This window comes from Dendrobates tinctorius, unplaced genomic scaffold (genome assembly GCF_039654945.1).
Source record: "Dendrobates tinctorius isolate UK_male_01 unplaced genomic scaffold, ASM3965494v1 ptg000332l, whole genome shotgun sequence".
Classification (NCBI taxonomy): domain Eukaryota; kingdom Metazoa; phylum Chordata; class Amphibia; order Anura; family Dendrobatidae; genus Dendrobates; species Dendrobates tinctorius.
Window position 1 is genome coordinate 8,041,989 of NW_027361998.1, and position 224,600 is coordinate 8,266,588.

Sequence of the window (224,600 nt, forward strand, 5' to 3'; positions counted from 1 at the left end):
CTCCAGAGACAGTGAGCGCACCAAGAACTTGCTCCAGAGACAGTGAGGGCACCAGGAATCTACTCCAGAGACAGTGAGAGCATCAGAAACCTACCCAGAGACAGTGAGGGCACCAGGAATCTGCTCCAGAGACAGTGAGGGCACCAGAAATCTGCTCCAGAGACAGCAAGGGCACCAGGAACTTGCTCCAGAGACCGTGAGGGCACCAGGAAACTTGCTCCACAGACAGTGAGGGCATAAGGAAACTTGCTCCAGAGACAGTGAGTGCACCAAGAATTTGCTCCAGAGACAGTGAGTGCACCAGGAATCTGCTCCAGAGACAGTGAGAGCATCAGAAACATACTCCATAGACAGTGAGGGCACCAGGAACTTGCTTCAGAGACAGTAAGGGCACCAGGAACTTGTTTCAGAGACAGTGAGTACACCAGGAATCTGCTCCAGAAACAGTGATGGCACCAGGAGTCTGATCCAGAGACAGTGAGGGCACCAGAAAAATGCTCGAGACAGTTAGGGCACCAGGAACTTGCTCCAGAGACAGTCAGGGCACCAGGAATCTGCTCCAGAGACAGTGAGGGCACCAGAAATCTGCTCCAGAGACAGTGAGGGCACCAGGAGTCTGCTCCAGAGACAGTGAGGGCACCAGAAATCTGCTCCAGAGACAGTGAGGGCACCAGAAATCTGTTCAAGACAGTAAGGGAACTAGGAATCTGCTCCAGAGACAGTGAGGGCACCAGGAATCTGCTCCAGAGACAGTGAGGGCACCAGAAATCTGCTCCAAAGACAGTGAGGGCACCAGGAATATGATACAAAGGCAGTGAGGGCACCAGGCATCTGCTCAAGACATTGTGGGCACCAGAAATCTGCTCCAGAGACAGTGAGGGCACAAGAAATCTGCTCCAGAGACAGTGAGGGCACCAGAAATATGCTCGAGACAGTGAGGGCACCAGGAATCTGCTCCAGAGACAGTGAGGGCACCAGAAATCGGCTCCAGAGACAGTGAGGGCACCAAGAATCTGCTCCAAAGACAGTGAGGGCACCAGAAATCTGCTGCAGAGACAGCAAGGGCACCAGGAACTTGCTCCTGAGACCGTGAGGGCACCAGGAAACTTGCTCCACAGACAGTGAGGGCATAAGGAAACTTGCTCCAGAGACAGTGAGCGCACCAAGAACTTGCTCCAGAGACAGTGAGGGCACCAGGAATCTACTCCAGAGACAGTGAGAGCATCAGAAACCTACTCCAGAGACAGTGAGGGCACCAGGAATCTGCTCCAGAGACAGTGAGGGCACCAGAAATCTGCTCCAGAGACAGTGAGGGCACCAGGAATCTGCTCCAGAGACAGTGAGAGCACCAGAAATCTGCTCCAGAGACAGTGAGGGCAACAGGAATCTACTCCAGAGACAGTGAGGGCACAACGAATCTGCTCCAGAGACAGTGAGGGCACCAGAAATCTGCTCCAGAGACAGTGAGGGCACCAGAAATCTGCTCCAGAGACAGTGAGGGCACAAGGAATCTGCTCCAGAGACAGTGAGGGCACCAGAAATCTGATCGAGATAGTGAGGGCACCAGGAATCTGCTCCAGAGACAGTGAGGGCAACAGAATTCTGCTCGAGACAGTGAGGGCACCAGGAATCTGCTCCAGAGACAGTGAGGGCACCAGAAATCTGCTCCAGAGACAGTGAGGGCAGCAGAAATCTGCTCCAAAGACAGTGAGGGCACCAGGAATCTGATACAGAGGCAGTGAGGGCACCAGGCATCTGCTCAAGACAGTGTGGGCACCAGGAATCTGCTCCAGAGACAGTGAGGGCACAAGAAATCTGCTGCAGAGACAGTGAGGGCACCAGAAATCTGCTCGAGACAGTGAGGGCACCAGGAATCTGCTCCAGAGACAGTGAGGGCACCAGAAATCGGCTCGAGACAGTGAGGGCACCAGGAATCTGCTCCAGAGACAGTGAGGGCATCAGGAATCTGCTCCAGAGACAGTGAGGGCACCAGAAATCTGCTCCAGAGACCGCAAGGGCACCAGGAACTTGCTCCAGAGACCGTGAGGGCACCAGGAAACTTGCCCCACAGACAGTGAGGGCATAAGGAAACTTGCTCCAGAGACAGTTAGCGCACCAAGAACTTGCTCCAGAGACAGTGAGGGCACCAGGAATCTGCTCCAGAGACAGTGAGAGCATCCGAAACCTACTCCAGAGAGAGTGAAGGCAACAGGAATCTGCTCCAGAGAAAGTGAGGGCACCAGAAATCTGCTCCAGAGACAGTGATGGCACCAGAAATCTGCTCCAGAGACAGTGAGGACACCAGAAATCTGCTCCAAAGACAGTGAGGGCACCAGGAATCTGCTCCAGAGACAGTGAGGGCACCAGATATCTGCACCAGAGACAGTGAGGGCACAAGGAATCTGCTCCAGAGACAGTGAGGTCACCAGGAATCTGCTCCAGAGACAGTGAGGGCACCAGGAGTCTCCTCCAGAGACAGTGAGGGCACCAGAAATCTGCTCCAGAGACAGTGAGGTCACCAGGAATCTGCTCCAGAGACAGTGAGGGCACCAGAAATCTGCTCCAAAGACAGTGAGGGCACCAGGAATCTGATACAGAGGCAGTGAGGGCACCAGGCGTCTGCTCAAGACATTGTGGGCACCAGAAATCTGCTCCAGAGACAGTGAGGGCACAAGAAATCTGCTCCAGAGACAGTGAGGGCACCAGAAATCTGCTCGAGACAGTGAGCGCACCAAGAACTTGCTCCAGAGACAGTGAGGGCACCAGGAATCTACTACAGAGACAGTGAGAGCATCAGAAACCAACTCCAGAGACAGTGAGGGCACCAGGAATCAGCTCCAGAGACAGTGAGGGCACCAGAAATCTGCTCTAGAGACAGCAAGGACACCAGGAACTTGCTCCAGAGACCTTGAGGGGACCAGGAAACTTGCTCCACAGACAGTGAGGGCATAAGGAAACTTGCTCCAGAGACAGTGAGCGCACCAAGAACTTGCACCAGAGACAGTGAGGGCACCATGAATCTGCTCCAGAGACAGTGAGAGCATCAGAAACCTACTCCAGAGACAGTGAGGGCACCAGGAATCTGCTCCAGAGACAGTGAGGGCACCAGAAATCTGCTCCAGAGACAGTGAGGGCACCAGGAATCTGCTCCAGAGACAGTGAGGGCACCAGAAATCTGCTCCAGAGACAGTGAGGGCACAAGGAATCTGCTCCAGAGACAGTGTGGACACCAGAAATCTGCTCGAGACAGTGAGGGCACCAGGAATCTGCTCCAGAGACAGTGAGGGCACCAGAAGTCTGCTCGAGACAGTGAGGGCACCAGGAATCTGCTCCAGAGACAGTGAGGGCACCAGAAATCTGCTCCAGAGACAGTGAGGGCACAAGAAATGTGCTCCTGAGACAGTGAGGGCACCAGGAATCTGCTCCTGAGACAGTGAGGGCACCAGGAATCTGCTCCAGAGACAATGAGGGCACCAGGAATCTGCTCCAGAGACAGTGAGGGCACCAGGAATCTGCCCCAGAGACAGTAAAGGCACCAGGAATCGGCTCCAGAGACAGTGAGGGCACCAGGAATCTGCTCCAGAGACAGTGAGGGCACCAGGAGTCTGCTCCAGAGACAGTGAGGGCACCAGAAATCTGCTCTAGAGACAGTGAGGGCAAAAGAAATCTGCTCAAGACAGTGTGGGCACCAGGAATCTGCTCAAGACAGTGAGGGCACCAGGAATCTGCTCGAGAAAGTGAGGGCACCAGGAATCTGCTCCAGAGACAGTGAGGGCACCAGGAATCTGCTCCAGAGACAGTGATGGCACCAGGATTCTCCTCCAGAGAAAGTGAGGGCACCAGAAATCTGCTCCAGAGACAGTGATGGCACCAGGAATCTGATCCAGAGACAGTGAGGGCACCAGAAATCTGCTCCAGAGACAGTGAGGGCACAAGGAATCTTGCTCCGGAGACAGTGAGCGCACCAAGAACTTGCTCCAGAGACAGTGAGGGCACCAGGAATCTGCTCCAGAGACAGTGAGAGCATCAGAAACCTACTCCAGAGACAGTGAAGGCACCAGGAATCTGCTCCAAAGACAGTGAGGGCACCAGAAATCTGCTCCAGAGACAGTGAGGGCACCAGGAATCTGCTCCAGAGACAGTGAGGGCACCAGAAATCTGCTCCAGAGACAGTGAGGGCACAAGGAATCTGCTCCAGAGACAGTGAGGGCACCAGAAATCTGCTCGAGACAGTGAGGGCACCAGGAATGTGCTCCAGAGACAGTGAGGGCACCAGAAGTCTGCTCGAGACAGTGTGGGCACCAGGAATCTGCTCCAGAGACAGTGAGGGCACCTGAAATCTGCTCCTGAGACAGTGAGGGCACCAGAAATCTGCTCCAGAGACAGTGAAGGCACCAGAAATGTGCTCCTGAGACAGTGAGGGCACCAGGAATCTGCTCCAGAGACAATGAGGGCACCAGGAATCTGCTCCTGAGACCGTGAGGGCACCAGGAATCTGCTCCAGAGACAGTGAGGGCACCAGGAGTCTTATCCAGAGACAGTAAGGGCACCAAGAATCTGCTCCAGAGACAGTGAGGGCACTAGGAATCTGCTCCAGAGATAGTGAGGGCACCAGAAATCTGCTCTAGAGACAGTGAGGGCACCAGAAATCTGCTCAAGACAGTGAGGGAACCAGGAATCTGCTCGAGACAGTGAGGGCACCAGGAATCTGCTCCAGAGACAGTGAGGGCACCAGGAATCTGCTCCAGAGACAGTGATGGCACCAGGAGTCTCCTCCAGAGAAAGTGAGGGCACCAGAAATCTGCTCCAGAGACAGTGAGGGCACCAGGAATCTGCTCCAGAGACAGGGAGGGCACCAGGAATCTGCTCCAGAGACAGGGAGGGCACCAGAAATCTGCTCCAAAGACAGTGAGGGCACCAGGAATCTGATACAGAGGCAGTGAGGGCACCAGGCATCTGCTCAAGACAGTGTGGGCACCAGGAATCTGCTCCAGAGACAGTGAGGGCACCAGGAATCTGCTCCAGAGACAGTGAGGGCACCAGAAATCGGCTCGAGACAGTGAGGGCACCAGGAATCTGCTCCAGAGACAGTGAGGGCACCAGGAATCTGCTCCAGAGACTGTGAGGGCACCAGAAATCTGCTCCAGAGACAGCAAGGGCACCAGGAACTTGCTCCAGAGACCGTGAGGGCACCAGGAAACTTGCTCCACAGACAGTGAGGGCATAAGGAAACTTGCTCCAGAGACAGTGAGCGCACCAAGAACTTGCTCCAGAGACAGTGAGGGCACCAGGAATCTGCTCCAGAGACAGTGAGAGCATCAGAAACCTACTCCAGAGACAGTGAAGGCACCAGGAATCTGCTCCAGAGACAGTGAGGGCACCAGAAATCTGCTCCAGAGACAGTGAGGGCACCAGAAATCTGCTCCAGAGACAGTGAGGGCACCAGGAATCTGCTCCAGAGACAGTGAGGGCACCAGAAATCTGCTCCAGAGACAGTGAGGGCACAAGGTATCTGCTCCAGAGACAGTGAGGGCACCAGAAATCTGCTCGAGACAGTGAGGGCACCAGGAATCTGCTCCAGAGACAGTGAGGGCACCAGAAGTCAGCTCGAGACAGTGACGGCACCAGGAATCTGCTCCAGAGACAGTGAGGGCACCAGAAATCTGCTCCTGAGACAGTGAGGGCACCAGAAATCTGCTCCAGAAACAGTGAGGGCACCAGAAATCTGCTCCAGAGACAGTGAGGGCACAAGGAATCTGCTCCAGAGACAGTGAGGGCACCAGAAATCTGCTTGAGACAGTGAGGGCACCAGGAATCTACTCCAGAGACAGTGAGGGCACCAGAAGTCAGTTTGAGACAGTGAGGGCACCAGGAATCTGCTCCAGAGACAGTGAGGGCACCAGAAATCTGCTCCTGAGACAGTGAGGGCACCAGAAATCTGCTCCAGAGACAGTGAGGCCACCAGAAATGTGCTCCTGAGACAGTGAGGGCACCAGGAATCTGCTCCAGAGACAATGAGGGCACCAGGAATCTGCTCCTGAGACCGTGAGGGCACCAGGAGTCTGATCCAGAGACAGTAAGGGCACCAGGAATCTGCTCCAGAGACAGTGAGGGCACCAGGAATCTGCTCCAGAGACAGTGAGGGCACCAGGAATCTGCTCCAGAGACAGTAAGGGCACCAGGAATCTGCTCCAGAGACAGTGAGGGCACCAGGAATCTGCTCCAGAGACAGTGAGGACACCAGGAGTCTGCTCCAGAGACAGTGAGGGCACCAGAAATCTGTTCTAGAGACAGTGAGGGCACCAGAAATCTGCTCAAGACAGTGAGGGCACCAGGAATCTGCTCGAGACAGTGAGGGCACCAGGAATCTGCTCCAGAGACAGTGAGGGCACCAGGAATCTGCTCCAGAGACAGTGAGAGCATCAGAAACCTACTCCAGAGACAGTGAGGGCACCAGGAATCTGCTCCAGAGACAGTGAGGGCACCAGAAATCTGCTCCAGAGACAGTGAGGGCACCAGGAATCTGCTCCAGAGACAGTGAGGGCACAAGAAATCTGCTCCAGAGACAGTGAGGGCACCAGAAATCTGCTCCAGAGACAGTGAGGGCACCAGAAATCTGCTCCAGAGACAGTGAGGGCACAAGGAATCTGCTCCAGAGACAGTGAGGGCACCAGAAATCTGCTCGAGACAGTGAGGGCACCAGGAATCTGCTCCAGAGACAGTGAGGGCACCAGAAGTCTGCTCGAGACAGTGAGGGCACCAGAAATCTGCTCCAGAGACAGTGAGGGCACCAGAAATGTGCTCTAGAGACAGTGAGGGCAAAAGAAATCTGCTCAAGACAGTGTGGGCACCAGAAATCTGCTCCAGAGACAGTGAGGGCACCAGAAATGTGCTCCTGAGACAGTGAGGGCACCAGGAATCTGCTCCAGAGACAATGAGGGCACCAGGAATCTGCTCCAGAGACAGTGAGGGCACCAGGAACTTGCTTCAGAGACAGTGAGGGCTCCAGGAATCTGCTCCAGAGACAGTGAGGGCACCAGGAATCTGCTCCAGGGACAGTGATGGCACCAGGAGTCTCCTCCAGAGAAAGTGAGGGCACCAGAAATCTGCTCCAGAGACAGTGAGGGCACAAGGAATCTGCTCCAGAGACAGTGAGGGCACCAGAAATCTGCTCGAGACAGTGAGGGCACCAGGAATCTGCTCCAGAGACAGTGAGGGCACCAGAAGTCTGCTCGAGACAGTGAGGGCACCAGAAATCTGCTCCACAGACAGTGAGGGCACCAGAAATGTGCTCCTGAGACAGTGAGGGCACCAGGAATCTGCTCCAGAGACAGTGAGGGCACCAGAAATCTGCTCCAGAGACAGTGAGGGCACCAGAAATGTGCTCCTGAGACAGTGAGGGCACCAGGAATCTGCTCCAGAGACAATGAGGGCACCAGGAATCTGCTCCAGAGACAGTGAGGGCACCAGGAATCTGCTCCAGAGACAGTAAAGGCACCAGGAATCTGCTCCAGAGACAGTGAGGGCACCAGAAGTCTGCTCGAGACAGTGAGGGCACCAGAAATCTGCTCCAGAGACAGTGAGGGCACCAGAAATGTGCTCCTGAAACAGTGAAGGCACCAGGAATCTGCTCCAGAGACAGTGAGGGCACCAGGAGTCTGCTCCAGAGACAGTGAGGGCACCAGAAATGTGCTCCTGAGACAGTGAGGGCACCAGGAATCTGCTCCAGAGACAATGAGGGCACCAGGAATCTGCTCCAGAGACAGTGAGGGCACCAGGAACTTGCTTCAGAGACAGTGAGGGCTCCAGGAATCTGCTCCAGAGACAGTGAGGGCACCAGGAATCTGCTCCAGAGACAGTGATGGCACCAGGAGTCTCCTCCATAGAAAGTGAGGGCACCAGAAATCTGCTCCAGAGACAGTGAAGGCACCAGAAATGTGCTCCTGAGACAGTGAGGGCACCAGGAATCTGCTCCAGAGACAATGAGGGCACCAGGAATCTGCTCCTGAGACCGTGAGGGCACCAGGAATCTGCTCCAGAGACAGTGAGGGCACCAGGAGTCTTATCCAGAGACAGTAAGGGCACCAGGAATCTGCTCCAGAGACAGTGAGGGCACCAGGAATCTGCTCCAGAGATAGTGAGGGCACCAGAAATCTGCTCTAGAGACAGTGAGGGCACCAGAAATCTGCTCAAGACAGTGAGGGCACCAGGAATCTGCTCGAGACAGTGAGGGCACCAGGAATCTGCTCCAGAGACAGTGAGGGCACCAGGAATCTGCTCCAGAGACAGTGATGGCACCAGGAGTCTCCTCCAGAGAAAGTGAGGGCACCAGAAATCTGCTCCAGAGACAGTGAGGGCACCAGGAATCTGCTCCAGAGACAGGGAGGGCACCAGGAATCTGCTCCAGAGACAGGGAGGGCACCAGAAATCTGCTCCAAAGACAGTGAGGGCACCAGGAATCTGATACAGAGGCAGTGAGGGCACCAGGCATCTGCTCAAGACAGTGTGGGCACCAGGAATCTGCTCCAGAGACAGTGAGGGCACCAGGAATCTGCTCCAGAAACAGTGAGGGCACCAGAAATCGGCTCGAGACAGTGAGGGCACCAGGAATCTGCTCCAGAGACAGTGAGGGCACCAGGAATCTGCTCCAGAGACTGTGAGGGCACCAGAAATCTGCTCCAGAGACAGCAAGGGCACCAGGTACTTGCTCCAGAGACCGTGAGGGCACCAGGAAACTTGCTCCACAGACAGTGAGGACATAAGGAAACTTGCTCCAGAGACTGTGAGCGCACCAAGAACTTGCTCCAGAGACAGTGAGGGCACCAGGAATCTGCTCCAGAAACAGTGAGGGCACCAGAAATCTGCTCCAGAGACAGCAAGGGCACCAGGAACTTGCTCCCGAGACCGTGAGGGCACCAGGAAACTTGCTCCACAGACAGTGAGGGCATAAGGAAACTTCCTCCAGAGACAGTGAGCGCACCAAGAACTTGCTCCAGAGACAGTGAGGGCACCAGGAATCTGCTCCAGAGACAGTGAGAGCATCAGAAACCTACTCCAGAGACAGTGAAGGCACCAGGAATCTGCTCCAGAGACAGTGAGGGCACCAGAAATCTGCTCCAGAGACAGTGAGGGCACCAGAAATCTGCTCCAGAGACAGTGAGGGCACCAGGAATCTGCTCCAGAGACAGTGAGGGCACCATAAATCTGCTCCAGAGACAGTGAGGGCACAAGGTATCTGCTCAAGAGACAGTGAGGGCACCAGCAATCTGCTCCAGAGACAGTGAGGGCAAAAGGAATCTGCTCCAGAGACAGTGAGGGCACCAGCAATCTGCTCCAGAGACAGTGAGGGCACCAGAAATCTGCTCCAGAGACAGTGAGGGCACAAGGAATCTGCTCCAGAGACAGTGAGGGCACCAGAAATCTGCTCGAGACAGTGAGGACACCAGGAATCTGCTCCAGAGACAGTGAGGGCACCAGAAATCTGCTCGAGACAGTGAGGGCACCAGGAATCTGCTCCAGAGACAGTGAGGGCATCAGAAATCTGCTCCAGAGACAGTGAGGGCACCAGAAATCTGCTCCAAAGACAGTGAGGGCACCAGGAATCTGATACAGAGGCAGTGAGGGCACCAGGCATCTGCTCAAGACAGTGTGGGCACCAGGAATCTGCTCCAGAGACAGTGAGGGCACCAGGAATCTGCTCCAGAGACAGTGAGGGCACCAGAAATCGGCTCGAGACAGTGAGGGCACCAGGAGTCTGCTCCAGAGACAGTGAGGGCACCAGGAATCTGCTCCAGAGACAGTGAGAGCACCAGAAATCTGCTCCAGAGACAGCAAGGGCACCAGGAACTTGCTCCAGAGACCGTGAGGGCACCAGGAAACTTGCTCCACAGACAGTGAGGACATAAGGAAACTTGCTCCAGAGACTGTGAGCGCACCAAGAACTTGCTCCAGAGACAGTGAGGGCACCAGGAATCTGCTCCAGAGACAGTGAGAGCATCAGAAACCTACTCCAGAGACAGTGAAGGCACCAGGAATCTGCTCCAGAGACAGTGAGGGCACCAGAAATCTGCTCCAGAGACAGTGAGGGCAAAAGGAATCTGCTCCAGAGACAGTGAGGGCACCAGAAATCTGCTCCAGAGACAGTGAGGGCACAAGGAATCTGCTCCAGAGACAGTGAGGGCACCAGAAATCTGCTCGAGACAGTGAGGACACCAGGAATCTGCTCCAGAGACAGTGAGGGCACCAGAAATCTGCTCGAGACAGTGAGGGCACCAGGAATATGCTCCAGAGACAGTGAGGGCATCAGAAATCTGCTCCAGAGACAGTGAGGGCACCAGAAATCTGCTCCAAAGACAGTGAGGGCACCAGGAATCTGATACAGAGGCAGTGAGGGCACCAGGCATCTGCTCAAGACAGTGTGGGCACCAGGAATCTGCTCCAGAGACAGTGAGGGCACCAGGAATCTGCTCCAGAGACAGTGAGGGCACCAGGAATCTGCTCCAGAGACAGTGAGGGCATCAGGAATCTGCTCCTGAGACAGTGAGAGCACCAGGAATCTGCTCCAGAGACAGTGAGGGCACAAGGAATCTGCTCCAGAGACAGTGAGGGCACCAGAAATCTGCTCGAGACAGTGAGGACACCAGGAATCTGCTCCAGAGACAGTGAGGGCACCAGAAATCTGTTCGAGACAGTGAGGGCACCAGGAATCTGCTCCAGAGACAGTGAGGGCATCAGAAATCTGCTCCAGAGACAGTGAGGGCACCAGGAATCTACTCCAGAGACAGTGAGGGCACCAGGAATCTGCTCCAGAGATAGTGAGGGCACCAGGAATCTGCTCCAGAGACAGTGAGGGCACCAGAAATGTGCTCCTGAGACAGTGAGGGCACCAGGAATCTGCTCCAGAGACAGTGAGGGCACCAGGAATCTGCTCCAGAGACAGTGAGGGCATCAGGAATCTGCTCCTGAGACAGTGAGAGCACCAGGAATCTGCTCCAGAGACAGTGAGGGCACCAGGAATCTGCTCCAGAGACAGTGAGGGCACCAGGAATCTGCTCCAGAGACAGTGAGGGCACCAGGAATCTGCTCCAGAGACAGAGAGGGCACCAGAAATCTGCTCCAGAGACAGTGAGGGCACCAGAATTCTGTTCAAGACAGTGAGGGCACCAGGAATCTGCTCGAGACAGTGAGGGCACCAGGAATCTGCTCCAGAGACAGTGAGGGCACCAGGAATCTGCTCCAGAGACAGTGATGGCACCAGGAGTCTCCTCCAGAGACAGTGAGGGCACCAGAAATCTGCTCCAGAGACAGTGAGGGCACCAGGAATTTGCTCCAGAGACAGTGAGGGCACCAGGAATCTGCTCCAGAGACAGTGAGGGCACCAGAAATCTGCTCCAAAGACAGTGAGGGCACCAGGCATCTGTTCAAGACAGTGTGGGCACCAGGAATCTGCTCCAGAGACAGTGAGGGCACAAGAAATCTGCTCCAGAGACAGTGAGGGCACCAGAAATCTGCTCGAGACAGTGAGGGCACCAGCAATCTGCTACAGAGACAGTGAGGGCACCAGAAATCAGCTCCAGAGACAGTGAGGGCACCAGGAATCTGCTCCAGAGACGGTGAGGGCACCAGAAATCAGCTCCAGAGACAGCAAGGGCACCAGGATCTTGCTCCAGAGACCGTGAGGGCACCAGGAAACTTCCTCCACAGACAGTGAGGGCATAAGAAAACTTGCTCCAGAGACAGTGAGCGCACGAAGAACTTGCTTCAGAGACAGTGAGGGCACCAGGAATCTGCTCCAGAGACAGTGAGAGCATCAGAAACCTACTCCAGAGACAGTGAAGGCACCAGGAATCTGCTCCAGAGACAGTGAGGGCACCAGAAATCTGCTCCAGAGACAGTGAGGGCGCCAGGAATCTGCTCCAGAGACAGTGAGGGCACCAGAAATCTGTTCCAGAGACAGTGAGGGCACCAGGAATCTGCTCCAGAGACAGTGACGGCACCAGAAATCTGCTCCAGAGACAGTGAGGGCACAAGGAATCTGGTCCAGAGACAGTGAGGGCACCAGAAATCTGCTCGAGACAGTGAGGGCACCAGGAATCTGCTCCAGAGACAGTGAGGGCATCAGAAATCTGCTCCAGAGACAGTGAGGGCACCAGGAATCTACTCCAGAGACAGTGAGGGCACCAGGAATCTACTCCAGAGACAGTGAGGGCACCAGGAATCTGCTCCAGAGACAGTGAGGGCACCAGAAATCTTCTCCTGAGACAGTGAGGACACCAGGAATCTGCTCCAGAGACAGTGAGGGCACCAGGAATCTGCTCCAGAGATAGTGAGGGCACCAGGAATCTGCTCCAGAGATAGTGAGGACACCAGAAATCTTCTCCTGAGACAGTGAGGACACTAGTCCTCTGATCTTACATGGATATTGGGACTATAAAACTTTCACACCACTAATCTAATATAATTATAGATTCATTCTCTGAGCTCCGTTTTTTTGCACATTTAAATGTCCATTGATTACACCATACCTCTCCTTTTTTGTGTGTATATGTGTTTGTTTCTTCAGATACTTTGTCATACCTTGCCTGAGGAAGAGACCTAAGAAGTTTCGAAAGCTGCTGCGTAACATCATTTATTTTATTTTTGTTAACCAGTAAAAAGTATCATAACTACAAGGTTATCATCTTGTTTTTTCCATTGAGAGCTATTCTGGAACGTGTCACACGGATAGCACACAGATGACACATGTTATGTCATCCATGTGCATGTGTGCGGGACGTACTGACATCCGTGCTGCCAAAAAAGACGTGTCTACGTGTGTGAGTATGTAAGTGTCTCCGGTACGTGTGAAAATTGTCACCACACGTACCAGAAACAGTGACATATGAAGGGGGGCCTAAGGCACAGAAAACCGAAGTTCGTCTGTCAATCAAACACATCCCTGCTGTAATCTGTCGCTAGCAGCACAGAGTCAAGGCAGATTACAAGAAAGCGGGATTTCATTTCAGTACAGGAAAATTGGGGCAGATCTTTGTACATCAACAATAAGTGAGGACGGGTCCGTTTCTCTTTGCTCTTACGCTCCTGCCTGGGAAGTTAAAGGAAGTCCCTGCACCTATAGTGCTGGTAAAATGCTGATAGAGAGGCCCCACTCAAAGCAGACGAAAAGTTACAGTACACAATAATCTGGCCAGTTTCCGAACCCAATAGGCTGACATTTGCACGAAAAGCAGTTTTAACTTTTTTTGTGGAGGATGAGGGCAAAAAGATCATGCTTTTCTCCAGATTTTATGCGGCGGCACAGGTACACTAAAAATGACCAACTATAGAGATCTCATCTTTCCATTTACTGCTGGAGTGCAGCTTTAGGAGCATGAAGGGTGCGGCATGGGGAATAATATTTTTCATAGGAGAAGCTACCTAAATATTTTGTAAATCACTTTTGATGTTTTCATTTTTATATTTACAATAAAAAAATATTGATGTTACAAATTCACCTGGAATGTTCCGGATGCTTGCACGGACTAAACCACGGGATCCATTGCTCTGAAGTAATGTGAGAACCAAAATGTGTCCTGCTGAACAAACACACTGCGGAAAGAGAGCCGTGATCTCACAGTTCATATCTGTTACTGATTTATACAGATACATTTACTAGAAAGAACTCTTCAGAGTGCACCGACCATTCGAAAAGCTGCTTCTACTGATGTGAACAGGCACCACACACAGATTGCACCTAAAGATGAGGACAACATCGAAGAATTTTACAGGTCTATGCTCAAAAGGAAAAAAATTGTGCCAAGGGGCCGAAGTTCCGGCGCACCCCATGAGTCTTCAGTTCACCATGCTCCACACAAAGTTTTGCTCAGCACTCCAAGAACAGAACTGAAGAGAGGACCCTTCTCACCCGATATCCAATTTTGCCAGTAAATTTTGAGTTGATTAACATTCCTCCAGACTTAGGCCATATATATGATGTTATATAAGCCTTCAGGATCTAATTATGACAGGGGTGCAGATAGAAAACAGAACCCACCCAGCTAAACACTGTGCCCCCTGAGACGACAAATATCACATGAGTCAGAGAACGGTGTCATCAACACAGCTTCATAGGCTGAAAAGGTGGTGTAGCGTGGCGCGAGGCAGTAACCGTGGGCGAGGCACTCCTCTGTGGCGCCCCAGCACGTTACATGAAAGTGGAGGTCCTGGCTGGGTGTATGGACTTGTGCTGTGAGGGCATTATGACCTTGAAGGCTGCATGTAGCAGATGTTTCACGGTTCAATGAGGAAGACCACCATTTGAAAATAAACACTATACTGAAAGGTAACTTGGTAAAAGTTGTATACAAGGGATAGTGGGTACCCAGGCTTATGAACATTTCCTTTTCAACTAGAACCATTTTCCTCACAATATTCTTCCCTAGTAGTATATTCCAGGGTTCTCCATGTCCACCGTTTCTTCCTACTTCACCACAACCCAGTTTTTAACGCTACAGTCCTGATCAACAAGTGTTCTAAACTTGTTCCGAGAACTTTTTTTAACTTCTGGTGCCCTGTAACATCTGCTTGGGATAGTGTTCCAGCTCCAGTCACTCAGTCTTGTTTAGACCTGTCACCTTCTGCGATACAAGCTCAAGGTCTTGTGGCTAGGCGTCTTCTCCTAGCACCCACGACCTGAAAGCCACTCTGTCTCTCTGTCACTTATTCTCAGGATCTCACTATCCCCCCTTTTTGGTTGTGACAGAATGGTCCTGTATTTGGCTCCATCCATCTTCCCATCAATTTTAACCATCTTCCCTGTTCCTACTGAAGAAAAGCTGGCCCAAACCATGATGCTGCCACCATCCTGTTTGACAGTGGGGATGGTGTGTTCAGGGTGATGAGCTGTGTTGCCTTTACTCCAAACATATCGTTTGGCATTGTTGCCAAAAAGTTCGATTTTGGTTTCATCTGACCAGAGCACCTTCTTCCACATGTTTGGTGTGTCTCCCAGGTGGCTTGTTGCAAACTATAAACAACATTTTTTATGGATATCTTTGAGAAATGGCTTTCTTCTTGCCACTCTTCCATAAAGACCAGATTTGTGCAGTGTCCGACTGATTGTTGTCCTATGGACAGACTGTCCCACCTCAGCTGTAGTTCATCCAGAGTGATCATGGGCCTCTTGGCTGCATCTCTGATCAGTCTTCTCCTTGTTTGAGATGAAAGTTTAGAGGGACGGCCGGGTCTTGGTAGATTTGCAGTGGTATGATACTCCTTCCATTTCAATATGATCACTTGCACAGTGCTCCTTGGGATGTTTAAAGTTTTGGAAATCATTTTGTATCCAAATCCGGCTTTAAACTTCTCCACAACAGTATCACGGACCTGCCTGTTGTGTTGCTGGGTCTTCATGATGCTCTCTGTGCTTCAAACAGAACCCTGAGACTATCACAGAGCAGGTGCATTTATACAGAGACTTGATCACACACAGGTGGATTATATTTATCATCATTAGTCATTTAGGACAACATTGAATCATTCAGAGATCCACAATGAACTTCTGGAGTGAGTTTGTTAAACTGAAAGTAAAGGGGCCGAATAATATTGCACGCCCCACTTTTCAGTTTTTGACTTTCTACAAAAATTTAAAATAACCAATAAATTTCATTCAACTTCACAATTGTGTCCCACTTGTTGTTGATTCTTCATCAAAAATTTACATTTAGTATCTTTATGTTTGAAGCATGATATGTGGGAAAAGGTTGAAAAGTTCCAGGGGGCCGAAAACTTTCGCAAGGCTCTGTATGTACACAGTGACGGCACCAGCAGAATAGTGAGTGCAGCTCTGGAGTATATTGCAGGCTGTAACTCAGGATCAGTACAACATTTGTAACGTAATGTATATAAACTGTGATTCCACCAACAGAATAGTGAGTGCAGCTCTGGAGTATAATACAGGATGTAACTCAGGATCAGTAATGTATTTACACAGTGACTGCACCAGCAGAATAGTGAGTGCAGCTCTGTTCAGCTGTTGCTCGCTCTGGTGATTGTGGGTGCGGTCGTTACTGATCCTGCTGTGTGCTCCTGGGCTCCTGAGTTCCAACACCTCTCCACTCTGGAACCTGCTCTCTCGTTTACCCAGGGAGGGAGTAGGTTTCCTGGGATGAGTGAACAAGCCAAGACCTAAGGTTCTGTTTCCTGGATCAGGCTGGCAGGGGGACAGAAGAAACCAGGAACTGGCCTGCGCAACAGAGGACTTGGGAGTGAGATGCTCCTCCAGGAGTCACAGCAAAGTGGCTCCTACTCCCCCCGGGTCTGCAGAGACCCAAAGAAGCTGCAAGGCTTCCAATATTGAGGAGTAGCCTGCTAGCGTGCAAGATGGCGGCCCTTCGGGGGGAAAACTGAATGCTCACGGAGGTGAGGTCAACCTCATTGAGGAGGGTTTGGGGCTGCAGAGACTACAGGAGTCAATGTCCACCTATGGCTCCCTTTTCATGAGCCACCTCCGTTAGTATGAAGATGCACGCAAGACCCTCAGGAGGCTCCGGGAGGAGCTGCACTGCACAAGCGCCAAAGCTGCAGGTTCCTCCAAACCGAGGAAGATGCAACCACAGGCAGAGGTAAAGAGGCGTAAGCTTGAAATTAATATGCTGGAGGTGAGGAAAGCATTCATTAGAGAAAAAAAGTGGATCATTTAAAGAAAAACTGTTGAATGAAGAGAGATTCAGAGAAATGTCTGACACCAGAAAGCAAAGGCAGATGGGACTGCAGCCTGAGAGCCAAGCGGATGATGATGATGAGGAGGATGACCAGCAGAAAGCCCCACCTGGCAGCCTGCAAAGTTACCTGCAGGCCAAGTGCAGCAAGCTCCCTGCAGGACAGGCGACATTAACATCTGGGCACAGTTCTGCCAACGCTGGGGATGACAGTGACAACAATGGCAAGGGAGGGGCACTAATGGCGAATTTTATGCTCCTGGATTCCCCAGTGTGCCTTCAGACCTTCCATCTTGCTGATGATTTACCGGAGGAAGCACCTGGGGGCCAGAAGAAAAAGGCAAAGAAGACCATCAAGCCAAAGCTGCCGGAAACGGTAAGCTTTGTGTATCTGTGTACCCCCTGACTCGGTTCAAGGTTCAGCTTGCTGTATAAGCCCCATTGCCCAGCCCGGGTTCTGCTGTGGATCCGGTGCAAAGGTGCGGGGAGATTACAGAGGATGGTAGTGAGGCGCAGTGCTCCATCTCTGCTTGTAGTAGAGGGGACGTAGCAGGAGGTGCATCAGCTGAGAGGCTGGACAGTGAGGGTGGCCCGGTGGCGGGTGAACGGTCAGGCCGCGATTCTGTGGTGCGCTCCTCAGTGGGAGGGGGAGCGGCCCAGTGTCAGGGGCAGCTCCGGTAGCCTCAGCACCCCTGAATGCTGTCGCCGCTGATCACTTGGATGAGGTGCGGCGGCAGTGTGAAGGGGTTGTCGGGGCTGGGAATTCCGGTCCTCTCAAAGTCCTATTCTGTGTTGGTGCTGCTAGTCAACAAGACACTGATATAAAGGATCAACTGTGCCTCACAGCAGCAAAAGATCAGTGGCGTCTGATATCAACTGTGGAGCAGCGGAAATTACCAACTGATAATGCGGAAGGCACACATAAGGGTGAGGTCCAGTTCTGTGGAGGAGACTGAGCCCCTTGTGCCTGATGAGGCGAAGGTTAAAATGTCATCCCCTGTTGTCAATGGTCCAGCAGGAGTGAATGTAGTGGTGGGTATGAATGAGGAAAATTCTCTCTCTAGAGGTGAGGTTGCTGGTTTGGTGGATGGTGAGGGGGTTATGGAGGTGCGTAATAGTAATACTGTTGGTATTGATGTGGTCACTGGTCCGGTTGCCCCCTGGTGATGGCAGCACCCGTCAGTAGTTATGCCGCTGTCACCTCCAGGTAAAATAGGGCTTCCTCCACGTCTCTGGGCTCCGTTGACGGCATGTTGTAGTGGCATCGCCTGGAGGCTCTAAAGAAGGGGGAGATTCCTAATGGTAGAGAATCGAGAGGTTGATCTTGTTAGGAGTGGCGGAAGGCACTAAAAAAAATAAATAAAGTGCCTTCGCCACTCAGGGTCCACCGTGCGGCAGGTGATATGACCGCTGATAGAGAGGCAGAACACTATGGCAATAAAGTGCACGGGGTTAGCTGCACCCAGAGTGCACTGAAGCAAGCTCTGTTAAGGACACAGAGCCGCAACCTTAAAGTACACAAAAACGCTGTGTTTGTTTAAGCCACAGAACAACAGCGACACGGTAATAAAGGGTCACAGGAGCAGCCTTAAATGTCAGAACTACTCCGACAAGACCTACCGTGAAAAGAGGTGCGAGACGTCGCAACTGCGAATGCTCGAGGAACTGCAATCGCAGCGCGGTGTGAACGGAGCCTCAGCGGAGACACCGCGATATCGCTGGCGCGATGCAGGACGCTAGCTGCTGAGACAGGAAATAGCTGGAGCGCGCTGGCGCTGGTACTGTCGGCTGCCCAATCACTCACACAATCGTATTATCAGAGGGAAGGGGTTTCTTAATAAGTCAGTCACCAGTCCAAGCATCCGTCACCATACATACAGCAGCAGTATGAAAATACTAGCGCATGGCATAGTGGCCATGTGCACTTTTTATGGTGTACGGGACCTGCCTGAAATCTCCAGAGCCCTGAGATAAGCAAATGGAATCAGGAGCAGGACCTGAGCACCTGACTCCTGAACTCCAATGGGAGCTCGTCCCGTGGGCATGCTCAGAAGTTGGAAAAAAGGACAGCCTCTGGAGACAAATGTGAGAACCTGGAATCCCGCATAGGCAGCATAGAACCCAGATTCCTAAAAGATCTATCCTTCTGGATAGAGAGGCATGGCCTCAGGCCCTTCCGAAAGCAAAAAGGGGGAATGCAGTGTGGTCCCTCCCAACAGCTGGGCTGGGTAGTGTACATAGGAAAGTGGTCCGATTTCGGTGGAGGGGCAGTGATGCATGTCCTCCAAGGTCTAAGGATGTGAAGCTCCTGCTGAAGATGGGCTTCAAGGCGATTGACATCTATGCATTGATACATCCCTATTCCACGCCTGAGTTTGATGTCAGCTTTGTTCAGCCAGAGGGGCTTGAGCTCTTCTGGTCAAATTATGAGTTGGCAAAAAATGAGCCCGGCTGGCGAGTGTCTCGCCAAAACCAAGTCAAGAAAGTGACCGTGATGACTTGTAGCGAGTCGTTTTCTTGTTATGTCATCATGATGTGGCTTGATTGGTATGGAGAGCTGTTGGAGATGCCAAAAAAAAAACCGTGATGAGTTTGGTATCTGGTCAGGGGCCTGGACATTTATGGTAAAACTTAAGCACTCAGGTGGTACAGTTGCTCACATTCCATCATCTGCCTTCCTGGGCAGGGATCGTGTCCAGGTCTTCTACAAGGGGAATCCAAAGCTCTCTCACAGGTGCGGCGACCCCACACACTTCAGTGCAAACTGCACTGTGCAGAAATGTGCATTGTGTGGTGATATCGGCCATCTTGCTGCCTCTTGTGTGGAGATTAGGTGCCACCTGTGTGGTAAGTTAGGTCACCCATTCAGCCATTGTCCTTGCTCCTTCGCTAATGCAGTCGTGACCCCGGTGGGAGAAAGTCTTGAAACTGATTCTGCTTGGGAAGGGACTAGCAGGGATGAGAGAGCTGAAGGGCTAAGGAGGAAACGCAATAAAAATATGCCTGCCCAGCTGAGGCGTCTAGACAATCGCACACAGGAGAGGGTGCTGGGCATGAGCTGTCTTGAACACAGGTCTTGCTACTGAGGCCTCGAATGATGATGAGTTGAATGAGGTCAGGAGGATCCACAGGGAGGAAAGTGCCATTTCTTCAAACTCCTCCCATTATGAAAGTTTGGATGAGGATAATAGGCAGTGGCTAAAGGACAAGCATAAGCTAGGCACTAAAGAGAAGAGAAAAAAGGGAGATAAAACATCTCCCACTCTGACCAATGTACCTAAGGAAGGAAAAACTGACTCCCCTCTGGTTCCAAGCCCTTGAGAACATCTCTTCCTCTGAGGAGGAAACTGAGGGTGAGGTATCGGCTTTGGTGGGGCTTACAGGGGGTGCCGAGTCTCGTTCCTTTTTCTCGGAATGTAAGGTCCTTGGAGGGAGGAACTGGCCCAGAGTCCAGAGACAAGGACGATAAAAAGAAAATACATGTGGGAATGGACACCTCTGTGTCATTAAAGAGGGGTAAGGATTCCTCCTCTGAGGCAGAGGATAGGAGGAGTGAGAAGAAGAAAGCCATCTAGCTCAATCACCAATGATGTCGGTACCCACTCCATTGACACTGGCGTCCATTAATGTCTCTAGCATAAAGTCAAATACAGCAAGTTTTGCGGCCTTTGAGTTTCTCAGCTGGGTTGAAGCTGACATTTTCTTTTTGCAAGAGACTAGGCTGCCAAACATGGCTCTCCTAAGAGACTCTGGCCCTCCTATTGGTCTTTTGCGACTCAGCCGTATAGCGGAATGGTGGTCCTTTTTACCGCACTGGTGGAATGCCGACGGGTTATTGAGTTACAAATGGGGAGGTGCCTGATCTTAGATGTCCTCAAGAAGGGACAAGAGCTCTGGCTAATTAACATTTACGGTCCCCAATCTAAGTGGAATCGGAAGTGTATCTTTACGAGGATCAACCCTACCTTTTTACAAGTTGGCATGTTGTCTTTGGAGGGGACTTCAATACTGTCACAAGGCCCGAGATAGAGGAGGTTCCAGAGACAAACTGACTTATTATAGCATTGCCCTTAATAGTATAGCTAGTGAGGCTCGCCTGGTGGATGTCCACATTTGGCACACCCCAGGCCACGAAGGGTTCACCTATCATAGAGGTAACTGTAGGTCTAGAATAGATAGGTTTTATTTTAAGGATGAAGCTGTCTCTTCAGCAGTGTCTATTGTTGAGGTGGAGTTCTCCGACCATTATTTAATTTTGTTTTCTCTGAATGTTACAGAGACCCTTCGGATAGGAAGAAGCTTTTGTAGGCTCAATTTGTCTCTCTTGGAAGAAGCTGAGATAAGACAGTCCTTTGAGGATTTTGTTCAGAGCCAGGTACCCTTACTGGATCTTTGTAGTAGTAAGTCAGAGTGGTTGGAGATGTTCAAGAAAAGGTGGTGCGATTCTTCTGCCAGCTCTCGAGCCTCAGGAGTCTGAGCTGGTACCTTCTGTATCAGGGTCTGAGGAGGAAAGTCGAGCATCTTGTCTTAACTGGAGATAGCTGCGAGGAGATCTCCAGAGTGAAATCTTTGCTTATAATGTGTCAGTACAATAGAAACACATCTTTGGTTTTTGAGAGGGATTAAGGGAAGTATCGCTCGCCAAACCCTTACAGAAACTGCAAGATGTCAATGAATAGTAAAGTAGTTACAGGACTGGTCATCATTATGGGGTCCCTGAGGCAATCCAGGACAAGGATCAAGGAGGTTTCAGATCCTTCTATTTGCACTTCTTGGGGAAGAGGGAGCTTGATTGGGATGAGATGTCGGCTTTCCTGGCTGAAGCCGTCCCCGAACCAGGGGTAGACCCCTCTCTTGATGTTTTGACAGAGATGATCAGGGAAGAGGAAGTTAAATTGGCGATTGAAGGGCTTGCCCAAAAAAAATCGCCCGGTCCAGATGGCTTAACATCTGAATTCTACAAGACTTTTAAGGACACTTTAGTTCCCCTCTTGACTGAGGTATTCAATGAGTGTCTTTCCTCGGGCACTCTGCCAAAGTCAATGAGGAGGTCTGCCCTGATCATTTTGTCAAACGGTAAGGACCCATCTAGAATTAAGCATTGGAGTCCCATAGCGCTTCTCAATGCAGACAGGAACGTTCTGGCAAAGATTCTGTTTAATTGGCTGGTGAAATTTGCACCCCGACTCCTTTCGGAGACCCAGCATTGCTCTGTTCAACACTGCAGCACATTTAATGCTCTTCTCTGTGTCCAAGAGGCAGTGAAGCAGGGTAGGGCTGGTTACTGGAAGGGGTACATGCTGTCACTGGACAAGGCAAAAGCATTTGATCAGGTTAATCACGAGTACCTCTGGTCTGTCCTTCAAAGACATGGCCTGCCAGGGGGTTTGTTGATTGGCTTAAGACCTTGTACGGTGAGGCAGAGAGTTTCCTGCTTGTGAACGGTAGAATTGACAGCTCTTTTGAGGTTGGGTCTGGTGTTTGTCAAGGTTTTCCCTTGAGCTCGCTGCTGTACGTGTTTGCGATTGACCCACTTCTTAGGAGGGTGGAGCGTGGACCGTTGGCCGGGATCGAGATAGGGATGAGGGTGGTGGTGTATGCCAATGATGTCACTGTTTTTGCTTCCGCTCATGAGGAGGTAGGGTGGCTGATGTCAGAATTAGATCGCTACTCGGAGGCATCTGGGTCCAAGATCAACTGTAATAAGTGTGAGAGTCTCTGGCTCAGGAGGAGGAGATCCTGGTTTTGGTATGGTCAACCCTGTGGTATTCCTTGTTGATACTTTCATTAAGATCAACATTGCAAACCTCTGGAAAAAGAGGGCTACTCCATGGGTATTCTCCTGTAGGGGTTTTCGTCCAGTAATGGGAGACAGGAGGGCAAGTGAAGGATCTTCGCACACCACATGGACATCATCCAGCTTACGCTACCTTGATTCTGAAGGTAATACGCAGGTGGAGTCTGGGAATGTTTGAGATCAGTACTCTGCCAAGGAAACTCCATGACAATAGAGTTCTGTTGACCCCTTTCCAGAGGCTTCTGGCACTCTGGCATTGCCCAAGTCGGGATCTTGGGGTAGGTTTGCATCTTCTGAATTCTATCACGATCCCCTCAAAGTTTTGGGACTTGGCTTGGTGCTCCTTCCATGGGAAACTGTGTGTGAGGGACAATCTGAAGTGTAGGAGCTGTGAGGATAGGAACTGTCCTCGGGAACATTGTGGTACCGTGCTGGAAAGCATGGACCATTTCCTGCTTCATTGTCCCTTCAACACAGAGGTGTACAACAGGGTGGGCGCCTCCATTGGCTGGTCTCAGCTGGCTGGTCTCTCTCAGGCGGAATTGGCCTATGGAGCATTCGAAGACCTTGGTGGCCGGGACCGCTGTACCTTATTTCTAGTTAGCGCAGTGGTTAGGCATCACACGTGGAACACATGGTGCTTAGTATCAACGCAATGGAAAATCCTCCCAGTGGACGATGTGTTTAGGACCATACTCGGTGACCTGGAGAATGTGCGCTCTCTGGAGTATGGGAGACTGGGCACACGTAGGGCTGCTCTCCTCTGGAGGGGCTTTTTTTTTTAAGTGTGCCTTAGTCTGGCCATCTCCTTTCCTGGTGGTGGGCTGCCGCTGACACTGTAGATTTTTGTTTTGTGATCGGTATACAGTGATGTAGGGCTGCAGGTGCCGAACTTGGGCTTTGTGATTTGTGCTTATTGTAGTGTTTGTTTCTGTATATATTATATATAGGGATATAGATTTGGGTGTAGGTGTTAGGTTGGGTGGTGGGAAAAGGGGGGAGGTGGGTTTATCTTGTGGGACTATGGGACACTGGGATGTTTGAGGAAACACTGGCACTTCCTGATCTGGCCTATGGACGTTGGACATGGACTGAGGCATGAGACACAGGACCAGCTCTCAGGTCAGTGCGGGGGTCGGGAATGGTGGGCTTGTGTGTGGGGTGTTTAGTTTAGTCTTGAATAGTTTGTGGATATTTTATATATATATTTAAAAAATATGTTTATGTATATACAGTATTTATGTCGGCCTTTTGTATATTTTATTGTTTGTTATTAGTTTGTTTGGTGACCGGACCAGAAGGTGTAAGTTATTATTAGTTATTATTCTGTATATATGTATAATATGTGTGACAGGAGAGAATGAGCGGCTGGACCAGTGTTCAGTATGCGGATTATTGTCTGGCTGATATTCCTGTTATGTTTCTTTTATTATTATTGTTATGTTTTTCATTTTTATAATAAAAGATCTACAGGATGTAACTCAGGATCAGTAATGTAATGTATGTACACAGTGACTGCACCAGCAGAATAGTGAGTGCAGCTCTGGGGTATAATACAGGATGTAACTCAGGATCAGTAATGTAATGTATGTACACAGCGACTGCACCAGCAGAATAGTGAGTGCAGCTCTGGGGTATAATACAGGATGTAACTCAGGATCAGTAATGTATGTACACAGTGACTGCACCAGCAGAATAGTGAGTGCAGCTCTGGGGTATAATACAGGATGTAACTCAGGATCAGTAATGTAATGTATGTACACAGTGACTGCACCAGCAGAATAGTGAGTGCAGCTCTGGAGTATAATACAGGATGTAACTCAGGATCAGTAATGTAATGTATGTACACAGTGACTGCACCAGCAGAATAGTGAGTGCAGCTCTGGGGTATAATACAGGATGTAACTCAGGATCAGTAATGTATGTACACAGTGACAGCTCCAGCAGAATAGTGAGTGCAGCTCTGGGATATAATACAGGATGTAGCTCAGGATCAGTAATGTAATGTATGTACACAGTGACTGCACCAGCAGAATAGTGAGTGCAGCTCTGGAGTATAATACAGGATGTAACTCAGGATCAGTAATGTAATGTATGTACACAGTGACTGCACCAGCAGAATAGTGAGTGCAGCTCTGGAGTATAATACAGGATGTAACTCAGGATCAGTAATGTAATGTATGTACACAGTGACTGCACCAGCAGAATAGTGAGTGCAGCTCTGAAGTATAATACAGGATGTGACTGATGATCAGTACAGGCAGAATAGTGAGTGCAGCTCTGAATTGCTAGCATAAAGAGGCAACTCCTTTATGAGGACCATGAGCGCTGGCTGCCCACCGAGAGTCACTGGCAGTGTAAATTGGCTCTCACTGGGGATAACATGATGCTGTCCGACTGTGTGAAGTAGAATTTCCAAGAAACATTTTTATTTGCTAATCCTGTCTAAATACGAGTGTTGTGTAATGTAAGTGCAATAAAATACTCACTGATCGCCATCTTTCCCGGTTTCCAGTGTCCTCTTCTCAACCCGCATGACCGAAAGGCCAACTCGCGGGATCACACTGGGGTTTGCGTGAGAACCAGAATTGTCTTTTACAATGTACGTTCTGCGTCTCGCCCTGATGCTCCTTAGATTTCTGGCTCGGACGTATACCCCAATGTGATCCGACAAGTCGGAAATTCAGTCACGTGAGTGAGAAGTGGACCGGAGCGTAGCCGGAAACTGATGGAAGAAGGTGATCGGTAAGTGTTTTATTGCACTTATATCATACAGCACTCCCATTTTTCACAGGCTTAGCAAATTAAAAAAAAAAAAAAAAAGTGATAAATGTAACAGAAACATCCTATCATGGGAAATTGTCTAACGGCAAGTGGACGAGGTTTTGTCCTCATCACTTTTTAGTCATCGTTTGAGCTGGTACTTAATAGAGGGCCATTTGGGAGCCGAAAGACACCGTCAATGGCCGGGCTGAGGCAAATGATCTAGTCGACCAAAAAAAGCCGCACTTCCCATCACTGTGGCGGTGAAGTAATGGCCTCATTATGATTCCTGCTCTGGGGCCCCGTATAATGTTCTGTGCGGGAACGACGGCTTGTTATTTGGTTATAATGGGCAGTCCGGCTTTGCCCAGTTCTTCTTGGCCAAGGCTTCTTACGAGTCACAGCCCCACGGTGATAAAAGAGCTGACAGCATACCCCGGGGGCGCGGAGTATAATTCGGCTCTGCCATGACCCAAGTGACTGTGACACGTAGTATTTAGGAATAATAACCGAGGGCGCAGCAACAACGCTTCATTTTTTTTGGCATATTGTGATTTTCCAGCATTACGGTCCAGGGGACAGACGGTTCCCGGCCTCGGTGCCAGGATTACATTTCCACCATAAAAATGCACATTTTTATAGATAATATATACAAGCTTAATAATTACTCTACCTCATAAAGGAGAGAAACAAGAACCACATGTCCCAACACCAGCAAACAAAGCCCCAGCCCTTCGATTCGACCCCTGGACCGCCACGATTAGGGTCCTACCCTGTGTGTCCCCTGACCTCCTGCTGAGCGTCCGATTACACACAAGCAGGCAATCCGAACAAGCAATGCTGAAGTGTAAAGCATGGGGGAGGAATGAAACTACAGCCTGAGCCTGTGATGGGACACAAACCGGATTTCAAGCTGATTTATAATGAAATAATGTAATAAATATTACACCCAGATAAAGCTGGGATAATATCCGTCATTTTTGTACCTATTTTACAGGATTTTTCTCATAATCTCCTCCAGGACGTCCGAATCAACGACGGCTTCGAGCTGGAACTGGAAGTCGCGGACATTGCCCAGCGAAACGGTGGTGACCTGCTGTGACTGGTCCTGTGGGTACATCGCCTCTACGATCGCCATCCACCATGTTGTACTCACATCACTGTTGTCGCCCTCCAGGAAAGAGACGACGGTCGCAGTCACTTCTTATACTGCTGCTGAGGTAAAGTGAAAGCCGAGATCTGATTGGGTAAAATGGAAGCTGAGTTTTGATTGAGAGTCCTCAGTAGTTGATACCTATTAATGGCTAACTGAAAAGATGGTGACACATTGCAGCTTTCCAGACTACTCAGGTCTCTTCATCAGGCACTAATACAAAATCTGAAGAATCACATATTTATACACAACACAGCACAGAAATAACGCAATAGATAAGACAAGTGACGTGAAGCAGAATTATCATTATGGGAGAGGGAGAAACATAAATATTGGAACAGTTCATAGAAAAGGAGTCTGGATGTTTTATTGTCCTCTGATTGGGGTCTGGTTCTGTGTTGTGATGACCCCACAAGGTCTTAGGAGCAAATTCCTTAATTGATGTAAAAAGACATAAATGCATGCTGCACATTCATTCCTGCACTGAGAGTGTCAAAGGTCGTCATACATTTATACTCCCAAACTTTTCTGTCTCTCTGAGACTTGAAGTTACCTTTCAATACCAGTAATTTCATATCCATGGTGCTGTGATCAGGGATACAGAAATGTTTGGCCACAGGTAGATCCATTCTTTTTTCTCTTATTGTGTGACGATGAGAATTCATCCGTGTTCTCAGTTTTTGCCCGGTCTCCCCCACATACAGACCCCCAGTTGGACATTTAGTACAAATAATTAAGTGCACCACATTAGATGTGATGCAGCTGAAAGTACCTGGGATCTTGTAGTCCAGATGTGAATAGGGAATCTTAATCTTGTCCGTGGTCATTATAAATGGACAGGTTTTACATTTTTTTCTGGTTGCACGGAAAGGTTCCTGCAGCTGTTGGGGAGGACAGGGAGCTTCTGACAATGATGCTTCTTAGATTTGGGAGCTGCCTAAAACACAGCAGTGGGGGGTCTGGGAAAATAGATTGTAATCGGGCATCTTTTTGCAGTAAAGGTTGTAATTTCCGTGCAGCTCCCCTGAGCACCTCCAGATTTGGATTGTAGGTGACCACAAGACGCACCCGGTTATTTTCTTCTTTACGTTTGTAATGTAGCAGGTGATTCCTTGATATTCTGGTGGCTCTTGTAATTTGGTATTGAATTGTTCTTGGATGGTCGCCCTGATTCAAAAAGGTTTTTCTGAGGCGACCAAGGTGGTTGTCTCTATCCATGGGGTTCAATTGAAAACCAAATTACAAGAGCCACCAGAATATCAAGGAATCACCTGCTACATTACAAAGCTAAAGAAGAAAATAACCGGGTGCCTCTAAGAGTCACCTACAACCCAAATCTGGAGGTGCTAAGAGGAGCTGCACGGAAATTACTGCTGCTGCTCTTTCATATGGTGGACTACACTTCTCTCATACCCCAAGATCAGACAATAGAGCAGGTGGAGGCGTTGGTCTGCTCCTATCACCAAAATGTACCTTTTAGGTTATCCCTCAACTACCCTCACTAGTCTTCCCTTCTTTTGAGGTCCATGCCGTCAGACTCCACACCCCCTTCTCCATGCGAGTGGCGGTGGTGTATCGTCCTCCCGGCCCCTCCCATCAGTTCCTGGATCATTTTGCCACTTGGCTTCCACATTTTCTCTCCTGTGACATCCCTACCCTCATCATGGGAGATTTCAACATCCCCATTGCTTTTCCCCTCTCACCATCTGCTACTCACCTTTTATCTCTAACCTCCTCGTTTGGCCTTTCGCAGCTTTCTAATTCTCCAACGCATGAAGATGGAAACTCCCTCGACTTGGTCTTCTCTCCGCTTTGTGCAGTGGATGATTTTGCAAACTCCCCTCTCCCGCTCTCTGACCACAATCTTCTTTCATTCTCTATCAAGAACTGCCAGGCTGCTCAGGTCACCCCCACTGTCCAGACTTATAGAAACATACAGGCCATTAACACCCAGAAACTTACGAAGAACTTGCAGTCTTCATTGGCCCCTATCTCCTCCCTCTCATGTCCTGATTCTGCATTGAAGCATTACAATGAAACACTTCAAAGTGCCCTGGATGAATTTGCACCCCCTATAAATAGAACACCCCAACACAGACGGCAACAACCCTGGCACACGGTGCAAACACGTTTCCTACAGTGGTGCTCCAGGTGCGCCGAACGTCTGTGGAGAAAATCCAATCTACACGAAGATTTCATCCATTATAAGTTTATGCTTAGAACATACAACACTGCCCTTCACCTCTCCAAACAAACCTATTTCAACACCCTCATCACCTCACTGTCCAATAACTTGAAAAGTCTCTTTGACACTTTTCATTCTCTACTCAACCCAAGAGTACAGGCCCCAACCACGGAGCTCCGAGCTGACGATCTGGCCAATTACTTCAAAGAAAAAATTGACCAGATCCGACAGGAAATTATCTCCCAGTCACCTCATACCATGCACTGTCCTCCCTCCCCCACTGCATCTAACTCCCTCTCTGATTTTGAACCAGTCACAGAAGAAGAAGTAAGCAGGCTCCTTGCATCTTCTCGCCCAACCACTTGCATCAGTGACCCATTTCCGTGACATCTCCTCCAGTCCCTTTCCCCTGCTGTCATCCCTCACCTAACTAAAATATTTAACCTCTCTCTCTCTTCTGGTATTTTTCCCTCCTCATTTAAGCATGCCATCATACATCCACTACTTAAAAAACCATCCCTCGACCAAAACTGTGCCGCTAAGTATAGACCTGCCTCTAATCTTCCCTTCATCTCTAAACTCCTGGAACGCCTGGTCCACTCCCGTCTTATCCGCTATCTCTCAGAAAACTCTGTTCTCGACCCTCTCCAATCCAGTTTCCGCTCTTTACACTCTACTGAAACTGCCCTCACTAAAGTCTCTAATGATCTACTAACAGCTAAATCTAATGGTCACTACTCCATGCTAATTCTCTTGGATCTCTCTGCAGCATTCGACACTGTGGATCATCAGCTCCTCCTCACTATGCTCCGCTCCATTACATTGGCCTCAAGGACACCGTTCTCTCCTGGTTCTCCTATCTCTCTGACCGCTCCTTTACTGTATCTTTTGCCGGCTCTTCCTCCTCTCATCTTCCCCTTACTGTTGGGGTCCCTCAAGGATCGGTTCTAGGCCCCCTCCTCTTCTCCTTGTACACTGCCCCTATTGGTCAAACAATCAGTAGATTTGGTTTCCAGTACCATCTCTATGCTGATGACACCCAATTATACGCTTCTTCTCCTGACATCACGCCAGCCTTTCTAGAAAACACCGGCGATTGTCTAAACGCTGTGTCTAATATCATGTCCTCACTATATCTGAAACTGAACCTGTCAAAATCTGAACTCCTTGTGTTTCCTCCCGCTACTAATGCACCTATACCCGACATTGCCATTTCCGTGTGTGGTTCCACTATTACTCCCCAGCAACATGCCCGCTGTCTTGGGGTCATACTTGACTCCGAGCTTTCCTTTGCCCCCCCAAATACGATCACTGGCTCGCTCTTTTTATCTGCACCTCAAAAACATTTCTAGAATTCGACCTTTTCTTACTTTTGACTCAGCAAAAGCTCTTACTGTTTCTCTTATTCTTTCTCGTCTCGACTTTTGTAACTCTCTTCTAATTGGTTTCCCTCTTACCAAGCTCTCCCCCCTCCAATCTGTCTTGAATGCTGCAGCCAGAATCATATTCCACACCAATTGTTACACCGATGCCTCTACCTTGTGCCAGTCATTACACTGGCTACCCATCCACTCCAGAATTCAGTATAAACTTATTACCCTCACCCACAAAGCCCTCCATGGCTCAGCACCACCCTACATCTCCTCCCTTGTTTCAGTATACCACCCTACCCGCTCCCTCCTTTCTGATGACCTGAGGTTAGCATCCTCAATAATCAGAACCTCCCACTCCCGTCTCCAAGACTTTACACGTGCCGCGCCAATTCTTTGGAATGCACTTCCCAGGTCAATATGATTAGTCCCCAATCCCCACAAGTTTAAGCGTGCCCTGAAAATGCATTTATTCAAACTGGCCTATCGCCTCAACACATTAACCTAATCTATCCCTTGGTGGCACAGTCAAAAGTTTTACCATAACCAGGTTCCCCGCATCATGTTCCCACATGCTTTTTGCATCTTGTTATGTGTTACTGAACCACTCAGCACCCAGAATATGTTGTGCAGTTATATGTATGTATAATAGGTTCTATGTGAGATGCATGTCCCTAATGCATCAGCCCACAGGCTGCGCCCCTGGGCAGAGGGGACATGATATTCTCCTTTTGTCCTCCCTCCCCCCACCTTTGTAATTCCCACAGTAAACATCGGCAGGTTCCGGCCACCTGTGGCTTTTGTAATGCATGTCTGGCCTGCCGCTTTTCTATTGGCCTGCCCTCTGTATCTGTGTGATATATTCTGTGTCCTGTGAGTAAAGTGTTGTCAGAATGGAAATACGTGGAGAAGCAGTGATCTTTTATATGCGCCCATGTAACCAAGGAATTCCAGCCAGCGTCCTTCATTCAGACTCCAGCCAACGCAGAGCGGACCTCCGAAAACACGGGGTGGTACTGAAAGAGGTACTCCAGCTTGGTAGACCCCGTTACACATCCATTAGCCCTCTGTGTCTGTACTGTTACACACTTAACATTATGGCTGGTCCATACAATCAGGGCAACTGTTACCACCCACCTTTCGTGTCTCCCCTTTTTTCCTCATAGACTGTAAGATTGCGAGCAGGGCCCTCATTCCTCTTGGTATTTGTTATAATCTATGTGATTATTGTTATGCTGTAATGTCTATTGTCTGTACAAATCCCCTCTGAAATGTAAAGTGCTGCGGAATATGTCGGCGCTATAAAAATAAAATTTATTATTATTACTATTATTATTATTATTACAACCTTTACTGCAAAAAGATGCCCGATTACATTCCATATTTCCAGACCCCCCACTGCTCTGCTTTAGGCAGCCCCCAAATCTAAGCAGCATCATTGTCAGAAGCTCCCTGCCCTCTCCAACAGCTGCAGGAACCTTTCCTTGCAACCAGAAAAAATATAAACCTGTCCATTTATAATGACCACGGACAAGATAAAGATCCCCAACTCACACCAGGACTACAAGATCCCAGGTACTTTCACCTGCATTACATCTAATGTGGTGTACTTAATTATTTGTACTAAATGTTCAACTGGGGGTCTGTATGTGGGGGAGACCGGGCAAAAACTGAGAACAAGGATGAATTCTCATCGCTAGAGTTGAGCGAAACGGGTCGAAAAATTTCAAAAGTCGCCGACTTTTGGCAAAGTCGGGTTTCATGAAACGAAACCCGACCCTAGGATGAGGTCGGCCACGAGGTCGGCGACTTACGCGCCAAAGTCGCGTTTCAAAAGTTTGTTTTGCGCTCTTTTTCAGCCAATCAGGATCCACGGACACTGTGGGCAACGTGATGACATAGGCAGGGGTCACCACCATCTTTCAGAAGGGCATGCAAGTGATTGGCTTGCTTTGGTGGGCGTCACAGGGGTTATAGAAGGGCGTGCACGCCGACCCCCATCTTACTTCTGCCGATCTTAGCATAGGGAGAGGTTGCTGATTCTGTAGGGAGAGCGTTAGGCAGGGAAGAAGACACCAAAAACTGCTTCTGCTGCTATCGATTTTGCCTGTACAACACACCAGTCACTGTGTGTGCAGTGCAAGGGGAGGCTATATAGTGGTGGATCAGCGGTGTTGGTTGTTAGGCTGCCTTCTAAGGCTTCCTGACGGCTGCATTGCTGTTTACCCACTGCTCTGCAAACTGCTTTTTTAAAAGCAATCCCAATTTTTTTTTTTGTCCTGCTGAGGTGCTGAGCGTGCATTTTTTCACACCATACAGCGTCAGTGGGCCTCACACAATCCAAAAGTGTCCAGTGTCCGCTAGTGTCTGCAGAAATTCAAAATCTCCCTTATCCTGTAGTCACTTTTTTCACACCTGTGCCATCGAGCCTGTGACATAGCGCTCTGATATTCAGTGGGCCTCACACAATCCAAAAGTGTCCATTGTCCACTAGTGTCTGCAGAAATTCAAAATCTCCCTTATCCTGTAGTCACTTTTTTCACACCTGTGCCATCGAGCCAGTGACATAGCGCTCTGATATTCAGTGGGCCTCACACAATCCAAAAGTGTCCATTGTCCACTAGTGTCTGCAGAAATTCAAAATCTCCCTTATCCTGTAGTCACTTTTTTCACACCTGTGCCATCGAGCCTGTGACATAGCGCTCTGATATTCAGTGGGCCTCACACAATCCAAAAGTGTCCATTGTCCACTAGTGTCTGCAGAAATTCAAAATCTCCCTTATCCTGTAGTCACTTTTTTCACACCTGTGCCATCGAGCCAGTGACATAGCGCTCTGATATTCAGTGGGCCTCACACAATCCAAAAGTGTCCAGTGTCCACAAGTGTCTGCAGAAATTCAAAATCTCCCCTGTCCTATAGACACCTTGTATCTTGTTTTACATTACTATATAGTTTGTTGGATTTTGTCTACATTTCTACAAAAAATACAAAAAATGAGGAAGGCTGGTGGAAGAGGCCGTGGAGTTGGGCGGGGGTTGGCAGCTGGTAATGATGGTGTTGGTGGTGGATCTGATGGTTGTGGCAAAAGCAAAATAGGACCGAATGCAGGAGGTGTTGAGCCTGCGTCATCGTCTGGCTCCACAAGGCCTCGAAGGCTTAGTTTTCTAAGAGTTGGCAAACCGCTTTTAAAGCCAGAGCTTCAGGAAAAAGTTTTGTCTTACATTGCTGACTCAGCCTCCAGCTCTATCGCCTCCTCTTCTGAAGTTGTAAAAAGTAAAAGCACTGAGTCGTCATTGGAGGCTCATGTTCATGAACCACGCCTTTCCTTGTGTCCTTCACCCCAACCAAGATTGAAGGATGACGCAGGCCATACTACTGATTACTCCATGGAGCTGTTTTCACATACCATGCCTGGATTATCAAGTGAAATGGTGAATTACCCAGGCCAAGATGAATCTGACATGGAGTGCACTGATGCACAGCCGCTGATAGATGATTCTGCTGGTACATTCACTCAGAGCACTACATTGTCCTCGCAGTGTACAGAGCCAGATTCTGACCCTGATGAGACTCAGGTGCCCCTTCCCGCACACTATACCACCATACACGGTGACACAGAGGAAGGTGCACATGACATTGAAGAGGAGGTGATGGATGACCCAGTTGTTGACCCAGATTGGCATCCATTGGGGGAAGAGGGTGCTGCTTCCAATAGCTCAGATGAGGAGGAGCATCCACAGCAGACATCGACATCGCAACAGCTGTTATCTGGCAGGCCCAGAGCACTCCAAAGACAGGTTCCAAAAATCAAAAGAGTTGCTGGACAGCTTGTCCAGACGGTCAAAAGAACACAGCGTGCTAGGCCGCAAAATGTCTGCCAAAGTAGGAAGAGTGCAGTGTGGCACTTTTTTGAACAAAATCCTCATGATCAGGCCAAGGTTATCTGTAAGAAGTGCGCAAAGACCTTTAGCCGAGGGAAAAATCTGAAAAATTTGAATACCAGTTGCATGCTTAGACATTTAACCAGCATGCACTTGCAAGCGTGGACACAACACCAAACCTCAAGTGCCACATGTGCAACTGATCACAAAGAAGGTAGTCAACAACGCTACATTGTTTCCCCCACTGTAAGCCCACCGGTTAGCACAGCAGCAAATGTTGAGGTGTCGTTGCAAGGCCACAGCAGTCAGGGAATCCCACTGTTATATCAACGAAATACTGAATCTAGGCCATCAGAAAGAACACCAACTCCATCACCATCATCAACCCTCTCTCAGTCCGCCCTGTCCACCGCTACTTCCACCATATGCAGCTCTCAAGTCCAGCTCACCCTCCCAGACACTATGAGTAGGTCAAGAAAGTACTCAGTCTCTCATCCGCGTACACTGGGTTTGAACGCCCACATTGCCAAACTAATCTCGTTTGAGATGATGCCCTATCGGTTGGTGGAAAGCGCAGCTTTCCGCGAACTCATGGCCTATGCAGTACCACGCTATGACCTACCCAGTCGCCACTTCTTCTCTCGCAAAGCCATCCCAGCCCTCCACCATCATGTAAAAGACCGCATTGTCCATGCACTCAAGCAGTCAGTGAGTGGAAAGGTGCACCTCACAACTGATGCATGGTCCAGTCGGCATGGCCAGGGACGTTACGTGTCCATCACTGCGCACTGGGTTAATGTGGTGGATGCAGGGTCCACAGGGGACAGCGGTGGTGGGACAGTGCTGCCTAGCCCACGGTATAGGAAACAGTTGGCTGTAGGCGTTCGACCCTCCTCCTCCTCCTCCTCCTCCTCCAGAAGCGAAAGCTCGTCCACAGAGCGCAGTCGTACGAGCACTCCATCTGCAGCTGCCACTGTTGCACACGAGGTGTCCCCCTATCGAGCAGCTAGTGGAAAGCGTCAGCAGGCTGTGTTGCAGATGATGTGTTTGGGCGACAGACACACCGCCGAGGTGCTGGCCGAGTACTTGAAGCGACAAACTGAGTCATGGCTGGGCAGTGTACATCTTGAGGCAGGCAAGGTAGTTAGTGATAACGGCCGTAATTTTGTGGCAGCCATAGCCCTTTCAAAACTCAGCCACATACCTTGCTTGGCTCACACCTTGAACCTGGTGGTGCAGTGCTTCCTCAACAATTATCCGGAGTTAACAGCCCTGCTCCAGAAGGTGCGAAGACTGTGCGCGCACATCCACCGGTCGCCTGTACACTCCGTTCGTATGCAGAAGCTGCAGCGATTGCTCCACCTTCCCAACCACCGACTCATTATCGACATTGCAACAAGGTGGAACTCCACCCTGCACATGGTGGAGCAGCTGTGCGAGCAGAGGCAGGCCATAATGCATTTGTGGGAGGATACACGGCCAGGCACTTTGAGAGCAGACATGGAGTTGACAGGTGTGCAGTGGTCGAAGCTGAAAGACCTCTGTAAAGTCCTTCAGTGTTTTGAGGAATGCACACGGCTGGTAAGCGCAGACAACGCCATCCTAAGCATGAGCATCCCACTTATGCGTCTGCTCATGCAAACTTTGACGCACCTTAAGGAGCAGGCGTCTGCAGCCAATGTTGACGAGGAGGAAGAGGAGGAGGGAATCCTTGATGACATTCAGCCATTGTCTGCTCAGGGACCTCTCCTGGACGAGGTGGAGGAAGAAGAGGAGGAGGAGGATGATGATGGGGATGATTACTTAGGGGAGGAGGATGCATCTCGTGGGGCAAGTGAAAATGTTGGCGTGGCAAGGTCTGGTACAGGGTTTGTGCGTGACTGGAGGGATGTGGATTTGCCAGAAAGTGCTCCTCCACCCAGCACTCGCAGTGCATCATTGACACCGGGAACATTGGCCCACATGTCAGATTATGCCTTGCAGATCCTAAAAAGGGACCCCCGCATTGCCAAAATGATGAACGATGACGACTACTGGTTGGCCAGCATCCTGGATCCACGCTATAAAGGCAAATTACAAAACATCATGCCACAGGAGAACCTTGACCTAATATTGGCTAATAAACAAGCAACTCTGGTAAATCGGTTGCTTGAGGCATTCCCAGCACACAGCAGCGGTGATGGTTCTCACACGAGCCGTACGGGCCGGGGTCAGCTTGGCAGAGGTGTTCATGGTGCACACAGCAGAAGTGGCGTTGGACACAGGGGTTTCATGACAATGTTGTGGACTGATTTTTCACGGACCGCTCACACAACTGGTAATACTGCATCGATGGAAAGTGACAGGAGTCAGCAGCTGTCAACTATGGTTACAAACTACTTTTCCTCCCATATCGATGTTCTCCCACACAGGTCATTCCCCTTTGACTATTGGGCCGCTAAACTGGACACCTGGCCTGAATTGGCCCAATATGCCTTACAGGAGCTCGCTTGCCCAGCTGCAAGTGTGCTATCGGAAAGAGTCTTCAGTGCAGCTGGATCAATCCTGACATAAAAAAGGACCCGTCTGTCAACCCAAAATGTGGATGATCTAACCTTCATTAAAATGAACCACGCATGGGTTTCCAAGGATTTTGTCCCACCTTCCCCTGATGACACATAGGGTGACAGAAAAATGGTTTGCTTTGGTCCACCTCTTCCTGGGACTTGACCCATTTCGCCTTTTGCATCTGCTGAATGTCCAACATCAACATATGCCACTTTCTAAAACTCCCTAACTGTGCTGCCTCCCCCCCCATGGCCGGGGTCACCACCTAGCGCATGACACCGTGCGAGTGCCGTTGCCCTGGACAGGTGGGTAGGCCGACTCTTGGGCGCGGGCACTGGCACAGGGTCCCTCATAGTGCAATCAAGTGTCTCTGACGGTGGTGGTGCACGCCCGCCGTCAGACACACCGCCGTACTATGAGGGGCCCAATGCCAGTACCGACGCCCACGAGTGGGCCCCCCTTGCTTGGGCAGGGCCCCAGCATTTGCAATCTTTACCTCTCCCTGCTCCTCCGCTGTGTAGTCTGGGCCGTCAAATCCATACTGTGCCTGACACCGTCTGAGCCTGCCTCCTGATGTATAGACATATATTTTGAATGTGTACGCTATCCATACATGTTATCCGGGGATACGGTACCCTTTCTCACCTTTGTGCAATCACGTGTAATCCATACTGGGCGTGAGAACGGCTGGCGAGCTGTTAAGCAAGCTACAGCACCTGTGGTTTGCACACGTAAGTTTTTCATTTTTTCAGGAATGACGGTTAGGCATAATTCCAGAACTGCGGTTGACCTGCACTTACTGGGAAATCATTGTTCGCGGGTAATAATTGTAATCAGTGATCCCCATCACTAACGTTGTTCAGCGGGTTATCTGCACCTGTAAGCGACAAACGCTGGCCTTTTCAGTGTAGCGCACATGCAGCCACGGACATGTAAGGGCATGACACACCAGTTAATGGCCAATCTCATGTGCCAGAGCCTCACGTGTCCCTCTAGTAAGCCGGACTCGGACCGCGGGGCATGACGGAGTCTCGTTCGTTAACGGAATTAAGCTTGCAATGTGTGCATCTGTTCTGTAGCTGGCATGGTTGAGGTTTCCCAGGTGGAGTCGAATTTAACCGTAGGCTCCACTCCTGGTGGTGCCCTTCTGGACATTCCTTTAAGGTTCAGCTTTGCAACCATACTGCCCACGTAAAACAAACACTTTGCCTTCATGAACGCTGTTTGGAGGGTCATGACTCGTGGGAATAACGCCGCCCAATCAGTTAACCTGCTAGAGAGATCCTTCGTTGCTCCCAAGCATGACATCACACTCCCTAGGAGGAAGGTAATGCCACTGTGGCGACCGTACTCCTGGGGGTGACACAAGTGCACTGATGCCCAGCCACTGCTCGATGAATCTGCTGGTACATTGACCCAGACCACTACATTCCCCTCGCACGCTACACGGCCTGAATCTGACCCTGATGAAACTCAGGTTACCCTTCCCATATACAGTTCCATCTTACACGGTGACAAAGAGGAAGCTGCAGATGAAAGTGCAGGTTCGGCCCACCCGCCATCAGACACACCACCGTACTATCAGGGGCCCTGTGCCAGTGCCGTCGCCAACGAGTGGGCCCCCACTGCTTGCTCAGGATCACAGCACTTGCAAGGTTGAAATACTGTGCAGTGAGATGGAAGATGGGGACGACGAGGAGTCCAGACTAGTACAGGGATTCCCTAGCGAGGAGACTTATTTGATTGTTTTCAATGTTGGGACAGCAATTTTTGGGGAGCACTATACTCTGGAGAATGATAGATGGGGCCCACCATACACTGGAACACTCCAAAGGTGGACATCAGACACTGGAGCAGCATTTACAGGGCCCATTATACACTAGAGCATTAGAAATGGGGCCCATTATGTTTGAAGCATTATTTGGGCCCATAAGACAGTGGAGCTTCATCCATGGGGACCAACATATACTGTAGCATTATGTGGAGCTCATCATATACTGTTTCAAACATTATATGGGACCAATGATCCTGTATGGAGAAATAGATGGGCCTCGTCATGAGATGTAAAAAGTGAAGTATTTTTCATTGTACTATACCGCTATTTCTTTGCCGTATCGGAGCATGATGAGTTTGTGTTAAAGGGGCGCTCTTTCGCCCAGGGCACATGAAAACCTGGAGCCAGCCCTACCCCCCCACAACTTTAGCCAAATAACCCCCATTTTTCAGTGCGTAACTTGTATTATGAAGTTAATTAAGGTTGACAAGCTTAAGTAAGAAGAATTGATGCTTTTGGCATTCAAATGGGCACTGTAGGTGTGTTTCCTGTCCTCCTCTCACTGCCGACTTTTATTCCCCATTGACTTACATTGGGTTTCGTGTTTCGGGACGACCCCGACTTTTCCCTATAATCGGCCGATCTTGCTCGACCCGACTTTTGGAAAAGTCAGGTTTCACGAAACGAAACTAGACCCTAAAAAAACAAAAGTCGCTCAACTCTACTCATCGCCACACAATAAGAGAAAAAAGAATGGATCTACCTGTGGCAAAACATTTTTGTATCCCCGGTCATAGCATGATGGACATTAAATGACTTCAAGTCTCAGAGAGAGAGAGGAATCTTGGAGTACAAATTTATGAAAACTTTCCAAACATTCAGTGCTGGAATGAACGTGTAGCATGGATTTATGTCTTTTTACATCAATTAAGGAATTTGCTCTTCAGACCCTCTGGGGGCATCACAACACAGAACCAGACCCCAATCAGAGGGCAATAAAACCTTCACACTGCTTATCTATGAACTGTTCCAATATTTAGGCTTATCTCTCTCCCACAATGACTATTCCTCTTCACGTCACTTGTCTTATCTATTGCTTTATTTCTGTGCTGTGTTGTGTATAAATATGTGATTCTTCAGATGTTGCATTAGTCTTTGCCTGATGAAGAGACCTGAGTAGTCTCGAAAGCTGAGATTTGTTACCATCTTTTCAGTTAGCCATTAAAAGGTATCAACCACTGAGGACTCTCAATCCTGAATATTCTTCTATCTACTGGATAACACGGTACAAAGATATACATCTTTCGAGTTTTGATTGGTCACTCTGCTAAAATAAAAGCTGAGCTCTGATTGGTTAGCATGGATTTATGTCTTTTTACATCAATTAAGGAATTTGCTCTTCAGACCCTCTGGGGGCATCACAACACAGAACCAGACCCCAATCAGAGGGCAATAAAACCTTCACACTGCTTATCTATGAACTGTTCCAATATTTAGGCTTATCTCTCTCCCACAATGACTATTCCTCTTCACGTCACTTGTCTTATCTATTGCTTTATTTCTGTGCTGTGTTGTGTATAAATATGTGATTCTTCAGATGTTGCATTAGTCTTTGCCTGATGAAGAGACCTGAGTAGTCTCGAAAGCTGAGATTTGTTACCATCTTTTCAGTTAGCCATTAAAAGGTATCAACCACTGAGGACTCTCAATCCTGAATATTCTTCTATCTACTGGATAACACGGTACAAAGATATACATCTTTCGAGTTTTGATTGGTCACTCTGCTAAAATAAAAGCTGAGCTCTGATTGGTTACTTCGGGCAACACAGTTATACTGCAGACAGTTCTGATGAAAATGATGTCCTGTGCAGACCACACAAGGCAGAACAGGGGTCCGGTTACTGCGGCCCACCCTGTACAAACATCGTTTTATACAGGGGTGGGCAATTAGTTTTCTCGAGGGGCCACTCGAGAAACAATGACTGTTATGGAAGGCCGAACCAATAGGCTGAAATTAATTCTACTCAATATTAATAATTATAGAAAGGCAGATTTTAAGGGATTCAGAAAGAGAATTGGAGGGATCCAATGGCTGGATATCCTTAAAGACAAAAATGTCCAGGAAGGATGGGAAATCTTGAAAAATGAAATTCTCAAAGCACAGTTGTTAACAATTCCGAAAAGAGGGAAGAATAGGAAGCAGTTAAGGAAACCAGGATGGATGAACACAGAACTTAAGCACATGCTAAAAAGGAAGAAAAAAATGTTTATAAAATGGAAAGAGGGAGGCATATCTAAAGAAGAATATAATGCTGTCTGCAGAACCTGCAGGGCACAAATCAGATTACTAAAGCTGAAAATGAATTGAGGCTTGCAAGAGATGTCAAAAGCAATAATAAAGGATTTTGGGGATATGTCAAAAGTAAAAGAAAAGTCAAAGATGCTATAGGATTTTTACAGGATGAAAATGATGAAATGGTAAGACAGGATGTTGAGAAGGCTGAACTTTTAAATTCCTATTTTGCATCTGTTTTCTCTCAGAAAGGAAATGTAACATCAACTGTTATTCACTGTCCTATTAAGGGAATAGAAGAATCCAGGATATCTATAAACAGAAAGATAGTGAGGAAACACTTAGCTAGCCTAAATGAATTCAAGTCTCCAGGTCCAGATGAATTACACCCCAGAGTACTAAAGGAGATAGCAGAAGAAATTTTTGAACCCCTCTCTATAATCTTTGAAAATTCTTGGAGAACAGGAGAAGTGCCAGAAGACTGGAGAAGAGCAAATGTTGTTCCTATCTTCAAAAAGGGGAAGAAGGTGGACCCAGGTAACTATAGGCCGGTGAGTCTGACTTCTATACCAGGAAAGATCTTTGAACAAATTATTAAACAACATGTATGTCAATACCTGGATAAGAATGAAGTGATTAAACAGAGTCAGCATGGGTTTGTAACTAATAAGTCATGTCAGACTAACTTAATTTCCTTCTATGACGGTATCACTGATTGGGTGGATCAAGGAAATGCTGTAGATATAGTATATCTTGACTTCAGCAAAGCATTTGACAAAGTCTCTCATACAATCCTTATTGAAAAAATGATTAAGTATGGAATGGACAAGGCAACTGTTAGGTGGATTCATAACTGGCTTAGTGATCGGACCCAAAGAGTGGTCGTAAATGGCTGCACATCCAGTTGGAAGAATGTCTCAAGTGGGGTACCACAGGGCTCTGTCCTGGGCCCTGTATTGTTCAACATCTTTATCAACGATTTAGATGAAGGAATTGAGGGTAAACTGATTAAATTTGCTGATGACACAAAGCTAGGAGGGATAGCTAATACTAGAGAAGAGAGAGAGAGCATTCAAAAAGATTTAAATAAACTGGAGAAGTGGGCAGCAACTAACAGAATGGTTTTTAACAGGGAGAAATGCAAAGTACTACATCTGGGCAATAAAAATGGAAAAAGCATATATAGAATGGGAGGAATAGGGCTAAGTGACAGCACATGTGAAAAAGACTTGGGTATACTAATAGATCACAGACTGAATATGAGTCAACAGTGTGATGCAGCAGCAAAAAAGGCAAATGCAATTCTAGGATGTATTAACAGAAGCATACAGTCTAGATCACGTGAAGTCATTATTTCCCTCTACTCCTCTTTGGTCAGACCTCATCTGGAATATTGTGTCCAGTTTTGGGCACCACATTTTAAAAAAGACATCAACAAACTGGAGCAAGTTCAGAAAAGAGCGACCAGAATGGTGACCGGTCTGCAAACCCTGTCTTATGAGGAAAGGTTGCAGGATTTGGGAATGTTTAGTTTGCAAAAGAGAAGACTGAGAGGAGACTTAATAGCTGTTTACAAATATCTAAAGGGCTGTCACATTGTAGAAGGATCAACTTTATTCTCATTTGCACAAGGAAAGACTAGAAGCAATGGGATGAAACTGAATGGGAGGAGACACAGATTAGATATTAGAAAAAACTTTTTGACAGTTAGAGTGATCAATGAGTGGAACAGGCTGCCACGAGAAGTGGTGAGTTCTCCTTCAATGGAAGTCTTCAAACAGAGGCTGGACAGACATCTGACTGGGATGATTTAGCGAATCCTGCTTTGAGCAGGGGGTTGGACCAGATGGCCCAGGAGGTCCCTTCCAACTCTACGATTCTATGATTCTAAGATCAATTATATAACTTAATATTGAGTAGAATTAAGTATGCTAACATCCCCCTATATGCCATTTCAACCAGAATACAGCCCCTTTAATATATTGTATGAGGTCCTCACAGCCTCCCCATATCCAGCGTCTGAGATCAGAAACAGCCTCCCCATGTCCTGCGTCTGAGGCCCACACAGCCTCCCCATGTCCAGCATCTGGGGCCCAAACAGCCTCCCCATGTCCAGCATCTGAGGCCCACACAGCCTCCCCATGTCCAGCATCTGAGGCCCACACAGCCTCCCCATATCCAGCATCTGAGGTTCACACAGCCTCCCCATGTCCAGCATCTGAGGTTCACACAGCCTCCCCATGTCCAGCATCTGAGGTCCACACAGCCTCCCCATGTCCAGCATCTGAGGCCCAAACAGCCTCCCCATGTCCAGCATCTGAGGCCCACACAGCCTCCCCATGTCCAGCATCTGAGGCCCACACAGCCTCCCCATGTCCAGCATCTGAGGCCCACACAGCCTCCCCATGTCCAGCATCTGAGGCCCACACAGCCTCCCCATGTCCAGCATCTGAGGCCCACACAGCCTCCCCATGTCCAGCATCTGAGGTTCACACAGCCTCCCCATGTCCAGCATCTGAGGCCCACACAGCCTCCCCATGTCCAGCATCTGAGGCCCACACAGCCTCCCCATGTCCAGCATCTGAGGCCCACACAGCCTCCCCATGTCCAGCATCTGAGGCCCACACAGCCTCCCCATGTCCAGCATCTGAGGCCCACACAGCCTCCCCATGTCCAGCATCTGAGGCCCACACAGCCTCCCCTTGTCCAGCGTCTGAGGTCCACACATCCTCCCCATGTCCAACATATGAGCCCCACACAGCCTACTCCATGGCCAGCATGAGGCTAACACAGCCTCTACCCATGTCCATGTTAAGACCTCCATTGCCTCCCCATGTCCATGATAAGACCGCCATAGCCTCCCTATGTTCATAAGACCCATTCAGCCTCCCCATGTGCAGCCAAACATCCCAAACACATAAATAAATAAAAAAAACACATACTCACCTTTCTCCCATTCCCATGACAATCTGCTATGCTTATGTCTCCGGAGCCCTGACTCTCCACAATACACAGCTGACACGATGACATGACCTCATCGCGTCAGCTATTTCACACTCTGATTGGTGGAGGAAGTGGACGGAGGCCCCTCTTCCACCAGTGTAGTCAGTGTGGATGGAGAGCGGAGACGGCGGAGACTCCGAGCAGGTGGAGACTGTGGGCGGCGGGCGGAGACAAGAAGCCGCGGTCACAGTGCGGACCGCGGGTCACTGTTTTCAGCGCCTCTGTTGTCTCGGTACGTGGGCTGAATTGGAACAACCAGAGGGCCGAATGTAGCCCGCAGGCCGCACTTTGCCCAAGTCTGGTTTTATACATAATATTGAATAAAACCTTAAACTGCAGTAACTGCATATAGTGCAAGTAACATTACAGACCCATGATGACCCGGGCCCATACAATCCTATCGTGTGTTACATGTAGCGTCCCATCTACATAGCACATAACAATGAGTATGGCCTAAGGATGCGGGAGCCAGGAACACTCCGCCATATGAGAGCCAGAGGCCACAGACAGAAACACCAGACTGCTTTTAAAGGGGCAAATTTTAAGTAGAAAAATATTCCCCCCCCCCATATTGGCTCCAGTTTTTACTGAAATGGTTCCCAAAAATGTCCATCCAGGGCGTCAGTTTATAGCTACGATTGGACCCCAGTTGACATCGGATCCAGACCAAGTGTTGCGCGCCCTATTCTAGTTGTGTGGGGTCTGCTTGGGTGAATTAGCACCAGAAATGGTCCTCATTTGAATGTTTGCCGGACCCCAGTGGCGTGATGTGAGTTGCCAGTAACTGGGGGGATAGAAATATTGTAACCCAGTAATAATCCCGCTTGAGTGCCGTCTTAAAATATATAATGCCCCCTCCAAAATATCACCTACGTGCCAAAACCCCTTCCAAAAGACAGCTATACTCTTCTAATCCAAGTGATCCGAGTCCTCTCATTCCTTGAAAACAGAGTGAGTTGGCATGAAATGCAGTAACGTCATTTTTCCGCCTGCACCAGGATACTGACGTGACGTCCTATAGACCGTAAAACTACAGCAGCCTCAGAAGTCCCAGAAGACTGGAGAAGAGCAAATGTTATTCCTATCTTCAAAAAGGGGAAGAAGGTGGACCCAGGCAACTATAGGCCGGTGAGTCTGACTTCTATACCAGGAAAGATCTTTGAACAAATTATTAAGCAACATGTATGTCAGTACCTGGATAAGAATGAAGTGATTAAATACAGTCAGCATGGGTTTGTAACTAATAAGTCATGTCAGACTAACTTAATTTCCTTCTATGACGGAATCACTGATTGGGTGGATCAAGGAAATGCTGTAGATATAGTATATCTTGACTTCAGCAAAGCATTTGACAAAGTATCTCATACAATCCTTATTGAAAAAATGACTAAGTATGGAATGGAGAAGGCAACTGTTAGGTGGATTCATAACTGGCTTAGTGATCGGACCCAAAGAGTGGTCGTAATTGGCTGCACATCCAGTTGGAAGAATGTCTCAAGTGGGGTACCACAGAGCTCTGTCCTGGGCCCTGTATTGTTCAACATCTTTATCAACGATTTAGATGAAGGAATTGAGGGTAAACTGATTAAATTTGCTGATGACACAAAGCTAGGAGGGATAGCTAATACTAGAGAAGAGAGAGAGAGGATTCAAAAAGATATAAATAAACTGGAGCAGTGGGCAGCAACTAACAGAATGGTTTTTAACAGGGAAAAATGCAAAGTACTACATCTGGGCAATAAAAATGAAAAAAGCAAATACAGAATGGGAGGAATAGGGCTAAACAACAGCACATGTGAAAAAGACTTGGGTATACTAATAGATCACAGACTGAATATGAGTCAACAGTGTGATGCAGCAGCAAAAAAAGTAAATGCAATTCTAGGGTGTATTAACAGAAGCATACAATCTAGATCACGTGAAGTCATTATTTCCCTCTACTCCTCTTTGGTCAGACCTCATCTGGAATATTGTGCCCAGTTTTGGGCACCACATTTTAAAAAAGACATCAACAAACTGGAGCAAGTTCAGAAAAGAGCGACCAGAATGGTGACCGATCTGCAAACCCTGTCTTATGAGGAAAGGTTGCAGGATTTGGGAATGTTTAGTTTGCAAAAGAGAAGACTGAGAGGAGACTTAATAGCTGTCTACAAATATCTAAAGGCCTGTCACACTGTAGAAGGATCAACTTTATTCTCATTTGCATAAAGGAAAGACTAGAAGCAATGGGATGAAACTGAATGGGAGGAGACACAGATTAGATATTAGAAAAAACTTTTTGACAGAGTGATCAATGAGTGGAACAGGCTGCCACGAGAAGTGGTGAGTTCTCCTTCAATGGAAGTCTTCAAACAGAGGCTGGACAGACATCTGACTGGGATGATTTAGCGAATCCTGCTTTGAGCAGGGGGTTGGACCAGATGGCCCAGGAGGTCCCTTCCAACTCTACAATTCTATGATTATATGATTCTATGACCTTAAAAAAGGTGGAGCACAACCACAGGATCCAACTGTTTCAGCATCATGATGACACCAATACATTTCACAATGACACTTGCCCAAAGACCTTGGTACCCAGCAAGAAGAAGTCTGTCCAAGGCATGTAAACTGCCCCGGATCTTCAGCGCCAGTGACTACTTTCATTTTTAGTTTTCTTTTGAAAATTTTCACTCCTAAAAATTTTGCACTCATACATGTCCTTACACTCCTATAATATGTAGGGAAGGTGACCTGACGGACGGACGGACTAGTCAGAGTGAAGAAAGATAGGTTTGCACAGTGTAGGTAGGAGACAGTGATTACAGTGGGGAAACAACTAGAAAAGTGTAGTGGACGTGCAGTACCTTGGGATGACCATTAGATGGCAGGGTGGAGTGTGAGCAAAGGACTTTACAGCAGCTTAGGGCTTTAGAAACCGTTGGTCATGGGGGGCGTGGTGACAGTTAGTGACAGTTTCAAGGAACCGGGGAAGTTATAAATACTGAGGGAGGGTTCCAGAAGGTTCCAGTCCCCAGGGGGAGCTCAAGTGACAGGAGGACTACGACAGTCTGTGTGCCCTGAGGAGAATCCGACCAGGGGGACTGAGGAGAGGAAACGTCAGGGGGGTGGTCCTGACAGGGAAGGACCGCAGCAGAGACAAGGCTCTGGGTGGAAGACACCGTATGTGTAACGACGAGACTGATTAGTAAAGTGCTGTTGGTGTACGGGCCTAAGGCGGCCACAGTAACCGAGCTGTCAGGATTGTCACAGTGTGAGACGGGACGTGACGTGTAAGTACGTCCCTTGTGTAACATACGGTGTTGAAGCGGCCCTGAACACGGAGGGCAGAGAGAGATATCGCGGTGTACCGCGAGGACCGTCAGTCGGACGGTGAGCAATAAACTTGGACCTGTTGCACCCAGAATCTGCCTCATCGTGTCTGTTATCATCTCTGCGCGGTAAGAAGTGGGACCACCCCCTATCACCCCCCAGCTCGGCACCCCACCACCGACCCTACATTTGGCGTAGTCGGCAGGATGGCCGCCGCTAATACCTCATCTTCTGCGGCAGACCTGCCTCAAGTAATGGAAAAGGACTTGGACTATGCTGCATGGATTATAAACACCTGTGGATTACAAATGACTTACCTGTGGAATATGAATTGGGAGCGCTGTGTCGGATCTGTGTGGCCAGCAGAGGATCCGGGGCGGTACCAGGTACTGTGCAGTATGACGGTATTGCTTCAGCGCAGAGGAGAGGTCCGGGTGTTTGCAGTTGTTCAGAATGGACTGGGACCCCCTCCAACGTACCCCAAAAAGAAGCAGTATGTGCCTGGAGATCGACGCTTCCCTATATTGGACCCTGACAGGTGGGTGGAGAGGCCTGCCGACACCCCACCTCACAGAGGGAGTGGCACAAAAGAAAAACTTGGCTGCAGCTGTCTGACGCCATTCGAGTGCTGCCCAACCAACGGTATGAGATGCTGCGGGTGTCGGGGCATTGGCCGCCTAGAGTGGCAATGGTGGCAGGAGATGGAGCTGCACCAGAAGTCATCTTCAGATTTACGGGCAGGCAGCGGGATGCTGAGCCGGGGAGCGGAGCCTGAGGGGAGTCAGCGAGAACGGCTGCCACCAATACCAGCAGAGGACTTCTCAGCGGAGCCCCCGAGTCCGGAGGGAAGGCCCGCAGGACAGTGGAGCAAGGAACGGAGGCTGCGGGGGAAACTGCGTGATGATGGAACGGAGGCCGCAGCGCCGGGGAAGGTGAGAGTACCCCCGGCCCTACCAGTGCCTCCGCAAGCGGCCCCCACCATTCTGCTGCAGCACGCGGCCCCCTGCGCACCGGAAGGCCTAGTTACCACGGGCCCCGTGGTGTATGCAGAGTTGAGCGAGGCCCCTGCTCAAGTCCCAGAGGTACCCCGCCTGGAGCCGCCAGTGTGGAAGTCATCCAAAGAAGACGCTGTTGCGTTCCCCCTGCTGATAGCAGCTGCGTCGTTGGAACCGGCCGTTACTCCGGCTCCATTGGAAGTAGTGGATGCAGCCTGTCCTGAGGCCGCGGTTATGCCACTGCTGGAGTCGACTGCAGCTGACTTAGTGGGCCCTGTGATTCCAGCCTCCGAGGACCCGTTTGTCCCCATTTGCCACCTGGCCTCAGTGGCTGTTGAGCCGCAGGAATCATCGGCCGCCTCTGATCCACGCCCTTCCTCGGTTAAGTCCCGCCCACCGGACTCCAGGGCTCGTGCCGGACCCTCTGTTTGGGTCGCAGGAGTTATAGAGAAGAAGAGGGCCAGGGGGCAGGATGTCTGGAACCTGCTCCATGAGAAGGGAGAGGCTGGCATGGCGGCTGCACGACCCCCGGGACGGCTCGTTTATACTAACTTGCAGAAAGGGACACTTCTTGCATTCTGGGAGTTCCACGGTTGTGGGGTCCCTTACTACTGACCACCGGAAGGAGGACTGAACTGTCAGGAGTTCGATGCACCGTTGTGCAGATTATAAGGACAGTTGCATTTAGAAAAAAAAAAATGTTGTTGTTGTTTAACTGATGCAACTATTTTCTCTCTCTCTTTCTTTCTTCTTTCTATGTTCTTTATATACGAAAATATGTTTACCTGACAGAACGGGGATACGGAAAAGTGGAGGAGTGTCCAGGTCCAAGGAAGGGGGGGAGGAAGAAAGAGGAAATGCAATGTTATGTTATATTTTGGTTTTAAAAGCAAGAGAAAATGAAAAAAAAAATTATAAAAAATGGGGTACTTGTGCTATTATAAAGTTGTATGATGTATAATATGCAAAGTAAAATGCAACAGGTCCGGGTTAAGGGAAGGTCTGCGGGACCAAAGGAAAGTGTGAGATCCGGTAAGGATCTAAGAGTTGAGGTCTGGGAGACCGGGACGCCGACCATGACATGTAATTGAAAGAAGGAAAATGAATGGGAAGATGTGAGAAAGACAGCCGTCCTAGGTCAGGTCCCCGACACCACGGACTCCCCTGAAGAAGGAAAGGCGGGCGCCGGCAATGATCTGGTAGGTGAGTGGCCTCGATCATGGCGTACCGGATAGTGAAAGGTAACAGTAGGGGAGAGTAGGGGAAAGATACACGCCGTAGAGAGAATACGGGTGTACCTTGCCCAATTTGAAAGGCGTTGTCATGTGGCGTGCGCGCTGGTGAGTAGCAGTAGGCTGCTCAGAGCATAGTGCTCCCAGTATGGTTCGGCCCCCGCGGATAGTGGGTTTGGCTCAACTTCTGGTCCGACAACAGAACGTAGGTGTAGATTCAGAACGACGAAGGCAGGGATGACGATTGTCGAGGACGACAATGGACAAAGGAAGGGGGAGTGTAGGGAAGGTGACCTGACGGACGGACGGACTAGTCAGAGTGAAGAAAGATAGGTTTGCACAGTGTAGGTAGGAGACAGTGATTACAGTGGGGAAACAACTAGAAAAGTGTAGTGGACGTGCAGTACCTTGGGATGACCATTAGATGGCAGGGTGGAGTGTGAGCAAAGGACTTTACAGCAGCTTAGGGCTTTAGAAACCGTTGGTCATGGGGGGCGTGGTGACAGTTAGTGACAGTTTCAAGGAACCGGGGAAGTTATAAATTCTGAGGGAGGGTTCCAGAAGGTTCCAGTCCCCAGGGGGAGCCCAGGTGACAGGAGGACTTCGCCAGTCTGTGTGCCCTGAGGAGAATCCGACCAGGGGGACTGAGGAGAAGAAACGTCAGGGGGGTGGTCCTGACAGGGAAGGACCGCAGCAGAGACAAGGCTCTGGGTGGAAGACACCGTATGTGTTACGACGAAACTGATTAGTAAAGTGCTGTTGGTGTACGGGCCTAAGGCGGCCACAGTAACCGAGCTGTCAGGATTGTCACAGTGTGAGACGGGACGTGACGTGTAAGTACGTCCCTTGTGTAACATACGGTGTTGAAGCGGCCCTGAACACGGAGGGCAGAGAGAGATATCGCGGTGTACCGCGAGGACCGTCAGTCGGACGGTGAGCAATAAACTTGGACCTGTTGCACCCAGAATCTGCCTCATCGTGTCTGTTATCATCTCTGCGCGGTAAGAAGTGGGACCACCCCCTATCACCCCCCAGCTCGGCACCCCACCACCGACCCTACAAATACACTCTGTCCCATCTCAAGCCTACTGTATGTGACTATTTGCAGAGTCCCAGAGGAGGACAATGTCTCTATTCTTCCTCTGAGATGAGTTGGATAGAAAGAGTAAGTTCCAGTCTCCTCTTGGCGTCCTGTGGTGGAAGGTTTTCTCCTTCCTTCCTGTGGTCACCATCCAGTCTTTACATGTGGTCTCTCCGAACAACCACAGACACATTTTCCCAAGACATGTTGAGACCTTAAATCTTTGTTTGTACTGACTGCAATGCTGGAAAACCACTTTTGACATCAGAATGAGCGGACATAGTGAGAGTTATATGGCAAGGACATTGTGAGTCAATGAAACCTCATTACAGCCAATGCATCAATAGGGCAGCCAAGAGAGAAATGAGGTTTAAATATGTATTTCTATCCAAAATAATAACGGTCCAAAATAATAACTACTAGGGTCATAAAAGGGAATGGTAGACATGTAGAGCATTGCATCCTAGCTTCTACATTTAGTCCCTACATTCAAAATTATAGCCTACAGATTAGTCCCATTAAGGGTCATTATTATGTCACTTTGTGACTGTACGTGAATAGGGAAAGGGGCCCTACACTGTCCCTAGGGCTGGGACGCTAACTATCCCTGCTCCCAAAGGAACCTCTAAAGGTGAAGAGTTTTGGGCCATCAGCCTCACTTTTCTCCTGTTATGTCCTAAGCTGTCGCCTTCCCCTCCTTCTCCCCTGGAGGTTTGGGACAGAAATGCTAGGGTATGAACCCATAAGTCAAACAGGGATAGCAAAAAGTAACTGACATATAACACACTCACCAAAGGTAGAGAGGTATATAGGGTAGGAATGTGCAAACCAAATGAGAAAAGTAAAATTAGGAAAGCATACAGGCCTCCTGACGAAGTTATGGGGAAACGCGCGTAGGGGCGGCAGGCTGGGGGATCCTTTTACTAAATTACACCAATAAGTACTAACCCATTACAAGCACCTTACTATATTGTAGCACTGTTATACTTATGCTCTCTATGCACTTCATGCCCTCTATTCTGCTATTGCAGCTTGCACCTTATTGAGTTCTGCCATCCTTTCCCTCACATGAGGACATTGGGCTAATGGAGTGGCTGGTCATGATATTGTGCTGTTATATATTTATTACTCAAATTCTAGCCTAGATTCGTATGTGCGCTTTGGCAGCACATTTTTTCATATGGATCCCCAACCAATTCCTGCCTAGATAGTGATCCACTGTTTGCTTTTTATGTATAAGTCATTGTATGTTAATAAAAATTGTTTACCTAGACTAATGTACTCTATGATCCCCTTTTTTGCGCTAATTCATATTGAGGTTTGAGGGTTTTTTTTACTTTCTACCTATCCCATGCTATAGGGAAATCTTGGTGTCTAGTATTTGACATTACTATAAAACATACTATAAAAGCCCAGTTATGCAAATCTACTATATGATCGTCTAATTCTGTCTGTCTGTCTGTAACGAAAATTCCACGTCGCTGATTTGTCACGGCTGGCCGGGCGTGACCAATCAGCGACAGGCGCAGTCTGGCCGCGAACTGGCATGGAATTCAAACGACGCACGCCACCGCGGGTCATCTCCTGCCGTACGGAAGTCAGCGGCGATGCAGTCGGGAGATGACCGGCACTAGCCGGTCATCTCCCGGCTGCAGAAGTATCCCGCTGCATCGCTGGTGAGATCTGACTGTTGTACTTCTCACCAGCAACCACGTAGCAAGGCACCAGCGATCCCTACTAGGTCGTATCGTTGTCAGGATTGCTGGAGCCTCGCCAAGTGTGACGGTACCCTCACACGTGCAGATATATTGAACGAAGCCGCGTCGCTTATTGGTCGCGGCCGGCCGGGCGCGACCAATCAGCGACAGGTGCAGTGTAACGGTACCCTCACACGGCACGAAACAATCACTGACCTCAGGGAGACCAGTCAAAGAAAACACTGCGGCAGCCGCCAAAGGCGCTCAGTCAGTGAAATCCTAGGTGCATTGCTCCCTGGGAAATACGAATATGCAAATAAAGTCTGTGGAGCCTCATTTAAGAGTCTCAAACATGGGACTAGCCAGATCTTCCTCCAGGGAAGGACCCAGCCAAGGAGTGGCTCTTTTCGGAAACCACCATTACCACCATATTAAGTGGCCCTTTAAGTCATTATCCAGCTCTTTACGAGTTTACAGATATGACAAGGGAAATACCAAGGCCAGGTATCCATCCACAAACAGCTGTTTCGGGGTGTTGCCCCTCATCAGTGTGGAGTAGGATTCTGGCTAGGTGGGAGCAATGCCTAGTAGACCAACACCACAAAACAATCACTGACCTCAGGGAGACCAGTCAAAGAAAACACTGCGGCAGCCGGCAAAAGCGCTCAATCAGTGTAATCCTAGGTGCATTGCTCCCTGGGAAATACGAATATGCAAATAAAGTCCGTGGAGGAACCTCATTTAAGAGTCTCAAACACGGGACTAGCCAGATCTTCCTCCAGGGAAGGACCCAGCCAAGGGGCGGCTCCTTTCGGAAACCACCATTACCACCATATTAAGTGGCCCTTTAAGTCAATATCCAGCTCTTTACGAGTTTACAGATATGACAAGGGAAATACCAAGGCCAGGTATCCATCCACAGACAGCTGTTTCGGGGTATTGCCCCTCATCAGTGTGGAGTAGGATTCTGGCTAGGTGGGAGCAATGCCTAGTAGACCAACATCATGAAACATTCACTGACCTCAGGGAGACCAGTCAAAGAAAACACTGCGGCAGCCGGCAAAGGCGCTCAATCAGTGAAATCCTAGGTGCATTGCTCCCTGGGAAATACGAATATACAAATAAAGTCCGTGGAGCCTCATTTAAGAGTCTCAAACACGGGACTAGCCAGATCTTCCTCCAGGGAAAGACCCAGCCAAGGGGTGACTCCTTTCGGAAACCACTTTTACCACCATATTAAGTGGCCGTTTAAGTCAATATCCAGCTCACACGTACTCTCACGCGTGCAGATATATTGAACAAAGCCGCGTCGCTGATTGGTTGCGCCCGGCCGGGCACAACCAATCCACGACAGGTGTGGTGGATTGTCCTGGACCATCCTTTGAACATCTCCCGCTGGCCAGCATGCATCGGTGTGTTTGACAGGGACAACGACGAGCGACCTCAATACTACGGGTCTGAGAGACAGGGTCCCAACGACCGTCGTATCGTTCCGTATCGTTGCTGCGTCGCTGGTGAGATCTGACTGACTTCTCACCAGCGACCACATAGCGACGCACCAGCGATCCATACTAGGTCGTATCGTTGTCGGGATTGCTGGAGCGTCGCCAAGTGTGACGGTACCCTCACACATGCAGATATATGGAACGAAGCCGTGTCGCTGATTGGTCGCAGCCGGCCGGGCGCGACCAATCAGCGACATAAAATCCTGTGTATTCATTGTATTATTCTTAAATCTTCATAAATAAACTACATACATATTCTAGAGTACCCGATGCATTAGAATCGGGCCACCATCTAGTATAATATAATCACATGTCCAAACATTCTGTAACAGTTGTCTTACAGGAGAACAGGCACATGACCATCATGGTCACCCCCTTACATAGAAGTAAGGCTCACTGGCCTGTAATTTCCTGGCTCCAACTTCATTCCTTTTTTGAAGATAGGGGCAACATTTTCCCTTCTCCAATCTTCTGGTACTTCTCCTGTTCTCCAGAATTTTTCAAAGATTCTGATTAGTGGTTCTGCAATTTCCTGTGCTAACTCTTTTAGGAACCTAGGATGTAATTCATCTGGACCAAGAGATGTAAATTCATGTAAATTGGTTCCCTCACCGTCACCATCTTTCTGTTTATAGATAGTGTGGATTCTTTTATTCCTTCGATGGCCCCGTGAAGATCAGTTGATGCTACATTTGCTTTCTTAGAGGACAAAGATGCAAACTAGGAATTTAAAAGTTCAGCCTTCTCAACATCAGTTTTGGCCACTTCATCCTTTTTATCCTGTAAAAATCCTACAGCATCTTTGACATTTTTTTCTTTTGACATACCCCCCAAATCCTTTTTTATTGCTTTTGGTCTCCCTTGCAAGCCTTCCTTCATTACTGGCTTTAGCTTTTCTAATGCATGCCCTGCATAAGTCATGTCCTTGATGTCCCAAGCACATCATTATAAGTGAACCAAAGCAACTTAAATAGTGTGGATCGCCATGTGCTAATTAGGTAGGAGAAAGACATTGCGCAATGCTGACGAGTTCTGCTTCACATTCTTTAACCGAGTCCCCCATGGTGTGAGTAACATCCTCCCCAGTGTCTGTAATAGTGTGGCTAATGGGGAAGATGTGACTCACGCCTAGAGGATTTTGATTATGGCATCAGAGGAAAGAGCAGACCGAGTAACCAACACTCTAGTTCTAGCTAATTAGCATATGGCGATTAATACTTCTGAAATAAGTGTTTTTGACACGCATATGGAAATGTGACTGGAACATCAAGAGCATAGGGCTTTAGAAGGCTAACTTTGACATGGAAAAATAATTTTTTACATCTTTTATTTGTTTCCTTTAGTTGTAAAAATTGCAAGTCTGGAATCGTCATCTCTTCATTCATATTTAGACACTTTGCAGCCTGATCCAAGTTTCAGAGTTTTGTTCGATGGGTGTCACAGATACACAGCCTGGGGGGTTATGCATATACCTTTGCGATACCTTTATTGGCTAACCAGAGAAATTATATTTGCAAGCTTTCAGGGCTCAGAAGGCCCCTTCATCAGGCTTATAATCACTTGTAATTGAGCCTGATGAAGGGCCTTCTGAGCCCTGAAAGGTTGCAAATATAATTTCTCTGGTTAGCCAATAAAGGTCTCTCTCCTTGAATACCTTTCTCATTTTTTTGGGACAAAAATATTTACAGGGATTATTAAATGAATAAGATGCCGCTTTTGTCTGTAAATAATGATCCAAGCTTATTGTCCTATGTACAACTAACTACTCGCTGCCACCACGGATCGTTTATATAGGCCCATTGGACCTCCGTTCCAGGTAGTGTACACCTTCAGGGGTGCGGTTTATAGAGCAAGAGGAACAAAACTATTACATTTTATATATTTATTCCAGAAAGACAGGCAATGTTTGTAAAAAGAAATATACAAAGATGATACAAAATGGGATCAAATCAATACGATATATACAATTACATAAAATAAAAAGGAATAGCGAAAGAGAAGTACTAAACCTGATGTCATGGAAATGGCTCAGAGCTTGTGTCTTTCGGAATGAACAATATACCACAAATTGAACTGTTTTGTAGTTAATGTAGGGTTATATTACTATATTACCATATTGTCATAGGCAAAAAAATACCCAAAGACCCTATGCTAATGCTATTGATTTTGTACAGTATATGTTGTAATAATAGTCATAGCCAAAATTTTGGCACCCTTGAAATTGTTCCAGAAAATTAAGTATTTTTCCCCCCAAAATTATTGCACTTACATATTTTTATTATACACAGGTTTATTTCCTTTGTGTGTATTGGAAGAACACAAACACAACTGAGAAAAAAGGCAAATTGGACATTATTTCACACAAAGCCCCAAAAATGGGCCGGTCAAAATTGTTGGCACCCTCAGGTTAATATTTGGTCGCACCCTTTGGAATAAATAGCTGCAATCAATCACTTCCTATAAACATCAACAAGCTTCTTACACATCTCAGCTGGAATTTTGGACCAATTATCTTTTGCAAACTGGTTTAGGTCTCTCATATTTAAAGGCGCCTTCTCCTTAAAGCATTTGTAAGATCTCTTCACAGATGTTGAATGGGATTTACATCAGGACTCATCGCGGCCACTTCAGAACTCTCCAGTGCTTTGTTTCCATCTATTTCTGGGGGTTTCTTTAAGTATGTTTGGGGTTATTCTCCTGCTGAAAGACCCATGACCTTGGCACGCAAAACCAGCTTTATGACTCTGGGCACTACATTGCAACCCAAAATCCTTTGGTAATCTTCAGATTTCGTGATGCCTTGCACACAGTAAGGGCCCCCAGTGCCAGAACCAGTGAAACAACCCTAAAACATCTTTGAGCCTCCACTATATTTGACTGTAGGTACTATGTTCTTTTCTTCATTCCGTTTTAGGTAAACAGTAGAATGATGTATTTTAACAAACAATTCTATCTTGTCTCATCTGTCTGTCCACAAGACGCTTTCTAAGAAGGATTTTGGCATGTCTAAATTTTGGCAAACTGCAATTCTTACTTTTTTTATCTCTCTGTGTCAGGAGTGGGGTCCTCCTCGGTCTCCTGTCATAGCGTTTCATTTCATTCAAATGTTGATGGATAGTTCATGCTGACATTGATCTACTCTGAGCCTCAATGACAGCTTGAATTTCTTTGGAACTTGGTTGGGGCTGCTTATCCACCATCCGGACTACCCAGTGTTGCAAACTTTCATGAATTTTTCTCTGCCATCTACATCCAGGTAGATTTTCTACAGTGCCATGCGTTGTAAATAGTGATGAGTGAGCGTGCTCAGAAATAGCGTTATCCGAGCATGCTCGAGTGATATCCGAGTATGATGGGTACTCAAGTAATATGTTAGAGCCCCCTGTGGCTGCATGGTTAGAGAGCCGTAACACATGCAGGTGTTGCCTGTTTGTTAGGCAATCCCCACCTGTGCAAACCATGCAGCCACGAACATATTGTTCAAGCACCCACGATACTCGCATAACACCCGAGCAGGCTCAGATAACGCTGTTTCTGAGCATGCTCACTCTGCTCACTCATCACTAGTTGTAAACTTCTTGATTATTTTGTGCACGGTGGACAAAGAAACATCAAAATCTCTAGAGATTGTTGATATTTTTCATCAGTTTTGGTTCAAAAATCGTCAGACAGTTTTCTTCTCCTCTTTCCTTTCTCCATGCTTAGTGTTGCCCACACAGACACACAATGCAAAGACTGAGTCAACTTCTCCCCTTTTTATCTGGATTCAGGTGTGATTTTCATATTGCCCACCACTGTTACTTGCCACAGGCGAGTTTCAACAAGCATCACATCCTTGAAACAAAATTGTTTACCCACAATTTTGTAAAGGTGCCAACAACTGTCCAGCCTATTTTTGGAGTCTTGTGTGAAATTATCTCCAATTTGCCTTTTTTTTCTCTGTTTTTTTTTTTTTCGTAATTCCTCCAATACACACAACGTAAATAAACACTCATTTAACATTTAGTTGCAATACATTTCTGGAAGAAATACCTCCTTTTTTGGATTTCAAGGGTGCCAACATCACTTTACATTGCACAAGCCCTATGATCCATTCCATATAATCCTCCCTATCACTATTAAAATTGATCAGCTACTAGCCTCACCAACATGTTTCATCACTCAGGCATCGTCAGGGAATGAGGCTATTACCGTACAAAATCAATAGCAATTAGAATTTAGCACTTTATCTATCAAAACTCATGCGATATACACAGTTAAGGTCCTCCTATCATGGCAATATGTGTTTTTAATATTGGGGTCTGTTCCTTTTATTCACTTTAAGGACATGAATTAAAAGTTAGGTTTTAAATAGGGTCTTTAGTTAGGGAATTTTTTGCCTATAGCAATATGGTAATACCAGAATAAATAAAGACCAAAACCCAATTTCGGGATTTTATTGGATAAAAGTTACGTTCACATACCTCCCCTTGATGAGATCATATGGGGGCTGATTGTAGGAAGTTCTCAACCCTAGATCCTCAACTTGCAGGATATCTTCGCCTCTATAGCTTCCAGGCTGCAGATATTGTCGTTGTGCTTCTTATCACGATTTTACCTTTACATAGGGATCAAACATGACCTGGATAGCAGCAGCTATCAGACCGTTATTCAGTTGGAGTGGTTCTAATGTGATTTACTTTGTTCTGTTCATCCCTCTGTTATGACGATGAAAATCCATCTATTTTGGATTGATGCAAACTCCAATTTTCCTATCTGGACCACAGATAGCTGCAATTTTTCAGTTTTCCTTTGAAGAAAACAAGAGTTACCTCCAAAGGCGTTAGATTTTCCTCTTCTCTGCTATTTGAACATACCTACATACATATCTCAGACTTTGTATTTTTCCCAGCAAACTTTCTTACTGTAACCATCTAGTCAATGCAGGAGGACCCTGCTTCAAATAGTAGATAAGCTTTCCCTATCTCTAGCTATAATTAGTCCCATTTCAAAGGAGGCTGCAATGTAAAGCCCCCGTTACACACTGCGATATCGCTAGCAATATCGCTGTAAAGTCACCGATCTTGTGACGTAGCAGCGATATTGCTAGCGATATCGCTGCATGTGATACTTACCTCCGACCGGCTCCCCCGTTGGTTATCGCTGATCGCGTGAGAAGCTCCTGGATTATTCCTCGTCGGTCACTTCCTGCGGCGCTTCCTGCTGTGGCGATGAGCGACGCGTGGACGCGGGCGGGAGGACACAGGATCGCCGCGTCTGACAGGTAAGTAGCGATCCCTGTCCCCAGCGATGTCGCTGGTGAGATCTGCCTGTGTGACGGCTCACTAGCGACCACTTAGCGATTCACCAGCGATCCTGACCGCGTCATATCGCTGGTCGGGATCGCTGGTACATCGCTAGGTGTAACGGTACCCTTAGATCTTCTCCAGTTATAAGTAGTTTTCTTTCTTTCCGATTTGTTTAATGTGAGGGGGACATGTTCTTTCCTACCACCCTGACAGGCTGTGAACACTACATTCCCACCACCATGACAGACTGTGGGTAGCACTTTTCCCTTACCCTGACTGACTGTGAGACACACTTTCCCACCATCCAGACAGGCTGGGGATAAAACTTTCCATGGTGACACTGGTCAGCAGCACGCAACCACCTTGTTTATGATCCCGGTGCCTGTCCCCATCTTCCCCCAATACCTCAGGAACAGTGCCAATCATGGGGCAGCTACTACCGGCCATGTCACAGTCCATCATGACACTGGTTAGTTGCATGCAACCACCTGTTTCTTGATCCCCATGCCTGATCCCAGCAACCTTAGCACTGTTGCTCGCTCCTTTTAAGGGAACCTCAGCAACATCACCCCGCAGCGTGATATGGCTGAGTTCTCCTCTACCAGAAAACACATCATCATTATGCATAACATTCACATTCAAGTTAGTGACAGTTGAATCATGACTTACCAGATTTGTGAGGGTTGTTATGTAATGAGCAACCAACAATCCCTGATCAGTTCCCAATAAACATTTGTGGGGAGGTTCTCGGGCACTTCCACTTCCCTTAAACCCTTCCCAGTACCCCAATCCAGGAAAACCCCGGCCATCGGCCAGGGTCGGCGAACACCCACAAACTCGTCAGTCAGGGTCTTCCCAGGGATGAATTCTTCAGGGAACACAAATTCAGGGTGGATGAGAGTTTGTTCTGCACCAATGTCCTTGGGCCCCGCGGTAATGGTGTCGACCACAGTAATCGGTTTTAAGTTTTCACAGGCCCTCCCAACCACCCCACTCACAAAAAGAACAGCTGCAGTAGGTCCCTGGGTCTCAGCTATTGCGTTCCTCTTCTGCCTCACCAGGCAGGTGAGGGTAATGTGACCAGTTTGGTCACAGGTATAGCACCGGCGGGAGTCAGATGCAGTGCAGGTCCTGGAAGATGGGGTGAGATCCCAAAAGGACTGGCTGGCAGGGGCATTGGGTGTTGGCTTACACCCTTTCCAGCTGTTGGTGGCTGACTTCCGAACTCGTATGGTTGGCCTCATAGGTATCGGTAATCTGTGCAGCCTTAGCAGCCTCCTTTGGCTCCTGGTCCATCATGAACTGTCGCACCTCAAAAGGGCAAAGAAAAAGAAACTAGTCCTTCATCATCAGCTCCTTCAATTCCTCGAAGGTGATGACCGATAGTTCTTGGATCCACTGCTCGAAGTTAGTTTTGAGCCCGTCCACCAGATCACTGTAGCTGTTGGGAGGTCCACGTTGGATGGTCCTGAACTTTCTTATTGATTTTTATTTTTTCTCTATGACAATGGGGTTGTCCCTTGCAGTTATATAGGCTGGATGTGACATCTATGTGTTTGCAGGGTGCTGCCATCTTCATTACCTCATATATCAGCAGTGTCTCCATATTTCACTTATTTCCTCTTAATGTGCTTTCCTCCTTATCTACAGCCTATTTTATCTGCAATCCATGAGACTGCAGATGCTTTCACCCCCTCTCATGGCTGGGGAGATCTGTGCACAACCACTCTCACGTCCTGCTTTTATCTCTAAGGGCTCATTCACAAGACTGATTTTCTCATACGAGTGCTCTCTGTGGATTTCACTGGCAGCAGTTATACCTATGGTAGTCTGTGCCCATGTCCGATTCTTTTCTCTGACCGAGTGATCCGCGGAAAATATCGGGGACATGTCTAATTTTGATCAGAGAGTGGGATCAAAGTTGTCAATGTAAGTTTATGGCTCAATGATAAAATCAGGCTGCACTTGGGTGACATGCGGTGTGGTCTGATTTTCGTGGAATGGCAGAAAGAAGAAAACGGAGAAACTTTTTTTCACTTCTCAATGTATAAAAAAAACTGATAACGCTTGGACTACATTGTGATCAGAATAATCGGTCAGTTTTTCTTATTTGTGGAAAAATTTAAAGAGTGAACAAGGCTCAACACTGAGAGAGGGGTGGATGAGAGCAGAAAGAGTCACCAAAAAAGGTGTGCAAAGCCAGTAAAGCTTAATGTCGGCGAGTTTGGAGGCTTCAGGAATCTGAAAGGTTCCTCTTAAGATATCTGTAGATCTCAAATGCTGTTTTTTCAATGAGCTCACCTATGGATTTGGGAAAAATTAACCAAAAAAGTTGTAAACCTTGTAGTCTTGTATTTTCAATGATACCCGAGTTATAAAACCTTTATGTAATGACAGGGCGGTAGGAAGACGCTGTGTTTAACTTAAGAGTTCAGGGTTTGGTAAAAGGGACTTTATCTCAGTCACTTACCAGGACAGTGACGAGAACCATACATTAGACCAGGGTTCCCCAACTCCAGTCCTTAAGACCCACCAACGGGTCATGTTTTCAGGATTGCCTTGTGGGAGAGAGGGTCCCCGCCGAATGTCCGGGTCGGAACCAAGGGAACCGTCACCTGGGTTCCGGGGGAAACTGTTTCCGGGGGGACAGAGTTCAGGGACGGACCGTGAAGACTAACAGCTGGGCTGGGGGAGGAGCCAATATAAAAGGGGCGGGGAACGCGAGTCACAGTGAGTCAGCAGAACGAGACAGAAGGAGCAAGAGACCGTGGAAGCGACTGAGAGCCAGAACGACTTACCGGAGCCAGGAAGGAGGCCAGAGACAGGAAAGATACTCCCCCTGGACATCAGTGGGACGGCGCCGAGACGACCGTCCGAGAACCGCTGCCCCGCGTCGACCAGTGGCTGCTGCCGCCTTCCTCCAGCCCGCTGCTGTGGCCTGCCCGCAGTCACTCACCGCCGTTGCCGCCTCGCTCCTGCCCGCGGCTGCGGCCGGCCCGCCCAGCGGCCACTGCCACCTCACTTCAGCCCAAGGCTTCGGCCTGTCTCCCGCCGCCTGCAGCCGCCCCACTTCTACCCGTGGCCGCGGCTAGTTCAGTGCCGTCGGCAGCCACCACTGTCCCGCTCCAGTCCGCGGCAAGGGCCGGGCCGGTGCTCGCCGCAGGTCCTCTGTTGCAGTCACTGGCTGCGCAGGTGGCCTGCCAGCCGCCACCCCGCATCGCCGCTGCTTGCCCCTATCCGGGGGCTGCGGCCCATCTGTCCAAGGACTCCTCCAGGGCCTGTTGTGCCCCTGCTTCACCGGAGCGTTGGAACGCTCGAAGACTATGAAAGATCTTCAGCGGCTGGGCCCAGCGGCTGCTACGCCAAAGAACCATCGTCGGGGACGCCGAAGGATGTCGAGCCGGTTAAGTGACACTAAACAGTTAAGGACCCGTAGTCGGCCATACCGCGGCCCTATAGTGACTGGCTTTGCCGGACTTAGTCGTGTTCTTAGATTTCCGTGTTGGCTTGTATTGAGTCCCTGCGAGGACAATTCCTGTTATTTTGGTCGGTTGCTTAGACCAGGGGTCCCCAACCGCCGGTCCGCGGCCCAGCACCGGGCCGCTGCAGTGCCCTTGCCGGTCCGCAGACACAAGGGGAGCCAGGGGCGGTCAGTGGCATAGCGGGGGATGGGGCGGCGCGCAGCAGCTCTTAGCGGCGGGCAGGGAGCGATCAAGCAGCTCCGCTGCCTGCAAGAGGGAATAGCAGGAGCGGAGCTGCAAGGACCCGTCCAGCTTCCTGCCCGCCGCCCGCGCTTCCTGTCTCTGACTGACACAGAGAGGAGCGCGGCCGCTGCTGTGTCAGTGCGAGGAAGCGCGGGCGGCGGACAGGTGAGAGGAGAGAGGTGGTGTCTGTGTGTATATGTATGTCTGCCTGTGTGTGTGTGTATAATGTGTGTACATGTATGTCTGTGTGTGTGTGTACATGTATGTGTGTCTGTGTGTGTGTACATGTATGTGTGTGTGTGTTGGTCTGTGTTTGTGTAGCCTGGCCCTGGAGGAGATGGGGACATGAGGAGAAGGCCATGAGGGGAGTGATGGGGTGAAGGCAATGATGGGGAGAAGGGAGTGATGGGGTGAAGGCAATGATGGGGAGAAGGGAGTGATGGGGTGAAGGCAATGATGGGGAGAAGGCAATGATGGGGAGACAGCAGTGATGGGGTGAAGGCAATGATGGGGAGACAGCAGTGATGGGGTGAAGGCAATGATGGGGAGATGGCAGTGATGGGGTGAAGGCACAGATGGGGAGATGGCAGTGATGGGGTGAAGGCAATGATGGGGAGACGGCAGTGATGGGGTGAAGGCAATGATGGGGTGAAGGCAATGATGGAGAGACAGCAGTGATGGGGTGAAGGCAATGATGGAGAGACAGCAGTGATGGGGTGAAGGCAATGATGGAGAGACGGCAGTGATGGGGTGAAGGCAATGATGGGGAGACAGCAGTGATGGGGTGAAGGCAATGATGGGGAGACAGCAGTGATGGGGTGAAGGCACAGATGGGGAGATGGCAGTGATGGGGTGAAGGCAATGATGGAGAGACGGCAGTGATGGGGTGAAGGCAATGATGGAGAGACAGCAGTGATGGGGTGAAGGCAATGATGGGGAGATGGCAGTGATGGGGTGAAGGCAATGATGGAGAGACGGCAGTGATGGGGTGAAGGCAATGATGGAGAGACAGCAGTGATGGGGTGAAGGCAATGATGGGGAGATGGCAGTGATGGGGTGAAGGCAATGATGGAGAGACAGCAGTGATGGGGTGAAGGCAATGATGGAGAGACAGCAGTGATGGGGTGAAGGCAATGATGGAGAGACGGCAGTGATGGGGTGAAGGCAATGATGGGGAGACAGCAGTGATGGGGTGAAGGCAATGATGGGGAGACAGCAGTGATGGGGTGAAGGCACAGATGGGGAGATGGCAGTGATGGGGTGAAGGCAATGATGGAGAGACGGCAGTGATGGGGTGAAGGCAATGATGGAGAGACAGCAGTGATGGGGTGAAGGCAATGATGGGGAGATGGCAGTGATGGGGTGAAGGCAATGATGGAGAGACGGCAGTGTGGGGTGAAGGCAATGATGGAGAGACAGCAGTGATGGGGTGAAGGCAATGATGGGGAGACAGCAGTGATGGGGTAAAGGCAATGATGGGGAGACAGCAGTGATGGGGTGAAGGCAATGATGGGGAGATGGCAGTGATGGGGTGAAGGCAATGATGGAGAGACAGCAGTGATGGGGTGAAGGCAATGATGGGGAGACAGCAGTGGTGGGGTGAAGGCAATGATGGGGAGACAGCAGTGATGGGGTGAAGGCAATGATGGAGAGATGGCAGTGATGGGGTGAAGGCAATGATGGAGAGATGGCAGTGATGGGGTGAAGGCAATGATGGGGAGAGGGGAATGATGGGGTGAAGGCAATGATGGGGAGACAGCAGTGATGGGGAGAAGGCAATGATGGAGAGATGGCAGTGATGGGGTGAAGGCAATGATGGAGAGATGGCAGTGATGGGGTGAAGGCAATGATGGGGAGAGGGGAATGATGGGGTGAAGGCAATGATGGGGAGACAGCAGTGATGGGGAGAAGGCAATGATGGAGAGATGGCAGTGATGGGGTGAAGGCAATGATGGAGAGATGGCAGTGATGGGGTGAAGGCAATGATGGGGAGAGGGGAATGATGGGGTGAAGGCAATGATGGGGAGACAGCAGTGATGGGGTGAAGGCAATGATGGAGAGATGGCAGTGATGGGGTGAAGGCAATGATGGAGAGATGGCAGTGATGGGGTGAAGGCAATGATGGGGAGAGGGGAATGATGGGGTGAAGGCAATGATGGGGAGACAGCAGTGATGGGGAGAAGGCAATGATGGGGAGAAGGGAGTGATGGGGTGAAGGCAATGATGGGGAGAAGGGGGTGATGGAGCACTTATTCAAAACCTATGGTGAGTTGAGTCACATTATAAATGTTATTTAATTATAAGTATGCACTGCTACACTACAACCGTGTCCATAGCCCCGCCCCCTTATGACCAAAGCCCCGCCCCTGCCACACCTCCATCCCCGCCCTGCCGGGCCATGGAAGAATGGTCTTGCTTGAAACCGGTCCCCGGTGCAAAAAAAGGTTGGGGACCACTGGCTTAGACTATCCCTGCGGATAGTTACCTATACACCTATAAAAGTTGTTACCAAAAACACAAAACCGTCTCGCGTCTCGACACTGCATCCTGCGTACCTGCTAGTACCACAGCCTTAGTATTGCTCAGGTGATAATTGCTTCACCTGGGCAATACAAAGGAAATCCTGAAAACATGTTCTGTTGGTGGGCCTTGAGGACTGGAGTTGGGGAACCCTGCATTAGACAACCAGTCCGTATGACTCGAGTCATTGAAACGAATGTTACTTGTGTGTGCTGTGTGTTAGGATACGGTCTGTAATGTTTTACAAGAAGGATTAATGAGGGGAAAGGTGAGAAGATAACAATAGCGACGTCTATCATCTCGTGCCACCACTGATTCCCTGAATAAATAGGTGTGGCGCCCCTGAGGCTCAGTCGCCACAGAGGTACTGCACCTTCTCCTAAGGTGTAGTTCCCCACCATCCGGGTAAGGTGGGAACTTCTTTCCACACTCCAACACTCGCACCCCACACAACAGGGTAGTTCTGCACAACCACATTGCGGCTCCTTGCTCAGAGGGTAGCAGAGCACCTCTGGTGGTTCCCTGCTTGGAACACTGGACGTGCTGGGAGGTGGGTGGAGTTAAGATACATAAAAGAGTGGGAAAGTGTAGGAGGACAAGTCAGTCTGACAGAAGGTCATTCGGGTAGGAAGTCACTCAGACAGGATTGAGGATCCCTGGAAGAAGGGATGGAGGAAGGAGTGCTGCAGCTGCCTCAGTGATCTGAGCCAGCTGGCACGGGAAAGGAAAAGAGGGAGAAAGGTGTAGAACTGAAATGTAAGCTTCCATAAGAAAGAAAGACAATTACGGAACAAAGGAGTAGAGAGAACAGAGAGGAGACGTGGGTTAGAGGAAGAACCCTGCCTATAGGTTCTCAGCGCAAGGCCGGGGCCCGGTCCCCGAGGTTGTATGGACACTTATGGTTCTGCAGCAGACACCGGTGGAGTAGTTGGCTGTAAATGCACTACTCCCATCTAAGACTTGGGGCACAACAGCAATTGGATAGAGAGCCGGGACTCAGGAGAAAGGAGTCCCCAAAGCAGGCTACAGCTGTCTGCCGTGCAAGGAGAGTTCTTGGGAACATCTGACAGGAGGAACTCCAGTGTAACTCAGTACTAGGAGATCTTCACACTTTAAGGCGCTATAGAGGAGTCGTTCAGAAAGGTACATGTTGGTGGAGTGTTGGAGGGGAGAATCCTAACTTGCCCGGGAGGTTGATTGAGTCTCTGACCCGGAGGACACGGCCCGGAGGCAGGCACCTGTGTGTGTGTACAATGGACTGTGGGTAAAGCTTTGGAACTACAAGCCCCGGTGTCCTCCATTCATTTGTGCGCTAACACATTTAGTACCGCTATAGCTTGGTACCATTTTCCACACCGCCTGCACCTCTCCTCTTCCATTGCATCCACGCTACCCTGGGGCTACAGCTTCACCTGTGGGGAGCTGCGCTATCTAGGCTGCAACACACCACCAGCCCCAGTGGATCTGCATGCAGCGTTGGCCTAACATCCTACTTGCCGAACACCACAGGTGGCGTCACGAACTATTCCATTAACTACATTCCACCATTTACATTCCCCCATTGATTTGAGCGCCCAGGGCCATGGACCGGGTCACCGCTGCTGTGACACATCCCGCCGACACCGGCCCGGTACCGACTACCCCACAGCCCTGGGAGGGCGACCCATAGGCCCTATATGAATCTTTGAATAATACCACATTCTGCACCATGTTGCACATTTACAACATTAATGGGATGTTCTTCTCGCATTGGTCCATGAATATCAGCTACAGTGGTGGTACCAGTACAAAGCCTGTGCCCACGCCCAGTGGTGTAACTAGAGTGTGATAGGGCCCGGTGCAAAATTTGGACCAGGGCCCCCCGTCCTGATTATCTTGGTATTTAAGTTTATGCCCCTTATCCTGATATATGTCCCCCATCCTGGCCCCATTGTGGTATATATGTCCTTGATCCTGGCCCCATCATGCTATAAATATCCCCCATCCTGGTATATATGTCCCCCTTCCTTGTTTTTATGTCCCTCATTTTGGAATACGTCGCTTATCCTGGGGCCCATCCTGGTTTATATATCCTCCATCCTGGTATATGTCCCTTTTCCTAGGATCTATCTTGTATATGTCCCCCAGTCTGCCGCTTTTCTTTAATATATAGAAAAAAATAAACCATTATACTCACCAGGGGTGTACATAGAAGTATAATGCACTCCCCATAGTCCTCCATATAATACAATGCACAGCCCTTAGTCCTCCATACAGTATAATGCACCCCCATAGTTCTTTGAATAGTATAATGCACCTCTCATAGTCCTCCATATAGTATAATTCGCCCGCCATAGTCTTCCATATAGTATAATGAGCAGCCCATAGTCCTCCATATATAAAACACAGTCCATAGTCCTCCATACAGTATAATGCACAGCCCATTGTCCATCATATAGTATAACTAGCTGAAGAGCCCGGCGCTGCCCGGGCATAGTAACTAACTGTGGATAGTTATAAGAAATTATAATTATCCTCCATCCCATAGTCCCGTGCCAATATACCCATCATACATATCCTCCATCCCATAGTCCCGTGCCCATATACCCATCATACATATCCACCAACCCATAGGCCCGTGCCCATATACCCGTCATACATATCCTCCGTCCCATAGTCGAGTGCCCATATACCCATCATACATATCCTCCATCCCATAGTCGAGTGCCCATATACCCATCATACATATCCTCCATCCCATAGTCGAGTGCCCATATACCCATCACACATCCTTCATCTCATAGTCCCATGCCCATATACCCATCATACACATCCTCCATTCCATAGTCGAGTGCCCATATACCCATCACACATCCTTCATCTCATAGTCGCATGCCCATATACCCATCATACATATCCACCAACCCATAGGCCCGTGCCCATATACCCGTCATACATATCCTCCGTCCCATAGTCGAGTGCCCATATACCCATCACACATCCTCCATTCCATAGTCGAGTGCCCATATACCCATCATACATATCCACCAACCCATAGGCCCGTGCCCATATACCCATCATACATATCCTCCATCCCATAGTCGAGTGCCCATATACCCATCATACATCCTCCATTCCATAGTCGAGTGCCCATATACCCATCATACATCCTCCATTCCATAGTCGAGTGCCCATATACCCATCACACATCCTTCATCTCATAGTCGCATGCCCATATACCCATTATTATTTTATTATTATTATTTATTTCTATAGCACCATTGATTCCATGGTGCTGTACATGAGAAGGGGCTACATACAAATTACAGATATCACTTGCAGTAAACAAACTTACAATCACAGACTGATACAGAGGGGAGAGAGGACCCTGCCCTTTCGGGCTTACATGCTACAGGATGGTGGGGAAGGAGACAGTAGGTTGGTGGGTTGCCACAGTTCCGGTGCTGGTTGAGGTGATATCTCTGTTAGTGGTGAGAGAGAAGGAGGTAAGGGGGTCATTGCAGGCTATAGGCTTTCTTGAAGAGGTGGGTTTTCAGGTTCCGTCTGAAGGATCAGAATGTGGTTGATACATCATACACATCCTCCATCCCATAGTCCCGTGCCCATATACCCATCATACACATCCTCCATCCCATAGTCCCATGCCCATATACCCATCATACACATCCTCCATCCCATAGTCCCGTGCCCATATACCCATCATACATATCCTCCATCCCATAGTCCCATGCCCATATACCCATCATACACATCCTCCATCCCATAGTCCCATGCCCATATACCCATCATACACATTCTCCATCCCATAGTCCCGTGCCCATATATCCATCATACACATCCTCCATCCCATAGTCCCGTGCCCATATACCCATCATACATATCCTCCATCCCATAGTCCCATGCCCATATACCCATCATACACATCCTCCATCCCATAGTCCCGTGCCCATATACCCATCACACATCCTCCATCCCATAGTCCCGTGCCCATATACCCATCATACACATCCTCCATCCCATAGTCCCGTGCCCATATACCCATCACACATCCTCCATCCCATAGTCCCGTGCCCATATACCCATCATACACATCCTCCATCCCATAGTCCCGTGCCCATATACCCATCATACATATCCTCCATCCCATAGTCCCATGCCCATATACCCATCATACACATCCTCCATCCCATAGTCCCGTGCCCATATACCCATCACACATCCTCCATCCCATAGTCCCGTGCCCATATACCCATCATACACATCCTCCATCCCATAGTCCCGTGCCCATATACCCATCATACACATCCTCCATCCCATAGTCCCGTGCCCATATACCCATCACACATCCTCCATCCCATAGTCCCGTGCCCATATACCCATCATACACATCCTCCATCCCATAGTCCCGTGCCCATATACACATCATACATATCCTCCATCCCATAGTCCCATGCCCATATACCCATCATACACATCCTCCATCCCATAGTCCCGTGCCCATATACCCATCATACACATCCTCCATCCCATAGTCCCGTGCCCATATACCCATCATACACATCATCCATCCCATAGTCCCATGCCCATATACCCATCATACACATCCTCCATCCCATAGTCAACCATTATGACATCGTAATCAGCGTCGCCATGGCAACCATTATGACATCATAATGAGGGGCGGGGCTTGATACATGCACACTTTTTCCCCATTATGTAGATAGGGGCAAAATTGTTTGGTGAATTGGAACGCGCGGGGTTAAAATTTCGCCTCACAACATAGCCTAGGACACTCTTGGGGTCCAGACGTGTGACTGTGCCAAATTTTGTGGCTGTAGCTGCGACGGTGCAGATGCCAATCCCGGACATACACACATACATACCTACATACATACACACACTTGAGCTTTATATAATAGATGCACAACCCGTAGTCCTCCATGTAGTAAAATGGTCACCGTGTACTTACTGATTTAAGAAAATAAAAACACTCACCTTCCCTCCGCTCCTCCACTGTGGGGCGTCCTCTTCTGAGGCTGGCATTTGACTTCCTCATGCAAGAGACGAGAGCGCATGTCACTGCCATGCGCCCCCAGTCACGTGCACACCAACATCATCTGCTTGCCTCTGATTGGCCGTGTATCGCCACTTACGGACCCGACAGGTCTGTGTGCAGCCATAACACTTCAGCTGAATGTGCGTCTGAGGACCCACATACATCTGATGTGATCCTCACCCACCGGGCCCGGTCACAGCCGTGATGGCGATAGTTATGTCACTGCCCATTCCATCAGCAGTGGATGTTGAGTACATAGCAAAGCTGAAATTCTATTTTTTTCGTCCGAGATCGAAAATACATCTACAGTAATTCCAAATTTAGTGATGATGATCATGGCGTCGCACCACTGAGTTGTCAAGGGGCCTGACAAGATACAAAAAATGGCCATACACATGAGAGAGCTGAAGTTAAACCACTCATTTGGCAGACTGCTATCTTCCTTTGGTCAACAAAACAGGAAAGGGGCGCAGGATGGGAGCAGCACATGGCAGGATGGGGGTGCAGGATGGGAGCAGCACATGGCAGGATGGGGGTGCAGGATGTGAGCAGCACATGGCAGGATGGAAGCAGCACATGGCAGGATGGAAGCAGCACATGGCAGGATGGAGACCATATACCAATATAAATGCTCGCCACCCGGGCGTAGAACGGGTTCAATAGCTGGCATATACAGTATATATAAAACCTCATTGTATGGTTGTTCCATTATTGACAAAAGCCTGGGATTAAATAAGAAATTATTCTACACGTGAGTGCCGGGATTTCTTTCTACGTTGCTGCTTTTCTCCTCGTGCACCACGATCATACGGCGTGCCGACCGGTTCTCCATTATTTGACCGGTGCTCATGAGAAGTCCTTAGCTGCAGCTCAGTGTCCTCACCATAGAGGAAAGTTATGTTTTTTTTTTTTATGGATGGCATCTTAGAGAGGACCTTGGTGGGAACTCAAAAAGTTCCATGTGTGGAGTTTGGTAATAAGTGTGTAGATAGAAGGAAGGGGTGAAGACACATAGGGGAATGCCCACTGAGCACGGAACCCGCAGCTCCACCAGAATCATTGTAGTAGGATGTAGGTGCACATACACTTAAAGAAACAACACGTCCTCCTATTGTAAACCGTTTTATTCTCTTTGAATAAACATATAGATAACATGTAGATAACACATTGTAACCTACAGTAACACAGAAGCATCAGGTACACTGTGAGTGCAATCCAGTTGCACCTTTCACGTGGAGACATTTTTAGGTTTCGATTAACTATGAAAACCTCCTCTCTTTAAAAATAAAAGCTTTTGGGTAAAATCTCAGCGTTACCTGCATCACCGCACTTTGTACATTGCACATCGTCTTCCAGACACCGACTCCGTATTCTCCATATAATTCTAATGTAGGAAGCAGATCTTGATAACTAAACAATCCACTCTCATACCTTACACTAGAAGAACCAAGAAAGTGACCACCTACAAGAAGATGCCTCGCTGTGGGCGGAGATGAGCAGGAGCCTCTTAGTTTATGATTACCTGTCGCTTTATATTGTACAGTGAACTTCTCGTAGATGGGACCTGTCAATAAATGTTACAGACCTACAGGACACATACCCGTACGGGGGTCCAGTCTTATACATGTTCTCCTCCCCTGCCCCATACCCACATGTAGACTTATCTCATCCATATTTTTTTTTTCATCTGGACTTCACTATAACTGACAGAAAGCAATCACAACCAACAACTAAAGATTCCACAAACATCTAGGCTGATATCAGGTAGACATGGCACTTCTGACGCCACGACCAGGACCAGCTGTCTCTTCTCTGGTATCATACTTCTATCCGTAACCCTGCTTGTTACTTCTCCTGTATTATACTTTTCTGATTTTATACTTTGTTTTTCTATGGTTCCTTAATTGTGTTCACTGGTACCATGTTTCTCTCATCTTTGGTGCCTTACGCATCTCATTTTCGTCCTATACCTGCCTCTTCTCTAGTCTGGCTTGTCTTTTCCCTAGTACCATACCTGTTTTCTATGGTATTATACTTGTGTCTTGCTTACTATGCTTGTCCCTACTTTGGTAACATGTTTCTCTACTCTGGTGGCATGCTTGTCTTCTCTGGTAACATGCTTGTCTACTCTGGTGGCTTGCCTGTTTTCTCTGGTGTCATGTTTGTCTTCTCTGGTGTCACGAAAGTTTTCTCTGGTATCACACTTGTCTACTCTGGTGTCATGCTCTTGTGTCATGCTTATCTCCTCTGGTACCATGCAAGCCTTCTCTGGAGGCATGCTTGTCTTCTCTGTTGACATGCTTGTCTACTCTGGTGGCTTGCCTGTTTTCTCTGGTGTCATGTTTGTCTTCTCTGGTGTCACAAGAGTTTTCTCTGGTATCACACTTGTCTACTCTGGTGTCATGCTCTTGTGTCATGCTTATCTCCTCTGGTACCATGCAAGCCTTCTCTGGAGGCATGCTTGTCTTCTCTGTTGACATGCTTGTCTACTCTGGTGGCTTGCCTGTTTTCTCTGGTGTCATTTTTGTCTTCTCTGGTGTCACGAGAGTTTTCTCTGGTATCACACTTGTCTACTCTGGTGTCATGCTCTTGTGTCATGCTTATCTCCTCTGGTACCATGCAAGCCTTCTCTGGAGGCATGCTTGTCTTCTCTGTTGACATGCTTGTCTACTCTGGTGGCTTGCCTGTTTTCTCTGGTGTCATGTTTGTCTTCTCTGGTGTCACGAGAGTTTTCTCTGGTACCACACTTGTCTACTCTGGTGTCATGCTCTTGTGTCATGCTTATCTCCTCTGGTACCATGCAAGCCTTCTCTGGAGGCATGCTTGTCTTCTCTGGTGACATGCTTACCTTCTGTGGTGATATGCTTGTCTTCTCTGGTGACATGTTTGTCTTCTCTGGTGTCATGAGAGCTTTCTCTAGTATCACACTTGTCTACTCTGGTGTCATGCTTGTCTTTTCTGGTGTCATGCTCTTGTGCAATGCTTCTCTCCTCTGGTTCCATGCAAATCTTTTCTGATATCATGTTTGTCTTCTCTGGTATCATGCTTGTCCTACTCTGGTGTCATGCCTGTTTTCTATCGTGTCATGCTTGTTTTCTCTCGTGTCATGCTTGCCTTTTCTGGTGTCATGCTTGTCTTTTTTGGGGTCAGACATGCCTTTTTCCTGGTGCTATACTTGTCTCTCTGGTATTATGCTTTTATTTTCCCTAGTACGATATTTATCTCTTCTCTGGTATCATACTTGACTCTTCTCTAGTACTATACTTGTCTTCTCCAGCAGCATCTTATATTTTGGGCACCCAACTTTCCTTCTCTGTTATTGTACCTCTATCTTCTCTGGTTCCATACTTGTCTTATCTGGCACTATCACTGTATTCTCTGATCCAGTACATGAATTTTCTAGTTGTACAGTGGTTTTCTTTGACACCATGCTTATATTTTGACACCATGCCTCTACCTTCTTTAGTTCTAGGCTTGTCATCCCTAACTCTGTATCTATAGTATCAAACACCCCACTTGTTTTCTCTGGCACCATACTGATATTTTCTGACCCCCTACTTGATTTCTCTGGCACCAAACATTATTTTTCTTGTCAGGTATTAGAGCATTAGTCTTGACTTTCACTTGATATTAGACCTTTTCTTTGGTAGAACACTCTGGTTCCCTTCATTATCACATTTTCCCTGTGTCATTGTTGATTTTTTTTTCTACTTTTGTTTTTTTTTGGTCTCGTGCTTTTTCTTTAGCATTATAGCATTAATCTTTTCTCACATTTACCATTTCTTGTTAATCCATACTCCATTTTTTTAAGGGTCCTTCATTTAGAACTTGTACAGTAGAAAGTCTTCTTCAATGGACTATACAGAACTCAATTCAAGAGCACTCATCCAGCAAGTGCACAAAAACTACTTGATATTTTGTATCTGTGCCTGGAAATGCAAAATGGAAGCTTCAAAAAAGATCCTCTATGTGAGATGAATATTAAAGCAAATTTCCACAGAAATGCAAGTGCAAGTGCAAGTGTGAGAATGTGAACAGAACAATGTTTGAAACGCTGATACAATGTGTTGTGACTAGTGCATGGTCAGGGGGGCATAGCATGACACAGGAAACCACTTTGGGATTGTCTAAATCCTTATGTCATGCTCCTCACCCCAGATGCTTCACTAAACTTATGCATTTTTGCAGGAGTATTCTAACTTCCCGATGGCTGAGCTGGGCGTCCAACCACTGAGCTCAAGAACTAGTGTTCTGAAGAGCCCCGTGTAAGTGGAGCGAACATTGTTTGTGCACTCGGCTGGTCTTCAAAACCCCTATAAAGATAGATGGAGAGGCAGTGGGCATGATCAACCACCACTTCATTCACACTGGGATCTTCAGAGCCCTGGTTCTATGGATCATTGTTGGACCCAGAGGTTTTACCCCTAGACATTGTGAAGTTATCGCCTATCCAATTGACAGGGGATAGCAACCATACTTGAGAATACCCCTTTATTTTGTTGATACTCAAACTGCTGAAATCCTATCTTCTATGGGGATGTCACACGGGTGATGTTCTGCAGAGGTTCCAGGAGTGAAGATCATACATTCAAGATCTTCCATTGGTGAAAACACCAAGAAAGAAGGTCCGAAACCCCAAGATTATGAGCACATGTAAGTATAACTTTGACTGTGGTCACCCTTTCGAATGATTGTGTCACCTCTCACAACTGCACAGTAATTTTTCCTCCAGTCACATCCAAAGCTAAATTCCAAATTCTGCTGGTTTCCTCATTCCAGCGAGTAATGCAATGTGTAATATAGGAAGGTACGGGAAATCGAAAGAGAAACTCCAGTTTCCACTTCCATTTTCCTCCATGCCACCTCTAACTCGCTTTGTGGAGGAAAATAATTGATTTATTTAGCCACCATCTTGACTACAATTATGAGGAAAGTTGTACTAACTACATGTCCCATAATGCCTTCTCTGGGCATCACGTAGGGAACGGTGGTCAGATCTCACCCATCAGTACATACTATTATAAAGGTCAGATTATATTGTGATCGTGATGCTCCAGATGCATTGTAGGTCCGAGGCACAGGAGAGGCTACGAACTGCAACTGTGCAGTAGCATGTCGCATGTCACTGGCAACGAACAAAGCCAGCCCGATGCAAGGAGGGTAGAGACAGATGACCGCCAGTGGCCTTCCAACATCTGTCGGAAACAGTCTGGAAACTCAGTGGCGATTTATATATATCGATTATACCTATCGGGTCTCATCATGTCTGTCAATGAAGTGAAAACTGTTTCCAAGGTCAACCGGCAGAATCTAGAAAGCAGCTCTGGATGTGACTCCAAGATAGAGCCAAAGCAGGATAAGTCAACCTGTAAAGAACTGTCAGCTGGACGGTTGGACCAGGTAAGTAAAGTCTTATGACGTTGATAACGGATGAGAATAATGAGTGTGCTTTACAAAAATATATCTGTATTTTATACGATTTGGTAAAGTTCCATTCCGGTCAGCCTTCTTATCTCCATGACCAACGTGTTGTGATCTACATCATTGAGTCAAGACTTTCCACCCTTCATGGGTCATTCCGTGTTCATCAAGATTTTTGGAAATACATTCATTTTGATATGGCAGATTTTCCTTTTGGTCCAGGGAGTCCAGGCAACCCGGGCAGACCTGGAATACCCACTTCTCCATTCGGTCCCATTGGTCCATCATCACCTTTTACTCCAGTTGGTCCTGTAAATCCCGGCAGTCCGTGCAAGCCTTGTGGTCCTATCTCACCCGGAGGGCCATCAAGACCAGGAGGACCAAGATCACCTTTAATTCCCTTTTGACCTTTTGGACCTGGTGGACCCATACTGCCTTTCTCACCTTTAACTCCTGAGCTTCCCTTAATTCCAATAGAGCCTTTTTCTCCAATAGGTCCATTATCACCAATAAGTCCTCTTGGTCCTTGAGCACCTGGAGCACCTGTTTCACCCGTGTCACCTTTTTTCCCCTTGAGACCTAAAGGTCCTTTGCCTCCCATATCACCTTTAAGTCCTCTCGGACCTGGAGGGCCTGGTGCACCTGAAAGAGCAATTCATCTAATATTAGTAATTTATTCTTAAAGATTTTGTTATTTAATGCACAGTTCAAAGAACAAATGAATATAACATGAAGGGCCATATATATTTGGACAGAGACAACATTTTTCTAATTTTGGTTCTAGACATTACCACATTGGATGAAGGGTTTAGGAGTTTCAGCTCCTTAACATGTGCCACCCTGTTTTTAAAGGGACCAAAAGTAATTGGACAATTGACTCCAAGGCTATTTCATGGACAGGTGTGGGCAATCCCTTCGTTATGTCATTCTCAAGCAGATAAAAGGCCTGGAGTTGATCTGAAGAGTGGTGCTTGCATTTGGAAGGTTTTGCTGTGAAGGAAACATGCGGTCAAAGGAGCTCTCCGTGCAGGTGAAACAAGCCATCCTTAAGCTGCAAAAACAGAAAAAACCCATCCGAGAAATTGCTACAACATTAGGAGTGGAAAAATCTACAGTTTGGTACATCCTGGGAAAGAAAGAAAGCACTGGTGAACTCATCAATGCAAAAAGACCTGGGCGCACACGGAAGACAACAATGGTGGATGATCGCAGAATAGTCTCCATGGTGAAGAGAAACCCCTTCACAACAGCCAACCAAGTGACCAACACTCTCCAGGAGGTAGGCGTATCAATATCAAAATCTACCATAAAGAGAAGACTGCATGAAAGTAAATACAGAGGGTTCACTGCACGGTGCAAGCCACTCATAAACATCAAGAATCAAAAGGCTAGACTGGACTTTGCTGAAAAACATCTAAAAAAGCCAGCACAGTTCTGGAAGAACATTCTTTGGACAGAGGAAACCAAGATCAACCTCTACCAGAATGATGGAAAGCGAAAAGTATGGCAAAGGCGTGGTACAGCTCCTGATCCAAAGATACCACATCATCTGTAAAGCATGGTGGAGGCAGTGTGATGGCTTGGGCATGCATGGCTGACAGTGGCACTGGGTCACTAGTGTTTATTGATGATGTGACACAGGACAGAAGCAGCCGAATTAATTCTGAGGTATTCAGAGCCATACTGTGTGCTCAGATCCAGCCAAATGCAGCCAAACTGATTGTTCGTCGTTTCATACTACAGATGGACAATGACCCAAAACATAAAGCTAAAGCAACCCAGGAGTTTATTAAAGCAAAGAAGTGGAATATTCTTGAATGGCCAAGTCAGTCACCTGATCTCAACCCAATTGAGCATGCATTTCACTTGTTAAAGACTAAACTTCAGACAGAAAGGCCCACAAACAAACAGCAACTGAAAACCACCGCAGTGAAGGCCTGGCAGAGCATCAAAAAGGAGGAAACACAGCGTCTGGTGATGTCCATGAGTTCAAGACTTCAGGCAGTCAGTGCCAACAAAGGGTTTTCAACCAAGTACTAGAAATGAACGTTTTATTTACAATTATTTAATCTGTCCAATTACTTTTGGTCCCTTTAAAAACAGGGAGGGCACATGTTAAGGAGCTGAAACTCCTAAACCCTTCATCCAAAGCTGAAAGTCTGAACTTCAACTGCATCTGAATTGTTTTGTTTAAAATTCATTGTGGTAATGTCTAGAACCAAAACTAGAAAAATGTTGTCTCTGTCCAAATATATATGGACCTAATTGTTTATTCTTGTACATAGGAGCAGTATTATAGTAGTTATATTCTTGTACATAGGGGGAGTATTATAGTAGTTATATTCTTGTACATGGGGGGCAGCATTATAGTAGTGATATTCTTGTACATAGGGAGCAGTATTATAGTAGTTATATTCTTGTACATAGGGGCAGTATTATAGTAGTTATATTCTTGTACATGGGGGCAGTATTATAATAGTTATATTCTTGTACATAGGGGGCAGTATTATAGTAGTTATATTCTTGTACATATGAGCAGTATTATAGTAGTTATATTCTTGTACATAGGAGCAGTATTATAGTAGTTATATTCTTGTACATAGGAGCAGTATTATAGCAGTTATATTCTTGTACATGGGGGGCAGTATTATAGTAGTTATATTCTTGTACATGGGGGGCAGTATTATAGTAGTTATATTCTTGTACATAGGAGCAGCATTATAGTAGTTATATTCTTGTACATAGGGGGCAGTATTATAGTAGTTATATTCTTGTACATAGGAGCATTATTATAGTAATTGTAGTCTTGTACATGGGGGCAGTATTATAGTAGTTATATTCTTGTACATAGGAGCAGTATTATAGTAGTTATATTCTTGTACATAGGGGCAGTATTATAGTAGTTATATTCTTGTACATAGGAGCAGTATTATAGTAGTTATATTCTTGTACATGGGGGCAGTATTAAAGTAGTTATATTCTTGTACATAGGAGCAGTATTATAGTAGTTGTAGTCTTGTACATGGGGGCAGTATTATAGTAGTTATATTCTTGTACATAGGGGCAGTATTATAGTAGTTATATTCTTGTACATGGGGGGCAGTATTATAGTAGCTATTTTCTTGTACATAGGAGCAGCATTATAGTAGTTATATTCTTGTACATAGGGGGCAGTATTATAGTAGTTATATTCTTGTACATAGGGGGCAGTATTATAGTAGTTATATTCTTGTACATATGAGCAGTATTATAGTAGTTATATTCTTGTACATAGGAGCAGTATTATAGTAGTTATATTCTTGTACATAGGAGCAGTATTATAGTAGTTATATTCTTGTACATGGGGGGCAGTATTATAGTAGTTATATTCTTGTACATGGGGGGCAGTATTATAGTAGTTATATTCTTGTACATGGGGGGCAGTATTATAGTAGTTATATTCTTGTACATAGGAGCAGCATTATAGTAGTTATATTGTTGTACATAGGGGGCAGTATTATAGTAGTTATATTCTTGTACATAGGAGCAGTATTATAGTAATTGTAGTCTTGTACATGGGGGCAGTATTATAGTAGTTATATTCTTGTACATAGGAGCAGTATTATAGTAGTTATATTCTTGTACATAGGGGCAGTATTATAGTAGTTATATTCTTGTACATAGGAGCAGTATTATAGTAGTTATATTCTTGTACATGGGGGCAGTATTATAGTAGTTATATTCTTGTACATAGGAGCAGTATTATAGTAGTTGTAGTCTTGTACATAGGGGGCAGTATTATAGTAGTTATATTCTTGTGCATAGGAGCAGTATTGTAGTAGTTATATTCTTGTACATTGGGGAGAGTATTATAGTAGTTATAGTCTTGTACATAGGAGGCAGTATTATAGCAGTTATATTCTTGTACATAGGGGGGCAGTATTATAGTAGTTATATTCTTGTGCATAGGGGGCAGTATTATAGTAGTTATATTCTTGTACATAGGAGCAGTATTATAGTAGTTATATTCTTGTACATAGGAGCAGTATTATAGTAGTTATATTCTTGTACATTGGGGACAGTATTATAGTAGTTATAGTCTTGTACATAGGAGGCAGGATTATAGTAGTTATATTCTTGTACATAGGGGGCAGTATTATAGTAGTTATATTCTTGTACATAGGGGGGCAGTATTATAGTAGTTATATTCTTGTACATAGGGGGCAGTATTATAGTAGTTATATTCTTGTACATAGGAGCAGTCTTATAGTAGTTGTAGTCTTGGACATGGGGGCAGTATTATAGTAGTTATATTCTTGTACATAGGGGCAGTATTATAGTAGTTATATTCTTGCACATAGGGGCAGTATTATAGTAGTTATATTCTTGTACATAGGAGCAGTATTATAGTAGTTGTAGTCTTGTACATAGGGGGCAGTATTATAGTAGTTATATTCTTGTACATAGGGGGCAGTATTATAGTAGTTATATTCTTGTACATATGAGCAGTATTATAGTAGTTATATTCTTGTACATAAGAGCAGTATTATAGCAGTTATATTCTTGTACATAGGGGCAGTATTATAGTAGATATATTCTTGTACATAGGAGCAGTATTATAGTAGTTATATTCTTGTACATTGGGGACAGTATTATAGTAGTTATAGTCTTGTACATAGGAGGCAGTATTATAGTAGTTATACTCTTGTACATAGGGGGCAGTATTATAGTAGTTATATTCTTGTACATAGGAGCAGTATTATAGTAGTTGTAGTCTTGTACATGTGGGCAGTATTATAATAGTTATATTCTTGTACATAGGGGCAGTATTATAGTAGTTATATTCTTGCACATAGGGGCAGTATTATAGTAGTTATATTCTTGTACATAGGAGCAGTATTATAGTAGTTGTAGTCTTGTACATAGGGGGCAGTATTATAGTAGTTATATTCTTGTACATAGGGGGCAGTATTATAGTAGTTATATTCTTGTACATAGCAGCAGTATTATAGTAGTTATATTCTTGTACATAGGGGACAGTATTATAGTAGTTATATTCTTGTACATGGGGGGCAGTATTATAGTAGTTATATTCTTGTATATGGGGGGCAGTATTACAGTAGTTATATTCTTGTACATAGGAGCAGCATTATAGTAGTTATACTCTTGTACATAGGGGGCAGTATTATAGTAGTTATATTCTTGTACATAGGGGGCAGTATTATAGTAGTTCTATTCTTGTAAATATGAGCAGTATTATAGTAGTTATATTCTTGTACATAGGAGCAGTATTATAGTAGTTATATTCTTGTACATTGGGGACAGTATTATAGTAGTTATAGTCTTGTACATAGGAGGCAGTATTATAGTAGTTATATTCTTGTACATAGGGGGCAGTATTATAGTAGTTATATTCTTGTACATAGGGGGGCAGTATTATAGTAGTTATACTCTTGTACATAGGGGGCAGTATTATAGTAGTTATATTCTTGTACATAGGAGGCAGTATTATAGTAGTTATATTCTTGTACATGGGGGTCAATATTATAGTAGTTATATTCCTGTACATAGGAGCAGTATTATAGTAGTTATATTCTTGTACATAGGGGGCAGTAGTATAGTAGTTATATTCTTGTACATAGGAGCAGTATTATAGTAGTTATATTCTTGAACATAGGGGCAGTATTATAGTAGTTATATTCTTGTACATAGGAGCAGTATTATAGTAGTTATATTTTTTTACATGGGGGCAGTATTACAGTAGTTATATTCTTGTACATAGCGGCAGTATTATAGTAGTCATATTCTTGTACATAGGGGGCAGTATTATAGTAGTTATATTCTAGCATATAGGGGGCAGTATTATAGTAGTTATGTTCTTGTACATAGGGGGCAGTATTATAGTAGTTATATTCTTGTACATAGGGGGCAGTATTATAGTAGTTATATTCTTGTACGTAGGGGCAGTATTATAGTAGTTATATTCTTGCATATAGGGGGCAGTATTATGGTAGTTATATTCTTGTACATAGGGGCAGTATTATAGTAGTTATATTCTTGTACATAGGGGGAAGTATTACAGTAGTTATATTCTTGTACATAGCGGCAGTATTATAGTAGTCATATTCTTGTACATAGGGGGCAGTATTATAGTAGTTATATTCTAGCATATAGGGGGCAGTATTATAGTAGTTATGTTCTTGTACATAGGGGGCAGTATTATAGTAGTTATATTCTTGTACATAGGGGGCAGTATTATAGTAGTTATATTCTTGTACGTAGGGGCAGTATTATAGTAATTATATTCTTGCATATAGGGGGCAGTATTATGGTAGTTATATTCTTGTACATAGGGGCAGTATTATAGTAGTTATATTCTTGTACATAGGGGGAAGTATTATAGTAGTTATATTCTTGTACATAGGAGCAGTATTATAGTAGTTATATTCTTGTACATGGGGGCAGTATTATAGTAGTTATATTCTTGTACATAGGGGGCAGTATTATAGTAGTTATATTCTTGTATATAGGGGGCAGTATTATAGTAGTTATGTTCTTGTACATAGGGGGCAGTATTACAGTAGTTATATTCCTGTACATAGGAGCAGTATTATAGTAGTTATATTCTTGTACATAGGGCGCAGTATTATAGTAGTTATATTCTTGTACATAGGGGGTAGTATTATAGTAGTTATATTCTTGTACATATGAGCAGTATTATAGTAGTTATTTTCTTGCTCATTGGGGACAGTATTATAGTAGTTATATTCTTGTGCATAGGGGGCAGTATTATAGTAGTTATATTCTTGTACATAGGGGCCAGTATTATAGTAGTTATATTCTTGTACATAGGAGCAGTATTATAGTAGTTGTAGTCTTGTACATGGGGGCAGTATTATAGTAGTTATATTCTTGTACATAGGAGCAGTATTATAGTAGTTATATTCTTATACATAGGAGCAGTATTATAGTAGTTATATTCTTGTACATAGGGGCAGTATTATAGTAGTTATATTCTTGTACATAGGGGCAGTATTATAGTAGTTATATTCTTGTACATAGGAGCAGTATTATAGTAGTTGTAGTCTTGTACATAGGGGGAAGTAATATAGTAGTTATATTCTTGTACATAGGGGGCAGTATTATAGTAGTTATATTCTTGTACATAGGAGCAGTATTATAGTAGTTATATTCTTGTACATAGGGGGCAGTATTATATTAGTTATATTCTTGTACATAGGGGGCAGTATTATAGTAGTTATATTCTTGTACATAGGAGCAGTATTATAGTAGTTATATTCTTGTACATAGGGGACAGTATTATAGTAGTTATATTCTTGTACATGGGGGGCAGTATTATAGTAGTTATATTCTTGTATATGGGGGGCAGTATTACAGTAGTTATATTCTTGTACATAGGAGCAGCATTATAGTAGTTATACTCTTGTACATAGGGGGCAGTATTATAGTAGTTATATTCTTGTACATAGGGGGCAGTATTATAGTAGTTCTATTCTTGTAAATATGAGCAGTATTATAGTAGTTATATTCTTGTACATAGGAGCAGTATTATAGTAGTTATATTCTTGTACATTGGGGACAGTATTATAGTAGTTATAGTCTTGTACATAGGAGGCAGTATTATAGTAGTTATATTCTTGTACATAGGGGGCAGTATTATAGTAGTTATATTCTTGTACATAGGGGGGCAGTATTATAGTAGTTATACTCTTGTACATAGGGGGCAGTATTATAGTAGTTATATTCTTGTACATAGGAGCAGTATTATAGTAGTTATATTCTTGTACATAGGGGCAGTATTATAGTAGTTATATTCTTGTACATAGGGGCAGTATTATAGTAGTTATATTCTTGTACATAGGAGCAGTATTATAGTAGTTGTAGTCTTGTACATAGGGGGAAGTAATATAGTAGTTATATTCTTGTACATAGGGGGCAGTATTATAGTAGTTATATTCTTGTACATAGGAGCAGTATTATAGTAGTTATATTCTTGTACATAGGGGGCAGTATTATATTAGTTATATTCTTGTACATAGGGGGCAGTATTATAGTAGTTATATTCTTGTACATAGGAGCAGTATTATAGTAGTTATATTCTTGTACATAGGGGACAGTATTATAGTAGTTATATTCTTGTACATGGGGGGCAGTATTATAGTAGTTATATTCTTGTATATGGGGGGCAGTATTACAGTAGTTATATTCTTGTACATAGGAGCAGCATTATAGTAGTTATACTCTTGTACATAGGGGGCAGTATTATAGTAGTTATATTCTTGTACATAGGGGGCAGTATTATAGTAGTTCTATTCTTGTAAATATGAGCAGTATTATAGTAGTTATATTCTTGTACATAGGAGCAGTATTATAGTAGTTATATTCTTGTACATTGGGGACAGTATTATAGTAGTTATAGTCTTGTACATAGGAGGCAGTATTATAGTAGTTATATTCTTGTACATAGGGGGCAGTATTATAGTAGTTATATTCTTGTACATAGGGGGGCAGTATTATAGTAGTTATACTCTTGTACATAGGGGGCAGTATTATAGTAGTTATATTCTTGTACATAGGAGGCAGTATTATAGTAGTTATATTCTTGTACATGGGGGTCAATATTATAGTAGTTATATTCCTGTACATAGGAGCAGTATTATAGTAGTTATATTCTTGTACATAGGGGGCAGTATTATAGTAGTTATATTCTTGTACATAGGGGCAGTATTATAGTAGTTATATTCTTGTACATAGGGGCAGTATTATAGTAGTTATATTCTTGTACATAGGAGCAGTATTATAGTAGTTATATTCTTGTACATAGGGGCAGTATTATAATAGTTATATTCTTGTACATAGGAGCAGTATTATAGTAGTTATATTTTTTTACATGGGGGCAGTATTACAGTAGTTATATTCTTGTACATAGCGGCAGTATTATAGTAGTCATATTCTTGTACATAGGGGGCAGTATTATAGTAGTTATATTCTAGCATATAGGGGGCAGTATTATAGTAGTTATGTTCTTGTACATAGGGGGCAGTATTATAGTAGTTATATTCTTGTACATAGGGGGCAGTATTATAGTAGTTATATTCTTGTACGTAGGGGCAGTATTATAGTAGTTATATTCTTGCATATAGGGGGCAGTATTATGGTAGTTATATTCTTGTACATAGGGGCAGTATTATAGTAGTTATATTCTTGTACATAGGGGGAAGTATTACAGTAGTTATATTCTTGTACATAGCGGCAGTATTATAGTAGTCATATTCTTGTACATAGGGGGCAGTATTATAGTAGTTATATTCTAGCATATAGGGGGCAGTATTATAGTAGTTATGTTCTTGTACATAGGGGGCAGTATTATAGTAGTTATATTCTTGTACATAGGGGGCAGTATTATAGTAGTTATATTCTTGTACGTAGGGGCAGTATTATAGTAGTTATATTCTTGCATATAGGGGGCAGTATTATGGTAGTTATATTCTTGTACATAGGGGCAGTATTATAGTAGTTATATTCTTGTACATAGGGGGAAGTATTATAGTAGTTATATTCTTGTACATAGGAGCAGTATTATAGTAGTTATATTCTTGTACATGGGGGCAGTATTATAGTAGTTATATTCTTGTACATAGGGGGCAGTATTATAGTAGTTATATTCTTGTATATAGGGGGCAGTATTATAGTAGTTATGTTCTTGTACATAGGGGGCAGTATTATAGTAGTTATATTCCTGTACATAGGAGCAGTATTATAGTAGTTATATTCTTGTACATAGGGCGCAGTATTATAGTAGTTATATTCTTGTACATAGGGGGTAGTATTATAGTAGTTATATTCTTGTACATATGAGCAGTATTATAGTAGTTATTTTCTTGCTCATTGGGGACAGTATTATAGTAGTTATATTCTTGTGCATAGGGGGCAGTATTATAGTAGTTATATTCTTGTACATAGGGGCCAGTATTATAGTAGTTATATTCTTGTACATAGGAGCAGTATTATAGTAGTTGTAGTCTTGTACATGGGGGCAGTATTATAGTAGTTATATTCTTGTACATAGGAGCAGTATTATAGTAGTTATATTCTTATACATAGGAGCAGTATTATAGTAGTTATATTCTTGTACATAGGGGCAGTATTATAGTAGTTATATTCTTGTACATAGGGGGCAGTATTATAGTAGTTATATTCTTGTACATAGGAGCAGTATTATAGTAGTTGTAGTCTTGTACATAGGGGGAAGTAATATAGTAGTTATATTCTTGTACATAGGGGGCAGTATTATAGTAGTTATATTCTTGTACATAGGAGCAGTATTATAGTAGTTATATTCTTGTACATAGGGGGCAGTATTATAGTAGTTATATTCTTGTACATAGGGGGCAGTATTATAGTAGTTATATTCTTGTACATAGGAGCAGTATTATAGTAGTTATATTCTTGTACATGGGGGCAGTATTATAGTAGTTATATTCTTGAACATAGGAGCAGTATTATAGTAGTTATATTTTTTTACATGGGGGCAGTATTACAGTAGTTTTATTCTTGTACATAGCGGCAGTATTATAGTAGTCATATTCTTGTACATAGGAGCAGTATTATAGTAGTTATATTCTTGTACATAGGAGGCAGTATTATAGTAGTTATATTCTTGCATATAGGGGGCAGTATTATAGTAATTATGTTCTTGTACATAGGGGGCATTATTATAGTAGTTATATTCTTGTACGTAGGGGCAGTATTATAGTAGTTATATTCTTGCATATAGGGGGCAGTATTATAGTAGTTATATTCTTGCACATAGGGGGCAGTGTTATAGTAGTTATATTCCTGTACACATGAGCAGTATTATAGTATTTATGTTCTTGTACATAGGGGGCAGTATTATAGTAGTTATATTCCTGTACATAGGGGCAGTATTATAGTAGTAATATTCTTGTACATAGGGGCAGTATTATAGTAGTTATATTCTTGTATATAAGAGCAGTATTATAGTAGTTAGATTCTTGTACATAGGAGCAGCATTATAGTTGTTATATTGTTGTACATAGGGGGCAGTATTATAGTAGTTATATTCTTGTACATAGGAGCAGTATTATAGTAGTTGTAGTCTTGTACATGGGGGCAGTATTATAGTAGTTATATTCTTGTACATGGGGGGCAGTATTATAGTAGTTATATTCTTGTACATAGGAGCAGCATTATAGTAGTTATATTGTTGTACATAGGGGGCAGTATTATAGTAGTTATATTCTTGTACATAGGAGCAGTATTATAGTAATTGTAGTCTTGTACATGGGGGCAGTATTATAGTAGTTATATTCTTGTACATAGGAGCAGTATTATAGTAGTTATATTCTTGTACATAGGGGCAGTATTATAGTAGTTATATTCTTGTACATAGGAGCAGTATTATAGTAGTTATATTCTTGTACATGGGGGCAGTATTATAGTAGTTATATTCTTGTACATAGGAGCAGTATTATAGTAGTTGTAGTCTTGTACATAGGGGGCAGTATTATAGTAGTTATATTCTTGTGCATAGGAGCAGTATTGTAGTAGTTATATTCTTGTACATTGGGGACAGTATTATAGTAGTTATAGTCTTGTACATAGGAGGCAGTATTATAGCAGTTATATTCTTGTACATAGGGGGCAGTATTATAGTAGTTATATTCTTGTACATAGGGGGCAGTATTATAGTAGTTATATTCTTGTACATAGGAGCAGTATTATAGTAGTTATATTCTTGTACATAGGAGCAGTATTATAGTAGTTATATTCTTGTACATTGGGGACAGTATTATAGTAGTTATATTCTTGTATATAGGGGGCAGTATTATAGTAGTTATATTCTTGTACATAGGGGGCAGTATTATAGTAGTTATATTCTTGTACATAGGGGGGCAGTATTATAGTAGTTATATTCTTGTACATAGGGGGCAGTATTATAGTAGTTATATTCTTGTACATAGGAGCAGTCTTATAGTAGTTGTAGTCTTGGACATGGGGGCAGTATTATAGTAGTTATATTCTTGTACATAGGGGCAGTATTATAGTAGTTATATTCTTGCACATAGGGGCAGTATTATAGTAGTTATATTCTTGTACATAGGAGCAGTATTATAGTAGTTGTAGTCTTGTACATAGGGGGCAGTATTATAGTAGTTATATTCTTGTACATAGGGGGCAGTATTATAGTAGTTATATTCTTGTACATATGAGCAGTATTATAGTAGTTATATTCTTGTACATAAGAGCAGTATTATAGTAGTTATATTCTTGTACATAGGGGCAGTATTATAGTAGATATATTCTTGTACATAGGAGCAGTATTATAGTAGTTATATTCTTGTACATTGGGGACAGTATTATAGTAGTTATAGTCTTGTACATAGGAGGCAGTATTATAGTAGTTATACTCTTGTACATAGGGGGCAGTATTATAGTAGTTATATTCTTGTACAGAGGGTGGCAGTATTATAGTAGTTATATTCTTGTACATAGGGGGCAGTATTATAGTAGTTATATTCTTGTACATAGGAGCAGTATTATAGTAGTTGTAGTCTTGTACATGTGGGCAGTATTATAATAGTTATATTCTTGTACATAGGGGCAGTATTATAGTAGTTATATTCTTGCACATAGGGGCAGTATTATAGTAGTTATATTCTTGTACATAGGAGCAGTATTATAGTAGTTGTAGTCTTGTACATAGGGGACAGTATTATAGTAGTTATATTCTTGTACATGGGGGGCAGTATTATAGTAGTTATATTCTTGTATATGGGGGGCAGTATTACAGTAGTTATATTCTTGTACATAGGAGCAGCATTATAGTAGTTATACTCTTGTACATAGGGGGCAGTATTATAGTAGTTATATTCTTGTACATAGGGGGCAGTATTATAGTAGTTCTATTCTTGTAAATATGAGCAGTATTATAGTAGTTATATTCTTGTACATAGGAGCAGTATTATAGTAGTTATATTCTTGTACATTGGGGACAGTATTATAGTAGTTATAGTCTTGTACATAGGAGGCAGTATTATAGTAGTTATATTCTTGTACATAGGGGGCAGTATTATAGTAGTTATATTCTTGTACATAGGGGGGCAGTATTATAGTAGTTATACTCTTGTACATAGGGGGCAGTATTATAGTAGTTATATTCTTGTACATAGCAGGCAGTATTATAGTAGTTATATTCTTGTACATAGGAGCAGTATTATAGTAGTTGTAGTCTTGTACATAGGGGGAAGTAATATAGTAGTTATATTCTTGTACATAGGGGGCAGTATTATAGTAATATTCTTGTACATAGGAGCAGTATTATAGTAGTTATATTCTTGTACATAGGGGGCAGTATTATAGTAGTTATATTCTTGTACATAGGGGGCAGTATTATAGTAGTTATATTCTTGTACATAGGAGCAGTATTATAGTAGTTATATTCTTGAACATAGGAGCAGTATTATAGTAGTTATATTTTTTTACATGGGGGCAGTATTACAGTAGTTTTATTCTTGTACATAGCGGCAGTATTATAGTAGTCATATTCTTGTACATAGGAGCAGTATTATAGTAGTTATATTCTTGTACATAGGAGGCAGTATTATAGTAGTTATATTCTTGCATATAGGGGGCAGTATTATAGTAATTATGTTCTTGTACATAGGGGGCATTATTATAGTAGTTATATTCTTGTACGTAGGGGCAGTATTATAGTAGTTATATTCTTGCATATAGGGGGCAGTATTATAGTAGTTATATTCTTGCACATAGGGGGCAGTGTTATAGTAGTTATATTCCTGTACACATGAGCAGTATTATAGTATTTATGTTCTTGTACATAGGGGGCAGTATTATAGTAGTTATATTCCTGTACATAGGGGCAGTATTATAGTAGTAATATTCTTGTACATAGGGGCAGTATTATAGTAGTTATATTCTTGTATATAAGACCAGTATTATAGTAGTTAGATTCTTGTACATAGGAGCAGCATTATAGTAGTTATATTGTTGTACATAGGGGGCAGTATTATAGTAGTTATATTCTTGTACATAGGAGCAGTATTATAGTAGTTGTAGTCTTGTACATGGGGGCAGTATTATAGTAGTTATATTCTTGTACATAGGAGCAGCATTATAGTAGTTATATTGTTGTACATAGGGGGCAGTATTATAGTAGTTATATTCTTGTACATAGGAGCAGTATTATAGTAATTGTAGTCTTGTACATGGGGGCAGTATTATAGTAGTTATATTCTTGTACATAGGAGCAGTATTATAGTAGTTATATTCTTGTACATAGGGGCAGTATTATAGTAGTTATATTCTTGCACATAGGAGCAGTATTATAGTAGTTATATTCTTGTACATGGGGGCAGTATTATAGTAGTTATATTCTTGTACATAGGAGCAGTATTATAGTAGTTGTAGTCTTGTACATAGGGGGCAGTATTATAGTAGTTATATTCTTGTGCATAGGAGCAGTATTGTAGTAGTTATATTCTTGTACATTGGGGACAGTATTATAGTAGTTATAGTCTTGTACATAGGAGGCAGTATTATAGCAGTTATATTCTTGTACATAGGGGGCAGTATTATAGTAGTTATATTCTTGTACATAGGGGGCAGTATTATAGTAGTTATATTCTTGTACATAGGAGCAGTATTATAGTAGTTATATTCTTGTACATAGGAGCAGTATTATAGTAGTTATATTCTTGTACATTGGGGACAGTATTATAGTAGTTATAGTCTTGTACATAGGAGGCAGGATTATAGTAGTTATATTCTTGTACATAGGGGGCAGTATTATAGTAGTTATATTCTTGTACATAGGGGGGCAGTATTATAGTAGTTATATTCTTGTACATAGGGGGCAGTATTATAGTAGTTATATTCTTGTACATAGGAGCAGTCTTATAGTAGTTGTAGTCTTGGACATGGGGGCAGTATTATAGTAGTTATATTCTTGTACATAGGGGCAGTATTATAGTAGTTATATTCTTGCACATAGGGGCAGTATTATAGTAGTTATATTCTTGTACATAGGAGCAGTATTATAGTAGTTGTAGTCTTGTACATAGGGGGCAGTATTATAGTAGTTATATTCTTGTACATAGGGGGCAGTATTATAGTAGTTATATTCTTGTACATATGAGCAGTATTATAGTAGTTATATTCTTGTACATAAGAGCAGTATTATAGTAGTTATATTCTTGTACATAGGGGCAGTATTATAGTAGATATATTCTTGTACATAGGAGCAGTATTATAGTAGTTATATTCTTGTACATTGGGGACAGTATTATAGTAGTTATAGTCTTGTACATAGGAGGCAGTATTATAGTAGTTATACTCTTGTACATAGGGGGCAGTATTATAGTAGTTATATTCTTGTACAGAGGGTGGCAGTATTATAGTAGTTATATTCTTGTACATAGGGGGCAGTATTATAGTAGTTATATTCTTGTACATAGGAGCAGTATTATAGTAGTTGTAGTCTTGTACATGTGGGCAGTATTATAATAGTTATATTCTTGTACATAGGGGCAGTATTATAGTAGTTATATTCTTGCACATAGGGGCAGTATTATAGTAGTTATATTCTTGTACATAGGAGCAGTATTATAGTAGTTGTAGTCTTGTACATAGGGGGCAGTATTATAGTAGTTATATTCTTGTACATAGGGGGCAGTATTATAGTAGTTATATTCTTGTACATAGCAGCAGTATTATAGTAGTTATATTCTTGTACATTGGGGACAGTATTATAGTAGTTATATTCTTGTACATGGGGGGCAGTATTATAGTAGTTATATTCTTGTATATGGGGGGCAGTATTACAGTAGTTATATTCTTGTACATAGGAGCAGCATTATAGTAGTTATACTCTTGTACATAGGGGGCAGTATTATAGTAGTTATATTCTTGTACATAGGGGGCAGTATTATAGTAGTTCTATTCTTGTAAATATGAGCAGTATTATAGTAGTTATATTCTTGTACATAGGAGCAGTATTATAGTAGTTATATTCTTGTACATTGGGGACAGTATTATAGTAGTTATAGTCTTGTACATAGGAGGCAGTATTATAGTAGTTATATTCTTGTACATAGGGGGCAGTATTATAGTAGTTATATTCTTGTACATAGGGGGGCAGTATTATAGTAGTTATACTCTTGTACATAGGGGGCAGTATTATAGTAGTTATATTCTTGTACATAGCAGGCAGTATTATAGTAGTTATATTCTTGTACATGGGGGTCAATATTATAGTAGTTATATTCCTGTACATAGGAGCAGTATTATAGTAGTTATATTCTTGTACATAGGGGGCAGTAGTATAGTAGTTATATTCTTGTACATAGGAGCAGTATTATAGTAGTTATATTCTTGTACATAGGGGCAGTATTATAGTAGTTATATTCTTGTACATAGGAGCAGTATTATAGTAGTTATATTTTTTTACATGGGGGCAGTATTACAGTAGTTATATTCTTGTACATAGCGGCAGTATTATAGTAGTCATATTCTTGTACATAGGGGGCAGTATTATAGTAGTTATATTCTAGCATATAGGGGGCAGTATTATAGTAGTTATGTTCTTGTACATAGGGGGCAGTATTATAGTAGTTATATTCTTGTACATAGGGGGCAGTATTATAGTAGTTATATTCTTGTACGTAGGGGCAGTATTATAGTAGTTATATTCTTGCATATAGGGGGCAGTATTATGGTAGTTATATTCTTGTACATAGGGGCAGTATTATAGTAGTTATATTCTTGTACATAGGGGGAAGTATTACAGTAGTTATATTCTTGTACATAGCGGCAGTATTATAGTAGTCATATTCTTGTACATAGGGGGCAGTATTATAGTAGTTATATTCTAGCATATAGGGGGCAGTATTATAGTAGTTATGTTCTTGTACATAGGGGGCAGTATTATAGTAGTTATATTCTTGTACATAGGGGGCAGTATTATAGTAGTTATATTCTTGTACATAGGGGGCAGTATTATAGTAGTTATATTCTTGTACATAGGAGCAGTATTATAGTAGTTATATTCTTGTACATAGGAGCAGTATTATAGTAGTTATATTCTTGTACATTGGGGACAGTATTATAGTAGTTATAGTCTTGTACATAGGAGGCAGGATTATAGTAGTTATATTCTTGTACATAGGGGGCAGTATTATAGTAGTTATATTCTAGCATATAGGGGGCAGTATTATAGTAGTTATGTTCTTGTACATAGGGGGCAGTATTATAGTAGTTATATTCTTGTACATAGGGGGCAGTATTATAGCAGTTATATTCTTGTACGTAGGGGCAGTATTATAGTAGTTATATTCTTGCATGTAGGGGGCAGTATTATGGTAGTTATATTCTTGTACATAGGGGCAGTATTATAGTAGTTATATTCTTGTACATAGGGGAAAGTATTATAGTAGTTATATTCTTGTACATAGGAGCAGTATTATAGTAGTTATATTCTTGTACATGGGGGCAGTATTATAGTAGTTATATTCTTGTACATAGGGGGCAGTATTATAGTAGTTATATTCTTGTATATAGGGGGCAGTATTATAGTAGTTATGTTCTTGTACATAGGGGGCAGTATTATAGTAGTTATATTCCTGTACATAGGAGCAGTATTATAGTAGTTATATTCTTGTACATAGGGCGCAGTATTATAGTAGTTATATTCTTGTACATAGAGGGTAGTATTATAGTAGTTATATTCTTGTACATATGAGCAGTATTATAGTAGTTATTTTCTTGCTCATTGGGGACAGTATTATAGTAGTTATATTCTTGTGTATAGGGGCAGTATTATAGTAGTTATATTCTTGTACATAGGGGCCAGTATTATAGTAGTTATATTCTTGTACATAGGAGCAGTATTATAGTAGTTGTAGTCTTGTACATGGGGGCAGTATTATAGTAGTTATATTCTTGTACATAGGAGCAGTATTATAGTAGTTATATTCTTATACATAGGAGCAGTATTATAGTAGTTATATTTTTGTACATAGGGGCAGTATTATAGTAGTTATATTCTTGTACATAGGGGCAGTATTATAGTAGTTTTATTCTTGTACATAGGAGCAGTATTATAGTAGTTGTAGTCTTGTACATAGGGGGAAGTAATATAGTAGTTATATTCTTGTACATAGGGGGCAGTATTATAGTAGTTATATTCTTGTACATAGGAGCAGTATTATAGTAGTTATATTCTTGTACATAGGGGGCAGTATTATATTAGTTATATTCTTGTACATAGGGGGCAGTATTATAGTAGTTATATTCTTGTACATAGGAGCAGTATTATAGTAGTTATATTCTTGTACATAGGGGACAGTATTATAGTAGTTATATTCTTGTACATGGGGGGCAGTATTATAGTAGTTATATTCTTGTATATGGGGGGCAGTATTACAGTAGTTATATTCTTGTACATAGGAGCAGCATTATAGTAGTTATACTCTTGTACATAGGGGGCAGTATTATAGTAGTTATATTCTTGTACATAGGGGGCAGTATTATAGTAGTTCTATTCTTGTAAATATGAGCAGTATTATAGTAGTTATATTCTTGTACATAGGAGCAGTATTATAGTAGTTATATTCTTGTACATTGGGGACAGTATTATAGTAGTTATAGTCTTGTACATAGGAGGCAGTATTATAGTAGTTATATTCTTGTACATAGGGGGCAGTATTATAGTAGTTATATTCTTGTACATAGGGGGGCAGTATTATAGTAGTTATACTCTTGTACATAGGGGGCAGTATTATAGTAGTTATATTCTTGTACATAGGAGGCAGTATTATAGTAGTTATATTCTTGTACATGGGGGTCAATATTATAGTAGTTATATTCCTGTACATAGGAGCAGTATTATAGTAGTTATATTCTTGTACATAGGGGGCAGTAGTATAGTAGTTATATTCTTGTACATAGGAGCAGTATTATAGTAGTTATATTCTTGTACATAGGGGCAGTATTATAGTAGTTATATTCTTGTACATAGGAGCAGTATTATAGTAGTTATATTTTTTTACATGGGGGCAGTATTACAGTAGTTATATTCTTGTACATAGCGGCAGTATTATAGTAGTCATATTCTTGTACATAGGGGGCAGTATTATAGTAGTTATATTCTAGCATATAGGGGGCAGTATTATAGTAGTTATGTTCTTGTACATAGGGGGCAGTATTATAGTAGTTATATTCTTGTACATAGGGGGCAGTATTATAGTAGTTATATTCTTGTACGTAGGGGCAGTATTATAGTAGTTATATTCTTGCATATAGGGGGCAGTATTATGGTAGTTATATTCTTGTACATAGGGGCAGTATTATAGTAGTTATATTCTTGTACATAGGGGGAAGTATTACAGTAGTTATATTCTTGTACATAGCGGCAGTATTATAGTAGTCATATTCTTGTACATAGGGGGCAGTATTATAGTAGTTATATTCTAGCATATAGGGGGCAGTATTATAGTAGTTATGTTCTTGTACATAGGGGGCAGTATTATAGTAGTTATATTCTTGTACATAGGGGGCAGTATTATAGTAGTTATATTCTTGTACGTAGGGGCAGTATTATAGTAGTTATATTCTTGCATATAGGGGGCAGTATTATGGTAGTTATATTCTTGTACATAGGGGCAGTATTATAGTAGTTATATTCTTGTACATAGGGGGAAGTATTATAGTAGTTATATTCTTGTACATAGGAGCAGTATTATATTAGTTATATTCTTGTACATAGGAGCAGTATTATAGTAGTTGTAGTCTTGTACATGGGGGCAGTATTATAGTAGTTATATTCTTGTACATGGGGGGCAGTATTATAGTAGTTATATTCTTGTACATAGGAGCAGCATTATACTAGTTATATTGTTGTACATAGGGGGCAGTATTATAGTAGTTATATTCTTGTACATAGGAGCAGTATTATAGTAATTGTAGTCTTGTACATGGGGGCAGTATTATAGTAGTTATATTCTTGTACATAGGAGCAGTATTATAGTAGTTATATTCTTGTACATAGGGGCAGTATTAAAGTAGTTATATTCTTGTACATAGGAGCAGTATTATAGTAGTTATATTCTTGTACATGGGGGCAGTATTATAGTAGTTATATTCTTGTACATAGGAGCAGTATTATAGTAGTTTTAGTCTTGTACATAGGGGGCAGTATTATAGTAGTTATATTCTTGTGCATAGGAGCAGTATTGTAGTAGTTATATTCTTGTACATTGGGGACAGTATTATAGTAGTTATAGTCTTGTACATAGGAGGCAGTATTATAGCAGTTATATTCTTGTACATAGGGGGGCAGTATTATAGTAGTTATATTCTTGTACATAGGGGGCAGTATTATAGTAGTTATATTCTTGTACATAGGAGCAGTATTATAGTAGTTATATTCTTGTACATAGGAGCAGTATTATAGTAGTTATATTCTTGTACATTGGGGACAGTATTATAGTAGTTATAGTCTTGTACATAGGAGGCAGGATTGTAGTAGTTATATTCTTGTACATAGGGGGCAGTATTATAGTAGTTATATTCTTGTACATAGGGGGGCAGTATTATAGTAGTTATATTCTTGTACATAGGGGGCAGTATTATAGTAGTTATATTCTTGTACATAGGAGCAGTCTTATAGTAGTTGTAGTCTTGGACATGGGGGCAGTATTATAGTAGTTATATTCTTGTACATAGGGGCAGTATTATAGTAGTTATATTCTTGCACATAGGGGCAGTATTATAGTAGTTATATTCTTGTACATAGGAGCAGTATTATAGTAGTTGTAGTCTTGTACATAGGGGGCAGTATTATAGTAGTTATATTCTTGTACATAGGGGGCAGTATTATAGTAGTTATATTCTTGTACATATGAGCAGTATTATAGTAGTTATATTCTTGTACATAAGAGCAGTATTATAGTAGTTATATTCTTGTACATAGGGGCAGTATTATAGTAGATATATTCTTGTACATAGGAGCAGTATTATAGTAGTTATATTCTTGTACATTGGGGACAGTATTATAGTAGTTATAGTCTTGTACATAGGAGGCAGTATTATAGTAGTTATACTCTTGTACATAGGGGGCAGTATTATAGTAGTTATATTCTTGTACAGAGGGGGGCAGTATTATAGTAGTTATATTCTTGTACATAGGGGGCAGTATTATAGTAGTTATATTCTTGTACATAGGAGCAGTATTATAGTAGTTGTAGTCTTGTACATGTGGGCAGTATTATAATAGTTATATTCTTGTACATAGGGGCAGTATTATAGTAGTTATATTCTTGCACATATGGGCAGTATTATAGTAGTTATATTCTTGTACATAGGAGCAGTATTATAGTAGTTGTAGTCTTGTACATAGGGGGCAGTATTATAGTATTTATATTCTTGTACATAGCAGCAGTATTATAGTAGTTATATTCTTGTACATAGGGGACAGTATTATAGTAGTTATATTCTTGTACATGGGGGGCAGTATTATAGTAGTTATATTCTTGTATATGGGGGGCAGTATTACAGTAGTTATATTCTTGTACATAGGAGCAGCATTATAGTAGTTATACTCTTGTACATAGGGGGTAGTATTATAGTAGTTATATTCTTGTACATAGGGGGCAGTATTATAGTAGTTGTATTCTTGTAAATATGAGCAGTATTATAGTAGTTATATTCTTGTACATAGGAGCAGTATTATAGTAGTTATATTCTTGTACATTGGGGACAGTATTATAGTAGTTATAGTCTTGTACATAGGAGGCAGTATTATAGTAGTTATATTCTTGTGCATAGGGGGCAGTATTATAGTAGTTATATTCTTGTACATAGGGGGGCAGTATTATAGTAGTTATACTCTTGTACATAGGGGGCAGTATTATAGTAGTTATATTCTTGTACATAGGAGGCAGTATTAAAATAGTTATATTCTTGTACATGGGGGTCAATATTACAGTAGTTATATTCCTGTACATAGGAGCAGTATTATAGTAGTTATATTCTTGTACATAGGGGGCAGTAGTATAGTAGTTATGTTCTTGTACATAGGAGCAGTATTATAGTAGTTATATTCTTGTACATAGGGGCAGTATTATAGTAGTTATATTCTTGTACATAGGAGCAGTATTATAGTAGTTATATTTTTTTACATGGGGGCAGTATTACAGTAGTTATATTCTTGTACATAGCGGCAGTATTATAGTAGTCATATTCTTGTACATAGGGGGCAGTATTATAGTAGTTATATTCTAGCATATAGGGGGCAGTATTATAGTAGTTATATTCTTGTACATAGGGGCAGTATTATAGTAGTTATATTCTTGTACATAGGGGGCAGTATTATAGTAGTTATATTCTTGTACGTAGGGGCAGTATTATAGTAGTTATATTCTTGCATATAGGGGGCAGTATTATAGTAGTTATATTCTTGTACATAGGGGCAGTATTATAGTAGTTATATTCTTGTACATAGGGGGAAGTATTACAGTAGTTATATTCTTGTACATAGCGGCAGTATTATAGTAGTCATATTCTTGTACATAGGGGGCAGTATTATAGTAGTTATATTCTAGCATATAGGGGGCAGTATTATAGTAGTTATGTTCTTGTACATAGGGGGCAGTATTATAGTAGTTATATTCTTGTACATAGGGGGCAGTATTATAGTAGTTATATTCTTGTACGTAGGGGCAGTATTATAGTAGTTATATTCTTGCATATAGGGGGCAGTATTATGGTAGTTATATTCTTGTACATAGGGGCAGTATTATAGTAGTTATATTCTTGTACATAGGGGGAAGTATTATAGTAGTTATATTCTTGTACATAGGAGCAGTATTATAGTAGTTATATTCTTGTACATGGGGGCAGTATTATAGTAGTTATATTCTTGTACATAGGGGGAAGTATTATAGTAGTTATATTCTTGTACATAGGAGCAGTATTATAGTAGTTATATTCTTGTACATGGGGGCAGTATTATAGTAGTTATATTCTTGTACATAGGGGGCAGTATTATAGTAGTTATATTCTTGTATATAGGGGGCAGTATTACAGTAGTTATGTTCTTGTACATAGCGGCAGTATTATAGTAGTCATATTCTTGTACATAGGAGGCAGTATTATAGTAGTTATATTCTTGCATATAGGGGGCAGTATTATAGTAATTATGTTCTTGTACATAGGGGGCATTATTATAGTAGTTATATTCTTGTACATAGGGGGCAGTATTATAGTAGTTATATTCTTGTACGTAGGGGCAGTATTATAGTAGTTATATTCTTGCATATAGGGGGCAGTATTATAGTAGTTATATTCTTGCACATAGGGGGCAGTGTTATAGTAGTTATATTCCTGTACACATGAGCAGTATTATAGTAGTTATGTTCTTGTACATAGGGGGCAGTATTATAGTAGTTATATTCCTGTACACATGAGCAGTATTATAGTAGTAATATTCTTGTACATAGGGGCAGTATTATAGTAGTTAGATTCTTGTATATAAGAGCAGTATTATAGTAGTAATATTCTTGTACATAGGGGCAGTATTATAGTAGTTATATTCTTGTATATAAGAGCAGTATTATAGTAGTTATATTCTTGTACATAGGAGCAGTATTATAGTAGTTATATTCTTGTATATAGGGGGCAGTATTATAGTAGTTATATTCCTGTACATAGGGGCAGTATTATAGTAGTTATATTCTTGTACATAGAGGCAGTATTATAGTAGTTATATTCCTGTACATAGGGGCAGTATTATAGTAGTAATATTCTTGTACATAGGGGGCAGTATTATAGTAGTTATATTCTTGTACATAGAGGCAGTATTATAGTAGTTATATTCTTGCACATAGGGGCAGTGTTATAGTAGTTATATTCCTGTACATAGGGGCAGTATTACAGTAGTTATATTCTTGCACATAGGGGCAGTGTTATAGTAGTTATATTCCTGTACATAGGGGCAGTATTACAGTAGTTATTTTCTTGTACATGGGGGCAGTATTATAGTAGTTATATTCTTGTACATAGGGACAGTATTATAGTAGTTATATTCTTGTACATAGGGGCAGTATTATAGTAGCTATATTACTGTTCATAGGGGCAGTATTACAGTAGTTATTTTCTTGTACATGGGGGCAGTATTATAGTAGTTATATTCTTGTACATAGGGGCAGTATTATAGTAGTAATATTCTTGTACATAGGGGGCAGTATTATAGTAGTTATATTCTTGTACATAGGGACAGTATTATAGTAGTTATATTCTTGTACATAGAGGCAGTATTATAGTAGTTATATTCCTGTACATAGGGGCAGTATTATAGTAGTAATATTCTTGAACATAGGGGCAGTATTATAGTAGTTATATTCTTGTACATAGGAGCAGTATTATAGTAGTTATATTCTTGTACATAGGGGGCAGTATTATAGTAGTTATATTCTTGTACATAGAGGCAGTATTATAGTAGTTATATTCTTGCACATAGGGGCAGTGTTATAGTAGTTATATTCCTGTACATAGGGACAGTATTACAGTAGTTATTTTCTTGTACATGGGGGCAGTATTATAGTAGTTATATTCTTGTACATAGGGGCAGTATTATAGTAATAATATTCTTGTACATAGGGGGCAGTATTATAGTAGTTATATTCTTGTACATAGGGACAGTATTATAGTAGTTATATTCTTGTACAAAGGGGCAGTATTATAGTAGCTATATTCCTGTACATAGGGGCAGTATTACAGTAGTTATTTTCTTGTACATGGGGGCAGTATTATAGTAGTTATATTCTTGTACATAGGGGCAGTATTATAGTAGTAATATTCTTGTACATAGGGGGCATTATTATAGTAGTTATATTCTTGTACATAGGGACAGTATTATAGTAGTTATATTCTTGTACATAGGGGCAGTATTATAGTAGTTATATTCTTGTACATAGGGGGCAGTATTATAGTTGTTACATTCTTGTACATAGGGAGCAGTATTATAGTAGTTATATTCTTGTACATAGGAGCAGTATTATAGTAGTTATATTCTTGTACATAGGGGGCAGTATTATAGTAGTTATATTCTTGTATATAGGAGCAGTATTATAGTAGTTATAGTCTTGAACATAGGGGGCAGTATTATAGTTATATTCTTGTACATAGGAGCAGTATTATAGTAGTTATATTCTTGAACATAGGGGGCAGTATTATAGTAGTTATATTCCTGTACATAGGAGCAGTATTATAGTAGTTATAGTCTTGAACATAGGGGGCAGTATTATAGTTATATTCTTGTACATAGGGGGCAGTATTATAGTAGTTATATTCTTGAACATAGGGGGCAGTATTATAGTAGTTATATTCTTGTACATAGGGAGCAGTATTATAGTTATATTCTTGTACATAGGGAGCAGTATTATAGTAGTTATATTCTTGAACATAGGGGAAGTATTATAGTAGTTATATTCTTGTACATAGGGAGCAGTATTATAGTAGTTATATTCTTGTACATAGGGGGCAGTATTATAGTAGTTATATTCTTGTACATAGGGGGCAGTATTATAGTAGTTATATTCTTGTACATAGGGAGCAGTATTATAGTAGTTATATTCTTGTACATAGGAGCAGTATTATAGTAGTTATATTCTTGTACATAGGAGCAGTATTGTAGTAGTTATATTCTTGTACATAGGGGCATTATTATAGTAGTTATATTCTTGTAAATAGGGGCAGTATTATAGTAGTTATATTCTTGTACATAGGGAGAAGTATTATAGTAGTTATATTCTTGTACATAGGGGGCAGTATTATAGTAGTTATATTCTTGTACATAGGGGGCAGTATTATAGTAGTTATATTCTTGTACATAGGGAGCAGTATTATAGTAGTTATATTCTTGTACATAGGGGCAGTATTATAGTAGTTATATTCTTGTACATAGGGGGCAGTATTATAGTAGTTATATTCTTGTACATAGGGAGCAGTATTATAGTAGTTATATTCTTGTACATAGGAGCAGTATTATAGTAGTTATATTCTTGTACATAGGAGCAGTATTGTAGTAGTTATATTCTTGTACATAGGGGCATTATTATAGTAGTTATATTCTTGTAAATAGGGGCAGTATTATAGTAGTTATATTCTTGTACAAAGGGGACAGTATTATAGTAGTTATATTCTGGTACATTGAAGCAGTATTATATTTATTACATTATTGTAGATAGGGGAAGTATTACAGTTATGCTCAAACGTTTACATACCCCAGCAGAATTTTTGCTTTCTTGGCCTTTTTTCAGAGAATATAAATGATAACAGCAAAACTTTTTCCCCACTCATGGTTAGTGGTTGGGTGAAGCCATTTATTGTCAAACTACTGTGTGCTCTTATTTAAATCATAATGACAACCCAAAATATCTAAATGACCCTCATCAAAAGTTCACATACCCCATTTATTAATACCATGTATTGCCCCCCTCTAACATCAATGACAGCGTGAAGTCCTTTGTGGTAATTGTGGATGAGGTTCTTTATTTTCTCAGATGGTAAAGCTGCCCACTCTTCATGGCAAAAAACCTCCAGTTTCTGTAAATTCCTGGGCTGTCTAGCATGACTCTCACGCTTGAGATCTCCCCAGAGTTGCTCAGTGATATTGAGGTCAGGAGTGTCACGATCCATGTTTGGATCTGTGGCACATCCGGGCTCATATAAAACCTTTTTTTTTCTTTCAAGCTTCTGGCTTAATGTTAGTCTTTGCCCCTGGTGGCCGTCGGTGTTATTACAACTTTAATTCCTGTTAATGGGTTTTGTCTCCAGTGGCCGCTGGGGTTACTACACGTTTGAATTAGCCAGCAGGTGTTATCTCTCCCGCTCCTTCCTATAAAAGGTTGTCAGGTGCTCTGGATCACTGTTGGTGATACTGGTCATTCCCTAACCAACCTTTGCAGCTCATCTGAGAGCCTTGGTGTTTCAGCTGAAAGCTGTGTCCGGGTGCCGTACTCTGTTGCCTTAGGAGCATTGGCTAAAGAGAAAGCTAAGTTGTTTGTTTCCCCTGTTCATTATTTTCCCTTGTGTTTTATTAGTACAGCGGTGGGACCAGTGTCCGCACTTGCCAGTTCCCTAGCAAGGGATAGTTGCTGGGCAAATGAGGGACCTAGGTATCCTGGTCAGCGACAGGTTGAAAGAACCTGTATAGGGAACGTGAGGAGTGTTCAGGGGCACAGCCTCAGGAGAGTGCAGAAGGTGTCCACGTCCCCATTCACTATTATAGGGCCCACCGTTGTAATTGTGTCCCCAGTGTACCCTTGTTTGTCTTGTTGTTTTAGTTACCCACCCATCGGCTGGTCGCGTCACACAGGGCAAGTCACTTCGTGACAAGAAGACTGAGATGGCCACTCCAGAACCTTAACTTTGTTCTGCTATTGCCAATGACAGGTCAGCTTGGCCTTGTGTTTTGGATCGTTGTCATGTTGGAACGTCCAAGTACGCCCCATGCGCAGATTCTGGGCTGATGAACGCAAATTTGCCTCCAGTATTTGCTGATAATATGCTGTATTCATCTTTCCTTCAACGTTGACCAAGTTTCCTGTGCCTTTGTGGCTCACACATCCCCAAAACATCAGCGATCCACCTCTATGCTTTACAGTAGGAATGTTGTTCCTTTCATCATAGGCCTTGTTTCTCTCTCTTCAAATTTAAAGTTTAAGGTTGTGACCAAAAAGTCCAATTTTGGCCTCTTCACTTCAAATTACCTTGTTCCAGAAGTTTTGAGACTTGTCTCTGTTCTGTTTTGAGTATTGTAGGTGAGATACTTTGTAGCATTTGCGCAGTAATGGCTTTCTTCTGGCGACTCGACCATGCAGACCATTTTTCTTCAAGTGCCTCCTTATTGAGCATCTTGAAACAGCCACACCGCTAGTTTTCAGAGAGTCCGACATTTCAGCTGATGTTATTTGTGGGTTTTTCTTTGCTTCCCGAACAATCTCCCTGGCAGTTGTGGATGAAACTTTTGTTGGTCTACCTGACCGTGGTTTTGATTTTACAGAGCTCCTGATTTTCCATTTGTTAATCACAGTTTGAATGCTGCTGACTGGCATTATCAATTCCTTGAATATCTTTTTGTATCCCTTTCCTGTTTCTTACAGTTCAACTACTTTTTCCCGTAGATCCATTGGCAATTATTTTGCTTTCCCCGTGACTCACAATCCAGAAATGTCAGTGGCTGGCTGAAAGATGCAAGAGTCTGTCTGGATCCCAGAAACTCACTCAGCTTTTATGCACGCACTGATTACAAGCAAACAGGTCACAGGAGAGGATGTTACCTTAAGTAGCCATTTAAACCCATTTGTGTCAACTTCTGTGCATGTTATCAGGCCAAAATCACCAGGGTATGTGAACTTTCGATCATGGTCATTTGGATACTTTGAGTTGTCATTATGATTTAAAGGTTTCTCCCAACCACTTACCATGAGTGGAGAAAAAGTTTTGGTGTTATTATTCATATTCTCGGAAAAAAAGGCCAAGAAAGCAAAACTTCTGCCGGGGCATGTAAACTTTTGAGCACAATTGTATAGTAGTTATTTTCTTGTACATAGTACTGTACTTGTTTTACTGATATAGGAATGTCAATCAAATGTAAATGCCGCATAAATTTTATTACATTTTATGTGTCTTGCTAGTTTGTACTATTGTAAGTTGGATCAGATTTCCTTCTGCTCTATGGATTAAATAATATCAAATTATATATTTTCCTGTATTCACTAATGTTTGAGGCAGAATTGAGGAAAATTGTGAAAAATTTCTGATCTGTGTGTATTTTTTCTATCACATGTGATCCCAGGGTAGAAGTTGCACGGAGCAGATCTGTTCCGTTGTTTTTACTACATTACTTGTACATATTTTTTCTTTGCAGAGTGGAAAACTGTCTGCAGTGTTTTCCTCGCTCTGTGCGGTGATGTCAGACTTGGCTGTCATCTTTCCCACCAGCGGTGGATGTGAGCAGTGAACGCGCTAACAACTTGTGGAGTCCAGTTCTGAGTCACCCGCTCGTTTTATGAGGGATCTGTTCAGCTTTGTGCTGTCATCCTCAGAAATCTCCACTACTCTCTATGTTCCTTCACTCTCCTCTCCACTCTATTTCTTTAATCTCCGCTCCTCTCTATGTTCCTCCACTCTCCGCTCCTCTCTATGTTCCTCCACTCTCCGCTCCTCTCTATGTTCCTCCACTCCTCTTTATGTTCCTCCACTCTCTGATCCTCTCTATGTTCCTCCACTCTCTGCTCCTCTTTATATTCCTCCACTCTCTGCTCCTCTCTATGTTCCTCCACTCCCCGCTCCTCTCTATGTTCCTCCACTCTCCACTCCTCTCTTTGTTCCTCCACTCCTCTTTATATTCCTCCACTCTCTGCTCCTCTCTATGTTCCTACACTCTCTACTCCTCTCTATGTTCCTCCACTCTCTGCTCCTCTCTATGTTCCTCCACTCTCCGCTCCTCTCTATGTTCCTCCACTCACTGCTCCTCTCTGTGTTCCTCCACTCTCCGCTCCTCTCTATGTTCCTCCACTCTCCACTCCTCTCTGTGTTCCTCCACTCTCCACTCCTCTCTATGTTCCTCCACTCTCCACTCCTCTCTATGTTCCTCCACTCTCCACTCCTCTCTGTGTTACTCCACTCTCCGCTCCTCTCTATGTTCCTCCACTCTCTGCTCCTCTCTATGTTCCTCCACTCTCCACTCCTCTCTATGTTCCTCCACTCTCCGCTCCTCTCTATGTTCCTCCACTCTCCACTCCTCTCTATGTTCCTCCACTCTCTGCTCCTCTCTATGTTCCTCCACTCTCCGCTCCTCTCTATGTTCCTCCATTCTATGCTCCTCTCTATGTTCCTCCACTCTCTGCTCCTCTCTGTGTTCCTCCACTCTCCGCTCCTCTCTATGTTCCTCCACTCTCCACTCCTCTCTGTGTTCCTCCACTCTCCACTCCTCTCTATGTTCCTCCACTCTCCGCTCCTCTCTATGTTCCTCCACTCTCCACTCCTCTCTGTGTTCCTCCACTCTCCGCTCCTCTCTATGTTCCTCCACTCTCCGCTCCTCTCTATGTTCCTCCATTCTATGCTCCTCTCTATGTTCCTCCATTCTATGCTCCTCTCTATGTTCCTCCACTCTCCGCTCCTCTCTATGTTCCTCCACTCTCCACTCCTCTCTGTGTTCCTCCACTCTCCACTCCTCTCTATGTTCCTCCACTCTCCGCTCCTCACTATGTTCCTCCACTCTCCGCTCCTCTCTATGTTCCTCCACTCTCTGCTCCTCTCTATGTTCCTCCACTCTCCGCTCCTCTCTATGTTCCTCCACTCACTGCTCCTCTCTGTGTTCCTCCACTCTCCGCTCCTCTCTATGTTCCTCCACTCTCCACTCCTCTCTGTGTTCCTCCACTCTCCACTCCTCTCTATGTTCCTCCACTCTCCACTCCTCTCTGTGTTCCTCCACTCTCCGCTCCTCTCTATGTTCCTCCACTCTCCGCTCCTCTCTATGTTCCTCCACTCTCCACTCCTCTCTATGTTCCTCCACTCTCTGCTCCTCTCTATGTTCCTCCACTCTCCACGCCTCTCTATGTTCCTCCACTCTCCGCTCCTCTCTATGTTCCTCCACTCTCCACTCCTCTCTATGTTCCTCCACTCTCTGCTCCTCTCTATGTTCCTCCACTCTCCGCTCCTCTCTATGTTCCTCCATTCTATGCTCCTCTCTATGTTCCTCCACTCTCTGCTCCTCTCTATGTTCCTCCACTCTCCGCTCCTCTCTATGTTCCTCCACTCTCCACTCCTCTCTGTGTTCCTCCACTCTCCACTCCTCTCTATGTTCCTCCACTCTCCGCTCCTCTCTATGTTCCTCCACTCTTCACTCCTCTCTGTGTTCCTCCACTCTCCGCTCCTCTCTATGTTCCTCCATTCTATGCTCCTCTCTATGTTCCTCCATTCTATGCTCCTCTCTATGTTCCTCCACTCTCCGCTCCTCTCTATGTTCCTCCACTCTCCACTCCTCTCTGTGTTCCTCCACTCTCCACTCCTCTCTATGTTCCTCCACTCTCCGCTCCTCACTATGTTCCTCCACTCTCCGCTCCTCTCTATGTTCCTCCACTCTCCACTCCTTTCTCTGTTCCTCCACTCTCCACTCCTCTCTCTGTTCCTCCACTCTCCACTCCTCTCTATGTTCCTCCACTCTCCGCTCCTCTCTATGTTCCTCCACTCTCCGCTCCTCTCTATGTTCCTCCACTCTCTGCTCCTCTCTATGTTCCTCCTCTCTTCTCCTCTCTGTGTTCCTCCTCTATTCTCCTCTATGTGTTCCTCCTCTCTTCTCCTCTCTGTGTTTCTCCTCTCTTCTCCTCTCTGTGTTCCTCCACTCTCCGCTCCTCTCTGTGTTCCTCCACTCTCTGATCCTCTCTGTGTTCCTCCTCTCTTCTCCTCTCTGTTTTCCTCCTCTCTTCTCCTCTGTGTTCCCCCTCTCTTCTCCTCTGTCTTCCTCCTCTCTTCTCCTCTCTGTGTTCCTCCTCTCTTCTCCTCTCTGTGTTCCTCCACTCTCCGCTCCTCTCTGTGTTCCTCCTCTCTTCTCCTCTCTGTGTTCCTCCACTCTCCGCTCCTCTGTGTTCCCCCTCTCTTCTCCTCTCTGTGTTCCTCCTCTCTTCTCCTCTCTGTGTTCCCCCTCTCTTCTCCTCTCTGTCTTCCTCCTCTCTTCTCCTCTCTGTGTTCCCCCTCTCTTCTCCTCTCTGTCTTCCTCCTCTCTTCTCCTCTCTGTGTTCCTCCTCTCTTCTCCTCTCTGTGTTCCTCCTCTCTTCTCCTCTCTGTTTTCCTCCTCTCTTCTCCTCTGTGTTCCCCCTCTCTTCTCCTCTCTGTGTTCCTCCTCTCTTCTCCTCTCTGTGTTCCTCCTCTCTTCTCCTCTCTGTGTTCCTCCTCTCTTCTCCTCTCTTTGTTCCCCTTCTCTTCTCCTCTCTGTGTTCCTCCACTCTCCACTCCTCTCTATATTCCTCCACTCGCCACTCCTCTCTATGTTCCTCCACTCTCCGCTCCTCTCTGTGTTCCTCCTCTCTTCACCTCTCTGTGTTCCTCCTCTCTTCTCCTCTCTGTGTTCCTCCTCTCTTCTCCTCTCTGTGTTCCTCCACTCTTCACTCCTGTCTGTGTTCCTCCACTCTCTGCTCCTCTCTATGTTCCTCCTCTCTTCTCCTCTCTGTGTTCCTCCTCTCTTCTCCTCTCTGTGTTCCTCCTCTCTTCTCCTCTCTGTGTTCCTCCACTCTCTGCTCCTCTCTGTGTTCCTCCTCTCTTCTCCTCTCTGTGTTCCTCCTCTCTTCTCCTCTCTGTGTTCCTCCTCTCTTCACCTCTCTGTGTTCCTCCTCTCTTCTCCTCTCTGTGTTCCTCCACTCTTCACTCCTGTCTGTGTTACTCCACTCTCTGCTCCCCTCTATGTTCCTTCTCTCTTCTCCTCTCTGTGTTCCTCCTCTCTTCTCCTCTCTGTGTTCCTCCTCTCTGCTCCTCACACTATCTGACGCTGACGGTTTCCTTTATGCTGCAACTTGAGAACTTTTGGAGATCATCATAAATCCTATTTATGGACAGCAATCCAAAAACAATAGTAAAACAAGCTGTGAAACATCTGTATGTTAAAGGGGCATTCGCATTAAACTAATAAATCTTATAAAGCTGCTGATCGGTGAGGTCCTGGTAGTTCTAGGACACCCATAAATTCTGACAAAGATGCAGCGCAGCTCTGTTGTTGTTTAGGTTGGCTTAGCTCATGTCACTTGTAGGAAGAGAGACCATAAAGTGAAGAGGAGGGGGTTGTATAAAAATATTTTGACTGCCAGCAATTATGGCAGTACTTTCTTTTCAGCAGGAAAACTCTCTGCCCGACATTGCTAACGGGGGCATTCTACATCTCTCACTGGTGATAGGGTCCCTCTGTGCCTGGCACTTTTTATCTGAGCATTCTCTTGCAGGCACTGCTGATAGTAGCATTTTTGAATGTCACTGTTTATGGGGCACTATATATAGGGCACTGTTTTTATGGACACTCTTTGAGGTCAGGCACGGTTTACGTGGTCTCTCTGACTAGTAGTCTTTAAGCGGGCATTCTTTAAAGGCACTCTCAATTTGGCACTGTTTGTAGGAACACTCTCCGAATGCCACTGTATCTGAGGGCACGCTCTGTCTGGTACTGTTTATAGGGAGTATGATCGTATCTGTAGAGAATGCCCCGCACGGCACATTCCGAACTTATACATTGATCTGTTGAGACGAGGAAAAAATGTACAAAACTGAACCGAAGGCTCTTGGTCTACAATTGTGATCAGACTGTGTGAAGCCAATGCCGGGTCACGGTGGACATCTCAGTGGGTCCTCCACTTGTCAGGCACAGTGTCGTGCAGTGACAACCAGCAGGGGCCACGACCCTGGTACCCCACAGCATTCATGATGTAAAGCAGAGCCCCCACGGCACCAGGTCATACCACCCCACAGACGCAGCACCACAGCAGCAGTGGCCACCACACAGTATGTATGTATCAGAACAGAATTTTGGACCGCTTTTTGATTCTCCAGTACAATTTTTGCATTCAACTACTAATCTCAGACAGACTGGTTGCCCTAAACATTATGAAGGCAATATTTCCAGAATACCAGATTTGAAGAAGCTCTTTAAGGAGAAGAAGACCTTTAGCTTTCCTACCTTGCACGATGGTGACTTTCTGCAGGATCTCTCCATGCTTAACGTCCACCAGTTTCATTTCTTCCATGATCATTGAAAGGTTCCTAACATCGAAATCCAGGCGAGCGTTCATCAGACTGAACCTCTCTCTCAGCAGATCGGTGGCCCCTTGCATGAGGCTGACGGACTTGTTCAGGTAGTACAGTTCCTCGGCGTGAGAGTTAAAGCCATGAGTACAGGAGAGCCGCACGTCATCCAGGTACTTTAACATGTTGTGCACGTGGTTGTCCGTAGCATTGATATTCGTGAATATAGTCCCGATTTCAGTTTCATGGGAAAACATCCGGCCTTCCAGGCTCTCGAACCTCTCCACAGTCCTGTTTTGGGTGTATCTGGAATGATAATGGAGGTCTTGCATGTTTTCCTCGTGGTCGTCAAGGAAAGACGTAATGTTGTCCAACTGTAGCTGAAGGCCCATCACTTGTAGAACAAGATCGTGCATGACCTCCGTGTTCATGGTGATTCGTTGGGCCGTGGCTGTGATGCTGCTTTGAATATTTCGGACCAGGTCGATGGTTTTGACAGATGTGGATTTAAATCCACCAAAAACTTTGCTATAATTTTGCCAGTCGGTGACAATTTTTTGTAAGGTGAAAGTTTCCTCATCGGTCTTCCTCTGGATAACCTGGATCCACTCCGAGGTTTGCCCAACAGTAAAATTTATCTGTTGCACTGTGGCAGTGATATCGTACCTCTCTTGGACTAAATTTTTCACTGAGGCCTCCAGATCAGCTGCGGCGGCCTGCCACCCTTTCACCTGTGACAAGAAAAGCCCCAACGTCTGATTGATCTGTCGAAGGGAGAAGTTGCCCCTCTCTATCTGGTTGTCCATTTTACTGTTGGCAGCTACGAGCAGTTGATGATTCTCAGACGTCTTGTCCAGTTGTGTCTCCTGGGCCGAGAGCATCTTCTGGATCTCAGCCAGCTCTCCCTGAAGTTTGCTGATCTCTTGTCCCAAGTAGGTGGCGTCATGGCAGAAGGAGCAGTTTCCAACAGATTTCAGGTCTAATGATCCAAAAACATTATTATCAAAATTTGCTGCCATTAAAAGACCCAGTTAATTGCCTAAATATGACCAATTAATATCTGCTAACACAATTTTTCCAACCTCGTTAATATCTGAGTCATGGTCTGCTATTGACTCTGACTGAATTAAAGAGATTTTTGTCTGAGGTCTTTATTAAGAAAGTCTGGTCCAGGTTTGTATTAAAGGGGTGTAGTCCATGGCTACATTAAAGGGATTCTGAAGTCTGTTTTAGGGGACTTGGTCTTGGGTTTGGTCTGTATTTAGTGCTTGTGGTCTGTGGTCAGTATTTATTGGATGTGGTGTGGGGTCTGTATTTAGGGGGTGTGGTCCGAGGTCAGTATTTATTGGATGTGGTGTGGGGTCTGTATTTAGGGGGTGTGGTCCGAGGTCAGTATTTATTGGATGTGGTGTGGGGTCTGTATTTAGGGGGTGTGGTCTGTGGTCAGTATTTATTGGATGTGGTGTGGGGTCTGTATTTAGGAGGTGTGGTCTGAGGTCAGTATTTATTGGATGTGGTGTGGGGTCTGCCTTTAGGGGGTGTGGTCTGTGGTCAGCATTTATTGGATGTGGTGTGGGGTCTATGTTTAGGTGGTGTGGTATGAGGTCTATATGTAGGGGGTGTGCTCTGAGGTCAGTATTTATTGGATGTAGTGTGGGGTCTGTATTTAGGGGGTGTCTGTTTTTTGGTCATTATTAGTAGGGCGCATCTAGATCGACTCTCCACTCTACTCTCAAGATCACATCTCACTACCTGTGCACTTGACCCGAACCCATCCCACTTCATCCCAAACCTCACCACAGTCTTCATCCCAACCCTAACCCACCTCTTCAACCTGTCACTAACAACTGGTGATTTCCCCTCAAGCTTTAAACATGCCTCAATCACACCTATCCTCAAAAAGCCCTCTCTTGACCCATCCTCTGTATCTAGCTATCGCCTTATATCACTTCTCCCCTATGCCTCAAAACTACTGGAACAACACGTCCATCTTGAACTGTCCTCCACCTCTCTTCTTGCTCCCTCCTTGACCGCTTACAACACCACCCACTCCACTGAAACTGCCCTAACTAAGGTCACCAATGACCTACTATCCACCAAGGCCAAGTGACACTACTCTGTCCTCCTCCTCCTGGACCTGTCCTCTGCCTTTGACACAGTGGACCATTCCCTATTACTACAGACTAGGGATGGGCGAATCCTGAAATATTCGGAATCGTTAGGCTGTAACGAGTCCGACTTGGAAACTCCCTATTCGTTGCAAGTCTAGCGAGTCCAATGTTAATGAATGGGGATGCGAGTTTTGCAGCGATTCCTGTGCTGGGGAGGAGGAGAATGGGGATGCAGATTTTTTTTTTGCAGAGTTTCTTAGCGATTTTGTGTCAGCAGCTGGACACAAAATCACTAAGAAACTAGGATTGCTTGTATTAAACTGTTAAAAAACTAGCTAGGAGTTCTCTCTCTCTGTTTTGCAGCGATTCCTGTGCTGGGGAGGAGGAGAATGGGGATGCGAGGAGAGAGAGAGAGAGAGAGAGAGAGAACGAACTCCTAGCTAGTTTTTTCACAGTTTAATACAAGCAATCCTAGTTTCTTAGTGATTTTGTGTCCAGCTAGGACACACAAAACTAGCTAGGAGTTCTCTCTCTCTCTCCCCTCCAGCACAGGAATCGCTGCAAAACTCGCATCCCCATTCTCCTCCTCCCCAGCACAGGAATCCCCCAGCACAGGAATCGCTGCAAAACAGAGAGAGAGAACTCCTAGCTAGTTTTTTCACAGTTTAATACAAGCAATCCTAGTTTCTTAGCGATTTTGTGTCCAGCTGCTGACACAAAATCGCTAAGAAACTCTGCAAAAACTAGGATTGCCATTCATTTGCATTGGACTCGTTACTGTGCGAGTAATCGCTTGGAAACTCGCAGAGTACCAACTCCTGCGAGTCCCCTAATACTCGCAGAGTAACGAGTCCTAACGAGTAGATTCGCCCATCCCTACTGCAGACCCTCTCATCTCTTGGCATCACTTGGCCGTATCTTGGATTGCATCATACCTAACAGACCGGACATTCAGCGTCTCCCACTCGCACACCACCTCCTCACCACGCCCCATATCCGTCGGAGTCCCGCAAGTTTCAGTCCTAGGGCCCCTGCTCTTCTCCATTTACACCTTCGGCCTCGGACAGCTCATAGAATCTCATGGCTTTCATAGAATCATAGAATCATAGAATCGTAGAGTTGGAAGGGACCTCCTGGGCCATCTGGTCCAACCCCCTGCTCAAAGCAGGATTCGCTAAATCATCCCAGTCAGATGTCTGTCCAGCCTCTGTTTGAAGACTTCCATTGAAGGAGAACTCACCACTTCTCGTGGCAGCCTGTTCCACTCATTGATCACTCTAACTGTCAAAAAGTTTTTTCTAATATCTAATCTGTGTCTCCTCCCATTCAGTTTCATCCCATTGCTTCTAGTCTTTCCTTGTGCAAATGAGAATAAAGTTGATCCTTCTACAATGTGACAGCCCTTTAGATATTTGTAGACAGCTATTAAGTCTCCTCTCAGTCTTCTCTTTTGCAAACTAAACATTCCCAAATCCTGCAACCTTTCCTCATAAGACAGGGTTTGCAGACCGGTCACCATTCTGGTCGCTCTTTTCTGAACTTGCTCCAGTTTGTTGATGTCTTTTTTAAAATGTGGTGCCCAAAACTGGACACAATATTCCAGATGAGGTCTGAACAAAGAGGAGTAGAGGGAAATAATGACTTCACGTGATCTAGACTGTATGCTTCTGTTAATACATCCTAGAATTGCATTTGCCTTTTTTGCTGCTGCATCACACTGTTGACTCATATTCAGTCTGTGATCTATTAGTATACCCAAGTCTTTTTCACATGTGCTGTCACTTAGCCCTATTCCTCCCATTCTATATATGCTTTTTCCATTTTAATTGCCCAGATGTAGTACTTTGCATTTCTCCCTGTTAAAAACCATTCTGTTGGTTGCTGCCCACTTCTCCAGTTTATTTATATCTTTTTGAATCCTCACTCTCTCTTCTCTAGTATTAGCTATCCCTCCTAGCTTTGTGTCATCAGCAAATTTAATCAGTTTACCCTCAATTCCTTCATCTAAATCGTTGATAAAGATGTTGAACAACATCTCAGTATCATTCATCTCAGTATCATCATGATACTGAAACATCATTTCAGTATCATCTCTATGCTGATGACACACAGATCTACATCTCTGGACCAGATATCACCTCCCTACTAACTAGAATCCCTCAATGTCTGTCCGCTATTTCATCCTTCTTCTCCGCTAGATTTCTAAAACTTAATATGGGCAAAACAGAATTAATCATCTTTCGCCCATCTCACGTGACCCCACCAACGGGCCTATCCATTAAAGTAAACTGCTGCCCACTCTCTCCAGTCCCACAAGCTCGCTGCCTCGGGGTTATCCTTCACACTGATCTCTCTTTCAAACCACATATCCAAGCCCTTTCCACTTCCTGCCGACTTCAACTCCAAAATATTTCACGGATCCGTACATTCCTCAACCATGAATCTGCAAAAACCCTAGTCCATGCCCTCATCATCTCCCGCCTTGACTACTGTAACCTCCTGCTCTGTGGCCTTCCCTCTAACACTCGCGCACCCCTCCAATCTATTCTAAACTCTGCTGCCCAACTAATCCACCTGTCCCTCCGCTATTCCCCAGCCTCTCCCCTCTGTCAATCCCTGCACTGGCTCCCCATTACCCAAAGACTCCAGTACAAAATCCAGTACAAAGCCCTAACCATGACATACAAAGCCATCCACAACCTGTGTCCTCCATACATCTGTGACCTCGTCTCCCGGTACTTTCCTGCACGCAACCTCCGATCCTCACAAGATCTCCTTCTGTACTCCCCTCTTATCTCCTCTTCCCACAATCGCATACAAGATTTCTCCCACGCATCCCCCCTACTCTGGAACTCTCTACCACAACATATCAGACTCTTGCCTACCATGGAAACCTTCAAAAAGATCCTGAAGACCTACCTCTTCCGACAACCTACAACCTACAGTAACCACCGATCCACCAAACCGCTGCACGACCAGCTCTACCCTCACCTACTGTATCCTCACCCATCCCTTGTAGATTGTGAGCCCTCGCGGGCAGGGTCCTCTCTCCTCCTGTACCAGTCGTGACTTGTATTGATTAAGATTACTGTACTTGTATGTATTATGTATACCCCTCCTCACATGTAAGGCGCCATGGAATAAATGGCGCTATAATAACAAATAATAGTAATAATGTCACAGCACATCACACCATTGTCTTGCATAGTCTTTTTGGAGTCCGTTTCCTTTCTGATAATGTCCAGTTGTCATTCGATTGTAATGGATCCAGTATTAAACAAGGGATCTGCACAAACACTAACACTCTTTGGTTTTCCTTTTTGCCTCCATTTTCGCTCCAATTGTAATGGATCCATTCTTACTAGAGGGGTCTGTAAACACCTCCAGTATTCTGGGCCCATTACCAAAAAAATGGATCTGCAAAAGGGTTTGTCCGGTACTTTCATATTGACGGGCTATCATTTTTTGGGCAAATGTACGCCACTCCATCTCCACTCCTCCAGTGTGATTTTTTTTGTTTTTTAATTCATTTTGAATGTAAAAGTCACCCAAATGGTTAAAGACAAAAATAAAGACCGTTTTTTGACATTGTGCAAAAATTTGTGCACCATTTTGTAGAATTTGGCACAAGGTATGGCAACGAAAACCACAAGAGGAAAAAAAAGAAAAATGACTGGCTAAAAACTAAATACGGTACAATTTTAGATGTTTTAGGACTTTTTTTTCCCTCATTCAAATTTTCTTTTCTTTTTGCCATTCAGAAACAAAATATGACTACTGGGGAGGTGAACCGAGACAAAAGCAACCTGAATGTCCCCCCCACTGGTAACATGATGATATCTGTTGACCGTAACCATATAATTGGGTATGTTCCTGTAATTTGTTAACGAGCTTCATGAATCCCGCACCTCATAAATAACCGGAGGGAACCTGAACCTTGGAAGTAACAGAAGGGTCAGTCCTCAGCCCTGGAACCGGTCCCATACTGGGCAGAATCGCCGTGACTGTCGCCTTTGCTTGTGTCACCCAACTTTCTTAGAGTCCTGAATGGCTACTCTGTCAAGGGTTTAACTGTTTGGATGCAATCGTTAACGATATAACACGAGGAGAGGACGCCGGTTCTTGCATCGACGCTGATCTTACTGTTGAGGTCATTCTCCTGGAAATGGACGTTAAGTAGGAACAGATTTTCGAAAAACTTTCAAAACCCCATAAAATGTGCAAAACAGCACACAGCTGACCCTGCGCCTGGAGACAGAGCGAGGAAGCAGCGCGGCGATTACATGGCGGCTGATTTACGGCTCGCCACAGGTGATGATGAGTAACCGGGAGGCGCCAGATGTCAGATTGCGGTGCAGCACATGGAGGATTTACTCCTTGTTTATAACCTGCTGTTTACTATTTATTACAACTGTTTAAATTACAATTAACGAGGACTGGATACTAATTAATAATAAGTAATTTCTTTTCTTTTTACATGGTGTAAATGCCGCTGTTCTCCTGAATCCGGCGATGTTTTTCTTTTGTTCCTGTGTCTCTGCGTTCCTGAGATATGACACTGTATATAAATCTAGTCTTGTTACAAGTGGGTGTGGTCCTGAAGAAGACACCAACTGAGGAGATCTGAAGATCACGCCCACTTGGCTATAAAGTCTAGACTTACATACAAGGAAAAGGAGACCATATCTCAGGAACGGAGAGGCGCAGGAATAATAGAAAAACAATGCCAGCAGAAGAGAGCCATGTACAACATATGCCTTTTTTATGGCAAGTGAAAGATCCTCTTTAACGGGAAAGTGTCATCAAGATGGGGCTCTTGAAAATATCAAAATTTACGGCACAGGCTCAAAGTCTCTTGTGGAGATACAGTAAGGGCCTGTAAACTCTCGTATAGGTACAGCTTGCGGTTGTAGTCTCTCGTAAAGGACAAGCACGGGCCAGTAAACTCTTGTAGAGATGCGGCACGGGCTTGTGAACTCTCGAAGAGACACAGCACAGACCCGTAGACTCTCGTAGAGGTATAGCACGGCTAATAGATTCTAGCCCAGGCACAGCACAAGTTTGTAGACTCACGCAGAGGTACAGCACTGGCTCATAGACTCTCGTAGAGGACAAACACGGTCTTGTAGACTCTCATAGAGGATAAGCATGGACTTGTAGACTCTCGTAGAGTTACAGCATGGGCTCATAAACTCTTGGTGAGGACAAGCCAAGGATTGTAGAATTTCGTAGAGGTACAACACAGGCTCATAGACTCACGTAGTGGACAAGCATGACGACGTAGACTCTCGTTGAGGACAAGGAAGGGGTCAAAAACTCTTGTGGACAAGTATGGGCTTGTAGGCTCTCGTACAGGCTACAGCACAGGCTCGTAGACTCTCGTAAAAATACAACGCTGGCCTGTAGACTCTCGTAGAGGTACAGCACGGGTTTGTAGACTTGTTGAGATACAGCAAGGGCTTGTAGACTCTCGAAGAGTTACAGCACGGGCTTGTAGTCTCTCGAAGAGTTACAGCACAGGCTTGTGGGCTGTCGTACAGGTACAGCACAGGCTCGCAGACTCTTCTAGAGGTACAGCGCTGGCCTGTAGACTCTCGTAGAGGTACAGCACGGGTTTGTAGACTTGTTGAGATACAGCAAGGGCTTGTAGACTCTCAAAGAGTTACAGCACGGGCTTGTAGTCTCTCGAAGAGTTACAGCACGGGCCTGTAGGCAGTCTTACAGGTACAGCACAAGCTCTTAGACTCTCGTTGAGATACAGCATGGGCTTGTAGACTCTCGTAGAGGTACAGCAAGGGCTTGTAGGCTCTCATAGAGGTACAGCACGGACTTGTAGGCTCTCGTAGAGATACAGCCCTGGCTTGTAGACTCTCGTAGAGGTACAGCCCTGGCTTGTAGACTCTTGTAGAGGTACAGCCCTGGCTTGTAGACTCTCGTAGAGGTACAGCCCTGGCTTGCAGCCTCTCGTAGAGGACAAACAAGGGCTCGTAGACTCTCGTAGAGGACAAACAAAGGCTCGTAGACTCCCGTAGAGGTACAGCACGGTCTCATAGACTCTGACAAGTGTCATTTTATGGTCCTATTTGTACTAAGACGCAATTTGACCATGATCTGGAGCCTGTGCCAATGGAACAAACTAAGCCTAACTATTCAACTAAGAGAAGAAAATCCGCATATTTACCTAGCTCCTGAAGATCCATTTGGACGGAGATGATCTTCTTCTCATATCCGGACTTTGCAGAGCTGAAGTCATCGTACAGGGAATTGACTTTCCTGAAAACTGTAAATAAGACGAGGAAATTTACTCATCGCCAGAAGTCAAATGCCGTCATTTCTATTTATGCAGCTAAAAATGTGTCTGTGACCATTTCATTTAAAGAGACAGTACAAATTTATGAGATTTTTCCACAATTACTGCAGAAAGTTTTAAGGTTTTTTTTTAAGTCATGGAATCATCAGTCACATATTACTCTGCTCATCCTATGCCCATGAAAATAAAGTTGTAGTTACAGTAAAGACTGACATCCAAAGTGCTCTACATATAATAATGCAGAATCATAGGGCACTTATGATTAGTAAATAGGCCACAAGCCCCATAGGGTGGTCACACATTATAAAAGTCAAGACATTTATTAGGGTCCCAAAGCCAGGTCACCCCCATGGAGTAATGTGTCGAATTTTGCCCCACAATTTCTGAATTTACGAGCATCAATATATTCTACAGAACATGCAGACACTGTAACTTGGACATCCTCCAATGCTCCTCAGACTAAAGGGGTTGTCTACTTTTGGTATCCCTTGTTCAGATGATCTGGTGTCACTGGTGAAAGTAGGCATGAAATATTTGTTATATGGCACCAATTCACATCCATGCATGTAGGATCCACCATCGACTGAGATAGTCATCTGATTGTCCTATAATTTGGTCAACGGAGGGGAAACCCATACAGTAGATGGCTCCTTTATTACATATGTAGAAAGGGTCATGTCAAGAGTGTAACTTCCATAATTTATCATTCAGTGCAGCATTAATATCACTAAGTACATGGTCAGCTACTCACCCAATGATGCTAACACGATGACCGCGATGATGAGGATCACCACAAACACGTAGAGAACCTTCACAGAGTTCTGAAGGGACAGGTTCTTCTGACATTTGACACAGTTGGTCCTGGTCCTACCTACAATATTAAGATCACAGAAAGGTTTGACGGTCACTTCAGCCAAGGGATTCATGCTCCTACCAACCTCACCTTCTTAAAAAAAAGGTTAGTGTATGATGAGCAGTGGCAAGATGGGTGCTGACTGAGAAGCTTTTGCTCTTCTTGTTGAGATAGTCTGGTTGAAAGTCTTTCTCTTGTGACTCAAGAGTTGGTGTCTGGGACATGGTAAACTGTTTCACCACTTTCGGTAAACGTCATCTTGCTCGGCTAACAGAGTGGTGGGTGAGGTATTAGAATCCTCTTGTGCACTGACCACGGTCTCGATCATTCTGTTTAGTTTGAGCTGCCCTAAGGAGTTAGACTTATCAGGCACATTGTACTCATCTGTCTTCCTGCACCACAAAATCCACTGGCCTTGCTTTTGCAGGTAGGAGACAATCGGGGCATAAACTTGTGACCTTGTACCTGCCTCTTGGATCCTGAACCTAACCTTATTCCAGTACCCCAGTATTTGGTGTGTATCATGTACCCTATAACCTAAGCCCCTTTTATCCTGAGCCCGCTGAGACCTGCTGTATAATATGGATGGTGGTGCTAGAGCCACAGACTCAGCTCTGATATCTTCTCCATACATCTAGAACCTTTGAATCTGTGACCTCATACCTTGAAGATGAGACAACAAGACCCCGCTCCTACCACCGTACCTAACGTTTTTGTCTACTTCATGGAACCGTCTTGAACATTTTTTAAACACAACCAATTGTGAAAATTATTATTATTCCAAGCTCTATTCATTGAAATGTACTTTTTTTTTGGGGGGGGTTTGCTGATAATATAAGAAATTTATCTCTGAAGACTCGTCTCTGCCGACTCGTTTGCTCGCTCAGCTCAGCATCTGCTCTTATGCCAATCTCCTCCTGTGGTTTGGCAATGTAGCTGAGCCAGATCCTAATGCTCTCTATGGAGAGCAGCCGACATACTAGGAAGATTAGACGAGACATCTGAAGTTCAAAGACCACTCATTGCCCGTCCAGGCAAGTCAACAGCGCAGTCCAAATGAGATTGGTAAGGAATTTGGTGCTACTATGTGGAGATCTGCCCTCGTGCCAGCATTGGTGGACACTGTGGGCTAATTGTAGCCAAGTACCAGCCCAAACTGGGCACCTGGATATGTTGTTGGTCACCATTAATGGTTCACTTTGTTGTTCTTGTGTCACACTCGATCCTCCATCACAGAACACCCATTGACGACTGGTTTGTTAGATGGGAAGTAGACCTGTGTCTTTGGCCATCTTCTGGAAGAAGGAGAAGACAATCGATTGTACCCTGTTCTCCGAGGTTTCCTTACCATTCTGCCTGTGTCTAGACGAGGTCATGTCATCCTCTTCTTGTAGGAGCTGCTCGTCTGAAAGACAAAAGAGGTCTGCCTCTGTTTATAGCAAATGAACACAAACCCTAGAAGGTTACGCGCAAAACAAAGTTGATCCCAGATTGTCCCACTAACGGGAACCCAAGTGATTCCTAATCTATGGGCATCTCAATTTTCACGGGATTACACCGCTCTCAACAAAATTGATGCGTTATCCGTGCACTAAGACCATTCTTTGCCGTAACTGACGGGATAACATTGGTCCTCCACTCTGATAACGGAAAGCCCCTAGTTATCTCCAGCCTTTAGGCTGGGGCTATGCGGCGACTTAAGCCACATGATCAAAGTGCAATACAACAGATTGGGGGTCACATTGTGACCTTGATCGTACTGCGACCAAGATAAGCAAGTTGCAAGAAGTCCAACCTCATCAGATTTTTGGGGACTTGTTTGAAGCAGTCGGCATCCAATCTGAGACGACAATTAAACTTTGGTCAGTTGCCACCAGAAATAGCGGCAAAAAAGTTGCCGCACAAGACAAAAAAATACTTTATTTTTGTCTTTTACTATTTTTTGCACCTTTTTTTAGTGCAATTAAAAGTCTTGTGTTCTGATAAGTTGTCACAAACAAAAACAGTTTTGGGGGTAGCTGGAGAAATGAACGTCTTTTTATAAAGTCACAACTAATGAATCGGCTGCAAACATCTGGATTGTAAAAACCACATCCACTCAACAGACTTCAAAACAGGCGCAAAAAAAACCCAACAATCTTAAAACAAGAAAAAATAGACAAAAAATAGGTACAAAACCAGGAATGAATCGAGACCCTAATTCTTAAAGATCTGAAGACGCGCCAAATTTACCAAAATTTCATCTGACAGCTTGATAAGTGTAATGCAAATAATGGCCACAAAAGGAACCTTAAAAATGCCCCCGATAATATGAGACCTATTGTCTTGTGTGCCCCTACCTCTATGAGAGGCGCAGCTTTATGATAATTCGACCGCTGCCCCATTATTGTCTTAGTACCGAGGGAGACATTTGGCCGTTACCCCTTTGGATTCATATAGGGGTACACCAATGATGAGAGGTATATTTGAAGCCAGTTTTGCTTGTGGCTACGATGTCGTTACCAAAATGGCGAAACCTTTAGCTTTTGCCTACTTGAGTGAGTTTGAAACTTTTTGTGCAACTTTTTAAAAAGTTGTAATTAATAAACCTTACGTAAATACAGTTGTGGCCAAAAGTATTGACACCCCTGCAATTCTGTCAGATAATACTCGGTTTCTTCCTGGAAATAATTGCAAACACAAATTCTTTGGTATTATTATCTCCATTTAATTTGTCTTAAATGAAAAAACACAAAAGAGAATGAAGCAAAAAGCAAAACGTTGATCATTTCACACAAAACTCCAAAAATGGGCCGGACAAAAGTATTGGCACCCTCAGCCTAATACTTGGTTGCACAACCTTTAACCAAAATAACTGCGACCAACCGCTTCCGGTAACCATCAATGAGTTTCTTACAATGCTCTGCTGGAATTTTAGACCATTCTTCTTTGGCAAACTGCTCCAGGTCCCTGATATTTGAAGGGTGCCTTCTCCAAACTTCCATTTTTAGATCTCTCCACAGGTGTTCTATGGGATTCAGGTCTGGACTCATTGCTGGCCACCTTAGAAGTCTCCAGTGCTTTCTCTCAAACCATTTTCTAGTGCTTTTTGAAGTGTGTTTTGGGTCATTGTCCTGCTGGAAGACCCATGACCTCTGAGGGAGATCCAGCTTTCTCACACTGGGCCCTACATTATGCTGCAAAATTTGTTGGTAGTCTTTAGACTTCATAATGCCCATGCACACGGTCAAGCAGTCCAGTGCCAGAGGCAGGAAAGCAACCCCAAAACATCAGGGAACCTCCGCCATGTTTAACTGTAGGGACCGTGTTCTTTTCTTTGAATGCCTCTTTTTTTCTCCTGTAAACTATGTTGATGCCTTTGCAAAAAAAGCTCTACTTTTGTCTCATCTGACCAAAGAACATTCTTCCTAAATGTTTTAGGCTTTTCCAGGTAAGTTTTGGCAAACTCCAGCCTGGCTTTTTTATGTCTTGGGGTAAGAAGTGGGGTCTTCCTGGGTCTCCTACCATACAGTCCCTTTTCATTCAGACGCCGACGGATAGTAAGGGTTGACACTGTTGTATCCTCGGACTGCAGGGCAGCTTGAACTTGTTTGGATGTTAGTCGAGGTTCTTTATCCAACATCCGCACAATCTTGCGTTGAAATCTCTTGTCAATTTTTCTTTTCCGTCCACATCTAGGGAGGTTAGCCACAGTGCCATGGGCTTTACACTTCTTGATGACACTGCGCACGGTAGACACAGGAACATTCAGGTCTTTGGAGATGGACTTGTAGCCTTGAGATTGCTCATGCTTCCTCACAATTTGGTTTCTCAAGTCCTCAGACAGTTCTTTGGTCTTCTTTCTTTTCTCCATGCTCAATGTGGTACACACAAGGACACAGGACAGAGGTTGAGTCAACTTTAATCCATGTCAACTGGCTGCAAGTGATTTAGTTATTGCCAACACCTGTTAGGTGCCACAGGTAAGTTACAGGTGCTGTTAATTACACAAATTAGAGAAGCATCACATGATTTTTCGAACAGTGCCAATACTTTTGTCCACCCTCTTTTTTATGTTTGGGGTGGAATTATATCCAATTTGGCATTAAGACAAATTAAATGAAGATAATAATACCAAAGAATTTGTGTTTGCAATCATTTTCAGGAAGAAACTGAGTATTATCTGACAGAATTGCAGGGGTGTCAATACTTTTGGCCACAATTGTAAGACCTATCATTGGGCAGAAGTGACCAGTTTTTGCTCTTATTTTATTCCTGCTGCTACCTTAAATAATCTGTGTCTCATAGTATCCTCTTGGGCGTGTCTTTAGGCTGACAGGATCCTCTGGGGTGTGTCTTTAGGAGCCACGCTCCTTTGTAAAGTCCATAAATAGTAGCTAAAAAAATTTAAATAAACAGAAGAGATGAAATAAGAGCAAATCTGGCCATTTTTTTGATCTGGTGACAAGTCCCCTTCAAGCTTAATTTTCATATTTCCTAGCTACGGCCATATTGCATGACTTTTATAAAAGTTGTGAAACTGGTGTAATTTAATAAAAAGTTGCAAAATTTGGGTCAAAAACAGCTTGCGACAAACTTTTTTACAACAAGAAAAGATGCAAAAATCTTAAACAAGTCCCCTCGTAAAGAGAAGATCCAAAAGTTCATTAGAGAATTGGACATTGTATAGATGTCCTCATTCTACACTGATGTCCTCACCTATTTTACCACCTATGACATCATAGACTTAGTATTTGCGTGATGTCATCATCAGACTCAGCAGAGGCAATGCACAGCTACAAGTATAAGACGTATGGTCTCCTCCGCAGCAGATGGGGTTATGATGCCTCCAAAGAGCAATGGCCACCAACCACATAGGGTCTCAATCTCTTCGACCCCATGGTTGCCCACCATGACTTGGAGGCCATTAGGAATTTTTTTCCCATTCCATGAAATCATTTTACACGTGACATTTTTAGAGTTCTGACTAATGGTTAATTTTCAGGCCAATATTATTTTTCACTTGTCGACATCATTTTTTCTGGCAGAGGCATGGGATAACATGATGGAGACTTGCGGCCAGGAATAGCGGGTGACATCATTGGTTCTGAAGGGTGGGATTCTTTTCCAGCAAGTGTGACATCTGGGAATTGAGGATTAGATGTAACCGCGCTCCCTGTATTATTCAATAATCTGATGTTCTTACTCTATACGAGGAGAAAAGCAGGGACTGATCCCCTCCGAGGGAATCTGTGGTTTCATCACGCACTTCATAGGTTCTTACAGCCTAGATCCCTAGTCTTTGGCTATAGGCCATCCAAAAATGGACCCGTTACTCTTGCGTATATTACATAATGCCCTGACACCGGCCAACATTCTGTCGCATAGGGATAAACATAGATGGATTTGTCTTTCGTCCTGAGTTTCATGGGTTCTGTGAAATTTCTGTGTAAATTACATAACAGGGTGATACCAGCCAAAGAGCTGACAAACCCATGGGGCCAATCATATTAGGTTTCTTAAGCATGTTTTTCCGCCTTTACGACTTTCCGACTATTCTGGAAAGTCTTGTAACAATGATTCTGTTCTCATTTTTGTATGTTTTTGACCCATTTTGATGATTTCATCACCCCGTCTTTATATACTGCTAAGAGCTCCAATACCCTGAACGAAGTTGCGTGCTAAGGTGGCGCTGTAAGTCAAATCTGTAGGGTTCACCCTTTTCCTGAACCTTGAGGTGGCCATGTAATTATTCCTTTTTTTTTTACCTCACGGTAATTTTTCCTTGTGGTAATTCAGACTTCGGTCCATCTTGATCAGTAGACCCATATTTGAGGTGGTAAATGTGGGTCTAAAAGGACAACCTTGTTTTCCCCTGCACATTTTTTTTTAGGTTCTTACATCATCTTTTGTGGTTGCAGAAGGTCCTTACCATCTGTGTCTATGACATAATACAGTGATAGCTGCCAAGGTCCTGACAAACCCCCATGGCTCATCTTGGAACGGCTTATAATAAGCACCTGCAGTTACCACAAGTTTACTTGGCCTCGATCCCTGCACTTGAGATCCCAGATTGTCAACCAAAGCACTACTCATGGAGATGTCAAGGACCTGGTGTGGTCAGTGAGGCTGACAATGACCCATTGCACTGGCTCTGATCTGGTGGAGCATTCACTTTCCAGACTTTTTTGTGATCTGTATGGTGACCATAAATGTCATTGTCACTTTCTTCTTCTTTGGGATAATTCAGACCCAGGATCTCCAAATCCATATTTGAGGGGTGTCTGTAATATCAAACTTGTCCTCCTTCATGCATTTCACAGGTTCCTGCTTCTTACTCTGTGATTATGACCACACCAAAAATATCCTTCCCTACGTGATATCAGCCAAGATCCTGACAATCCTGTATGGCTCATCTTGGAATGACTTATAAGAACCTGCAGTCCTTTCCTTGGTCTTGTTTCCCAGATTCTTAGACGATCATCATAGTCAACAGAGACTGCTCACATGGAGATGGACCCTGAATGTGGGCAGTGAGGCTCAGAGTGACCTATTGTATGGGTGGAGCTCTTGTTCCTTTCACTTTACATAACCTTCTTCCTGGCCCTCATGGTGACCTTGGTTCCTGCATTTGAGTCCTAGAGGTCCCAGATTCTTAGCCGATCACCATTGTCAAACAGGTTTGTGGGCAGAGAGGCTAAGCGTGACCCATTGTATGGGTGGAGCTCTTGTTCCTCTCACTTTACATAACCTTCTTCTTGGCCTTCATGGTGGCCACCAATGTCATTGTCACTTTTTAACCCCCTTAAGTTTTTGGAGCAGATTGTGGTGGTCAAGGTCAAGAACAGGATTGCTCCTATAAAGTTGAGGACAATGATAAATTCACGTGGATGTTGCCCTCTATTGAAACTGAACAAAGGAGGATCCCAGACATCAATGACCTTCTCTGCTGCCCTCAGAAGTTGGGTGAGACCTGCGGGAGTTCTACCACAGAGTATTGGACATTACAACCTTGCCCAAATGTATTTGCCTTAGACTTTGGAGTCCCTGTGGTACTTGCAGGTACGCAGGATGCAGTGACGAGTCGCGAGACGGTTTGGTGCTATTTATAATAACGTTTATAGGCCTAGAGGTAACAGCCTGACCAACCAAAGGGGTAACAAGGGTTGCCCTCGCAGGGGCTCAATACAAGCAAACACAACCAGAGTAGAACACGACTACATCCGGCGAGAGCCGGTCACTATAGGGCTGCGGTATGGCCGACTACAGGTCCTTAACTATATAGTCAACTTAGCCGTCCTGACGTCCCTCGGCGTCCTGGACGGTGGTTCTTCGGCGGAGCAGCCGCTGGGCCCAGCTGCTGAAGAGTCGACGTAGTCTTCGAGCGTTCCGACGCTCCTGTGACACTGGGGCACCTCCGGCCCCGGTAGAGTCCTTGGACGAGTGGGCCGCGGTCCCTGGACTGGGGTAAGCGGTAGCGGTGCAGGGTGGCGAGTGGCAGGCCACCTGTGCAGCTAGCAGCTGCGACGGGGAATCCGCGGCAAGCAGAGGCTCGGCCCCTGCCACGGACTGGAGCGGGACAGTGGTGGCCGCCGACGGCACTGGACTTGCCGCGACCACTGGTGAGGGCAGAGCAGCTGCAGGTGGCGGGAGACAGGCCGCAGCTGCGGGCTGGAGCGAGGCGGCAATGGCCGCAGGTAGGCCGCAGGCGGCAGCGGCGAGCTGAGGTGAGGTGGCGGCTGCCGCGGGCTGAAGCGGGGCAGCAGGTCTCGGACGGTCGTCTGGGCGCCGTCCCTCTGATGTCCTAGGTGAGCGTCTCCCCTGGCACTGGTGAGTCACTTTTGCTCTCAGACGCTCCCACGGTCTCCTGCTGCTTCTGTCCCGGTCTGCTGACTCATCGTGACTAGCACTCCCCGCCCCTTTTATATTGGCTCCTCCCCCAGCCCATCTGTCCATCTCAGCGGTTCGTCCCTGAACTCTGTCCCCCGGGAACAGTTTCCCCCGGAACCTAGATGACGGTCCCCTTGGTTCTGGCCCGGACACTTGGTGGGGGCCGTTCTTCCCACATCCCTATGACTGGTCAGCTTGATCCTTAATGAATCACGATTGGAGCCGTAGTCAATATGAGGAAAATCCACATATGCTAAATCTGGTGCCTTAAATGGGATCTCCTGCTTCTGTTACCTTCTCACGAAGCTGGTTCTCATGAGTTTGGACCCAAAATACATCCAGGAATGCATTCAAAACTCACTAATGAATTCTGTGATCTCCAGATACAAAAAAAAAGCCAAATTCCCCCAGACCACCAAGGATATTAACACATTAAGCTCCCTAGACCCCCAGGGGTAGTATCACTTTCAACTCTCTAGACCACCAGGGATAGTAACACATGCAACTTCATAGACCCCCAGGGGTAGTAACACTTTCAACTCTCTAGACCACCAGGGATAGTAACACATGCAACTTCATAGACCCCCAGGGGTAGTAACACTTTCAACTCCCTTGATCCCTAGGGACAATAACACTCTCACTTCCCTAGACCAACTGGGACATTAACAACCAGGTATAATACTATCATCTCCCTAGACCACCATGAATGTTAACACATTCAGTTCCATAGACCACCAGAGACAGTTATAGTTTCAGCTCCATAGATTTCTAGGGATATTAACACTTTCAGTTGCATAGCCCACCAGGGATATTAACATATCCAGTTCTCAAGACCACCAGGGATATTAACACACTTGGCTCCCTGGTCCTGCTGGGATAGTAACCGTTTGAGGTCTCTAGACATTGGGAACCATTAACACTTTATGCTCCATAAACTATGAGGAATATAAACCTTTTTGCCACTGCGGACCACAAGGGATGCTATCATCCTCCTTCCTCCCATCCCCCATACCTTTAGTAATATTAACCCCCCAAAGTACACGAAATATTACATCACAGTTTACCCAAGACTACCAGGACTGTATGGCAGTATTACTCTATCTCACTTTGCGCATTATTTGGGCCCTATGTTATGTGTATCTCGGCTTTATTTCTGCGCTCTGTGGCGGTATTTAGTTAGGTATTATGACACTAGTACTGGGATTGGCTGACATTGCTCTGAAGCCTGCGGCCAGTGATTATACGTCCTTTACCAGCATATATGACGGTATTATTAATGCAGCTCATGGATATGATGCCCTGATAGAAGTCACTGGTAATGGTGACTGGGCACCGTATGATGGGAAGGCCATACCTAGTCAATACTGGCTGATAACAGAGAACAATACACTGCGTTCAGCACCCGGTCAGTAGACACCCGTCCCTTCCACAGTCCCGGTCCGGGTATTTATCCTGGGAGCGCCTCATGTGCCGCCATAACTGCCCCCCGCTGCCCCGGAAATCTGCGCCTCTATTACTGCTGTCGGTGTCAGTCTTTACTGCAGCTCTCGCATTGTATTCAAGAACCAAAGAGCTCAGGATGAGCAGAACTGCGCCCTCCAGATACGAGGATACCTGCGATACAGGAGAAAAAAAAAAGAGAATTTTGGTGGTAAGATGGATTTTCCAGCTGAAGACCACCATGTTACACAGTTTTGGGGCCCTGGTCACCTGGCCATGTGGTCGCAGGGCTCTCCAGATGCTCGGAAGGAGCCAGTTCCTGTTCTGAGGTGGTAAAATGTCGACTTCTGGTCTCCAGCTGTTCGCTGTTATTCTACAATTTGTGGTCAATAAAGGAAAAGTGAAATCCAGCGCCCTGCGAAGATGAACCGGCAGAGGATGAACGAGCCGGACGGTGAGACATCCCATTAATGAGCCAGATTGTGAGACATCCCTTTAATGAGCCGGATTGTGAGACATCCCATTAATGAGCCGGATTGTGAGACATCCCATTAATGAGCCGGATTGTGAGACATCCCTTTAATGAGCCGGATTGTGAGACATCCCATTAATGAGCCGGATTGTGAGACATCCCTTTAATGAGCCGGATTGTGAGACATCCCATTAATGAGCCAGATTGTGAGACATCCCATTAATGAGCCAGATTGTGAGACATCCCATTAATGAGCCGGATTGTGAGACATCCCATTAATGAGCCGGATTGTGAGACATCCCATTAATGAGCCGGATTGTGAGACATCCCATTAATGAGCCGGATTGTGAAACATCCCATTAATGAGCCGGATTGTGAGACATCCCATTAATGAGCCGGATTGTGAGACATCCCTTTAATGAGCCGGATTGTGAGACATCCCATTAATGAGCCGGACGGTGAGACATCCCATTAATGAGCCGGATTGTGAGACATCCCATTAATGAGCCAGATTGTGAGACATCCCATTAATGAGCCGGATTGTGAGACATCCCATTAATGAGCCGGATTGTGAGACATCCCATTAATGAGCCGGATTGTGAGACATCCCATTAATGAGCCGGATTGTGAGACATCCCATTAATGAGCCGGATTGTGAGACATCCCATTAATGAGCCGGATTGTGAGACATCCCATTAATGAGCCGGATTGTGAGACATCCCATTAATGAGCCGGATTGTGAGACATCCCATTAATGAGCCGGATTGTGAGACATCCCATTAATGAGCCGGATTGTGAGACATCCCATTAATGAGCCGGATTGTGAGACATCCCATTAATGAGCCGGATTGTGAGACATCCCATTAATGAGTCGGATTGTGAGACATCCCATTAATGAGCCGGATTGTGAGACATCCCATTAATGAGCCGGATTGTGAGACATCCCTTTAATGAGCCGGATTGTGAGACATCCCATTAATGAGCCGGATTGTGAGACATCCCATTAATGAGCCGGATTGTGAGACATCCCTTTAATGAGCCGGATTGTGAGACATCCCTTTAATGAGCCGGATTGTGAGACATCCCATTAATGAGCCGGATTGTGAGACATCCCTTTAATGAGCCGGATTGTGAGACATCCCATTAATGAGCCGGATTGTGAGACATCCCATTAATGAGCCGGATTGTGAGACATCCCTTTAATGAGCCGGATTGTGAGACATCCCTTTAATGAGCCGGATTGTGAGACATCCCTTTAATGAGCCGGATTGTGAGACATCCCTTTAATGAGCCGGATTGTGAGACATCCCATTAATGAGCCGGATTGTGAGACATCCCATTAATGAGCCGGATTGTGAGACATCCCTTTAATGAGCCGGATTGTGAGACATCCCTTTAATGAGCCGGATTGTGAGACATCCCTTTAATTAGCCGTATTGTGAGACATCCCTTTAATGAACCGGACGGTGAGACATCCCTTTAATGAGCCGTATTGTGAGACATCCTTTAATGAGCCGGACGGTGAGACATCCCTTTAAAGAGCCAGATTGTGAGACATCCCTTTAATGAGCCGTATTGTGAGACATCCCTTTAATGAGCCGGATTGTGAGACATCCCTTTAATTAGCCGTATTGTGAGACATCCTTTAATGAGCCGGACGGTGAGACATCCCTTTAATGAGCCAGATTGTGAGACATCCCTTTAATGAGCCGTATTGTGAGACATCCCTTTAATGAGCCAGACTGTGAGACATCCCTTTAATGAGCCGGATTGTGAGACATCATTTTAATGAGCCGTATTGTGAGACATCCCTTTAATGAGCCAGACTGTGAGACATCCCTTTAATTAGCCGTATTGTGAGACATCCTTTAATGAGCCGGACGGTGAGACATCCCTTTAATGAGCCAGATTGTGAGACATCCCTTTAATGAGCCGTATTGTGAGACATCCCTTTAATGAGCCGGATTGTGAGACATCCCTTTAATGAGCCGGATTGTGAGACATCATTTTAATGAGCCGGTTTGTGAGACATCCCATTAATGAGCCGGATTGTGAGACATCCCTTTAATGAGCCGGATTGTGAGACATCCCTTTAATGAGCCGGATTGTGAGACATCCCTTTAATGAGTAGGATTGTGAGACATCCCTTTAATGAGCCAGATTGTGAGACATCCCTTTAATGAGTCGGATTGTGAGACATCCTTTTAATGAGCAGGATTGTGAGACATCCTTTTAATGAGCAGGATTGTGAGACATCCCTTTAATGAGTCGTATTGTGAGACATCCCTTTAATGAGCCAGATGGTGAGACATCCCTTTAATGAGCCAGATGGTGAGCCGTCCCTTTAATAAGCTGAATTATGACCCATGCCGTCCCTTTAATAAGCTTATGAGCCGGCCCTTTAATGAACTGAGGTGTGAGTCACCCCTTTAAAGAGCTGGACTGTGAATAGTTCTACCTTTCAACTTTAGCAAATGTTCATTATACAAAGAGTGAAATAAGTGTTGAACTCGTCACCAATTTTCTAAGTACATCTATTTCTAAAGATGCTATTGACATGAAATTCTCACCAGATATCGGTAACAACCCATCCAATCCACAGAGGAAAGAAATCACCTTAGATGTCCATAAATTATGTGTAATAATGAGAAATGACATAGGGAAAAGTATTGAACACATGAAGAAAGAGAGGAGCAAAAAGCCATGAAAAGTCCTGACACCAGCTGAAATCTATCAGTAATTAGAAAGCAATCCTGCCACTTAGTGAGAAATAATATCAGCTGGTTCATCGAATGGCCATAAAAAGGTGTCTCATTATCAAGATGTCACATAAGAAACATCTCACGAAGGGGAAAACCAGTGAGCTGTCTCAAGACCTTCACAACCTTATTGTTAGAAAAAAAACATACTGATGGCATTGGTTACAGGAGAGTTTCTAAACTATTGAAGGCTCCAGTGAGCGCTGCTGGGGACATAATCAGGAAGTGTAAAGAACTTAATTTCACCATAAACCGGCCAATACCTGGTGCCAGCGTCGGACTGGAACACCTTGGGCCCACCAGAGAAAATCATTCTTGGGGCCCACTATGTAGCTGCATAGAGTTAAATACCAGACCACCAATTATGCGGTAAAACACGCTAATATCCGGGTATAATATAAGGTTGTACATGTCTTAATTATGTAGCAGGAGTTGGGGTAGCCCCCTCATAGAATATAAAGCAGCCCCCTCACATAGTATAATGCAGCCATCTCATAGAATATAATGCAGCCATCTCATAGAATATAATACTGCCCCCCTCATAGGGTATAATACTGCCCCCCTCATAGGGAATAATGCACCCCCTCATAGGGTATAATGCACCCCCTCATAGGGTATAATGCTGCCCCCTCATAGGGTATAATACTGCCCCCCTCATAGGGTATAATACTGCCCCCTCATAGGGAATAATGCACCCCCTCATAGGGTATAATGCTGCCCCCTCATAGGGTATAATACTGCCCCCCTCATAGGGTATAATACTGCCCCCCTCATAGGGTATAATACTGCCCCCCTCATAGGGAATAATGCACCCCCTCATAGGGTATAATGCTGCCTCCTCATAGGGTATAATACTGCCCCCCTCATAGGGAATAATGCACCCCTCATAGGGAATAATGCTGCCCCCTCATAGGGAATAATGCTGCCCCCTCATAGGGTATAATACTGCCCCCCTCATAGGGTATAATACTGCCCCCCTCATAGGGAATAATGAACCCCCTCATAGGGTATAATACTGCCTCCTCATAGGGAATAATGCTGCCCTCATAGGGTATAATGCTGCCTCCTCATAGGGTATAATGCTGCCCCCCTCATAGGGTATAATACTGCCCCCCTCATAGGGTATAATACTGCCCCCCTCATAGGGAATAATGCTGCCCTCCTCATAGGGTATAATGCACCCCCTCATAGGGAATAATGCTGCCCTCCTCATAGGGTATAATGCTGCCTCCTCATAGGGTATAATGCTGCCCCCTCATAGGGTATAATACTGCCCCCCTCATAGGGAATAATGCACCCCCTCATAGGGTATAATGCTGCCTCCTCATAGGGTATAATACTGCCCCCCTCATAGGGTATAACGCTGTCCCCTCATAGGGTATAATGCTGCCCCCTCATAGGGTATAATACTGCCCCCCTCATAGGGAATAATGCACCCCCTCATAGGGTATAATGCTGCCTCCTCATAGGGTATAATACTGCCCCCCTCATAGGGAATAATGCATCCCCTCATAGGGAATAATGCTGCCCCCCTCATAGGGTATAATACTGCCCCCCTCATAGGGTATAACGCTGTCCCCTCATAGGGTATAATGCTGCCCCCTCATAGGGTATAATACTGCCCCCCTCATAGGGAATAATGCACCCCCTCATAGGGTATAATGCTGCCCCCCTCATAGGGTATAATACTGCCCCCCTCATAGGGAATAATGCACCCCCTCATAGGGTATAATGCTGCCCTCCTCATAGGGTATAATACTGCCCCCCTCATAGGGAATAATGCACCCCCTCATAGGGTATAATGCACCCCCTCATAGGGAATAATGCTGCCCTCCTCATAGGGTATAATGCTGCCCCCCTCATAGGGTATAATACTGCCCCCCCTCATAGGGAATAATGCACCCCCTCATAGGGTATAATGCACCCCCTCATAGGGAATAATGCTGCCCTCCTCATAGGGTATAATGCTGCCCCCTCATAGGGTATAATACTGCCCCCCTCATAGGGAATAATGCTATATAGATATATAGATATAGAGTTAGATAGAAATAGATAGAAAGATAGATGTGGAAATAGATAGATATAGAGATAGATAGTAGATAATGGATAGAAAGTAGATAATGGATAGATATAGATAGAAAGATTCATAGAGATAGATAGAGATAGATAGAGATAGATATAAAGATAGATATAGAAAGAAATATAGATAGATAGATAGATAGATAGATAGATAGATAGATAGATAGATAGATATAGAGATAGATAGAAAATAGATAATGGATAGATAGATATAGAGATAGATAGCTATAGATAGAAAGATATAGAGATAGATAGATATATAGATAGAGATAGATAATAGATAGAGATATACAGATATAATAATAATAATAATAATAATAATAATAATAATATAGACATATATAGATAGATATAGAGATAAATATATATAGATAGATGGCTATAAATAAAAATAGATATAGAGATATATAGAGATGGATAGATATAGAGATAATAGATATAGAGATAGATATAGAGACAGATAGATATAGAAAGATAGATATAGAGATAGATATAGAGATAATAGCTAGATATAGAGATATGTATAGAGATAGATAGATATAGAGTTAGAAAGATAGATATAGAGAGATATAGAGATAGATAGAGATAGCTAGATAGATAGATGGATAGATAGATATAGATAATAGAGATAATAGATAGATATAGAGATAGATATAGAGATAGATGGATAGATCAATAGATAGATAGATAAAGAGAGAGAGATAGAGATTGATAGATAATGAGATATAGAGATAGATATAGAGATATAGTGTTAGATAGAAAGATAGATATAGAGATAGAGATAGATATGGATATAGAGATAACAGATATAGAGATAACAGATATAGAGATAGATATAGAGATAGATAGATAGATATAGAGATAATATATAGATAGCTATAGAGAGAGATATAGAGATAGATATAGAGAGAAACAGATATATATATATAGAGATAGATATAGAGATAGATAGGTAGATGGATATAGAGATAATAGATATAGAGATAGATAGAGATAGAGAGAGCGGTAGATAGAGAGAGAGAGAGATATAGAGAGAGATAGATACAGAGATCGATAAATAGATAGAGAGATAGATATAGATATAGATAATAGATAGAGATAGATAGATAAAGATAGATAATAAATATAGAGATAACAGATAGATATAGAGATAGGTAGATATAGATAATAGAGATAGCTAGACAGATAGACATAATAGATAGATATAGATATAGATAGATATAGATAGAAAGATAGATATAGAGATAGATGTAGAGATAGAAAGATAGATATAGAGATAGAGCGATAGATAGAGAGATATAGATAATAGATAGAGATAAATAGATAGAGAAAGATAGATAGATATAGAGATAGATATAGAGATAGAAAGATAGATAGATATACAGATAGATATAGAGATAGAGATAAATAGATAGATAGATATAGAGAGAGATATAGAGAGAAATAGATATAGATATAGAGATAATAGATATATATAGAGACAGATAGATATAGATACAGTATAGAGAGAGATAGATACAGAGAAAAGATATAGAGATAAATAGATAAAGATAGATAGATATATAGATATAGAGATAGAAAGATAGATATAGAGATAGATAGAGATATATAGATAGATAGCTATAGAGATATAGAGATAGATATAGAGAGAAATAGAGATAGATATATAGATATAGATATAAAGATAGATATAGAGATAGAGCGATAGATAGCGAGAGATATAGAGATAGATAGATAGATACAGAGAAAAGATATAGAGATAGATAACGGATAGATAAATAGATAGATAGGTATAGAGATAGATAGATATAGATATTAGATAGAGATATATATAGATAAAGATAGATAGATATAGATGGTAGCTAGATAGATAATAAATATAGAGATAATAGATATAGAGATAGATAGAGTAAGATAGATAGATAGACATGATAGATATAGAGATATATATATAGAAAGATATAGAGATAGATAGATAGATGTAGAGATAGATATAAAGATAGAGCGATAGAGATAGATATAGATAGATATAGATAATAGATAGAGATAGAAAGATAGATAGATATAAGAGAGATAGAGAGAGAGATATATAGAGAAATAGAGATAGATAGATAGATAGATAGATAGATAGATAGATAGAGACAGATAGAGAGAGCGAGAGAGATATAAAAAAAAAGCAAAACACAATACTCACCTCTCCTCCTCGCTCCCACGCTGATCCCGGCCTCAGTGTCAGGAGCTGCCCCCTCTGCCAGACACACAGCGGGTGCGGGATGTAGTGACGTCATCGCGCACTGGCTGTGAGCCAGGAGCAGAGAGGACTGAGGGCGGCGCCGGCCCTGATGCAGAGCAGCTTACTGGGCTGGGGGCGGGGCCTCTGGGGGTGGAGACCTGAAATGATATTCTCTGCTTCGCAGTGAATATTCATTTCTCTTTAGCAGCGGGGACAGGGGCTCCTGCCTCCTGACACCCGCTGCTGCTCCACTGGCAGGGGCCCCCATAGCAGCTGCATGGTGTGCGACACACCACTGGCTGGGGGCCCCTGGAGCAGCGGGGGCCCTAGGCAACTGCTGGCCCTGTATGCCTGCAGATGCCAGGGCCCACCAGATGCCAGGGCCCACCGGAGAATCCTCCGGTTCCCCGGTGGGCCAGTCCGACGCTGCCTGGTGCTCCCCACAACATTTCAGACAGAGTTGTCCAAGAGCCAAGGACCCCTGTGGAGAGCTACAGAAAGACCTGGAATCAGCAGCTACAGTTGTTTTAAAAATAAAAATATATATATCTATATAAGTAATGCACTCATCCACCATGGCCTGCATGCACGCTCAAAACACAACCTCCATGGCCATGTACAAGGATCCCAAACACACAGAAAAGGAATCTCTTTATTGGTTTCAGAGAAAGACAATAAAGCTTTTAGAATGGCTGATCCGATCACTGGACCTGAATCCTATGGAAAATGTATGGAAGGAACTAAAGCTCAGAGTTCATAGAAGGAGCCATGGAAGGTTCAGGACGTGAAAAGTGTTTGTGTGAAAGAATGGGCCAAAATCCCACCCGAGCAATGTCTGCGACTAGTTTCTCCAGATAGGAGGCATCTTGAAGATTCATCAAAAACAACGACTATTGAACCAAGTAATAAATGCATCTCTGCAGCATATTCAATACATTTCCGTGAGTCATCTCTCACTATTACACATAATTTAAAGACATGTACCTTAAGAAGCAGATTTACCTAGACAATTAATGCCGTGTTCAATAATTATTGCACGTGCTATATATATATATATATATATATATATATATATATATATATATATATATATATATACACAGTTTATTCACAATTGGCTGAAATGAACAGTATAATTTGTGAATCGGTTCTTCATACCGCTACTTGGTAGCCTGCACTGGCTGATAACAGAGGACAATAGATGGAGATCCTCTATACTAATCACAGTCACTGTCACCCTGCACTGGCTGATAACAGAGGACAATAGATGGAGATCCTCTATACTAATCACAGTCACTGTCACCCTGCACTGGCTGATAACAGAGGACAATAGATGGAGATCCTCTATACTAATCACAGTCACTGTCACCCTGCACTGGCTGATAACAGAGGACAATAAATGGAGATCCTCTATACTAATCACAGCCACTGTCACCCTGCACTGGCTGATAACAGAGAACAATAGACGGAGATTCTCTATACTAATCACAGTCACTGTCACCCTGCACTGGCTGATAACAGAGGACAATAGATGGAGATCCTCTATACTAATCACAGTCACTGTCACCCTGCACTGGCTGATAACAGAGGACAATAGATGGAGATCCTCTATACTAATCACAGTCACTGTCACCCTGTACTGGCTGATAACAGAGGACAATAGATGGAGATCCTCTATACTAATCACAGTCACTGTCACCCTGCACTGGCTGATAACAGAGGACAATAAATGGAGATCCTCTATACTAATCACAGCCACTGTCACCCTGCACTGGCTGATAACAGAGAACAATAGACGGAGATTCTCTATACTAATCACAGTCACTGTCACCCTGCACTGGCTGATAACAGAGGACAATAGATGGAGATCCTCTATACTAATCACAGTCACTGTCACCCTGCACTGGCTGATAACAGAGGACAATAGATGGAGATCCTCTATACTAATCACAGTCACTGTCACCCTGCACTGGCTGATAACAGAGAACAATAGACGGAGATTCTCTATACTAATCACAGTCACTGTCACCCTGTACTGGCTGATAACAGAGGACAATAGATGGAGATCCTCTATACTAATCACAGTCACTGTCACCCTGTACTGGCTGATAACAGAGGACAATAGATGGAGATCCTCTATACTAATCACAGTCACTGTCACCCTGCACTGGCTGATAACAGAGGACAATAAATGGAGATCCTCTATACTAATCACAGCCACTGTCACCCTGCACTGGCTGATAACAGAGAACAATAGACGGAGATTCTCTATACTAATCACAGTCACTGTCACCCTGCACTGGCTGATAACAGAGGACAATAGATGGAGATCCTCTATACTAATCACAGTCACTGTCACCCTGCACTGGCTGATAACAGAGGACAATAGATGGAGATCCTCTATACTAATCACAGTCACTGTCACCCTGCACTGGCTGATAACAGAGAACAATAGACGGAGATTCTCTATACTAATCACAGTCACTGTCACCCTGTACTGGCTGATAACAGAGGACAATAGATGGAGATCCTCTATACTAATCACAGTCACTGTCACCCTGCACTGGCTGATAACAGAGAACAATAGACGGAGATTCTCTATACTAATCACAGTCACTGTCACTCTGTACTGGCTGATAACAGAGGACAATAGATGGAGATCCTCTATACTAATCACAGTCACTGTCACCCTGCACTGGCTGATAACAGAGGACAATAGATGGAGATCCTCTATACTAATCACAGTCACTGTCACCCTGCACTGGCTGATAACAGAGGACAATAGATGGAGATCCTCTATACTAATCACAGTCACTGTCACCCTGCACTGGCTGATAACAGAGGACAATAGATGGAGATCCTCTATACTAATCACAGTCACTGTCACCCTGCACTGGCTGATAACAGAGGACAATAAATGGAGATCCTCTATACTAATCACAGTCACTGTCACCCTGCACTGGCTGATAACAGAGGACAATAGATGGAGATCCTCTATACTAATCACAGTCACTGTCACCCTGCACTGGCTGATAACAGAGGACAATAGATGGAGATCCTCTATACTAATCACAGTCACTGTCACCCTGCACTGGCTGATAACAGAGGACAATAGATGGAGATCCTCTATACTAATCACAGTCACTGTCACCCTGCACTGGCTGATAACAGAGAACAATAGACGGAGATTCTCTATACTAATCACAGTCACTGTCACCCTGTACTGGCTGATAACAGAGGACAATAGATGGAGATCCTCTATACTAATCACAGTCACTGTCACCCTGCACTGGCTGATAACAGAGAACAATAGATGGAGATCCTCTATACTAATCACAGTCACTGTCACCCTGCACTGGCTGATAACAGAGGACAATAGATGGAGATCCTCTATACTAATCACAGTCACTGTCACCCTGCACTGGCTGATAACAGAGGACAATAGATGGAGATCCTCTATACTAATCACAGTCACTGTCACCCTGCACTGGCTGATAACAGAGGACAATAGATGGAGATCCTCTATACTAATCACAGTCACTGTCACCCTGCACTGGCTGATAACAGAGGACAATAGATGGAGATCATCTATACTAATCACAGTCACTGTCACCCTGCACTGGCTGATAACAGAGGACAATAGATGGAGATCCTCTATACTAATCACAGTCACTGTCACCCTGCACTGGCTGATAACAGAGGACAATAGATGGAGATCCTCTATACTAATCACAGTCACTGTCACCCTGCACTGGCTGATAACAGAGGACAATAGATGGAGATCCTCTATACTAATCACAGTCACTGTCACCCTGCACTGGCTGATAACAGAGGACAATAGATGGAGATCCTCTATACTAATCACAGTCACTGTCACCCTGCACTGGCTGATAACAGAGGACAATAGATGGAGATCCTCTATACTAATCACAGTCACTGTCATCCTGCACTGGCTGATAACAGAGAACAATAGATGGAGATCCTCTATACTAATCACAGTCACTGTCACCCTGCACTGGCTGATAACAGAGGACAATAGATGGAGATCCTCTATACTAATCACAGCCACTGTCACCCTGCACTGGCTGATAACAGAGGACAATAGACGGAGATTCTCTATACTAATCACAGTCACTGTCACCCTGTACTGGCTGATAACAGAGGACAATAGATGGAGATCCTCTATACTAATCACAGTCACTGTCACCCTGCACTGGCTGATAACAGAGAACAATAGATGGAGATCCTCTATACTAATCACAGTCACTGTCACCCTGCACTGGCTGATAACAGAGGACAATAGATGGAGATCCTCTATACTAATCACAGTCACTGTCACCCTGCACTGGCTGATAACAGAGGACAATAGATGGAGATCCTCTATACTAATCACAGTCACTGTCACCCTGCACTGGCTGATAACAGAGGACAATAAATGGAGATCCTCTATACTAATCACAGTCACTGTCACCCTGCACTGGCTGATAACAGAGAACAATAGACGGAGATTCTCTATACTAATCACAGTCACTGTCACCCTGCACTGGCTGATAACAGAGGACAATAGATGGAGATCCTCTATACTAATCACAGTCACTGTCACCCTGTACTGGCTGATAACAGAGGACAATAAATGGAGATCCTCTATACTAATCACAGTCACTGTCATCCTGCACTGGCTGATAACAGAGGACAATAGATGGAGATCCTCTATACTAATCACAGTCACTGTCACCCTGCACTGGCTGATAACAGAGAACAATAGACGGAGATTCTCTATACTAATCACAGTCACTGTCACCCTGTACTGGCTGATAACAGAGGACAATAGATGGAGATCCTCTATACTAATCACAGTCACTGTCACCCTGCACTGGCTGATAACAGAGGACAATAGACGGAGATTCTCTATACTAATCACAGTCACTGTCACCCTGTACTGGCTGATAACAGAGGACAATAGATGGAGATCCTCTATACTAATCACAGTCACTGTCACCCTGCACTGGCTGATAACAGAGAACAATAGATGGAGATCCTCTATACTAATCACAGTCACTGTCACCCTGCACTGGCTGATAACAGAGGACAATAGATGGAGATCCTCTATACTAATCACAGCCACTGTCACTCTGTACTGGCTGATAACAGAGGACATTAGATGGAGATCCTCTATACTAATCACAGTCACTGTCACCCTGCACTGGCTGATAACAGAGGACAATAGATGGAGATCCTCTATACTAATCACAGTCACTGTCACCCTGCACTGGCTGATAACAGAGGACAATAGATGGAGATCCTCTATACTAATCACAGCCACTGTCACCCTGCACTGGCTGATAACAGAGGACAATAGATGGAGATCCTCTATACTAATCACAGTCACTGTCACCCTGCACTGGCTGATAACAGAGAACAATAGATGGAAATCCTCTATACTAATCACAGTCACTGTCACCCTGCACTGGCTGATAACAGAGGACAATAGATGGAGATCCTCTATACTAATCACAGCCACTGTCACTCTGTACTGGCTGATAACAGAGGACAATAGATGGAGATCCTCTATACTAATCACAGTCACTGTCACCCTGCACTGGCTGATAACAGAGGACAATAGATGGAGATCCTCTATACTAATCACAGTCACTGTCACCCTGCACTGGCTGATAACAGAGGACAATAGATGGAGATCCTCTATACTAATCACAGTCACTGTCACCCTGCACTGGCTGATAACAGAGGACAATAGATGGAGATCCTCTATACTAATCACAGTCACTGTCACCCTGCACTGGCTGATAACAGAGGACAATAAATGGAGATCCTCTATACTAATCACAGTCACTGTCACCCTGCACTGGCTGATAACAGAGGACAATAGATGGAGATCCTCTATACTAATCACAGTCACTGTCACCCTGCACTGGCTGATAACAGAGGACAATAGATGGAGATCCTCTATACTAATCACAGTCACTGTCACCCTGCACTGGCTGATAACAGAGGACAATAGATGGAGATCCTCTATACTAATCACAGTCACTGTCACCCTGCACTGGCTGATAACAGAGAACAATAGACGGAGATTCTCTATACTAATCACAGTCACTGTCACCCTGTACTGGCTGATAACAGAGGACAATAGATGGAGATCCTCTATACTAATCACAGTCACTGTCACCCTGCACTGGCTGATAACAGAGAACAATAGATGGAGATCCTCTATACTAATCACAGTCACTGTCACCCTGCACTGGCTGATAACAGAGGACAATAGATGGAGATCCTCTATACTAATCACAGTCACTGTCACCCTGCACTGGCTGATAACAGAGGACAATAGATGGAGATCCTCTATACTAATCACAGTCACTGTCACCCTGCACTGGCTGATAACAGAGGACAATAGATGGAGATCCTCTATACTAATCACAGTCACTGTCACCCTGCACTGGCTGATAACAGAGGACAATAGATGGAGATCATCTATACTAATCACAGTCACTGTCACCCTGCACTGGCTGATAACAGAGGACAATAGATGGAGATCCTCTATACTAATCACAGTCACTGTCACCCTGCACTGGCTGATAACAGAGAACAATAGATGGAGATCCTCTATACTAATCACAGTCACTGTCACCCTGCACTGGCTGATAACAGAGGACAATAGATGGATATCCTCTATACTAATCACAGCCACTGTCACCCTGCACTGGCTGATAACAGAGGACAATAGACGGAGATTCTCTATACTAATCACAGTCACTGTCACCCTGTACTGGCTGATAACAGAGGACAATAGATGGAGATCCTCTATACTAATCACAGTCACTGTCACCCTGCACTGGCTGATAACAGAGAACAATAGATGGAGATCCTCTATACTAATCACAGTCACTGTCACCCTGCACTGGCTGATAACAGAGGACAATAGATGGAGATCCTCTATACTAATCACAGTCACTGTCACCCTGCACTGGCTGATAACAGAGGACAATAGATGGAGATCCTCTATACTAATCACAGTCACTGTCACCCTGCACTGGCTGATAACAGAGGACAATAAATGGAGATCCTCTATACTAATCACAGTCACTGTCACCCTGCACTGGCTGATAACAGAGAACAATAGACGGAGATTCTCTATACTAATCACAGTCACTGTCACCCTGCACTGGCTGATAACAGAGGACAATAGATGGAGATCCTCTATACTAATCACAGTCACTGTCACCCTGTACTGGCTGATAACAGAGGACAATAAATGGAGATCCTCTATACTAATCACAGTCACTGTCATCCTGCACTGGCTGATAACAGAGGACAATAGATGGAGATCCTCTATACTAATCACAGTCACTGTCACCCTGCACTGGCTGATAACAGAGAACAATAGACGGAGATTCTCTATACTAATCACAGTCACTGTCACCCTGTACTGGCTGATAACAGAGGACAATAGATGGAGATCCTCTATACTAATCACAGTCACTGTCACCCTGCACTGGCTGATAACAGAGGACAATAGACGGAGATTCTCTATACTAATCACAGTCACTGTCACCCTGTACTGGCTGATAACAGAGGACAATAGATGGAGATCCTCTATACTAATCACAGTCACTGTCACCCTGCACTGGCTGATAACAGAGAACAATAGATGGAGATCCTCTATACTAATCACAGTCACTGTCACCCTGCACTGGCTGATAACAGAGGACAATAGATGGAGATCCTCTATACTAATCACAGCCACTGTCACTCTGTACTGGCTGATAACAGAGGACAATAGATGGAGATCCTCTATACTAATCACAGTCACTGTCACCCTGCACTGGCTGATAACAGAGGACAATAGATGGAGATCCTCTATACTAATCACAGTCACTGTCACCCTGCACTGGCTGATAACAGAGGACAATAGATGGAGATCCTCTATACTAATCACAGTCACTGTCACCCTGCACTGGCTGATAACAGAGGACAATAGATGGAGATCCTCTATACTAATCACAGTCACTGTCACCCTGCACTGGCTGATAACAGAGGACAATAAATGGAGATCCTCTATACTAATCACAGTCACTGTCACCCTGCACTGGCTGATAACAGAGGACAATAGATGGAGATCCTCTATACTAATCACAGCCACTGTCACCCTGCACTGGCTGATAACAGAGGACAATAGATGGAGATCCTCTATACTAATCACAGTCACTGTCACCCTGCACTGGCTGATAACAGAGGACAATAGATGGAGATCCTCTATACTAATCACAGTCACTGTCACCCTGCACTGGCTGATAACAGAGGACAATAGATGGAGATCCTCTATACTAATCACAGTCACTGTCACCCTGCACTGGCTGATAACAGAGAACAATAGACGGAGATTCTCTATACTAATCACAGTCACTGTCACCCTGTACTGGCTGATAACAGAGGACAATAGATGGAGATCCTCTATACTAATCACAGTCACTGTCACCCTGCACTGGCTGATAACAGAGAACAATAGATGGAGATCCTCTATACTAATCACAGTCACTGTCACCCTGCACTGGCTGATAACAGAGGACAATAGATGGAGATCCTCTATACTAATCACAGCCACTGTCACTCTGTACTGGCTGATAACAGAGGACAATAGATGGAGATCCTCTATACTAATCACAGTCACTGTCACCCTGCACTGGCTGATAACAGAGAACAATAGATGGAGATCCTCTATACTAATCACAGTCACTGTCACCCTGCACTGGCTGATAACAGAGGACAATAGATGGAGATCCTCTATACTAATCACAGTCACTGTCACCCTGCACTGGCTGATAACAGAGGACAATAGATGGAGATCCTCTATACTAATCACAGTCACTGTCACCCTGCACTGGCTGATAACAGAGGACAATAGATGGAGATCATCTATACTAATCACAGTCACTGTCACCCTGCACTGGCTGATAACAGAGGACAATAGATGGAGATCCTCTATACTAATCACAGTCACTGTCACCCTGCACTGGCTGATAACAGAGAACAATAGATGGAGATCCTCTATACTAATCACAGTCACTGTCACCCTGCACTGGCTGATAACAGAGGACAATAGATGGAGATCCTCTATACTAATCACAGCCACTGTCACTCTGTACTGGCTGATAACAGAGGACAATAGATGGAGATCCTCTATACTAATCACAGCCACTGTCACTCTGTACTGGCTGATAACAGAGGACAATAGACGGAGATTCTCTATACTAATCACAGTCACTGTCACCCTGTACTGGCTGATAACAGAGGACAATAGATGGAGATCCTCTATACTAATCACAGTCACTGTCACCCTGCACTGGCTGATAACAGAGGACAATAGATGGAGATCCTCTATACTAATCACAGTCACTGTCACCCTGCACTGGCTGATAACAGAGGACAATAGATGGAGATCCTCTATACTAATCACAGTCACTGTCACCCTGCACTGGCTGATAACAGAGGACAATAGATGGAGATCCTCTATACTAATCACAGTCACTGTCACCCTGCACTGGCTGATAACAGAGGACAATAGATGGAGATCATCTATACTAATCACAGTCACTGTCACCCTGCACTGGCTGATAACAGAGGACAATAGATGGAGATCCTCTATACTAATCACAGTCACTGTCACCCTGCACTGGCTGATAACAGAGAACAATAGATGGAGATCCTCTATACTAATCACAGTCACTGTCACCCTGCACTGGCTGATAACAGAGGACAATAGATGGAGATCCTCTATACTAATCACAGCCACTGTCACCCTGCACTGGCTGATAACAGAGGACAATAGACGGAGATTCTCTATACTAATCACAGTCACTGTCACCCTGTACTGGCTGATAACAGAGGACAATAGACGGAGATCCTCTATACTAATCACAGTCACTGTCACCCTGCACTGGCTGATAACAGAGAACAATAGATGGAGATCCTCTATACTAATCACAGTCACTGTCACCCTGCACTGGCTGATAACAGAGGACAATAGATGGAGATCCTCTATACTAATCACAGTCACTGTCACCCTGCACTGGCTGATAACAGAGGACAATAGATGGAGATCCTCTATACTAATCACAGTCACTGTCACCCTGCACTGGCTGATAACAGAGGACAATAGATGGAGATCCTCTATACTAATCACAGTCACTGTCACCCTGCACTGGCTGATAACAGAGGACAATAGATGGAGATCATCTATACTAATCACAGTCACTGTCACCCTGTACTGGCTGATAACAGAGGACAATAGATGGAGATCCTCTATACTAATCACAGACACTGTCACCCTGCACTGGCTGATAACAGAGGACAATAGATGGAGATCCTCTATACTAATCACAGTCACTGTCACCCTGCACTGGCTGATAACAGAGGACAATAGATGGAGATCCTCTATAGTAATCACAGTCACTGTCACCCTGCACTGGCTGATAACAGAGGACAATAGATGGAGATCCTCTATACTAATCACAGTCACTGTCACCCTGCACTGGCTGATAACAGAGAACAATAGATGGAGATCCTCTATACTAATCACAGTCACTGTCACCCTGCACTGGCTGATAACAGAGGACAATAGATGGAGATCCTCTATACTAATCACAGCCACTGTCACTCTGTACTGGCTGATAACAGAGGACAATAGATGGAGATCCTCTATACTAATCACAGTCACTGTCACCCTGTACTGGCTGATAACAGAGGACAATAGATGGAGATCCTCTATACTAATCACAGCCACTGTCACCCTGCACTGGCTGATAACAGAGGACAATAGATGGAGATCCTCTATACTAATCACAGTCACTGTCACCCTGCACTGGCTGATAACAGAGGACAATAGATGGAGATCCTCTATACTAATCACAGCCACTGTCACCCTGCACTGGCTGATAACAGAGGACAATAGATGGAGATCCTCTATACTAATCACAGCCACTGTCACCCTGCACTGGCTGATTACAGAGGAAAATAGATGGAGATCCTCTATACTAATCACAGCCACTGTCACCCTGCACTGGCTGATAACAGAGGACAATAGATGGAGATCCTCTATACTAATCACAGCCACTGTCACCCTGCACTGGCTGATTACAGAGGAAAATAGATGGAGATCCTCTATACTAATCACAGTCACTGTCACCCTGCACTGGCTGATAACAGAGGACAATAGATGGAGATCCTCTATACTAATCACAGTCACTGTCACCCTGCACTGGCTGATAACAGAGGACAATAGATGGAGATCCTCTATACTAATCACAGTCACTGTCACCCTGCACTGGCTGATAACAGAGGACAATAGATGGAGATCCTCTATACTAATCACAGTCACTGTCACCCTGCACTGGCTGATAACAGAGGACAATAGATGGAGATCCTCTATACTAATCACAGTCACTGTCACCCTGCACTGGCTGATAACAGAGGACAATAGATGGAGATCCTCTATACTAATCACAGCCACTGTCACCCTGCACTGGCTGATAACAGAGGACAATAGATGGAGATCCTCTATACTAATCACAGCCACTGTCACCCTGCACTGGCTGATAACAGAGGACAATAGATGGAGATCCTCTATACTAATCACAGTCACTGTCATCCTGTACTGGCTGATAACAGAGGACAATAGATGGAGATCCTCTATACTAATCACAGTCACTGTCACCCTGCACTGGCTGATAACAGAGGACAATAGATGGAGATCCTCTATACTAATCACAGCCACTGTCACCCTGCACTGGCTGATAACAGAGGAAAATAGATGGAGATCCTCTATACTAATCACAGCCACTGTCACCCTGCACTGGCTGATAACAGAGGACAATAGATGGAGATCCTCTATACTAATCACAGTCACTGTCATCCTGTACTGGCTGATAACAGAGGACAATAGATGGAGATCCTCTCTACTAATCACAGCCACTGTCACCCTGCACTGGCTGATAACAGAGGACAATAGATGGAGATCCTCTATACTAATCACAGTCACTGTCACCCTGCACTGGCTGATAACAGAGGACAATAGATGGAGATCCTCTATACTAATCACAGTCACTGTCACCCTGCACTGGCTGATAACAGAGAACAATAGATGGAGATCCTCTATACTAATCACAGTCACTGTCACCCTGCACTGGCTGATAACAGAGGACAATAGATGGAGATCCTCTATACTAATCACAGCCACTGTCACTCTGTACTGGCTGATAACAGAGGACAATAGATGGAGATCCTCTATACTAATCACAGTCACTGTCACCCTGTACTGGCTGATAACAGAGGACAATAGATGGAGATCCTCTATACTAATCACAGCCACTGTCACCCTGCACTGGCTGATAACAGAGGACAATAGATGGAGATCCTCTATACTAATCACAGCCACTGTCACCCTGCACTGGCTGATAACAGAGGACAATAGATGGAGATCCTCTATACTAATCACAGCCACTGTCACCCTGCTCTGGCTGATAACAGAGGAAAATAGATGGAGATCCTCTATACTAATCACAGCCACTGTCACCCTGCACTGGCTGATAACAGAGGACAATAGATGGAGATCCTCTATACTAATCACAGTCACTGTCACCCTGCACTGGCTGATAACAGAGGACAATAGATGGAGATCCTCTATACTAATCACAGCCACTGTCACCCTGCACTGGCTGATAACAGAGGACAATAGATGGAGATCCTCTATACTAATCACAGCCACTGTCACCCTGCACTGGCTGATAACAGAGGACAATAGATGGAGATCCTCTATACTAATCACAGTCACTGTCATCCTGTACTGGCTGATAACAGAGGACAATAGATGGAGATCCTCTATACTAATCACAGCCACTGTCACCCTGCACTGGCTGATAACAGAGGAAAATAGATGGAGATCCTCTATACTAATCACAGCCACTGTCACCCTGCACTGGCTGATAACAGAGGACAATAGATGGAGATCCTCTATACTAATCACAGTCACTGTCATCCTGTACTGGCTGATAACAGAGGACAATAGATGGAGATCCTCTATACTAATCACAGCCACTGTCACCCTGCACTGGCTGATAACAGAAGACAATAGATGGAGATCCTCTATACTAATCACAGCCACTGTCACCCTGCACTGGCTGATAACAGAGGACAATAGATGGGGATCCTCTATACTAATCACAGTCACTGTCACCCTGCACTGGCTGATAACAGAGGACAATAAATGGAGATCCTCTATACTAATCACAGTCACTGTCACCCTGCACTGGCTGATAACAGAGGACAATAGATGGAGATCCTCTATACTAATCACAGTCACTGTCACCCTGCACTGGCTGATAACAGAGGACAATAGATGGAGATCCTCTATACTAATCACAGTCACTGTCATCCTGCACTGGCTGATAACAGAGGACAATAGATGGAGATCCTCTATACTAATCACAGTCACTGTCACCCTGCACTGGCTGATAACAGAGGACAATAGATGGAGATCCTCTATACTAATCACAGTCACTGTCACCCTGCACTGGCTGATAACAGAGAACAATAGATGGAGATCCTCTATACTAATCACAGTCACTGTCACCCTGCACTGGCTGATAACAGAGAACAATAGATGGAGATCCTCTATACTAATCACAGTCACTGTCACCCTGCACTGGCTGATAACAGAGGACAATAGATGGAGATCCTCTATACTAATCACAGTCACTGTCACCCTGCACTGGCTGATAACAGAGAACAATAGATGGAGATCCTCTATACTAATCACAGTCACTGTCACCCTGCACTGGCTGATAACAGAGGACAATAGATGGAGATCCTCTATACTAATCACAGCCACTGTCACTCTGTACTGGCTGATAACAGAGGACAATAGACGGAGATTCTCTATACTAATCACAGTCACTGTCACCCTGTACTGGCTGATAACAGAGGACAATAGATGGAGATCCTCTATACTAATCACAGTCACTGTCACCCTGCACTGGCTGATAACAGAGGACAATAGATGGAGATCCTCTATACTAATCACAGTCACTGTCACCCTGCACTGGCTGATAACAGAGGACAATAGATGGAGATCCTCTATACTAATCACAGTCACTGTCACCCTGCACTGGCTGATAACAGAGGACAATAGATGGAGATCCTCTATACTAATCACAGTCACTGTCACCCTGCACTGGCTGATAACAGAGGACAATAGATGGAGATCATCTATACTAATCACAGTCACTGTCACCCTGCACTGGCTGATAACAGAGGACAATAGATGGAGATCCTCTATACTAATCACAGTCACTGTCACCCTGCACTGGCTGATAACAGAGAACAATAGATGGAGATCCTCTATACTAATCACAGTCACTGTCACCCTGCACTGGCTGATAACAGAGGACAATAGATGGAGATCCTCTATACTAATCACAGCCACTGTCACCCTGCACTGGCTGATAACAGAGGACAATAGACGGAGATTCTCTATACTAATCACAGTCACTGTCACCCTGTACTGGCTGATAACAGAGGACAATAGATGGAGATCCTCTATACTAATCAAAGTCACTGTCACCCTGCACTGGCTGATAACAGAGAACAATAGATGGAGATCCTCTATACTAATCACAGTCACTGTCACCCTGCACTGGCTGATAACAGAGGACAATAGATGGAGATCCTCTATACTAATCACAGTCACTGTCACCCTGCACTGGCTGATAACAGAGGACAATAGATGGAGATCCTCTATACTAATCACAGTCACTGTCACCCTGCACTGGCTGATAACAGAGGACAATAGATGGAGATCCTCTATACTAATCACAGTCACTGTCACCCTGCACTGGCTGATAACAGAGGACAATAGATGGAGATCATCTATACTAATCACAGTCACTGTCACCCTGCACTGGCTGATAACAGAGGACAATAGATGGAGATCCTCTATACTAATCACAGTCACTGTCACCCTGCACTGGCTGATAACAGAGAACAATAGATGGAGATCCTCTATACTAATCACAGTCACTGTCACCCTGCACTGGCTGATAACAGAGGACAATAGATGGAGATCCTCTATACTAATCACAGCCACTGTCACCCTGCACTGGCTGATAACAGAGGACAATAGATGGAGATCCTCTATACTAATCACAGTCACTGTCACCCTGCACTGGCTGATAACAGAGGACAATAGATGGAGATCCTCTATACTAATCACAGTCACTGTCACCCTGTACTGGCTGATAACAGAGGACAATAGATGGAGATCCTCTATACTAATCACAGCCACTGTCACCCTGCACTGGCTGATAACAGAGGACAATAGATGGAGATCCTCTATACTAATCACAGTCACTGTCACCCTGCACTGGCTGATAACAGAGGACAATAGATGGAGATCCTCTATACTAATCACAGCCACTGTCACCCTGCACTGGCTGATAACAGAGGACAATAGATGGAGATCCTCTATACTAATCACAGCCACTGTCACCATGCTCTGGCTGATTACAGAGGAAAATAGATGGAGATCCTCTATACTAATCACAGCCACTGTCACCCTGCACTGGCTGATAACAGAGGACAATAGATGGAGATCCTCTATACTAATCACAGTCACTGTCACCCTGCACTGGCTGATAACAGAGGACAATAGATGGAGATCCTCTATACTAATCACAGCCACTGTCACCCTGCACTGGCTGATAACAGAGGACAATAGATGGAGATCCTCCATACTAATCACAGCCACTGTCACCCTGCACTGGCTGATAACAGAGGACAATAGATGGAGATCCTCTATACTAATCACAGTCACTGTCATCCTGTACTGGCTGATAACAGAGGACAATAGATGGAGATCCTCTATACTAATCACAGTCACTGTCACCCTGCACTGGCTGATAACAGAGGACAATAGATGGAGATCCTCTATACTAATCACAGCCACTGTCACCCTGCACTGGCTGATAACAGAGGAAAATAGATGGAGATCCTCTATACTAATCACAGCCACTGTCACCCTGCACTGGCTGATAACAGAGGACAATAGATGGAGATCCTCTATACTAATCACAGTCACTGTCATCCTGTACTGGCTGATAACAGAGGACAATAGATGGAGATCCTCTATACTAATCACAGCCACTGTCACCCTGCACTGGCTGATAACAGAGGACAATAGATGGAGATCCTCTATACTAATCACAGTCACTGTCACCTTGCACTGGCTGATAACAGAGGACAATAGATGGAGATCCTCTATACTAATCACAGTCACTGTCACCCTGCACTGGCTGATAACAGAGAACAATAGATGGAGATCCTCTATACTAATCACAGTCACTGTCACCCTGCACTGGCTGATAACAGAGGACAATAGATGGAGATCCTCTATACTAATCACAGCCACTGTCACTCTGTACTGGCTGATAACAGAGGACAATAGATGGAGATCCTCTATACTAATCACAGTCACTGTCACCCTGTACTGGCTGATAACAGAGGACAATAGATGGAGATCCTCTATACTAATCACAGCCACTGTCACCCTGCACTGGCTGATAACAGAGGACAATAGATGGAGATCCTCTATACTAATCACAGCCACTGTCACCCTGCACTGGCTGATAACAGAGGACAATAGATGGAGATCCTCTATACTAATCACAGCCACTGTCACCCTGCTCTGGCTGATAACAGAGGAAAATAGATGGAGATCCTCTATACTAATCACAGCCACTGTCACCCTGCACTGGCTGATAACAGAGGACAATAGATGGAGATCCTCTATACTAATCACAGTCACTGTCACCCTGCACTGGCTGATAACAGAGGACAATAGATGGAGATCCTCTATACTAATCACAGCCACTGTCACCCTGCACTGGCTGATAACAGAGGACAATAGATGGAGATCCTCTATACTAATCACAGCCACTGTCACCCTGCACTGGCTGATAACAGAGGACAATAGATGGAGATCCTCTATACTAATCACAGTCACTGTCATCCTGTACTGGCTGATAACAGAGGACAATAGATGGAGATCCTCTATACTAATCACAGCCACTGTCACCCTGCACTGGCTGATAACAGAGGAAAATAGATGGAGATCCTCTATACTAATCACAGCCACTGTCACCCTGCACTGGCTGATAACAGAGGACAATAGATGGAGATCCTCTATACTAATCACAGTCACTGTCATCCTGTACTGGCTGATAACAGAGGACAATAGATGGAGATCCTCTATACTAATCACAGCCACTGTCACCCTGCACTGGCTGATAACAGAAGACAATAGATGGAGATCCTCTATACTAATCACAGCCACTGTCACCCTGCACTGGCTGATAACAGAGGACAATAGATGGGGATCCTCTATACTAATCACAGTCACTGTCACCCTGCACTGGCTGATAACAGAGGACAATAGATGGAGATCCTCTATACTAATCACAGTCACTGTCACCCTGCACTGGCTGATAACAGAGAACAATAGATGGAGATCCTCTATACTAATCACAGTCACTGTCACCCTGCACTGGCTGATAACAGAGGACAATAGATGGAGATCCTCTATACTAATCACAGCCACTGTCACTCTGTACTGGCTGATAACAGAGGACAATAGATGGAGATCCTCTATACTAATCACAGTCACTGTCACCCTGTACTGGCTGATAACAGAGGACAATAGATGGAGATCCTCTATACTAATCACAGCCACTGTCACCCTGCACTGGCTGATAACAGAGGACAATAGATGGAGATCCTCTATACTAATCACAGCCACTGTCACCCTGCACTGGCTGATAACAGAGGACAATAGATGGAGATCCTCTATACTAATCACAGCCACTGTCACCCTGCACTGGCTGATAACAGAGGACAATAGATGGAGATCCTCTATACTAATCACAGCCACTGTCACCCTGCACTGGCTGATAACAGAGGACAATAGATGGAGATCCTCTATACTAATCACAGTCACTGTCACCCTGCACTGGCTGATAACATAGGACAATAGATGGAGATCCTCTATACTAATCACAGTCACTGTCACCCTGCACTGGCTGATAACAGAGGACAATAGATGGAGATCCTCTATACTAATCACAGTCACTGTCACCCTGCACTGGCTGATAACACAGGACAATAGATGGAGATCCTCTATACTAATCACAGCCACTGTCACCCTGCACTGGCTGATAACAGAGGACAATAGATGGAGATTCTCTATACTAATCACAGTCACTGTCACTCTGCACTGCCTGATAACAGAGGACAATAGATGGAGATCCTCTATACTAATCACAGTCACTGTCACCCTGCACTGGCTGATAACAGAGGACAATAGATGGAGATCCTCTATACTAATCACAGCCACTGTCACCCTGCACTGGCTGATAACAGAGGACAATAGATGGAGATCCTCTATACTAATCACAGTCACTGTCACCCTGCACTGGCTGATAACAGAGGACAATAGATGGAGATCCTCTATACTAATCACAGTCACTGTCACCCTGCACTGGCTGATAACAGAGGACAATAGATGGAGATCCTCTATACTAATCACAGTCACTGTCACCCTGCACTGGCTGATAACAGAGGACAATAGATGGAGATCCTCTATACTAATCACAGCCACTGTCACCCTGCACTGGCTGATAACAGAGAATAATAGATGGAGATCCTCTATACTAATCACAGTCACTGTCACCCTGCACTGCCTGATAACAGAGGACAATAGATGGAGATTCTCTATACTAATCACAGTCACTGTCACCCTGCACTGGCTGATAACACAGGACAATAGATGGAGATTCTCTATACTAATCACAGTCACTGTCACCCTGCACTGGCTGATAACAGAGGACAATAGATGGAGATCCTCTATACTAATCACAGCCACTGTCACCCTGCTCTGGCTGATAACAGAGGAAAATAGATGGAGATCCTCTATACTAATCACAGCCACTGTCACCCTGCACTGGCTGATAACAGAGGACAATAGATAGAGATCCTCTATACTAATCACAGTCACTGTCACCCTGCACTGGCTGATAACAGAGGACAATAGATGGAGATCCTCTATACTAATCACAGCCACTGTCACCCTGCACTGGCTGATAACAGAGGACAATAGATGGAGATCCTCTATACTAATCACAGTCACTGTCATTCTGCACTGGCTGATAACAGAGGACAATAGATGGAGATCCTCTATACTAATCACAATCACTGTCACCCTGTACTGGCTGATAACAGAGGACAATAGATGGAGATCCTCTATACTAATCACAGCCACTGTCACCCTGCACTGGCTGATAACAGAGGACAATAGATGGAGATCCTCTATACTAATCACAGCCACTGTCACCCTGCACTGGCTGATAACAGAGGACAATAGATGGAGATCCTCTATACTAATCACAGCCACTGTCACCCTGCACTGGCTGATAACAGAGGACAATAGATGGAGATCCTCTATACTAATCACAGTCACTGTCACCCTGCACTGGCTGATAACAGAGGACAATAGATGGAGATCCTCTATACTAATCACAGTCACTATCACCCTGCACTGGCTGATAACAGAGGACAATAGATGGAGATCCTCTATACTAATCACAGTCACTGTCACCCTGCACTGGCTGATAACACAGGACAATAGATGGAGATCCTCTATACTAATCACAGCCACTGTCACCCTGCACTGGCTGATAACAGAGGACAATAGATGGAGATTCTCTATACTAATCACAGTCACTGTCACTCTGCACTGCCTGATAACAGAGGACAATAGATGGAGATCCTCTATACTAATCACAGTCACTGTCACCCTGCACTGGCTGATAACAGAGGACAATAGATGGAGATCCTCTATACTAATCACAGCCACTGTCACCCTGTACTGGCTGATAACAGAGGACAATAGATGGAGATCCTCTATACTAATCACAGCCACTGTCACCCTGCACTGGCTGATAACAGAGGACAATAGATGGAGATCCTCTATACTAATCACAGTCACTGTCACCCTGCACTGGCTGATAACAGAGGACAATAGATGGAGATCCTCTATACTAATCACAGTCACTGTCACCCTGCACTGGCTGATAACAGAGGACAATAGATGGAGATCCTCTATACTAATCACAGTCACTGTCACCCTGCACTGGCTGATAACAGAGGACAATAGATGGAGATCCTCTATACTAATCACAGCCACTGTCACCCTGCACTGGCTGATAACAGAGGACAATAGATGGAGATCCTCTATACTAATCACAGTCACTGTCACCCTGCACTGGCTGATAACAGAGGACAATAGATGGAGATCCTCTATACTAATCACAGTCACTGTCACCCTGCACTGGCTGATAACAGAGAATAATAGATGGAGATCCTCTATACTAATCACAGTCACTGTCACCCTGCACTGCCTGATAACAGAGGACAATAGATGGAGATTCTCTATACTAATCACAGTCACTGTCACCCTGCACTGGCTGATAACACAGGACAATAGATGGAGATTCTCTATACTAATCACAGTCACTGTCACCCTGCACTGGCTGATAACACAGGACAATAGATGGAGATTCTCTATACTAATCACAGTCACTGTCACCCTGCACTGCCTGATAACAGAGGACAATAGATGGAGATCCTCTATACTAATCACAGTCACTGTCACCCTGCACTGGCTGATAACAGAGGACAATAGATGGAGATCCTCTATACTAATCACAGTCACTGTCACCCTGCACTGGCTGATAACAGAGGACAATAGATGGAGATCCTCTATACTAATCACAGCCACTGTCACCCTGCACTGGCTGATAACAGAGGACAATAGATGGAGATCCTCTATACTAATCACAGTCACTGTCATCCTGCACTGGCTGATAACAGAGGACAATAGATGGAGATTCTCTATACTAATCACAGTCACTGTCACCCTGCACTGCCTGATAACAGAGGACAATAGATGGAGATCCTCTATACTAATCACAGTCACTGTCACCCTGCACTGGCTGATAACAGAGGACAATAGATGGAGATCCTCTATACTAATCACAGTCACTGTCACCCTGCACTGCCTGATAACAGAGGACAATAGATGGAGATCCTCTATACTAATCACAGTCACTGTCACCCTGCACTGGCTGATAACAGAGAACAATAGATGGAGATCCTCTATACTAATCACAGTCACTGTCACCCTGTACTGGCTGATAACAGAGAACAATAGATGGAGATCCTCTATACTAATCACAGTCACTGTCACCCTGCACTGCCTGATAACAGAGGACAATAGATGGAGATCCTCTATACTAATCACAGTCACTGTCACCCTGCACTGGCTGATAACAGAGAACAATAGATGGAGATCCTCTATACTAATCACAGTCACTGTCACCCTGTACTGGCTGATAACAGAGGACAATAGATGGAGATCCTCTATACTAATCACAGTCACTGTCACCCTGCACTGCCTGATAACAGAGGACAATAGATGGAGATCCTCTATACTAATCACAGTCACTGTCACCCTGCACTGGCTGATAACAGAGGACAATAGATGGAGATCCTCTATACTAATCACAGTCACTGTCACCCTGCACTGCCTGATAACAGAGGACAATAGATGGAGATCCTCTATACTAATCACAGTCACTGTCACCCTGCACTGGCTGATAACAGAGGACAATAGATGGAGATCCTCTATACTAATCACAGTCACTGTCACCCTGCACTGCCTGATAACAGAGGACAATAGATGGAGATCCTCTATACTAATCACAGTCACTGTCACCCTGCACTGGCTGATAACAGAGGACAATAGATGGAGATCCTCTATACTAATCACAGCCACTGTCATCCTGCACTGGCTGATAACAGAGAACAATAGATGGAGATCCTCTATACTAATCACAGTCACTGTCACCCTGTACTGGCTGATAACAGAGGACAATAGATGGACATCCTCTATACTAATCACAGTCACTGTCACCCTGCACTGGCTGATAACAGAGAACAATAGATGGAGATCCTCTATACTAATCACAGCCACTGTCACCCTGCACTGGCTGATAACAGAGAACAATAGACGGAGATCCTCTATACTAATCACAGTCACTGTCACCCTGCATTGGCTGATAACAGAGGACAATAGATGGAGATCCTCTATACTAATCACAGTCACTGTCACCCTGTACTGGCTGATAACAGAGAACAATAGATGGAGATCCTCTATACTAATCACAGTCACTGTCACCCTGCACTGGCTGATAACAGAGAACAATAGATGGAGATCCTCTAAACTAATCACAGCCACTGTCACCCTGCACTGGCTGATAACAGAGAACAATAGACGGAGATCCTCTATACTAATCACAGTCACTGTCACCCTGCACTGGCTGATAACAGAGGACAATAGATGGAGATCCTCTATACTAATCACAGCCATTGTCACCCTGCACTGGCTGATAACAGAGGACAATAGATGGAGATCCTCTATACTAATCACAGTCACTGTCACCCTGCACTGGCTGATAACAGAGGACAATAGATGGAGATCCTCTATACTAATCACAGCCATTGTCACCCTGCACTGGCTGATAACAGAGGACAATAGATGGAGATCCTCTATACTAATCACAGCCATTGTCACCCTGCACTGGCTGATAACAGAGGACAATAGATGGAGATCCTCTATACTAATCACAGTCACTGTCATCCTGTACTGGCTGATAACAGAGGAAAATAGATGGAGATCCTCTATAGTAATCACAGTCACTGTCACCCTGCACTGGCTGATAACAGAGGAAAATAGATGGAGATCCTCTATAGTAATCAGTCACTGTCACCCTGCACTGGCTGATAACAGAGGACAATAGATGGAGATCCTCTATACTAATCACAGTCACTGTCACCCTGCACTGGCTGATAACAGAGGACAATAGATGGAGATCCTCTATACTAATCACAGTCACTGTCATCCTGCACTGGCTGATAACAGAGGACAATAGATGGAGATCCTCTATACTAATCACAGTCACTGTCATCCTGTACTGGCTGATAACAGAGGAAAATAGATGGAGATCCTCTATAGTAATCACAGTCACTGTCACCCTGCACTGGCTGATAACAGAGGACAATAGATGCAGTTCCTCTATACTAATCACAGTCACTGTCACCCTGCACTGGCTGATAACAGAGGACAATAGATGGAGATCCTCTATACTAATCACAGTCACTGTCATCCTGTACTGGCTGATAACAGAGGACAATAGATGGAGATCCTCTATACTAATCACAGTCACTGTCACCCTGCACTGGCTGATAACAGAGGACAATAGATGGGGATCCTCTATACTAATCACAGTCACTGTCATCCTGCACTGGCTGATAACAGAGGATAATAGATGGAGATCCTCTATACTAATCACAGTCACTGTCACCCTGCACTGGCTGATAACAGAGGACAATAGATGGAGATCCTCTATACTAATCACAGTCACTGTCACCCTGCACTGGCTGATAACAGAGGACAATAGATGGAGATCCTCTATAGTAATCACAGCCATTGTCACCCTGCACTGGCTGATAACAGAGGACAATAGATGGAGATCCTCTATACTAATCACAGTCACTGTCATCCTGCACTGGCTGATAACAGAGGACAATAGATGGAGATCCTCTATACTAATCACAGTCACTGTCACCCTGCACTGGCTGATAACAGAGGACAATAGATGGAGATCATCTATACTAATCACAGTCACTGTCACCCTGCACTGGCTGATAACAGAGGACAATAGATGGAGATCCTCTATACTAATCACAGTCACTGTCATCCTGCACTGGCTGATAACAGAGGACAATAGATGGAGATCCTCTATACTAATCACAGTCACTGTCACTCTGCACTGGCTGATAACAGAGGACAATAGATGGAGATCCTCTATACTAATCACAGTCACTGTCACCCTGCACTGGCTGATAACAGAGGACAATAGATGGAGATCCTCTATACTAATCACAGTCACTGTCACCCTGCACTGGCTGATAACAGAGGACAATAGATGGAGATCCTCTATACTAATCACAGTCACTGTCATCCTGCACTGGTTGATAACAGAGGACAATAGATGGAGATCCTCTATACTAATCACAGTCACTGTCACCCTGCACTGGCTGATAACAGAGGACAATAGATGGAGATCCTCTATACTAATCACAGTCACTGTCACCCTGTACTGGCTGATAACAGAGGACAATAGATGGAGATCCTCTATACTAATCACAGTCACTGTCACCCTGCACTGGCTGATAACAGAGGACAATAGATGGAGATCCTCTATACTAATCACAGTCACTGTCACCCTGCACTGGCTGATAACAGAGGACAATAGATGGAGATCCTCTATAGTAATCACAGTCACTGTCACCCTGCACTGGCTGATAACACACGACAATAGATGGAGATCCTCTATACTAATCACAGTCACTGTCACCCTGTACTGGCTGATAACAGAGGACAATAGATGGAGATCCTCTATACTAATCACAGACACTGTCACCCTGCACTGGCTGATAACAGAGGACAATAGATGGAGATCCTCTATACTAATCACAGTCACTGTCACCCTGCACTGGCTGATAACAGAGGACAATAGATGGAGATCCTCTATACTAATCACAGTCACTGTCACCCTGCACTGGCTGATAACAGAGAACAATAGATGGAGATCCTCTATACTAATCACAGTCACTGTCACCCTGCACTGGCTGATAACAGAGGACAATAGATGGAGATCCTCTATACTAATCACAGTCACTGTCACCCTGCACTGGCTGATAACAGAGGACAATAGATGGAGATCCTCTATACTAATCACAGTCACTGTCACCCTGCACTGGCTGATAACAGAGGACAATAGATGGAGATCCTCTATACTAATCACAGCCACTGTCACCCTGCACTGGCTGATAACAGAGGACAATAGATGGAGATCCTCTATACTAATCACAGCCACTGTCACCCTGCACTGGCTGATAACAGAGGACAATAGATGGAGATCCTCTATAGTAATCACAGCCACTGTCACCCTGCACTGGCTGATAACAGAGGACAATAGATGGAGATCCTCTATAGTAATCACAGTCACTGTCATCCTGTACTGGCTGATAACAGAGGACAATAGATGGAGATCCTCTATACTAATCACAGTCACTGTCACCCTGCACTGGCTGATAACAGAGGACAATAGATGGAGATCCTCTATACTAATCACAGCCACTGTCACCCTGCACTGGCTGATAACAGAGGACAATAGATGGAGATCCTCTATACTAATCACAGCCACTGTCACCCTGCACTGGCTGATAACAGAGGACAATAGATGGAGATCCTCCATAGTAATCACAGCCACTGTCACCCTGCACTGGCTGATAACAGAGGACAATAGATGGAGATCCTCTATACTAATCACAGCCACTGTCACCCTGCACTGGCTGATAACAGAGGACAATAGATGGAGATCCTCTATACTAATCACAGTCACTGTCACCCTGTACTGGCTGATAACTTAGGACAATAGATGGAGATCCTCTATAGTAATCACAGCCATTGTCACCCTGCACTGGCTGATAACAGAGGACAATAGATGGAGATCCTCTATACTAATCACAGCCACTGTCACCCTGCACTGGCTGATAACAGAGGACAATAGATGGAGATCCTCTATACTAATCACAGTCACTGTCACCCTGCACTGGCTGATAACAGAGGACAATAGATGGAGATCCTCTATACTAATCACAGTCACTGTCACCCTGCACTGGCTGATAACAGAGGACAATAGATGGAGATCCTCTATAGTAATCACAGCCATTGTCACCCTGCACTGGCTGATAACAGAGGACAATAGATGGAGATCCTCTATACTAATCACAGCCACTGTCACCCTGCACTGGCTGATAACAGAGGACAATAGATGGAGATCCTCTATACTAATCACAGTCACTGTCATCCTGCACTGGCTGATAACAGAGGACAATAGATGGAGATCCTCTATACTAATCACAGTCACTGTCACCCTGCACTGGCTGATAACAGAGGACAATAGATGGAGATCCTCTATACTAATCACAGTCACTGTCATCCTGCACTGGCGGATAACAGAGGACAAAAGATGGAGATCCTCTATACTAATCACAGTCACTGTCATCCTGTACTGGCTGATAACAGAGGAAAATAGATGGAGATCCTCTATAGTAATCACAGTCACTGTCACCCTGCACTGGCTGATAACAGAGGAAAATAGATGGAGATCCTCTATAGTAATCAGTCACTGTCACCCTGCACTGGCTGATAACAGAGGACAATAGATGGAGATCCTCTATACTAATCACAGTCACTGTCACCCTGCACTGGCTGATAACAGAGGACAATAGATGGAGATCCTCTATACTAATCACAGTCACTGTCATCCTGCACTGGCTGATAACAGAGGACAATAGATGGAGATCCTCTATACTAATCACAGTCACTGTCATCCTGTACTGGCTGATAACAGAGGAAAATAGATGGAGATCCTCTATAGTAATCACAGTCACTGTCACCCTGCACTGGCTGATAACAGAGGACAATAGATGCAGTTCCTCTATACTAATCACAGTCACTGTCACCCTGCACTGGCTGATAACAGAGGACAATAGATGGGGAACCTCTATACTAATCACAGTCACTGTCATCCTGTACTGGCTGATAACAGAGGACAATAGATGGAGATCATCTATACTAATCACAGTCACTGTCACCCTGCACTGGCTGATAACAGAGGACAATAGATGGAGATCCTCTATACTAATCACAGTCACTGTCACTCTGCACTGGCTGATAACAGAGGACAATAGATGGAGATCCTCTATAGTAATCACAGTCACTGTCACCCTGCACTGGCTGATAACAGAGGACAATAGATGGGGATCCTCTATACTAATCACAGTCACTGTCATCCTGCACTGGCTGATAACAGAGGACAATAGATGGAGATCCTCTATACTAATCACAGTCACTGTCACCCTGCACTGGCTGATAACAGAGGACAATAGATGGAGATCCTCTATACTAATCACAGTCACTGTCACCCTGCACTGGCTGATAACAGAGGACAATAGATGGAGATCCTCTATAGTAATCACAGCCATTGTCACCCTGCACTGGCTGATAACAGAGGACAATAGATGGAGATCCTCTATACTAATCACAGTCACTGTCATCCTGCACTGGCTGATAACAGAGGACAATAGATGGAGATCCTCTATACTAATCACAGTCACTGTCACCCTGCACTGGCTGATAACAGAGGACAATAGATGGAGATCATCTATACTAATCACAGTCACTGTCACCCTGCACTGGCTGATAACAGAGGACAATAGATGGAGATCCTCTATACTAATCACAGTCACTGTCATCCTGCACTGGCTGATAACAGAGGACAATAGATGGAGATCCTCTATACTAATCACAGTCACTGTCACTCTGCACTGGCTGATAACAGAGGACAATAGATGGAGATCCTCTATACTAATCACAGTCACTGTCACCCTGCACTGGCTGATAACAGAGGACAATAGATGGAGATCCTCTATACTAATCACAGTCACTGTCACCCTGCACTGGCTGATAACAGAGGACAATAGATGGAGATCCTCTATACTAATCACAGTCACTGTCATCCTGCACTGGTTGATAACAGAGGACAATAGATGGAGATCCTCTATACTAATCACAGTCACTGTCACCCTGCACTGGCTGATAACAGAGGACAATAGATGGAGATCCTCTATACTAATCACAGTCACTGTCACCCTGCACTGGCTGATAACAGAGGACAATAGATGGAGATCCTCTATACTAATCACAGTCACTGTCACCCTGCACTGGCTGATAACAGAGGACAATAGATGGAGATCCTCTATACTAATCACAGTCACTGTCACCCTGTACTGGCTGATAACAGAGGACAATAGATGGAGATCCTCTATACTAATCACAGTCACTGTCACCCTGCACTGGCTGATAACAGAGGACAATAGACGGAGATCCTCTATACTAATCACAGTCACTGTCACCCTGTACTGGCTGATAACAGAGGACAATAGATGGAGATCCTCTATACTAATCACAGTCACTGTCACCCTGCACTGGCTGATAACAGAGGACAATAGATGGAGATCCTCTATACTAATCACAGTCACTGTCACCCTGCACTGGCTGATAACAGAGGACAATAGATGGAGATCCTCTATAGTAATCACAGTCACTGTCACCCTGCACTGGCTGATAACACACGACAATAGATGGAGATCCTCTATACTAATCACAGTCACTGTCACCCTGTACTGGCTGATAACAGAGGACAATAGATGGAGATCCTCTATACTAATCACAGACACTGTCACCCTGCACTGGCTGATAACAGAGGACAATAGATGGAGATCCTCTATACTAATCACAGTCACTGTCACCCTGCACTGGCTGATAACAGAGGACAATAGATGGAGATCCTCTATACTAATCACAGTCACTGTCACCCTGCACTGGCTGATAACAGAGAACAATAGATGGAGATCCTCTATACTAATCACAGTCACTGTCACCCTGCACTGGCTGATAACAGAGGACAATAGACGGAGATCCTCTATACTAATCACAGTCACTGTCACCCTGTACTGGCTGATAACAGAGGACAATAGATGGAGATCCTCTATACTAATCACAGTCACTGTCACCCTGCACTGGCTGATAACAGAGGACAATAGATGGAGATCCTCTATACTAATCACAGTCACTGTCACCCTGCACTGGCTGATAACAGAGGACAATAGATGGAGATCCTCTATAGTAATCACAGTCACTGTCACCCTGCACTGGCTGATAACACACGACAATAGATGGAGATCCTCTATACTAATCACAGTCACTGTCACCCTGTACTGGCTGATAACAGAGGACAATAGATGGAGATCCTCTATACTAATCACAGACACTGTCACCCTGCACTGGCTGATAACAGAGGACAATAGATGGAGATCCTCTATACTAATCACAGTCACTGTCACCCTGCACTGGCTGATAACAGAGGACAATAGATGGAGATCCTCTATACTAATCACAGTCACTGTCACCCTGCACTGGCTGATAACAGAGAACAATAGATGGAGATCCTCTATACTAATCACAGTCACTGTCACCCTGCACTGGCTGATAACAGAGGACAATAGATGGAGATCCTCTATACTAATCACAGTCACTGTCACCCTGCACTGGCTGATAACAGAGGACAATAGATGGAGATCCTCTATACTAATCACAGTCAATGTCATCCTGCACTGGCTGATAACAGAGGACAATAGATGGAGATCCTCTATACTAATCACAGCCACTGTCACCCTGCACTGGCTGATAACAGAGGACAATAGATGGAGATCCTCTATACTAATCACAGTCACTGTCATCCTGCACTGGCTGATAACAGAGGACAATAGATGGAGATCCTCTATACTAATCACAGCCACTGTCACCCTGCACTGGCTGATAACAGAGGACAATAAATGGAGATCCTCTATACTAATCACAGTCACTGTCATCCTGCACTGGCTGATAACAGAGGACAATAAATGGAGATCCTCTATACTAATCACAGCCACTGTCACCCTGCACTGGCTGATAACAGAGGACAATAAATGGAGATCCTCTATACTAATCACAGTCACTGTCATCCTGCACTGGCTGATAACAGAGGACAATAGATGGAGATCCTCTATACTAATCACAGCCACTGTCACCCTGCACTGGCCGATAACAGAGGACAATAGATGGAGATCCTCTATACTAATCACAGCCACTGTCACCCTGCACTGGCCGATAACAGAGGACAATAGATGGAGATCCTCTATACTAATCACAGCCACTGTCACCCTGCACTGGCTGATAACAGAGGACAATAGATGGACATCCTCTATACTAATCACAGTCACTGTCATCCTGCACTGGCTGATAACAGAGGACAATAGATGGAGATCCTCTATACTAATCACAGTCACTGTCACCCTGCACTGGCCGATAACAGAGGACAATAGATGGAGATCCTCTATACTAATCACAGCCACTGTCACCCTGCACTGGCTGATAACAGAGGACAATAGATGGAGATCCTCTATACTAATCACAGCCACTGTCACCCTGCACTGGCTGATAACAGAGGACAATAGATGGAGATCCTCTATACTAATCACAGCCACTGTCACCCTGCACTGGCTGATAACAGAGGACAATAGATGGAGATCCTCTATACTAATCACAGTCACTGTCACCCTGCACTGGCTGATAACAGAGGACAATAGATGGAGATCCTCTATACTAATCACAGCCACTGTCACCCTGCACTGGCTGATAACAGAGGACAATAGATGGAGATCCTCTATACTAATCACAGCCACTGTCACCCTGCACTGGCTGATAACAGAGGACAATAGATGGAGATCCTCTATACTAATCACAGTCACTGTCACCCTGCACTGGCCGATAACAGAGGACAATAGATGGAGATCCTCTATACTAATCACAGCCACTGTCACCCTGCACTGGCTGATAACAGAGGACAATAGATGGAGATCATCTATACTAATCACAGCCACTGTCACCCTGCACTGGCCGATAACAGAGGACAATAGATGGAGATCCACTATACTAATCACAGCCACTGTCACCCTGCACTGGCTGATAACAGAGGACAATAGATGGAGATCCTCTATACTAATCACAGCCACTGTCACCCTGCACTGGCTGATAACAGAGGACAATAGATGGAGATCCTCTATACTAATCACAGTCACTGTCACCCTGCACTGGCTGATAACAGAGGACAATAGATGGAGATCCTCTATACTAATCACAGCCACTGTCACCCTGCACTGGCTGATAACAGAGGACAATAGATGGAGATCCTCTATACTAATCACAGTCACTGTCACCCTGCACTGGCTGATAACAGAGGACAATAGATGGAGATCCTCTATACTAATCACAGCCACTGTCACCCTGCACTGGCCGATAACAGAGGACAATAGATGGAGATCCTCTATACTAATCACAGCCACTGTCACCCTGCACTGGCTGATAACAGAGGACAATAGATGGAGATCCTCTATACTAATCACAGTCACTGTCACCCTGCACTGGCTGATAACAGAGGACAATAGATGGAGATCCTCTATACTAATCACAGCCACTGTCACCCTGCACTGGCCGATAACAGAGGACAATAGATGGAGATCCTCTATACTAATCACAGCCACTGTCACCCTGCACTGGCTGATAACAGAGGACAATAGATGGAGATCCTCTATACTAATCACAGTCACTGTCATCCTGCACTGGCTGATAACAGAGGACAATAGATGGAGATCCTCTATACTAATCACAGTCACTGTCATCCTGCACTGGCTGATAACAGAGGACAATAGATGGAGATCCTCTATACTAATCACAGTCACTGTCATCCTGCACTGGCTGATAACAGAGGACAATAGATGGAGATCCTCTATACTAATCACAGTCACTGTCATCCTGCACTGGCTGATAACAGAGGACAATAGATGGAGATCCTCTATACTAATCACAGTCACTGTCACCCTGCACTGGCTGATAACAGAGGACAATAGATGGGGATCCTCTATACTAATCACAGCCACTGTCATCCTGCACTGACTGATAACAGAGGACAATAGATGGGGATCCTCTATACTAATCACAGTCACTGTCACCCTGCACTGGCTGATAACAGAGGACAATAGATGGGGATCCTCTATACTAATCACAGCCACTGTCACCCTGCACTGGCTGATAACAGAGGACAATAGATGGAGATCCTCTATACTAATCACAGTCACTGTCACCCTGCACTGGCTGATAACAGAGGACAATAGATGGAGATCCTCTATACTAATCACAGTCACTGTCACCCTGCACTGGCTGATAACAGAGGACAATAGATGGAGATCCTCTATACTAATCACAGTCACTGTCATCCTGCACTGGCTGATAACAGAGGACAATAGATGGAGATCCTCTATACTAATCACAGTCACTGTCATCCTGCACTGGCTGATAACAGAGGACAATAGACGGAGATCCTCTATACTAATCACAGTCACTGTTACCCTGCACTGGCTGATAACAGAGGACAATAGATGTAGATCCTCTATACTAATCACAGTCACTGTTACCCTGCACTGGCTGATAACAGAGGACAATAGACGGAGATCCTCTATACTAATCACAGCCACTGTCACCCTGCACTGGCCGATAACAGAGGACAATAGATGGAGATCCTCTATACTAATCACAGTCACTGTCACCCTGCACTGGCTGATAACAGAGGACAATAGACGGAGATCCTCTATACTAATCACAGTCACTGTTACCCTGCACTGGCTGATAACAGAGGACAATAGATGTAGATCCTCTATACTAATCACAGTCACTGTCACCCTGCACTGGCTGATAACAGAGGACAATAGATGGAGATCCTCTATACTAATCACAGTCACTGTCACCCTGCACTGGCTGATAACAGAGGACAATAGATGGAGATCCTCTATACTAATCACAGTCACTGTCATCCTGCACTGGCTGATAACAGAGGACAATAGATGGAGATCCTCTATACTAATCACAGTCACTGTCATCCTGCACTGGCTGATAACAGAGGACAATAGATGGAGATCCGCTATACTAATCACAGTCACTGTCACCCTGCACTGGCTGATAACAGAGAACAATAGATGGAGATCCTCTATACTAATCACAGTCACTGTCACCCTGCACTGGCTGATAACAGAGAACAGTAGATGGAGATCCTCTATACTAATCACAGTCACTGTCATCCTGCACTGGCTGATAACAGAGAACAATAGATGGAGATCCTCTATACTAATCACAGTCACTGTCATCCTGCACTGGCTGATAACAGAGGACAATAGATGGAGATCCTCTATACTAATCACAGTCACTGTCATCCTGCACTGGCTGATAACAGAGAACAATAGATGGAGATCCTCTATACTAATCACAGTCACTGTCATCCTGCACTGGCTGATAACAGAGAACAATAGATGGAGATCCTCTATACTAATCACAGTCACTGTCATCCTGCACTGGCTGATAACAGAGGAAAATAGATGGAGATCCTCTATACTAATCACAGTCACTGTCACCCTGCACTGGCTGATAACAGAGGACAATAGATGGAGATCCTCTATACTAATCACAGTCACTGTCACCCTGCACTGGCTGATAACAGAGGACAATAGATGGAGATCCTCTATACTAATCACAGCCACTGTCACCCTGTACTGGCTGATAACAGAGGACAATAGACGGAGATCCTCTATACTAATCACAGTCACTGTTACCCTGCACTGGCTGATAACAGAGGAAAATAGATGGAGATCCTCTATACTAATCACAGTCACTGTCACCCTGCACTGGCCGATAACAGAGGACAATAGATGGAGATCCTCTATACTAATCACAGTCACTGTCACCCTGCACTGGCTGATAACAGAGGACAATAGATGGAGATCCTCTATACTAATCACAGTCACTGTCACCCTGCACTGGCTGATAACAGAGGACAATAGATGGAGATCCTCTATACTAATCACAGTCACTGTCATCCTGCACTGGCTGATAACAGAGGACAATAGATGGAGATCCTCTATACTAATCACAGTCACTGTCATCCTGCACTGGCTGATAACAGAGGACAATAGATGGAGATCCTCTATACTAATCACAGTCACTGTCATTCTGCACTGGCTGATAACAGAGGACAATAGATGGAGATCCTCTATACTAATCACAGTCACTGTCATTCTGCACTGGCTGATAACAGAGGACAATAGATGGAGATCCTCTATACTAATCACAGCCACTGTCACCCTGCACTGGCTGATAACAGAGGACAATAGATGGAGATCCTCTATACTAATCACAGCCACTGTCACCCTGCTCTGGCTGATAACAGAGGAAAATAGATGGAGATCCTCTATACTAATCACAGCCACTGTCACCCTGCACTGGCTGATAACAGAGGACAATAGATGGAGATCCTCTATACTAATCACAGTCACTGTCACCCTGCACTGGCTGATAACAGAGGACAATAGATGGAGATCATCTATACTAATCACAGCCACTGTCACCCTGCACTGGCTGATAACAGAGGACAATAGATGGAGATCCTCTATACTAATCACAGCCACTGTCACCCTGCACTGGCTGATAACAGAGGACAATAGATGGAGATCCTCTATACTAATCACAGCCACTGTCACTCTGTACTGGCTGATAACAGAGGACAATAGATGGAGATCCTCTATACTAATCACAGTCACTGTCATTCTGCACTGGCTGATAACAGAGGACAATAGATGGAGATCCTCTATACTAATCACAGTCACTGTCATCCTGCACTGGCTGATAACAGAGGACAATAGATGGAGATCCTCTATACTAATCACAGTCACTGTTACCCTGTACTGGCTGATAACAGAGGACAATAGATGGAGATCCTCTATACTAATCACAGCCACTGTCACCATGTACTGGCTGATAACAGAGGACAATAGATGGAGATCCTCTATACTAATCACAGCCACTGTCACCCTGCACTGGCTGATAACAGAGGACAATAGATGGAGATCCTCTATACTAATCACAGTCACTGTCACCCTGCACTGGCTGATAACAGAGGACAATAGATGGAGATCCTCTATACTAATCACAGTCACTGTCACCCTGCACTGGCTGATAACACAGGACAATAGATGGAGATTCTCTATACTAATCACAGTCACTGTCACCCTGCACTGCCTGATAACAGAGGACAATAGATGGAGATCCTCTATACTAATCACAGTCACTGTCACCCTGCACTGGCTGATAACAGAGGACAATAGATGGAGATCCTCTATACTAATCACAGCCACTGTCACCCTGTACTGGCTGATAACAGAGGACAATAGATGGAGATCCTCTATACTAATCACAGCCACTGTCACCCTGCACTGGCTGATAACAGAGGACAATAGATGGAGATCCTCTATACTAATCACAGTCACTGTCACCCTGCACTGGCTGATAACAGAGGACAATAGATGGAGATCCTCTATACTAATCACAGTCACTGTCACCCTGCACTGGCTGATAACAGAGGACAATAGATGGAGATCCTCTATACTAATCACAGCCACTGTCACCCTGCACTGGCTGATAACAGAGGACAATAGATGGAGATCCTCTATACTAATCACAGTCACTGTCACCCTGCACTGGCTGATAACAGAGGACAATAGATGGAGATCCTCTATACTAATCACAGCCACTGTCACCCTGCACTGGCTGATAACACAGGACAATAGATGGAGATTCTCTATACTAATCACAGTCACTGTCACCCTGCACTGGCTGATAACAGAGGACAATAGATGGAGATCCTCTATACTAATCACAGTCACTGTCACCCTGCACTGGCTGATAACACAGGACAATAGATGGAGATTCTCTATACTAATCACAGTCACTGTCACCCTGCACTGGCTGATAACAGAGGACAATAGATGGAGATCCTCTATACTAATCACAGTCACTGTCACCCTGCACTGGCTGATAACAGAGGACAATAGATGGAGATCCTCTATACTAATCACAGTCACTGTCACCCTGCACTGCCTGATAACAGAGGACAATAGATGGAGATCCTCTATACTAATCACAGTCACTGTCACCCTGTACTGGCTGATAACAGAGGACAATAGATGGAGATCCTCTATACTAATCACAGTCACTGTCACCCTGCACTGGCTGATAACAGAGGACAATAGATGGAGATCCTCTATACTAATCACAGCCACTGTCAACCTGCACTGCCTGATAACAGAGGACAATAGATGGAGATCCTCTTTACTAATCACAGTCACTGTCACCCTGCACTGCCTGATAACAGAGGACAATAGATGGAGATCCTCTATACTAATCACAGTCACTGTCACCCTGCACTGGCTGATAACAGAGGACAATAGATGGAGATCCTCTATACTAATCACAGTCACTGTCACCCTGCACTGGCTGATAACAGAGGACAATAGATGGAGATCCTCTATACTAATCACAGTCACTGTCACCCTGCACTGGCTGATAACAGAGGACAATAGATGGAGATCCTCTATACTAATCACAGTCACTGTCACCCTGCACTGCCTGATAACAGAGGACAATAGATGGAGATCCTCTATACTAATCACAGTCACTGTCACCCTGCACTGGCTGATAACAGAGGACAATAGATGGAGATCCTCTATACTAATCACAGCCACTGTCATCCTGCACTGGCTGATAACAGAGAACAATAGATGGAGATCCTATATACTAATCACAGTCACTGTCACCCTGTACTGGCTGATAACAGAGGACAATAGATGGAGATCCTCTATACTAATCACAGCCACTGTCACCCTGCACTGACTGATAACAGAGAACAATAGATGGAGATCCTCTATACTAATCACAGCCACTGTCATCCTGCACTGGCTGATAACAGAGAACAATAGATGGAGATCCTATATACTAATCACAGTCACTGTCACCCTGTACTGGCTGATAACAGAGGACAATAGATGGAGATCCTCTATACTAATCACAGTCACTGTCACCCTGCACTGACTGATAACAGAGAACAATAGATGGAGATCCTCTATACTAATCACAGCCACTGTCACCCTGCACTGGCTGATAACAGAGAACAATAGACGGAGATCCTCTATACTAATCACAGTCACTGTCACCCTGCACTGGCTGATAACAGAGGACAATAGATGGAGATCCTCTATACTAATCACAGTCACTGTCACCCTGCACTGGCTGATAACAGAGGACAATAGATGGAGATCCTCTATACTAATCACAGTCACTGTCATCCTGTACCGGCTGATAACAGACGACAATAGATGGAGATCCTCTATACTAATCACAGTCACTGTCACCCTGCACTGGCTGATAACAGAGGACAATAGATGGAGATCCTCTATACTAATCACAGTCACTGTCACCCTGCACTGGCTGATAACAGAGGACAATAGATGGAGATCCTCTATACTAATCACAGTCACTGTCACCCTGCACTGGCTGATAACAGAGGACAATAGATGGAGATCCTCTATACTAATCACAGTCACTGTCACCCTGCACTGGCTGATAACAGAGGACAATAGATGGAGATCCTCTATACTAATCACAGTCACTGTCGCCCTGCACTGGCTGATAACAGAGGACAATAGATGGAGATCCTTTATACTAATCACAGTCACTGTCACCCTGCACTGGCTGATAACAGAGGACAATAGATGGAGATCCTCTATACTAATCACAGTCACTGTCACCCTGCACTGGCTGATAACAGAGGACAATAGATGGAGATCCTCTATACTAATCACAGCCACTGTCACCCTGCACTGGCTGATAACAGAGGACAATAGATGGAGATCCTCTATACTAATCACAGTCACTGTCACCCTGCACTGGCTGATAACAGAGGACAATAGATGGAGATCCTCTATACTAATCACAGTCACTGTCACCCTGCACTGGCTGATAACAGAGGACAATAGATGGAGATCCTCTATACTAATCACAGCCACTGTCACCCTGCACTGGCTGATAACAGAGGACAATAGATGGAGATCCTCTATACTAATCACAGTCACTGTCACCCTGCACTGGCTGATAACAGAGGACATTAGATGGAGATCCTCTATACTAATCACAGCCACTGTCACCCTGCACTGGCTGATAACAGAGGACAATAGATGGAGATCCTCTATACTAATCACAGCCACTGTCACCCTGCACTGGCTGATAACAGAGGACAATAGATGGAGATCCTCTATAGTAATCACAGCCATTGTCACCCTGCACTGGCTGATAACAGAGGACAATAGATGGAGATCCTCTATACTAATCACAGCCACTGTCACCCTGCACTGGCTGATAACAGAGGACAATAGATGGAGATCCTCTATACTAATCACAGTCACTGTCATCCTGCACTGGCTGATAACAGAGGACAATAGATGGAGATCCTCTATACTAATCACAGTCACTGTCATCCTGCACTGGCTGATAACAGAGGACAATAGATGGAGATCCTCTATACTAATCACAGTCACTGTCACCCTGCACTGGCTGATAACAGAGGACAATAGATGGAGATCCTCTATAGTAATCACAGTCACTGTCACCCTGCACTGGCTGATAACAGAGGACACTTGATGGAGATCCTCTATACTAATCACAGTCACTGTCATCCTGTACTGGCTGATAACAGAGGACAATAGATGGAGATCCTCTATACTAATCACAGTCACTGTCACTCTGCACTGGCTGATAACAGAGGACAATAGATGGAGATCCTCTATAGTAATCACAGTCACTGTCACCCTGCACTGGCTGATAACAGAGGACAATAGATGGAGATCCTCTATACTAATCACAGTCACTGTCATCCTGTACTGGCTGATAACAGAGGACAATAGATGGAGATCCTCTATACTAATCACAGCCGCTGTCACCCTGCACTGGCTGATAACAAAGGACAATAGATGGAGATCCTCTATACTAATCACAGTCACTGTCACTCTGCACTGGCTGATAACAGAGGACAATAGATGGAGATCCTCTATACTAATCACAGTCACTGTCACCCTGCACTGGCTGATAACAGAGGACAATAGATGGAGATCCTCTATACTAATCACAGTCACTGTCACCCTGCACTGGCTGATAACAGAGGACAATAGATGGAGATCCTCTATAGTAATCACAGTCACTGTCATCCTGTACTGGCTGATAACAGAGGACAATAGATGGAGATCCTCTATACTAATCACAGCCACTGTCACCCTGCACTGGCTGATAACAGAGGACAATAGATGGAGATCCTCTATACTAATCACAGCCACTGTCACCCTGCACTGGCTGATAACAGAGGACAATAGATGGAGATCCTCTATAGTAATCACAGCCACTGTCACCCTGCACTGGCTGATAACAGAGGACAATAGATGGAGATCCTCTATACTAATCACAGCCACTGTCACCCTGCACTGGCTGATAACAGAGGACAATAGATGGAGATCCTCTATACTAATCACAGTCACTGTCACCCTGTACTGGCTGATAACAGAGGACAATAGATGGAGATCCTCTATACTAATCACAGCCACTGTCACCCTGCACTGGCTGATAACAGAGGACAATAGATGGAGATCCTCTATACTAATCACAGCCACTGTCACCCTGCACTGGCTGATAACAGAGGACAATAGATGGAGATCCTCTATACTAATCACAGCCACTGTCACCCTGCACTGGCTGATAACAGAGGACAATAGATGGAGATCCTCTATACTAATCACAGTCACTGTCACCCTGCACTGGCTGATAACAGAGGACAATAGATGGAGATCCTCTATAGTAATCACAGCCATTGTCACCCTGCACTGGCTGATAACAGAGGACAATAGATGGAGATCCTCTATACTAATCACAGCCACTGTCACCCTGCACTGGCTGATAACAGAGGACAATAGATGGAGATCCTCTATACTAATCACAGCCACTGTCACCCTGCACTGGCTGATAACAAAGGACAATAGATGGAGATCCTCTATACTAATCACAGTCACTGTCATCCTGCACTGGCTGATAACAGAGGACAATAGATGGAGATCCTCTATACTAATCACAGTCACTGTCACCCTGCACTGGCTGATAACAGAGGACAATAGATGGAGATCCTCTATACTAATCACAGTCACTGTCATCCTGTACTGGCTGATAACAGAGGACAATAGATGGAGATCCTCTATACTAATCACAGCCACTGTCACCCTGCACTGGCTGATAACAGAGGACAATAGATGGAGATCCTCTATACTAATCACAGTCACTGTCATCCTGCACTGGCTGATAACAGAGGACAATAGATGGAGATCCTCTATACTAATCACAGTCACTGTCACCCTGCACTGGCTGATAACAGAGGACAATAGATGGAGATCCTCTATACTAATCACAGTCACTGTCACCCTGCACTGGCTGATAACAGAGGACAATAGATGGAGATCCTCTATACTAATCACAGCCACTGTCACCCTGCACTGGCTGATAACAGAGGACAATAGATGGAGATCCTCTATACTAATCACAGTCACTGTCACCCTGCACTGGCTGATAACAGAGGACAATAGATGGAGATCCTCTATACTAATCACAGTCACTGTCACCCTGCACTGGCTGATAACAGAGGACAATAGATGGAGATCCTCTATACTAATCACAGTCACTGTCATCCTGCACTGGCTGATAACAGAGGACAATAGATGGAGATCCTCTATACTAATCACAGTCACTGTCATCCTGCACTGGCTGATAACAGAGGACAATAGATGGAGATCCTCTATACTAATCACAGTCACTGTCACCCTGCACTGGCTGATAACAGAGGACAATAGATGGAGATCCTCTATACTAATCACAGCCACTGTCACCCTGCACTGGCTGATAACAGAGGACAATAGATGGAGATCCTCTATACTAATCATAGCCACTGTCACCCTGCACTGGCTGATAACAGAGGACAATAGATGGAGATCCTCTATACTAATCACAGTCACTGTCATCCTGCACTGGCTGATAACAGAGGACAATAGATGGAGATCCTCTATACTAATCACAGTCACTGTCATCCTGTACTGGCTGATAACAGAGGAAAATAGATGGAGATCCTCTATAGTAATCAGTCACTGTCACCCTGCACTGGCTGATAACAGAGGACAATAGATGGAGATCCTCTATACTAATCACAGTCACTGTCACCCTGCACTGGCTGATAACAGAGCACAATAGATGGAGATCCTCTATACTAATCACAGTCACTGTCATCCTGTACTGGCTGATAGCAGAGGAAAATAGATGGAGATCCTCTATAGTAATCACAGTCACTGTCACCCTGCACTGGCTGATAACAGAGGACAATAGATGGAGATCCTCTATACTAATCACAGTCACTGTCATCCTGTACTGGCTGATAACAGAGGACAATAGATGGAGATCCTCTATACTAATCACAGTCACTGTCATCCTGCACTGGCTGATAACAGAGGACAATAGATGGAGATCATCTATACTAATCACAGTCACTGTCACCCTGCAGTGGCTGATAACAGAGGACAATAGATGGAGATCCTCTATACTAATCACAGTCACTGTCACCCTGTACTGCTGATAACAGAGGACAATAGATGGAGATCCTCTATACTAATCACAGTCACTGTCATCCTGCACTGGCTGATAACAGAGGACAATAGATGGAGATCATCTATACTAATCACAGTCACTGTCACCCTGCAGTGGCTGATAACAGAGGACAATAGATGGAGATCCTCTATACTAATCACAGTCACTGTCACCCTGCAGTGGCTGATAACAGAGGACAATAGATGGAGATCCTCTATACTAATCACAGTCACTGTCACCCTGTACTGCTGATAACAGAGGACAATAGATGGAGATCCTCTATACTAATCACAGTCACTGTCACCCTGCACTGGCTGATAACAGAGGACAATAGATGGAGATCATCTATACTAATCACAGTCACTGTCACCCTGCACTGGCTGATAACAGAGGACAATAGATGGAGATCCTCTATACTAATCACAGTCACTGTCATCCTGCACTGGCTGATAACAGAGGACAATAGATGGAGATCCTCTATACTAATCACAGTCACTGTCACTCTGCACTGGCTGATAACAGAGGACAATAGATGGAGATCCTCTGTAGTAATCACAGTCACTGTCACCCTGCACTGGCTGATAACAGAGGACAATAGATGGAGATCCTCTATACTAATCACAGTCACTGTCATCCTGTACTGGCTGATAACAGAGGACAATAGATGGAGATCCTCTATACTAATCACAGTCACTGTCACCCTGCACTGGCTGATAACAGAGGACAATAGATGGAGATCCTCTATACTAATCACAGTCACTGTCACCCTGCACTGGCTGATAACAGAGGACAATAGATGGAGATCCTCTATACTAATCACAGCCACTGTCACCCTGCACTGGCTGATAACACAGGACAATAGATGGAGATCCTCTATACTAATCACAGTCACTGTCACCCTGCACTGGCTGATAACAGAGGACAATAGATGGAGATCCTCTATACTAATCACAGTCACTGTCACCCTGCACTGGCTGATAACAGAGGACAATAGATGGAGATCCTCTATACTAATCACAGTCACTGTCACCCTGCACTGGCTGATAACAGAGAACAATAGATGGAGATCCTCTATACTAATCACAGTCACTGTCACCCTGCACTGGCTGATAACAGAGGACAATAGATGGAGATCCTCTATACTAATCACAGCCACTGTCACCCTGCACTGGCTGATAACACAGGACAATAGATGGAGATCCTCTATACTAATCACAGTCACTGTCACCCTGCACTGGCTGATAACAGAGGACAATAGATGGAGATCCTCTATACTAATCACAGTCACTGTCACCCTGCACTGGCTGATAACACAGGACAATAGATGGAGATACTCTATACTAATCACAGTCACTGTCACCCTGCACTGGCTGATAACAGAGGACAATAGATGGAGATCCTCTATAGTAATCACAGTCACTGTCACCCTGCACTGGCTGATAACAGAGGACAATAGATGGAGATCCTCTATACTAATCACAGTCACTGTCACCCTGCACTGGCTGATAACAGAGGACAATAGATGGAGATCCTCTATAGTAATCACAGTCACTGTCACCCTGCACTGGCTGATAACAGAGGACAATAGATGGAGATTCTCTATACTAATCACAGTCACTGTCACCCTGTACTGGCTGATAACAGAGGACAATAGATGGAGATCCTCTATACTAATCACAGTCACTGTCACCCTGTACTGGCTGATAACAGAGGACAATAGATGGAGATCCTCTATACTAATCACAGTCACTGTCACCCTGCACTGGCTGATAACAGAGGACAATAGATGGAGATCCTCTATAGTAATCACAGTCACTGTCACCCTGCACTGGCTGATAACAGAGGACAATAGATGGAGATCCTCTATACTAATCACAGTCACTGTCACCCTGTACTGGCTGATAACAGAGGACAATAGATGGAGATCCTCTATACTAATCACAGACACTGTCACCCTGCACTGGCTGATAACAGAGGACAATAGATGGAGATCCTCTATACTAATCACAGTCACTGTCACCCTGCACTGGCTGATAACAGAGGACAATAGATGGAGATCCTCTATACTAATCACAGTCACTGTCACCCTGTACTGGCTGATAACAGAGGACAATAGATGGAGATCCTCTAAACTAATCACAGTCACTGTCACCCTGCACTGGCTGATAACAGAGGACAATAGATGGAGATCCTCTATACTAATCACAGTCACTGTCACCCTGCACTGGCTGATAACAGAGGACAATAGATGGAGATCCTCTATACTAATCACAGTCACTGTCATCCTGTACTGGCTGATAATAGAGGACAATAGATGGAGATCCTCTATACTAATCACAGTCACTGTCACCCTGCACTGGCTGATAACAGAGGACAATAGATGGAGATCCTCTATACTAATCACAGTCACTGTCACCCTGCACTGGCTGATAATAGAGGACAATAGATGGAGATCCTCTATACTAATCACAGCCACTGTCACCCTGCACTGGCTGATAACAGAGGACAATAGATGGAGATCCTCTATACTAATCACAGTCACTGTCACCCTGCACTGGCTGATAACAGAGAACAATAGATGGAGATCCTCTATACTAATCACAGTCACTGTCACCCTGCACTGGCTGATAATAGAGGACAATAGATGGAGATCCTCTATACTAATCACAGTCACTGTCACCCTGCACTGGCTGATAACAGAGGACAATAGATGGAGATCCTCTATACTAATCACAGTCAATGTCATCCTGCACTGGCTGATAACAGAGGACAATAGATGGAGATCCTCTATACTAATCACAGCCACTGTCACCCTGCACTGGCTGATAACAGAGGACAATAGATGGAGATCCTCTATACTAATCACAGTCACTGTCATCCTGCACTGGCTGATAACAGAGGACAATAGATGGAGATCCTCTATACTAATCACAGCCACTGTCACCCTGCACTGGCCGATAACAGAGGACAATAGATGGAGATCCTCTATAGTAATCACAGTCACTGTCACCCTGCACTGGCTGATAACAGAGGACAATAGATGGAGATCCTCTATACTAATCACAGTCAATGTCATCCTGCACTGGCTGATAACAGAGGACAATAGATGGAGATCCTCTATACTAATCACAGTCACTGTCATCCTGCACTGGCTGATAACAGAGGACAATAGATGGAGATCCTCTATACTAATCACAGCCACTGTCACCCTGCACTGGCTGATAACAGAGGACAATAGATGGAGATCCTCTATACTAATCACAGTCACTGTCATCCTGCACTGGCTGATAACAGAGGACAATAGATGGAGATCCTCTATACTAATCACAGCCACTGTCACCCTGCACTGGCTGATAACAGAGGACAATAGATGGAGATCCTCTATACTAATCACAGTCACTGTCATCCTGCACTGGCTGATAACAGAGGACAATAGATGGAGATCCTCTATACTAATCACAGTCACTGTCACCCTGCACTGGCTGATAACAGAGGACAATAGATGGAGATCCTCTATACTAATCACAGTCACTGTCATCCTGCACTGGCTGATAACAGAGGACAATAGATGGAGATCCTCTATACTAATCACAGTCACTGTCACCCTGCACTGGCTGATAACAGAGGACAATAGATGGAGATCCTCTATACTAATCACAGTCACTGTCATCCTGCACTGGCTGATAACAGAGGACAATAGATGGAGATCCTCTATATTAATCACAGTCACTGTCATCCTGCACTGGCTGATAACAGAGGACAATAGACGGAGATCCTCTATACTAATCACAGTCACTGTTACCCTGCACTGGCTGATAACAGAGGACAATAGATGTAGATCCTCTATACTAATCACAGTCACTGTCACCCTGCACTGGCTGTTAACAGAGGACAATAGACGGAGATCCTCTATACTAATCACAGTCACTGTTACCCTGCACTGGCTGATAACAGAGGACAATAGACGGAGATCCTCTATACTAATCACAGCCACTGTCACCCTGCACTGGCCGATAACAGAGGACAATAGATGGAGATCCTCTATACTAATCACAGTCACTGTCACCCTGCACTGGCTGATAACAGAGGACAATAGATGGAGATCCTCTATACTAATCACAGTCACTGTCACCCTGCACTGGCTGATAACAGAGGACAATAGATGGGGATCCTCTATACTAATCACAGTCACTGTCACCCTGCACTGGCTGATAACAGAGGACAATAGATGGAGATCCTCTATACTAATCACAGTCACTGTCACCCTGCACTGGCCGATAACAGAGGACAATAGATGGGGATCCTCTATACTAATCACAGTCACTGTCATCCTGCACTGGCTGATAACAGAGGACAATAGATGGAGATCATCTATACTAATCACAGTCACTGTCATCCTGCACTGGCTGATAACAGAGGACAATAGATGGAGATCCTCTATACTAATCACAGTCACTGTCATCCTGCACTGGCTGATAACAGAGGACAATAGATGGAGATCCTCTATACTAATCACAGTCACTGTCACCCTGCATTGGCTGATAACAGAGGACAATAGATGGAGATCCTCTATACTTATCACAGTCACTGTCATCCTGCACTGGCTGATAACAGAGGACAATAGATGGAGATCCTCTATACTAATCACAGCCACTGTCACCCTGCACTGGCTGATAACAGAGGACAATAGATGGAGATCCTCTATGCTAATCACAGCCACTGTCACCCTGCACTGGCTGATAACAGAGGACAATAGATGGGGATCCTCTATACTAATCACAGCCACTGTCATCCTGCACTGGCTGATAACAGAGGACAATAGATGGAGATCATCTATACTAATCACAGTCACTGTCATCATGCACTGGCTGATAACAGAGGACAATAGACGGAGATCCTCTATACTAATCACAGTCACTGTTACCCTGCACTGGCTGATAACAGAGGACAATAGATGTAGATCCTCTATACTAATCACAGTCACTGTCACCCTGCACTGGCTGATAACAGAGGACAATAGATGGAGATCCTCTATACTAATCACAGTCACTGTCACCCTGCACTGGCTGATAACAGAGGACAATAGATGGAGATCCTCTATACTAATCACAGCCACTGTCATCCTGCACTGGCTGATAACAGAGGACAATAGATGGAGATCCTCTATACTAATCACAGTCACTGTCACCCTGCACTGGCTGATAACAGAGGACAATAGATGGAGATCCTCTATACTAATCACAGCCACTGTCACCCTGTACTGGCTGATAACAGAGGACAATAGACGGAGATCCTCTATACTAATCACAGTCACTGTCATCCTGCACTGGCTGATAACAGAGGACAATAGATGGAGATCCTCTATACTAATCACAGTCACTGTCATCCTGCACTGGCTGATAACAGAGGACAATAGATGTAGATACTCTATACTAATCACAGTCACTGTCACCCTGCACTGGCTGATAACAGAGGACAATAGATGGAGATCCTCTATACTAATCACAGTCACTGTCACCCTGCACTGGCTGATAACAGAGGACAATAGATGGAGATCCTCTATACTCATCACAGCCACTGTCACCCTGTACTGGCTGATAACAGAGGACAATAGATGGAGATCCTCTATACTAATCACAGCCACTGTCACCCTGTACTGGCTGATAACAGAGGACAATAGATGGAGATCCTCTATACTAATCACAGCCACTGTCATCCTGCACTGGCTGATAACAGAGGACAATAGATGGAGATCCTCTATACTAATCACAGTCACTGTCACCCTGCACTGGCTGATAACAGAGGACAATAGATGGAGATCATCTATACTAATCACAGCCACTGTCACCCTGCACTGGCTGATAACAGAGGACAATAGATGGAGATCCTCTATACTAATCACAGTCACTGTCACCCTGCACTGGCTGATAACAGAGGACAATAGATGGAGATCCTCTATACTAATCACAGCCACTGTCACCCTGTACTGGCTGATAAAAGAGGACAATAGATGGAGATCCTCTATACTAATCACAGCCACTGTCACCCTGTACTGGCTGATAACAGAGGACAATAGATGGAGATCCTCTATACTAATCACAGCCACTGTCACCCTGCACTGGCTGATAACAGAGGACAATAGATGGGGAACCTCTATACTAATCACAGTCACTGTCACCCTGCACTGGCTGATAACAGAGGACAATAGATGGAGATCATCTATACTAATCACAGCCACTGTCACCCTGCATTGGCTGATAACAGAGGACAATAGATGGAGATCCTCTATACTAATCACAGTCACTGTCACCCTGCACTGGCTGATAACAGAGGACAATAGATGGAGATCCTCTATACTAATCACAGCCACTGTCACCCTGCACTGGCTGATAAGAGAGGACAATAGATGGAGATCCTCTATACTAATCACAGCCACTGTCATCCTGCACTGGCTGATAACAGAGGACAATAGATGGAGATCCTCTATACTAATCACAGCCACTGTCACCCTGCACTGGCTGATAACAGAGGACAATAGATGGGGATCCTCTCTACTAATCACAGCCACTGTCACCCTGTACTGGCTGATAACAGAGGACAATAGATGGAGATTCTCTATACTAATCACAGCCACTGTCATCCTGCACTGGCTGATAACAGAGGACAATAGATGGGGATCCTCTATACTAATCACAGTCACTGTCACCCTGCACTGGCTGATAACAGAGGACAATAGATGGAGATCCTCTATACTAATCACAGCCACTGTCACCCTGCACTGGCTGATAACAGAGGACAATAGATGGGGATCCTCTATACTAATCACAGCCACTGTCACCCTGCACTGGCTGATAACAGAGGACAATAGATGGAGATCCTCTATACTAATCACAGCCACTGTCATCCTGCACTGGCTGATAACAGAGGACAATAGATGGGGATCCTCTATACTAATCACAGCCACTGTCACCCTGCACTGGCTGATAACAGAGGACAATAGATGGAGATCATCTATACTAATCACAGCCACTGTCACCCTGAACTGGCTGATAACAGAGGACAATAGATGGAGATCCTCTATACTAATCACAGTCACTGTCATCCTGTACTGGCTGATAACAGAGGACAATAGATGGAGATCCTCTATACTAATCACAGTCACTGTCACCCTGCACTGGCTGATAACAGAGGACAATAGATGGAGATCCTCTATACTAATCACAGTCACTGTCACCCTGCACTGGCTGATAACAGAGGACAATAGATGGAGATCCTCTATAGTAATCACAGTCACTGTCACCCTGCACTGGCTGATAACAGAGGACAATAGATGGAGATCCTCTATACTAATCACAGTCACTGTCACCCTGCACTGGCTGATAACAGAGGACAATAGATGGAGATCCTCTATACTAATCACAGCCACTGTCATCCTGCACTGGCTGATAACAGAGGACAATAGATGGAGATCCTCTATACTAATCACAGTCACTGTCACCCTGCACTGGCTGATAACAGAGGACAATAGATGGAGATCCTCTATAGTAATCACAGTCACTGTCACCCTGCACTGGCTGATAACAGAGGACAATAGATGGAGATCCTCTATACTAATCACAGCCACTGTCACCCTGCACTGGCTGATAAGAGAGGACAATAGATGGAGATCCTCTATACTAATCACAGCCACTGTCATCCTGCACTGGCTGATAACAGAGGACAATAGATGGAGATCCTCTATACTAATCACAGCCACTGTCACCCTGCACTGGCTGATAACAGAGGACAATAGATGGGGATCCTCTATACTAATCACAGCCACTGTCACCCTGCACTGGCTGATAACAGAGGACAATAGATGGAGATCCTCTATACTAATCACAGCCACTGTCATCCTGCACTGGCTGATAAGAGAGGACAATAGATGGAGATCCTCTATACTAATCACAGCCACTGTCATCCTGCACTGGCTGATAACAGAGGACAATAGATGGAGATCCTCTATACTAATCACAGCCACTGTCACCCTGCACTGGCTGATAACAGAGGACAATAGATGGGGATCCTCTATACTAATCACAGCCACTGTCACCCTGTACTGGCTGATAACAGAGGACAATAGATGGAGATCCTCTATACTAATCACAGCCACTGTCATCCTGCACTGGCTGATAACAGAGAACAATAGATGGGGATCCTCTATACTAATCACAGTCACTGTCACCCTGCACTGGCTGATAACAGAGGACAATAGATGGAGATCCTCTATACTAATCACAGCCACTGTCACCCTGCACTGGCTGATAACAGAGGACAATAGATGGAGATCATCTATACTAATCACAGTCACTGTCACCCTGCACTGGCTGATAACAGAGGACAATAGATGGGGATCCTCTATACTAATCACAGCCACTGTCACCCTGCACTGGCTGATAACAGAGGACAATAGATGGAGATCCTCTATACTAATCACAGTCACTGTCATCCTGCACTGGCTGATAACAGAGGACAATAGATGGGGATCCTCTATACTAATCACAGCCACTGTCACCCTGCACTGGCTGATAACAGAGGACAATAGATGGAGATCCTCTATACTAATCACAGTCACTGTCATCCTGTACTGGCTGATAACAGAGGACAATAGATGGAGATCCTCTATACTAATCACAGTCACTGTCATCCTGCACTGGCTGATAACAAAGGACAATAGATGGAGATCATCTATACTAATCACAGCCACTGTCACCCTGCACTGGCTGATAACAGAGGACAATAGATGGGGATCCTCTATACTAATCACAGCCACTGTCACCCTGCACTGGCTGATAACAGAGGACAATAGATGGGGATCCTCTATACTAATCACAGCCACTGTCTCCCTGCACTGGCTGATAACAGAGGACAATAGATGGAGATCATCTATACTAATCACAGCCACTGTCACCCTGCACTGGCTGATAACAGAGGACAATAGATGGAGATCCTCTATACTAATCACAGTCACTGTAACCCTGCACTGGCTGATAACAGAGGACAATAGATGGAGATCCTCTATAGTAATCACAGTCACTGTCACCCTGCACTGGCTGATAACAGAGGACAATAGATGGAGATCCTCTATACTTATCACAGTCACTGTCACCCTGCACTGGCTGATAACAGAGGACAATAGATGGAGATCCTCTATAGTAATCACAGTCACTGTCATCCTGTACTGGCTGATAACAGAGGACAATAGATGGAGATCCTCTATACTAATCACAGTCACTGTCATCCTGTACTGGCTGATAACAGAGGACAATAGATGGAGATCCTCTATACTAATCACAGCCACTGTCACCCTGCACTGGCTGATAACAGAGGACAATAGATGGAGATCCTCTATAGTAATCACAGCCACTGTCACCCTGCACTGGCTGATAACAGAGGACAATAGATGGAGATCCTCTATACTAATCACAGCCACTGTCACCCTGCACTGGCTGATAACAGAGGACAATAGATGGAGATCCTCTATACTAATCACAGCCACTGTCACCCTGCACTGGCTGATAACAGAGGACAATAGATGGAGATCCTCTATAGTAATCACAGCCACTGTCACCCTGCACTGGCTGATAACAGAGGACAATAGATGGAGATCCTCTATACTAATCACAGCCACTGTCACCCTGCACTGGCTGATAATAGAGGACAATAGATGGAGATCCTCTATAGTAATCACAGCCATTGTCACCCTGCACTGGCTGATAACAGAGGACAATAGATGGAGATCCTCTATACTAATCACAGTCACTGTCACCCTGCACTGGCTGATAACAGAGGACAATAGATGGAGATCCTCTATACTAATCACAGTCACTGTCACCCTGCACTGGCTGATAACAGAGGACAATAGATGGAGATCCTCTATACTAATCACAGCCACTGTCACCCTGCACTGGCTGATAACAGAGGACAATAGATGGAGATCCTCTATACTAATCACAGCCACTGTCACCCTGCACTGGCTGATAACAGAGGACAATAGATGGAGATCCTCTATAGTAATCACAGCCATTGTCACCCTGCACTGGCTGATAACAGAGGACAATAGATGGAGATCCTCTATACTAATCACAGCCACTGTCACCCTGCACTGGCTGATAACAGAGGACAATAGATGGAGATCCTCTATACTAATCACAGTCACTGTCATCCTGCACTGGCTGATAACAGAGGACAATAGATGGAGATCCTCTATACTAATCACAGTCACTGTCATCCTGTACTGGCTGATAACATAGGAAAATAGATGGAGATCCTCTATAGTAATCACAGTCACTGTCACCCTGCACTGGCTGATAACAGAGGACAATAGATGGAGATCCTCTATACTAATCACAGTCACTGTCACCCTGCACTGGCTGATAACAGAGGACAATAGATGGAGATCCTCTATACTAATCACAGTCACTGTCACCCTGCACTGGCTGATAACAGAGGACAATAGATGGAGATCCTCTATACTAATCACAGTCACTGTCACCCTGCACTGGCTGATAACAGAGGACAATAGATGGAGATCCTCTATACTAATCACAGTCACTGTCACCCTGCACTGGCTGATAACAGAGGACAATAGATGGAGATCCTCTATACTAATCACAGTCACTGTCACCCTGCACTGGCTGATAACAGAGGACAATAGATGTAGATCATCTATACTAATCACAGTCACTGTCACCCTGCACTGGCTGATAACAGAGGACAATAGATGGAGATCCTCTATACTAATCACAGCCACTGTACCCCGGACTGGCTGATAACAGAGGACAATAGATGGAGATCCTCTATAGTAATCACAGCCACTGTCACCCTGCACTGGCTGATAACAGAGGACAATAGATGGAGATCCTCTATACTAATCACAGCCACTGTCACCCTGCACTGGCTGATAATAGAGGACAATAGATGGAGATCCTCTATAGTAATCACAGCCATTGTCACCCTGCACTGGCTGATAACAGAGGACAATAGATGGAGATCCTCTATACTAATCACAGTCACTGTCACCCTGCACTGGCTGATAACAGAGGACAATAGATGGAGATCCTCTATACTAATCACAGTCACTGTCACCCTGCACTGGCTGATAACAGAGGACAATAGATGGAGATCCTCTATACTAATCACAGCCACTGTCACCCTGCACTGGCTGATAACAGAGGACAATAGATGGAGATCCTCTATACTAATCACAGCCACTGTCACCCTGCACTGGCTGATAACAGAGGACAATAGATGGAGATCCTCTATAGTAATCACAGCCATTGTCACCCTGCACTGGCTGATAACAGAGGACAATAGATGGAGATCCTCTATACTAATCACAGCCACTGTCACCCTGCACTGGCTGATAACAGAGGACAATAGATGGAGATCCTCTATACTAATCACAGTCACTGTCATCCTGCACTGGCTGATAACAGAGGACAATAGATGGAGATCCTCTATACTAATCACAGTCACTGTCATCCTGTACTGGCTGATAACATAGGAAAATAGATGGAGATCCTCTATAGTAATCACAGTCACTGTCACCCTGCACTGGCTGATAACAGAGGACAATAGATGGAGATCCTCTATACTAATCACAGTCACTGTCACCCTGCACTGGCTGATAACAGAGGACAATAGATGGAGATCCTCTATACTAATCACAGTCACTGTCACCCTGCACTGGCTGATAACAGAGGACAATAGATGGAGATCCTCTATACTAATCACAGTCACTGTCACCCTGCACTGGCTGATAACAGAGGACAATAGATGGAGATCCTCTATACTAATCACAGTCACTGTCACCCTGCACTGGCTGATAACAGAGGACAATAGATGGAGATCCTCTATACTAATCACAGTCACTGTCACCCTGCACTGGCTGATAACAGAGGACAATAGATGTAGATCATCTATACTAATCACAGTCACTGTCACCCTGCACTGGCTGATAACAGAGGACAATAGATGGAGATCCTCTATACTAATCACAGCCACTGTACCCCGGACTGGCTGATAACAGAGGACAATAGATGGAGATCCTCTATACTAATCACAGCCACTGTCACCCTGCACTGGCTGATAACAGAGGACAATAGATGGAGATCCTCTATAGTAATCACAGCCATTGTCACCCTGCACTGGCTGATAACAGAGGACAATAGATGGAGATCCTCTATACTAATCACAGCCACTGTCACCCTGCACTGGCTGATAACAGAGGACAATAGATGGAGATCCTCTATACTAATCACAGCCACTGTCATCCTGCACTGGCTGATAACAGAGGACAATAGATGGAGATCCTCTATACTAATCACAGTCACTGTCATCCTGCACTGGCTGATAACAGAGGACAATAGATGGAGATCCTCTATACTAATCACAGCCACTGTCACCCTGTACTGGCTGATAACAGAGGACAATAGATGGAGATCCTCTATACTAATCACAGCCACTGTCACCCTGCACTGGCTGATAACAGAGGACAATAGATGGAGATCCTCTATACTAATCACAGTCACTGTCATCCTGCACTGGCTGATAACAGAGGACAATAGATGGAGATCCTCTATACTAATCACAGTCACTGTCATCCTGCACTGGCTGATAACAGAGGACAATAGATGGAGATCCTCTATACTAATCACAGCCACTGTCACCCTGTACTGGCTGATAACAGAGGACAATAGATGGAGATCCTCTATACTAATCACAGCCACTGTCACCCTGCACTGGCTGATAACAGAGGACAATAGATGGAGATCCTCTATACTAATCACAGTCACTGTCATCCTGCACTGGTTGATAACAGAGGACAATAGATGGAGATCCTCTATACTAATCACAGCCACTGTCATCCTGCACTGGCTGATAACAGAGGACAATAGATGGAGATCCTCTATACTAATCACAGTCACTGTCATCCTGCACTGGCTGTTAACAGAGGACAATAGATGGGGATCCTCTATACTAATCACAGTCACTGTCATCCTGCACTGGCTGATAACAGAGGACAATAGATGGAGATCCTCTATACTAATCACAGCCACTGTCACCCTGCACTGGCTGATAACAGAGGACAATAGATGGAGATCCTCTATACTAATCACAGCCACTGTCACCCTGCACTGGCTGATAACAGAGGACAATAGATGGAGATCCTCTATACTAATCACAGCCACTGTCACCCTGCACTGGCTGATAACAGAGGACAATAGATGGAGATCCTCTATACTAATCACAGTCACTGTCACCCTGCACTGGCTGATAACAGAGGACAATAGATGGAGATCCTCTATACTAATCACAGTCACTGTCACCCTGCACTGGCTGATAACAGAGGACAATAGATGGAGATCCTCTATACTAATAACAGCCACTGTCATCCTGCACTGGCTGATAACAGAGGACAATAGATGGAGATCCTCTATACTAATCACAGTCACTGTCATCCTGCACTGGCTGATAACAGAGGACAATAGATGGAGACCCTCTATACTAATCACAGCCACTGTCATCCTGCACTGGCTGATAACAGAGGACAATAGATGGAGATCCTCTATACTAATCACAGCCACTGTCACCCTGTACTGGCTGATAACAGAGGAAAATAGATGGAGATCCTCTATACTAATCACAGCCACTGTCATCCTGCACTGGCTGATAACAGAGGACAATAGATGGAGATCCTCTATACTAATCACAGCCACTGTCATCCTGCACTGGCTGATAACAGAGGACAATAGATGGAGATCCTCTATACTAATCACAGCCACTGTCATCCTGCACTGGCTGATAACAGAGGACAATAGATGGAGATCCTCTATACTAATCACAGTCACTGTCACCCTGCACTGGCTGATAACAGAGGACAATAGATGGGGATCCTCTATACTAATCACAGTCACTGTCACCCTGCACTGGCTGATAACAGAGGACAATAGATGGAGATCATCTATACTAATCACAGCCACTGTCACCCTGCACTGGCTGATAACAGAGGACAATAGATGGAGATCCTCTATACTAATCACAGCCACTGTCATCCTGCACTGGCTGATAACAGAGGACAATAGATGGAGATCCTCTATACTAATCACAGCCACTGTCACCCTGCACTGGCTGATAACAGAGGACAATAGATGGAGATCCTCTATACTAATCACAGCCACTGTCATCCTGCACTGGCTGATAACAGAGGACAATAGATGGAGATCCTCTATACTAATCACAGCCACTGTCATCCTGCACTGGCTGATAACAGAGGACAATAGATGGAGATCCTCTATACTAATCACAGTCACTGTCACCCTGCACTGGCTGATAACAGAGGACAATAGATGGAGATCCTCTATACTAATCACAGCCACTGTCACCCTGCACTGGCTGATAACAGAGGACAATAGATGGAGATCCTCTATACTAATCACAGCCACTGTCACCCTGCACTGGCTGATAACAGAGGACAATAGATGGAGATCCTCTATACTAATCACAGTCACTGTCACCCTGCACTGGCTGATAACAGAGGACAATAGACGGAGATTCTCTATACTAATCACAGTCACTGTCACCCTGCACTGGCTGATAACAGAGGACAATAGATGGAGATCCTCTATACTAATCACAGTCACTGTCACCCTGCACTGGCTGATAACAGAGGACAATAGATGGAGATCCTCTATACTAATCACAGTCACTGTCACCCTGCACTGGCTGATAACAGAGGACAATAGATGGAGATCCTCTATATTAATCACAGTCACTGTCACCCTGCACTGGCTGATAACAGAGGACAATAGAGGGAGATCCTCTATACTAATCACAGTCACTGTCACCCTGCACTGGCTGATAACAGAGGACAATAGATGGAGATCCTCTATACTAATCACAGCCACTGTCACCCTGCACTGGCTGATAACAGAGGACAATAGATGGAGATCCTCTATAGTAATCACAGTCACTGTCACCCTGCACTGGCTGATAACAGAGGACAATAGATGGAGATCCTCTATACTAATCACAGTCACTGTCACCCTGCACTGGCTGATAACAGAGGACAATAGACGGAGATCCTCTATACTAATCACAGTCACTGTCACCCTGCACTGGCTGATAACAGAGAACAATAGACGGAGATCCTCTATACTAATCACAGTCACTGTCACCCTGCACTGGCTGATAACAGAGGACAATAGATGGAGATCCTCTATACTAATCACAGCCACTGTCACCCTGAACTGGCTGATAACAGAGGACAATAGATGGAGATCCTCTATACTAATCACAGCCACTGTCACTCTGCACTGGCTGATAACAGAGGACAATAGATGGAGATCCTCTATACTAATCACAGTCACTGTCACCCTGCACTGGCTGATAACAGAGGACAATAGATGGAGATCCTCTATACTAATCACAGTCACTGTCATCCTGCACTGGCTGATAACAGAGGACAATAGATTGAGATCCTCTATACTAATCACAGTCACTGTCACCCTGCACTGGCTGATAACAGAGGACAATAGATGGAGATCCTCTATACTAATCACAGTCACTGTCACCCTGCACTGGCTGATAACAGAGGACAATAGATGGAGATCCTCTATACTAATCACAGCCACTGTCACCCTGCACTAGCTGATAACAGAGGACAATAGATGGAGATCCTCTATACTAATTACAGCCACTGTCACCCTGCACTGGCTGATAACAGAGGACAATAGATGGGGATCCTCTATACTAATCACAGTCACTGTCATCCTGCACTGGCTGATAACAGAGGACAATAGATGGGGATCCTCTATACTAATCACAGCCACTGTCACCCTGCACTGGCTGATAACAGAGGACAATAGATGGAGATCCTCTATACTAATCACAGTCACTGTCATCCTGCACTGGCTGATAACAGAGGACAATAGATGGGGATCCTCTATACTAATCACAGTCACTGTCATCCTGCACTGGCTGATAACAGAGGACAATAGATGGGGATCCTCTATACTAATCACAGCCACTGTCACCCTGCACTGGCTGATAACAGAGGACAATAGATGGAGATCCTCTATACTAATCACAGTCACTGTCATCCTGCACTGGCTGATAACAGAGGACAATAGATGGAGATCCTCTATACTAATCACAGTCACTGTCATCCTGCACTGGCTGATAACAGAGGACAATAGATGGAGATCCTCTATACTAATCACAGCCACTGTCACCCTGTACTGGCTGATAACAGAGGACAATAGATGGAGATCCTCTATACTAATCACAGCCACTGTCACCCTGCACTGGCTGATAACAGAGGACAATAGATGGAGATCCTCTATACTAATCACAGTCACTGTCATCCTGCACTGGCTGATAACAGAGGACAATAGATGGAGATCCTCTATACTAATCACAGCCACTGTCATCCTGCACTGGCTGATAACAGAGGACAATAGATGGAGATCCTCTATACTAATCACAGTCACTGTCATCCTGCACTGGCTGATAACAGAGGACAATAGATGGGGATCCTCTATACTAATCACAGTCACTGTCATCCTGCACTGGCTGATAACAGAGGACAATAGATGGAGATCCTCTATACTAATCACAGCCACTGTCACCCTGCACTGGCTGATAACAGAGGACAATAGATGGAGATCCTCTATACTAATCACAGCCACTGTCACCCTGCACTGGCTGATAACAGAGGACAATAGATGGAGATCCTCTATACTAATCACAGTCACTGTCACCCTGCACTGGCTGATAACAGAGGACAATAGATGGAGATCCTCTATACTAATCACAGTCACTGTCACCCTGCACTGGCTGATAACAGAGGACAATAGATGGAGATCCTCTATACTAATAACAGCCACTGTCATCCTGCACTGGCTGATAACAGAGGACAATAGATGGAGATCCTCTATACTAATCACAGTCACTGTCATCCTGCACTGGCTGATAACAGAGGACAATAGATGGAGACCCTCTATACTAATCACAGCCACTGTCATCCTGCACTGGCTGATAACAGAGGACAATAGATGGAGATCCTCTATACTAATCACAGCCACTGTCACCCTGTACTGGCTGATAAGAGAGGAAAATAGATGGAGATCCTCTATACTAATCACAGCCACTGTCATCCTGCACTGGCTGATAACAGAGGACAATAGATGGAGATCCTCTATACTAATCACAGCCACTGTCATCCTGCACTGGCTGATAACAGAGGACAATAGATGGAGATCCTCTATACTAATCACAGTCACTGTCACCCTGCACTGGCTGATAACAGAGGACAATAGATGGGGATCCTCTATACTAATCACAGTCACTGTCACCCTGCACTGGCTGATAACAGAGGACAATAGATGGAGATCATCTATACTAATCACAGCCACTGTCATCCTGCACTGGCTGATAACAGAGGACAATAGATGGAGATCCTCTATACTAATCACAGCCACTGTCATCCTGCACTGGCTGATAACAGAGGACAATAGATGGAGATCCTCTATACTAATCACAGCCACTGTCACCCTGCACTGGCTGATAACAGAGGACAATAGATGGAGATCATCTATACTAATCACAGCCACTGTCACCCTGCACTGGCTGATAACAGAGGACAATAGATGGAGATCCTCTATACTAATCACAGCCACTGTCATCCTGCACTGGCTGATAACAGAGGACAATAGATGGAGATCCTCTATACTAATCACAGCCACTGTCACCCTGCACTGGCTGATAACAGAGGACAATAGATGGAGATCCTCTATACTAATCACAGCCACTGTCATCCTGCACTGGCTGATAACAGAGGACAATAGATGGAGATCCTCTATACTAATCACAGCCACTGTCATCCTGCACTGGCTGATAACAGAGGACAATAGATGGAGATCATCTATACTAATCACAGTCACTGTCACCCTGCACTGGCTGATAACAGAGGACAATAGATGGAGATCCTCTATACTAATCACAGCCACTGTCACCCTGCACTGGCTGATAACAGAGGACAATAGATGGAGATCCTCTATACTAATCACAGTCACTGTCACCCTGCACTGGCTGATAACAGAGGACAATAGACGGAGATTCTCTATACTAATCACAGTCACTGTCACCCTGCACTGGCTGATAACAGAGGACAATAGATGGAGATCCTCTATACTAATCACAGTCACTGTCACCATGCACTGGCTGATAACAGAGGACAATAGACGGAGATCCTCTATACTAATCACAGTCACTGTCACCCTGCACTGGCTGATAACAGAGGACAATAGATGGAGATCCTCTATACTAATCACAGTCACTGTCACCCTGCACTGGCTGATAACAGAGGACAATAGAGGGAGATCCTCTATACTAATCACAGTCACTGTCACCCTGCACTGGCTGATAACAGAGGACAATAGATGGAGATCCTCTATACTAATCACAGCCACTGTCACCCTGCACTGGCTGATAACAGAGGACAATAGATGGAGATCCTCTATAGTAATCACAGTCACTGTCACCCTGCACTGGCTGATAACAGAGGACAATAGATGGAGATCCTCTATACTAATCACAGTCACTGTCACCCTGCACTGGCTGATAACAGAGGACAATAGACGGAGATCCTCTATACTAATCACAGTCACTGTCACCCTGCACTGGCTGATAACAGAGAACAATAGACGGAGATCCTCTATACTAATCACAGTCACTGTCACTCTGCACTGGCTGATAACAGAGGACAATAGATGGAGATCCTCTATACTAATCACAGTCACTGTCACCCTGCACTGGCTGATAACAGAGGACAATAGATGGAGATCCTCTATACTAATCACAGTCACTGTCATCCTGCACTGGCTGATAACAGAGGACAATAGATTGAGATCCTCTATACTAATCACAGTCACTGTCACCCTGCACTGGCTGATAACAGAGGACAATAGATGGAGATCCTCTATACTAATCACAGTCACTGTCACCCTGCACTGGCTGATAACAGAGGACAATAGATGGAGATCCTCTATACTAATCACAGCCACTGTCACCCTGCACTAGCTGATAACAGAGGACAATAGATGGAGATCCTCTATACTAATTACAGCCACTGTCACCCTGCACTGGCTGATAACAGAGGACAATAGATGGGGATCCTCTATACTAATCACAGTCACTGTCACCCTGCACTGGCTGATAACAGAGGACAATAGATGGGGATCCTCTATACTAATCACAGCCACTGTCACCCTGCACTGGCTGATAACAGAGGACAATAGATGGAGATCCTCTATACTAATCACAGTCACTGTCATCCTGCACTGGCTGATAACAGAGGACAATAGATGGGGATCCTCTATACTAATCACAGTCACTGTCATCCTGCACTGGCTGATAACAGAGGACAATAGATGTAGATCCTCTATACTAATCACAGTCACTGTCACCCTGCACTGGCTGATAACAGAGGACAATAGATGGAGATCCTCTATACTAATCACAGCCACTGTCACCCTGCACTAGCTGATAACAGAGGACAAGAGATGGAGATCCTCTATACTAATCACAGCCACTGTCACCCTGCACTGGCTGATAACAGAGGACAATAGATGGAGATCCTCTATAGTAATCACAGTCACTGTCACCCTGCACTGGCTGATAACAGAGGACAATAGATGGAGATCCTCTATACTAATCACAGCCACTGTCACCCTGCACTGGCTGATAACAGAGGACAATAGATGGAGATTCTCTATACTAATCACAGCCATTGTCACCCTGCACTGGCTGATAACAGAGGACAATAGACGGAGATCCTCTATACTAATCACAGTCACTGTCACCCTGTACTGGCTGATAACAGAGGACAATAGATGGAGATCCTCTATACTAATCACAGTCACTGTCATCCTGCACTGGCTGATAACAGAGGACAATAGATGGAGATCCTCTATACTAATCACAGTCACTGTCATCCTGCACTGGCTGATAACAGAGGACAATAGATGGAGATCCTCTATACTAATCACAGTCACTGTCATCCTGCACTGGCTGATAACAGAGGACAATAGATGGAGATCCTCTATACTAATCACAGTCACTGTCACCCTGCACTGGCTGATAACAGAGGACAATAGATGGAGATCCTCTATACTAATCACAGTCACTGTCATCCTGCACTGGCTGATAACAGAGGACAATAGATGGAGATCCTCTATACTAATCACAGCCACTGTCACCCTGCACTGGCTGATAACAGAGGACAATAGATGGAGATCCTCTATACTAATCACAGCCACTGTCACCCTGCACTGGCTGATAACAGAGGACAATAGATGGAGATCCTCTATACTAATCACAGCCACTGTCACCCTGCACTGGCTGATAACAGAGGACAATAGATGGAGATCCTCTATACTAATCACAGTCACTGTCATCCTGCACTGGCTGATAACAGAGGACAATAGATGGAGATCCTCTATACTAATCACAGTCACTGTCATCCTGCACTGGCTGATAACAGAGGACAATAGATGGGGATCCTCTATACTAATCACAGTCACTGTCACCCTGCACTGGCTGATAACAGAGGACAATAGATGGAGATCCTCTATACTAATCACAGTCACTGTCATCCTGCACTGGCTGATAACAGAGGACAATAGATGGAGATCCTCTATACTAATCACAGTCACTGTCACCCTGCACTGGCTGATAACAGAGGACAATAGATGGAGATCCTCTATACTAATCACAGTCACTGTCACCCTGCACTGGCTGATAACAGAGGACAATAGATGGAGATCCTCTATACTAATCACAGTCACTGTCATCCTGCACTGGCTGACAACAGAGGACAATAGATGGAGATCCTCTATACTAATCACAGTCACTGTCACCCTGCACTGGCTGATAACAGAGGACAATAGATGGAGATCCTCTATACTAATCACAGTCACTGTCATCCTGCACTGGCTGATAACAGAGGACAATAGATGGAGATCCTCTATACTAATCACAGTCACTGTCACCCTGCACTGGCTGATAACAGAGGACAATAGATGGAGATCCTCTATACTAATCACAGTCACTGTCATCCTGCACTGGCTGATAACAGAGGACAATAGATGGAGATCCTCTATACTAATCACAGTCACTGTCACCCTGCACTGGCTGATAACAGAGGACAATAGATGGAGATCCTCTATACTAATCACAGTCACTGTCATCCTGCACTGGCTGATAACAGAGGACAATAGATGGAGATCCTCTATACTAATCACAGTCACTGTCATTCTGCACTGGCTGATAACAGAGGACAATAGACGGAGATCCTCTATACTAATCACAGTCACTGTTACCCTGCACTGGCTGATAACAGAGGACAATAGATGTAGATCCTCTATACTAATCACAGTCACTGTCACCCTGCACTGGCTGATAACAGAGGACAATAGATGGAGATCCTCTATACTAATCACAGCCACTGTCACCCTGCACTGGCTGATAACAGAGGACAATAGATGGAGATCCTCTATACTAATCACAGCCACTGTCACCCTGCACTGGCTGATAACAGAGGACAATAGATGGGGATCCTCTATACTATTCACAGTCACTGTCACCCTGCACTGGCTGATAACAGAGGACAATAGATGGAGATCATCTATACTAATCACAGCCACTGTCACCCTGCACTGGCTGATAACAGAGGACAATAGATGGAGATCCTCTATACTAATCACAGCCACTGTCATCCTGCACTGGCTGATAACAGAGGACAATAGATGGAGATCATCTATACTAATCACAGCCACTGTCACCCTGCACTGGCTGATAACAGAGGACAATAGATGGAGATCCTCTATACTAATCACAGCCACTGTCACCCTGCACTGGCTGATAACAGAGGACAATAGATGGAGATCCTCTATACTAATCACAGTCACTGTCATCCTGCACTGGCTGATAACAGAGGACAATAGATGGAGATCCTCTATACTAATCACAGTCACTGTCACCCTGCACTGGCTGATAACAGAGGACAATAGATGGAGATCCTCTATACTAATCACAGTCACTGTCATCCTGCACTGGCTGATAACAGAGGACAATAGATGGAGATCCTCTATACTAATCACAGTCACTGTCACCCTGCACTGGCTGATAACAGAGGACAATAGATGGAGATCCTCTATACTAATCACAGTCACTGTCATCCTGCACTGGCTGATAACAGAGGACAATAGATGGAGATCCTCTATACTAATCACAGTCACTGTCATTCTGCACTGGCTGATAACAGAGGACAATAGACGGAGATCCTCTATACTAATCACAGTCACTGTTACCCTGCACTGGCTGATAACAGAGGACAATAGATGTAGATCCTCTATACTAATCACAGTCACTGTCACCCTGCACTGGCTGATAACAGAGGACAATAGATGGAGATCCTCTATACTAATCACAGCCACTGTCACCCTGCACTGGCTGATAACAGAGGACAATAGATGGAGATCCTCTATACTAATCACAGCCACTGTCACCCTGCACTGGCTGATAACAGAGGACAATAGATGGAGATCCTCTATACTATTCACAGTCACTGTCACCCTGCACTGGCTGATAACAGAGGACAATAGATGGAGATCATCTATACTAATCACAGCCACTGTCACCCTGCACTGGCTGATAACAGAGGACAATAGATGGAGATCCTCTATACTAATCACAGCCACTGTCACCCTGCACTGGCTGATAACAGAGGACAATAGATGGAGATCATCTATACTAATCACAGCCACTGTCACCCTGCACTGGCTGATAACAGAGGACAATAGATGGAGATCCTCTATACTAATCACAGCCACTGTCACCCTGCACTGGCTGATAACAGAGGACAATAGATGGAGATCATCTATACTAATCACAGCCACTGTCACCCTGCACTGGCTGATAACAGAGGACAATAGATGGAGATCCTCTATACTAATCACAGTCACTGTCACCCTGCACTGGCTGATAACAGAGGACAATAGATGGAGATCCTCTATACTAATCACAGTCACTGTCATCCTGCACTGGCTGATAACAGAGGACAATAGATGGAGATCCTCTATACTAATCACAGTCACTGTCACCCTGCACTGGCTGATAACAGAGTACAATAGATGGAGATCCTCTATACTAATCACAGTCACTGTCATCCTGCACTGGCTGATAACAGAGGACAATAGATGGAGATCCTCTATACTAATCACAGTCACTGTCACCCTGCACTGGCTGATAACAGAGGACAATAGATGGAGATCCTCTATACTAATCACAGTCACTGTCATCCTGCACTGGCTGATAACAGAGGACAATAGATGGAGATCCTCTATACTAATCACAGTCACTGTCATCCTGTACTGGCTGATAACAGAGGACAATAGACGGAGATCCTCTATACTAATCACAGTCACTGTTACCCTGCACTGGCTGATAACAGAGGACAATAGATGTAGATCCTCTATACTAATCACAGTCACTGTCACCCTGCACTGGCTGATAACAGAGGACAATAGATGGAGATCCTCTATACTAATCACAGCCACTGTCACCCTGCACTGGCTGATAACAGAGGACAATAGATGGAGATCCTCTATACTAATCACAGCCACTGTCACCCTGCACTGGCTGATAACAGAGGACAATAGATGGGGATCCTCTATACTATTCACAGTCACTGTCACCCTGCACTGGCTGATAACAGAGGACAATAGATGGAGATCATCTATACTAATCACAGCCACTGTCACCCTGCACTGGCTGATAACAGAGGACAATAGATGGAGATCCTCTATACTAATCACAGCCACTGTCACCCTGCACTGGCTGATAACAGAGGACAATAGATGGAGATCATCTATACTAATCACAGCCACTGTCACCCTGCACTGGCTGATAACAGAGGACAATAGATGGAGATCCTCTATACTAATCACAGTCACTGTCATTCTGCACTGGCTGATAACAGAGGACAATAGATGGAGATCCTCTATACTAATCACAGTCACTGTCATTCTGCACTGGCTGATAACAGAGGACAATAGACGGAGATCCTCTATACTAATCACAGTCACTGTTACCCTGCACTGGCTGATAACAGAGGACAATAGATGTAGATCCTCTATACTAATCACAGTCACTGTCACCCTGCACTGGCTGATAACAGAGGACAATAGATGGAGATCCTCTATACTAATCACAGCCACTGTCACCCTGCACTGGCTGATAACAGAGGACAATAGATGGAGATCCTCTATACTAATCACAGCCACTGTCACCCTGCACTGGCTGATAACAGAGGACAATAGATGGGGATCCTCTATACTATTCACAGTCACTGTCACCCTGCACTGGCTGATAACAGAGGACAATAGATGGAGATCATCTATACTAATCACAGCCACTGTCACCCTGCACTGGCTGATAACAGAGGACAATAGATGGGGATCCTCTATACTAATCACAGCCACTGTCACCCTGCACTGGCTGATAACAGAGGACAATAGATGGAGATCATCTATACTAATCACAGCCACTGTCACCCTGCACTGGCTGATAACAGAGGACAATAGATGGAGATCCTCTATACTAATCACAGCCACTGTCACCCTGCACTGGCTGATAACAGAGGACAATAGATGGAGATCATCTATACTAATCACAGCCACTGTCACCCTGCACTGGCTGATAACAGAGGACAATAGATGGAGATCCTCTATACTAATCACAGTCACTGTCACCCTGCACTGGCTGATAACAGAGGACAATAGATGGAGATCCTCTATACTAATCACAGCCACTGTCATCCTGCACTGGCTGATAAGAGAGGACAATAGATGGAGATCCTATATACTAATCACAGCCATTGTCATCCTGCACTGGCTGATAACAGAGGACAATAGATGGAGATCCTCTATACTAATCACAGCCACTGTCACCCTGCACTGGCTGATAACAGAGGACAATAGATGGGGATCCTCTATACTAATCACAGCCACTGTCACCCTGCACTGGCTGATAACAGAGGACAATAGATGGAGATCATCTATACTAATCACAGCCACTGTCACCCTGCACTGGCTGATAACAGAGGACAATAGATGGAGATCCTCTATACTAATCACAGCCACTGTCACCCTGCACTGGCTGATGACAGAGGACAATAGATGGAGATCCTCTATACTAATCACAGTCACTGTCACCCTGCACTGGCTGATGACAGAGGACAATAGATGGAGATCCTCTATACTAATCACAGCCACTGTCATCCTGCACTGGCTGATAACAGAGGACAATAGATGGAGATCCTCTATACTAATCACAGTCACTGTCACCCTGCACTGGCTGATAACAGAGGACAATAGATGGAGATCCTCTATACTAATCACAGCCACTGTCACCCTGCACTGGCTGATAACAGAGGACAATAGATGGAGATCCTCTATACTAATCACAGCCACTGTCATCCTGCACTGGCTGATAACAGAGGACAATAGATGGGGATCCTCTATACTAATCACAGCCACTGTCACCCTGCACTGGCTGATAACAGAGGACAATAGATGGAGATCATCTATACTAATCACAGCCACTGTCACCCTGCACTGGCTGATAACAGAGGACAATAGATGGAGATCCTCTATACTAATCACAGTCACTGTCACCCTGCACTGGCTGATAACAGAGGACAATAGACGGAGATCATCTATACTAATCACAGCCACTGTAACCTGCACTGGCTGATAACAGAGGACAATAGATGGAGATCCTCTATACTAATCACAGCCACTGTCATCCTGCACTGGCTGATAACAGAGGAAAATAGATGGAGATCCTCTATACTAATCACAGCCACTGTCATCCTGCACTGGCTGATAACAGAGGACAATAGATGGGGATCCTCTATACTAATCACAGCCACTGTCACCCTGCACTGGCTGATAACAGAGGACAATAGATGGAGATCATCTATACTAATCACAGCCACTGTCACCCTGCACTGGCTGATAACAGAGGACAATAGATGGAGATCCTCTATACTAATCACAGCCACTGTCATCCTGCACTGGCTGATAACAGAGGACAATAGATGGAGACCCTCTATACTAATCACAGTCACTGTCATCCTGTACTGGCTGATAACAGAGGACAATAGATGGAGATCATCTATACTAATCACAGTCACTGTCACCCTGCACTGGCTGATAACAGAGGACAATAGATGGAGATCCTCTATACTAATCACAGCCACTGTCATCCTGCACTGGCTGATAACAGAGGAAAATAGATGGAGATCCTCTATACTAATCACAGCCACTGTCATCCTGCACTGGCTGATAACAGAGGACAATAGATGGGGATCCTCTATACTAATCACAGCCACTGTCACCCTGCACTGGCTGATAACAGAGGACAATAGATGGAGATCATCTATACTAATCACAGCCACTGTCACCCTGCACTGGCTGATAACAGAGGACAATAGATGGAGATCCTCTATACTAATCACAGCCACTGTCATCCTGCACTGGCTGATAACAGAGGACAATAGATGGAGATCCTCTATAGTAATCACAGCCACTGTCACCCTGCACTGGCTGATAACAGAGGACAATAGATGGAGATCCTCTATACTAATCACAGTCACTGTCATCCTGTACTGGCTGATAACAGAGGACAATAGATGGAGATCCTCTATACTAATCACAGTCACTGTCACCCTGCACTGGCTGATAACAGAGGACAATAGATGGAGATCCTCTCTACTAATCACAGTCACTGTCACCCTGCACTGGCTGATAACAGAGGACAATAGATGGAGATCATCTATACTAATCACAGCCACTGTCACCCTGCACTGGCTGATAACAGAGGAAAATAGATGGAGATCCTCTATACTAATCACAGCCACTGTCACCCTGCACTGGCTGATAACAGAGGACAATAGATGGAGACCCTCTATACTAATCACAGCCACTGTCATCCTGCACTGGCTGATAACAGAGGACAATAGATGGAGATCCTCTATACTAATCACAGTCACTGTCACCCTGTACTGGCTGATAACAGAGGACAATAGATGGAGATCCTCTATACTAATCACAGTCACTGTCACCCTGCACTGGCTGATAACAGAGGACAATAGATGGAGATCCTCTATACTAATCACAGCCACTGTCACCCTGCACTGGCTGATAACAGAGGACAATAGATGGAGATCCTCTATAGTAATCACAGCCACTGTCACCCTGTACTGGCTGATAACAGAGGACAATAGATGGAGATCCTCTATACTAATCACAGCCACTGTCACCCTGCACTGGCTGATAACAGAGGACAATAGATGGAGATCCTCTATAGTAATCACAGCCACTGTCACCCTGTACTGGCTGATAACAGAGGACAATAGATGGAGATCCTCTATACTAATCACAGTCACTGTCACCCTGCACTGGCTGATAACAGAGGACAATAGATGGAGATCCTCTATACTAATCACAGTCACTGTCACCCTGTACTGGCTGATAACAGAGGACAATAGATGGAGATTCTCTATACTAATCACAGTCACTGTGACCCTGCACTGGCTGATAACAGAGGACAATAGATGGAGATCCTCTATACTAATCACAGCCACTGTCACCCTGCACTGGCTGATAACAGAGGACAATAGATGGAGATCCTCTATAGTAATCACAGCCACTGTCACCCTGTACTGGCTGATAACAGAGGACAATAGATGGAGATCCTCTATACTAATCACAGCCACTGTCACCCTGCACTGGCTGATGACAGAGGACAATAGATGGAGATCCTCTATACTAATCACAGTCACTGTCACCCTGCACTGGCTGATAACAGAGGACAATAGATGGAGATCCTGTATACTAATCACAGTCACTGTCACCCTGCACTGGCTGATGACAGAGGACAATAGATGGAGATCCTCTATACTAATCACAGCCACTGTCATCCTGCACTGGCTGATAACAGAGGACAATAGATGGGGATCCTCTATACTAATCACAGTCACTGTCACCCTGCACTGGCTGATAACAGAGGACAATAGATGGAGATCCTCTATACTAATCACAGCCACTGTCACCCTGCACTGGCTGATAACAGAGGACAATAGATGGAGATCCTCTATACTAATCACAGCCACTGTCATCCTGCACTGGCTGATAACAGAGGACAATAGATGGGGATCCTCTATACTAATCACAGCCACTGTCACCCTGCACTGGCTGATAACAGAGGACAATAGATGGAGATCATCTATACTAATCACAGCCACTGTCACCCTGCACTGGCTGATAACAGAGGACAATAGATGGAGATCCTCTATACTAATCACAGCCACTGTCACCCTGCACTGGCTGATAACAGAGGACAATAGATGGGGATCCTCTATACTAATCACAGCCACTGTCACCCTGCACTGGCTGATAACAGAGAAAAATAGATGGAGATCCTCTATACTAATCACAGCCACTGTCATCCTGCACTGGTTGATAACAGAGGACAATAGATGGGGATCCTCTATACTAATCACAGCCACTGTCACCCTGCACTGGCTGATAACAGAGGACAATAGATGGAGATCATCTATACTAATCACAGCCACTGTCACCCTGCACTGGCTGATAACAGAGGACAATAGATGGAGATCCTCTATACTAATCACAGCCACTGTCACCCTGCACTGGCTGATAACAGAGGACAATAGATGGGGATCCTCTATACTAATCACAGCCACTGTCACCCTGCACTGGCAGATAACAGAGGACAATAGATGGAGATCCTCTATACTAATCACAGCCACTGTCACCCTGCACTGGCTGATAACAGAGGACAATAGATGGGGATCCTCTATACTAATCACAGCCACTGTCACCCTGCACTGGCTGATAACAGAGGACAATAGATGGAGATCATCTATACTAATCACAGCCACTGTCACCCTGCACTGGCTGATAACAGAGGACAATAGATGGAGATCCTCTATACTAATCACAGCCACTGTCATCCTGCACTGGCTGATAACAGAGGACAATAGATGGGGATCCTCTATACTAATCACAGCCACTGTCACCCTGCACTGGCAGATAACAGAGGACAATAGATGGAGATCATCTATACTAATCACAGTCACTGTCACCCTGCACTGGCTGATAACAGAGGACAATAGATGGAGATCCTCTATACTAATCACAGCCACTGTCACCCTGCACTGGCTGATAACAGAGGACAATAGATGGAGATCCTCTATACTAATCACAGTCACTGTCACCCTGCACTGGCTGATAACAGAGGACAATAGATGGAGATCATCTATACTAATCACAGCCACTGTCACCCTGCACTGGCTGATAACAGAGGACAATAGATGGAGATCCTCTATACTAATCACAGTCACTGTCACCCTGCACTGGCTGATAACAGAGGACAACAGATGGAGATCATCTATACTAATCACAGCCACTGTAACCTGCACTGGCTGATAACAGAGGACAATAGATGGAAATCCTCTATACTAATCACAGCCACTGTCATCCTGCACTGGCTGATAACAGAGGAAAATAGATGGAGATCCTCTATACTAATCACAGCCACTGTCATCCTGCACTGGCTGATAACAGAGGACAATAGATGGGGATCCTCTATACTAATCACAGCCACTGTCACCCTGCACTGGCTGATAACAGAGGACAATAGATGGAGATCATCTATACTAATCACAGCCACTGTCACCCTGCACTGGCTGATAACAGAGGACAATAGATGGAGATCCTCTATACTAATCACAGCCACTGTCATCCTGCACTGGCTGATAACAGAGGACAATAGATGGAGACCCTCTATACTAATCACAGTCACTGTCATCCTGTACTGGCTGATAACAGAGGACAATAGATGGAGATCATCTATACTAATCACAGTCACTGTCACCCTGCACTGGCTGATAACAGAGGACAATAGATGGAGATCCTCTATACTAATCACAGCCACTGTCATCCTGCACTGGCTGATAACAGAGGACAATAGATGGAGATCCTCTATACTAATCACAGCCACTGTCATCCTGCACTGGCTGATAACAGAGGACAATAGATGGAGACCCTCTATACTAATCACAGTCACTGTCACCCTGCACTGGCTGATAACAGAGGACAATAGATGGGGATCCTCTACACTAATCACAGCCACTGTCACCCTGCACTGGCTGATAACAGAGGACAATAGATGGAGATCATCTATACTAATCACAGCCACTGTCACCCTGCACTGGCTGATAACAGAGGACAATAGATGGAGATCCTCTATACTAATCACAGCCACTGTCATCCTGCACTGGCTGATAACAGAGGACAATAGATGGAGACCCTCTATACTAATCACAGTCACTGTCATCCTGTACTGGCTGATAACAGAGGACAATAGATGGAGATCCTCTATACTAATCACAGTCACTGTCACCCTGCACTGGCTGATAACAGAGGACAATAGATGGAGATCCTCTCTACTAATCACAGTCACTGTCACCCTGCACTGGCTGATAACAGAGGACAATAGATGGAGATCATCTATACTAATCACAGCCACTGTCACCCTGCACTGGCTGATAACAGAGGAAAATAGATGGAGATCCTCTATACTAATCACAGCCACTGTCACCCTGCACTGGCTGATAACAGAGGACAATAGATGGAGACCCTCTATACTAATCACAGCCACTGTCATCCTGCACTGGCTGATAACAGAGGACAATAGATGGAGATCATCTATACTAATCACAGTCACTGTCACCCTGCACTGGCTGATAACAGAGGACAATAGATGGAGATCCTCTATACTAATCACAGTCACTGTCACCCTGCACTGGCTGATAACAGAGGACAATAGATGGAGATCCTCTATACTAATCACAGCCACTGTCACCCTGCACTGGCTGATAACAGAGGACAATAGATGGAGATCCTCTATAGTAATCACAGCCACTGTCACCCTGTACTGGCTGATAACAGAGGACAATAGATGGAGATCCTCTATACTAATCACAGCCACTGTCACCCTGCACTGGCTGATAACAGAGGACAATAGATGGAGATCCTCTATAGTAATCACAGCCACTGTCACCCTGTACTGGCTGATAACAGAGGACAATAGATGGAGATCCTCTATACTAATCACAGTCACTGTCACCCTGCACTGGCTGATAACAGAGGACAATAGATGGAGATCCTCTATACTAATCACAGTCACTGTCACCCTGTACTGGCTGATAACAGAGGACAATAGATGGAGATTCTCTATACTAATCACAGTCACTGTCACCCTGCACTGGCTGATAACAGAGGACAATAGATGGAGATCCTCTATACTAATCACAGCCACTGTCACCCTGCACTGGCTGATAACAGAGGACAATAGATGGAGATCCTCTATAGTAATCACAGCCACTGTCACCCTGAACTGGCTGATAACAGAGGACAATAGATGGAGATCCTCTATACTAATCACAGCCACTGTCACCCTGCACTGGCTGATAACAGAGGACAATAGATGGAGATCCTCTATACTAATCACAGCCACTGTCACCCTGCACTGGCTGATAACAGAGGACAATAGATGGAGATCCTCTATACTAATCACAGTCACTGTCACCCTGCACTGGCTGATAACAGAGGACAATAGATGGAGATCCTCTATACTAATCACAGTCACTGTCACCCTGCACTGGCTGATAACAGAGGAAAATAGATGGAGATCCTCTATACTAATCACAGTCACTGTCATCCTGTACTGGCTGATAACAGAGGACAATAGATGGAGATCCTCTATACTAATCACAGCCATTGTCACCCTGCACTGGCTGATAACAGAGGACAATAGATGGAGAGCCTCTATACTAATCACAGCCACTGTCACCCTGCACTGGCTGATAACAGAGGACAATAGATGGAGATCCTCTATATTAATCACAGTCACTGTCACCCTGCACTGGCTGATAACAGAGGACAATAGATGGAGATCCTCTATAGTAATCACAGCCACTGTCACCCTGCACTGGCTGATAACAGAGGACAATAGATGGGGATCCTCTATACTAATCACAGTCACTGTCACCCTGCACTGGCTGATAACAGAGGACAATAGATGGAGATCCTCTATACTAATCACAGCCACTGTCACCCTGCACTGGCTGATAACAGAGGACAATAGATGGAGATCCTCTATACTAATCACAGCCACTGTCACCCTGCACTGGCTGATAACAGAGGACAATAGATGGAGATCCTCTATACTAATCACAGCCACTGTCATCCTGCACTGGCTGATAACAGAGGACAATAGATGGGGATCCTCTATACTAATCACAGTCACTGTAACCCTGCACTGGCTGATAACAGAGGACAATAGATGGAGATCCTCTATACTAATCACAGCCACTGTCACCCTGCACTGGCTGATAACAGAGGACAATAGATGGAGATCCTCCATACTAATCACAGCCACTGTCACCCTGCACTGGCTGATAACAGAGGACAATAGATGGAGATCATCTATACTAATCACAGCCACTGTCACCCTGCACTGGCTGATAACAGAGGACAATAGATGGAGATCCTCTATACTAATCACAGCCACTGTCACCCTGCACTGGCTGATAACAGAGGACAATAGATGGGGATCCTCTATACTAATCACAGCCACTGTCACCCTGCACTGGCTGATAACAGAGAAAAATAGATGGAGATCCTCTATACTAATCACAGCCACTGTCATCCTGCACTGGTTGATAACAGAGGACAATAGATGGGGATCCTCTATACTAATCACAGCCACTGTCACCCTGCACTGGCTGATAACAGAGGACAATAGATGGAGATCATCTATACTAATCACAGCCACTGTCACCCTGCACTGGCTGATAACAGAGGACAATAGATGGAGATCCTCTATACTAATCACAGCCACTGTCATCCTGCACTGGCTGATAACAGAGGACAATAGATGGGGATCCTCTATACTAATCACAGCCACTGTCACCCTGCACTGGCAGATAACAGAGGACAATAGATGGAGATCATCTATACTAATCACAGTCACTGTCACCCTGCACTGGCTGATAACAGAGGACAATAGATGGAGATCCTCTATACTAATCACAGTCACTGTCACCCTGCACTGGCTGATAACAGAGGACAATAGATGGAGATCCTCTATACTAATCACAGTCACTGTCACCCTGCACTGGCTGATAACAGAGGACAATAGATGGAGATCATCTATACTAATCACAGCCACTGTCACCCTGCACTGGCTGATAACAGAGGACAATAGATGGAGATCCTCTATACTAATCACAGCCACTGTCATCCTGCACTGGCTGATAACAGAGGACAATAGATGGGGATCCTCTATACTAATCACAGCCACTGTCACCCTGCACTGGCAGATAACAGAGGACAATAGATGGAGATCATCTATACTAATCACAGTCACTGTCACCCTGCACTGGCTGATAACAGAGGACAATAGATGGAGATCCTCTATACTAATCACAGCCACTGTCACCCTGCACTGGCTGATAACAGAGGACAATAGATGGAGATCCTCTATACTAATCACAGTCACTGTCACCCTGCACTGGCTGATAACAGAGGACAATAGATGGAGATCATCTATACTAATCACAGCCACTGTCACCCTGCACTGGCTGATAACAGAGGACAATAGATGGAGATCCTCTATACTAATCACAGCCACTGTAACCTGCACTGGCTGATAACAGAGGACAATAGATGGAGATCCTCTATACTAATCACAGCCACTGTCATCCTGCACTGGCTGATAACAGAGGAAAATAGATGGAGATCCTCTATACTAATCACAGCCACTGTCATCCTGCACTGGCTGATAACAGAGGACAATAGATGGGGATCCTCTATACTAATCACAGCCACTGTCACCCTGCACTGGCTGATAACAGAGGACAATAGATGGAGATCATCTATACTAATCACAGCCACTGTCACCCTGCACTGGCTGATAACAGAGGACAATAGATGGAGATCCTCTATACTAATCACAGCCACTGTCATCCTGCACTGGCTGATAACAGAGGACAATAGATGGAGACCCTCTATACTAATCACAGTCACTGTCATCCTGTACTGGCTGATAACAGAGGACAATAGATGGAGATCATCTATACTAATCACAGTCACTGTCACCCTGCACTGGCTGATAACAGAGGACAATAGATGGAGATCCTCTATACTAATCACAGCCACTGTCACCCTGCACTGGCTGATAACAGAGGACAATAGATGGAGATCATCTATACTAATCACAGCCACTGTCATCCTGCACTGGCTGATAACAGAGGACAATAGATGGAGATCCTCTATACTAATCACAGCCACTGTCATCCTGCACTGGCTGATAACAGAGGACAATAGATGGAGACCCTCTATACTAATCACAGTCACTGTCATCCTGTACTGGCTGATAACAGAGGACAATAGATGGAGATCATCTATACTAATCACAGTCACTGTCACCCTGCACTGGCTGATAACAGAGGACAATAGATGGAGATCCTCTCTACTAATCACAGTCACTGTCACCCTGCACTGGCTGATAACAGAGGACAATAGATGGAGATCATCTATACTAATCACAGCCACTGTCACCCTGCACTGGCTGATAACAGAGGAAAATAGATGGAGATCCTCTATACTAATCACAGCCACTGTCACCCTGCACTGGCTGATAACAGAGGACAATAGATGGAGACCCTCTATACTAATCACAGCCACTGTCATCCTGCACTGGCTGATAACAGAGGACAATAGATGGAGATCATCTATACTAATCACAGTCACTGTCACCCTGCACTGGCTGATAACAGAGGACAATAGATGGAGATCCTCTATACTAATCACAGTCACTGTCACCCTGTACTGGCTGATAACAGAGGACAATAGATGGAGATCCTCTATACTAATCACAGTCACTGTCACCCTGCACTGGCTGATAACAGAGGACAATAGATGGAGATCCTCTATACTAATCACAGCCACTGTCACCCTGCACTGGCTGATAACAGAGGACAATAGATGGAGATCCTCTATAGTAATCACAGCCACTGTCACCCTGTACCGGCTGATAACAGAGGACAATAGATGGAGATCCTCTATACTAATCACAGCCACTGTCACCCTGCACTGGCTGATAACAGAGGACAATAGATGGAGATCCTCTATACTAATCACAGCCACTGTCACCCTGCACTGGCTGATAACAGAGGACAATAGATGGAGATCCTCTATACTAATCACAGTCACTGTCACCCTGCACTGGCTGATAACAGAGGACAATAGATGGAGATCCTCTATACTAATCATATTCACTGTCACCCTGCACTGGCTGATAACAGAGGAAAATAGATGGAGATCCTCTATACTAATCACAGTCACTGTCACCCTGCACTGGCTGATAACAGAGGACAATAGATGGAGATCCTCTATACTAATCACAGTCACTGTCACCCTGCACTGGCTGATAACAGAGGACAATAGATGGAGATCCTCTATACTAATCACAGTCACTGTCACCCTGTACTGGCTGATAACAGAGGACAATAGATGGAGATTCTCTATACTAATCACAGTCACTGTCACCCTGCACTGGCTGATAACAGAGGACAATAGATGGAGATCCTCTATACTAATCACAGCCACTGTCACCCTGCACTGGCTGATAACAGAGGACAATAGATGGAGATCCTCTATAGTAATCACAGCCACTGTCACCCTGTACTGGCTGATAACAGAGGACAATAGATGGAGATCCTCTATACTAATCACAGCCACTGTCACCCTGCACTGGCTGATAACAGAGGACAATAGATGGAGATCCTCTATACTAATCACAGCCACTGTCACCCTGCACTGGCTGATAACAGAGGACAATAGATGGAGATCCTCTATACTAATCACAGTCACTGTCACCCTGCACTGGCTGATAACAGAGGACAATAGATGGAGATCCTCTATACTAATCATATTCACTGTCACCCTGCACTGGCTGATAACAGAGGAAAATAGATGGAGATCCTCTATACTAATCACAGTCACTGTCATCCTGTACTGGCTGATAACAGAGGACAATAGATGGAGATCCTCTATACTAATCACAGCCATTGTCACCCTGCACTGGCTGATAACAGAGGACAATAGATGGAGAGCCTCTATACTAATCACAGCCACTGTCACCCTGCACTGGCTGATAACAGAGGACAATAGATGGAGATCCTCTATATTAATCACAGTCACTGTCACCCTGCACTGGCTGATAACAGAAGACAATAGGTGGAGATCCTCTATAGTAATCACAGCCACTGTCACCCTGCACTGGCTGATAACAGAGGACAATAGATGGAGATCCTCAACACTAATCACAGCCACTGTCACCCTGCACTGGCTGATAACAGAGGACAATAGATGTAGATCCTCTATAGTAATCACAGCCACTGTCACCCTGCACTGGCTGATAACAGAGGACAATAGATGGAGATCCTCTATACTAATCACAGTCACTGTAACCCTGCACTGGCTGATAACAGAGGACAATAAATGGAGATCCTCTATACTAATCACAGTCACTGTCACCCTGCACTGGCTGATAACAGAGAACAATAGATGGGGATCCTCTATACTAATCACAGTCACTGTCACCCTGCACTGACTGATAACAGAGGACAATAGATGGAGATCCTCTTTACTAATAACAGCCACTGTCACCCTGCACTGGCTGATAACAGAGGACAATAGATGGAGATCCTGTATACTAATCACAGTCACTGTCACCCTGTACTGCCTGATAACAAAGGACAATAGATGGAGATCCTCTATACTAATCACAGTCACTGTCACCCTGCACTGGCTGATAACAGAGGACAATAGATGGAGATCCTCTATACTAATCACAGTCACTGTCACCCTGCACTGGCTGATAACAGAGGACAATAGATGGAGATCCTCTATACTAATCACAGTCACTGTCATCCTGTACTGGCTGATAACAGAGGACAATAGATGGAGATCCTCTATATTAATCACAGTCACTGTCACCCTGCACTGACTGATAACAGAGGACAATAGATGGAGATCCTCTTTACTAATAACAGCCACTGTCACCCTGCACTGGCTGATAACAGAGGACAATAGATGGAGATCCTGTATACTAATCACAGTCACTGTCACCCTGTACTGCCTGATAACAAAGGACAATAGATGGAGATCCTCTATACTAATCACAGTCACTGTCACCCTGCACTGGCTGATAACAGAGGACAATAGATGGAGATCCTCTATACTAATCACAGTCACTGTCATCCTGTACTGGCTGATAACAGAGGACAATAGATGGAGATCCTCTATACTAATCACAGTCACTGTAACCCTGCACTGGCTGATAACAGAGGACAATAGATGGAGAGCCTCTATACTAATCACAGCCACTGTCACCCTGCACTGGCTGATAACAGAGGACAATAGATGGAGATCCTCTATATTAATCACAGTCACTGTCACCCTGCACTGGCTGATAACAGAGGACAATAGGTGGAGATCCTCTATAGTAATCACAGCCACTGTCACCCTGCACTGGCTGATAACAGAGGACAATAGATGGAGATCCTCAACACTAATCACAGCCACTGTCACCCTGCACTGGCTGATAACAGAGGACAATAGATGTAGATCCTCTATAGTAATCACAGCCACTGTCACCCTGCACTGGCTGATAACAGAGGACAATAGATGGAGATCCTCTATACTAATCACAGTCACTGTAACCCTGCACTGGCTGATAACAGAGGACAATAAATGGAGATCCTCTATACTAATCACAGTCACTGTCACCCTGCACTGGCTGATAACAGAGAACAATAGATGGGGATCCTCTATACTAATCACAGTCACTGTCACCCTGCACTGACTGATAACAGAGGACAATAGATGGAGATCCTCTTTACTAATAACAGCCACTGTCACCCTGCACTGGCTGATAACAGAGGACAATAGATGGAGATCCTGTATACTAATCACAGTCACTGTCACCCTGTACTGCCTGATAACAAAGGACAATAGATGGAGATCCTCTATACTAATCACAGTCACTGTCACCCTGCACTGGCTGATAACAGAGGACAATAGATGGAGATCCTCTATACTAATCACAGTCACTGTCATCCTGTACTGGCTGATAACAGAGGACAATAGATGGAGATCCTCTATACTAATCACAGTCACTGTAACCCTGCACTGACTGATAACAGAGGACAATAGATGGAGATCCTCTATACTAATCACAGTCACTGTCATCCTGTACTGGCTGATAACAGAGGACAATAGATGGAGATCCTCTATACTAATCACAGTCACTGTCACCCTGCACTGGCTGATAACAGAGGACAATAGATGGAGATCCTCTATACTAATCACAGTCACTGTCATCCTGTACTGGCTGATAACAGAGGACAATAGATGGAGATCCTCTATACTAATCACAGCCACTGTCACCCTGCACTGGCTGATAACAGAGGACAATAGATGGAGATCCTCTATAGTAATCACAGCCACTGTCACCCTGTACTGGCTGATAACAGAGGACAATAGATGGAGATCCTCTATACTAATCACAGCCACTGTCACCCTGCACTGGCTGATAACAGAGGACAATAGATGGAGATCCTCTATACTAATCACAGCCACTGTCACCCTGCACTGGCTGATAACAGAGGACAATAGATGGAGATCCTCTATACTAATCACAGTCACTGTCACCCTGCACTGGCTGATAACAGAGGACAATAGATGGAGATCCTCTATACTAATCACAGCCATTGTCACCCTGCACTGGCTGATAACAGAGGACAATAGATGGAGAGCCTCTATACTAATCACAGCCACTGTCACCCTGCACTGGCTGATAACAGAGGACAATAGATGGAGATCCTCTATATTAATCACAGTCACTGTCACCCTGCACTGGCTGATAACAGAGGACAATAGATGGAGATCCTCTATAGTAATCACAGCCACTGTCACCCTGCACTGGCTGATAACAGAGGACAATAGATGGAGATCCTCAACACTAATCACAGCCACTGTCACCCTGCACTGGCTGATAACAGAGGACAATAGATGTAGATCCTCTATAGTAATCACAGCCACTGTCACCCTGCACTGGCTGATAACAGAGGACAATAGATGGAGATCCTCTATACTAATCACAGTCACTGTCACCCTGCACTGGCTGATAACAGAGGACAATAGATGGAGATCCTCTATACTAATCACAGTCACTGTAACCCTGCACTGGCTGATAACAGAGGACAATAAATGGAGATCCTCTATACTAATCACAGTCACTGTCACCCTGCACTGACTGATAACAGAGGACAATAGATGGAGATCCTCTTTACTAATAACAGCCACTGTCACCCTGCACTGGCTGATAACAGAGGACAATAGATGGAGATCCTGTATACTAATCACAGTCACTGTCACCCTGTACTGCCTGATAACAAAGGACTATAGATGTCACAGTACAGGGATAATTCACACAGTGATTTTACAGTACAGGGATAATACATGCAGTGGTGACACAATACAGGGATAATACACACAGTGGTGTCACAGTACAGGGATAATACACACAGTGATGTCACAGTACAGGGATAATACACACAGCGATTTCACAGTACAGGGATAATGCACTCAGTGATGTCACAGTACAGGGATAATACACACAGTGATGTCACAGTACAGGGATAATACACACAGTGATTTCACTGTACAGGGATAATACACAAAGTGATGTCACAGTACAGGGAGAATACACAAAGTGATTTCACAGTACAGGGATAATACACACAGTGATGTCAAGTACAATGAGAATACACACTGTGATGTCACAGTACAGGGATAATGCACACAGTAATGTCACAGTACCAAGATAATACACACCGTGATGTCACAGTACAGGTATAATACACACAGTGATTTCACAGTACAGGGATAATACACAGTGATGTCACACTACGGGGAGAATACACACAGTGATGTCACAGTACAGGGATAATGCACACAGAAATGTCACAGTACCGAGATAATACACACAGTGATTTCACAGTACAGGGATAATACACGCAGTGATGTCACAGTACAGGGATTATGCACACAGTGATGTCACAGTACAGGGATAATACACACAGTGATTTCACAGTACAGGGATAATACACTCAGTGATGTCACAGTACAGGGATAATGCAGACAGAGATTTCACAGTACAGGGATAACACACGCTGTGGTGTCACGCGGAGTGGTGTCACAGTACAGGGATAACACACGCTGTGGTGTCACAGTACAGGGATAATACACACAGTGGTGTCACAGTACAGGGATAATACACACAGTGATGTCACAGTACAGGAACAATACACACAGTGATGTCACAGATCAGGGTTAATACACACAGTGATGTCACAGTACAGGGATAATACACACAGTGATTTCACAGTACCGGGATAATACACACAGTGATTTCACTGTACAAGTATAATACACGCAGTGATGTCACAGTACAGGGATAATGCACACAGGGATGTCACAGTACAGGGATAATACACACAGTGATGTCACAGTACAGGGATAATACAGACAGTGATTTCACAGTACAGTGATCATTCACGCAGTGGTGTCACAGTACAGAGATATTACACACAGTGATGTCACAGTACAGGGATAATACACACAGTAATTTCACAGTACCGGGATAATACACACAGTGATGTCACAGTACAGTGATAATACACACAGTGATGTCACAGTACAGGGATAATACAGACAGTGATTTTACAGTACAGGGATCATTCACGCAGTGGTGTCACAGTACAGAGATATTACACACAGTGATGTCACAGTACAGGGATAATACACACAGTGATTTCACAGTACCGGGATAATACACACAGTGATGTCACAGTACAGGGATAATACACACAGTGATTTCACAGTACAGGGATAATACACGCAATGATGTCACAGTACAGTGATAATGCACACAGTGATGTCACAGTACAGGGATAATGCACACTGTAATGTCACAGTTCAGGGATAATACAGACAGTGATTTCACAGTACAGGGATAATTCGTGCAGTGGTGTCACAGTACAGGGATAATGCACACAGTCATGTCACAGTACCGAGATAATACACACAGTGAATTCACAGTACAGGGATAATGCACAAAGTGATTTCACAGTACAGGGAAAATGCACATAGTGATATCACAGTACGGAGATAATACACACAGTGATTTCACAGTACAGAGATAATACACACAGTGATGTCACAGTACAGGGATATAACACAATGATTTCACATTACAGGGATAATACACACAGTGATGTCACAGTACAGGGATAATACACACAGTCATGTCACAGTACAGGGATAATACACACAGTGATGTCACAGTACCGACGTAATACACACAGTGATTTCACAGTACAGGGATAATACACGCAGTGATGTCAAAGAACAGGGATAATACACTTAGTGATGTCACAGAACAGGGATAATACACACAGTGATGTCACAGTACAGGAACAATACACACAGTGATGTCACAGTACAGGGATAATACACGCAGTGATGTCACAACACAGGGATAATACACACAGTGATGTCACAGTACAGGAACAATACACACAATGATGTCACAGTACAGGGATAATACACGCTGTGATGTCACAGTACAGGGATTATGCACACAGTAATATCACAGTACAGGGATAATACACACAGTGATGTCACAGTACAGGAACAATACACACAGTGATGTCACAGTACAGGGATAACACACGCAGTGATGTCACAGTACAGGGATAATGCACACAGTGATGTCACAGTACAGGGATAATACACACAGTGATGTCACAGTACAGGGATAATACACACAGTGATGTCACAGTACAGGGATAATACACACAGTGATGTCACAGTACATTGATAATACACACAGTGATTTCACAGTACAGGGATAATACACTCAGTGATGTCAAAGTACAGGCATAATGCACACAGTGATGTAACAGTACCGAGATAATACACACAGTGATGTCACAGTCCAGAGACAATACACGCAGTGATGTCACAGTGCAGAATTAATGGACACAGTGATGTCAAAGTACAGGGATAATGCACACAGTGATGTCACAGTACAGGGATAATACACACAGTGCTGTCACAGTACAGGGATAATACACACAGTGATGTCACAGTACAGGGATAATACACACAGTGATGTCACAGTACAGGGATATTGCACACAGTGATGTCACAGTACAGGGATAATACATACAGTGAGGTCACGGTACAGGAACTATACACACAGTGATTTCACAGTACAGGGATAATACACAGTGATGTCAACCTGCATTCATCCCAGTAGACAGAAGTGGTCGGTCTGATGCTTGGCAGCAGCGGTCACGTCTGTGGTCAATCAGGGGCCAATGCGACCTACCTCTCATTGTTCCCTGCTGCACAGATCGGGGTCTTCTCTAGGACAGACGACGTCTCAGTCTCATCTCATCTCCCCCTCGGAGCCTCGGACGATCGCCCCCCATTCACGTTCTCACAGGATCGGTAACGACAGGAAGAGCCGAGCAGGTCATCGCGACAGTGTGCGCCCTGGGTGTGAGGAGCTGTCGTCAGGGTTTGCCTCCTGCGATTCTCCACGGCTCCACTGCTCCAGACTCAGTCTACAAAAAAAAAAATGGGCTGTTTTCCAGTACAGCCAGGAGAAATCTGACACAGAGCAGGGAGATCACTGCTCCCACCCAAATAATGGCAAACAAATGTAGGGTCCTGGAGGGGGAGGGGGCAGCATCTGTCTTACGCTGCAAAAACTGACAGGTAGATAAATTGGGGGTCCCAAGAAGTGCATCATTATCCCCGTATTGTGACATCACTGTGTGTATTATCCCTGTACTGTGACATCACTGTGTGTGTTATCCATGTACTGTGGCATCACTGTGTGTATTATCCCTGTACTGTGACATCACTGTGTGTATTATCCCTGTACTGTGACATCACTATGTGCATTATCCCTGTACTGTGACATCACTGTGTGTATTATCCCTGTATTGTGAAATAACTTTGTGTATTATCTCTGTACTGTGACATGACTGTGTGTATTATCTCTGTACTGTGGCATCACTGTGTGTATTATCCCTGTACTGTGACATCACTGTGTATATTATCCCTGTACTGTGAAATCACTGCGTGTATTATCCCTGTGCTGATATCACTGTGTGTATTATCTCTGTACTGTGACATCACTGTGTGTATTATCCCTGTACTGTGACATCACTGTGTGCATAATCCCTGTACTGTGACATCACTGCATGTATTATCCCTGTACTGTGACATCACTGTGTGTGTATTGTTCCTGTACTGTGACATCACTGTGTGTATTATCCCTGTACTGTGACATCACTGCATGTATTATTGCTGTACTGTGACATCACTGTGTGTATTGTTCCTGTACTGTGACATCATTCTGTGTATTATCCCTGTACTGTGATATCACTGTGTGTATTATCCCTGTATTGTGACATCACTGTTTGTATTATCTCTGTACTGTGACATCACTGTGTGTATTATCCCTGTACTGTGACATCACTTTGTGTATTATCTCTGTACTGTAACATCACTGTTTATTATCCCTGTACTGTGACATCACTGTCTGTATTATCCCTGTACTGTGACATCACTGTTTATTATCCCTGTACTGTGACATCACTGTGTGTATTATCCCTGTTCTGTGACATCACTGTTTATTATGCCTGTACTGTAGCATCACTGTGTGTATTATCTCTGTGCTGTGATATCACTGTTTATTATCCCTGTACTGTGACATCACTATGTGTATTATCTCGGTACTGTGATATCACTGTGTGTATTATCACTGTACTGTGACATCACTGTGTGTATTACCCCTGTACTGTGACATCACTCTGTGTTATCCCTGTACTGTGACATCACTGTGTGTATTATCTCTGTACTGTGACATCACTGTGTGTTTTATCCCGTACTGTGACATGACTGTGTGCATTATCCCTGTACAGTGACATCATTGTGTATATTATATCTGTACTGTGACATCACTCGCTGTATTATCCCTGTACTGTGACATCACTGTGTGTATTATCCCTGTACTGTGACATCACTTTTTATCATCCCTGTACTGTGACATCATTGTGTATATTATATCTGTACTGTGACATCACTGGCTGTATTATCCCTGTACTGTGACATCACTGTTTATTATCCCTGTACTGTGACATCACTGCGTGTATTATCTCTGTACTGTGACATCACTGCGTGTATTATCCCTGTACTGTGATATCACTGTGTGTATTATCCCTGTATTGTTACATCACTGTGTGTATTATCCCTGTACTGTGACATCACTGTGTGTATTATCCCTGTACTGTGATATCACTGTGTGTATTATCCCTGTACTGTGACATCACAGTGTGTATTATCCCTGTACTGTGACATCACTGTGTGTATTATCCCTGTACTGTGACATCACAGTGTGTATTATCCCTGTACTGTGACATCACAGTGTGTATTATCCCTGTACTGTGACATCACTGTGTGTATTATCCCTGTACTGTGATATCACTGTGTGTATTATCCCTGTGCTGTGACATCACTGTGTGCATTATCCCTGTACTGTGACATCACTGTGTGTATTATCCCTGTACTGTGACATCACCTTTTATCTCTAACCTCCTCGTTTGGCCTTTCGCAGCTTACTAATTCTCCAACGCATGAAGACGGGAACTCCCTCGACTTGGTCTTCTCTCCGCTTTGTGCAGTGGATGATTTTGCAAACTCCCCTCTCCCGCTCTCTGACCACAATCTTCTTTCATTCTCTATCAAGAACTGCCAGGCTGCTCAGGTCACCCCCACTGTCCAGACTTATAGAAACATACAGGCCATTAACACCCAGAAACTTATGAAGAACTTGCAGTCTTCATTGGCCCCTATCTCCTCCCTCTCATGTCCTGATTCTGCATTGAAGCATTACAATGAAACATTTCAAAGTGCCCTGGATGAATTTGCACCCCCTATACATAGAACACCACAACGCAGACGGCGACAACCCTGGCACACCCCGCAAACACGTTTCCTGCAGCGGTGCTCCAGGTGCGCCGAACGTCTGTGGAGAAAATCCAATCTACCCGAAGATTTCATCCATTATAAGTTTATGCTTAGAACATACAACACTGCCCTTCACCTCTCCAAACAAGCCTATTTCAACACCCTCATCACCTCACTGTCCAATAACCCGAAACGTCTCTTTGACACTTTTCATTCTCTTCTCAACCCAAGCGTACAGGCCCCAACCACGGAGCTCCGAGCTGACGATCTGGCCAATTACTTCAAAGAAAAAATTGACCAGATCCGACAGGAAATTATCTCCCAATCACCTCATACCATGCACTGTCCTCCCTCCCCCACTGCATCTAGCTCCCTCTCTGATTTTGAACCAGTCACAGAAGAAGAAGTAAGCAGGCTCCTTGCATCTTCTCGCCCAACTACTTGCACCAGTGACCCATTTCCGTCACATCTCCTCCAGTCCCTTTCCCCTGCTGTCACCCCTCACCTAACTAAAATATTTAACCTCTCTCTCTCTTCTGGTATTTTTCCCTCCTCATTTAAACATGCCATCATACATCCACTACTTAAAAAACCATCCCCCGACCAAAACTGTGCCGCTAACTATAGACCTGTCTCTAATCTTCCCTTCATCTCTAAACTCCTGTAATGCCTGGTCCACTCTCCTGACATCACGCCAGCCTTTCTAGAAAACACCGGCGATTGTCTAAACGCTGTGTCTGACATCATGTCCTCACTATATCTGAAACTGAACCTGTCAAAGACTGAACTCCTGGTGTTTCTTCCCTCTACTAATGTACCTATACCCGACATTGCTATTTCTGTGGGTGGCTCCACTATTACTCCCCAGCAACAGGCCCGCTGTCTTGGGGTCATACTTGATTCCGAGCTTTCCTTTGCCCCCCACATTCGATCACTGGCTCGCTCTTGTTATCTGCATCTCAAAAACATTTCTAGAATTCGACCTTTTCTTACTTTTGACTCAGCAAAAACTCTTACTGTTTCTCTTATTCATTCTCGTCTCGACTATTGTAACTCTCTTCTAATCGGTCTCCCTCTTACCAAACTCTCCCCTCTCCAATCTGTCTTGAATGCTGCAGCCAGGATCATATTCCTCACCAATCGTTACACCGATGCCTCTACCTTGTGCCAGTCATTACACTGGCTACCCATCCACTCCAGAATTCAGTATAAACTTATTGCCCTCACCCACAAAGCCCTCCATAGCTCAGCACCACCCTACATCTCCTCCCTTGTTTCAGTATACCACCCTACCCGCGCCCTCCGTTCTGCTGATGACCTGAGGTTAGTATCCTCAATAGTCAGAACCTCCCACTTCCTTCTCCAAGACTTTACACGTGCCGCGCCAATTCTTTGGAATGCACTTCCCAGGTCAATACGATTAGTCCCCAATCCCCACAATTTTAAGCGTGTCCTGAAAACGCATTTATTCAGACTGGCCTATCGCCTCAACACATTAACCTAATCTATCCCTGTGTGGCAGAGCCAAAAGTTTTACCATAACCAGATTCCCCGCATCATGTTCCCACATGCTTTATGCATCCATCAGCCCTCTGTGTCTGTACTGTTACACACTTAACATTATGGCTGGTCCATACAATCAGGGTAACTGTTACCACCCACCTTTCGTGTCTCCCTCTTTCCTCATAGACTGTAAGCTTGTGAGCAGGGCCCTCATTCCTCTTGGTATCTGTTATGATCTATGTGATTATTGTTATGCTGTAATGTCCATTGTCTGTACAAATCCCCTCTGAAATGTAAAGTGCTGCGGAATATGTCAGCGCTATAGAAATAAAATTTATTATTATTATTATTATTATTATTATTATTATTATATTATCACTGTGTGTATTATCCCTGTACTGTGACATCACTGTGTGTATTATCCCTGTACTGTGACATCACTGCGTGTATTATCCCTGTACTGTGACATCACTGTGTGTATTATCCCTGTACTGTGACATCACTGTGTGTATTATCTCTGTACTGTGACATCACTGCGTGTATTATCCCTGTACTGTTACATCACTGTGTGTATTATCCCTGTACTGTGACATCACTGTGTGTATTATCCCTGTACTGTGACATCACTGCGTGTATTATCCCTGTACTGTGACATCACTGTGTGTATTATCCCTGTACTGTGACATCACTGTGTGTATTATCTCTGTACTGTGACATCACTGCGTGTATTATCCCTGTACTGTTACATCACTGTGTGTATTATCCCTGTACTGTGACATCACTGTGTGTATTATCCCTGTACTGTGACATCACTGCGTGTATTATCTCTGTACTGTGACATCACTGCGTGTATTATCCCTGTACTGTGACATCACTGTGTGTATTATCCCTGTACTGTGACATCACTGCGTGTATTATCTCTGTACTGTGACATCACTGCGTGTATTATCCCTGTACTGTGACATTACTGTGTGTATTATCTCTG

General features: G+C 44.8%; 1 protein-coding gene across 2 annotated transcripts; it reads right to left on the reverse strand.

Annotated features, from left to right (window-relative positions):
- Positions 1-70,957: 70,957 nt before the first annotated feature.
- SCARA3 (scavenger receptor class A member 3) lies at positions 70,958-219,816 on the reverse strand. Of its 2 annotated transcripts, none has more exons than XM_073561969.1 (6): positions 219,462-219,816; positions 119,723-119,779; positions 118,273-118,392; positions 117,393-117,491; positions 109,036-110,079; positions 70,958-75,914 (listed from the first exon to the last, which is right to left on the reverse strand). In XM_073561969.1, exons 1-6 carry the CDS (start codon positions 219,466-219,468, stop codon positions 75,460-75,462), a joined length of 1,782 nt encoding a protein of 593 aa, XP_073418070.1. In that variant the 5' UTR covers positions 219,469-219,816; the 3' UTR covers positions 70,958-75,459. The 2 variants fall into 2 exon arrangements, with proteins under 2 accessions (XP_073418070.1, XP_073418069.1); XM_073561968.1 differs by having other exon boundaries at positions 119,723-119,797.
- Positions 219,817-224,600: the final 4,784 nt, after the last annotated feature.

Coding starts and splice junctions, on each gene's coding strand:
- SCARA3 (XM_073561968.1), bottom strand. Junction 117,492..118,272: donor CATCGTGTTAGCATCATTGG/GTGAGTAGCTGA, acceptor TCTTATTTACAG/TTTTCAGGAAAGTCAATTCC. Junction 110,080..117,392: donor AATGGATCTTCAGGAGCTAG/GTAAATATGCGG, acceptor TTGGATCATTAG/ACCTGAAATCTGTTGGAAAC.